Source organism: Phyllostomus hastatus, unplaced genomic scaffold (genome assembly GCF_019186645.2).
Source record: "Phyllostomus hastatus isolate PE091 unplaced genomic scaffold, TTU_PhHast_1.1 phas_contig_80, whole genome shotgun sequence".
Classification (NCBI taxonomy): Eukaryota; Metazoa; Chordata; class Mammalia; order Chiroptera; family Phyllostomidae; genus Phyllostomus; species Phyllostomus hastatus.
Window position 1 is genome coordinate 27,156,583 of NW_025333960.1, and position 288,358 is coordinate 27,444,940.

Below are 288,358 nucleotides of genomic sequence, written 5' to 3' on the forward strand. Positions count from 1 at the left end.
ATTCACTTGTTGCAGGACACTTGGGTTTTTCCTAGTTTTGAGCTATTATAAATAAAGATGCTATAAACATCCACATGTAGGTTTTTGTATAGACTTGTCTTCATTTCTCTGAGATGCATGTGCAAAATAGCATTGCTGGGTCACGGTGGTTGCATGTTTAGTTTTTCTTTTTTTAAAAGAAACCAACAACTGCTTTGCAGAGTGGCTGCAGGATTTTATAGTTGTACCACAGAGGTGGTCCAGTTTCTCTACATCTTCACCAGCTTTTGTGGTTGTCACTACTTTTTAATAGACTATATTTCAGAGTAGTTTTAGATTCACATTAAAACTAAGCAGAACTTAGATTTCCCATATAAGCATAACCTCTACCACTACCAACATCCCTGCCAGAGTGGTTAAGTTCTTTACAATTGATGAACCTACACTGACATGTTACCATTATTACTCAAAGTCCATGGTCTGTTTACATTAGGATTCACTCTCGGTGTTGTACATTCTATTGGTTTTGACAAATGTGTAATGACTTGCGTACCCACCAAAATAATGTCCTACAGAAACTATTCTGTAGAATAGTTTCACTGCCCTAAAAGTCCTCTGCTCCATTCATTCATCCCTCTCTCCCCGCTAACCCCTGACAATCACTCATCTTTTTTTGGAGAGGGGAGGAAAAAAGTTTTTATTCACAGAGTGTACAATCTGGGGGAGCTGGAATCTCCTCTTCTCCAGGTCATTCTCTTCTGCAAGACACAGGAAATCCCTTTGTTCCTCAAAAGACTGAAATCCAAATCCATGCCCAGAGACCCCCTCCATTCCTATCTGTAGTCCAAGGCTGCTACATAGATAGGTTTTTGTCCCTTCTGCTCCCGGCTCTCTCTCTCTCTCTCTTTGGAGTGTGCACTTGTGAGGCAAACATCTTCATTGCCTTGCTTCAGCTTTCTCTCTCTCCTGGGGCTGGGGCCAGTTCACTGCAGCCGGTCTTGCTAGGGGCTCAGTCCACCTGGACTCAGCATCCAGGGCTGCTCCTGCCCTTGAAGGCCAAGGAGTATTCCTGGCCCCTGAGTCTGTGTGCTGTGCTGCTCTCAGGGGAGAGAACAGGAGCAGTCCGGGACCCACGTCCTGTGGCACAGGGCTGCAGCATCCCATGGGCCTGCGGCTGGCGAGGTGTGGGTCTTGCGTGAGCCCGCCCCAGATGTGCAAGCAGGACAAGACAAGAGCTGTGTGTGGGGGACTGGCATCCCATGGGCCGGCTGCTGGCAGGGCACACATCCTGTGCCCAGGACTCAGCCTCTGTGAGCTGGCTGCCGACTGTGCAAGCGAGAGAAAGGAAAAAGAGCATCCAAGCAGGGCCTGGTGCCTGCTGGGTCCTGAGAATACTTTGCACCCCATCCCAGCCAGGGGCAACGGGTGAAGAAGTCAGAGCTTTGCACACCCATCATTTTAAATCTTTCCTCCAAATTCCTATGTGCTGTTGGAGGGTCCAATTCATCATTCAATTTGGGCCAACATCCACAGTGAGCGTCAGCCCACATTGTGTCCCTGCCCCTCCTGCAGCTGCTGTGATCTGGAAGCAGGTGGGAAGGTTTTCTAGCCAATGCAGGGCACCGTGTTTCTCCCCAGGGTGGGGCCTCACCTGGTTACATGTGTGTTGTGACCTTTTCAACCCCCACAGTATACACAGGCTCTGCGCAAGTGGTGTCATGAGCTGCATACAACGACTAATCTTTTTACCGTTTTCATGGTTTCGCCTTTTCCAGAATGTTGTTTAGTTGGACTCACACAGCATGTAACCTTTTCAGATTGGCTTCTTTTCACTCTTTTAAAAGATTTTATTGATTTATTTTTAGAGAAAGGGGAAGGGAGGGAGAAAGAGAGCTGGAGAGAAACATCAATAGGAAAGAGAAACATCAATCGGTTGCCTCTCAAATGCACCCCAGCTGGGAACTGAACCCACAACCCAGTTCCCAGTGCCCTTCTGGGGAATTGACATGGCTATCTTTTTCTTTGCGGGATGACATCCAACCAACTGAGCCACACCAGTCAGGACCTTTTCACTATTTTTTATTCTAGCCATTCTAATAAGTATATAATGATATCTCACTGTGATTTTAATTTGCAGTTCCCTGATCATTAATGATACTGAAATCTTTTCATGTACTTATTTGCCACCTGTATAGCCTCTTCAGTGGACTATTGCTTGCTTTTTGCTCATACTCTAGAAAGGATTTTTGCTTTTATACCATTGTGGTTTGAGAGTTTTTAAAAATATATTCTAGATCTATCCTTTTGTTGAACGTGTGGTTTGGAAACATAGTTTTCCATTCTGTAGATTGTCTTTTCATTCTCTTCAAAGGGTATTTTGCAGAGCAAATATTTTTAATTTCAGTAAAGCCCAATTTTTGACAATTTTTAAAGAGATTGGGTTTTTGGTGTCAACTACTTATTGAAAAGATGATCCTTACTTCATTGTGTTACATTATATATAATTATACGTAAATTGTAAATAATACATTATAATTAATAAATTTATAATTATATAATGTAGTACCTAGAGCAACCACTTAAGAACTATACAAAGACATGCTAAAAGTACATATTAAACATGTATAATATATATTACATTATACATATATATGAGATCACAGTCTTCATAGAAGTTTGAAAAAAAATTTGCCAAATAGCTAAGTCTGAATAACCATAATTTATCCTTTAATTGTGTTTTTAAAGTAAAAGTTGTGTTCCAGGGAAAAAACAGCTAACTCATCAGCTAACTCAAAAATCTTGGAGGTGTTTTCCTTTGAGACACCTGCTGTACCTCACTGTGCAGCAGAAGCTGCTTCATTAGTACCTCCCATTGTACCGCACAGAATAATAAAAAGATGTGTATTAAAGGGTTGAGAGTTCATGAAGTTAATAATGTGTACAGCTTCACTAAGGACTTTCTCAGGTAGAACTGGCTTTAAATTTATGCACATATTTATTTCAAGTGTGTGAGACAGAAGATTACAGTGACTCTTAGTGCAGTTTGGCACCAGGCCTCGGTTTGTGCTGAGACACCACTGGTTTTACTCACCGTTACTGCCCCCCCTCCCCCGCCCCATTTCGAGATTGTGGTAAAAAACTTAAAACCATAAAACTCACCATTTTAACCATTTTTCAACTGGCAATTAGTACATTTATAATGTTACACAGTCATCACCAATATCTAGTTCCAGAACATTTTCATCACCCCAAAAGACAGTTTTGTGTCCATTAAATACTTATTCCCTTCCTGCTCCCCCCAGTTCCTGCCACCACTAATCTGCCGTCTTTATGGATTTGCCACTTCTGGAAGTTTTGTATAAATTGAATCATAGAGTATGTGACCTTTTGTCACATACTCTATGATTCAAGTGGAAGTGGCCTCTAAGTGGAAGTGGCCTCTTCCACTTAGCGAATATCAGGACATTGTTTCTTTTCACAGATGGATAATATTCCATTGTATAACTATACTGCACTTGGTTTATCCATTCAAAAGTTGATGGACAGTCCTGGCCGGGTGGCTCAGTTGGTTGGATCACTTTTACATACACCAAACGGTAGTGGTTTCAATGCTCAGTCAGGGCATAGTCCATGGTTGCGGGTTTGATCCTCGGTTGGAGCAAGTGTAGGAGGCAAGCGGTCAAAGTTTCTCATTCACACATCGATGTTTCTCTCTCTCTCTCCATTCCTTTCTCTGTAAGGGCAATAACAAACAAACAAACAAACAAACAAACAAAATGTATCATCAGGTGAATATTAAAAAAAACAGTGGATGGACATTTGGGTTGTTTCCACCTTTTGACAGTTATGAACTGTGCTGCTATGAACATATGTATGCAGTTTTTGTTTGACACCTATTTTCAATTCTTTGGGAAAATACCTTGGAGTCGAATTGGGGTAACTCTGTTTAACTTTTTGAGGAACTGTCAAACCACTTTCCATCGCGGCTGCACTATTTTACATTCCACCCACTGTGTATGAGGGTTACAATTTCCCCACGTTCTCACCAATAGTTATTTTCCAGTTTAGGAAATTATAACCATTCTAATGGGTGTGAAGTCATATCTCATCATAGGCTCACAAATACTTTTGTACCAGTTCAAGTTTTAACATTGAAAGAAGAAAATAATATGAATTTTTTTTAGAGTGATGCTTTCTTTTTTTTTTTAAAGATTTTATTTATATTTATTTTTAGAGAGGGAAGGGAGGGAAATAGAGAGAGAGAGAGAGAGAGAAATATCAATGTGCGGTTGCTGGGGGTTATGGCCTGCAACCCAGGAATGTACCCTGGCTGGGAATCGAACCTGGGACACTAATGTGAATTTTTTTTTGTCTCAATGACCCCCCATGAAAGGACCTCAGAGGTTGTCAGGGGTCTCTGGACCATCCTTCGAGAACAGCTGTCCTCACTGAACTTTATGCAGGCAGACTAATCCTGGGTCACTTTACTTTACCCAGCTAGTGACATTTCAGGAGATTTTTCTTGGCTGCTTCCCATTCATAAGGGACAGAGGTGGGATAATGGTTAAAGCTATGAACTTTTGCATCAGATAGACCTGGGTTTGAATTTTGCCTCAGTAAATACTAATTATAGAGTTTGGGGCAGGTTTTCTAACACCTCTGAGCCTCAATTTCCTGAGCTATAAAATGGGACAATTACTACGCCATGGAATTCTTATGAAGTTTAAGAAGATAGTAAGTATAAGTTGTTTGGTAGATAGTGGGCACTCCAGAAATGGTAGCTATAAAGAGTAGATAGTATTACAAGTGTCCTATTGTTTCTTATCTAAACAGGGACAATTTTGAGGGTGAAAAGAGTGCTGGGCAACAGGGTTTACCTGTCCCAGGCACACCTGGGAGTGTGGCCACCCTAATAAAAGAAAGTTATAGGAAATCATTTTAGTGACAGAAGAAAAGTTTTGCCCACAGACTGGGAGTTAAGAGTGTATGCTCTGGATCCCAACTACTTGGGTTTGAATCCCACCACGCACTAGTTGTGGGGCCAGGGACAAGTTACTTCATCTCTCTCCGCCTTAATTTCCTCATGTCTATGCTGAGTAAAAATAGCAGCTCATAGTGCTGTTGCAGGAATTAAATTATATAGTTTATGTGAAGTGCTTAGAATGATGTCTGGCACATTATAAGCATTATGTATTTAAGAGCTGCCATTTTTAGATGAGGGAATGTAAAGGGAGGCTAAGGAAGCAGGAGGAAAAATCTTGCATGATAATGGATTATTTTCAGGGAACTGGTAGAAAGAACAGTTAAAAGTAGCTTTTCATAATGGTCTAATTAGCCAAAGCAATTGTATATGAGCCTTTCCTCACAATACCTGTTCATGGCTGTTTACAGTAAAAATCCTGGTTAAGAAAATTCAGCCCTTCAGCAGCTGATCTTGTTTTCTACTCATGAAGTTGGTGATTTGTGGTGTTGCAAACCTATTGGTCGCTAACAGTGTGGTTCTTGGGTGATGAATACCATTAAATTATGGGCAAGCTGTTACTACTCCATAATCAGGAATTTCCACGTTGAGATAAAGGTACATATTTTAGAATTTCATGTTTTTTATTCTAGGTCCAAATTTCTTTTATTGATAATAATGTTATTATTCATATGTAGTATATGACTATATTATAAGGATAAGGGACTGAGTAGCTATGCATATACTTTAGCAAAATACCATTCACTAATATTGTGTAGCCATATTGGGTTCATATTGTAGTTACCCATTAGTTTCAGACATTAAGCTTTTTCATAGTATATGAATTTTGGTTTCATAGTTTCTTCCTGAGGGTATAAGTGGAGCACACATAACAATTTACAAAAAGTTCCCTCTTTTTCAGTGATGGAAGAACTCCCATCCCACCCCCAGTTATCTTCAGAGGGAGGGGAGAAGTGGGGCCCTCTCGGCCTGCCCTGATCTGGCACCACCGTGACTCACACCGGGGTACTGCCCTGTGGTTACTTTTCCCACGGTCCCTGCTCCCTGTGATTATTTAAGGTGAGTTTCCTGAGGCAATAATTTACTAGCTGCTCCCTTAGTGGGTGGAGTTCAAGGATTATCAGCATTATTTCAGGGTGGAGAATAGGGCCCTGTGTGGCATGTGTCAGCCCTGTAACATGAGGGGACAGAGCCACCGCTCCGTGGTGCCGTGTCCGCCATAGCTGCACGGTTGTCAAGTTCCATGTACTTGTGAAGTCTCTGACTGTAAGTTTGCGATGCCATTTGCTCCCACCGACTTTGGCTGACAGGGGACAATGTATATTTCTGGAAACCAGCTGAAGTGGCACTGCCCTGTGGCTGAAAAATAATCACAGTTTTCAACTTAGGTGGGCCACTAGCTTTAAAATTATGAGGTTCTTGAAGAATTTTAAAGTTGAGATGTTTCATATTATTTTAAATTTTGCAATAAACAGACTTCATTGACATTTAATGTTGTGCTGTTTCAAATAAAAAATTTCATTCTTCATAAAATTTAATCATACCTTATCTCAGCGATTTTCAACATTTTTCATCTCATGGCACATAAACAAATTACTAAAATTCTGTAGCACACCAAAAATATGTTATATTTTTTTGCTGATCTGACAAAAAATTGGTATAATTTTGATTCATTCACATTGAATGGCTATTGTTGTGTCAGGTGTTGTTATTTTTTACTGACAGTCTGCAGAAAAAGAGGCCAGCGCCCCTGACTAAATAGTCAGGTATTGCATGTTTTAAAATTTCCCGGTGCACAAATCATGCTCTAGTAGTTAAAAACTCCTGGAAAGCATGGACTCTTTCATTCACTCTTTTGGGCCTCTTGGTACCTAGGAGTATTGATGAATTAACCTGCTTCTTTAAATATCAGGGAGAGATTGGACATTATTTAACCTTAGGGCTCAGGATGACTTTAAGATTCCCGTATTTCTATGGACATCACTGCTTAGGGCCTGGAAAGAATAGGGTTCTGTTCACATCATCTTCCATATCACTAATTGTATTTAAATAAGAACATGGACTACAGGAAGGACAAACTATAATACTCTGGCATCTAGAATTTTAACATAAAACCAAATTCCACCATTGAAATCAAGTCTGATTGCTAAAAACATTAAACTAGGAGCCTTCTATAACATTAACTCTCGGCCTTTACAACTGATGTAAAGGCCTGATGTCATTAGAGTGACTGATCACAGGAAGTTTTGTTCAGAGCTCTCAGATGGCTGGGGAAAAGCTGCTCTGGAAACATGTCATTGATCGCTGTCCATTTGAACACTCACCCTAAACCAACGGGTGGAGATGGGCCATGGAAGGGGATAGTGCATAAGATTTTGGGGCCTTTGGAGATCAGCAAGATCAGGAAAAAGGGAACTGAACTTCATGTTGGCCTGAAGAAGGAAACTAACATTTTTTTTTAGAGGGACATTGTACTCATTTCTAGACTCCGTGTGAGGTGTTTTGTATGTGTAATCCTCAAAAAGTCCTTTGTGATAGGTAATATTATCCTTATTTGGCAGATGAGAACTGAGTTAATGTGGCCCTCAGTCTGTGCCTGTCCTACTCTGCCATGTACCTGTGGTGTCGCAGGCAGGGTGTGCCTCCAAACGGAGGGGCTGGCTGTGCCTCAGGAGTGGGTGGCGGTATGTCCTATACAGACCTTACATAAAGTCTTTCAGGTGATAAATTACCAAGCAGAGCCAAACCAGACCAAATCTCCACCCCCAGAGTCAACAGAAAAAACCACAACTGTACTGGTAAACATATGTGATGTTGTGATATGTTATAAGAAATATATATTTGTTCTTCCTGTTCTTGCCACAGAGCCCTTAAACCCTTGGAATTTCCTAAGTGGTGAGAGCATTAAAGGTGTCTTGTGTTTTGCTCATGAGATGACTTTTGGAAAGCACCAATGGATGGGGGTTGGTTGCCAGGGAAACCAACCAAGATTAGTGGGTTGGAACTTTCAGTCCTACCCTCTGATTTCTGGGGATGGGAAAGAGGGGCTGCAGGTTGAATCAATAACCAATGGTGGACAATTTAATCAAGCACGCTGGGGTAATGAAGCTGCCGTACAAACCCAAAAGGACAGAGACCTGGGTTGGTGAACATGTGGAGATTCGGGGGAAGTGGCTTGTGAGGAGAGAGCATGGAAGCTCCATACCCTTTCCCCATTCCCTGCCCTATGCATCTCTTCATCAGGCTGTTGCAGAGCTATATTCTTTTATAGTAAACCAGTGCTCTAGTAAGTAAAATGTTTCTCTGAGTTTGGTGAGCTGCTCTAGCAAATTAAACCCAGGGTGGGGGTGGGGCAGTCACTGGAACCTCTGATCAAAGCCCGTAGATCAGAAACATAGATGACAGCCTGGGCTTGCATCTGGTGTCTAAGTAGAGGGCAGTGTGTAGAATTGAATCCTTAACCTGTGGCATCTGATGCTCTCTCCAGAATTGTGTTGAACTGCAGGACACCCAGCTAGTGTGCAAGAATTGGTTGGTGTGTAAGCAGCCCTCCTCCGCGACAACACATCAAAATGATGAGCATGATCATTAGTATGGGAACATGAGGTAAGTGTCTGCCTCACAATTTGACTGAGGCTACAAAGAACTTCCTCAAACTGAGCAGTTTGCTATACCAAGGATCTTAACTCATCTGACAATCCAAGGACTTGGCCTCAGACCTAAGGCATTGACTTGTTTCTGCTTTTAACTGCTCTTGACCTCTCTAAGACTTAAGAACTGGGTTCCAGGTTCTGAAATTCAGTAAGCCCTTCTGTCCTAGAGCTGACGGCAAATGCAATTCCAAAGTCAACGTATTGAGAGCCTCTCCCTGCTCCCTTTCCAGCCACACACAGGATGCACACAGTGCACATACACAGTACACACAGACCTCTCAGAGGCTTAGGAAAAGCATGTTGTTTAATCACTGCATTAGCACATCTAAACCGTGAGGAGAAGTTTTTTTACCAGACTCTCATTTGTACATCTTTCATATGACTACCTCAAGTGTGTATCATTTAGCTAATGTGTTGTTAACTATCTTCTTAAAAAACATTTCCTTTTCTAAGTATTCTCAAATATTATGTGATCTTTTTGAGTTTACTTGTGTTCTTAGTCTAATGGTCACAATAAAAACATTTAATTTTTGTCCTCATTTTCTGATAATTATATAACAAAATAAAAAATCACCCCCAGGTTCTGAAGACTAATTTTTTTTTTTTGTATGGACAGCTTTAGGTCAAAGGTGTCCCCTTTCTGGGAAATGACTCAGTCATCATAAACCTTAATGACAGTGATTTGGTACACTCCAAGTGAGCTGGGATTAGGAACCACCTCCTTTTAGATGGCGCCTGGGAATACTGTCACGAGTAATGAACACATGGAATTGTCAGGATGATAGTGTGTTAACTGATAAGGCAGCCTTCTTGTCAGCAGTGTGCAACAAGCACCTGCTTATCTGTCAGCCTGAGCCGTAGAGGCCCCCTGCTCACCGGGAGTTCTTGGCCTCCACAGTTTAACATCATTTCATGAATTAATTTTCATAGCCTCTTCTGAAAGCCACTGTGAGGATGGTAGTTAATGTTACAAAGGATCTGAATACATTTCTCTCCTTGGAAACTCTAATTATCCCAAGAAACTTATCTATTTTCTGCTCTTGATTTCCTTCCAGTTATGTCTTCTTTTGGCTGCTACTGCTTGTATGTTGGGCTTTCTCTTGGTAATGGCTTTGTTACAGAACAAACAAGGGGGGGGGGGCCTGGGACAATATACTATTACTGAAAGAAACCCCCAGGTCTGTTATGTCCGCCATCTCTAGGAAAGATGTCTCTCAATGCCAGAGATTTGTGAAAAGGAAAGTAAATGTTTATTTAATGCTATACAGACTTAAAGTAGTGACCTAATGTCTTCATTAAAAATCCTAAAGTTCCTTAAAACACCCACAGACAGACACAGTCCTTCCTTCCCCCTTTGCCCAGTCCAGAGTACTGTATCTCAGGAGAGGAAATAGAAGTCCACGGCCCAGGCAGTCCTCTGGTTATTCCCAGTCAGTACTCCATCTTGACTGGGAGACCTCCCTGGGTTCCTGGCTCCCTCAGCTGTGTTGCCGGGATCTCTGCTAAAACTGGGTGGTAGTTCCCCCTTCTAAAGCTGCGGGGGTCCCCACTCTGGCAAAGGCACATGGTCCTCTCTCCCAGGGCCACGGGAGTCCCCATTCAGCCAAAACCGCATGCTTCTCCCTCAATGGCTGCCATGTCTGGGTTTAAATCCCCTCGCCAATCTTCCTCTGCAGCCCCATTTCTGACTCCTCCTACAATCGGCCTCACATGCCAGAACTCTGCTGTCCTTTGCAGCTTTTCTGGTTGCCATTGTGGGTCTGGGCAGATGTGACCCCATGTCATGGAACCAATCTTCTCTGAGCTCTCACGCAGGCGCTGTAACTCGGGGGACCTGCCCTCTAGTCACATCTTGTGGGGGAGGTCCCTTTCCATCCCCCCGGCCTTGAGCTTAGCCATAGCTATTTAGCATATCTAAGTGACCAGCCAAAGGCTATAGGTATGTTAAATGACCATGCCATGGATTAGCTGCAAAGCTGCCCTGCATGTTCTTGGTCTGTGTGCCCCTTCCCCCAACTCACACCTGTGGGGAAAGGGGTGAAGACACCTTAAAATCTCCCGGACACCTTGAGTTCTGGACCCCATTTCAAATGCCCATTCGGGGTCCCCACTCTTGGCTTTACCCTGTAACAGCTTCTTGGGTCATTTATAATGCCAGTGTAAGAAGGAACAGGGGAAGAAGGAAAAGCTAAAGAATGATGGCTGTGAGTGACAGAATGAGAATGTTTTCTGGAGACCACGCTATGACTGCCCACTGACCAATGACAGCCTACAGGTAGCCCACAGAAAGGATTCCCTATTCACTAGGACCCATTTAAACAGACCACTTTCTCCAATTGTCACCACTGTGCTTTTATCTCCTTACTAGTAAACATTCAAGCTGAGATTTGACCAGGACCTTCTGACTCAAGAGTCCATGCATTTAACCACCGCTACCTGGCACAATCTATTTGAAATGAGGAAGAAATCGCGGTTGTTCCTAAAGATAGCATAATCACCGCCGGCTAGTCATAGGCGTCTAAGTGTAATGTCAGAGCAGTGAGGAAGATAAACTCCGGAAACAGCTGAGTGGGAATTTGACCTTTGGCTGTATCATTTAGGACTCCTTGGGTTGTAAGTGAAGAGGATAACAAGTTTGTCTAAGCAAGTGAAGATTTTATTGGCTTGACATTTGGACCTTGGGAAGGCTGCTTGCTGATTAAGGAGGCCCAGGAATGACAGGAATCAGAAACTCGCAGCCAACAGGACTTCCTTTAGTCCTCGCTTCTCCCGTTTCCACCTCTGTCTGTGTGTTGGCTTTGTTCCCTTCTGTGGCGAGGGTCGCTTCAAACTCAGGTTCTAGCAGCTCTGCCACAGATGGGACGGGGTGCTTTCTGCCTCCGGCTTCATTTGGAAGCATTGTGGAGAAGGAGTTCGATTGCCAGCACCTTAGGTTCTGTGCCAATGCCTGTGGCCAGGGGAAGGGGTTCTGATTGGCTCAGGGTGGCTCAAGTGCGCACCCCTGTGGCCAAGGAAGGGGTGGAAACACAGCGGCTGGGAAATCGCCGAGAATTGGGTCCCACTCTATTACGTGCCCACTGATGCTGGAAAAGATAAGATTGTGTTTTTCAAGCAGTTATGCTAGAAGCCAGATTCCGTCTTCCACCAGTTGACCATAAAACTAGACTCATTGATTATCCTCTTTTCTATTTGGATAACAACAAAGCAAAACAGGCACTGGGGAGAGAGTCAGGAGGGTAATTTCCTGCCACCCCTCCTTTTGCCGGAGACTTGCAGCCCTTACCCCCAGAAGCCCCTCCACTCCACCACCCCTTCACAGGCTGTGTGATTCTTGAAAACTTCAGATAAAGAGAAAGTAGTTAATAGTCCCCCAAAGTTGGTGATTCCTCAGGTATGTCCTAAACAGTTATTCATTAGAGATCTTTTTTCTACTCCATTAAAAAGCATGAAACTGCTATAATATTTAGCATTTGAATTTCTTATACTTGATCACATGTTCTTTCCATTTAATCTTAGAAACGGTGTATATTAAGATTTGTTAAAATGAAAAAATTGTTTAATTGAGTATTGGGAATAGCCTTATTAGACAGAAAAAAAAGCCTCACTTATTGAAAAATTTTAATGATACTTGAGGAGAAAAAATGATTATGAAGAACTAAAAAAAGTAAACATTTGAATTTTGTAGGTTTTATTAGTCTGTCATTGGAAAATTTAAAGGAATCTATCAAAAATTATCAGAGGTAATATAAATTCTTCTAATTGTATACATAAAATAAATGTATAACATTTATTATTTTACATGAGCATGCCATAATGCTAAACTATTCAATGATAACGAAAGTTCCTTTTTTGTATAACTATCAGATAACTGAGAATTAACTCAGGACACATGACATTTAAGAAAATCATAAAATCCTCACATGAAAAATAAAATAGGACAATAATAAGTGGACAGGTATGTAATATTCGCAGTTGAGAATATAAGGATGATAATCATTCCTAACTAAATATAATACATACATTTATGCATCATTGATGCACTATCAATGTAAGTTATAACAAAATAGAAAATAGAACTCGACAATTTGATAGTTACCTAGAGGACTAAAGGACTCGATATGCATTTACAAATATGTATACATCTACATGACATTGTTCTATCATATTTGCAACATTTTAGAAAGTAATGAAAGCCAGAACATTATAGTACTGGGTTAAAAAGCTAAATTGCCCAGGAAAGTCTACTTTATTGTTCATAAATTCTAGAATCAATCTATGACAAAACAGACGCAATGTGACACACTGAGGGGTAATTCTGCCCTCACCTCACCTCTCTGCCTCCCTGCCTCCAGGTCTAAGCTTCTTCTATGCCCTTGGCTAAGTGGACTCAGGGTCTGCTAGGTCTCTCTTCTCTACACACACACACACACACACGAAGGTGCAGCTCACTGCATTGCCATACCTTGCACCTGGCTAGAGTGTGCTATTGTCTCAGGTTTTGGGTTCAGGCTTTTAGCTGGGAAGCCCAAGTTGTATGCTCTAGCCTAGATTCATCACAGGGATATACTGGGACACCTGCCACTAACTCAGTTCTATCATAATGGTACTTTCATCTTGGTCGGATGGCTCAGTTGGTTGGAGTGTTGTCATGTACACCAAAAGGTTGTGGGTTCCATTCTTGCTCAGGGCATATACCTAGGTTGTGGGTTTGATCCCCAGTCAGGGCACATGTGGGAGGCAACTGGTCAATGTTCCTCTCTCTCTTTCTTAAATCAATAAATATATCTTTGGGTGAGGATTTAAAAAGTTTTTTTAAAGGTATTTTCTTACTTGCTATTTTTTTGTAGCAAGTTCCTTGGGAGCCCAAGGTTGAAGGGAAGGCTTAGATGAACATGGCTGACAGAGGTGGATTTGGGAATTCTAGCAGAGTAGAATGGTGGTGGCAAAGGGTGTGGGGTGAGGGAAACAGGAAGATTTTGGTCAACAAGTACAAACTTCCGGTTATAAGATAAGTAAGTTCTGGGGATGTAATGTACAGCATGATACTATAGTTTATAATAATCTATTAATGTTGCTAAGAGAGTACATTTTAAATGCTCTCACCACACACAGAAAGGTAATTGTGTGAGGCGATGGTGATGGGGTGCTAACTAACTGTATTGTGGTAATCATTTCCCAAAATAAGCGTGTATCAAACTATTGTGTTGTATATCTTAATTTATGCAATGTGACATGTCAGTTATGTTTCAGTAAAACTGGAAAAGAAAAACTTAAAGTAATAAATAGTATTTTTCTGTCTTTTTCCTCCACTGCGTCTGTAGAAACAAACTCCCACCACCCTAGAAGGCCGGCACAGTAGATTCTGTGTGTCTCCAGGGGTTTTCTTGTATGAGCTCAGCTGCGTATGGCTTCACCCCCTCGCCCCCCTCAGCCCCTTTCCAGTTCTGCTCCCTCAGAGTCTCTCCTACTGTTACAGGCTGGGCTGTGTCTTCCAAATTCGTATGTTGAAATCCTAACCCCAGTACCTCAGCATGAGACTTTATTTGGAAATAGGGTCCTTGTAGAAATTCATTAAAATGAGGCCTCACTGGAATAGGATGAAATCTTAATTCAGTATGACTGATGTCTTTATAAAAAGGGAAAATTGAACGCAGATATACACACAGGGAAAATGTCTTGTGAAGATGAAGGTGGAGATCCGGGTGATGCTTCTATGTACGAAGGCCTCCAAAGATTGCAGCAAACCACTTGCACGAGGGAAACAGATTCCTTCTCATAGCTCTCAGGAAGAAGCAACCCTGCTGGCACCTTGACCTTGGACTTCCGGCCTCCAAAACTGTGAGCCAATATATTCTGTTGTTTAAGTTACTCACTTTGAAGTTCTTTATTATGGCAGCCCTAGGAAACTTCTAAACCTGCCAGGTCTCTTCTGGAACGTAAGTGCCATGAAGGCAGAGACTGTGTGTGTCTTGTTTGTCATCGTAACACTGGGGCCTAGCCCAGGGTGGAACACACTGTGCTCAGCCAGCCTCTACTGAGTGATTGCCTGGATCCCTCTTTGGTGCTGTTATCAGTGCCTGTAGGTTGTGGTGCAGCTGGGGTATGGTGGCTAAGCTGTGATGCCATGCCAAGTCGGATGGCTGTCACAAGGATGTCCTTTAACAGAGGGTTGGTTGCTATGCTGCCGCAGCTGCGCTCAGGGCGAAGGTCTGCTTCCTCTCACCCTTACCAGCTCCATGTTGCCCACAATGCTAGAGCTGTCCTGCGTTCCCTGAGAGCAAGCTGGACTGTGTGGCAGGGTGACCACAGTTTCATAGGGATGTTAGAGAAGGATAATTCTTTGTGTTTTTTTCCCCCTGTGCATTTCACTGTGTCCCTAGGACTTTGGTATGAGTTCCTGACAGCTGCCTAGAGGAAAAGTACGAGACTCACTCATGGTGTGCAGATCTCAAAATTCTACTTTGCCTCCCAGAAACCTGATACTGTTTTTTTTTAACCATTCCTAGGCTTCTGTAGGGTGCTTCCTCAGCAGGTGCCTCAGTGGCATCAATGACAGTCTCTTGGTTGACCCATCCCACTGGCCAGCTATACTTGTGCCATTATGTCTGATTCCACAGGTGGGGACTGCTTCAGTGAAGCTTCAGTCCCAACTCACATTTCAGCTCCCCAGGGTGACTTGTATAATGGCACTGCAGTATAACTTATGTTTAATAGTTCACCAAAAAATTATTTTCAATGTCTACTACTAAATGCAATTACACAACCCATTTCATCTGCCCATTCACTCATTCATTCATTCATTCATACATTCATTCAACAAATAGTTTCAAATGAAAAAGTTTTGGTTCTTAAGATGATTAGGTTCATCACCTAGATAATTCATTTCCACATGGTAGTGAATGAATAGTTCTTTTGTAGCTCAGCATTCTAGAAATAGGCTACGTGAAATGACTGACTAATTTCATCGGCCTGTATGTAGGTTTGGAGTCTTATAAAATGCCAATGGATGTAACTCAACATGTGAGGAGACAATACTTTCTGAGGTCTATGGAAAACGTCCAATGTTCTTTTCCATGGGATTCTTTTAACAGCATCATTTAACAGTATCATTTAACAGAAGCCCCCACCCCTTCTTTTTTGACAGCAAACTGAAGCAGAAGCACTTAGAAATCCTTCAGAAACAAAAGGAGTACATCTGTAGAAACATGGGTAATTGCTATCTTTTTAAAAAACACAGCCTAAAAATTCCATTTTTCCCCTTCTGTTCAAATCCAATAGTCCATCTGCTCTGCATTTTTTGCTTCCCCGTGGCTCACTTTGTACCTTTTCCGGGGTTTATTAACACTTGTCATTCAGTCATCTGTCCTCTCAAATCAGCAGCAGCCGGAGTCTAATTTAACAGCTAAATGACTGGCTGTTCCTCTGGCTTTAATGTGGCTAATTTGAACAATCTGCAGTCCTCTGTCTCTTTTATTTGAATTTTCAGCCTTCTGTGGCTGTTATCTCCTACCGCAGCAGAGGACGTTTTTGTGTTTGAGCTCAGTGCAACAGATGCTCTGCTGATTTTCCTGTAGAGGAGGCAACCAGGAGCACCAGAACGGGGTGGCCTGGGGGGTGGGGGAGCCCACACGGGTCGAGTGCTTCTGTGACAGCAGTGCAGCTTTCTCCGACTTGATCCCTAGTCAGAATACCGAAAACACAAAATGGAGAGAGGCATGCTCTTTTGAAATATGGGGTGTTGGATTAAAATGTTCAAGAACACATGGCAAGACACTGGGTTTTAGCATGCTGAGGTTCCTGTTCGTCTTTACAACATTCCTAACCACCCCTCTCACCCAAATGCTTGGAAGCACTCAGTAAGTATTCCTGGAATGGAGTGGAATAGATTAGCACAATTCAAGGCATGGGAAAAGATAACAGTGCCTTTCAAAGAATTATTTTTTTTTTTATAGAGAAGTTTTAAAGTAGATAGAGACAATATCAGATTTGGATCATTATTATTAGCGGTAAGACCTAAATAATATTCAGGGTACATTTTTCACTTGTCTGTCAAATATAATTGTGCCATTTTCCCTTTTCTCAGAATGGCAGTCCTTCTGTTTGACATACAGTGTTAGAAAATGGGCAAAACACATCACCCAAAGTTTTACGTCTTCATGAAATTTGAGCCAAATAACCATAAACTTGTAACAAAGGACACTTTTTGATAATCCAGAATTTATTTTCTCACATAGTTTATATTATTTACTATTTAAGATTTTTTATTATTATAACTTGCTATTTGTGTAGACTTAGCTCAAGTTTCATGGTTGCCATAGGCCTGGTTCTGCCCTGATTCTTGTCAAGTCACCAGGGCCTATTGGGGCGTGTATATGAGAGTGTGATGAGCATCCTGTGACACTCCTTCCCCTGGGGAGTGTTACTAGATATTGATTCAGGACTAATATGGGCGGGGGAAAGTGGGTGGAATGTGAAGATTCAAGAAGGGGAAAGTGGTCTGGCCACAGGCTTATTTGAGAATACCCTCTGAATTTATCATCTGTCCATTCAAACTATCATTGAGCACCTTCTATGTCCCAGGCACTGTTCTGGGCTTGGGGATACAGCAGGGAACAGAACAAAGTTCTGGCTTCCCTTGAGCTTACAGGCAATATGCAAAACCATTAAGAAAATGGTAAAGTTTGACAAATGTTAGGCAAAGTTTATATAAAAGAGAATGACTGGGCGGCTACTCTGTTTTGGGAAGTCGGGCTTCAATCTCTTGAAGGTGACAGTTCAGTGGAAATGTGAACAAGTTACAGCACTGAACACAGAAGATACTGAAAAACACCTTGGAAGCAGGTATTCTTTGGAATATTCCTGAGTGAGTTCTTGAGATGAGCATTCAGAGGAAGTGCTGAAGGCTAAAGTCCTAGTCTTGGGAACTTCTGCACTGTTCCCACCTGTTTGCTATCTTCCTTCTCTGAAACTCCTTCTGGTACTTTCTGTGGGCGTGCTCTCAGCATCTGATATATATTGGATGTGTATACTGTGTCATAGAGCCTAGAGCATCGGATACATTGATTTCTTTACACACCTATCTCTTGTTCTTTTCTCTCAGTTCCTGAGGACAAACTGAAACCAGAAAAACTGCGTTGGTTCTGCCTGTTTCACACCCAGCACAATAAGCAGAGACAGGGAGCGAATCTTTATGGGCGCTTTATTCAGATGGCTGGGGATCTGAGAAGGTGGTGGGTTCATACCCTAACAGACCATCCTAAATCCCATTTTAAAATGGCCCTTGTATAAGGAGAACAAAGTGTAGGTAAGGGGTTTGGAATTCAGGGAAAGGTTAATTGGATTAAGAAAACTGCAGTATTCTCTCCCTGGGTGGTGGTCGTTAGCTGTGTCCTGGGCGGTGGTCATCTCACCCGGGAATAATGGCTCACACCCATCTTGAATTGCTTGCAGTCCAGAGGCACAAAGGTAGAACTGCTTATGGTCTCTTGGAGTCAGGGTGGGTCATCCCTTCAGTTCCTGGAATAGTAGCTTTTACATGCATTGATTACTATGCTTATTAGCTACTATTTACACTAAAATTTTCCAACTCTTGAGTCCCCTATCAACACTTTGTGTCTTCCATTTTTTGGTTATGTCTGTGGCTGGCAATCCCTGGCATGGGGGAAATATTTAATAAATGCAAGTTCAACAAATATATTTGTTTCATCTCCACAGTTAGACAGAAAGGCAGCATCAGCATCATGTCTCATGTAATTTCTAATTTCCCCGAGTGCCCAGCATTAAGAGGGACGGAGTAAGTGGTGGGTAAAGATTGCCAATTGTAAGTTCTTGGACAGATGGAAGCTTTGCTCAAACTCCACTTGGCCTTTGTTCCAAGGGTAAAATGAAGAGATAGGCATAGCCTATCCTAAAAGGAGATTTAGACAATAGTCAGATTTTTTGTAGTGTTTATTGAATTTTTGAGTAGACCAAAGTTGGAACTTAGGGCTAGGTAAAAGAGGGAGAGTAAGGAGATGAGTGAGGAGTTTGGGGTTGGTGGTTGATGTATCAGATACAGAATATTTGTGAAAAGGTCAAATGATGTTTCCAAGGATAAAAAATGTTTCTAATAAAAGGCAAACACATTTTAATACAAGAAAATGATGACACAGTAATTGTGCTAGTTTGGCTTTTTGTTTTCTTGCTAATATTACATCACTGAGTCATACAAGCGTGGTGAGGAGGGGAGAATAAAAATAAGTTATCAACGCACTATTAACTCAGCGTGCTCTTACCTATTAATAAGACATTGATGTCTCCTCTTATGCGTGTCCCATCGAGAAGCACTTTCTCATTACCTCCAAGCGGCATACACAAAATGGCTTTTTTAATACACTCATGCCTGTGGATGCTTGGTGCTAAAGACTTGTTTAAATGGTCAAAGATATCCTATTTAAAAAACAGGAAACACTTACACTGCACATTATCAACATTAGGATGGGATCTCATTATCCGTTAGCTGGTATTTGTGCGATTTATCACTCACTTTAGATTGAGTTTTGCAGAATTTCATGATCTTTGCCACATTATCAGCTGAAAATGTAGGTGCTGTGTCTTTGCTCATCAGTTTGATATTATCAGCTAGGATTATGGTCTGGTGTTTTCTACACTGCGGAAATCTTTTAAGAGATGCTGCTAATTAACTATTAAATAAATGCTTGGATAAAGTTATCTTTGTAACAGCACACTACTTGAAAATTGCTTTCCATCAAGTGCAATGAGTTAAATTTCTTTCTATTTTTGTTAACTTTTGCCCGTCTTCTCTAAATCTCAGACAGAAAGCTATACTGTATATTTCTTTCTTTCTTTCTTTTTTTTAGACTTGTGCTCTCCTAAAACTTTGGAAAGAAGGAACTGGTAAAGAGGTCCTTTCTGAAAAGGCCTGTGGGAAGGAAAGACGCTTTAAAATGACCCCTGATAGTCTCTGTGCTTTGAGACAAATCTGGCACAATGGGTCTGGTTGTTCACACAGGAAGAGACCGAAACAAAAGAGACGCAAATGCTTCAAACCACAGAAAGTAAATCACATTATAATTTAGAGATAATTATATATTCATTAAGTTGTACATATTTTTCTTATCATTTTCAATGAGAAAAGGAAAAACTAAAAAGCTTGGAAAATTGGATGCCTTTTTAAAAAGTTGTGACAGATTATCTCATTGGACTGGAAACTAAATGTAGGCTTCAATTTTAAGTACAAAAAAGATTTCTTCAGTGTTTAGGTAAATAGCTATTTAAGACATTTATTACTTTTGGCAAACATTTATCTTCTTTTATAGAAACACTACTTAAAGAAGAGTTCATTTTCTTTTTTTTAAAAGATTTTATTTATTTACTTTTAGAGAGGGAAGGGAGGGAGATAGAGAGAGAGAAACATCAATGTGCGGTTGCTGGGGGTTATGGCCTGCAACCCAGGCATGTACCCTGACTAGGAATCTAACCTGCGACACTTTGGTTTGCAGCCCACGCTCAGTCCACTGAGCTACACCAGCCAGGGCTAAGAGTTCGTTTTCAAAAGCATGTTTAATTTAAACATTGAATTAATTGTTTAATTTGCTTAAATTCGCCGATCTGACACCATCAATATTTATTGAATGTGGCCAGGGAGGGACGGGCTGAAGGGCAAGGGTGGAGCGGGACTAAGATCCAGAAGACAGGGGAGCTTACAATCTAGTAAAAAAACAGGAAGCTTAGACCCACATTCATCCTCTGGAGGAGAATGGCCCTTTATGGTACTAATAGGAGAACACGCATGCTGATTCTGAGGCAGCATAGTGAGAAGCTAGGAGAATCCCGTGGCAAGTGGAATAGGGAAACAGACAGCTGAACACATGGCCGAGCATTTTACAGCCAGATACAGAAGATCGCCTCCCTGAAGATAACATCTAGGCCTCAGCTGCATTTCAGCTCCAGGCCCAGAAAAACCAGCAAAACCGGGAGTGCTAGGCCAGGACCAGTTGCAGTGACGAATGACCCCTTGGTGCTGACCATCAGCGGAGACCAGACCCTGGAAAAGGCACACCTGGAAAAGCTGAGGAGTATTCCGTTGAAACCGTCCCCTGAGACCTCCCCTAAGTTCCCACCTTCAAGAGAGAGATAAAAGCCTCAAGACAAAGGACTCACTTAAGCTTCCCCCTCGTCTTCACTCAGTTCTTCTCCCCCAGGCTTGCATCTCCAAAACCCTCCAAGACCCCACAAGACTTGCAGTCAGGAAGCAATGGGCAGTGGCAACTCATCCCAGGCTAGTCTTCTGAACCCATGTCCAGGGCCCCTCTTCTCTGACTTCCTGGAGATCTAAGGCAGCCCAGCCCAAGGCTCTCCTGTTGCTTCTTTCATGCTGAGCCCTTCCCTGTTTCACTGTCCCCAGCTTTAATGAATGTAACCTTGTAGTCACCTGGACTCGTGTTGTGAAATCTTTCCTACATGAAGTCAAGAACCCACACACTACCAGCTGGCCCTAGGAAGGCCCACTCAGGGCCAGGCCCCTGTGGAGGAACAGTTCAACTGTTACTGAGGTCAGGGCCTGGGTGAGGCATCATGTGACAGAGACCAAGAGCGGAAAAAAAGACTGTTCTGGTAACTGCGTAGAGACTTCATTTCTTTACTACGACCTTTCTCCTTTCTTTCCTTGTGACTCAAACTGGCCTCACCCAGCCCTCTGACTCACCTGCCTCCTTCTCCCTTGCACATCTACTCCCTTAATCATTAAGCCCTCAGGACAATGAGGTTCTGGTCAGAATCAAATAATGTTAGGGACAAAGCCTCGGGTCTGTTGAGTCCAGAGACAGAATTCCAGTCAAACAAGAGATGACATCTAGGCCTCAGTTGAGTTTCAGCTCCAGGCCCAGAAAAACAAAACCACACAAAACGACACCATGGCTGACATCAGGACCAGATGCAGTGATCAACTATCCCTACCTAGTGCTGACCAATCAGTTGAGACCACAACTCTGACCACGACTCTAATCCCTTTAGTCTCACGATTACTGATTTTCCCCCTATATAACCCACCCCCTGGAAGCCATGGGGAGCCAGGTCTTTGAGCATTAGCTCACCTGCCTCCAGGCGTAGGCCACTTCCAAAAAAACCCCTTACCTTCTTTGCTGCAAACTTCTGTTGGTGTCTTCTTGGGCTCTGAGGTGTGAAGGCAAGCAGATCCCTTTAGTCTGCTATCACTCTAATGCTGAAGAAGAAGAGAGAGGAATTTGCTGAATATAAATCCACTGATCTACCTAGGTACTCAACTGCCCATCAAATAACCGACAAGAATTGCCAAACATCCACCACCAGCAAATCACTGTGGAGAGTAAAGACATGAAAGACCCAGCTCCTGATTCAGAAAAGGAATCTAAATGCCAGCTCTTTCCTTGCAACAAAAAGGTCGATACCCTGTTGGCTCCTCATCTCGAATCTTACATGAAAACAATGAAAAAGAATCTCCTTCCCTTTTTCTGCTAGTATACAAACCTCATTGCTTTTTCCTTTGGGCTTAACTTCCCCCTTTTAAATGTACGAAAGCCTGTTTCTTGCATCTCATAGGCAATTATACTTTTTCAGTGCTGTTCCCAATGACACCAGACTATCATCTAAATGACCCCAACATCTCTCAACAGCTAAACTATGATACTAGCTATGCTTGCTTGTGGGAACAGAAAAGCATTTCTGATCTCAAAATGAAGAGAAGAGGGACGAGTGCAAAGGCGTCGATGGCAGTGAGGCATCGTGTGCAGAAAGGACCGTGTGCAAAGCGGCTGACTGCAGCACAAGAATAACTACGCATACCTACAAAGAATGTGCTCATTTCACACCGCAGGCTACAGCTAGGGAAGGCTCCTTCTCGGCTGGGGAGAAGGTGCTACTAGACCATAAGCTCACCCTTCTCCATTCCTTGACTGAAGAATTAAGTTTGTGCTGTGCTTTATGAAGTGGGTCAAAGTCAAAGAAAGTTAGACATGGACTGTCCTGCATAGAGAGGTACATTGATTCATGCAGTGTGCTTTGTGGAAGACGCCGCTCTTTTTTACCCCTTGGGATGGCTGTTTGCCTTCCATTCATGGGGGTTGTGGTGATAAGGGGTCATATAAATAGAGTTCAGGATGAAAGTGGTAGGATGGGGAAAAATACATTAAAAACCACTTATTTGTCTGGACCCACGGCTAAAGAAATTGTCTCCTTTATTATTTCTGTTTCTTGCTTTTACCATCATATCATTCTTGTCAACATCCAGAGATGCCAACAAAAAGTTCTAATTGAGAAGATCTCTGACCTTGATCTGTGTGAGTTTTGTTCCCATTTTTAGGTGTTTCCTTCAGCATGGAGTACTGCTTAGATTGGTGCTTGCTGCCTGTGTGTATCCTTTGCGGTCACCTGAGTAGCTCCTACTCTAGCATTTGTTTAAGTTTCAACGCCCTCCCCCGCAAATTGACAAAAAAATCAATTAGCCATAGAAAAGTAGACCTTGAGTATCATCAGTTTGCAATGGGTGCCTTGGTCTTGGCTCTGGCTGCCTAGAGAGTATCTCTAACTTTTGGATGAACTTTGTCAAATTCATTCATTCATCAACCACTATTTCAATCGATCAGCCAACCAGTCCCTGCTATAGTCCGTGTATTGTGTTATATGTTATATGTTATGTGTTAATTGTTTTGCTGTTTTAAAAATGGTTTACTTTAAATTCTTCTTCAAGTGAAGCTAATTTCTTTTTTTCACTACATTTGATACTAATTTGATACATAACTCTCTCCTCACCCACCATGAGTGGGGAAAGGGTGTTGAGATGAGAGAACACTTCTCTATTTACCATTTTATTTTTTTAAAGATTTTATTCATTTATTTTTAGACAGAGGAGAAGGGAGGGAGAAAGAGAAGGAGAGAAACATCAATGTGTGGTTGCCTCTTGTGCGTCCCCACTGGGGACATGGCCTGAAACCCAGGTATGTGCACTGGCTGGGAATCAAACCAGAGACCCTTTGGTTTGCAGGCCCATGCTCATTCCACTGAACTACACCAGCCAGGGCTGCTTTAGCATTTTCATATGATTATGCATGTCAGCAAGAAGGGCAAACATATTTAAACTAACCTGTGACTGCTGCTTCTGAAATAGGAAAAAAGGTAAAAGTATGAATCATGTATATCTGGTCGGAGACCAGTTATAAAGCTTGCTGGGCTCACTGCAAAATAAAAATGTGGAGCTCCTTGTTCAAAAATTAATTTCAGGATGGCCAAGTGGAGCATGAGCCCAAGGGTGGGGCACTTCTAAGCACAAGGCAGGCCTTGCGTGGCTGCACAGGCTGCACGCCCAGCAAATGGGCCTTGAGCTTCCTGTTACATGGGGTGGAGATCTCATGATTCTTATACCCGGCTAACAGCTTAATTTTTAGTGAACTACATGGCCAACAAGAACTAAAATAGATACTCTCAAGTTACTGGCTTACAACAACATTTCCAAAGCTGTTGGAGAAATGTTGGGTTAAATATAGTCAAACAGGCTTCTACTGAAAATTTCTGAGAGCCTTTCATATACTAGTAGGCATTATGCATTTCCAGAAATTGCAATAGGATATACTACGTTTGTCAAAAACTGCCTATGGGTTTGAGACGACTACAAATACAAGCAGGAATGAGGCTGTGATCTCAGACAGTGAAAGACTTAAGTTCTAGAGCTGAGCTCTGTCCTCAGCTTCTGACTCCCATACCAAATACATGTGCAGCAGGACAACCGCATACCTGCAGTCAACTTTGGGGAGGGTGAGTTTGAGTTGTGTGAGGGCCTGTGCTGATACTGCAGTTGCTTATCCAATATCTGATTTCTTCTTGCTTGCAACGCCCTGATTTGTTCTTGCTTAGAAATACTCACCTACATGATTCCTGCAGCTTGGGGTGGTCACATGACCTAGTTTTGGCCAAGTGGAAATCTGTGGGGGAGGACTTCTGGGAAATATGTTTCCTAATTAAAAAGAGACAGAGTCCTTTGACATGTGTCTTTTATTCTTCCGACTTCCAAGCTTCCTTTCTGCTTCCAAGTCAGGAAAAATGCCTGTAGGTACAGGACCAAATCATGAGCACGAGGCCAAAAGCCACCAGTGAGGACCTGGGAGCGGGACACTGCAGGGCCCGGTTCCTGGGTGACAACCTTGAGCAGCTGTGCAAGTCCTAAGTTGCCTTCTTTTGGGCTTCTTGTTCCTTGAGAGAAACAAACTTCTATTTAGCTGAGCTGCTGTAGTTGGGTTTTAGTTCAGTGCAGCCCCACACAGGTCCCAGTGGTAAACCTGAAGCGCAACTCACCCAAAGCTGAGGCAGCATCTCCTTCCCATCCTGTTCCTCAGTGTCTTTTCTATCCCATTGTCCTCGTGGACATTCCGGACGCCATTTTTGGTCCCACCACAGCCTCACTCCTCGCATGCTGCAATCTTTGTTCCATGGCAGCTGCTGAAGGCTCTCTGGGTGCAGCTGGGTGGGCTCCGCAGCCCTGAGCAGCTGGAGTGCAGCCTCTAGCACCCCTGGGGAGCTGGTTGCAGCAGCCTCTGCTTTGGGGAAATCCCAGGCACACTGTGGTTGTGGAGGCCAGTGTGGCTGGGTGATGGGACAGCAGGATATCCCAGTCAGGGATATCCCTGTAGGTCCTCATCCAGCTCATCCCCTGAGGGACCTGCATGACTTGGTTCCCATGTCATCCTTCCAAGCAGGAAAGGGTCCAGTGGAGATTGTGCCTTGAGCATCATCATTAATAAAATTAATATCCTGTTGTTTCTTCTCACATCTAGTAGCCACCAGAATATTATCATAATATTAACCTTTTATTCTCCCTTCCCATATTGCATTAGGAGGGGGAGTGGTGGAAATGAGACAAATTTATAGGCATGTGGACCTTCGAGAAGCTTCAGGCATGGGCTTCAAAGATGAATACTAGTTGTCATGTTTGATCAACCACCAAGTCCTTTTGTTCTGTCCCCTAAATTTTGCTCTAGCTGGTCCATGTCTGTACATCCTCATGGCTGCTATTCCATCCAGGCCCCCATGCCGCTTGCATGCATTTAAGTGTGACTTCCTAATTGCTCTCCCAAGCCCAGGTTTGCTTCCTTTCAACCCATTTCCCACCCTGCATTCCCAGTGATCCTGTCTGCTCACCTTACTTCCCTACTTCCAACGATGAAGTTCCTCTCCTGACTTCAGGATGAAGAGCAGACTCCCTTGCCTGCTTTACAATGACCTTCATGGAGAGGGCTTTGGCTGCTGAATGATTTCTGTCAATGATGCTGCACTTTCTCACATCTCCACCACTTCAGAAACACCATTTTCTTTCCTCAAATATTCTTCACCTTCCTCCCTCCCATTCCTCGTCCTAATTCCTGCTTACTTTCCAGGTTCCTGCTTAGATGCCACTTCCTTCAGGAGGCTGACTGAGCTTCACGATGCCGGGATGTTCTGCCCTCCGAGCTCCCAGAGCACCTTGTAAAAATCCCCGCAGAACAGCGTGGACACTGGGGCAGAAAGAGTTGGGTTTGTATTCAGGGTCAGTCACTTGCCACGTGGCCTTGGGCAAGTCACCCTTTTTGACTCAGTTTCCTCATCCACAAAAATGAGACTAACACTAGTAGCTACCTCTCATTGCTTCTGATAAGGAGATAATGCATGTAATTTGTGATGTTACAATGAAGGAAACTCAGTAGGCCCACAGGAAGTGATTTTGTGACTGCTCTAATTGTCTATAAATCATCAGCTTGTGTCTTATTCACCAGAGCAGCTTTAGCACCAGGTACCTGCTGAAAACAACACGTGCTCCAACAGCCCTTGCTGAATGAATGAAGGAATGGAAGGAATATGTAATTTATTCCCACCACCACCTTCTCCCTCATTTCTAAAGGGGTTTAGTTATATTTCAAAACAGAATTAAGTTGTACTTTGAACTAAGGGTTATTTCAAGAGGTTCGTATATATCAACTCATTTAATTTTTATAACCACTCTAAGAAGTTGTCATTATTCCTGTTTGATAGGTAAGAAAGTGAGGTCACAGTCACACTGACAGTCTGGGGCAGAGCTCTGATCCCTACTCAGGGCTGGCTGACTCCAAAGGTGTTCAGTTATTGGCACTGAGGGCACAGTGACGAAGAGGCCTGTGGTTTACTATTGGCCCATTTCCTCAGGGGTCTGAACTCTAAGTCTTTGAGAGAGTGTCTGTAGTGAATGTGGGTGTATATGTGTTTATATATACCTGCTGGACACCTGGAATTATAAGAAAGCACATCTGTAACTCACGCTGGTGGAGCAGCTGCACACAGAAGGTTTATAGTGATGCTGGGGACGGGACGGGACAGAGGAGGACAGAAAATGCCTCTGTGCATATCTGTATGTTTGCACGGGCAGCTGTCTAACCTGAGGCTATGCCCAGGGCCCTGGTGGGTGAAGGGCGGCAGGAGAACAGCCTGGCAGGGCTGGGTGCAGGGGCAGGGCTGAGGACGAGAGACAGTGCTGGTCAACCCGGGAGCCAATGAGACACGCTTTCCCCTAAACATAATGGGTGTGTCTCACAGGGGCATGCCAGAGGGCTGGAGGCTGGCTGATCAATATTTTGTTGATACTAAGAGTTATTTCAAACCTATCTTTAACATTTGTGCATGTAGTATTAAAAAGACAACTTTTTATTGCTTGGGAATGGTGGTAGGTACTTACAGCCAGGTAGGTCTCTGGCTGTAAGAACAGGTATAGGAAAATCAGGCTGGAAAATGTATTTAAAAAAAATCCTCACAAGAGGACATGCTTATTGATTTTAGACAGAGAGAGAGGAAAGGATGGGGAGGGAGAGAAACATCAATCGGGGGCCTCTCACACACTCCCCTACCGGGGACCAAAACTGAACCCAGGCATCTGCCCTGATTGGGAAGCAAACCTGCGACCTTTCAGTTTAGCAGATGATGCTCTAAACAACTGAGCCACACTAACCAGGGCAGGTTGGTGAAGATCTAAGACGTTCCATGGAAAGAAGTATGAGAAGAAACCCAGAACAGGAGAAGACAGAGTAGATGGGGTCCTTTATTATAGTCACAATCAGACCTGCTGTGGGTATTTGGGAGAGTGAGCAGCTGAGCTAGGTCAGGAGCTAGGTCATGAAGTGAAATGGGTTGGGTGACCCACGTCCTGAAACACTGTGCTGGAATTGCTGAGGGTGTGTGGGGTGTCACATTCTCATCCCCAGCAACCACTGCTTTCTCCTTCAGAATCCCACACCAAAATCACACTCTAGCATTGGGTGACAGTCAGAAGGGATGAAGGTTGTGGGTGGAAGATGAATGCTCTAGAAATGGCCAATACTAGCAACATGGTAAGGCAAAAAATAAACGCCACATCTCTCAAAGAAGTTGGCAAGGCTTAAATGATAGCATTTTATCCCTTGGGCATTAATTCTGATAAAATATACCTAATGGCTAACTGAATAAAGAGAACATGTGCTTCATTTTCCCATTCCATCTTTCAAACTGTTCTTTTACAGTTTGTTTTCCATAAAAGATAAGTTAGTTATCTCAACCTTCCAAATAATAAACTGTGAATGATTAACTGATCCATGGGTCCCAGTACTGTATAAGTTACTGTAATTATGGTATTTCCATACCCCTTATTCACCAATCAGTGAAGTGTGACTTAAAACAGGTTAAGCCCTGGCCGATGTGGCTCAGGTGGTTGGATCATCATCTGGTTTGATTCCTGGTCAGTGCACATACCTAGGTTGTGGGTTCGGTCCCTCGTTGGGGCGTGAACTGATCAATGTTTCTCTCTTACATTGATGTTTCTCTCCCTCTCTCTCTACCTCCCTTCTCTTCTCTCTAAAATCAACAAGCATGCACTCAGGTGAGAATTAAAATAAAAAACAGATTAATTATGGTTCTAGGAAAATCTTTACTGGAAATTATACTGTTTCAATATGGCAACCTAAACTAAAACTGAGATTATAGGTCACTTACTGAATTTCTAACATGAGTCATCTCCTTAAAAGTTGAATTGAAAGAGAGACGTCTTATACTTTGTCAACAACTGTGTTACTTACTGGGAATAGTAAAAAGCATAGAGAATGAACATATGTATGCAAAAATGAAAGTCTGACATTCTCTTTGTTAGAATTCTTATTTGCTTTGTTCTTCCTTCCAGGATCAGTTAGGCAGGCCCACGGGTTGGCTGCTAAGCTGAGGGAGGACTGAAGGAGATGTGCTTTTCAAGCCCAACTGAGCGTCAGTTTTACTGTAACGATACTTGATAGATTCTGTTTCTGGCTGAGGGTTTTGTTGTTCAAAACCAGCTGTGGAATTAAAAAAATGAAGTATAACTTTTCACTTAAGAGCTTCTGATTTGCACTATTCACTTTCAAAATTCCAGAGACTCAAATCCAAGAAGGGGAAAGGCTTCTGACAGGTCAATTTTGCACTTCAAAACCCCCTCCCTACCCTCTTCCCCCTGGACATATGGCTTGAAAAAACTCTACGTGCCCCACTTTCAAATTCCTCCTTTTTTGAGACACTTCTTTCTGTTTATTGGTTTCCATAACACCAGGATTCTCTTGCTTTTGGCTGACTAAAAGAAGTGGAAAAGTGATTAGTGGGAAGACCACCAGTCACTTTTGATTAGAGACCACCAAAATGACTGGACTCAAAATTTAACTCTACTGATCTTCCACTCACTATTGTGCTTCATCAGAGTTGACTGGACTAATCCTGGGGTAGCCATTAGCTGGTTAGAAAAGCCTGACACCATGTGGCCTTGTTCAGTACTACAGCTGCTTCTTCACCTAGGAGGCTCAATTTGTAAATTCGTCCTGGGTGCTTACCTCGGATGCAGTGAGTTAAAGGCATGTGCCCTCGGTGATTTTACATTTTACAAATCTTATACCTGAAAGAGGCATGTCCTAAAGAGATCTTATACCTGTTTCACTTATATCTCCAGAGTCATCTTTTTTGATGGAAAAGCAGGAGACATGTTCAGAGCCTCCATTTTATCAACAGAAAAACAGGGGAGGTTTCTCTTGATTTCCAGCTAGGACTTCCTAGGTAGGGTACACCAGTTCACGATTGTCTCCTCTCTCTCCCTCTCTCCCTCTCTCTCTCTCTCTCTCTCTCTCTCTCTCTCTCTTTCTCTCTCTCTCTCACTCTCTTTCTCTCTGGCCTTGAGTAGGGCATTCCAAGAGCTAAACAATAACAACAAAAACATTAAATGTCATTTTAAAAAGTTAAAATTTGAAGAAATTAGGAGACAATATTGCACTGGAAGGAGTACAAAACAGGGAACCAGGAGATTGTATTTCTAGCTCTGGTTCTGTTGCAGACCTGTTGTGGTAGTGGTGGGGGGGAATGTACGCTCTATGGGTTTCATTCCTATAAAGTTAAGATGTTGGACCCAATTACCTCCAAGGCCCTCTGTGGCTCTAAACTTCTCTGATCTGCCCACAGATGGCATTTCCTTCGCTCTGCACAAGGTCTCCTGGCCAGGTGTGCTCCTGAGCACACTGAAACTGCTTCTTATCTTCACCCATCACTGCCTCGGGTCCTGAGATCACTCTCAGCTTAGGTCATCCAACCGTATCTGCTACTTTTCAATCACGTGTGTCTCTGAGGGCCAATTTTTGAGTCAGTCCATGGGAACACACTGATCTTGTTCAGTTCATCATGCCCATAAAAAAATGAAGTCATTGGCTTAATTAAACCGTTAGGAGAAAAATGTATTTATTCATTGGCAAATGATGCAAACTCAATCTGGGATCTCTAAACAAATTAATATCTTGCTCTTTTATTCTACTCATAAGTTTTATGACCCATACCAGTTTCATGTATATTGTTCTCTTCACTTTAACTTGTTCTTATCCTATGGCTGTAGGATCTTGACCTTAGCGGTACAAAGACTGGCTGCCATCAGAAATGTGATGGTATTCGTGTGGACATTCGGTAGTACCTCCCGTCGCATCTCCTTCTGAAGATACACAGTAAAAAGACAGAAGCCCTGACACCAAAGAGCATACAGTTTACAAGAGACCGGAGGTACGCACAGAAAGCTCCGTCAGCACAGAGGAGTGATGCCTAAGCAACGTGGGTGCGCTGCTCGGGAAGTGCTGGAGGACGTGTATGAGTTAGATAAGCAAGAAGGGGCTGGGTGGGGGAGGGGTTTAAGGGAAAATTCATCCCTTGAAATAAGAATTTACCCAGTACTTATCATTGTTTTCAATCATTTGGCTTTTTCTGACTTCCGATATGTAGGATTTCAAACATATTTGATTCTAACCCAATTTATTTCTCAGCTTAAATTTATTTTGCAATATCCGGTCTGGGGTAGTCACCTGTCCTAGTTTCTATGTGATGCAAGCACTTGCAGAACCCTGAGGTAGAAGATCCTTGGCTGTTTTAGTCAACCTCCCTGGATCCCACAGTTTCTTCCAGGAAACTGGTCACCCATGGGTTTAGTCACAGGTGTTCTCCCTGTGGAATAGGACATAAGGGTTGGAGGTGTAAGTACTAAGATGGAATGAATGTTTTGGGGGTGTACTGTGTAGTAAAAGAAAACAGGAAGACTTTCTTTCCAATGAGTCCATGTTACTCAGGAGGAAAAAGCAGACTTGCCTACGTGCAGCCAGCCGGAGTCCACCTCCACGCTCCTTCCACTGCTTCTCAGGCCCCTGGCTGTCCTCTCAGGATTCAGAGCAGTGGTTCTCAACCTGGGGCCATTGTGTCCCCCAGGGCACATTTAGAAACGTCTAGAGACAATTTTGATTGTTGCAACTTAGAGGAGCTGCTGCTGGGATCTGGGTGGTGTAGAGGTCACCCAGCTGTTAAACATCCCCCAGTGCCCAGGAAGAGCCCCCACAAGGAACTGTTCCCTCTGAGACTTCAACAGCGCTGAGACCTAGAAAAGTTGGGTAGGGGGTACCCAACCTTCCTTTGCCAATTTTATTTCTTTTACTGAAATTACAAGTAGTCATTAAAACACTTAAAAAAAAGACCTTTTTTCCAGTGTGACACTGAGGGGGTTCGGGGGGAGGTGGGCAGGGAGGAAGTCCCAGCTGGCCTTGGGACATGTGATCTCCTGTCTGTCTTCCCAAACCTTCTGCCCTTCCCCAAAGCCCCCCAGTCAAATGGTTTGGTACAAAAACAAACAAACAAAAAAACACCAGGAAAATTTAGGGCATAAATGTTGGGAAGCTATCGCACTCTATTTGGAGTATAATAAAAGCCTCTTAATCAACTTCTCCCTGCCATTTACCGACTTCTCCGTAAAACTTACAGATGGATCCCACAGCACGCTCAATGCGCTTGATTTTCTCTAGTATCTTCCACCGTTTCTGCACACTGGCTTATGCTAGATGTAATTATATAACTTGAACACTTAAACCAAAGAGATGTGGTGAAAGGAAAGCCGGAGATAGGAATTTGTGCTATCTTGCCCTGCCCGAACACTCACACATTTTTCAGAGCTCATTGGTTTACCTCTCCTTGTCCTTTGTCCTAACTCCTGACCCCGCAGGTACCACCGGGTTCTGCTGGAAGGCTGTCATGTTACCTGGATTCCACCTTCTTCTCTGTACAACAGCCACAGTTTTCGATCTCTTGTTAATACAGAATGGGCTTATTAGTGAAATGAGCCAGTTGGTGAAAGACAAATACCATGTGATCTCACTAATAAGAGGAGCCTAATGAACAAAATAAACTAGTGAGCAAAACAGAACCAGAGGCATGGAAACATGGAACAGACTGACAGCTGTGAGAGGGGAGGAGAAGCGGGAATTGACTGAAAGAAGGTGAAGGGACTGGTCACAGATCGTGTGTGACGGACCCATGGACACGGACAACAGTGTGGTGACTGTGGCAGTGGGGGCACAGGTTGGGAGGAGGGGGGCAAAGGAAGAAAGTGACAACTGTAAAAGCATGAACAATAAACTATTAAAAAAAGAAAATATTAAGGATAATTGATAAGTTCATTATCTTAATTGTGGTGATAATTTCAAGGGTCAATGTATTTGTCAAAATTAATCGAATGCTTTAAATGTGTGCAGTTTATAATCTATCAAAGTATATCTTAAAAAGCTATAATTTTAAAGATAAAAAAAAAAAAGAATCCCCTTAGATGAGTTCCCTTCTCCTGAATGAGGATGGGGAAGAGAGAGTCTGGAAAACTGTACACTAGGTATGACTCACTGAGGAAAAATCGCAAGAAGAGCAACTTTTAAAATTTCTTTATTTATAGACATTTCAGAACCATTTAGATCAACAACAATTTTTTTAGACATAACATACCATGTTTATCTTGAGGTACACATTGGGCCCATTAGATAACGCTCTGGAAAATAATGCAACTGTTAACTGGTAGTTAACAACTTCAGTTTTCCAAGCCATGAAAGAGTAAAAGGTTATAAAATTCTTTGAAGAGAATATATCATTTCCATTTACGTTAAGGAAAATGCCGCCATCTTTAATGGAGTTCAATTTTTAGGCTTAGCTTAAAGAGCATTTTAAATGGAACTTAACATGAAAGTGGGAGAAGGGGTTCATAGCTAAGAAATCATCTGAGCCCTACTACGTGAGATTGTAAACAAAGGAAATCTGTAATCTGATCAGCTCATTACAAAAATCATAGCCTAAAAATTAGAGCAGCAAAATTACAGAAGATAGTTCTATATAGTTTTAACTGAAATCACGTTTACCTCCGGCTTCCACAATTAGACAAATGTTAAAACACCAAATTTTAAAGACTCAACGATGCGATTTGACAAGTGGCCACAGAAACTCCACAATACTACAGCCCCGCACCAGAGAAGTCCTGCTCCCCACCTTCCCACTCCGGCATTCCACTCCCATTGCCCTAGCAGCCTGGGGCACTGATTGGAGTAGAGAAGCAGTGGGAACTGATACAGTGGATGTAGTTCTGAGAGTCTCATGTGCCCAACATCAGAACTAACTTTTCTGGTGGACAAAGTTAAAATTTTCTTTGACTAGTTTACGAGGTTCTTTGGAGAACTGTTTTGTTTTCCAGTTTGTTATTCAAAATGTTAATCTTATACTCTTGAGGCACGATGACTATGACTTGTTAAACATAGTGTTTGGAAAATGAAGGACCCTCTATCCATCCACACTTACCCCCGAACTTCTTGAGGAGCTACATGGATGCCGTGCAGGTGGTTCTGGAATGTGAACAAAGGGTGTTTATGGATGTGTCTGAGAACAGCTGGAATGGACTGTCATAATATTTTCCCATAAGGTTGTTGTTTTATTTCCACGAGACAAGAATAAACACTGCAATGGAGTCGAAGGGGCAGCTTGCTGCAACTTCATAAACTTAAATGGTATATGTGGGTTGAAAGAATATAAACGTAAATTTCACAGTTCATAAAGCTGAGCAGCTCAACTTCAAGGAGAGAGGCAGTGCAGGCGTTGGCAAGATTCTGAAAAGGAGTTGATGTGTGTTTGAGTTCTCCCCCGCAACCTGAGCCAGGCCCACATTTTACATTTCAGTTGCTTGGTTTGGTTTTCTGCTGATTTTCTTTTCTGATGGGGCCATGATGATTTTAGCCATGAATTTAAGGATCCCTAAAAGGGTCCTGTGTAGACAGACCCTTTCTCCCAAGTGCTGTGGTCACTGCACTGTCTATAGGGAACCGACTAGATGTCCTTGGTCTTGACCTGGTTGGTTGGAAAAAAATTCTGCTTGTGGGGAATACCTATACTTCACTATTCACTACAAAAACCACAGCTGTCAGAAGGGAGAGGCTGCTTCCTTCCTACCCCTGCTCTGATTTCTCGTCTACATTCTCTCCGGCTAAGCATGCCTTCGTTAGCCAGGGTCCAAGGTCCCCTATGGACACGTTCAGTTCAGGAACAGCAATTACATTTGTCTGTGGCTTCAGAGATGCTGGAGAAATTTATTACAGTTAAAAAAATCTCAAATCAGTCAAAGAGAAGGCTAGCCAGTGGGAGTCAGAGTTGCTTTCTGCCTCCAACATATTCCAAGTTGTCAGTGTCTTGTGGTATTGTATTTGTTTTATATCCCTTTAATAGAGGCCATATTTCTTCCATCTGTGGGTTCTTTAAAGACAGGACACACTTAATTCTCCATACCTCCAACTGCCCAGAGGGTTTCATGTCCTTCCCCACACATTCATGCTCTCGGCAACTGCGATTTGTAATGTAAATATTATGACTTCCAAGAGGGCAGGAGCTGTGTCCTTGGTCAGCGTTGCTGAGCCACGCCAGCCTAGTGCCGGGCACAGGGAAGAGCTTGATGGATTTGGAACACACGAATCAAAGGCCAGAGTCCCTGCCTTGCCCTCAAGGACTCTCTATGTTGCCATCAACACAAACTCAACATAAATATGACAAGACAAAAATAAACAGAAACTATTTTGGGTAAAGTTTTTGCAAAAAAAGATAAAAGCATCAGTTGTTTATGTGGGGTGCCCCTTGTAGTAAACCCAAACTCAGCGCTTTCCTCCTGCCTGAACTTGTGTCCAAGGGCTACATGTGTAAAAAATGAATTTGGCAAGAGTTTGCCCCCCCGCAAAATGCAGCTTCTCCATGGCATCCTGTCTTTTTATTTTAAAGGGAAAATTCTGAGAGGTTAGCATCACTAAGGAAGTTGCCCCTCAGAGAGGATGCTCGCTCAACATGAGAGTAGCTGAGAGGCCTCCTGCCCTGTGAGTGCGCTATGGAAAACGTCTACGTATATTTTTAGAAAAGACATTTAAGATGGAAAACAAAGAGGTATCAATTCATCTCAGTTCTAAACCATGAGATAGATTACAAATATCTTGAACACCAAGAAATAAAGCCGTATTGCACAGGTATGCAAAATTAAATGGGTGGGTCTGCCTTTACATTTTTTATTTATTTTGGTGAACAGGAAGAGTGGATAATGAGATGTAAGCGCATCCTGCAAGCCACACTGACACCTCAGTCACAGACTGTCCCTACATCCGGAATCTGGGGACATTCTCCAGGGCTAATATGGTGACAGCTTGCTTGGGGAACTAAAACTTTGCTCAGATATATATTACTGCAAAAAGTCTAAAATGATGGCGAGGCCATTATATTTTGGAATATTTAATCAATTTGGCGAAATTTGACAGAATCATGTTCTGAAATTCTTAAGTATGGTAGTAGTGTATTTTCTTTGGAAGGGAGGAACGAAGAGGTTTATGCACTAAACAAATACTCTTAGCAATACTTTAAAAAATGTCTCAACAGATGTGGCCCATATAGTAACAGAAGATGGTTGTGTGATATCTGAGAGCACCTAACACACTTGGAGAAATCTGTTCAGACCTCACTTCAGAAATCAGGAGAATAAGATGCTTAAACCTGGGAAGAACTGTCACTGGACAGAAACTGTCATTTCCCCAGACACAGGCATGGGAGTATTATATGTCAAACCCAGCCCCACATGGGCTTAAAATCAAATTTAATTCTTCCATATAGACTCTCTACTGATTCCTTCCAAGGTTTTAGTGATGAAGCTCTAATGAGTCTGAGCTTCAAGGGGCAGGGTTCTGAGAACCTTTGGGTCATTCCGTCCACTCTTCCTAAGAGTCAGCTTAGTTAACAGCCCCACACCTCAGTGGGTATTGGGAAATGAACAGGCATTATCTAAAATAGCAGACTCAAATGATGTTTACAACATATACATTTGTACCGTGTACACATACATGTATGGTTCTTTTCTGTGTTTTTCTTCTGCTCAGGAAAGTTAGCAGCAGTTACAGATCATTGCTGTGGCCATGGTTTGCTCGGTCTCTAAGGAAGTCATTTATCTTCTGTCAACACGTGACTTTTGGAAAATGCCTTTTGATGAAAAGATCCCCACCAAGCATATAACATTAAAGTGTCATCACTAACATTGTCAGGCACAAGAGTAAAACAATTAGCATTGAGTAATCCAAACAACAGAGCACAGAATAGAGTTAATTGTCTAAAGTCGATTCCCCCAAAGGAAGGAATTATTGTTCAAAAGTGTGTGTGTGTGTGTGTGTTTAAGATTCTTATGTCTTTCAGCTTTGGCTATTTTGTAATAAATATCATACCTTCTTGCACAGGCCTACTGGGTGAGAATTACTTCTCTGAACGTGCCTTTTGTTTAGCAGCTGTTGAGTGTTGAGTGGTGTACAAGGCACACCTCTAGGTGTTCTGTACAGCATTTTTATTGACGTACAAAATAGCCTGTTCACCATTCAAAAGCGGAATCTGTATAGTAAGAGTTTCTCTTATCCCTATTTACAGAGAAGGTTTTTAGTGCAAAAAACATGAAATCGTGTCCCAGCCCACCCCTTCTAGCACACACATGTATCAGTTTTGTTCAATGCTAGCTGGGGTTATTTGTCTATATTTTGGGCCTCCAGCCGTTAATGAATTGCATGATTTTCTTCACCTGCAGTTTGCTTAATTTGAAATCCTCTGAGAGGATTTCTTCTGTTAGTTGAACAAGCAAATTCCCATCAATCTTTTCAGTAACGAAGAACGATATGACATCCTCAGACAAACCAATAAACCGTAAGGACTTGGACACTTCTTCTATTGACAGCCCTGAGAGGTCGGCGGGCGGCTGCCATGGGGAGCCGTCGCCGCAGGACCTGGGGGCCAGCTGGAGGTGGAGCGGGGATGAGAAGGGGTAAGAGACCGAGAAGATGTCCTGCATGCCCTTTTTAACAAAATACTGGTCCTCCGAGAGGTCCGGTGACCCAGACTTGGGGTCTTCCTCAGCACCATCGATTTTCAGAGGCAAAGGGGAAGTTCCGGAGGAGGCTTTCTCTTCCACTGGTTTGGGGGCCCTGGGCGGCAAGGCAGGGCACGAGATACTCTGCTTTGTTGTGCCGGCTGTGAGAGTTTTCCGATCTGTGCTCTCCAGACAGTAGCTTGCTGACTTGGGACAACCGGAGACGCTGCTACTGGGCTCTGCAGGGGCTGAGCTGGTGGGGCAGGCCGAGGACTCAGGGCCTTCAAAATCAAAAGGTGCCGGGCAGTTTCTCTTTGGTGTGCCTGGGGTCTTCTGCCGAGGGTAACTGTAACTCCGGCTTGGATCCAGCAGGAAGTCGCTCCTGGTCTGGCTCTCCGCTGCTCCCGAGTAATGGTTAGGCCAAGAGAGGCGGGAGGAGAGCGCGTCGGCAGAAGGACTTCCCGAGGGGGACTTCAGGTCCACAGAATCGGCTTTCCCTCGGTTGCACGGATAGCAGGAAACAGGAGCACTTTCAGAAGGGCTGGTGTCGCTCTTAGTGACGCTGCTTCAAAGTAAGGAGAGAAAGAGAGATTAGTTAAAAAAAAAAGCCCAATCCCAATACTTTCTTTCTCCCATAGACCTTACTTCTGATTAGAAAAATGTAGTTAGAAAAATATATATTTCTTTAGCATGAATTCAGTAAAGTACCTGCTAACCTCATTGAATTTTTAAAGACAGAATATTTAAATTAGTAAAAATACTGGTAATTATGGATATAAACATAATGATTTAAAATGCTACAGTGGAGATAGCAAATATATAACTTTTTTTAACTAGCAATAAAATCATTGTTCGTGGATGTCTAGATCTTTATGACAAGAAAAATTGTTATGCCATGTTTGGGCATATTATCAACAGGCACTGTGATTGATTAGTGATGTCTGCAGGGGGCGAGGGTGGGGTGCCAAGGCAGTCTAGGGTGCCTCATGCTTGCCACCCTTGTACTAGGGATATGACTACATCACCACCACCCATGACTCTATTTCCATCCAAAAGCCTGAGGGAGGAGGGGATGCTTCAAATAAAATGCTTATACTTGTCTTAGTTTCTGTGCAATGAGTCATATTAGCATAAAGATTTAAATGTATGGAAAACAAAAAATACCTGCAAAGATGAGCTACTTAAAACTGTACAGATCAGCAGTGGAGTCATGCGAGTGCATTCAGCTCTGGGGCCCTAGCTTAAGAGTGACAGTGAGGCCAGAGTGTGCTCAGGGGTGGGTGACCAGACGCCCAGGGAAACTGCTACCAGAACTGAGAAGACGTACATCCTAGCTGAGTTTACGTTTCCACGGGGCTGACAAAGAGAGGTAAGGTGGACCTGTATTTGCTTTTCTAGACATGAGAAACACTTGGAAATTACATGGAAATAGATTTCAGCTCGATGTGATGAAAGATTTTGGGGAAAAAAAAAGTGAACAGCACTTGCCAACAATGAAATGAGCTGCACTGCAAAAGAATGAGCTCCCAGCACCGGAAGGATCCAGACTGAAGTGAATGACTGCCTGACCACGATGGTCAAGAAGGGATTCCTGTCCTGGGTGCAAATTCCAAGGAGAGAGGGAGCCAAAGGTCCCTTTCAATGCTAAGTCCTGGGTGAAGGTGCCGTCTGCCTGTGTTGAAGTCCAAGTAGAAGGAACTCTGCGCTGGTGTGTTAGAGCTGAGAGTGGCCTGTGGGTCGCTTCTAAGAGAATCCAGTTGGCCTGTATCCCTGAACTTCTCACAGACTCTGAGATCTTTTCTTCCTAGGAGACTGGCTCTTTCACCCTAGCTTAAACCCAACGTGCTGTCCCAGGAAACGTTTTTAAGACCATACAGAACATTTCCTCTCCCACCACCTGTCTCAGTGACAGCTACCTCGACACAGCTCTCAAGCCCCTGTGACCTGGTCGATGTGCAGAGTCCTGTGGAAGAGGCCCCTGGCGTGAAGACTTACATGTCGTGCAGCCCTGAAGAATAGTAGGACAAGGTGGGGCTGGGAGAGCGAGTCTGCTGCCGCGCTGGCTTGACTGAGCGAGGAGGGATGGAGGGACTGGTGGACAAAGGCTTTGTGCTCCGGGGCGGAACAGGTGGGGCGTTCAGGAGCCGGCACTCTTCCCTGACCTGGCGCAGAAAAGAACACTCTGGGTTAGCAACAGACCGACAAGGCCACGGGCCGGCTCCGCCCTGCAGGGAGGGCCAAGCCACTGCTCCCCAACTGTAACAGCAGGGCTGTGGGGACCGAGAGACAGGACCAGGGCAAACAAGAGTGAAGGGACACACAGCAGCTGCTGGAGGTAAAACCGACACCCTCCATGCCCTTGCTGAGACGGAATGGTTTTAAAAGACACTGCGTGGCAAGTGCCAGCTGCTGTAGAAATTCAGCAAGTTGTGTGAAATACAGCAAGTGAAAGAGGTAGTGTCAGGTGAGCACGTATAAACCAAGAGTATTAAGAAAATAAGGGCATAAGGAAATCATGATCTTAACAGAGGATTCAATTCTCCTATTCAGTTGTTTATTCACTCTTCAGACTGAATTCAGTTTGATGTAAACCTTTGAGCACAGTGGGCCTTCTCCAGGGTCAAAGCTCTTTCTGAAGTGACACTCATGGCTTCTCACGTGTTCATGGGGACCTTGTTACCGTGAATTTATGGGAACCTTGTTAACGGGTAGATTCTGATTCAGGGGGCCATGGGAGGGGCCTAAGACTCTGCATTTTTAATAAGCTCTCCGGAGATGCCATGCTGCCGGACCATGGACACTCCAAGAAACAAGGCTGCACCTGGAGTAATAAGGCAGCTCTCTAAATCCCCCAAACAGTGCTTTTCATCACACCACCAACTGTCGTCTTCCCTTCGTCTTCACATGGAGAGGATCTAGGTGACCTGCCATGTCCTTGGCTTCTGCGAACTGCCTGCATTCACTGCGGGCATTCAGCTTATGACGCTTTTTAATGAAGTGGAAGTTTTTATGTACTTCTCTGTGTTGGACAGCAGGGGGCAGTTTATACCTGGATCTGCTAGATTACCCTAAAAGACACAGTTTGTAAAAATAGAGCCAACTGTGACTGTCAGAAATACCGTTGTCTGCTGTTCAGCTGTGTCCCCACCAATTTCTTCACCTTGGCCTTCACTTCGTTTCTGTCCCAGAAGCTCTGGGGTAACAGAGACAATGAAACAGCCAGCTCCTGTTAGATTGGGTATTGAGTTTGCTTAAGACCAAATGAAATGAGTTCATGTTGTATTGCACCTTCTACCTACCACCTACACTGCACACCGGGGCTCTAACTGGCCTCCCAGGCCTGAACCATGTGCCAGATGGGAAATCAGATGGGAAGAAAAGTCACGTGTCCATGGTGACCCGGAAAACCTCAATTCTAAGTGAAATGGAAGCAATTAAAAAAAAATCTGGTTCGCTGGATTTCTTCCTGGGGCTGGGGGTCCCTGCTCACACCTGGCGGACCTGGTGCCCTGCTTGTTGGGACCCACTGGTCACAGTTTTTTTCATCGGGAGAGCTCCTTAGGCTAAAATATAATATTCAGAGACGCAGAGTTTCTTCTTTTGGGTTTTCCCCTTTTGAGCTTTCAAAAAGGGTGTGGTGGTGGGTGACTGCAGAAAGAAAACCAGGGGGGAAAAGAGGTTTGGATGAAGAAGAGAGAGGGTCGCTCAGCTGGCTCTTGTACCACTTTGGGGTCTTCTCAAGAAGATGAGAATCCACTAGGACATCAGAAAGCTCTGGCTGGGTCATCCCCTCCCCTGGCTTGTGGGAATACATACTGGCTACAAATAAGTAACCAATATACTGTGTCGCCTTGTTTCTGCCTCCTTACCAGTGAACTGTAAAGTAACCAGTTATGTTTCTTTTCTTGCTTAGGGAATGTCTGCAGAATCTAGGATAGATGGGTGTAACTTTATTACAGATGTTGGTTGCATTTATGCTTACAGTATTAGTTATTATGAAAAATGAGAAGATGAGAAGCCTGTCAGCTAACTTTTTCATTTTAAAAATAAACATGGAGTTATTTCTCAACGTTGGGTTAAAGAGAAACATGGGAAAAAACATGGTGAATGCTGAATCTGATTTAGAATTTCCTAAAGTTTGGAATTAGTCATTAAGTACGACACTTCATTAGAGACCGCTTACCTAGATGCCAATTTTAATATGCTGAGATGTCAATTACCATATGCATTTTAATTTAAAGTAATCAGCTGACCTAGGTCTCAGAACACACAAAAGCCAGTTGTAGTTGAATCTGACCTATGAGAAATCCTCTCTTTCTATTCTTAAAACCCACCCCCGGAGCATTCAAGGTCACTTAGACCTGGTCCTGCCACCTCCTTCCATAAACTGGGCTTCCTAAAGAGCTTTCCAATAGGTTTCCCACATGAGAGGAGATGGAGGGAGGGGTTGTAGTGAAAAGAGGCATTTACTGGCCACAGGACTCTGTGAGGTGAGCTATGGTGCACTGGGAGTGTTTACAGCTAGACTCCAAACAGCACTGCAGATACAGAAAGCCTTTGGGTGGGTACACTCCTGCAAGGAGTTGAAGAATGAGAGAGTGTGTGTGAGAGCATGAGTGAATGTGTGTGATTCTTACTCTTGGGAGGAGGGACATGGCCGGCAAAGAGATAGTAATCGAAAGCCAGAGAGAGACTTTCTGCTGTTCTGATGATGAGGCAGTTCAGGTATAATCATGTGAGTTCAAAACGAAAGAACCAGGCTTATTTGAAACCCATTTTGGAGAAAAGGTAGTGAAGACAAAAAAAAATGAGTTTAACAGGGTCCCATCCACGACAAGAACTCAGATGTAGCTCTGTCAGAGCACTGAACGTGCTGCACCAGGCAGGGGCGTGAGGGTGGCCCCTGGACCCTGCAGACACATCTCCCTGGGCTACTTCCAATGTGCTGCTGCGCATGCGGTCCCTCCAGTGAAGTCACACTTCACTGCATTTTATGGGAAACAGGATATGTTTGGTGGGATGCATATATCTTGGGATTCAGAAGTTATAAATCATGAGGGTTTACCGTACCATCTTACTTCCTCTTACATCTTATAGCAGTAAACATTCTACCTTCTCTTGCTCCTTGATTTGCTCAATGTGGGACTTTATACCCAAGAAAAATGTAGCTGTGCTTGAAATAAATTTTATCTTACAACAAAAGGCAATTTACAAGACTGGATGGCCAATCACCCATTTCCAGTTTCCTCTCATACTCAATTTCACATTCAAGTGCTGTATTTTCAGCCCATTCCTTCTAAAGGTCTCAGCCTGTGGCCTTCATCATGTTGCTCCCCATTGCCAGTGGCCCCTCTGATAACTGGAAAAGGTCCAGCCTGTCCAGCCTTCCACTGGGGCCCCCTGCCGTCTTTCTAGCTCTTTCTTCTAGCTAGAAGAAATGACTGCACCTTACTCACCTTTCTAGTTACTCCCCCCACTACTCTATATTAACACACAGGTCCGCCCAACGTGGTGGATTCAGTGTTACCTAAACAGCTTGTGTTTCGCTGCTACCCACTGTTTTAATTCTCACGGCCCATCCCCACTGAAATGCCAGTTCCGAAGTCCCAGCCCCAGCCACTACAGGCTCAGACAGGGACCATCACAACTGTGGACTCCGCTAACACAGTCCACTCACTTACGTTCCATCTATATTCAATTAGCCTGAAAATGAAAACAGTGGGGACTGTCACTGTTATTGCTGCCCTGTGGATGGCAGAGTTTGGGAACTTTTCACCTCTGGCATGAATATGTCACACAGAAAGCTAGGCAGACATTAACAGATGCTACTCCCCTGCCCCCCCAAAAAGGGCGTTTTTATTTTTAAATATACACCATAAGAATGCCATTTATATCTTTGTGTGGAACTGGTTATTGATACGTCATTTGGATGGGTGTTATTTTTTTGTCCTCACAGCAGTGTCATTTTAGGGGAAAACGGTGCCAGCAGCCCTGGCGCATACGACCGCCAGCGTCCACTCCACCGTCAGTGCCACCACTGACTCAGCATTACAGTGAAAATGACAGTGATGATGTCATGAACTGGCAGACGTGGCTTTCTTCGTCAGCAACCCCAGAGCAATTAATTAATATTCTAAGATGAGGATGTAACAGAACCCACGTGCCTGGGGGACGAGAGCGCCTCTCTCCACGGCCAACGCGGCATTTGAGGCTGCGCTCCAGCTGGAGTCCGGGGAGGGGGAGGTGTACGGAGTAGCAGGAACAAACCTCCACCAATCCTGCTGCTACGCAGGGGGCAGGTGTTCTGTTTTAGGGCAGGTGCTACTATGCATTGCAGGTTCTGGGTGACCTCCGCCTGGGTGTTTGCAGAGGGTCTCCGGGCTCCCCAGTTCCGACAGGGTCAGTGAGCACAGCATGGGCTCAGGAGGCAGCAGGGAGCCTCTGGTCTAGAGCTGGTCTCTCCAGCCACTGCACTCTCAGCACAAGTCTCTCCTCCTTTCTCCTTCACACGATGTCTTTCCCTTTTCTAAAACACTCAGTAATTCAATTCTCATCACACAGAAGATCCCACTCTCCGGGATTAAAACAACTGTCCTTGTTTTTCATGCAGCAGTTTGCTAACTCAGGGCTAAACAGAAAGCTAATTTATTGAAAAATGATGAGTTCTGCTCTTTCTAGATCTGCAATTTTTCTTAAGTCTATGAGGCATACAGGGTGGGGGAAAAGTAGGTTTGCAGTTGTTCGTATGGAAAAGAATACGATAATTAATCAGCAGTACTGTAAGAATAAACTCTGTGTTTCACACACTCCCAGCTGTAAACCCACTTTTGCCCCACCCTGTGTTCTCAGGGGGGCGTATTCAGGAGACTGCCCCCTAACACAGTGATGTAATCTAACGGTGGGGTTTGAAGTGCGCTATGACAGGCGTCTGTCCTGGGGGCTCCCAGCCAGGGTCGCAGTGACCATGCACCTCCACCACCCCTAAGTTCTGATGGGCACGGCCGTCCCTTTCCCTTTTCCTACCTGCTACCTTCATTCCATTTTTGCTACTGGTTTGTTGAAGTACTCGTGGTGTGCCTGTCCTATGCTTGTTGAGTCAGTGTTGAGTATACAGAAAGGAGCAACTCGTGGAATTGTTTGGAAGGGAGGGAGGGGAACACATACATAATTGAGATACGAACTGGCTGTGCAGTAATAGAAGCAGGAGCAAGGGTTAGCAGGGGCACCATGAATTTATTCAAGGTGTCAGAAGAAGGACAAATTCATTGGAAGTTTTACTGAGAAAGTCTTGCGGAAGAGGGAATTACGGGTATCAAAGGTACAAGAGGCCTGAAAAAAACCACCAGGTACTCTAGCCTTAGATGACCACTTAAATGCTGGTGCCATTTATCAGAAACTTAGAAGGAAGAACAGGGCTTGGGAGAAGGCAAGGAATTTAGTTTTGAAATTACTGAGCTGGCACCAGATGTTCTGCTGATAGAATATGGAGTCGTGAAGGCACTGAGCTCTCACAGGAGAACCAAAGAAGGCCAAGGAGGAGAGGCAGGTGAGGAGACAAGGAAGGAGAAACACAAGTGACCACACCTTACCCCTCACAGAGAAGAACTGTTCTTAGAGGGTGTCATAGACGCCAGGGGTGGGGTGAGGACGGCAGGAGACAGAGTAAAGGTTAAAGGATACCAGGAAGTCTGGAGAGGTCTGGAAGTTATGTAACAGTTAGCAGGTCACTGCAGTTCTGAGCAAGTGATGCTTGCATCAAGGGAGGGGAACAGAAGCCAGATTCTAGTGAGTCAAAGGTAGAACAGGAGGTGAGGGCAGAGTTAGTGAGCACAGACCACTTTTTTCAGGAATACTAGCTGGCAAGTAAGGCAGAGCTAGGCACTGGAAAGGGATGGCAGTTTTTCTTCTTTTTGCCTTGGGGGAAGCCAGAAAGATGTTCCTGGGTTTATGCTGTGCATGCACACATGCAACCTGGTTGAGTGCACGCAGACTCCTGGGCCTGCGCTCTCTTTTCATGGAAGGCAGAAAGGGAGCACACATGTTGTGACCGCTCCCTGCCTTTGCCGCACCATCACAGGCCATGTAAAGCCAGAAAAGTAACGGCAGTTTATTATCTAACAGGTAAAGCAAAGATGGAACACATCCAGTGGAATAAGTGACTTTGGGAAGCTTTCTATTTCCAAGTGGAGGTGGCCAGCAAAGTCAAAACCTGACTCCAGTCTGTGGTCAAATGAAATGTATCACTGAATAGGACTATTTTCTTTATTTTCAGAATACTGTCCAGAAAGCTTAACTTGATGGCCTACCACCTGGAACAGGCAGTTAGCTTCCCTTTCCCCTCTTCCCTTTATACATCTCTAGCTCTTTTTAGCTGGGAGGGAACTGAGCACACACACAGGGTAAAGGACCAATAATGTGTGACCATCGGAAGACTAGGTCTTCTTACTAAACAGCCATATGTTAAAAATAATGCACGAGAACCTGTTAAAAGCACAAAGCTCATTGTCACATGATTGGAAAACAGAATTAGTTACATGCAGATGTTCAGAGGACAAAAAATTGAACATTACATACAATTACATGCAATACCATTGGAGTATGTTATACACATTACCGATGAAATAATTTCTTTCCTTTGTGACATCTGTGGCATTAACTTTCTCTGCTCTTCCTAGGGATCAAAAGAATACACGAAACAAAACACACACACGGCGTTTATGAAACAGCATAGTGTGGGAATGGGGCCTTTTTGGTATGACAGTGTTTCTTGGAAAGTCTTTGTTTCTGGGAACTTCCTATTCGTCTTCTAGGGAAGACATGACACTTTCACACCCCTTCACTAACTGAGCCTGGGAGACAGCTTAAGCAAAGTAAGTGGTATACTTACTATGACATGTTTTGTGCTTTAACTATCTTTTAAAACAAAAGTCCATTTCATAGCAGTGGTCACCCCACTTCTAAATCAAAGGCAATGGATGTGGAGACACCTGTTGAGAAGGCCACACACTGCCTGTCTGTCAAGCCAAGCACCACTCACCCGTGGGTGAAAGCCTCCTGTCTCAAAGGACGGTGGGCTGTCACTGAGGAGACTCGGGAATGCTTAGGGAGAGGAAGGGTCATTTTTGCTTCTATGCAAAAACAATTCAGGAAACACATACACTACACAAGAGCTTGATCGAAACTTGGACTCACCTTTATGGTGAGTTTTCTTTTCTAAAAAGCCAACTCCAGGATAATGCCGGCAATCTAAAGAAAGGAGTTTTGTAACCATGCTCCCTTGAACTTTGTAACTTTGCCTTCGCTGCGTGCCCTCTGCCCTGTATTCTACATTTCTTCCCACACTCTCTCTCCCAGATAACAAAATCATTACAGCCTTAAGAAATCTTATTTATAAAGAGGCTTTTATACAAAGAGTTCATAACCCTGTCATGTACCCATCAGCGATATTTTCAGCCAAACAGAAATTAAAGTTTTATAATGACAAAATGGCAATAAACGAGCCTCTATTTGATGAATGACACAAGGGCAGATGTGATTTACAGTCGCAATCCTGATTCTCAGATGCATGCGTTTCTTGTTCCAACTCCCTACACTGATGACAAGGACCTAGGACAGACCTATGTCTGAAATGGCCTCCAATTTGCAAGCCTCCGGGGAGGGCGGCAGAGGGGGTGCAGGAGGCCGCTCTCTGGGAGGCAGAGGGCAAGCGGTTCTGAAAGAACACTTGTTTGAACTCCAGGGTGCTTCCGTGGGCTCCCAGAAGGAACGGTGTCATTGGGGCAGAGAAGAAAAAGATCTTTTCTGAGCAAGGAGTGTGATCATATATTATACGTATATTTAAATGGTTTAAATATTACATGTTTAAATAACAATGGTTTAAATAACCCTTGTATTAATGGGATTTTATGCAAATGTTCTCTGGGAGCACAGATTTAAGACAAAAGCTATCCCAAAGAATATTATAATTACTTTATTAACATTGTGATCATTGAGATTTTTCATGGGCACAGGAGAAAAAAAATTTCTTGGCCTAGAAGGTTTCATTTAAAAACAAATAACCTGAAGGCAATTAGTTTCAAAATTACTAAAACACAATAATAATTTAGTCCTTATTTTAATTAACAAGTGGGAACGTAGGTATATGGCTTGCTCTCAGAGTACGCCTCAAAAGTTGTAATTAAAATTAATTAAATGTCAAATGCCTTAGGAGACCTCATTAATTAGTGAAATCCTGAGTGAATCCTTTGGTAGGGTAAGTATTTTGAAAAGTAAATAATCACTTCCAGATTAATATTATTAGTATCAAAACTTTACTATTAATATATCAAATTTATTTTAAAAAATCTGCCTTTAATGCATTTTCTAATATTAACATTTGACAGAGGAAAAAAACCCAAAGACAAAATAAAATAAAAATTCAGGGTGGGACCAGTTCTCATAGTCACTCTCCTCAGTTAATAAAGAAACATGTTTATAGCTTGTTTTTTAAACCTTGTATAGTCAGTCACATGAGGCCCCAAACCCTGCAGGGTGGTCACACCCAGGGCCGCGGCCTCTGGCAGCACCGTGACCTGGCCCAGCCACGCTCAAGAAAGAGCCAGTCAAGGCTACTTCTCAGCTTTCGTACTTCTATACAGGTGTGCCTAGACACTTCCGACTCTGACATGTGTTTGCAGCCTTCAAGCCCCAGGTAGCATGTTTGCAGGCACTCTGGGTCTTCACAATCCCAATACTCCGTTAAACAACTACATGGGACTGGGGTCTGCAGGGTGCCCGGCATTTCTGGGGCTCCTCTTTCGGTTTGTCACGATGACAAACTTGGCTCCACAGGTAGGTAACTATGACATACCACCTAGCTTATCAAGCAGACATTTTTGTAATCAGCTGAAAAGAATGTTTTGTTATTTGCTGGATACCTGGCGAAATGAAACTAGCACGTGCACTTTTGGAATGCAGGGACAACTGGCCACTGCCTGGGCGCAGGGCCACTGATGGCCTGTCTGGGGAGGTAGATGCGCCTGCCCGTGCACCCGCCCTGTGAGCCTCTGCAACTCTTTGGAGAGGCTTTATAGCCTAGGTAGGAAAGGACAGAGGAAAAAAATTCCCCCCAAATCATTTCCTGTGTGACTCTAAATCAGATTCCATCTCATATTAAGTTACTGTTACTATCTGTTGAATGCTTACCAAGTGCCAGGGAGAAGTGCCAAGTACTTTGTACAATACAATAATGCAATGGAGTTATTATGCCTCCAGGAAATGACTCAGGGGGGTTAAATATTTTGCCCAAGGTTCAAAGTTACTAGGCAATAGAGCAAGGATTTGAATCCACGTGTGGTTCTTAGATGCCATGCTACACAGTTCTTTTTATTTATCGTATAGTTTGAGAGATCTCCCTGCTTCCAGTTCAGTGCCACTGAGGGGAGGGACCAGAACACTCCCAGGACGCCTGCTATCTCCTTTCATTTTCTCATCAACTGGACAGCCTATCTGAGGCAGATGCAATGACACCAACTCGCACCTGTACAGTTCAACCAAGCACTTGCTGGACAAGGTCCAGTCAATATGGCATGAAATTTACCCTTCAATTCTTGTTTTTCTCAAACACCAACAACACAGCATGCTCTGCTACAGGAAATTTATTTTCCATGGACTTCCAGCCTTATAACGATGAGCACATGCTACCAATCTATCCTGTAACTCAATCCCTGCACTGTGTTTCTCGTAGGCTTGAGGGTGGGGGCAGCCCTGTCCATCCCAAAGGTTAACACATTCTTCATGAATACTGTGGGAAAGGCTGGTTTAAACCAGTAGTTCACAACCCAGAGCTCCTTTTATGACTCTCAGGAATTGTTCTAATGGCAACAACTAACCCAGAGTAAAAATACTTGTTTTCCTGTTATTGAAGAAGATGGAGGACATGAATCTCTGGGTTCTGAGACGGGAGAGCCCACGCTGGACACTGCTGTGCACACAGTTTCAGCAGAGCTGTGGCCCTGTGGTTCGATAATCTGTAATTCACTGCATGGCCCAGAGCGGTCTGGAAGTCAAATGTTCTATTTATGGAATTTCGTGGAATATAAAGTCTTCCCATTATTGCTTTCCAAAATGGCACTTCTAAGGAGGGGGAAAAAAGAACAGCTCTAGCAGACTGTCACTCACAGAATTTAAGAGTGTGTCTGGGTTACTATTTTAGACATATTAGCCAATACTCAGAAAATTGAGATTATCCCTTGTGCAACAGAGGTCCACAAGGTTATGCAGTAGAGATGTGTTTAGAATAAATGTATGAAACAATAATGATAATCTACTTGAGACAGACTGTCTGTCTAGTCATTCTGATTTAAGGGCACTTTGCACAGTTAAAAAAAATGACAATGTCACCGTTTAGTGAGCTGGGCATGCTCCCTGATCTTGAGCTTGTCTGCAACAACTCTGAGGGACACGAGTGGCTGCTTCCCCTCTACACCCGGGACCAGGAACTGTTTACTTTTCCCTGGGACACTCCTGTTAGGAAGGGAACGACCTCTCATATATTCTGAAGAGGTAAGTAGCAATTTTGTTTTAAAAAAACATTATTAAATAATCTTTACAAAAATGCACAAGGATGAGAGCATAACTATAAAGAGCCATATCAAGTACAAAATATATTAAGGGGGCTAAACCTCTGAGGACCTCTGTTTGGCCTCACAACCTAGTGTTCTGCCCTAGAGTGTGGGTGGAAAGGCGCTGACCCAGAGGACGCCGGAACCACAGCACCCTGCGGGAAGCACAGTAAGCGTCATTGTTGAAGGGGAGAGATTTCATCTCACTTTTACAGACAGAGAAACAAAGACCGTCGACATTTGCTGCAGAGAGAGCACAGATAGGTCTTATACCTCAGCACACTGCAGCAGGAAGTGAAGAAGAGAGGCAGGAGGAGACGAACAGACTGACATGCCGGCACCGGGGCCAATGACCTCTAGATCCTGACTGGGTCACGGACTGTGGCCAATCAGAGTTCACTGGCCCATCGCCAGCTCTGCTTCCCTCCCTGTGAAAGACGTGCTTTCTCTGACTCTCTTCCATGGCTCCAGAACCTTCTATTCCTAAAGACTGGGTCGGGGTTGTCCCCTTCCCAGATTTGGTCACACCAGAAAGCTGACAACCATCCTTAATGATCAGGTGGAATAGCTGCTGGACACGTGGCACGTCTCTCCCCTAGGAGGTACTCCACTGTAACTATCCAAAGACTTTTACTTAATTCTGTAGGAGCACTCGAATTTATGCCCCATTAAAGTTCTCTTGCAAATTACAAGCTGAAGCCACATCTAACAATTATGACGTCCTTTGGATCCCACACACATCCTAAAGATGGAAAATTCATTTCATGGTCGAGAAACAATAAAAAAATGACTTCATTTCAAATGTCTAATTTTTTAAAGTAAATTAAATGATTTCAGGTGTTTATAAAAACTGTTATGATTACAGCATTCTATAGACGCTGGGCATGCTCTGAAAAGATTCTCTTCACCAGAAATCACAGCTTACATTGGAGGCCCAAACCTTTTCTTTTCCTGTAAGATTTGCTTCTAGTTTCAAATGTAACATTTTTTCTTTTAGTATCAAGGTCAAGATAGGGCCTCAATATTTATGGTCTTACTCATCTTATATACCACAGTGGGGGGAAAAACGGGTTTCCTACCTTTAGACTTGGCTACATAAAGGACTCTGGGTGTGACCATTATGTGTGACTCAAGCAATCAGTCAGCAAACATGAGTCCTGACTACGTGCCAAGAGGGGCCAAAGTTCCGTGGGAGCAGCTCTAAGCTTCAACTGACATCCAATATATCGCTGAGTGGACACATACCTAAAATCGCCTAAACTACTTGCCGGCAAGAGTGTCTTTTACTTTTTAGCTGTTTTTTGGGAATATCCTCTGACATGAATAAAAGGACCGAGGACGCTAACCCCACCAAGACTAAGCCCAAATATTCTACAACCCCTACTGGGTGTGGGGATCTCTGAGCTTGTGCTTCAGGACCCTGGGAGATCCTATAAGGAGCAAGAGAAAATCCAGATCTGCAGTCTCTGGGGAGTTCTGATGTCCTGGAACAAGCAGACAGAAGTGGGTCCTCTCTCAGGAAACTGCAGCAGTGAGGGCGCTGCATGGACAGCTGAGCGTGACACCTGGCACAAAGTGTGGCCTGAGGTTCGGGGCTGTCCACAGCCTGGCTCCGGCCTCTCAGCCACCACCACCCTGCACACACCCTGTCCAGCCTTATTCCACTGGCCCAACAACACTTCCTGTTTTTCCTCACCTGTCTCAGCTTCCACACCTTTGCTCATGCTATTCTGGAATGTCCTTCTTTCTCATCTCTCTGCTTCTCCAGTTCATATACATTCTTTCCGTTCATTTAAAATGTCACAATCTCCATAAAGACTTCTCTCATTCATCAACCCACTGGAAGTTTCTGTCTCCTCTGAACTCCCACACACATGATCTATGTACAGGTCTCTCCCATTGATGAGCACATTTTAACTTGTATGACAGTCATCTCTTTTCATCTGTTACCTTCCCTATAAACTGAAAGATACTAGAATTCAGGGTACAGGTCTCACTGACAGTCATATTTCTAGCATCTCACACACTAAATAATTTCATGGTTTTGAAACTGAGTTTTGTAGAGTGCCAGGGTTTCAGAAAGGTGTCTTGATACCCCCTGGCGGGGGACAGAAGTCACTCAGGGCACACAGAGACCCTCTCCTCCCAGTCTGTGCTTCAGTCAGATGGGTTTTTATTTTATCTTCTATTTATTCTGATTAATATAAGTTTTTTTCTTTAAGCATTCTGCCAAAGATGGGAAAAAACCCCACTGGAATAGACACTGTCAAATAAATGAACAGAATTACACCCAGTGCCTCTAGTGCTTTCTCCCTTCATATGTAATGAAATCCAACAATCAAAAATGAGTAGCAAAGGTTCATAGTGCCTGTCAATCAAAGATCATGGTCAGAACAGAGCGCCCTTTCTCCTCTCCTATACTGACCTTTTTACATTAAAATTTGATAGAGCCCCCTCAAGCTCTGACTGGCTTATGTTCAAGGAATTAATAGAATCACCCTGGCACCTGGTTCTGCTCTGGGCTGTGTGTGTGTGTGTGTGTGTGTGTGTGTGTACATGAGCACACTCACTATAGGAGTGTCCAACCTTTTGGCATCTCTGGACCACACTGGGAGAAGAATTGTCTTAGGCCACACATTAAATACATTGCGACACACAATCACAAAAAAATATCTCATAATGTTTTAGTAAATTTATGACTTTGTGTTGAGCCACATTCACAGCCACCCTGGGCTGCAAGTGGCCCACAGGTCACAGGTTGGACACCCCTGGTATACTTTGATCTCAGATGTAACTTCAGACATATAGGAAAGAGAAACAAATTATGCTGATGTCTCTTGATTCCTCCTCCTCTCCCTATAAACCTATTCCTCCTTCAGTCTTCCTCACCACTATAAATAGTACTAATATCCATTCTGTTGCCCAGGCTAAAAATCGAGTTTTTCTTGATTTCTGTCTTTCCTTTACTACTCACAGCCAATTTTTCAGTGAATACCATCTACCTCTAACACATGTGCCGAAGCCACTCATGTCTCCTGGCCATCTACTGCCACCAACTGCCGTAGCTCAGGGCACCATCATCTCGTACCTCTGTGCTATCATGGCCTCTGTCCAGTCTCCTGGCTTCTGCTCTCTCCTCCCTATCTTTTCTCTAGGCAACAGCAAAAGTCTCATTGAAACTTCTCCTACTGAAAACTCTCACAGAGTTTCTCATCAAACATAGAGTAAAATCCTAACCTCTAACTGTTAAAAATCATCTAGTAAGCTTTTATATTTCACTGTATATTAAGCAAATGTGCTCATTCTTTCACTGGGGAGTTGTCTTCTCATTAGGAAAGAAAATAAACTGGTGGGTGATTGAGCAGAGAGACAGAAGGGCTGGCACAGCACTCGAACACAGAAATGACTTACGGCTTCAGATTTGGGAGGCACTGGAGGTGGAGGTAGGGCAATCTCTGAAGACTTCATTGCTGCTCCCACAGTTCCAGGGACAGGAAGAGGGGAAGTTACACATTTGGACCGGACAGAACCTCTAAACTGCTCACATCTGCTCTTTTCGCTCAGGGAGCGGGTGAGAGGCTGATGGTTGGGATTGCTTTCCTCCAGCCACAGCTCTTCATAAGGAAGTTCTGACTTTCCTGGGATGCCCGTTGATTCTTCACTAGATTCTGGGAAAAGGTAGTCACTCCCACTGTCACCCGAGTCCTGATAGGGCAGCATGTCATGAGGAAAGGGGGCCCATTCTCCCCCCAGGTTCCTGCAGCCATGGAGGTTCACCTCGCTGTTGCCATGGAGATTGTTGCCATACACACAGACCGAGAGCCGGTGGAAAGACTGGGTGAGCTCATCTCGAGCGTAGCTAAGGGAATTGGGCACATGGTTGTGGCCGGAGCACCGGCCCTTTTTGGGGCTCTTGCAGTCCTCATTCCAGTCGGTTTTTACGTCGCGGACAGCACGTGAATACTCATCGATGTCAAACTGCTCTTGGCAGATACCCAGCCAGTGATGGACCAGGGTTTCTGGCCATATGTCCCCCTTCACCAGGTGTTCTGGGAGACTAAATTTGGGGACAGTCAAGTGCAAAGGGAAGTGCATGGGGAGGATCTTGTTGTTCCGCAGCACACAGCAGACCACCACGGTCTTGGTCTGGATGTTCACAAACTTGTAGCGGTGCCCCTCGCGGATGAAGTGGAGGTCGTAGGGATTCCTCGGCGGGGGGCTGGGCACAGTCACATTCACAGGAAGCCTGGTTTTCTCCACGATGTTGCGGATGGTGTGTTCACCCTCCTGCATCTGAAGTTCTAGCGGACTTCGGGTGCTAAATCTGCCCTTGCACTGGAAGGGAAGGCTGATGCTTTCATTGGTCCGGTGATTCATGCAAATGAGGCATGGCATTTTGCCTTTTCCCAGCTTGCTGATGGAGTTGAGCTTGCCAATCTTTTTGAAGATTGTGTTGAGTCTCGATTTTTCCTTAAAAGTCTTTGCATAGAGGATTTCTGCCTGCCCCATGAGAGTGAGTTCATCCCCAGTACACAGGGTGATGTTGTAAACTTCCGTGTCTTCATTGCATTCACCAGAAGCAACCTGCAAGAGGATAAATCAAGTTTCAGGTTAGTTTCCTTTAGTTTATTCACACAGAGAAGTAGAGAACTTGTTTCTTAAGACATGTGTGCACACATGCACAAAGGGAAATGTGGTTTTGTTTAATACTAAATTTAGCCACTCCATTTTTAAAATAATATTTATGTGGTTAACAATAACAAGATGACATTCGTTTAGACTTTTAAAAATACACTTTGTTCTGAAGAAAAATGAAATCTGTTCATCAGCAGAAATTTGGAAAACATAGAGGAATAAGACAAAAAGAAAATAACATCATGAGCCTAAGTCACAGATAGCTATGGTTAATGGTTTGATGAAGACCCTTCTAGTTTCTTTTCCTATTGTAGCCTATCACATGGATAATTATTTTGCGACATTCATATTATCATTATATCTTTTTCAGTTATAAGGTTGCTTTCATAAACACTAGTATAGAAAATTTCTTTTTAAAAAGCTATTTAAATTTTACTCGGTTTTTTAAGACTGGAATTGGGACAGATAGATGTTCATTGGAAGAAACATGAGAAAATGTAGATTAAAAATGAACAAATTCTATACAACCTTACCCCTAAAGATAACCTATGTTCAATTTTATGTAAATAGAAAGAAAAAAAGATAATTAATACACACACATGCATACACAATTTTGTTACTGAGCTTCTGACTATAATTTATTCATTTTCTCATGTATATGTATATACCATCAATCATAATAGTGATCTAACATACACCATTATATATGGATATGCCTTAATTTACTTAAGGAACTTGAGCAGTTCCTTATTGTTAGATGGGTTTTCCCAGTGTTTTGCAACAAACATTTTCATAGTTCAATTATTTACTTGGAATAAAGGCTCAGAAGTAGCATTACATGGACAAAGCTGTGTGTGTGTTGAAAGTTCTAATGTGTATGGCCCATTGTGTTCCACCACATTATCCTTACTTATACTTCTTCCACTTTATGAAATTACCTGTCCACCATACCTGTGCCAAGTAAGACTAATATTTACTAACATTAAAGGTAAAGCATGCATCCTGCACTTTTATTTTGAATACCTTTGATTATTAGTATGGTGAATATTTTTTGATATTTCTATATCTGGCTATTTAGATCGATTCCTTTGGGAATTGTCTATTTGTGTGCTTCACCCATTTTTCTGCTGGGATGGCCATCTTATTGATTACTTCTTATGTAATGTGAATATCATTTATGCTATGTATTTTTCAATTTGTTGCTTGACTTTCACTTTTACAGCTATAGTTTCCTAAGGTACCAAAATTTTTTCCTTTTATTAGCACACATTTTCAAAAATTTCCTTTGTAATTTCATTCTTGGATACTATGCATCTATTAGTTGAGATGATCCAGATCAGTGGTTCTGAACTAGGAGCAATTTTACCCGTCCCCCCAAACCCAGGGAACATTAGACAACTCTGGAGACAATTTTGATTGCATGTACATAGATGTGCTATGTATATCTAGTGGGAAGAGACGAAGGATGTTCCAAACATCGGATAATGCTCAGGACGCTCCGTACAACAAAAATCATCCAGTCCCAATCCTAATAATGCTGAGGTTGAGAAATGCTGATATAATTAACCAACATTTTCTTATAGTATTTTGATGGCTTCATTTATTAACCATTTAACTCATTTAACAACAATTTCTTTGGTGGATTATTTAAGGTAGGGATCTAACTTTAGTGTTTTAAACAGTTAACTGGAGGTCTAAATAACCATCCCCTTCATCACTGATTGGAAATGTCCCTTTTATCATACACTAAATTTATAAAACACATACACTCAAATGTATACATATATTTGTATCTATTTTAGGGCCATTTTATCCTAATGATGTTTCTACCTAGGTTCCCATCAAAACCATACTGTTTTAATTTTTATAGCTTTATGTTACATTTTTAGAACTGATAACAAAAACTCTCATGTGGTTATTCTGACACAAACCATTTTTGGGTGGTAAGAAACAAGAGAAGCAACATCAAAAGGCAAGTAACAGACTGAGAGAAAATGTTTGCTATATATATATGTAAATAGATATAGATATAGATATATAGATATATAGCATGATATACGATAGATATAATATATCACAGGTAAAGAGCAAATATCCCTAATACATAAGTAGATTTTTAAAAATGATCAAAAATCTTCCAGAAAAACAGGCAAAAGTTATGGAAAACCAATTCACTAGAAGATGCACAATGGACTTTAAATCTATGAAAAGATATTCAACACTTATAATAAGAGCCATGTAAATTAAAATTACACTGAGATACCATTTCTCAATGGAATATTCATAGACACCCAAAGCTTGACATTGTATTCAGTTGGTAAGGCTGTGGGAAAACAGACACTCTTGTTCATAGTTGGTGGAAATGCAAAACGGTACAAGCCCTGTGGCAGGGAATTTGGCAATATCTAATCGAACTAAGCATGCATTTATCCCTCCACCCAGCAATCCTATTTCTAGGAATTTACCCTGAAAGAAGACATTCCTTCAATGATGTGAAAATACACATGGACAAGGTTATTCACTGTAGCATGGTTTGTATTTGCAATATTGGAACTGATCTAAATGCCCAAACATGCAAGACTGATTGAATACACTATGGTATACATCTGAAACAGTACTATGGCAAAAAAGAATGAGAATGATGAGTTCAATAAATCTATATGAAATGCCATCCAGGATATATTGGTAAGTAAAAAAAAAAACAAGTGCATAACAGTTTATATAGTATACTACCTTTCTGTTTAGGAAGGGAAGAAATTAGTGTATATTTCTGCTTATTTTTTATTAAAAAAGAAACATAAGAAAATATTCAAGAAAACAATGAAATCGGTAGTTTAAGGGGGGTGGGGGGACAGAACCCGGTGGAAGGGACATGGGAGGAAGGGGCACCTCTGTGAGTTTACCTGGCTACAGAGTTCTGGCTTTCAGGAAGCCTGCTAATGTTCTACATATTCAAAAGTAAATTAAGTGAACAGAATTTTAAAAACCACCTGAGAGCTGAATCCAAATGGAAACAGATGAATCCAATCATATTTCAAATGAATACACTAGCCATGCTGGAGACCCAGAAATAATTAATGCAACTTTGGAACACTGCCTTTGATCACATGTTACAGGAAGGGAAAACCTCCCCCTTCCAACAAATACTGCTCTTTTTAGGTCTGCTTTGCATAGGGGTATGGGTATGGTGATTCTGAAATAACTTTATATGTACTGTAGGAATGAACAAATAAGTAAATGAGTTGATATTTTGGGAGCCAGAGTTTTCACTATGCAAAGGGAGATAGAAACATGCCATTGGGGAATGCCAGAAAGAGCTCCATGGGGTTGGATTAGAATTAGTTATCAGCATTAATTCAGAAATTTAAGAAACCACACAGAGGGTATAGGGGGAGGTAGAATAGGGTAAAGGGTGGATAAATGGTGATGGAAGGAGACTTGACCTGGGGTGGTGAACTTATAATACAATATACACATGATGTATTAGAAATTATACAACTGAAACCTATATCATTTTATTAACCAATGTCACCCCAATAAATTCAATAAAAAAGAAAAAAAGGAATTTAGACATACATATATTTCTTAGCTTTCTCCTTTTTAAGGAACTAGAAGCAAAGACTCTCGTTATCATCAAATATACCTAGTGCCCAAACCGTTCCCCACTAAAAGGAACCAGGGCTGTTTGGAGTAATGAGTGATTTCAGGGCCAGGGCAAAAATGGTACAAAATAAGCTTGGAACATTTTCTTGTGCCAGAAAGTGCTTGTAAGACGATGGGAACATGTCAAAAGGACAGGGGAACCAACCTGAATCCGACCCCACTGGCCAAAAAACAGATAATTTGAACATTGCAATAAAGACCATAATAAGTTATAATCGACTGAATAAAACAGGAATGTATACATCTATATTATTAACAAAAAGAGGACTGAATAAATTAAAAAATAAATAAAGGAAAAGCTGACAAATGTAGAAAAGTGGTGGGACTGGGAAAATCATAATTTTGCAACTATGATATACTAGGATCATTAATGAATTTATAGAAGTTTGATTAAGGAGTAGGTTATGTTCATGGTTTAAAGCCTCTTCCCCCAGAGTGCTTGTTAATTTCAAGGAGAGTAAAAGTAACTACAGAATGGAGGAACTGCACAGCAACTTGACCGACTGAAGTTTAACATGACAGAAGAGAGGCATACCCATGTCATGGCCTCTGGATGTGATTCCCTGAGACGTTCAGAACCTCACTTCGGTAACATTCCATTGAAAAGTGCATTACTGAAATCTAATGAGGGAATATCAGATAAAATCAAATTGAGAAATATTCTATAAAATGTCTGGTGTGTATTCTTGAAAAGAAAGGCTGAAGAACCATTTAGAAGTTTAAAGTGAAATAAATTAAAGGTAAATATAATACATTATCCTGGAATGGATTCTGTACTGGAAGAAAAAAAATGCTATAAAGTAAGCTTCTGGTACAATTGGCACATCTGAAATACAGATTGTAACCGAAAGTAGCGTATCACTGTTAGCTTTCCTGAATGTACTGTGTTTACATAAGAAAATATCTTATTCTTAGGAAATACGCAATGATGTATAAGGGGGAAAAGGGCTTAATGTATGCAATTCACTCTTGAATGATTCAGAAAAATATGAGCAAGTTACTTATGTAAGTAAGTTACTTAACTTACACAAATAAGTAAGTATATGTTTATTTGGGGGAGGGAGGACAATAAAAAATTTGGCAAAATGTAAAACGTTGGTGAATATGGTTAAAGTGTTTAGTGAGGTCTTATATTATTCTAGCAACAATTCTTTAAGATTAAAATTACTTCAAAATAAAAAATTAAAAAACATAATAGGAAATTTTTAGATATTTTTGCCTATTCCAGATGGACATTAGACTCATTTTGCCCATGGTATGTGTTGGTAATTTTATTAATTTTATTGGAAGTGCATCTGCACGGTGTTGTGGCAAGAAGTGGGATCATTATAATAGTGTTCCCAAAGAGGCACCTGAAAATCCTCATCAGTGTTCAGATCTTTTATTTTCCTTATTAGTATTTAAGTGGGCTTTGTTATCAGTATCTGAACATCATTGTTCATTCACAGTTGTTAAATGGTTCGTTGATTTTTGTATGTCCAGTTTCTTCCAGTTGATTCTCTTGGGATTTTTAGGTAATTATATTTCATTCAATCAATAAAAAATTTATCTTCACATTTTCAGTTTTTTTCCCTTTTTTCCACAAGAGTGTTGTCTCATATTTTAATATGATTATTATCAGTGTTTTAATATAAACTATGAGAACTTTGATTAAAAAATTTTTAAATCAAATACTATTTTTGTATTCAGTAAGATGGCTATATGTTTACTTTTAATTTTAATGCGCTGATTGCATATTATAATAAGTAGATTCCCAAATATTAAAACAGCCCTACATTCCTGAAATAATCTGTATTATCATGGTGTACTTAAAAGTACATTGCACAATTCTCTTAGATAATATTTGATTTATGATTTATGTATTTTACAGGTGAGATTAGTCTACAGTCCTATTACATTATCCTTATCAGGTTAGTCATCAGGAAGGGTTTTCAGGAACAACTAAAGGACACATGGACAAAACCAAGGGAGAATGGAAGCAAGGGGTGGGGATGGAAGCAAGGAGGTGGGGATGGCTGGGGTAGGGGGGCATGGTGTGGGGAAAATGCAGACAACTGTAATTGAACAATGATAAGATAATAAAAAATAGCTTGAAGAGAAAAAAAACCCTAAGATTGACTTTTTCCTTTTATGTTAATAAAAAAGCATTTGAGTGAATTGACTGATAATGTTCATATTGCTTAATAAGTAGTATTTGTCAGTATGTGTTTAACTAGGTAGTAACAATTTTTATAAACAGCTTCTTACCTGTATTTTTTTTTTTGTCAGATTGGCAAACATATTTTTGGTGTGCCACAGAATCTTAGTAATTAGTTTAATGTGTGTCAGGAGATGAAAAAGGCAGGAAATCACTGCTACGGAGAAGTGGATTTCTCTGTAGGAGGCATTATCAGTACATAAATAGAAGCACAATATTGTTTTAATGGCCATTCAGACTCCTAAGGTTTAAAGTCCATTTTAGGTGACTCAGTGGACTCCAAGTTAAGTTTTTTGTTTTTTTTTAAATAAGACCTCAACTTAACTGTGCTTACTTTCAGATTTAGTATTCACCTTGCCTTCCCATTGATTCTGGGCTTCTGCATTGGAGTAAGTTTAGGAATGTAAATAAATAAATAAATTTTAACTTTTTATTTGAAATAATTGCAGGTTCTGCAGAAAAGTTTCAAAGGGCATACAGAGAGGTCCTGTATACCTTTCACACAGGTTCTTCTGTTCACATGTTACATAACCATGGTACACTACCAAAACTGAGAAGTTAAGATTGATACAATACTTTAACTCAGTCATAAGCTTTGTTTGAATTTTACTGATACTTTTTCCTCTCACGTCCTTTTTGCTGTTCCAGGACCCAACCAGGATATCACATTATATCTAGTCCTTTGATCTGTGAGTTTCTTGGTCTTTCCTTGCTTTTTATGACCTTGCCAGTTTTGAAGAATACAGATTAGGGTTTTTTTAAGCTAATGAGTGATTTATAAATGACAGTTGATTTTCTTTTCCTACAAGACCTGTAGCTTCAACGTTTTAGTTATTTTATTCTCTTCACTTTGGTCACCAGGAGTAAAGATTTGTTTGCTATTAATTCTAACTTTTGAGTTATCCTAGTTATCCTGAAGGCTTTTACTTTCAGCTAGCATCTAGTTAAGCTTGCAACAATATAGATCAGAGGTCAGCAAATGACTTGCCCAAGTTCAAATTCGGTTCCCCATCTCATTTCACAAGCACAGTTTCATTAGGACTCTGCTATGCCCATTCATTTACGTAGAGTCTATGGCTGCTTCCACTGTTTGACAGTGTCAGGAAGCTCTAGCAGTGACTGTACAGTCCACAAACTCTAAAATATTTACTCCTTGCCCCTTTACAGAGGAAATTTGTTGGCTCCTAGAATAGGTAAATGAAAGTAACTATGGACTTTGGAAATTAATTGGTACCATACTATGAACGATACAATACTACTAACTAAAGCACAAGCTGAGTTTGAGTCCTGTCTCTATTGTGAAGTGACCTCACATGAAGTGTTTTACTTTTCTGAACCTCAGTTTCCTCCTCTATAAAAAGGGAATATCACCATCTACTTGGCAGGCTAAATCAATGTATGCAAACAACTTCCCACAGTGCTTGGCACAGGGTAGGCTCTCAATAAATAGTGACCATTGTTATTACTTTTACTAATAATAAACTACTTTAATTCTTACAATTGTTTCACACTACCTTCCACATCTCTGTATTTTCATGCTGGTTTCTGTTCCATCCATTACTGTTTTAAGCTCAAACCTCTACTTCTAAGCATGATCTTTTCTCCTATGCTGTGAATTGTTCAAGTTTTTATTGAATGTGTTATTTCAGAATAAAACTGAATGTCAGAATAGGGCCTAAAATATCATTACAGTTATATCTCAAAGGAAGTGAATGTACTAGCTTCCAAAATACTCAGCTGCATCGCTATACTTCCTTTTTATTGGAACTTTGTGAAAAACTTGGCAGTTCATCCATTTGGATCAGGAAGGAGACAGGGATGTTGAGAGACGGGGCTCTCATGAGGTTTGAGAAACACACACGCTAACTCTCAAACACCAGACTGTTTCCAGTTAACATACAGGGAGCCAGCAGCATTTCTCAAGTACGAAGCAATAACTAAGTATTTGCTTTTTAGCTCTTCAATTGATACTATAATTTTCTTAATTTACCTTTATAAACATACTCTTTCCAGACTAAATAAATTAGAGGTCTAGTAAGTACCTCACACCAAATGAACTGAAAGGGAATGTCTACGTAGCTTTTGATATATAAATCAGACAGTACTGTGCACAGATTAAACAGCTCAAAATGATCCTTTCTAAATGTCACTCTCTGGGCACATTCAACCGTTTTGTTAACTTTTTCGTGTACGTGCATACTTCTAATGGAAGTTATTCCTATCCCCATACATTAACATGCATAACATATGTGAGTACAATCTGTAATTCCAAGCTCCCAATTCTGATGTCACTATTAATGTTAACAATTAGCTCCGCCAAAATTATGAGACTAACGTACCGACCCATCTTGTGGTCACTGTCAATGACAGATGAAGAATCTGATAAATAAATGTTCTTCCTTTGGCAGCTGAGCCAAATAGTCTCTTCTGGTTTCTACAGATGTGATTTATTCACATAATTTCTTTCCTTTTTAATTTTTTTTTTAATAACGAAAGAAACAATGTGCTCTGTCTAAGTGCTCTGGTATGCGTGCCTGGTTAACATTTCCAGTTTCAATGCTTCCTGAGAGGAAGTAATTCAAAGTGTGTTATCTAAACAACTCTTAATAGGTCTAATCCAGGAAACTATCAGGGTTTTACTATTCACAATGCCATTCAGAGTTAATACCCCGTGGTCAAGCAACGTTTCAAAACACTGATGTAAAATTACACACACACATACACACACACACACACACTCTGATGGCACTGGTAATAGGCAATCTGTTGGTAATAGGCAATCTGTTCTCTAAGAATAATTGTTCTAAAGATCAAACATATCACAGAGGTTAAAATTTCAACTCTTGGAAAAAAATCAGGATGATCTGACTGATTTATAAATGAAACAGATAATATTTGATTAATACCCACACATTTCTCCCCAAATGTCAGAAAATAAGAAGAGGCACGGAGAGTTCAGTAAATGCCGACCCTCAGTGCCTTTTTCTTTAAACAGGAACTAGGGCGAGGATGACATGCACAGTGGGAATGACTTGATCCTTGATGCCCGAGGACTTGCCAATTGGTAGTTTTTCGGAGGAGGTCTTTAAACCTCAGATGACATAAAAAGCACCAGACTGTCTTCAAACACTGAAATAATTAACCTCACAATTGTATCCAATTAATCATTCTGAATAAATCTTAAAAATAATGACATCTGACTCATCGTAAGAAAAACATGCAATTTTTAAAGACTCAGAATAAAAATAAAAATGAGCTACCTAAATTCATTCACTTTGCATTTTTAAAATTCATCCTTACACAGTAAAATTCAAGTTGCATAGTAATCAATAATTCCTGATCTCTCTGCAAGAATAGAGTTGGGCACCACATAAAGTTTTAGTCAACAATGGACCACATACATGACAGTGGCCCATGAGATGGTAATGGAGCTAGAAAATTCCTATCGCCTAGTGATGTCATAGCTGTTGTAACTTCTTAGTACAACACATTACTCATATAGTTTTGGTGATGCTGGTGTAACAAACCTACTGTGCTGCCAGTCATGTAAAAGTATAGCACATGCAACTATAGACTTGATAATGACACTACACTTGATAACGACACTATACTTGATAATGACAATAAAAGGCTATTTACTAGTTTTTCCTATACTATAGTTTTTTCATTTGAAATTATACTTCCTGTACTATAGTTGTTATTGTCATTTATGACCCCTTTTGATTGCATCATTTTCTCTTGTGCTTAATTTCACCTTGTGTTGTTTTGTACAGTGACATACTGCGGAGGCTTGCAGCCTAGGGTCAACAGACCACGCCACACAGCCTGGCGTGGAGTAGGCAATGCCGTCTAGCTTTGTGTGGTGCACTAGATGATGTTCACGCAATGACAAAATTGCCTACTGATGCGTTTCTCAGAATGATATGTATCCCCATTGTGAAGGGGTATGTGGTTGTATGGCCAAGAACAAGGCAGTGCGTTTAAAGGCCTCTCAGCAGCTGTGGATGTTAGGGCTTAAAGTAAACCTTTGAGGACCTTAATCAGCATACTCACTCCTAACTAATCAAAATTCGATCCAACTTGGTTATGAGTTTCCATACCACAGTGCAATACAAGTAAAAATTAACACTAGAAATACAGACGAAGTATTCTAATAAACAGAAGAAGCAACAAACAAACAAAAAATTTAAGTGAGACCATGAAACAGCACAAAAGGGCCTCTCCATCGAAAGGCAGAAGTCACATACATCTCAGGAGATGAGGACAAGTTTTCAATTTTGTTCAAGTACTTCTCTTTAAGATGCCAGAGAACTGCAACACATTTTAAGAAACTGGATGGAAACAACGGTCATTTTGGACAGGAGTTTTGCTAAAATTTACAGCTGCCCCCAACACTGGCTATCTAGAATTACTCATGCTCCAAAGGCTCCAGAGATGCAGGGGAAATGCCAGAGTAAACGATCCCTGTCCTTTCGAAAAGAGGAAAACACTGCTTCTCACACATTGTTATAATCTCATACCACAAGGAGATTCTTTTTCTGTGTTGTCAGGACAGAAACTAGGAATATAGTTTAAACCAGGAATGATGGTTATGATTAAACTATACTCTTAAAAAAAACTCCCCAAAGGACAATAATGTTTCAGCACCATTATTTTGCATTACTTTCCAGGAGGACCACGAGACAGCTGATGAAAGCAGAAGGGAGGCCACTAGGAAGCTGTTGCCGCCTTTCAGGAGACAAGCGTGATCAGAAAGACGGCAGAGAGCAAAATAATTGTGGCAGGAGTAGAACCACACGCAGTCGAAACCTCCCCATTAATGTGTCTTCAAGGCCTTGTCTGTGGTTGGTTCTGTTAAAATGAGTGAAGAAAGTAAAATGACATATGTTTAATTTGTTAACTACTTTATGTAGGGAAACAAGATATAGTCTAACTAGTTGGCAGAAGAGGGAAGATCGTTTCTTCAGCACTTTTTCAGATGGCAACTTTAAATAGGGTGACTAACATGTTAAGATAAAAGGCACAAGACTGCCTCAAGTCCATGACTTGGGGGGAAAACAAGGCTAATTTTCAGTAACTTGAAAGCCTTGGGAAAAAATCCAAAAATTCAGCATCAAGTTGCATGAATCATATTAAACTTCAGAACTTTTCCTTCTTTATTCAGTAATGCATTTTAGCCACATCAGTGTATTTTTAACACTTTTCCAAGCAGCAACACAAGAACCCAACTCTAGTCTTGTTTCTCTACTAATTCTGGTTAACAGTCTGGGTTAGTATTTTACAGCAGTATTTTTGAAGGGGTCCCTTCTGACACATTCTAATTAATCTAATGAGAAAGTACCTTGACACCAATAGAGAAGAAACATCAAATTAACTTGTAGGATTTTATTTAAAAAATATTGGGATGATGCTCTAGTATGAAATAAGATGTAAAAATCTATATGTACAACATTCATAAAAGCTGCCAGATCCTGTGTATCAGAAATATACTGTGTATCAGAAATATACTGTGTATCAGAAATATACTGTGTATAAATGTTTCAGAAATACAAAAACAAAAGGATAGGGCTAGGTATTAAGTATTGAACACATTTACGTATATTTTTTAAAATGAAAATGATTGCCCTGGCTGGCATAGAACAGTGGATTGAGCGCAGGCTGCAAACCAAAGCATCGCAGGTTCGATTCCCAGTCAGGGCACATACCTGGGTTGCAGGCCACGGCCCCCAGCAACCGCACATTGATGTTTCTCTCTCTCTCTCTCTATTTCTCCCTCCCTTCCCTCTCTAAAAATAAATAAATAAATAAATCTTAAAATAAAAAAGAAAGAAAATGAGTTAAATGTGCAAGTTATTGTGTTGATGTGAAAGGCTGTTCTGATCACAATTGCAAGCCTTATCTCGAGTCCACGAGGAGAATGTGAGGAAGCAGAAAGACGACTGGATTGAATTAGGGGACCTGGCATTGCCGTTAAGTAGTTCTGTGGCTTCTTGTGAATCAATGAAGTCAGCTAACATCTGTTTCTTAGTTTTCTTATGTATTAAAAGAAGGAGTAGGACTAGGCGATGTGTAAGGGCCCTTCCAGATTTAAAATTTGGCGATTATAAAAATTCAATGTCCGTAAACTTTTGTCTGGCTGGATTATCTATAAGATTTCACCATCTGATTCTTGGTTATGTTTCTCAATGTTGAGAAGCTTAGCTATCACTTAAGTCGTCTGAACCTGATATGATTATTTCCCTATTAAAAAAAGACATCCCTGACATTCTTCACCCCACACTATGGCAGCTCTGCTGCTAGATGCTGACATCCCTGCCAAAAACAGGTGCCAAAACCAGTAATCGTCAGGAGCTGATACGCAGGTGACAGGGCTGTCAGCTCAGCTCCCGTCCCAGACCACATGGTATGGCCCGTAAGAGGTCTGTGCGCACTGACTGAAGTGGTAGTGACTGCTCAGCATCTGATTGAATCTCACAAGTCCTGAGTGGGGCACTTTCCCTGGTTGAGACAATGCAAACTTGTTATTTTGCCTCTGGGGAAATATCTATGCTGGAACAGCTGAAAGCTTGGATCTCATTACCTCATTAGCTGGAATGAAAATAGCAACATTATAGCATCCAGATTAGGGTATTTGGGTTCCCTCTGATGTGAGAGCAGTAAGGGCGTCAGCAGTGAAGTCAAGATGCCTTTTACCCACTTAAAGAGAGCTGCGCGTTTCGCAATGCCAAATCTGGAGGCTACCCTTTCTTCCCTCGTCACAAATGTCACAGTAAAGACAGAACTTAAATGAAGACTTAATTTGTTAATCATTGTTTTGATGGCAGAAAAACATGGTGTGGGAAAATTTCTCATTACTGGGCTGAGTTTGAAAGGCTGGAAGACATTTGAAATAATTCACTTAGTACTGGCATAAGTTTCCAAAAAAGTATTTGAGGTGAAGGGGTATTCTGGAGCAAAAATAACAGCAACAAACAGATATGATGTTCTTAATATTAAGACACTGACTATAAAGCACTAAACAAAGAGTAAGTGAAGTAATCTGTGGTGGGAAATTTTTTGACAATGTGCAACTTATTTTAGTATGATTTTATGTTCTAAATCAGGGGTTGGTAAATGTTCTTACAGGGCCAGATAGCAATAATTTTTGGCTTTGTGGGCTATTTGGTCTCTGTTGCAACTACTCAACTCTGCTGCTGTACTGCAGAAGTAGCTCCAGATAACACTAAACGTGTGTGGGTGGCTGGGTGCCAATAGAACTTTACTGGCAAAATGGGTGGCTTGCCCCAAGACTGCAGTGTGCCAACCCCTGTGCATACACACTTAAAAGCACTTTGGTGCATTACTTAATCTAAATCCCATGACAAACCTGTAAGGTGGTAGTATCACCCCCACTTTGCAGGTGAAGACACCTGGTCTCCAGGGGTCCCGTGGCCTGCCTATGGCACGATCAGTGCTTGGAGCTGGGATCTGGACTCAGCTCTGAATCCAGAGTCTGAGCCACATGCCACAGTGCGATGTGCTTTTTAGATCATACATAGCAGCTTATTTGAAGAAAGATACATGCTTGCAAAATGTTGGTGCTGCTATTTTTCTTAGTAAATGGTAGAGAAATGAGCCTTTGGTTGGGATGGTCAAGAGATGGTTGGTAAAAAACTAAATGATAATTAAGAAAGAAAATCCTTACTACAGTTAAAAACATAGCATGATATGTAGGAAAGCAGATAAACAAAAACAAAATTCTACCATGCAACCCCAAAACTGGATGGGTAAAGGAAAAACATGTCAAAGAGGCAGGTGACTAAAGTTCTAAAAATATCAAATGCCATTAGCTTGGAAAGAGTGCAGGAAATGTACCCATATGACGCACAAGAAGTGACCTGCCCACATATTCTTTCATGTTTTATTTTTGCCTTCTTATCTCCCATTTTCTGTTCTTACTTCTGCAGTTGCTGACTCAAATGACATGCTTAGATTTGAAAAAACATCTAGTCCTGTCATTTCCTATATTACTGCCTAAAGTTCAAACATTTACACTCCACCAGCACTCCTATTTTGCACCTTGTGTTCTTCAACCTATCCATTTCAGAAGCTCTTTAACCCAACCCCACAGGGTCCCCAACGGTCAATGGCTGTACTTCTTGCAGTCACACTTCCTTATCCAGTGGGAAGTCCATGCTTATCGCTGCCTGTCACTGTAGAGCACACTTCTTCTGTCCCTTCGCTGATCTGTTCCACTCCTCTGGTAGAAGCCCAACTCCGTCTACTCTGCACCTGCATCCAGGCAGCTGAAGATGGCTGGAAGAATAAAAGGTTGGTGCCAGTGATCTCTCTTGAAGTTTACCTTGATCAAACTCTGAGACCACCCTACTATATTTCCCTGGTTAACTTACTTTCTGGGTGTCTGAGCTGATTGTTATTTCCTTCCTGTGCAGACTACCAAAGGCTTCCATTTTGCTAAATTTAATAGTCATTCCCAGTCCTTACCTAATTCAATCACTAAGTAGCATTTGACACAGGTGACCGACCATTCCTATTTGAGACACTTTTGTCATTTGGCTCCTGGGACATGTATGGGTTTTGATATCTATCTTATGTCAACCATGTGAGACACTCATGTCAATCACTCTAGACCCCAGTGGTGGCGTGTTCCAGAGTTCAGTCCTCAGCCTCTCTTCTTTAACTAGTCTCTGGGTCAGAGTTTCTCAGCCTCAGCACTACTGACACTTTGTGTCAGCCCACTCTTTGCTGTGGGGGGGTCCTGTGCATGGTAGGCCGTTTAGCAGTATCCCTGTCCTTTTCCTAACACATGCCAGCAGTACCTGCACACCAGCCCCTCACCCCCGCAAGCTGTGCCAATCAAAATGATATCCAGACATTGTCAAGGGTCCCCTGTGGGGGAAATCACCTGTAGTTGAGAACCAGTGACGTGGGTGAACTCACCCAATCCCTCGGCTTCAAATGCCATTTAGGAGCTGATGAACCACAAATATACACCCCAAACTCTGACCCTGCCTCCAGCTCAGACCTGTATACAGGTCTGACCTCATTATTTGGAGGTCGTATTTGTACTTATTGTTTGCCATTCCAATAGATTGTAATCTTCTGGGAGGCAGGGAGGGGCTTGAATGATCACTACTCATCTCCTGAGCCTAGAACAGTGTGGGGCATATGGTAGGTGCTCAAAATGTATTTCCTGGTTAAAGAATGAAATACTTAACCTATATTAATTCATTTCAGGCAGTTAATCAATGGTGGGGGAATCCCGTAGATAAGTAGATAAGTTTAAACACATCAAGTCATTTTTTAAAGACATCTTTATTGGATTTCAAGATAAAAGGAATGTCTATTTTTAAATAAATATGCAAACAATACTAATATGACCTATTAAATTTATTCAGTTAAAATTTGGTATAATCTGGACTTCCGGCAAGATGGAGGCATAGATGGATGCACCGTACCTCCACGCACAACCAAGATTAGAACAACAATAATTTAGAGCTAGAATAACACCCAGAACTGATAGAGAATTTATCTGAATGGAAGTCGGACAGCCGGGAAGTTGAAGTAGACCCATTCATCCAGACCAGTAGGAGGGGCGCTGAGGAGCGGGCATGGGTCGCGGCGTGGGGAGATCGGGGAGAACTGGCGCGTAAGGCAACTGGGAGCGTGTAAGCCTTCCAAGACTCAGCGGTGGACCCTGAGTACGCAAGCAGCGGCTGGCGGACCCAGTGAGGCGGCATTGTGGACCAGGGCAGTGTGCGCAACCCAGGATCCCAGAGAAGGGACTGAGATCCCAGGAGAATGGAGCTACCGCCATTGTTCCCTCCCGCCCCCGTGCCCGCCCCCACATACAACGTCACAATCTAGTGACTGGGGTGCCAGAGCCTTAGGTGAAGGAACACCTAAGGCTCTGCCCCTCACTGTAATAAGAGCAACCAGACCTGGAAAAAAAAAAATAAAAAAAGGAGAGAGAGAGAGACATGTGTCCAACAGAAGAACTGATCAGTCCCCCAGGACTCATCCTTTTGAGTGACCAAGAAATAGCCAATCTATCAGATGCACAGTTCAAAACACTGGTGATCAGGAAGCTCACAGAATTGGTTGATTTTGGGTGTAAATTAGATGAAAAAATGCAGGTTACCATAAAAGAGATGAAGGAAGATGCACGGAGAACCAAAAGTGAAGAGAAGGAAACTGGGACTCAAAACAATAGAGTGGACCAGAAGGAAGAAAAAAACAACCAAACAGGAAAGAATGGAGAAATAAGAATTCAAAAAAACGAGGAGAAGCTTAGGAACCTCCAGGACATCTTTAAATTTCCAACATCTGAATTATAGGGGTACCAGAAGGGGAAGGGGAAAAGCAACAGATTGAGCACATATTTGAACAAATAATAAAGGAGAACTTCCCCACTCTGGCAAAGGAAATAGACTTCCAAGAAATCCAGGAAGCTCAGAGAGCCCCAAAGAAGTTGGACCCAAGAAGAAACACACCAAGGCACATCATAATTACATTAGCCAAGGTAAAAATGAAGGAGAGAATCCTAGAAGCAGCAAGAGATATGGGGACAGTAACCTACAAAGGGTTTCTCATCAGACTATCAGCTGATTTCTCCCAAGAGACCTTATAGGCAAGAAAGGGCTGGAAAGAAATATTCCAAGTCATGAAAGACAAGGACCTACAACCCAGATTGCTCTATACAGCAAAGCTCTCATTTAGAATGGAAGGGCAGATAAAGTGCTTCTCAGATAAGGTAAAGCTAAAGGAGTTCATCATCACCAAGCCCTCATTTTATGAAATGTCAAAACGACTTATCTAAGAAAAGGAGATAAAGAAAAGACATGTATAGTAAAAGGACAGCAAACTCACAATTATTAACAACCACACCTAAAGCAAAACCAAAAGAAACTAAGCAAACAACTGGAACAGGAACAGAACCACAGAAATGGAGATCACATGGAGGGTTAGCAACAGGGGAGTGGGAGGAGGAGAGAGGGGGAAAAGGTACAGAGAATAAGTAGCATAGATGGTAGGTTGAAAAAGATAGGGGGAGGGTAAGAATAGCATGGGAAATGTAGAAGCTAAAGAAATTATAAGTATGACACATGGACATGACTAAAGTGGGGGATAATGGATGGGAGAGGGTGTACAGGGTGGAGGGGAGTGAAGGGGGAAAAATGGGACAACTGTAATAGCATAATCAATAAAATATATTTGAAAAAAAGAAAATAAAATTGGTATAATCTTGAAAATAACAAAAGCAGAGTTTCCATTCTTTCAATGCTTCTGTTCTACTCCATTTTCTTATTATGTTTCTTATCATGTTTTATTTCAATTTGTAGCTGTAAATATATATGAATATATAAACATATATTTCTTTGTCTCACATAATAAATGTGCCTTTCGACTACCATGATGCCAGTTAGCTGCACTTCTCAACCACAAGTCGTTTCTCCAGTTCTTATTCTTGTTGTGCGCTTCACAGTGAAGAGCAGAAGGTGAAGTTTTTCAAGGGTGTATGAATTCTTCTAGCTTTTGAGGAAAATCCTTCCTGGATAATAGCTATTTTATATAACACTTAATATGATATAGTATTTGTAATGGCTATATTTATGAATGAGTTGCAATGAGTAACAGTACTGTTAGGCCTTTTTGTCTCCTCCAGGGGAAGCAATGACCAAGCATGCTGCTTCCTTACCCCCATCTGGCTCTCAAATTAAGCACCGCATGTATGTACAACCACACAATAATCATTCCTTAAAGAACACCCACATTCCATAAATCTCCTTGGCTTATTTATTTACTTGGGTATTTATTCCCTGAGCATACAGACTTCTGTGTATTTCTTCATGCAAATTTCCCGAGGTTCCTGTATTAATTCTTCTTTGAATACAATTGAATAGAGTGTTAATGATTAGTGAAGCTGGATGTGACGGCATCTTTAAAGTCTGTAAGTAATAGACTACAGGTACTAACATTAATGTGTGCACAGCACAGGGACTTAACCCAAATCCAGTCAGCTCTATGGATGTTATAGGCTTGCATTCCATATACTTATCTGTGCCTCTGAATTTTTTTTCTTCTAAGAAAATTATGGGTAAAATGCATAAAACATGAAAGTTACCATCTTAATCATTTTTAAGTATGTAGGTCAATAGTGTTAAATACAGTCTGCTGAATTTTTAAATGACATCTCTATACATTTTAAACAATATAGCCATGATATTCTGTTAAACTATCAAAATGTACTATTTTGATAGGCTTCAGTATTGTTTTTTCAACCACTGATGATTTCATATAAATTGACAAAAAATAATTGCCAGAAGTATCTTTTAAAAATCTTTTACATTAAAAATTTGTCATAAAAGATTGAATATTAAATTTAATACTTGATGAAATCTTAAAAATTATAAAAAATTTTTATGTCTGATCTCTCATCATCAGTAAATGAAATGTTTCCAGAAATGGTTTAAAATTATTACCTATCCTTTCTAAATGATTTTTTCCACTTACATAATTCTAAATATAAGTTTTAAGGAGAGATTTAAATCATATCAAGAAGCTATGCTATAGGATTTGACTAACTTCTGGCCAATGACTCTTGTCATTGGTAAATGTTTAAAAATGAATGTATTCTCATAGATCTCCGATGTAAATGAATATAAACTGTCTTGAATATGAGTTGACTGGGTCACTTAAGGAGTAAAAATTATAAATATTTTTAATATAAGCATACTTTGTTTAGTAAAAAATTGTACAAAGCACAAAATCTTATCCATTTTAATAATAAAATTAGGGAAAGTAGACTATAGCAGCTGGACTTCAGAACTAGAGGAGAGAATGACTTGGCTTAGCCCATCCAATGGTCAGCACCGCCTCTCCAATGAGGCCCCCGTTGAGCCTTCCCCCTCTCCGGAGGAGTGTGGGTGGACTGACTCACCCAAAGGACACTGTTGCTTCCTTGGCTAGGATACCACGCAGTCTGTTTTTCACACAGAGTGAATTTCTAAGAAAAACGTATCTTGCCTTCTAAATCTTGAACTGTTTAGAGAATGTGACTAAGTTGGACTTCCTGCGGAAAGGGGGTTAAACAGAAAATCCTTTCAATGTGGACACTTTCTAAAATGTCTTAGTGTAATTGAGAATGCTGCTGAAGAAAAGCAGCGGATTTGCAGGCAGTAGGCTTAGACCTGGTCGGTGACATCGCTTCTCTGGTTAGCTCCTTTCCAGTGCAGCACAATGAGCATGATTCAGCCTTTCTCTGATGAACAAGGATCAGTAAATACCTATTGGCAACATTCTGTGTATTAATTTTCCCTATTTATCCTGATACAGATAGTCTACAGAAAATGGAATGAACATATGCTGATCTCAGGCTATGCTCTGGAAGTCTCTCTTTCTTTAAACAAGTGTTTGGTGTTAGAATCTTCATGTGCCTTTTTCTTGTCCTATAAGTGAGCATCCGGCCTCACAGGAGATCTGGCCAAATATGTGTTATATATTAGGGAATACGGTTCAAATGAATAAAAAAAAAGCTTTTGATCTGCCTTAACACTTACCTTAGGAAAAGATAGTGCTCATTAAGCACAGGTACCTGTCTGTGCATCAGGTCACCTATGGCACATGCTGATTCTTAGAAGACCAGCTTTGGCCACTGACACCTACACATTAAGAATATGGAACTCTCCTCTGAGGCCTAGATGGGCACCTTCTGTGTACATAATGCCCTGAAAGTTAGATTACTTTAGTGAGGGTAAATATTTGGTTCTTCTGGAGCTACCTTTACGTTGAATGTTATTTCCTCCATGACGTACACACGTTCAGGAAATGCTTTAGCCACCTCCTCCACACTGTTGAAATATTGCACTGGCTCCTTTATATCTCGGTCTTGTTCCAGCAGCTTGAATTGGCCTGAAATACAAGATAAATGGAAGAGATGTGAGATGTTTATGCTGGACAGCTGTCACCGTGGCGACAGCATCCCCATTCCTTACTCCCACTCTCCTTGTCAAAGGCTTCTGATCACTATCATTAAAAAAACAAGTTACCATGGCAGAAGGTTTTCTTAAACATCAGCTTCAAAATGAAAACAGGCATTCATTTTTTGCTTATATTCAGAGTTTATTACCAGCGGACCAACATCAAATGGAATGGATGCTCACTTGTACTCTGATCTCAAAGTAGAAACTTCCTCTGTTTGTTGTAAGTGGTTGTTCATTTTGTTTTTAAGAGTAAGTCACATTGCCATTTAGTGGTAATAACACCCATAAACATTATATTCTAAAACCAATGCCAAGTGGCTTGGGGGACTAATTTTTAAAATTAGTATTCTAAAAATTTGCAAATAGAATAAAATAATCTAATGGACCATCAGCTTTCACAAGCAGAAAACCTGAGTGCAGAGCAACTGCATGGGGTATGGGGAAGAGCCTTGTTCTAATGAGTGAACCACTGGGCATCTGCAGCAATAAGTGGATTCCTGCTTTCCTTCTTATCGGCACATATGAAATTCATGAGAGTAAATTACACTCTGTGGTATCTGTAAGTTGGGGGATTTCTCAAGAACTTTGAACACATTCCTAAAAAGGTCAAGGATCTATTATGAAGTTTATACATTTTCAATATTTATGATACTACTGCTACAATCTAGAGGAGTTGTTTTCAGTTTTGAATGAAAGACCATATGTAATCAAGTCAATGACATGGTGTTCCTCAGTAGCATTTCTGAATGCTGTTTACAATATAGCACTTGAGAAACTTGAAAAGGAATTAAAAGCTATTCTGAGGCAGATCTCTGAGCAAGTATAAATGGAGCATCAGGCAGAAATAGGGAAACTTTCATTCGTACTCTCAACACATTTATTTTTAGTATTTATTGGGTAGAGCCATTATTTTAGATGCTGGAGATACTCAATAAATAGACTGTGCAAAAATCTCTGCCCTCCTGAAGCTTACATGGGAGTGGGAGACAGATGCTGAATATAATAAATGAGTGCAGTATATAGTATGTTAGAAGGTGAGAAGTGCTATTAAAAATAGGGAAAAGTGAGGAGGGTGGAGAGTGCAGGGTGGCCAGGGTAGGTGTGGCTGGGGTGACCCTTGATGTGGCTGGGAGCTGAGTTCTCAGGGCTATAAACATAGGCAAGAGCCTCTGCGAAGACCCTCAGGTAGATGGGTGGGTGGGTGCCTGCTCACTTGGCATGCTGCCAGCGAGGCTGGAGCAGGGTGAGTAAAAGTAAGGAAGAAGAGAAAGTCAGGGAAATAACAGGTGGTCAGATTGTGCACACGTGTGAAGAGTTGCAGCTCTTCATTTGTGTGGAATGGGGAGCCCCTGGGGGAGAAGAGGTGATCGGATCTACATCACAGAAGGACCACTCTGGTTGCCATGTTGAGAACAGATTATAGAGGTGCAAGGCACAGAAGCAGAGTTAGGGGGCTCCTGCAATAATTCAGGTATCAGATGGCAGGGGTTTGGAAGCAGAGAGAAAGTACTGGGAATCTGGCCTGCGAGCTGAAGGAATGGAGATGCCGTTGACTGAGACGGGTAGGGTTGGAGGGGTGGGGGTAAGATCAGGCGTTCAGTATCGATGGGGTAAGTCTGAGGTGCCTATGAGACATACGAACATCCCAAAGGCTCTCAGATGGACATATAAGCATGGAGGTCAGAGAAAGGTCTGCCTGGAAATAATAAATCTGGGAGTCATCACCACAAACATGATATTGGAAGCCTCGACCCTTAATGATGATGACCCTGTAGACAGAGAAGTCTGCAATTTAAGTCCCAGGAGACTGAGGGGGGTGGCCAAAAAGAAAATTCCAAAGGGTGCATTCTAGAAGCCAGGTGATTCAAGTGAGGAGTATGAGTGTGTCAAATGCTGGTGACAAGACTGTGACATGAGGACAGAGAACTGTTGGATGTAGCAGCTTGAATTTACTGAGGACTTGGATACAAGCACTGGAACAGTTGGGCCAAAAGCCTGACTGAATTAGATTTAAGAGAGACTGACAAAGGAGAACTGGGAATAACAAGAACAGATGCCAGATGATGTTTTGGGGAGTTTTGTTATGGAGGGGAAAGAGAGATGGAGTGGTAGCTAAAGGGAGAGAGGGAGCAGTAGCTACAGGGAGGAAGTGGAATGGGACGTGGGGACTGTTTTTGTTTTTCTTAATGTGATGGATGCGGATGGGAATGACCAACAGATGATGAGAGGAATTACTGGAGCATATCCTTGCGTAGGTGGGGGACATGGGAGTGGAGGGGCTGGCCTTCACCAGCAGTTCATCTGTGATGAGTTCAGTGGCAGCTGGTGGAAGCCGTCTTTTATTACATCAATATTTCCAGCAAAAGGCAGAAAGAAGGCACCAGTCGAGAATAAGGTTGAGAGAGGAGGTGCTGGGAGGGTTAAGGAAAGAGAAAAAGCCTGTAAAAAGTCTGGTGAGAGTGATTATCATAATATGACTGCTGGGCAGTCGTGAATTCCCACTTAAGGTTCATGGTCATGAATTAAAAGGAAATCAAGCAGTACAGTTTCGTGTTTTTCTCCAGCTAATGTCTGATCTGCAGGAGCTGGCATACGGCCGGCAGAGATTTGGAATCAGCCCGGATGGTGAAATGACCAAGTGCGTCTGAGGCCTGAGAGAGGGCACAGGAGTCAGGATATATGCAAGGGAGTGACTATGACAACGGCCCATGGAACTTGACCTGGGAGGGAGGGAGAAAATGAAAAGAATAGTGGGATTAATGGATGGTAGGTTCTGACGGAGCTGATTTCTGTACCCTGGAGGGAGTGAGTGAGCTCAAGAGCCAGGCAGAGGACAGCAGTCAGAGTGGCAAGCATGCAACTGAGGTAAGGCAAGCATGCAGTTTTTGTGTTGATGTGGTGTAGGGGGCAAGTATGAGAGAAGAGGCTGAGGTGGGGCAGAGCTACAGGAACAGGGATAATCGTCATCGTTATTCGGAGAAGCCAGAAGCAGTGCAAGAACCATACACGTAAGCATGAAAAGGGAAGTGTTGCTGGAGAGAATGGTGGTGAGCCAGGAGTGAAAATGACGGAGAGACGAAGGAAGATTCACGAGCTTGGTAGACGACTGTAACAATGATGGGGTGGTGGGTGATACAGTCTGATGACGAGAGACTTAAAGCTTTAGGGAAGGCTGAGGCAGAATCAGTCAAGTCTGTAATGAAGAGCTCAGAGACCAATTACATCCCCGAAACTTGGGGGCCAAAAATAGAGTTGCCTCCGGGAGCCCACGGGAGGGCTTTAGGGAAGCCACATTTTCAGGTGATATCCAGGTTGGGATTTAACAAGATCAAAGTAATTTCAGAGAAGAGTGTAAGGATGTAGGGATTTTGCTGGTGATAAACCTTGATGGGAGAGTTCTCAGGAGGTAAGGAGTAGCCCATGAGGACGAGAAAGAGGATGCACTCAGACATAACAGCTCAGACACCTTTTAGAAGCACAGAGAGGCATGAGTAATACATTTGAAAATACAGTCAAAATATGTTAATTACATCCTTTTTACAAAAAACAACAGAATTTTTTTTAAAAAAATCAAAAAGATTATGGCAATTTCAACACACTTAAACAAAAGCTGCCACAGTAACACATTAAACTTTTCCTTTGTCTCTTACTTAGTCCATGTACATTTTTTTTACAGTTGTATTTTGTTTTTTGAATATTTTATTGTCGTTCCACTACAGTTGTCCCAATTTCCCCCCTGAATGCACAAATTCTTAATAATTAGGAAGAATCTACAGTTTTCTACTCCATTCCTTCCCATAATTTTCCACATTTTTAACTGTTTTCTATTCTTACATAATTAGTCTGAGTTAGGCAGATGTCTAATTTAAGTGCGAACTCTGCCACTGACAAATTCTATAATACTGACAAGTCTGTAATCTGTCTGAGCCTCGTTTCTTCGCCTGTAAAGTGGGGACACTTTAGAGAGCTGCTGTGAGGATCACCCAAGATGACCCATGCAAAGTAGTGAGCAAAGCAGCCATTTAGCAGCTCTCAGCTCCTTGCCCCTTTCTGAGATGTAGAGATTTTCTTTTCCCTTTTGGGCTTACACTTTTTCCATACATTTTCTAGAGTGGGATTATTAAATTAAAGGGTATCACAGAATTCTTTGTGTTTAACGTGCATAGCTCTAGTGCTCTGCAAAATACTTAAACCAATTTATATTTCTACTGGCAGCCTGCGTGCACATCCTGGGTGGCCCACCATCCGCCCGAGCTGAGTATTTTTTAAATCAGACAATTCAATGGGCATCAGAGAGCATCTCTTTCCCGTGTCCACTTGCAGCTCTTCGAAGATTAACATGTGAGCGGAGTTAAACAGTTGAATGTTTTTTGTGTAAACAATAGTATAAATATATAATACTTATTTGATACAGTCTAAATTTCTCTTAATTTCTGCAGACATGTACTTAAGAGTCTATTGGATATTTATACTTATAAATCCCATTAGCACCAAATTCAACCTGTCTAAACTCAAGGACACACAATGCCTCCCCTGCAATAGGTGATCAGCAAATGTTCACTGAACAAAAGACAGAAAGTTACTTTAATCCTGGGATTGGCAGACCATGAAGCAACTGCAGCTTTTCACAGTTATAAATAAAAGGTGAATTGCACTACTGCACACAAGGTTTGTTTGCTTATGAACACTATATGAATTTTCGCTCATCAGAATAAAAAAGTAATGGTGTATCGCTGGGCTACTTAAAAATTGTTATCTGAATACCGTACAGAACCTTAAGAAATGCTTTTCAGGGACCAATGCAACTCAAGAGTGAGTAAGATAAGCAGTCGACATTATTTTCTGGGATGAAATGGACAGTCCTTCCAGCGTCAGAACATGATGCACAAGGGGACCAAAGCAGTCGTCAGAGTTCAGACTTTTAGACCCCTTTCATTTGAATATCTAGAACCATTTGACAGTCAACAGACATTTGACAATATGTCCAATTACCTTCAACTGTGATTTACATTGTCTAATTCGTTAGAAAAGAAATTGTAGATTTGATACCTGAACAAAATTCAAGTGGTTCTATCACTAAACCAGGTATGATTTATGAAGACCTACAAATGATATCTTTCCCTGATATGAACAAATTTAATTTAAAATCTGTGATCAATATTTTAGAAAAGTTTTCCTAAGATGGGGATCTGCATGTAAGCCAAACACTGGTCAAATGGTCTGCAGATGTGTTGGGAACCGCCCTGACTGGTATTAGAAGCTGAGACCCCCCGCCTAGGCTAAGGCTAAGGGAACGCCCTTGGAACCGTGAGCCGGCATGGAGACAAAAGCTTATCTCCCTGGCAGTAATGCTGTTTCTGCTGCCGAACCCCAAAAAGCTTGGTCGGTTAGCCAAAGACGGGTAAGATTCCTCACGGGGGGGAACAACCCAAGCCAGGCACGATCACTTTGGGAGGCCCCCCAAAAGAAGGACTTGGGGGGCTGCAGCAAAAGGGGGTGATGGACCCTCATTCCTCGGCTTTGACAAAGTCTGAGTTCTCAGCGTCCGGAAGAAAATCTCCTTATCTCTCGGTGGCCTTAGTTCCCGCGCTCCACCTAAGCCTGAAACAATGACGGGGTAGTACAGTTCGGTACTGGGAAGTGCGGATTTCCCGGGGTGATCAGGCCTAAGAAAGAACATGTAAATTACTGTGAAACCTTCTTTGTTCAAGAATGCTCTCAGTTGAATGAGGAGGGTCTTAGGAGGAAGCTAGTTTGTTCCTCAGCCTTACAGCTCTTTGACTCCCCAACTCAATAGACCGGCAGAGTTCTTTGTTTTCCTATATTCCTTACTTCCCCTAATGAGTACTGTACGTTACCTGAGTTATTATGCAAAAAGAGCCTAATAAAAGCAGGTATGGACGGTAAATCAGCGTGCTCCCCACTAGGGGGGGTGGCCATTCTGTCCCTACTTCCCCACAGAAACTGGTTTGTCTCTGTGCATGTGTGTTTTTTCTCGCGTATTGTCGAGCCATCCACAGTGTGCCGTGGTCACTGCTGGCCGGTGACCCACGCGCAACAGCTGGCGCCCAAACGTGGGGCAGCGATTCGGGACCACAGAGGTGGGACCCCGCTCGAGACCACTTGGAACCAGCGGCTACGAGCCGTCGCTGTGGACAACGCATCAACTTCGGGTGGATTTGCGCGCTAACAGCCCAGGTAAGGGGCCCACGACCCCGAACTCTTTCTCGGGCATGTCGTGGGATGCGTTGAATTTTCAGGGAAGTAGGTCTTTCTTTTCTAGGTCGTTTCTCTCTTTGCGACCGCCTATAATTGGGTAAATGGTAATTTAATTCTCAAGTTTGGGGAAAAAAAGATTTGCCTTGAAAAAAGTAATCAGGTGATTTGTTTTGGCCAATTAAAAGTAAATAAAAGTAAGCTTTTTTCTTTAAAAAAAAAGAAGGGAGGTAAACATAGGTTGTAACTTATCTAAAGGGCAGAAATCTTTTCTGCGTATATTACAACAAGTTCTTAAAGAAGCAAAGTATAAGGAAGTATAAGAAAGTATAACAAAGTATAAGAAAGAAAAGCATTTGGTTCAGCTTTTTGCAATCTATAAGAAAATATTGTCCTTCATTTCCTGATAGAGGGACGTTAGACATTGATGTTTGGGAAAAAGTGGGTGAAAGGTTGAAATCTTTGCAAAACAGTGATATATCTATTGGTGCGCACACCTTTGTAACCTGGAGGCTTGTCAGGGATTCTCTTGAGTTCATTTGGACAAAGAAAACAGAGCTAGACTGTTGATGAGGAATCTGATTCTGACAGTGAAACGGTGTGCAATTTGAGTGAGCAGATCATGGAGGCCCCCACCTTCACCCCCCACAGAGAAGGATGGATTTTACTCTGTATCTGCTCTGAAAAAAAAAAATTGAGGATTCCAGGGAAGGTTGAAACTTCACACTCTAGGAATGTAAATGGGAAACTGTAAAGATAAATGGAAAAGTAAAAGTTTTAGGAAAGAAGTTATGTGATGTTAGTTAATAATTGAAGGTATAAGGCATGGAAATGCAATCTTGGTGAATATCAGAAGGAGTATGAAAGAAAGATTAGAAGGTTTGTGAATGTTGCAGAAAATCTGTGGAAGTAAACGTTTTAAGAAAGAATTATGTGGTGTGTGTTAGTAATTGAAGGTATAAGACATGGAGATGCAATCTTGGTGGATATCAGAAAGTGTATGAAAAAGAATAGAGAGTTTGTGAATGTTGCAGAAGGTCTGTGGAAGTGAAAGTTTTAAGAAGCCTGGTAGATATCAGAAGGAAAAGGATTTTCCTTCACACTTTATATTTTTCTCCCTACCTGATCCCTCCAGAATTTGGCATTCTAAAGGAGTGAATGATGACATAAGGTCTCTTTGCATAAATCTAACAAGATCAGTCGTTAATAGTGGTTATGATTTAATTGTGCCTTCCAACTCTTTCCAAATCTGTTATCTCCAGAATATGACCAGAAAATGAATGAATCCAAATGGCATTATAGCATTTAACAATGCACTGCTCTCCTTATGAGTCCGACAGTTTGTTAACACCTGGTTGCACTTATGGTTTAATCAATGCTACTTTAGAATTAGTCCAACAGGCTCAATAGATCAGGAGATCCTGACCCGCCTTTCTGCAGTTGAATCAGCACTGGACTGGATTGGCGAACGCCAGGACGCTCTCGTGACTCGTCAACACCTAACCTGTGACCCTAGTTTCTCCAGACTGTGCGTCACACCGCTACAATGGAATTCCAGCCAACATACTTGGACTGATATACAACATCGCTTGAGGGGAGCTTTCTCCACTAACTTAAAAGGACAAATTGATAAATTGCAGTTGGAGTTACATCATCAGCTGCAGGACATTCAACGTTTAACCAAACAGGACATTTTTCGAGCCCTTAATGAAAATATTAATTGGCTGAATCCTAAAACATGGTTTGATGGAATTAATTTGAGAATTTGGGTTTTTGGAGCTGCTGGTTGTTTACTGATTGTGATATTGATTTGTGTACTTCGGTGTATTTGCAAATTGTTTTCCCAGGGTCATATCAGAGACCAGCAAGTAGCCACCTTTATGGAACCCTTAGCAGTCCTAACTGAAAACAAGGGAGAAGGTATGAGAAACCACTCTGGCAGGCGTAAAATTAAAACTCAACACCCACGTAAGAAAGTAGGTGATGAGTCGGTACGCAGAACTGCACCTGTTAAGAAATCCTCTTGTAAGAAGTCAGGCTTGCATTATGCTCAAACTGCCTTGTAATTTGCCTTTCCTGATATCTATGTAATTTCTCTCAAAGATTGAAATGTAATCAGACCTATTACTTTTGTTTTTTCCCTTAATATGTTTTCTTGCACTGAATTTAGAAATTTAGGTATTCACCACCCATAGAATTTAGTTTCTGCTTTATATTTCTATTATTGCCTTATGATGTATGTAGATGTTGCTTTTCTTCTGATTTGCATTTGAAAACAGCAAAAGTAGGTTTCACAGGCTTAACGACCACAATTGATTTTAAAAAACTAAAAAAGGGGGATATGTTGGGAACCGCCCTGACTGGTATTAGAAGCTGAGACCCCCGCCTAGGCTAAGGCTAAGGGAACGCCCTTGGAACCGTGAGCCGGCAAGGAGACAAAAGCTTATCTCCCTGGCAGTAATGCTGTTTCTGCTGCCGAACCCCCAAAAAGCTTGGTCGGTTAGCCAAAGACGGGTAAGATTCCCTCACGGGGGGAACAACCCAAGCCAGGCACGATCACTTTTGGGAGGCCCCCCAAAAGAAGGACTTGGGGGGCTGCAGCAAAAGGGGGGTGATGGACCCTCATTCCTCGGCTTTGACAAAGTCTGAGTTCTCAGCGTCCGGAAGAAAATCTCCTTATCTCTCGGTGGCCTTAGTTCCCGCGCTCCACCTAAGCCTGAAACAATGACGGGGTAGTACAGCTCGGTACTGGGAAGTGCGGATTTCCCGGGGTGATCAGGCCTAAGAAAGAACATGTAAATTACTGTGAAACCTTCTTTGTTCAAGAATGCTCTCAGTTGAATGAGGAGGGTCTTAGGAGGAAGCTAGTTTGTTCCTCAGCCTTACAGCTCTTTGACTCCCAACTCAATAGACCGGCAGAGTTCTTTGTTTCCTATATTCCTTACTTCCCCTAATGAGTATTGTACGTTACCTGAGTTATTATGCAAAATGAGCCTAATAAAAGCAGGTATGGACGGTGGATCAGCGTGCTCCCCACTAGGGGGTGGCCATTCTGTCCCTACTTCCCCACAGAAACTGGTTTGTCTCTGTGCATGTGTGTTTTTTCTCGCGTATTGTCGAGCCATCCACAGTGTGCCGTGGTCACTGCTGGCCGGTGACCCACGCGCAACACAGATGTCCCACCTCTGAGCGAAGGGATTGCCTGGACGCTGCATGTGTACACTAAACTCCATTCTACCTTCAGAATGCATTCTTAGGCGAAGAGGTGTCACTGTGCCCTAACATTTCTATATCCATGCGACATTACTCCACAGAACAGTCCTGCCTAGTAGAAATACAATGCAAGCCACACATGCAATTATGTATTTTCTAGCAGCCAAATTAAAATAGTAGCAAGAGGTAACATTAATTTTAATAATGTTTCATTTAAGCCAATACATCTAAATTCAATATGAAACATATTGATGAGTAAAAATTATATATATTGAAATATATATATAAATGAATATATAATGAATAAAATATCTCATTAAATCATTACAAATCATTAATGAGATATTTTACTCATTAATATGTGGAAAAGAGAGAGAAGTTAGAGCAAAAAAGAAAAATAATTCTTTCTTTTCACATACAGTCTTTTAACTCCGGTGTGTTTCACACTGGGGCACACTTCAGCTCACACTAGCTACATTACGAGTGCTCATTAGCTGCACTGGCTAGTGGTTGCTGTGTTACTGTGGCTCTGGACAGGGCAGTCCAACCCGCGGCCCGAAGGCTGCATGCAGCCCAGGACGGCTGTGAATGTGGCCCAAGATAAAACCATAAATTTACTTAAAACATTATGAGATTTTTTTGTGATTATGTGTCACAATGTATTTAATGTGTGGCCCAAGACAACTCTTCTTCCAGTGTGGCCCAGAGATGACAAAAGGTCAGACACCCCTGGTAAAAGACCTCTGCATTCCCTTACCATTGTGATTACAGATACTGTTCAAGCCCTTATTAAAGATCAGCTGATAGGGTCCTCTGTGGGGAAAAAAGTGTATTTCCTGGCAAAACAGGATGTTTCTTCTCATGAAGAGCATTAGAACTTATACTTTTCCTTACCCTATTTGTCATGATTGTTGATATTTTGGTTTAAATAATAGAGCCTGGGTTTCTTGTTGTAACTGCTCCTATCCCTTTAACACCATTTTTCTTCTCTCCCAATCTGGGAGGTTGTTCTTTGAGCATTCTTTATTTTTCTGTTGTATTTGTGGTCTTAATGCTATTCAGCACTCCCAAATATATTTTGGCTTATGGCCAAATGAACAGGCATATTTGGTATGGCTGTGGCGTCCATACTGAGTTCTACAGATTCTAAACTTCTTCTCGTCTCACCTGTGTTGCTGTTTGGAGGGGAAGAAAAACTTCAGAGTCACACACACATGGGAGCACTTAGAGAAACTATTCTGAGAACAATAAACACACACAGAAGAAAGAATAAGAATAAAAATAGAGTTAACAGCTAAATATGACCAAATGTTACAAGTTTTAGCATTTGAACATATTGCACATCAGAAAAATAAATTTTTCATTCATTCTTTTAACTGTTTATTGAATATCCAAGAGTCAGTTAACTTCTCTCTCTTTTCCACACAGTTTCTTCACATTGTCCTGGAAGATTTTAGTCTATATGTTTCTTTGAGTATGTATATTATTATTTTAAACATTTCCTGTCATAGGTTTAATTTTCTAAAACCAACTAATCATTTTACATTTCTTACACCCAACAAATGCCTTTAAAATCTAAATACCAGTCTATCAAATGTCTTACAGTAATGTTTTCAATAGTGAGTCACAGCATACATGTGACTTTTTATTTGCCGAGGTTGCAAACTTGTTCTGTAAATATTTTAGGTTTCACGGGCTAAGGGGTATCTGTTGTGACTACTCTGGTGACTTTTCTCAAAAGCTGCCATTGACAATATGTAAACAAATTTGATCAGCTGTGCTCCAATCACACTTTATTTTCAAAAACAGGCAGGTCACAGGTGGCCCCCAGGCCACACTGTTGGCTGACAGGTCCTGCTGGGAGGAGCGGAAAGTACAAAACAGGGTAGGGGCAAGGAGACAAAACGTCAGAAGTGAAAACGATCAGGACTTATATTCCAACACTCCTAAATGGTTAAACTGAGGTCACTTGCAAAGTACTTGAAACCACATCCTCAGCTGACCCATGTTTATCTTAGAATGGAAGTTTCCCCTTTCAACAGGAGTCTAAAATCAGGAAGCTATAGTTGTAAAAGTGGATTATATTAGGAGAACGATGCAAATCACCAGCAAAGACAAATGCCTGTGTTTTCTCCCTACATTTTACAAGATCAAATTTCGGTGAACTTGTACTTAGCTTCTCTTCCTTTATAAAAGACTGTGACACTGCGAGGAGTCAGCTTGTGGTACTTTGGGAAGGATGCTGAGCTGCTGGGTTGCTCTCTCCTCTGTGGCTGCTGTAGCCCAGAAGCCCAAACGAACGAGTCAGAGTCAAATTTTGGAGACAGTCTAAGAGTTAAGAGCCAATTCCCTGCCAAAATGCAAAATCAATTTACATAACACATTCCCACAACCCCCACATGGAGGAACTAATTTTTTAACAGACCATTTCATGAATAACAGGGTCTTTGTGCCACCAAATAAAAACATTTGGAGATCGTTGCAACATCTGTTCTGAGATGTTACTGTCAAACTCCACTCTCGGAGAGGGAGGAAACTGCATTGTCTCTCAGCGGCTTTGATGGCTTCAGAAAACGTCTCCACTGTGAGAGCTGTTCCATCTGCGGGACCCTGGAACCCCCAGGAACACAGTCAACACCAATGACACGTCCATCCACTATGGTTTAAATAAATTCAAGGTAATATTTAAAACACAAAGATTGGTCCTATATTTCGCTATTTTCACGTGTATCTAAAACTAAATTACATAATTGATATGGCAACAAGAAATAACTGTTATTCAGAAAATGTCCACTTTGTTGTGTCACTCCAAATAATCAGAGTGGTCTACCTCAAAATGGATGGGCACTAAACTAAGAGGCCCAAGTCCTACCTGAGGCATCTGAGTCTCGAGCACCTGTCCACGGCTGAAGGTGCTATTGTGTGACACACTGCGTTTTGCTTAGACACAGAAGGTCACTTGTTAGAAATGGAAGATGGAAGCAAGTTTTGCTAATTCAGACAAGACACCGACAATGCTGAGGCATGGAGAAATAACAGGGAGAGGCAGAGGCGGTCAAAGTCGGCTTGGCCACACTTGCTGCTGGTGGGGAAGCTGTGGTCAATGGTCTTGGGAAACAAGTCCCGTGCTGTGGCGCAGACGGGGCTCCCGGCCTCGCTGGCAATGAGCAGGGTCTGTGGTAAATCCTCTTTTACAGCTCTGGTTTTACTGTTCACTGTCCCTTCAGCCCGGTGGTCGACTTTATGTGAGTAAATAAAAAGAAACAAAACGAGAGCCGAGGCCTTCAGTATTCATCTGTGGGCCCGTAACTCCAGTGAACAACAAACAACATTCTGCGGCCATTCCCCCTTTTGCAGGGAGCAGGAAAACACCACGTAAAACCAGCACAAAATGAAGAAATAGAAGAGAAAGTAGCAATAATAAAAACGGCACTAGAATACCAAAGCAACCTGAGAATGGCCGAAAGGTTTAAGAAAAAAGAACCCTGGAATGTTGAAAATGCCATGACCATGTCTGTGTTATTTAGTGAGCTACCCCCCCAGGATTGCACGTGGCGGAAAGTAGGTGCTTATAAATAGTGAACAGATGAGTGAATCCTCACTTTCCTTCTCTTTCACCTTTCAGAGGCAGGCCACCGACATTCAGTTAGATGGTTTCAAGTCGGTTGTGTAAACGAGATCCAATCTGGTTCAAATGACTGAACCTTAGGACCATGGGGCTGTTTCCAAATGTGAAGAAATGAACAATTCTCAAGTCACAGAAAAAACAAAGCAGTTGATGCTTCTCAGAAAGCAACTAAACCTGAACAGGAATCTGCATTTATCCTCAAGACTTCACTTTACAAATACTCTTGTGTTTTTAACTTTACATACGCTTGCAGGCTGGAGTTTCTACAGGACTGAAATGTAAAAGTAGCATTGCCAGGTAAAAGATTAGCTTCTTGTTATTTTGAAATGCACCAACCAACATACTGCTTTTTAAGAAGTTTATGTAAACGTCCCTTTCCACCAACAATGCAAGAAAAACCATCAGTGTTGGTGAAATACTTAGCTTCCCATCCTTGAATAATGTGAAGAGTTTTACAGATTACTTAATATATGTAATTGCCAGTACCAGAGGGTACAGGGTGAAAAATAAAAGTCTCCTTCTCAATCTTATCCCAAGATCTCCTCGCAGAGGCAGACGCTATTGTTCCCTTGTACATCCGTCCGGACATACTACTGGGTATTATCTGTCTGCACACATAACAAATAGTAAGTAGCATTCTGCAGTTTCTTTATCATTCCATAAAAATCTGTTTTTTTAAGAGCTGCACGGTATTCCACACCATGCAAATACCGTAACTAATTTAGCCAGTCCTCTGTGGATGGACATTCAGATCTATTCCAATCTTTTGTAGTGACAGTGATGCTGAAGGTAATATCCTTGTACTGAAGGGTTTGTGTACTTAATGCAAGTACATTGGCGGGAAATGCTTCAATGGGGAATTGCTGGGCCAAAGGGTAAGTGCATTTTTACTTTTGACAGATATTCCCCAAGTAATTTTCATAGACTTTGTGCCCACTTACATGCCCACTACCAGTGTGTTTCCTTGTATCCTTAAGTTTATTGACAAACTTTTAAAAATTTATCATTGCCAATCTGATATGTGAAAAATAGCATCTCATTGGAATTTTAATTGCATTTAAAGATCGATAGATCTAATTTTTAATAATTAGGCAATTTATATTTTATATTTTGTGAATTTTTTGTTCATTTTTTATTACCTATTTTTGAAGTTTTTACTAATCTGAAGCATACTTAAAAAATTAAAAGCCCAAACTTGAAATATTACAACACAACATTTCCTATTCTGAAATGTGACTCCCTACATCACTTACAGTTAGTTCCTTAAATTATGATTTGGTGGGGAGGAGAGACAGTGGAAGTAGAATTGAGAGAAAAGAAAGATAAAGAACCAATCTCAGCACACAGGCTGAAAGCTTATAACTGCAGAGAATCAGAATTAAAGCCAAAGAACAGAAAGAAATCATCAACTAAAATATAATTAATTTTGTAATAATCATCTGTACTTCTATTTCTCCATTGGAGATTATATAAAACAAGTGGTCATAATTTCATCTCTGAAATTCTATCCTTGAACTTAATTGGACTTTGCTGGATTTAAAACTACAACATTCTGGGGCATATATTCTAACCAGCCAACCCACTTCACACCATGCAAATGATTTCCTTATTTTTTGAAAATGGGCAAATTAAATTTCTCATGACAGCTAATTGGTTAGTTGGTTCTTCAGAACTATCAGAAGTTTTCTGGGGCACAATGGTCATAAACAGGATGGAACCTAAAATCTGTTGTAGATGTGATCACGGTCACTAACACGTTCTGGTGGAAATCTTGGGGTCATCTTCACCTTTTTTCTCCTAGACTCATTTTTCCATAAGTCTTGATTTTTCCCCAAAATCTCTTTGTCCTCAGTATTCAATGCTGCTATTCTGGTTCCAGTCCTCATCATGTGGTGACGATATTACTGCTTCAGATTTTAAGCCCATCTCCATCTCCGCCCCTCCATCATACCTTAATTCATCTTAAAACACAACCTGAGTGGATTTCATCTCACTCAAGAACCTATGTGTTCAATGCACACTTGCAGACTAAAGAAACAAATAAAATATAACAGCTATTGGATTTCTGACCCAAGCCAGGCTCCTCTTCCTTAGCTTTCAAGTGCCTCCCTGCCCTGGTCCCACTCTTCTGCAGACGTCTCCCCCACCACTGTGTGCGATCAGTACTCACTCTTTCTCCTCTGCTCATGTCCTCTGTGCAAAACTATGGATCTTTCTAGTGACATTCTAAGTTCTATGCATGACAGTCTTCCTCTCTTGTTCTGTTTCTTCTCCCACTCTCTTGGTTCTCCTATGCGACCTCCTCTATCACCTTGACTTCAAGGACCACCTATAAAGTGACAATATACCAACTCTCCCTCCAGTCAGATTGCTCCTGAATTCCACATTGGTCTCCCCAATACCTGGCATGTATCTCCGATTGCTCTCCCAAAAAGATCTCAGAACTGACACATGCAAAATTAAGCTCATTTTACTTCTTGAACCAAGCAGTTACAAACATGGGTGGTCATCCTCGACTCCCAACTTTCCCTAATCTCCCACATCCAACTGGTGTCAATTCAGCTTTGCTCCCTTCTCCTGTATCAATCAACTCCTTTCTATCTCCACAACTATTGCAGATTCCCAACCTCATCATCTCTCACTGCGGCCAGTTTTCCTAGTTGATTGCTTTGGGACTTAACTTCCATTCCAGGAAACCATCCCTTTACACTGTTGCTTAACATTAAAACCAAACTGTATTTTAAATGAGGATAATTTGGATTATTACAACAGAGGATTTATTTACAACAGGACTATTGATAATGGTATGAGTGGACTGCAGGGGAAGCACACTGATGGCCTGGAGACAGTACAGAGATGAAGGTGTCACCACCAAAGGCCTGAAGGGACAATAGAAAAATCTAGTTACTGGAAGGGGTAAGTTATGTAAATAAGGTCACCTTCAGAAGGGGAGATGGAGCTGTTCCCAGGTGTATTCTTCAAGGAAGAAAGCCAGGAAAATAAAGACCTTGACCTCACTCTCTCTTCTTGCCCATCTCCTGCTGGGACTATTTATCCATTGGCTGAATTCGACTGAAAATCAAAGGGCATGAGAGTCTGCTAATTTAGCTAAGTTAGGGCAGCCTCTGGGGTGCAGCAGGGTGGAAGAAGTAAAGGATGGATGGGGGATGTATATCCTTTCAGTGTCTGATTAAAAGACTTGGTTGGCTCTCAACCTCCTATAAAGTTTAACTTTTTAATGAACACATGTCCCTCCAAGATCTGGCTGCTGCTTTCCTCTCATGATGCTAAAACTCTCTAGATGCACCCATGGTGAATGACGCATCTTTTCGTACTGAACTCACTATCTGGAACACCTTTCCTCTATTCCCAGGTTGTCAATCTATTTATCCAAAATCAATGTACTCATCACCTACACTGTAAGAAAACTTCAAAGCTCAGCTATATAATTGGCCACACTCTTTTGTGATTTCATTATCTATCAATAGATTTTTCTCTAAGCATGTGTAATGTTTTACTGTCCTTGTTTGTTTATATGTTTATCTTTATATACTACATAGTAAACAAATCTCTAAAGAAAGCAGAGGATGTGTCTGTCAATCACCTTTTTATTCCCAGTACCCAATATTGTGCAAGACACAGAGTAGGAAAATCAATGATGGCTGAGTGAAGGAATGAATTTAAGCATCAGCTCAAGGTCAACACCATCCACGAGGTTTCCCTGACAACCTGGCTCCATGCTGATCTTCACTGATATTCATTACCAGGGTTTAATGTTTCCCTACTTATTTTACTTGTTTTTGTATTGTTTTTTTAGTTAGGCCACAAGCAACCTGACAGCAGAAATTATGTCTTCTGTTTCTCTGACAACACAGTTTGAGTCCACACTAGGAATTTCATAAATGCCTGCTTTCAAAAGTAGGCAATTAAGACAGGAGAAATATATATTTTTTTGAGTCTCAAAAGAAAATACTTCCATGACCAGATAAGTTGCATAAATTGGTGAAACTGATTTAAAAAAAGGAGGGAAGGGGGAGATAGCTCTAACACCTGTTTGTTTCCAGAGGCAGGAAATCTGGCTTTTATGTAAACATGTCCAATTTTGAATGTTTTAATTCTTGGCTCAAATTTAAAAAATCTCATCTAACCCAGGAACTATTCTGCATTCCTAAGAGAGGGAGGCAGAGCTGTGGTTTGACCAAGGACTTGGAGCATCACTGATCTAGGTGATCCTGTATGTGAGTGGGTGATCATTGGTCAGGAAATGTTCAAAAAATTTAGGTGGGAAGTCCAGGCTCTTACAGCACTTCATTCTCCCTTAAATTGAAACCTTAAGGGGGAGGCCTATGTTTATAGCTTTTAGCATAAACACTATGAGCAAGCTCATTTAAGACCTGTACTGTTGACAGCGCTCTGCCTGGATGTATCCTGAGTTCCTTTTACTTCTGGCCTGCCACATATGTTCAATCTAAAAAACGGTAGTAAAGGATGGTAGGTCTGACTTGACTCTGAAAGCCAGAATATGTTAAATGCCAGTGCGGACAAAGAATTAAGGAGAGACTCACATCTCAAATGACCAGCTTTTTAAGAAAGAGACTTGATCAGATGTGGAAAGACAAAATGAAAAGAAAGAGGAGCCTGGGCATCTGGACCAGAGCCATATCAGAGTAACCTTCACAGCTGGCCTGCTTTCACACACCTGGCAGCTCCCTCAGCCATCCACGGAGGTGGGCGGGGATTATTCGAGATGTAACCTATGGGGAAACTGAAGCCCAGAGATTAAGTAGTATGCCTTCCGTCAGTATAAGTCCAGGATTGTAATTTATGTGTTCTGATCTCAACTCTATCAAGCTGCTTCCCCAAAGTGCCAATATCTCCCTCCTTAGGACGAGGTCAACAGGGTGAGGAGCTGGCTATGTCTTGTCTGTTAATGAAAAAAATATACAAAAGTTAGTAGGAAGAAGGGTCATTTACTGTTTATATTTGCAATACAGTCTTCCCTGACAGAGTTTGAAGGGCTGTTCAGATTGTTTCATTTAAGCCTCAGAGTGACCCTGGAAGTTGATCAAATGATAAAACATGTCTTCATTTAAGTGTGGCTTGGGGTGACCAAGACAGGAAGGGTGCATGGTATCACTGAGATTTCTCCCCATTTGTGGAGTCAGAACCCAGGGGCTCTTCTTAATCTCAGGCATTGTGACTGGTGGCTGGGATGAAGCAGCTGCTTCTATTAAGGATCAAAAACCTACATTAAAAAAAATCAAGGTCCTAATAAGTAAAAAGCTATTCTATTTGAGGTAGCATCCCTTTTGAGAACTAGAAAATGATCTATCTTCATAGAAAATTAAGAACAGCAAAAATAAGACTTTAGTTTTTATTTGTAGAATTTGAAGTTAGATATAGAAAGTGAAGAGAAAAAAAGGACTAGGAAATGGAGAGCAGGGAAAAGAACACGAGGAGAAACGGAGATAGGAAAAGACATAAAAAAAAGAAAATGAGACACAGAAATAGACAGAAGAAAAGAACATTATACACAGATAAACACAATTTCAACCTAGACAAAGGGAAGGAACATCACACCAACACAGACGGGCAAAACACGGGTGTCACATGGCACCAACTGTGTAGCTAGGCTGTCACTTTACAGCTATAGGCAAAAATAAAGGCCTACTATACAGAATCAAGGTTGGGGTCCTGGAGTTTTCAATATAATAGGTTCTTATGATATATTCTTTTCTTTCATGCCTTATGGAAACATTTAAAACGGAAAAGAGAGCCAAACTGCATGTCCAAAGTGTGGGGAGGGTGAGGAAAACACGCATGGATTTGAGCATTCCACCATTATTTCTCCATTGAAACTTGACCCCATTCTTGGCTTCCTATTTGCTCCCTTTTCCACAGCCTGACAGCGAACTCCCACACACCAGAGGAACCACGGAGCAGGGACAATAATACAAGCAGCTGCTCAAGCTGCGGTTTTCATTAAGGGAAAAAAGTGCCTTGATTATAAGGGATTTAGTTTTTAACCTTTGGGCCAACACTAAAGTGATTAAAACTCCATGTACAGAAACACGAATGGTTTCTTAAAAGTATGATTCGAACATACTCAGGATTATCTATAGGGGCCGAGAACAGTTCAAATTTTAACACCCACCTTGGCTTAGTGCATTAACTTGGATGTAGGAAGGCTAGCAAAAACCCAGTATACAAAACCCATTGTATAGGTCCTAAATTGCATTTCTGCAAAGGTCAGGGATATATTTTCACCAAATTCTTTAGCTACTAAAAGCAAGGCCATCAAGCCATGAAAAGACATGGAGGAACCTTAAATGCATAATTCTAGTGGAAGAAGACAATCTGAAAAGGCTACATACTATATGATTCCAACTGACATACTGGAAAAGGCAAACCTATTGGAGACAATAAAAAGATCAATTGTTTTCAGGGATTAGTGGGAAGGGAGGGATAAACTGATGGCGCACAAAAGATTTTTAGAGCAGTGAAAATGCTCTGTATGATAATATAATGGTCAACACATGCCACTATACAGTTGTCCGAACCCATAGAATGCACAATGCCAATAGTGAACCCTAAAGTAAATGGTGCACTTTAGGTGATAATGATGTGTTAGTACGGGTTCATCAATTATAACAAATGAACAGCTGTGGTGGGGGTGTTGGCAATGGGGGAGGCTGTGCATATGTTGGGGCATAGTGTACAAGGTATATGGGGAAATCTCTGTACCTTCCCCTCAATTTTGCCATGGACCTAAAGTTGCTCTAAAACAATTAAGGGGATAAAAAGCAAGACAACACCTTAAAGGCTTGCATTTGGTACAAGAGCAAGAGCTAAGGTATGACATCCCAGAGCCAGGCAGGTTCTACTCCCACGGCTTGGCACAAGAGCTGTGATTCTCGATCCGACAGTATTCATTGGTTATCATTTTGCCTCCACATCCTCCCACAGCAGTTAAGTGCATAAACCTCTAGAGCTGAAATCCTGGCTCTCCTTCCCATTATGCAACCTGGGTTAAGTCATAATCACCGACACCTCCGCCTGTCTCCTAGTTCTATAATACAAGGGCAATAAACCAACACCAATTATTGGGATGATTAAACACACAGACACAGTTTCACACAATAGGTGGCACATGATAAAGAGGGGCTCAATGAACATCAGAGAAGCCGAATGTGACAAAGATATACTTGTCACGAATGCCAAGGAGTACAATCATGCTGTTATCCTTAATTTCTTACTGGTTAGGAGAAAAGTGTTAGTTATGTCCTATCTTAAATCTGGAAAAACTCCTCCAGAAGAAGAGCCATTAAAGAGTATTCTAGATGTGACACAGTTAAAGAAGTGGCACATTTGATAGGGAGAAAAGAAGAGAGAAGTGCAGAAAATGGGAGTTAGGTGGTCAGCACCCTGCCACCTGGTTGGAGACTCAGTTCTGGGAAAGACAGAACGGGAGACATGTGTTGTCCTTTCCATGACAAGCTGCCTAGGGAACCCTCTGCTCCAGGAAGAGCAGTCACAATGAAAATGTCTCATGCTTAAAATATAATTACTCTAATATATTTGTGACCACAGTGATGGTGGGCGAGAGTCCTAGGCTTACTAGGAATTAGTCAAAGCTGCAGTAAAAAGGAAACTCCAGTAAAATAAAAAGACCCTACATGACTGATGATAGATCCTCGTTCTGGTGAAATCTCTTCTTTTTAGTTAGAAAATGGAGAAGCAATAGCCATGCTGCTGCCCAGAGACTGGAGGGTTCCATTTGTGCTGAAGTGTTTAATGAATGAACAAGCTTCCAAACAGTAAAGACGTACACCTTTGTCCTACACTCCTGAGCCAACTAGTGGTTTCTCCTCCACCCCCCACTGAAGAGCAACTCACTCTTCTTTTGTTTTCTTTAGTCTTTGCTGACAAAACGCCCTGCTCTTGCTCCCTGCTTCCAATACTTCATTTTCATCCAAATGCCTCCACTTTTATTCACCACAGATCTAGCTTATTGAGCATTCTGTATTGCCTTTCAGGTTTTGTCCCTATTCCATGTTAAACAGGCTGTGGTGCAAGTGTAGGACTTTGCTCCGTAAAATATTCCATCCAACGAGGGCAGTTATGTAAACAGGGCCGCTCCTGGCAGGAAGGCCTGATGGGGTAAACAAGGTTGGGGAGAGAAAGTTCTCTGAGAACGGAGTGGCTTTGTCAGGGCACAGAGATACATTTCAAATAAAAATATTCTTGTGTCTAATGTCAGATCAGGCCTTTAATAAACCCAAATCACTGGGGAAAATTTAAAAAGGACAATTAGAACTGAGTCAGCAACTCTGGCTTCTGAAACTGTACTAAGGGGACTTTGCATTTTCTGGTTTTACAATTTTAGTTCTTTAAAAATATAAACCAAAAATATTTAAAGTGCTAGGATTATTATGAAGGTATTTTAAGAATTTATAATTTTTAAGAATCTACACAGCTGCTGAATGGAAATTATGGCGAATAATCTGTCAAATAATTAAAACATGTAATTATCAGAAAATCAGAGGACTGTACCCATGTCAATGTTTCATGTTGATACAGAGGTTTATCACTGTCTTCATGAATATTCGGCCCATTGGAAGAGTGATGAAAATGCAGTATTTGCTTCGCAAATAAGAGCTTATATAGAAAATTCACTATACTAAAGTGATGATAGCTCATAATGCAGAAAACAGGTACCAGTGAAGACAAATAGGAATTGTATTAACTTAAACTGGACACCAGCTAATGTGTGTGACAAAGAAAAAATAACTAGAAAGTTAAGGGGCTTTGTTTACAATTTAACTGTAAAAAATATAGTGGGACCTGATATTAAGTGTCTGAGCCCAAGTTCTTGATATGAAATTTACAATGAGCTGGTCAAGTATTTTTATGTAAATATAAACACATCCTCATCAAGCACGATATTACTTAGGTTTCATTTGCATTAGTAGGAGGTGATGTGAGTAGCGGACAAGAGCCCAGTGTGTGAGCAGGCAGATCTGGGTTTCAGTAGTAGATACGTATGTAACCTGGGGAAGAGGACGTCTCCCTGGGCTTCAGTTCCCTCACGTATAAAATGGGAATGGTGATACTACGTTATGGGACTTTTCCCAAGGATTAAATGAGACCATGTATGTGTAATACTCAGCAAGGAGCAGTGTGTGCTCAATTAATAGTAAGATGGTTAATATTAAAAATATTAATAGTAAATATTCTGATAGTAAAACTATCAGAATTCAATAACAGAATTAAAAATATGGGCCAAACTAATTTTTCCTCCTCATTCTATTAGTCAAAATAATAAAACAATTTAAATATTTATTTACTTACCACTCTGTTCAAGGCAGTGTGCAAAGTGCTAAATATATTTCAGACACTCAAGAGATTACTGGCCAGAAAATACTTAGAAATATGTTTTTCTTTCTCTTTTATTTACATACAGATTAAAATTTTTCCAATGCCTACACAATTTTTAAGATGTGAATGATTTAGCACAGTATGTTTAGTTTGCAAGCCTTGTAAGTGATTCATAAATCGAATCACTTCGATATATATAGTGGGACGGGGCCTGCATTATGATGGCTGATATGGTTGACACCCTGTAGGTAGAAGAGACAATGTCAATCAAAAATATTTTCTTTTGGCAATTACACCGTATTTCCATCTAGGGTCCAGCTGAACCTTTCCGAGGCTGGGATAAGGGGGTGTTGACATTGTTTTCATGAGTGTTATTCTTACTAGTCATTATGTGGTAGCTTATTCTTCTAGGCTTCTGAGTCATTTCAACTTACACAAACATTTTTTGTGGAATGAAGTTAGAGAGGGTTAGGGAAGTGGAAAAAATCTTTATGTGCTAAAGATAACTGGAAAAGACTAGTCTTTGGTGTTGGTAAAACTGATTCACTTTATGAGAAAAACTGAAAATGAATGCTTATCTGATACCGCCTCCTGGCAGGGAAGGACTCCAAAAACTGAAACTATAAGGCAAAAACAATGATCCCATTGTTAAAGATTTCTGTTGAATGAAGGGCACTGTGGGAAGAGTTGACAGACAGGCGATAGAACAGATGATGCTTGCAAAGCCTAAAACTATCAGAGTTTGATATCTGAACTAGTCGATGAAATCCTGCAAACCACCAATACAATAATGGGCCAAGAACACAAACAGGTAATCTATTAACACTAAGGCTACCCTAAAGACTAGCAAGCACATGAAGAGAATACATGAAAATCAAGAGCTATTACATCAGGCCTAGTAGACTACAACATTGTAAATCCCTGATGTGGGTAAGGCATCCTGGTGGCAGTGGTGGGAGCAAGGCTGGGCAGCCATTCTGGAGAGCAACCTGGTGCCATTTAGTCGAACTAACTCGACGTATTTCTAAGACCCAGCAACCCCTCTCCTGTGTAAATGCCCCAAAGAAATGTTCGTGCAGACCGTAAGGAGCAATGCCACTGCAGCATGATTTCTGCTGTCCACTCTCGGAGTCCACACAAACCCACAGCAACAAGAGCGAATTTTAACACATAGTGGATCTTTAAAATAGTGCTGACTGAAAAAAAATACCCATGAGATTTGAAACACAATACAGTTTCTGTAAATTTAAAATAGCTGCACATAAATCATTGTACTTTTGTAAAAACGTATCCAAAAGAAAAAGGCACAATGAATTCATTCAAATAGTTGCATATGGGATGGTAATGTATTATCAGGATCAACCAGAGTAAAATAAAATCTTCACTCACACTTTTATTTCTAGAGAGCAGACTCTATTGCTGTATTTTTTAATACTTATTTAATATATCAGGAAGGAAAGAAAAAAAGGAAAGAGCGAAGAAGGGGAAAAGGAAGGAGAAAAAGTTTTGAGTTTCTTACAGGCCAAACATTTGGTGTGACCAACAAATTAAAATATTCTTTTCTGAAACAACAGCCACCTTCCAGCACTCTGCATGATTCCCCAGAGGCCCGCAGAGACACACTCCCACACAGTGACACCCTTGCCGTGAAGTGAACGGGAAATACCTCTCAACGTAACCAAGTGCTTCCCTCACAAAAATATCTGTTCCTTCTCCTTTTATTTTCTAACTTCCACCAAAATGATGTCATATAGAAAACTTGGTATTTTTTTTTACCCTCTTCAATCCTATTACCATTCATTTGGGGGATAGCAAAAATATAATTGTTTTAAGAATATTTATTCCCTGCATTTAAAACCCCCACAAATAATGGTTTTAGAGTTACAACCCTTCTTGTGTTTACACACTGAACGCTGAACTTCTCAACTGGGTGAGAGGTTGTAAAGAACTGAACGTGGCTCTACGTAGACCGAGGATTCCTAAGCAGATCAAGATGAGATTACCAGTCATGTGGAAGTAGGTGGAGATGGACTGGAACAGTTTCCAGGGATGTTCCCAAATGTACATTAAACTGTTATATACAACACTGTGTAAAAATATGAATGTGCACAACATAGTGAACTTACAATCTCAGTGTAGAAGCAAAATAGTAACATATGGAATATGAAATAAGAAAACAAGGCAAAACATCATTAAAATCTAAGGGAGGCCTATCATTGGTTCTTAAACTGGTGTGTATCAGGTTCACCTGGAGGGCTCATTAGAGTGCAGACTGTGGGGCCCACCCCAGTCTGTGTTTCAGCAGGTGTGGAGTGGGGGCCGAGACTCTGAGTTTCTAACAAGTTCCCAGGGGATGCTGCTACCGCCAGTGCCCACTTTGAGAATGCCAACTCAGAACTGGCATAAACTATTAGAGGAGAGATAGAACATACGGGCACTGCTGGGACAGGAGAGAAACTGGCACACTAGGGTTACCGTGAAGGTGAGAATAAGGAGATAATATGGAGGTAGAAGAACGAGAGAAATGAAATGGAGGTGGTGAGAATACCTGAGCACAGGTTGAGCTGTGGGTGGGAATAACAAGCAGCAAGGACAGCCTGATGGGCTTGGTGACAGGTTTGGGAAGACACATGGGTAGAATCGATCTACAGCGATGTAGTGAGCAGAGAACTGACCTGAGCAAATGGCCACCTTGGACACCCTCCTGCCTGCTGTGCATTCATCTTATATCCAGCTGCCATGCTGTACTTGCAACCCTCAGGTACAAAGCTGGGAGATGGGACAGCTGCAAGTCCCCACCACTGAGGGCTTTACAATTCCTACTAAATAATAACTACAAAATGGGTTGTATAAAGTGTATTTTCCCCAGCCATAAGCGAGAGCTGAGGCTATATTGCTAGCGTGTTCCCTAGTTCTGCACAATACGTACACACTGAACAAATGAGTGCTGGTGTGCAGACCTCAGGCCCCGGTTGTCAGCAGTCACAGAACAGTGACCTCTCCCTGCCTCCCTCTGCAGCTCTCTTAGAGACCTCAGCGCCAAAGCACGCATGCATTTCTCACCTGTGCCCTGGGCAGAGCCAGAAGTGTGGCGCCTAGGGGAGGCACCCAGAACCAGTTCTCACTGCTCCAAAAAATAAGGGGGAAAGTGGGAGGAGAGGCACTTGCACAGGGGAAAGGCACTTCCCCAGTGCACAGGGTCCCCAAGGGTGTGGCCCTCTCAAGGCAGACTAGATAGATATAATCCATTCACTCTTCCCATTCTAAAGCCTGTGGTCTGTCCCATGGTGTCCTGACAAAAGGAAAGAGAAACGGCTGTTCCCACGTCTGGGCGGAGCATGGCCCCACCTATTTCTAGACTACCTGAAAGGAAGTTGTGAGGACCAAATGGAATAAGCCTGGAAAAAGCTTAGTGCAGTGCCTGGCAGTCAGTCCTTCTACTAACTGCCTCTGAGCCCTTAATGCTGGTCCTTCACCTGTGTGCCCCAGAGGCCTGCCTGAGCCCCTCCATGGGAGCACTGGCGCAAAGGAGAAAGTATGAATGACCAACATGGCCATCCAGGACATGGATTGAGATGACAATGACAGCAGTTGACAGAGCATTAGAAGGATCCAGTTGAGGGGATAAAAATAATTTTTTTTTTTTAGAGTTGAGGCCGAGATGATAAAATAAGAAAGTGGAAGTGTATTCAGTAGGCAGACAGAAACAAGAGAAGTCGAGATTATACAGTCAAACCTATTGGAGGTGACAGAGGAAGCTGTGAGGGTTAGGTTTTCTGTGAAGATGGAGAGAGGGCAGCATGCAGAGGTCAACGCAGCACAGAATGAACCATAGGAAACAAAGAAAAAAAATTGAGAAAAGAGGAAAGGCAGGAGAGTGGACCATCAGGGAGAATGGCAAGAAGAGTTTCAAGGACAGTTCCCACTGGTGTCTGGTGTTGTGGAGTCCAGAGGCAGAAATGGAAAGACCATGGCTCTGACGATCAGGAAGCATGCCGATGTCGAGACCCAGGTTTTGAGTGGCCAGGGCCAGCTGGGAAGACCAAGGCCACCCCCAGGCACTGCTGGGGCCAGTTCTACAAGTCAGAATTTCAAGAATTCTTGAGTGACTTACGTGGCTTTGTAAGCTAGGTACACAAACTCCAACAGAGTAGAAATTTCATCTACTCTTTTTCACTCAAGAGCTCCGAAAACTCCAAGTCTGTATGATTTGCCACGAGGAGGAGGCTGGCTGATGGAAAGAGATCTCATTCTCTGCATCATTAGCTGCTTGAAACACTCCTCCTGGGCTAACAGTGACACTCAATCTGGTGCTGACTGATTTATGTACTTATTTTTTTAATTTTGGAAATTACCTCTAGGTGTCCACTATTGGTGTCAGTAACGAGGAGGCTGGGGGCAGAGTGACTAGTTCAGAGCAAAGACTCAGATCTCTGTGCAGGCTCGTGTGTGATCTGGAGAGAGAAGAACGAAGGCTATTTCTGTCCTACCTGAGCATGAAAGCCACAGCCACACAGGCCAGCCCCTGCCATGCTCGGGAGGATGACTCAGGAAGAGATTCACCAGCATGGAAGGACCACGTTGTGCACTGAGCAGTTAAGAACATTGTGAAATTGCAGTTAGAAAGAGGCAGGTGCGAGAGAGGGAGAAAGGGCAAAAACCCACACAAACTGTAACTGAGCCAAATACTTCAATTCCCAACCTAATTTAGCCCCTTTCCCATCAGGAAAAAAATCTATAAGCGAGAGCTTTACCGAAGGCTTAGTCAATCCAACCCAGAGGGGTGCAAATTTCCGAGTGGGTTCTGGTGAGCGACGAGAAAGCCTGGCGGTATATTTAGACTCCATTGTTGGAAGAGCTTTGAGATGGATGACACCCTAAAATGTCAGAATTGTTATTTTTGTGGCAATATAGTTTGCTGCCGAGTTCTTATTTACCAAAACCTCTCACTTTAAAGGAAAAATAAATAGAAAAGTGCGACTACTCTAAAACAGTTACACATTGATTGGAGTGAGGATGGAGAAGTGAAAGCAAGGATGGTCTTCATACTCTTCTAGCCCCATTCACATGTGCAGAGGGGAGCTCCGACTGTAGGTGGCAGAAGGCCATTCCCCAGAGCAGGGCTCACGTGGGATGAGGGAAGTAAAGAGCGGAGGAGACTGACAACAGATGGTGTTGTGTCAAAGGGCACGTGGCTTTAGACATATACCTGTTATATATTTTTGCTGATTTTAGATCTCTTATCAATGTAATTTGACAAAAACTAAGGTTACCCTCATCTTGTCTTCCTCCCTTATAACATCTCTCTTAAGCAAAACAGGAAAATAATGACTTGATTAGATGATCATCACTCTGCCCTTTCTCAGGGAAAATCCTATAATTCTTCCAATTTCCCTCCTCTTGGTAGAAGTGGGAAATAATCTGGGGGAGGAGAAGTGCAGGAACTATAGAGTTGACAGAAATGTCAGAGGCACCTGCAACAAAAAGGGGTGGCTGATAGCACCCTCTCCTTGTTAGCTCATGCCCCCACCCCAGACTCGGGAGTTTTTAGGAGCTCTATTTCTACTCATTCCTTCCTTCCTCCTCAAATACAGCCACCTACTCCCACTGCCAATTTTCAAATTGGCACAATGATTAATGACCCAGGCAAGAACTTAATTTCCTGTCCAGTAGTACAAGGGTGATTTCCAATAAAAGAACTCACTCAAGACAACTATTTCCTCTCCACAGCTTCTAATCTTTTATTCAATTGTGGGCATTCTTCCTTCTCAGTGTGAAAGCAGAATCAATTTTTGAACTTCCATTTGGTGAATATTCCAAAGAATCAGAGAATGCTATAGCGGGAAGGGACCTTAAAGGCAATGTAATTCCACCTCCTCTTTTCTCGTAATTCAAACAGGGCTTAAGGTGAAGGCTTTGACGCACACATCCGTGTGTGCATGGTCAAGCTGCAAGGGAAAGGGGGTGACTACCATTAAAGCACACAGCTTGGGTCCTCGCTGGTCTCATTATGAAGTTACCTTTAATGAGACAGTCTGTTTAAAATTGGGAACTAATCACCATGGGAGAGTATTTCTGCAATTATGGGCTCAGGGAAAACACAACCGAAACAAGTGTCAGTGAAACCCTTCAGATACAGCAGCACAATTACCATGTTCCATTACTTCAGGACTTTTAAATACCCACTGAAGACGTACTGAGTTGTCCCAAGGAAACCACAGGAATCCATCTCTTATATTTGTTTCTCAGAAATGCTTCATAGATAACTCCACTGCTTTCTGTGAAATTAATTCTGAAAAGCAGAGGTTCCTCAACAATATGCCAATGACTGCGTCATCCAGGACCTTCTTTAGATGCACAAGTTCCCACAGAGAATTCCAGTTACAATTCAGGAAATGCCTTCTGGGTTGCTGCCTACATTATCTGAAATTCACAAGTGAGCGTATGCAAATGGTGAGAAACAGGTTGGGTTGAGGGGCTGAGGGACGGGGCAGAGTGACCACGGTAGCAGCAGGGCGTGTCATCAGCCGTGAACTCTGACGTTGGTAGAAAGGGTAATGGACATGAAGCTAAAAGACCCTGGTGCACATCTAGTGCCACTGATTAGCTCCATGCTCTTCTCTAAGTATTTTATTTTTTTTTGAGGCTCAGTTATCTTATTTGTAAAGAAGCTATAATGAAAGTCTACTGGAATGCTATAAAAATCACGTTAAATAATATGTATGAAAGAGCCAATCACAGCACCTAACAAATACCAGTGCTCTGTAAACACTTGTTGAATTGAAATCTCTTAATCGCTTCCTGTTATGCTTTCTTCTTCCTTGAAATCCCTCAACTGTCATAAAAAAATACAAATACAGGGTTTTACAGGATTTCATTATTAAAGTTAGTATCTAGCAATGATTGGATCCAAAAAAATTGCACTAGCTCTGACCGATTCCCTATTCATATGTTCTGATGAACAAAAAATAAAATGTGGACCATAACCACAGAATTGAATGTTATCGATCTGAACACTGTAATAAGATGAAGCTTGAAAAGTAGAAAAAGTCTGGGCTTCAGAGCAGATGAACTTCACAGCACTAGTAGCAAGGACCTGTATAGATTACCTTGCCTGAAACTCACCTTCCTCATCTATAAAGTGAGAATCATACCCAAGACTTCACAGGTTGTTATGAGGATGAAATAATATTTGCAGATATGTGTAACACAGCCAACTAGAATAATCTCTGTTTCAAAGTAGGTGACTGAAAAGTGGTAACTGCTAAAAACATGGAGTCCAGGGTTTTTTAGGTGAGTACTATTCCTGTTTCCACTTATTTTATGAAACAGTAATGACACAAGCTCCTCCACATACTGCACAGACTTGTTAGGAAAATCCAGTGAGCTAATCTAGGGCGAAGTTCAAAACTATAAAGTATTAGGTATCTCCATATTCAAGGCAAACATATATTTTGGTATTGTCTTGGGGAAATCAATCCCTGGAAACCACAAATTTCATTTTTAATGACCTGGTTTTAGCTCCAGAGAGTTCAAGAAGGAGCCAGAATTGGGACTAACAAAGCCATATGCAGTTTCATGTGTGCAAAACCAAAGTGAACTTTGGCTACAAACTTCTGCAGCCCTGTGTGCTACCATTCAGCTTACCCACTTAAGGGCGAGATTGTTGCCTGAAGCGCATTGCTTCCCATCCACATTAGTCATAGGAAAGAAGGACAAGCTTCCCTTTCATGACCTTTGAGATCTAGATGATCTAAGGTAGAGTGTTACATTTTCAAAACTAAAATCTTTACCACACTTAATATGATAATGAGTAGGGATATGAACCTTCAAAATGGCCAAAAACTAGCCAGCCAGAAGATATTTCCAAGGGCTATGGAATGTCTTACAGGATATTATTTTCAACTGAAAACTCAATTTGTGCTCTAAGCTTCCCCAGCCTGAAATTAGTGGGTGGTTTACTCAATCATCAGCCAGTCTGCCACTCGTAAGTTGGACAGCACTTCTACCCTAGCTGGCTCTCTTAGAGACAGTATTTTGAACTTCCTTGGTTGAATGCAAAACACATTAGCTAACTAACCAAACAAACGGGAAGGAGGCATAACAGGAGAACCAAACCCCGCAGACTCCATGACTGTGAAAACACTCCAATGCTACGGGGCAGTGGGGAGGGTGACCCAGAGAGAGGGAAGGAGGTGGTTTCTTTACAGTTGAAATACTTATTTGTCCACAAACAAATTCACCAGAAATGCATAACTAGAAAGGAATGAACTGAAATCCTAAATTCCTCTAACTTGAAATACCCACAACCCAGAGCAATCAAGTAAGGCATATAATCTGGTAAATTTTTAAATTACTCTTATCCTGAGTTCACATAGGAGTTCTACCATAAATACCCATACACATTTTCATATTAATTCATGTTCTCTTCCCCCTTCCTTCTCCTTTAGAAACAAGGTATCTGGGGGAGGGAGGGAGAGGAAAGGCACAATAGTGAGAAGTGAGAAGACCCAGGTTCAACCCAGCTACTTAACAGCCATCCGTGGAGCCTGAGCTTGCCCACCTCAGTTTCCTCATCTGCAAAACAGAAAAGAAGCATGAAATGCCAAGTCTGTGTGTGAGTGCATACACTCTGCTTCAGGAAGGCAACGCAAACTGCAAAACAAAACAAGGAAACCACGGTGCTTACACACCTCTAAAACCACAGCAAAGCTCCTGAAGTAGGGGAAGGAATGAAGGCCTCTGGCTCTCTAAGTCTCTCAAAATTGTGAATGTTTTGGGACTTTTATACTGAAGCTCCAGATGATCAGACTAAACCTTGACCTCACAGAGGCCCTCTTTCACAGTCCTGTCGCACTGCAGGACTGCCTGGAGCAGGCGGATGGCACAGCCAAGGCTCACCCACGGTTCCCAGACAGGTGGTTGAACACCACTCTAGATGTTCCTGAGGAGGTATTTTGGGGGATGGGATTAACATTTAAGTTAGTACACTTTGAGTAAAACAGATTCCCCTCCATAATGTGGGTGGCCTCATCCAATCACTTGAAGACCTTAAGAAAAAGAGATTCCCTGAGGAAGTTGGGGAGGGGACTCTGCCAACAGACTGCCTTTGGGCTGGAACTGCAACTAACTTCCCTGGGACTCCAGCCTGCAGACTTTGGACTTGCCAGCCTCAAGGACTGCATGAACCAGTTCCTTACAACACTCCATCAGTGAATCTCTCGATTTCCACCTCCCACTCTCTCTACATTATCTGCATACATTCTGTTGGTTCTATTTCTCTGAGGAAGCCTGACGAATACAGTTTGCTTCATCCTTCTTAATTTTCTGTAACAATAAACCATGAAAATTTATTTCATACTGTCCTTTGCTTTCATAGCAATTGTTGACATCACTGCCAGTCCTGTGGCCTACGATGAGTGGCTGAAGCAGCATTCCTACTGCGATTCCTGCCTACCTACTATGTGAAAACACTGTCCTAGCTCTGTAAGGAGATCTCTGAAGGCAGAGATGACATTTCTGTATAGAACAGCTTCTTTGCAGGCCAATAAGAAAAACTTTTGAAATAAAAAATAGTGCCTTGCAGCTATCTCTTGGTGCAAATAAAACATAAAATATGTATAGCCCAAACTAGCTACACATTTTCTAAGCTACACATTTAGTTTAGGCAAAACAGGCAGAGAGACTGAATTCTCTGTGGATTGAAGTTTTCTTTGTAGGAGTTGATGGGCTTGGGCTGGGCCCACGGGAAGGGCTGCTGCCTGGAACACCTACCTACACCTTCAGCGTCCACCTTGTACAGACTCGTGTCTCCTAAATCTCTCTCGAGAGCCAAGTCCACTTTAAGACTCCACTGGACAATTCCCTGAGGATAGGTCACAGGCACTTAACCTATACAAATCTCATTTCATTATATTTCTCTCTAAACCTGATCTTTACCCTGTTTTTCATCTTCCCAAATGAAAGTCACAGTCACAAAGTAGTACAAACCAGGAATCCAGAAGTCATCTTCATCATCGCCCCACGGCTCCACATCCATTCTGGCACTCGGTACTATTACTTCTTCCATCCCAAAATTTCTGAGTATTTGTCTGTCCCCTCTGCCTCTGCCCTGTTGCCTAAGTTCTGGCCTCACCAATGTTCGTCTCTGTACTGAAGAGCCGTCTGGCTCTGCACCCTCATCCGCCCACCACACTGGGGCTGCAGTGACCGCTCTAAAATGCAACCTAATCCTGTAATTATGGTCCTGGCTAAAATCCTTCACCAGCTTCTGAAAGCTGTCTGGATTCCACTCAAAGCTCTTGTCAGAAATGACAGTATCCTTTAAAATGGAGCACTGCCCTCCTCCTCCAGTGTCGCTTCTGCCAGGTCCTCACAGAGCCCACAGTCCCCTCCATGCTGACCTGCACTCCTGCTTCTGTGGAATACCCTTTTCCTTCTCAGTCAGGCGAGCAGCCATGCTGGGCTCTGGGGTGGAATGGGAGGGACGTAGACATCTTGGCCTCTTAGAGGTTCTACTCAAGTGATAAGGGGTGGACAGATGGTCAGTTATTAAACTATCACCCAAAGCAATAATTACATACAACTTGAAAAATGTTGTAAAGAAACATTGCTGAGTCAGGGGATCTGACCTTGTCTGAGGGCTGGGCTCTCAAGGAAGTCACTTGGACCTGAGACCAGAGAGACGAGCAGAAGTCAGGCTGCAGGAAATGAGTAGACCGGGGTGAATGGGGTACAGAAGAGCAGTGGGGAAAAAGGCAGCGTGAGATGAAGTTACCAAAAGGCAGGGGCCTGTCAGAGAGAGACTTGTAGGCAGTGATAAGCATTTCCCTTGGATAGCCGTGAACCTCTTTGCTCTCCTTTGCTTTGAAACTTCCAAACGCATTATAAAGACAAAACAAGTTTATTGTAATTCAACAACAGAGGAAAAAATAACAGGGAGGGAAATAGCAGCAGATGCATAGTACTAAGTACTAAGCACTTTTCAAGTGTTTTCACATAATTATTATCATTACTGAGGTACAGAAAGATTAGGTTTAAGTAAAATGCCCAAATGATATACAGCAGGCAAGTGAACACTGGATGTGGATCCAAGTAGTCTAGTCTTCGAGCTCAGCTCTTGGCCATCAGGCTAGGGCCACCTCCTGGCTCCACCTCCAATCCTACTCCCTTAAGGACTGATGTAAAGTGCTTTATATACCCTTGAATATGTTTCTCTGTGCTCAAATACATAAAAACAACTAAGCAAAAGAGAACCGAAACACTGGGATTTTTTTTCCTGAAAAAAAAAAAAAAAGGAATTTTGGTATTTCTCTTAAGAGCAATTGGAAGCCACTTGAGCTTGTTCCTTTAACAGGGAAGTAACGTGATCAGATTTGTGTTTTAAGTGGCTTCCAAATGGAGAACAGGGTGGAGTGGGGAAGGGGCAGGCGGCATGAGGAGCAAACTGCTGGGACCCTACTAGGATCTTCTGAGTGTGTTGTTGCATATTGTAGGATTTCCTTCTTTCTAAGGTTGAGTAATACTTCATTATATCTGTGTGTATACACATACACATACACACAGATATATACAGATATATAAAATCTACTGTTTTCTTTCTTTATTCATCTGTTGATGAACAGTGAGGCTGTTTCCACACCTTGCATATTGTGAACAGTAGTACTTCAATGACCACTGGAGTGCTAGTATCTCTTCGAGATCCTGATTTGAATTCTTTAGGATAAATACCCAGAAGTGAGATTGCTGGATCATATGGTCATTGTATTTTTAATTTCTGAGGAATCTCCATGCTCTTCTTCATAGTGGCTGCACCATAGTGGTTGGTGTCCCCACCAACAGTGTATGTGGTTCCAATTTCTCCACATCCTGGCCAACACTTGTTTATTGTTTTTTGTTTGTTTGTTTTTGGTAACAGTCATCCTAACAGATGTGAGGTGATTTCTCATTGTGGTTTTGATTGGCATTTTTCTGACAATGAGTGACAGAATATATTTTCATATATATTTTGGACATTTGTATCTCTTCTTTGGAGAAATGCTTAATTCAAGTCAGGTCTTCAGCCCATTTTTAAAATTGTGGTTGTTTTTGGGGGGTTGCGGGAGTTCCTTATATATTTTGGAAATTAACTCCTTATCTGACATACAATTTGCAAATAGCTTATTACATTTTGTAGGTTGCCTTTCCACTCTGTTGATGGTGTCCTTTGCTATGAGGAAACTTGTTGATCTGATGCAGTCCCACTTGTCTATTTTTGCCTTTGTTGTCTGTGCTTTTGGTGTCACATCCATGAAATCACTGACAAGACCAATGTCCAGAAGTTCTTCCTCTATGTTTTTTTCTAGGAGTTTCACAGTTTCTGGTCATGAGTTTAGTTTTTGATCAATGTCAAGTTGAGTTCTTCTGCATGTGGATATCTAGTTTTCCCAGCACCATTTGGTAAAGAGACTATCCTTTCCTGATCACTTATTCTAGGCTCCCCTGTCAAAGATGATTAATTGCATATGTGTGAGTTTATTTCTGGGCTCTCTATTCTGTTCCATTGATCTATATATCTTTTTTATGCCAATACCGTAAGTTTTAATTACTGTAGCTTCACAGTATATTTTGAAATCAGAGCATACGATGCCTCAAGCATTGTTCTTTTTTTAAATATATTTTATTGATTATGCTATTACAGTTGTCCCATTTCCCCCTTCTCTCCCCTCCACCCTGTACCCCCCTCCAACCCACGTTCCCCCCCTTTAGTTCATGTCCATGTGTCATACTTATGAGTTCTTTAGCTTCTACCTTTCCCGTACTATTCTTGCCCCCCCCTATCTATTTTCAACCTACATTCTATGCTATTTACTCTCTATACCTTTTCCCCCCTCTCCTCCTCCCACCCACCCCCCTGCTGCTAGCCCTCCATGTGCCCTCCATTTCTGTGGTTCTGTTCCTGTTCTAGTTGTTTGCTTAGTTTCTTTTGGTTTTGCTTTAGCTGTGGTTGTTAATAATTGTGAGTTTGCTGTCCTTTTACTATACATGTTTTTCTTTATCTTCTTTTCTTAGATAAGTCCCTTTAGCATTTCATAAAATAAGGGCTTGGGGATGATGAACTCCTTTAACTTGACCTTATCTGAAAAGCACTTTATCTTCCCTTCCATTCTAAAGGAGAGCTTTGCTGGATAGAGCAATCTGGGATGTAGGTCCTTGTCTTTCATGACTTGGAATATTTCTTTCCAGCCCCTTCTTGCCTGTAAGGTCTCTTTGGAGAAATCAGCTGACAGTCTGATGGGAACTCCTTTGTAGGTTACTGTCCCCTTATCTCTTGCTGCTTCTAGGATTCTCTCCTTCATTTTTACCTTGGCTAATGTAATTATGATATGCCTTGGTGTGTTTCTTCTTGGGTCCAACTTCTTTGGGGCTCTCTGAGCTTCTTGGATTTCTTGGAAGACTGTTCCCTTTGCCAGATTGGGGAAGTTCTCCTTTATTATTTGTTCAAATACGTGCTCAATCTGTTGCTTTTTCCCCTTCCCATTCTGGTACCCCTATAATTCGGATGTTGGAACGTTTAAAGGTGTCCTGGATGCTCTTAAACTTTTCCTCGATTTTTTGAATTCTTATTTCATCATGCTTTCCTGCTTGGTTGATTCTATCTTCCTTCTGGTCCACTGTATTGTTTTGAGACTCAGATTCCTTCCTTTCACTATTGGCTCTCCTCCGAGTATCTTCCTGCATCTCTTTTATGGTAACCTGCATCCTTTCATCTAAATTGTGCCCAAAATCCACCAATTCCATGAGCTTTCTGATCACCAGTGTTTTGAACTGTGCATCTGATAGATTGGCTATTTCTTGGTCACTCAAAAGGATGAGTCCTGGGGGACTGATTTGTTCTGTTGGAAACATGTCTTATGTCTTTCCCTGTCTCTCCCCCTTTTTTTTTTTTTTCGGTCTGGTCGCTCTTGTTACGGTGCGGGGCGGAGCCTTAGGTGTTCACCGGGGCTGGGCACCCCAGTCGCTAGATTGTGACGTTATATGTGGGGGTGGGGGCGGGGGCGGGGGCGAACAATGGCGGTAGTTCCGTTCTCCTGGGCTCAGACCCTTCTCTAGGATCCTGGGCTGCAAGCTCTGCTCTGGTCCACAATTGCTGCCCCACTGGGTCCGCCAGCCGAAGCTTGCGTACTCAGGGATCACCGCTGTGTTCTTGCGCCCCGGATGGCTGTCGCGCCGATTTCGCGCCAAATTTTCCCGACCTCCACGCGCCGCCAACCCACTCCAGTCCCGTGCCCACCCAGCTCGTAGTCCCCCACCAGTCTGGATGTATGGGTCTACTTCAACTCCTTGGCTGTCTGACTTCCATTCAGATAAATCCTCTATCAGTTCTGAGTGTTATTCTATCTGTAAATTATTGTTGTTCTAATCTTGGTTGTGTGAGGAGGTACGGTGCGTCCACCTATTCCTCCATCTTGCCAGAAGTTCCGTATTGTTCTTTCTTTTCAAGATTGATTTGGCTTTTCACGTTCCTTTGTGGTTCTATATGAATTTTAGAATTTTTCACAAGAGCACTGTTAAACCAACCTAATTAAAAGAATACCAAACCGCCTGGCTGGCGTAGCTCAGTGGATTGAGCACGGGCTGCGAACCAAAGCATCGCAGGTTCGATTCCCAGTCAGGGCACATGCCTGGGTTGCAGGCCACGGCCCCCAGCAACCACACATTGATGTTTCTCTCTCTCTCTCTTTCTCCCTCCCTTCCCTCTCTAAAAAGAAATAAATAAAATCTTTTAAAAAAATACCAAACCAAAACCAAACCTGTACTTCATACAACAAATCTGTTTTATTATATATTTTATTATAACATATTACTGTTTGCCTAGCGTGTTTATATCATCTTTACACAGAAACAGCGGTTGCCATCTTTAGCGCTGTCTAGATCCATCTCAGGAGTTAGATGTACATCTAAGTGTCCACAAGCCACCCACTTCCTGGCAGCCTGCTGAGGGCTGCAGTCAGGATGTTCACAGACACCTCCCACTCCCAGCTCTCCTGCCCCATGCCTAAATACACAGGGCTGCTGCCTGGTGCCCTTGCATCTTAAGCACTGAGCAGGGGCGTGTTTCCAGTCACTTCCCAGGCACACAGGCAGTCTCTGGATTTTCCCGCTCTGTTTCTGCCAAGGCTCAGATCTCCAGGGACCTGTGTGCATCCTGCTCTGGTCTTCTCACATCCTACTCTGGAGGAAGTCTTGGAAATGCCCAGCTTGGTAAATGATATTAATATCACCTCTGTATTATATCTGCACAACTGTGTTGCCTCCCCCGTCCCACCTCCAGACCCCATCTGTCAGACTGTTTCTTTGAATTTGATCCTTTTTTGGACCCAGATATCCAACTAGACTAAGATTGGCTATATTCTTGTTGAAACCTGGCACTGCACTGCTGGCCTCCTCACAGAAATGACCATATACCTAATCACGCCAAATGGGAGAAAAGGAACGACTCACTGTGCTGAGTAAACAGCAATTTACTATACCTACAAATGCCTAACTATTTAATTATTTGTTTTGGAAATTAAATTATATGGCTAAAAACCAAGCTTAAGAATTCCTGATACAAAAACCATTTTCAAAATAAAACACTGCCTCCTGGTAAAACACAAGCATATACTTACGCATAAATTTGTAGTTATGAAGTGACAGCTCAGAGAACTAACGAATACAATAACATAATGTATAATCTATAAGCAAACAAGAAAAGTAAAAGGTATGAGCAAATCAACTATATCTATACAGAATAGAGTTAACTCTCTATCATCCAGGGAAAGACGAATGATAAAATCCGGGCATTTGTGAAAAGGTTAAAATGACTATGAGTGAGTGAAATGTCTACCCAGGAGACCACTGTTAGGAATCCGGTATCACTGCCATGATGGGAGGTCTTCTCCAGCAACCGCATTTCATCTAATGCAAAGGCTGAATTCTAAACCAATACTAAATCTGGCAATTTTTAAAAACTGATCATTACAAATATCATCTAATGATAAATTTAGTAGAACAAAAAATATATGGAAAAAGATAAAGGATAAATTAATTCCATTTTAATCTATACTGAGTTCTTGGAGTGGGCTAAAAAAAAATAGGAGAACCTTTAGGAAGTCTTTTCCCTACAACCTTGCTAAGGTGATGCTACTTAGGTTAAACTGGCAACGAGCACAGGAAATGGCAGTTTCTGGTTTAAATTTGCTGCAACAAGCATAGGCTTATTTGACTCTCAGGATAAAAAGTAACAAGTGAATTTCTGGCTGGGATTCACACTGCCAACTTAGTGACAATGACACTGGGAGAACTTGCCTTGGGTCTCAGAACCAGGAGGTGATGGCATCATTGACACAGCAGTCAGAGGGAGGGTCCAGCCAGCTGAAAGCAGATCACTTGTGGGGAAGGAGTTAATCCTCTGTGGCCTAAACACTGCATGCGCTTTCCATCCATATTAAGTCTATTTCATACTACACTCTGGGCTGGTTTTATTTTAACTCTGACTTGGGTTACAGTTTGACAGTCCCCACATAAATTGCCATGTTTATTAAAAATTGACCACAATATCAACATCAACATGTTACTTAATTTAAACATAACGGAAAAAGAAAGTCAAGAGAGTACAGAATTTCAAATGTAACAATTTAGGGGAACCCTCACACAAAATAAAATTATTGACTTAACTGGCTTAGATCTCCCCATACAAACTCCCAATACAATTGGACCATCCTTTTATGAGAATTCTTACAGACAGACTGCAAATGTTTCTTTAATATAATGCAAATCCTCTTATAAAGAGATAGATGTTGTCAGAGGTAACCCGCTACATGAGAAATGTGTCCAAGCCCTGTCTGAGGGATCCTTTGTTTGAGACCACACGTAAAACTTAAGTTCCAACACAATAAAAGGATTTGGGCTCTCCTGTGGTGGCAGGAGAGCAAGTGGTTTATTGTTCTGCTAATTTTTCTAGTGCATTAATGTAATGGAAATCAGAAAACTGATCAACTTACTACTCCTCATTGTGTTTCAGATGCTGAGAAGTGAAATCATTGGTTTTGAAGAACTTAATAGCAGCTGACTCAAAAACTTTTTATAAGGTTCTCAAAACACAGACTTAACAGTAGCAGAATGTTGAACTTGAGGGAACAAAAAGCCTTGCAGAAGGCAGCGGATCTGAAAAGACCTTCTCACAAAAGGGAAGGAGGTTGTGACCAGGGTTAAAGAGAAGAGAGGAGACACGGTGTCCACACCAGCTCAGTTCAATTCAGTCTCCGTCTCAGCCTTGTTTACACTCCATTTCTGTCTGGAAATGGAATTTGGAGTGGTCTGAATATAAACCTGCTCTATGAGATCCAAATTTGAGGCCTTAATTTGTGGAAATACACATACATTGTGTCTCCAACTGCGAGTGGTGTACAAATAACAATAAAAAAAGTGATTTTTAAGACAGTTAAAGATAAAAAAAGAGTTGCAAGAATAAAATATTAAAGTTTAGTAACAAGGACATTAAAGACAACAAACACACATAGTGCAACTCTGGTCTATGCAAAGCATCGTCCTGCAGCCCAAGGCGGGGTCCCTGTCCCTGCTCAGCAAGGGTCCCTCAGTATTCCAGCGGGTGCTGCTGAACAAAAGAAACAAGAGGGAGCTCCTGCTGAAAATAAGGAGATGAGAAATATTAAAAGGAACCAAACTTTGAAAAGCAGCCTTTTCAAAGGTGAACGGAGAGAACTGTATTAATTAGATAATAGCAAGTTTGGGTCAGTTTGGGAAGACTTCTTGAGAAAGAATCTTCCCCTTTAGGCAGTGTCACAGGATGCACAAAATAATCGAAGAATAACTACTTTAACTCAAAATTACAGAAAAAGCCCCAATCAATGTCAAGTACAAAATATGTATTATGTGCAATGTATAGAAGTAGGAAAAGGGTGTAAGCACAACAGGGTTTTTAAGACAACTCTGGCCCACAGATAGGCAATAGTGATATTTGAGTACAACAGAATGTGTGGCTTACGAGACACCTATGTTGGCTAATCTTTCACACCAGGCAATGACCTCAACTGTTTGAGGACCTCTGTGGTATTCCATTGCACACATGCACCTTGAGCAATTCACCAGTTTTGATCTGTCACATTCAGGAATTCCTTTTGGGAAGGCAGGATCTAGAAGTCTGCCACGGCTGAACTTCAGGTCCTTTCTAGCTCTGCAAATTCACTTGTGAAATTCCAGAGACCATGATGAGGAGTTCTAAGACAAGACAGGAATGAAGCATGGGTTGAGGTCTGCTAATTTGAAAACTACTTTCAGAATCTGGAATCATTTCTTGAAAGAGAGATTTAAAAACCTCTGAATTCAAAGTAGATGTTAATTCGTCCAGGTTAAACTTGTTTTCAAACTTTTGTAAAAAGCCACAAGGGAGTGCTCTAGAAATTATCAGAAGGACAGATTATGCCACTCAAAAAGAAGAAGGGCAGAGGGCCCAGTTGTGCCTACGATGAACAATATTGCTCTGAGTTTTGGCTAGAATCTATCTCAGAAAGTTCTATTAATTTGAATGAATTAAATTTTGTTGATTAAAAGAAAGTTCCTTATATCTCACATTATCATAAGAGAAACGAAGAGTAGGCAATATTCAGCATCAGCTGAGAAAGTCAACCAGAGCTCAATTTAAAAATTAATATAAAGAAAATCCCTTTTTCCTACATTCTAAGTATATAATTTACCAACTGAAATTTGAGGAGATATTAAAAATGAAATATATTTAAGGCATAAATAACTATTACATGTCAATTAGGTCATTAATGTATGTTTAAGAAATCCATGTAAACACACTCCTAATCTGCTTTGCATTTACAAAGAGTTCTGTCTGAAGACAAACATATTTTTCAAAATTTATCACATTTAGTCCAATTTTCCTAACATGTGGTTAAACTGTCCAGAATTATTTCAATTATCTATTCTTTTACCTGTAAAATTTTGGCCTATTTGTTCTTCAAGGGTCATCAGAACAAAAGCTGTGCACGTTGCTTTGGATTACGTGGGAATAACTAGGTCCAAAGCAGCAGATATGAAATGGAACAGGGTTTATTTTAAAACTTTATCTGTAAGTCTATAACACTGACCTTAAATACATGTTAAATGTTAGAAAGACTGAACTGTTCATGGACCTCATAACTTCTCCATAAATGAGAAATCCATTAAATTGACCAGGATGGGAATATATGAAGTTAAAATACCCTCTTCAACTGTAATTGTGTTTCTAAATAATCTTGCTAAAGCTACCAGGTTTTTCTAATGTTTATTGCCCATAGTCCATAATCATTTATTAAATAAAACATGTATTAAGGACACATGGACAAAGTCAAAGGTGGGGAGGATCACGGGTGGGAGGTGGGGATGGCTCCGGTTGGGGGGAATAGCAGGGGGAAAATGCAGACAACTGTACTTGAACAACAATAAAAAATGTGAAAAAAATAATTAGAAATCATTATGTACAGCACAGTAGCTTTTAAGAACTAAGTAGTATTCTGAGACATGTGAGAATTCTGTACATTGTATAACATCTCCTACATATAACTATTTTCTTCCCACAAATAGGTAGATGACACTGTTATTGGTAATAACCTAAAATTCAATAAAACAATATATTAAAATGAACATATTATAACATAGATATAAAATAAAACAAATATGTGTTGAATTAGGGAATACTAAATTAATAAAATTTCAATTTATTGGACTAACAAGTCTTACTGACTTCATCACCTGATAAACTTTTGGTCATTCTATATTTCCTTCATTGACAAATACAAATTGTACCAGGTGGGCTTTTAAATTATTATGCTGTTTAAAATGGATCCTTGATTTTGAAAAGGTAGCATAAAGTAATGAAAACAAGGAATGCTTTTTAAACCAACCCTAAAACTTCAATGAGCTCTACAAGGACATTTGCTCGAGTCCAGGGAATGTGGAACACAGCATGAGAAATCTGAACATTCCTGGTAAACTGACATCATCATGACAGCTTTGGCAGGGCTCCAAGTGTCTGAAGCAGACCGAGTCTTGTTTATGAAGTGGGAGAAACTTGGGCTTTCTGATTTCACCTTGGCAACAAGTAGAGATAGTTAAAAGAAAGGGGACACTTCTTATGTACAGTAACTGACAAGTTTCAGTGAAGAAATAGGGAGAGGAGGAGAAAAACTATTTGAAAAGTTAAAAACTGCCCCCCTTCCTTTCAGAATGAGTCATTCAGAGTCTCTCTTCTCTCTAAATATACATACACATGGAGACATTAAAAAAGTCTATTTATGAAAGTCATATAACCACTTTACAGTTTGGAAAGTAAGAAATAAAATAACCCATAACAGCTCAACCTCAATAGAACTACTATTATAATATACTGATTAGGTGTTTTTGGTGATATTAGTACATCCCTGCTCCAATTCCTTTAAAAATAGAGGCAGGGTCTTTTAAGATATTAAATATGGACCTAAAGATTTAAATTAGATATAAGGAAAGATAAACATTTCTATTCACACTTGTGGATGTCAGTACTTCCAGCTATACAAGTGGTCCAGCTAACACTGATTCAAACTAAAGACTCCTTTTCTATAAGAAATCTGGAGACAGTTTTGAAATGCAGTTTTAAAAACAGCTTTACATGTCAGGTCAACTCATAGGTTATGGATCACTTTCTAAAGTTCATATCTGGATGTTTGTCCTTCATTGTTTAGCAAGCTATAAATGGAGGAGTTTTCATTTCTACTCTGTGTAGTAAAAAGATTATGTGAGTTATAAAAACATCGAAGTTCATAATGTAAAAACAAACTGAGTGATGGCCTTCTGGTTTCAAAATACACATAAAACCAACTGGTCAAGGTTTTACATTTCTGTTCCACATTAAGTTTTATGGCGTATCAGGAATGTAAAGCATGATGTTTTAATAAAATTGCCATTTATTAGGCAAGTTTCTACTTTTTGATAAATGTACTATGTTTTTGAATGATGTGCCTACTTTTAACTGGAAAGAGAGCAAACATTAGCAAAATAGTTTGTGAGAAAGTTGACACAAACGTTTATCTGGGGACATGTATCTTAAATTAATTTCTTGGTCCTTTGGTTAAACTTCTGGTACTTCTGTCTTTTCAGCTGTTAATTTTTATGATTCACTGTTGCATTTCCTTACATCATTAAAAATGTTTAAAGTAATCAACAATGCTATTTTAGTGTAAGTAGAAAGTAGTTTTCATTCAACTGCATTAAACCAGAAAGGAATACCCATGTACCACATGAGATGCATCTGAGTGCTTTAGTCACATATCTTTTTAAATCACAATTATGTATTTACTTTCTCAGCTCTCCAACGGTTTTAAAAGGCTATTTTTAGAAGTATTACTCATTAACCTGACTCAAATTTATCAATAGAGAGGACGCATGTAAAACTATGGATGCAAGTGAGAAAATAAGGGCCCACATGACACAGGTTTTCACAGCTCAACCAAGTTCCCGAGTCCATACTTCACTTAGCGCAGTTTAAGCAAGAGGAATGTGGAGATAATTAGGTTTAAGGATGACCTTAAACGTTCAATGTCCCAGAAGCCTGGTTAATAAATATATTCTAAGTAATATCTTGAAAAGCAAAACTATGTTTCTAAAACAGTATCTTCTCTCTCTTTTTTTTCCAGGCTTCTACTTGAGCAATAAAATATCACTAACACACAGAAAATAATGCCTGCTGTGACGTGATACCACAGTTTGTCTGCCCAACCACCCTACATTAAAATTCTCAGTGCATTCTTTGAAAAGATGGATTAAAATATTGGTTTCCATGCCATAAAAAAATGTGTGTGAAAAGGAATCTCTCTTCAGTGTAGGTACACAGCTGTTGATATGTAGATTTATGGAATTAATGTATCTAAAATACGTATTCTTTTGTGCAAATGCATGATGTCTAAAATGCTCAAATTTACATGGAACAGTAATATAAATTAAAATGACTCAAAAGTGTTCTGAGAGCTAAAAATTCCCAGTGTTAAGACAAAAACAACAACCTGTTCTTTCTTCATCAATCCCAAAGCCCTTTGGAGCAGCTGCAGGATACATCCTTATCAGGAAACAGGTAGGCACTAGGTTACAAACATACAGTACTCCAAAGTTTATCAGTCAGTGCTTCCAAACTTTAATATTTTCCCTAGAAAACAAGATTACAATCGGGGATTAGGTTGCCAGATCAGCACACAAAATCTTACTGAAAACACAGTAACACCGAGAGAGCGCCAAGAGTTCTACGGCACACTGGGAAGCCGCACCCCAGGCCGCCCTCCACGGGCGCAGAAACCTCCCCCTGCTGCCAGCCGGCCGTGAGTGGGAGTCCCGTCCCCACCGAGAGCCCGGAAGCCTTTCACTGCTAGTCACTGATGAAGGATTCAGGGGGGCGCTCCATGACGTAGGGCTGAGGAGTGGCCTCCAAGGCAGCCACAGTTTCAGGAGAGGAGAGACAGAACTAGGGGTTTGGGGGTGACAAGCTGCATGGGAACATTGGGGGGTGGGGGGTAACGGGGTGGAGGTGAGCTGGTGTGGAAAGTGGAAGTGGAAGGGACAGGGGAGGGGCCGGAGATAGGGGTAGGTTAGGGAAGGCTGATGCAAGTCACAGTGTGCCTCCCGCCTCCTCTCTGTGGCTCTCCCTTCTCTTCCCCCAGGATCGGATTTAAAAGATCAGACTTGTGAACATCCATGAGCATGAGGGAAGGCAAGAATCTTCATGGAAGAAGGACTGGAAGGATGGGGGCGGAAGAGAGAGAATTCCAGAATTTAAGAGAGTCCGGGGCCTACAGAAGAGGAAGGACCCTAGCAGGAGCCAGGGACAGAGGAGTTAGTTCCCAATTACCTCCCTTCTGGAGCTGCTTACGTGAAGTGGTATGAACTGAGAACACAAAGGTGCTTAGAATATAAAGAACAAAATAAAACAGTTCAATTAATTTTGTTTATTCATAAGAGACCAACTTATAATGAATCATTCAACTCTAAATTTCCAAACCCCAACTAGATCATCTGATGCTTTTGACAGATTGCTGAATGTTTAAGAGTCAGCTGCTATGGAAATAAAAGTTACACTGATTTTCTATTTAGAATGAGAACCCATATGAACATCTTTTTTTCCACTGACTTTTATTCCATTGATGTTAAATTAGTATCGTCAAATGTTCCCATATAAAGTAATACACAAAAAAGTTCTAAACAGATGCTAATGAAGTCAGAAGCATTATTTTTTTCAACAAATACCTTTTGAAAGCCAATTGTGTGCAAGGTACTTTCTCAGTGGAGGAGCTACAGCAGTGTTAGGTCGGAAGAGTCCCAAATGCTACTTTTATTTCTTAGTGACAATACTGCTACATAAAGGAGGGATCTCCTTGACTTTTGGCTGGCCTTTGTGCACCACTATTTATTTACATAATGGCTATTTCATTCGTGCACAGCCAACTTTCTGACCTTGGCCCAACTCTAAGACTTAAAAGAATTTGTCACACTTTGATAAGTTCTCAAGTAACTGGCATAATGTATTGAATTTCTTGCTTTGATTGCATCAGGATCTTCTTTCTAGGCTTTAACTTTGGAATTACATTAAGTTTTACATAAAGTTTACCAACAGATGAAGGATAATAAGGCAAAGAAAGGAGAAAATGGTTATTTAACCAACTTGGCTACATTGAAATCACACCACTTTTGGCCAGTGGATTCTAAGGTGCCTTCTTATTATGAAATGATTCCATGCTATTCTATCAATGTGCAAAAATGCTGGCCAAGGGAACCTGGATCTTTACAACTTAGAACTATTACAGGGCTGGAGACAAATTAACCTGGGGAAGTAGTGGAGCTTGTGAATGGAATAAAGGAGTGGGGGGTGGGGAGGAAGGAAAGCTTGTCCTTGGAAAGCTTACATAATCTTTTATTAATAAATTGGTTAGTAATGAATGATTACAAATAAAAGATGTCCTATATGTTCTATGTAATGAAACTGATGAATAGCAGTGAGGCCAAAGGAGCCACAGGTGACATACATGATGTGTGAATCACCTTGAGAATCTAAACTGACAAATTCACTAGTGTATAAGGTTGCAGTGGGAATGAAAGAATAATTTAGTGCTAGAGGCTGTGCCTTTTCTGCTCCATATTCCTGTGTTGCATCCCCTCTAATGAAATCTCTGTGAGTGGTGAAAATAGTATTTAACAATATAAGCAAAACAAAATTAGGGAAGGTTACATGAGTTTCATGGATTTTGTGTACACTTCTAAATATTAATAGCTCTGTTTGAAAGTAGGGAAAAAATCATGAAACTATACCGAGTTGCCAAGTTTAAGATAACTGTATTATAGAAAACATTCTGTGTCAGTGCCTAAAGGACTATCTGGTGCCCAGCACAGAGGCCAATAAATAGGTCACATGACTGAATGAATGTTAAGACAAAGGCGAGACAGCTATGGCTGGAAGAACTGTTTTCATGTGGCTGAGTCCAAAATTAACAATAATTGCCACAGGCACTACTTCCACTTGAAAACTTGTTTCTTTTGTTATCTATAATACACATTTAAAACTTTAGTAACACATTGTTGCTAAGAGAGAAACAAGTCATAGTTCTCTCAGTCTCTTCCACAAAAGGAGGACTGACATTCTGATCATGCCAGGATGGCACAGAAGAGACTTCAGAGACAGCCCAGTCCAATTCCCTCAACTCACTGGTTAAACCTGGCCCAGAGAGGTTAAATGGTCTGCCTGAGGTCACACAGCAGAGAATTACTTGGAATTCCAGTCCCATGACCTCTCTCCGGTGTTTCCCTAACTATGTTTAAATGTTTTGTGAGAAACCCTAAGTCACAGGAGGGAGTGACAGGAAAAGCTACTGTATTTGCCTGATGATAAATTTACCACGGAGATCATTGCGTTAATGGACTCTGTTGAAATAAATTCCACAAACAAAATTGTTTTTATAGGCTGTTAAGAAAAACTGGGAGTCAGAGATGGAATAAGAAAATTTTAAGAGAAAATAGTCTAAGGATCATTTTTGATATTAAAGAACACACGTCTAATTATGACATTTTAAACTTTCTGCAAAACTGTCCAGCAGTTACACAATTTTACAAATCTACGTTTAATTCCTTAAAAAAAAAGTGGTCAAGACAGGAACCTTTTGATGAAGAACAAAATGATGTCTCTTGGAATCATACCTTTGGATAAGTAAAAGTTTCTTTTTTCTTTTAAACAAATTTTTGAATTTTTTAAAAGATTTTATTTATTTATTTATTTATTTTTAGAGAGGGAAGGGAGGGGGGAGAGAGAGAGAGAGAGAGAGAGAGAGAAACATCAATGTGCAGTTGCTGGGGGTCATGGCCTGCAACCCAGGCATGTACCCTGAGTGGGAATTGAACCTGCGACACTTTGGTTCTCAGCCCACACTCAATCCACTGAGGTGCACCAGCCAGGGCTGGATAAATAAAAGTTTCTTAGTTTGCATCTTTGGAATAGATAAATTTTAGATATGGCTAAATTTAAGATTATGGATACTTTACCTAGATTTTTGTTTATGACAATTAGTCAAACACTGTACTTTAAGAAATCAAGAACAGAGAGGACAGTGGTCAAAATTACCAGCTTTATCCTCACGTTTGTACTCACGTTTACACTAACATTTCAGTCACTAACAGTAGTTAGGGGGAACTTTCAACAAACATGCAAACACATTAGAATCCCTTATTTCATTTTTATCTTTTTAAATAATGACAATAAAAACTTACGGTTTTATCCTGATGCTTATAAATATGGGGGAACAAAGGCCTTTTTCCCTTGTATCTTGCCATCCTTAGGTTCTTTTAAATTCACAGGGAGGACATAGATGAGTGTGTTAACAGGTAAAAGAAGGATACTGTATAAAATGGAGGGTTTCTAAGCAAACAGAAATAATCAAAAGGCTATAAGCCGACCAAACTGAGTATGACTTAGGTCTGCTCACTCGCTGAAAAAGGGACACACAGCACAGTGACCAGGAAACCCCCCCCACACTCATTATTAGAGGACGCTTATTTTAGAAAATGAATATATCTGTAAGTGCTCTTCGTTGCTAGGAGCGACATCCTCACAACCACACTCTTCTCCCCGCATCAGGTCATGATTGCCTCTACACGGGCCTTGCCATTCTGGAGAAGCACTTGCTCTTTCATTCAGGATTTCTAAGGAAAAGGCTCTCATCGTAGGCAACTGAACATCTGGCTTCTTGGTTTGTTTTAAGGAGCAAAATGGGAAAAGAATGAATCACCACGAAGCAGGTCAGGTTAGCAAGATTTTCCTGTTTCAAAAAAAAGTTCTGGTGTCCAAAAACTCTTCCTTGAGAAAGTGAGTCATTGAAAATGCTCTGATAATTATATGTCAGGGGTTTTCAAATATGTCGACGGCAATCTCCCATGTTTGCTTTCTAAACTTACATACAAGCTGTTTAACTTTCAAGTTCCACAAAGTGAAAGCACCCGGGAGGGAAGGGAGTGGGATTATTCAAGTTCCACTGCTGGGCTTTCCGAGTTTTCCCACCACAAAGACAATTCAATTTATATTTTCTTGGCTCTTCTCTTTGATTCTTGGAATCAAAACACTCTTATTTTATCCCTTCCCTATTTAATGACCAGACAGTGTATTTATTACTCTGCTCTTCTGCCCACTTTTACTTGTTTAAATTCCTCAAATACATAATGAGCTGACTACTATTATCCTCACCACCATCTAAGAGAACTCACTGGATGTCAGACTCCATACAAATGTCTTACATATGTCTTTCAGTCTTCAGTGTGGTAAACAGCATTATCTTGCCAATTTTATAAGAAGTGCAGGCTAGCTGAGCGAAGCCGTTTGGCCCAGGCCACATGGCTAGCGAAGGTAAAACCAGGAGTTAAACCCGGGTTTATCTAACTGAGCCAAAAATCCCCCATAAAGTGTGAAAACTAACTTCTAGGAGAACCATCATTAAGATGATATTTGAAGACCTAAGACTTCTAGTTTTGCTATTTAAATCTCTTCTTCATGTATTAATAGTGACTTTCATAATTTAAAAATAAAAACCTCAGTGGAGTGTTTGGAGTGTTTGGTCCTGGCTGCCTCTGCTGTTCAACCCCATGCACGCCGCTCTCCTCCTTCCGTTCTGAGCTCCAGGCACACAGACTCTCTCTGGATTCCTTCACACAAGGAGCTTGTTCTTGCTTCAAAGTCCTCTGCACACTCTGTTCCCTGTGCCAGCAACTCCTTTCCCTAACTCATTGTTCAGGTTTCAGCTCACAAGTCACTTCCTCAAAAAGGTTTTTCCTGAACTCAACCCAAATTAGCTCTCCCTTTCCAACTCAAGACACCTTGAACTTTTCACTCATGGCCTTTATCTCAATGTGTATCTGAATCAGTGTCTCTCCTCCCTGCACTGTGAGTGCCCTGGTGGCAGAGACTGACTTCACCTTGTTCAGCCCTGCGTGTCTGGTGTTGAGCATGTGACCTGAGGGACATCAAGGAGAGCCAATACAGACAGGGAAAAGGGAAGGCCTGCGAATGTTTCAGCAGCTTCGCCTAGCACTCCACCAACGCATGCCTGAGTTAATGTCACCAGCCACAGGAACTTTCACCCTGGCAAAACTTCTTTTATCCAGAATGTAAAAAAAATTCATTTAAGCCACAAGTCACAAATATTTCCTTATACTAAACACAGCTATCCATAGAATGCAGCAATTTTAACAAATAAACAATTTCGATGAATAAATAAGATACAATGATAAGTAACACCTTCTTTTCAGAAATACAGCGGAACATACACATCTAAATTGGTTGTGTCTTTCAAATGCAACAATCTGGGGCCTGCACGATGACCACTGTGACACTGTCACTGCCCTGGACATACCTAATGCTCCTCTTTGCTAACAGACTTTAAAACCAATTTACCAACCAAAGAGGAAAACCTGCCTCTTCACTTTAGGGTGACAAGCCATCATCCCTTAGTTGGCACTGTCTGGCCCAACCTTTCGTATACACATGACACATTCAGCCTAGCTCCTACCACTACACGTAAATGGCACCCGCTCCCACACATGTGGCAGAGTTTGACAGGTTCAGTAGGTCCATGGAGGAAGGGGACAGAGGAGACACTTTCAGAGAGCACGCCAGGTGCATGCTTCCCAAAGCTGGCCTTTGCAGTTAATACAGGTGGGAAGCACAAACTGCCAAGGAATGACCAGGCAGGGAATAAGAACTGCCTGCAGAGGGCGCTGCTCATTACAGGAGGTCAAGTGAGGCCAAGGTCCTTTCCCATCTCAGGGTCACCTTACACTTCCTCCTCCAGAGGTGGTGGGGCAGACTTAAGCTGTCTGCTTCTCTGTGTCGGGCACTGATATTCTGTCCTGGGAAAACCTCTTAACTCAGTACATAGTTTGGAATGAAAAGTGACCAGGGACCAGGGAGAGAGGGAGGGATAAATGAGTGGAGCACAAACGGAAACCATCCCCCCCCCCATGTTGAAACCTAATTCCAGTGGGGTGATATTGGGAAGTGGGATCTTTGGAAGGTGATTAGGCCATGAGGGTGGCGTCCTTGTGAATGGGGCTCCAATGCCCTGATAAAAGAGTTCCTGAGAGCTCCCTTCCTTTTTTAGACGTGAGGACACGGGAAGAAGATGGCCATCTGCGAGAAACAGGCTCTTGCCACACACCGAATCTGCTGATGCCTTGACCTTGGACTTGCCAACCTCCAGAACTGTGAAATAAATTTGTGTGGTTTATAAGTCTCCAGTCCATGGTATTCTGTAGCTGCCAAAATGGATTAAGGCAAACATCAAGAGTGAACCCTAATGTGAACTACGGACTCTGGGTGATAATGATGTCATTAAGTAGGTTCATCAATTGTAACAAATGCCACTCAGGTGGGGATATTGGTAATGGGGAAGGCTGTGCATGTGGGGCAGCAGGGAGTGCATGGAAAATCTCTTTACCTTCCTTCCATGCCGCTGCAAACTTCAAACTGCTATAAAGAATAAAGTCTGTTTTTAAAAGAAAACTCCTTGTGTCAAATGTCTTCTTTAAAAAGACAAAAAAAAATCAACTAATAGGAAGCCAGAACAGTTTTCTGGGGTGGCATGTAATATATGACTTCCAAATGCCCTTGTGAGAAATATCAGTTTACTCTAACCCTCACGGCCATAAGCAATGTCTGCGTGGTGAAAACAAGAGGCCAGTAGAAGGTCAGGGTTAAAGGGAGTAAGAGCAACCACAGTCAGGCCAGAATCCAAAACAGTGTATCTATTAAAAGGGGTCTGGCTACATAATTCTCAGGGCCCAGTGCAAAACGAAAACGTGGGGCCTCTTGTTCCCAAATTATTAAGAATTTCAAAACAGCAGTGGCAGAGCATGAAACTTGGCGGGAGGCGGGGCGGGGGGCAGTTCTGTGACCACCTGGGGTGCAAGCCCACGAGGCCAGACCTGGGAAGAACCAGAGAGCCATCCTCAAATTGCCTGGCTGTGCCCCGAGGTCACATCCCTCAGACACTGATATGTTGTTTCAAAATGGCATGTGGCGGGCTTTGTAAAACCAAAACCAAAACCAAACAAAAAACCTTTGCTTTCTGCTTTAATTTTTAACCAAAGTAACACATGCCCATAGTTTCAGTTTAAACAGTCAGATGGCACTAAGTGTCGTATAACAAGAAAAAGCAGCCCCTGCCCCGCACCTTCCGCCCTGCTTCCTGCTCCCCAGACTCGTCTGCATCATCTGATTTCCTGGCAGACAGGAAAGAGGCTTTTGTAACACCACCTACACTCATGCCACATTCACCCAGTCCTCCCAGCTGGGTTCCATGACAGTGTGGCGATTATAATCGATAGTCAATGTTTATATATTAGTTTACAGTGGCGCCAAATGGATTACGTAACATTTCCTGTGCAACATTTCATCTTTTTTCCCTCAGGGTAAATGACTGCCTCACCTCTACAGTTGCTTTGTGTTTTTTAGGTGACTCTCACTAATTTTTGTGAATCCAGAACATAAAAACCCTCTCAATATGGTTGAACACATACGGTAATGTATTAGGTCCCTGTTAACAACAACAACAAAAGATGCCGATGGTCACCTGCCTGCACTCCTTTCCTGGAGGAAAAGGAACCTGTCACTCAACACTGAGCCTCAGGGAGATACTCTCTTATTTGTTTTTTTTCTTCCCTCTACTCCTCTCCTTTACAAAATTTACTTCCTCAGAAAGTTCCTCATCTTTAGCTATCCAATCATTCCACTGCATTTCTTTATTTTTGAAGTATGTTTAATTTCCAAAACAAGAGCTTGCTTCCTCTGCTTCTAACAAACAAACAAAACAAAACAAAAAACCCCCTCTGTTTTTGTTTAATAAATATCTTCTACCCTCTGATGTCTTTCAGGCAATCAGAGAACTTTTCCTCTGATTTCTGGATGGCATTTCGGCCAAGATTCTTTTCCCTGGCGTATGGTTTGCTCTGGACGGCCATGCTGCAGACAGTTCTCTCAGACCTGGTTGCTAGTTCTTATCTACGAGGGAGGCACTGACACTCAGGTGAGTTTTGTGTGCGTGCAAGGGCTTGATGACTCTGATATCTCTGAAGGGGGGATCAGCTGGGGAGCCTACTACTTCACTAGGGGACCCCCAAATGTTAACATCTATAGAACTTTTGGGGGAATCACTTTCCCAAAAAAGAATCTCCCACCTGGAAGAGTTACACCTGATGAGGTAACACCGTGAAGCCCAGTGGGGGACCGTTCTGGGGGGAATACTGAGTGTTCCGTCTTCCACAGAACTCCTGGTTTAGTACATGCTGGCATGTCTTCCTTACTAGGGCTCCATCCTGGGGAAATTTGATAGATTCTGGGTGAAATTTCCATAATTTACTCCAGAGATTTGTTAATATCTTTCATTCTCTGTCTTCTTCTCTCCTCTTCCCTTTGCTCTTAATGGTTGGTCCCCACTTGTTCCTTCACTCCATTTCCCCAGGTCTGGGGAGAGAGCAAACACTAAGCCCTTGTGCTGATTCTGTACATTCGATCATTCTTCTGCCTTTGTTTCAGACTTTAAATAGAAACAGTTATTGCGGCAGCGTTTCCAGTTAGGTGGAACTGTATTTCCACTTAATACTCCTTTTAAAATACTATAACTCTCACAGATGACAGGCTGCTGATTTTTACCTAATGGTTAGATCCTGCCACGCAACTGTAAGAAAAGGAAGCACAGTCCTGTCGAGTGTTCTTAGGCAGATGAGCTTTCCTTCCTTCCTTCCCTGTGGTCACTGCCACCACCCTCATTGCCGCACATGGGGACGTGTGCATACACAGACCGTCTGCTTCGGCATCACCGACAGACAATGCTGGAGACAATGCTGCAGACTCCCCCTGCCTCCAACCGCATACACCTGACCTACTTTTGTTGGCATGAACCTAAGGACTCTTGCTGTTTTAGAACCAGTCAAGCATGGTGAGGAAGGCAAATCTACTGCAAAAAACATTCAAAACTATGATAATATCACAACATGGAATTGAAATATTTTGGATATTTGTTTCCTGTCAGTGAAATTAAGAAGGAAGAATCAACTAAAATCTTACTTCTGAACAATTGGATCTTACTAACTTTTAACAGTTGGATTAACCATGAATTCATTTGGGTGCACAGGCCAACTCTCTGTAAGCTGTAATTTTAGGGAGAAAATTCATTTCAAACAAAAGTGTTTGGAAATTTGCCCCCCACCACAAATAAAAAAGAAAGTGGAATGAAGACATTTTCTGCAAGTCTTTATATCAGTATTTTATTATTTTCCAATATCCTGTATGTCAATTAATTTAGAAAACTTTGTAAACTGTTTTGATTTCCTAGTAGAATTTATAAAATGTACAACTATGTTTACTTAAAATAAAATCAATAGCCAGAGGTTAAATCGACTGTAGATTTTCAGCCATCAACATCCAGAAGAGAAGGTCCTTTTGAAGAGGCTCAGGTAACTTCCTTGCACTTCGTGAAATACCACAGCAGAAGCCCCCACCACATCTGACTTCAAGGCGTACTCTGGTCAAGGTTATCTTTCTGGTATCATGAAAAAACTAATTTCAGTATCTTGCTTCCACAAGCACGCACCCCTGCCCCTCCCCGACACAGAGCATGCAATACAGCAACAGTGTTGTGTTAGAAAAACTAAATTCAAAAGCAAGAACTATATTTATTGATTTCATAAAAGTCGGGTGTGCTAGTGTTAACAAAACAAGCCTCTCATGAATACATTTAAATTAGTAAAGGACATATATAAAATCCTGTTTTAGCTCATAGACTGATGTACAGGAAACTATAAACATAAGACAAATGTTAACAGCAACAGAAAAGTGTGAAAAAAAAGTACACCATGAGATAAATATAAGCAGATCAATGTTTTTAAATTAAGAATATACCATGTGTCAGGCACACATGAGTGCACAAGCAAAAAAAAATCAAACTCTTTACATATTTATCTCTTAAGACTTCTTAGTGAATTATTCTTGAAATAAACTGACAAGGAAACTGATTTCTAGAGTGTTAAGTTAGTGAAATCACACATAAGTGACAAAACAAGAACTCAAACCAAAGACAGCTTCAAGTCCATGCTCTTAGTCATCTATAGAAAATGGACAAAGGTCAGTCAGCGAGACAGAATTGTCTTCACCCCTAACCTCTGGGAAGAACATTGGCTCAGAATAATAACTGAAAATATAACCAGAATGTTTATATTTACTGACTTAATTTAACTTTTATTGTGAAACAATAAACATCATCCCAATTGACTTTAACTTCGGTGTTCTTCTATTCTGGCAATGATGGGTATTTTCATTTATTCAACAACAAAAAGCACTAGCCATCCACACCACTGTGAAAGGCAGTCATCCCACACCCACAGCTGACACTGAAGCGACAGAAACTATACAGACATTCCACAGACTTCCCCCTAAACCCAATATTTAAGGATCCAAATATTTCACAGGAAATGGTAAAAAATCTTTTAGGAGATTATGATTTTAGAAAAAAAAAGCCATATCTGCTTGTTAGGTCTACATTCATCTGATCTCTGTTGTACACCTTGTATTTATTTAGTCTTTCTGAATCACTTTGTTTTGCATGGGGTTTTGCTGTGTGAACATTTCTTATAATGTCTTTCTATTGATAGATTATTAAATCTTATTTACATTTACTGATAAAACCAATAGGTTTGACATTAACTCTATCATATTTTCCACTTTATATTTATTGTTTATATGATATTAAAACTTCTGCTTTCAAAAAACATGGGGACTAAGGTGAATGTTACATGGGTAAATGGCCCTTCCATATTGCCATGTGGAGATGGGAAATGGAAATGAAGAGCTGGGGTTGGCTAAATTTCTACAGATGACGACAACATCATTCCTGCCTAGGTCCCATGCCCACTGGCCTGCCTTGTCCCACCCAAGTCTCACCACAGGACTCCTTCCGCTTCACACTCTGGTTGCCTTTTGGTAATCGACCACTTCCGCTACAATGCCTCATCAAAAGGCCTTCCTCTGAGCACCAGTCCTAACTTCCTCAGCTTCATCAAGGAAGGAAAGCAGCACCATTAAGATAATTTAAAATAAGTGTAATTTTTTTTTTTAGTATGAGTTAACCTTCTGCAGGTAATTCATTTGATAAGTAAATGTTAAAGGAGGAATTCCACTCTTAGGCAGGGAAGGATATACAGAGAAGGAAGATTTCCAGAACTCCTTTAAATATATTCCCTAGATGTTGCTAAAAGGCCTTAGCACAATAAATCATATATGGACCTCCAGATCTGACTCCTGTTTATAATTCAGCTCATCTCTCCATTTTCTCTTCTTCAAATCATTGGCTCCACTAGTTTCAAATGGAGATTTTATTTCATTGAAATATACTACCTGCCTAGGACATGTCTCTCCCCCTCATTCCGCCTTACCCACCCCATGGGCCAGTGGGAGCACCGCCTCGTAATACCACCAACTCTCCCCTAGTCTAGTCTAGTTAGGAGCCCTTTCTAGAAGGTGCTGAAGCCTCTGTGTTCCCCTCTATAGTACTACTTATGATCTTACCCTGGAGCAGTAAATAAGCTCCTGATTTCTTGTGCTTCAGTGACCAGTATAGAGCTTGGCATAGAAGGAAAAGTCCTCAAAAATATTTGCTGCATAAATTAACTTGTAAATGAAGTTATAGTAAGGACCATCTCAGGAGAAGGCACAAAGTTAGTTTTTTAAATGTATCACATTTACATATATTTATGAAACCTGTATATAGTAGAGAAATATTCTTGTTTACTGGGATCCATCCATTCACAGACCTAAAGGGTTAGTAGTCTAGAAAGCTGTGACAATGCAGTTTTTAATCATCTTCATCCATTTTTACAATAAAGCCTCACCACAACATCAGAATATGAGATAAACTTTGGTTAAAAGCATTAACTAAAACTGAGTACCAGGGTCAACTGGCAGTTACGCAACAAAGAACAGTGATTTAAATCACATTTTGCTTCCAGCTAGCTGGGAGGTCTACATACCAAAACTGGGTTGGCAGCTCAATTGTTGAGAAAGTCCTACAAATATTCTGGAAAAACCAGTGGGTGGAGTGTAGGTCCTCAGTAATACAGCACTTACTTGTCACCAGGTGAATGTAAGGTTGAGAAACCAAGTGTCATCATCATATTAGGGTCGTGTGCTTCGCACCGAATGCCCTGCATATTAAAACCACACCGTGAATGCTCCTAGTTCTTTTTATTGGAAATGTTTTAGAACAGGAGTTACTGATGTTAGGCTACATGGACAAGTGCCAGTTGGGAGTCTACTTCAACAACATAATCTCCCCTAAGCCCTTCCCTAGTCTTGGAGCCATCGAGGGGTGCTAATGTTCTTAATTCAAAATTTGAATTGCAAAGTTTTAAATGGATTCGTGTCAACCCAAACCAACAACAGTAACAGCAACAACAAAGCACCACAAAATAAAAATGATAATCACTTTTCTCTTAAAATATTTCTATGTAAATCCTTTCATTTTCTGCAAAGCCCAAGAAAGTAGTCTACTTTAATAAAACTGATAAACTATTACCAAACAGTATTTTAAAAAATATCACTTAACTGGTAACAATAATACTCAGTGTTTACATCAGATACTGACTTCTGACTGGTAGAACATTGCTCAGTAGATTTGTACACACAAGTAATACCAGCTGATTTGGGTAAGAGCATCCCTTTCCTTGCCATCAGTTCAGAGGCAATAAACTGGTTGTCTACGACTAAGAGTCGTAGTATACGTAGTATATGACTTTGAGTCTAAGGCTCAGACTCAGCCTTTTTCTTCTCCCAAGATATTTTATAACATCTAAGGACAGTCCAAATTCCACTGGTTTACAGAAAATATACTCCTTGGTGGAATTTCTTACACCTCATCTGGTTGCAAGATTTTATGTTACTTATGGTGTATTTTTTCCATGCTGGGCACTCTCTCAGTTTTACTAATACCAATACAATAAACAGGGTCCAGTCTCAATCCTGAGCAAGCCAGGGAGGCACATATGCAATGTAACAAGCATATGAAGCAAAGGCTCCTTGGGAGTAAGAAGAGCAAGCTCATTCCCAAGAAGGATGACTGATTGCCCGGGGGGTGGAGGGGCCAGGTGAGGCTCACGTGGGAGGTGACACTAATCTGGGGCTTGTGAGACAGACAGGCAGAGCCACAAAAAACATGACATGTTTGAGATTTTCACTCCTAATCTTCGACTCCAGGCAAATCCGTCTACCTGCTTAAAAAAATTAATCTTTTAGAGCAGTTCTGGGTTCCCAGCAACACTGAGAAGGTACAGAGATTTCCAACAGACCCCCTACCCCCACACACGTGTAGCATCCCCCATTATCAATGTACCCCACCAGACTGCTTTATTTGTTACAACTGATGAACTAAAGACACATCATTATCACCCCAAGTCCATAGCTTACATTAGGGTTCAGTCTCGGTGTTGTACATTCTGTAGGTTTGGACAAATGTATGGTGACATGTATCTGTCAATATCATATCATACAGAGTAGTTTCACTGCTTGTAATCCTGTTCCTTGTATCACCGGTGCTTGGCTCCCCACTGGGAAAAAAGTGTGTAATCAATAAATGTCTGCTACCAACCAGGAACCCTGATCAAAAGGGAGCTCTATTTACTATTTCAAAACTGTATGGAACTGCTGTGAACCTGTGGATCTTCATATATCTGTTAGCAAGATGTCACCGTCAGGTAATTTTCATGGAATGTCAGGCAAAAATGCTGCACGGTAGACTCGAAAGAGGTCTAAATATTTCTTCAGTCAGCAAAAACACCGATATACCTCTTTGCCCGGGGTCATTTTCCTGCTGCCTGCCTACTGATGACCCCTGCATTGCAGGGTCTCCTCTGCACAGTCTCCTCAGATGCTGGGGCTAAGTACCAAGTGGTTAAATGATACATTTTGATGCATGGATGTGGATCTATAGAGCCCGAGCCCCAGTTACTGTTCTAGCTCACTCCTGGCTCACTCCTTTCTCATTCCTCCACATACTCTTGCCCTCTCCCCACCCCCACCTCACATGCACACACAGTATGATGTGGCTTTTCAACAAGAAGCGCGGCATTTTGGAGAGGAACCTGAGAAACCTAATTCCCTAGCAATGATAAATAACAGTCAAGTTAAGCAAACAAAAGGCACTGCCTAGCACTTCTGTTTAAACACAGCATCCCCAAGAAAAATCTGCTTTGGGAATGCAACATAAAATGTGACTGCTGTCCTTTTAGAAGGTGGGCGATTCGGCTGCATTTGACCTGCACACTGCACCTGCACCGCTGCTCCCAGTGAAGGCAGAACAGGGCAGGCGAGGCATCGACTGTTACTTCTACTGCGCTGCCCTTCCCACAGATAAGCTCTAACACGACTAACCTGGAAGGACTGCATGTTACCAGAAGTCCTCAGGGTGAGCAAACGGCCAAACTAATTCTGGATGTATATTCACATCTGAGGGCCCACAGGTTTCTTTAGAATATGGGGGGCCGTGGAGGGTGGAAGATGCGGAAGGCTTTCCAACATCATGAATTTGGACAATGATCCAAATTACTTGAAGTCTGCATGTGCTGATTTTGGTATGTTTTAGGGAAGAGAGGGTGACAAATTAGCCTTGTAGAGAGTTGTTGAAAGCCTACCAGTTTACCAATCTGAAACTTTTTCCTTCTACTTTCAGCACTAACAGACATTGGCTGCTCATGTTATTTGTTGGAAGTTATATATACATAGAGTTTTAAAATGAGAGAATGATAATTGTACAGTTGCTAATAACCAATACTTTTAGTTGAAAATATCAAGAATTTATTTGGAGGGGACAGTTGTACCAGTAATGTCTTCTTATTTAATTATTTCCTGATGAAATCAGCCACATCACAGGACACCTTGTACATGAAGAAGAAACCAACTATAACATCAGTGAATTCTCCCAGCATCACTCTGACACATTGTGTTGGTATCTTTCTCCCTGGATTTGTCCACATCATGTAGAAAACAATGAGGAGAAGACTGTGTGTACAGAGGCCTGGCTGCTGGCTCTGATGCTAACCACGTATATTCCTTTCTCTTCCTTCAGCTGTGAAATTTGGAGGATGAACAAGATAAGCCTTCCCTTTGAGCTGTGAGTTGCTGTAAGCATCATCAGAAAGTATAGAAGGAAAAATTTTATTTCCATAGGTGCTAACTGAAGAAAATTATAAAAGTTTGCACTACCTGATAATTTTCACACTACTTTGTGGCAATTTTAAAGTAAATGTGACCACACAGTTTATATCAATATGCTTATAAAAGCATAAGATTAATTTTTACCACAGCCATAATTCCTAATATTTACAATCATGTTTTATAAAATTATTTAAGCCAGTGTTCCTCAACTGATAAGCCACACTCTTTTGATTCCTGAATTTCCATTTCCCTTGTATTTAAAATTTCAAGATAAATGAAATATTATACAATGTATATTAAAAAGGGAGGTTTAAATATTGAGCATATCACTTTAAACTGTTCAAGTTCAACTCCTGTCACCTTTACCACTTGGGTGGCTACCGGTGAGAGAAGCCAAGGTAACACTAAGATGACATTCAAACTACCTGCTGTTCACGATCTTCATATACCCTCGTTCTTAGCAATCCAAACCATACAGACACATCATTGATCCAAACACTTGTCAGATCCTCTGATAGGTGCTTGAGATACAAAGGACAGTCTGTACTTGCCCTCAAAGAACTCAAAAGGTTCTGGGAGAAAGGTCATTGTAAGTGTGGCAGTGCAACATCGGAGACAGAGTGTTACAGGAAAGCACCAGAAGAGGCTTCCCAGGTGACGGATGGTCCCTGCAGCTGAGGAGAGCATGGCCAAAGGAAGGACACAGCGGGAGCAGCACCAAATGTTGCAGAAATGTATAGGGAGGACCTGAGTCACAGGCCACGTGACTTTGTCGTACTGACTTTTGCCTGTTGGCCTGGGGATCCATGAAAGGATTTAAAGCAAAGGTGTAAAGTGGTTAAATAAAAAATACTGTGTGGCTTAAATACCAACAATCTTCTTGGCTACTGTGTAGGTAGCAAATTTGGAGGGAACAAAACTGGAGGCAGTTCAAAAGCCACTGTGGGTGAAAAATGAAAAGGTTTTGAAATTAGGGCAGCAGACCATGTTTTTTTAAAAAGGACACATTTGATATGCAGAGAAGATAGGATCTTAAGTCACAGGATGTGGGGGATGAAGTTGTGGGAAGCCTCCCAGATGTCTGCCTTGGGTGGTGATGCCACCAAACAGGATACAGGAAGAAAAGCAGGTGTCAGGGTGGGTGGTAACTCGAGAGTCAGCTATCCTGAGCTGAGTGGGACACTCCCAAAGGCCTATCTCAGGAAGAGGAGTGGGCCACGGATGGCACTCTGGGCGAGACACATCACCAAGGGGCAGGTGACACGTAGGGTGAGAGAGCTGGCACAGAGACCAGGAGCACGTGGTGATGTCCTGGTAGCCTAGTGGTCCCAAATTTCAAGGAGAAAAACACAGATAGTTTCAAATGTGGTAGAAAGACCCAGCAAGAAAAGGACAGGAGAATGTCCATTATGGAAAAAGTGGGATGCATTAAGTGCCTTAGTAGAAGCTATTTCAGAAAAGTTATAAGAACAAAAGTCAGACCTCAGTGAATTATAAGGTAAATAAGAAGTAAGGAGCAGCCCTGGCCAACTAGCTCAGGTGATTAGGGCATCATGCCGATACACCAAGGCTGTGAGTTCCCATTTCTGGTTAGGGCACATACAAGAAACCACCAATGAATGGATAAATAAGTGGAACGACAAAGCAATATTTCTCTCCCTCTTTCTCAAATCAATTAAAAAAGAAAAGAAGGAATTGGTTGAGGAGCTGTTAGATATAGAATTAGAGTTTGGGCAGGTTTATGTTTTAAATCTCACTACCTTGAGACAGCCAACATTGACATTTTGATGGCCATCTTTTCACACATTCCTCGGTGAGCATGTATTGAGTATATATATATGTACATAAATATAAATATCTACCTACATACTTACATATATAGATACATACACAATAATGCACAGAAATAAAGAATATCTATTGCTGACAAGGTTATTATGTACTAATAAAGTGAAGTATATCTTCACACTTACACCACTCTTTAAGTTATCAGAAACACAAACATACACACAAAAGGAAGCATAGTCTCTCTTCTGAATCAAAACCCAAGACCTTTAAGTGATGTACACTACTCTTTGACAAAAGAAATCTGTGTCTTACTCTTAGAAACATAACAAAGAACAGTCAGTTTAAGAATAGACACACCCAATCCTATTGAATTTTAGAAGGTGGAGAGCAATTACCCATTTGGAAAGTCTCCAGGGGTTTAAAGTACTATCGTATGAATAGAGCCCTAGGAGCTATACCTCCTAGCAAGGGGGTACTGAGAATATACACCCAAAGAATGGCACCCAGTGAGTCATCACAGAGGGGCAAGTTCCACCCTGTGAAGCTTCCACATCTGCCTTCCTCATCACCACAATGAAGAACAACACACAGAGCTCTCTAGTGTGGTGTTGCAATGTCAACAAAGCTGGGAATACTGGTTAAACTGGCCTAGTCAGCTGAATGGGCACTGGATTTGGCTTGGGTTTGCTTTACCAACAAATGGGGCAAGAGGTCAGACTTGCAACACAGGAAAGGTACCCTCTGAGGACTTGCAGAGAAGAGAGCATGACATGGGTTGTTAATGAAAAAACTGAGTGGCGTGTTGTGTTTTTTTGTAAAGGGACAGAGACATGAGAAGCTTCATTTTGATTACAGCTCTCTCCTCACCCTCACTCTTACTATTGCTGTTCTTAGGCCAACTTTCCTTCTATAGGAGTTATCCTGGCAGTTTTCAGAAGGAACACATTTGATAAAGTAACTACCTGAATATTTATTTTCAACTAAAGAATGAAAAACTAAATAGTCAAATAGCCTAGCTGGAGGAGATACAGACAAATCTTCGGTCAACTTGGAAGATAATTCCATTTCTTATTTAGAATGTGAAAATTCAACTCTTTCTGTCTTAATAGACATGTTTTAATAGAACAAAATATTATTATCTACTTAGGTAAAAACTGGGTTCCACTTTGGAGAGGAGAGACTTCTTTCCACTACCACGAACAGACACAGGTACAGTGTCGAGGGAACTGTGGGGTACAGTCGACAAGAGTGTGTGGAACTCCAAGTGCACAGCAGTCCACTGGCAACCAACACATGGTCCTTCAGGGGAACGAGTCAAAGGGGACGTGGATAAGAGGCGCTTCCTGCAGGGCTCGTCACATCCAGTCCCCTTGGCTGAGTTCCCCAGGGAACAGAAATACTTTCACTCACAGAAAGTGGAAAATGGTGTAGAAGGCAAAGAGGACTTTTATCTTCTGGTTTGGTCAAATTAGAAAAAAATTAAAAAATATCTCTCTATTTTCTCTTCTTTCACGTTTTCCCAAGACTCTGATAAGAACCAGTGAGAACAAGTAAATTTTTCAGGTCTTGAGGATGTACCTTTTTGTAAGTGAAGCCACCTGAAAATAAGGCATCTGAAAGAAGCAGCCAAAATGGACCAGCTGTCACACAATATGCTCTAGCTGCCCACAGGTATTTCCGTAAGGAGGTCACTTAGGTTGGTCACTATGTGTCATCCTCAATTGTTTTCAACCTGCAGAGATATATGAACCTGGTAATTTTCCATCATCTGCTTTACAGTGAACTAGATTTACTGTTATTTATGAGAAGCCTCCTTTATTATTTTTGTAAATCAGTCTTCAAGACTTTATAAAGCTACAGATCAGAATTTCTGGTACATAAACACATTGGTATTCTCCCTGAATAAATTGTGCAAACACAGTGCTCATTATTGATGGACAATGGACTTACAAATTTCATTTTGCCAATACACTGACTGACAGCTTCGGTGCTTAAAACCTAGCATGTGATTTCAGCAGCTTTCATAAACAACAGTGATAAGACTGGCAGAGCTTTAGCTTCTGCTGAAAACTATAAACCCAGCATTCACACCATGACTTCCCTATCAGTGTTTCATGCACGGTCGTCAGAGACACGAGGATCACTCAAGGAGATGTTAGAAAGGTGACACTATGTCAGCATGTCTCATAAATTCCTTTTCTGGCAATTAGCTAATTTGTTCCTTGTGTTCCATCGTTACATACCACCCCGCTTCTTGCTCTGTGTCTGTACAGTAATTAGGGAGCTGCCTTTAATTTGCAGGTTGATTTTGTTGATACAAGTTTATGTATTCTTGGATCAGTGACTTAACTCTCACCTTCCCAGCAAGTAATAGTCTCCTTGATGGCATGTGCCCATATAATAGGATAATATTCTACCACTACCTTATTTAATCCAAACCGATAATCAATAACCATATTTTTTGGACTATAAGACACCCCCTCCAAATCTGGGAGGAAAATGGGGGTGCATCTTTATAGTCTGAATGTAGCTTACCTGGCTTGCTGTGGGGGTAGGGTGGCAGTGGAGTGGGGTAACAGGAGGCAGGAGCCTCCTATTTTTTTTTTCCTATTTTCCTCCTCTAAAACCTACGGTAGGTGTGTCTTATGGTCTGAAAAATATGGTACTCACTTTATGCTAGACTCTTCCTTAGATTCAAGCAAAACAATGAACTCCAACAAAAACAAATTTTGCATTAACTGAAATATAGAGAATATCAAGATGATAAAGTAAAATAAAAAAGAATGAAAGACACACAGAAAATGACTGAGTGATTCTAAAAACAGATACTATTCTGTGTAATATGTGCCTTTAAGAACAACTCAAAATGGTAAATGACATGTAATTTAATACTTGTTCATGTATTCAATTGTTCAACCATTTAAGCATCTATAATGTACCTGGCACACTGCATGGTACTATGAAGAATGCAGAGATAAACAAAATATTATATTCAAGAGTTTACAATATAGGAGCAGACACATGTAAAATGCATTCATATAGTGAAGTACCAGCCATGGTTTACATAAAGTGCTATGACACTCTTAAGAAAGAAAAGCCCTCCTAACAGCAGAAGTTAAGGTGAGTGCAGTTAGAATGGCTTGGAGATCAGGGACCATTTGTTTTAAGCACAAAAGACAACCAGTTGTTTCTTAAAAAGTTGCTAAGTATATGAAGGACTAGGAAAACCTAGATGTACTAAAAGTAATGCTTAGCAAAAGGATGGTTCATTATAGTTTACAGAGTTTCTATAGTCAATACATTTAACATTCACAAATATTGCTATCCCTATTTTAAAAATGTGAGGACTGAGAAAGGATAAAGATACTTTTTGAGGTCACAGAGCTGGTAATATAAATTGCAGAAACAAGGACTTAAATGTATGACTTCTGACTCAATGTCTAAAACCCAGTCCACTCCACTGAGAGTCTGCACATCTGAGATTCTAAACTCTGGTGGGACTGCAAATACCAGGCTATGTGGGTTTTTCACAGGTTCATCGGAATTTGGGGGACCTCATATCTTACTCATTCAGACCATTTAAACTGAGTCCAGAATCACCTGAGAAACCCAATACATTCAAAAGGTGCCAAATGGAGCAATCTTTCCTTTGAATTAGGTCTCGTGTAGGTACAGCACTGTCATGCTAGATGGCCTGCCCACCTGACAGGCAATCCAACTGGAAACCATTTGATTCAAGGCAGTGGTTGGGAGCTAGAGCCAGTGACTTGGAATTGGTCCCAGCATTGAATAGATTAAAAAAAAAAAGACACTGGTGCATGTCTGGCTGTTCAGTCCAGTTTATACCCACTTTGTTTGGAAAGTGATCAAGTAATCTGGTCAAGATTCACTCCTGACTTATACGGCCCTTCAAGAGTAAGAACTGCCATGACCTGCCACGGTGCTGTCGCATGCACACGGCCCGGCACCTTCATTTCTGACAGGGGGTCTGTTTGTCCTCAGAGGAGTTTGAGAAAATGTGGACAATAACCTTAAGAAAACTGTCTCATCATACCTTGCCAGCTGTAAATAAGATCCTCCATGTGAAGGTAGGAGAAATTTTAAATATTAAAACAAATCTACACATAACATTTAACATGTTTTTACATGCCAACACAGAATCACTTTCTTACCAAATAATGGAGGAGTTGACATCTCAAGGCTTAACTGTCTTCATTGAGGTTGAGAGAAATAAGGTCTTTCAAGGGAAATAAGAATATATCCTGGATACTGCGTTACTCTATTGGGTTGGCTAAAAAGTTTGTTTAATTTTTTCCATACAGTGATTCCAGTAATGCTTAGTTGTTTTTAACTTCATTTGAAACAGCTTTGTTAGATTGTATGGTGACAGCTGTCATATCAGCATGCATTTAAAAAAAAACATCAAAATTGGTGAACTTTTGTGCAGCCATTTTAATATTGAAGATGGAAGAAAATAAACATTTTTGGTGTATTGTGCTTTGTTATTTCAAGAAAGGCAAAGATGCAACTGAAACACAAAAGAAGATCTGTGCAGTGTAAGGAGAAGGTGCTGTGACTAATCGAATGTGTCAAAACTGTTTTGCGAAGTTTCTTGGTACTATTCACATTTTGGTCTTTGCTGTGGTGTTGTCTTATGCATTGGAAGATGTTTAGCAGCACTCCTGGCCTCTGATCATTAGAAGCCAATAGTGGGAGATAGCCAACATACTCAAAATATCCAAATCAATAAAGTTATTGGTGAAAATGAAAAATGTGTCTTTTATTTTATAGAAAAAACTAAATGGACTTTTTGGCCAACCCAATACTTTGTAAAAATTACATTTTCCACTTGGTTAATTCCTAGTATATTAGAAACATTACTGATTTTATAATCTAATCTTACATCTGACCACTAAATTCTGATATTAATTATAATCTTTGGTTCAGTTGATCTACTTGGATTTTCTAGTGAGACAAATCATATAATAATTTCTCCTTTCTTTCCAATGTTTGAAATCTCATTCCCTTTTTTGTCTTACTGCATCAACTACAAACCGACAGCAAGAGCAGCAGAGAACACCGGCCTGGCTCTCAGTATATGCTTGGTGCTCTTCTAAGGATGGTGGTTATAGGCTCATCTCAGCCTTGTCACAACTACATGACATAGGTATTATCACCTCCATTTTATAAATGATAAAAATGAGGTGCAGAAAAGTTAGGTAACATATATGAAAAATAAGATAACCTCTACAGGGTCGAGCCAGGACAATGAACCTCCTGTGTTCATCATCATTTTGGTATATAGTACATACTCAAGTTTTGAGTTGGAAAGCAAAGCCATCAGGCACCAGTAAGAACTGAATACCCTGAATACCCCCATTTATATGTGAAATCCTAAAGCCCAGTGTGATAGTATTTGTGGGTTAGGGCCTTTGGGAGAGGCTCAGGTCATGAGGATGGGACCCTCATGAATGGGATTAGAGCCCTTACAAGAGAGACCCCCACAGAGCTCCCTCTGTGAGGGGGGACACAGTGCCAGACACAGGGAGAAGTCCGCCTCTGCAGCCTGGAAGAGAGCCTCCACCAGAAGGCGACCAGAAGTGTGAGAAAATAAATCTCTGTTGTTTACAAGCCAGGCAGTCTGTGGTATTTTGTTACAGCAGCCTGAATGAAGTAAGTCAGCCACTGAAGAGTAGAGGTGAAAGTGGGAACACTCGTCTTATTCCTGACTCTAGTGAAACTGGTACCACCTAGTTGTTTCTTGCCGTAGGGAGGGGGGCTGCATTTGAGCCTTTTCCAGGAACCCCAAGGTGTCTCCTGCCACCTCAATATCTTGGAGTCCATGTCATTCAAGGTCTAGCTTTACTACTGGGCCAGTGTGGCTCTGCCCTGCTGCTCAAGCATGAAGACCGTGGTTCGGGGATGACTGGACCCCAGCAGCTCTCGTGGACACGGTCCCTTTTACATAGCAACATGCTCGATGGCTGCCACTAGGGACTCACAAAGCCACACTGTCACAGAGAAGACAATTTCTTCATGGTTCTTGCAACAGGTAAGATGCATCATCTGATCGTCCTTTTACCACCTTACAAACAAGGCTACTCACTTGCTATTCAACACTGTGTGTAAGTGTGTGTGTGCGCATCTAGGAGGTGAAGTTATATAAGCCAGGACTTCTGTAGTCCAGCTTAAATGTCTTTATTCTTTATGTGTCTATAGTTGTCTGCACTGTTAATGCGGACACAGGGCTTTTGTTCAAATAAAAGGGCTGCTCTTTCGCCTACCTGTTTATACCTTGATACCTAGAAGGCAGGTCTGCATGGGGCTCCCATGGAATGTGTGAGCTTTTCCTGCTAGATGAGCAGAAGGATGAGAGCTAGATGAAAGAACACTATGTATGTCTATTGTTGATGAGAAAGTGAATGGTAAGAGAAAGATGGAAAAACAGAACAATTACAGCCTCAGTTGACATGCTTTCATATAGCTGAGATTATACCTTTCTTCATGATTCACTCAGCCTGCCCGTGAGAGACTCTGGAACAGCCCCAAGGTACAATAGAATGTATTCATGTATTCTTTTTCATTTCCACCTTACTTATGCAATTTGCTAGTCACAAAGGGCCAGCCCCACCTGCTGCCAAAGGGTTGTATTAAAACATAAATACAGTATCATGGGAGTGAACTCCCTGTTACTGGCACACAAACCAAACCCAGAAGTTTTCTGAGAACCCTGAGACCTGGCCATGGAGGTAGGTTTCAGGCTGAGGGCTCAGGATTCGCTGTTGAATGGCTGCAGGTTTGAATCTTGACTTCACCATCTACTGGTTGTAGCACCTTGACTAAGCCTGCAAAGCCCTGGTTTCCTCATCTGGAAAGGAACGGTTTCTAAGATTAAATGAGACCTTGGTTCAGCATGATGCACGGGCCCAGCCACCACACAGCGGATGCTCTCAAGTGCTCGCTCTGTGGGTCTCAGGTGTCACCATCCTTCCTCTCCAGCTGTCCCTCACCCTCCACACCACTGATCAGCATCTAGTCAATTATTCAGTTGATGTCTGAATATGTCCAAAGACCCGCAGGAGCACTGCTTCAGTGTGTTCTCTCCTTCCTGTGTGGACTTTCCCTGCAGTTGCTCGAAGTTAAAAGGTTGGGAAGGGATGGAACTGGTGATACTTCTGTTGAGGGAGGGGGGTGTCCCAGAGACAACATGCTAAATTCTTAGTCTCAGCAGCGTTTTAAGAACTGTACATTATGCTGATGTATAATGCAATCTGAAGCAGGTAGACATGGTTTTATAATGTTGTTTTAATTCTTTTAAACTCTGTTTGTCTTAGGTATTTACAGATAGCCCCATTTTTAACATAAAGGGAGAAGAAAAGAGCCAGGGCAGTCCTGAAGAGCAAAACACTTTGCAGCTAAAGCGACTGCTCCTTTGCTGCCCCCTGAATTCGTCTGCCCTGACACACATAGTTGCTGACGGTCTCATGCAGTGTGAGCAGAAAGTAGTGTCAATTCACAGATTATTTAACTGTTTTTTTGTTTGTTTGTTTTCAGACCAGGCAACGGCTTGTTATGCTTTGGAAATCAACTCAGATGCTGGTTTTCTAGACAATGTCTCCCTGACAGCCTCTGTCCAAAAAAGAATTTTCTTTTCTTTTTTTTTATCTTCTTTTCTTAGATAAGTCCCTTTAACATTTCATAAAATAAGGGCCTGGGGATGATGAACTCCCTTAATTTGACCTTATCTGAGAAGCACTTTATCTGCCCTTCCATTCTAAATGAAAGCTTTGCTGGATAGAGCAATCTGGGATGTAGGTCCTTGCCTTTCATGACTTGGAATGCTTCTTTCCAGCCCCTTCTTGCCTGTAAGGTCTCTTTTGAGAAATCAGCTGACAGTCTGATGGGAACTCCTTTATAGGTTACTGTCCCTTAAAATAACATGTGTAGTAAAAGGACAGCAAACTCACAGTTACTAACAACCACACCTAAAGCAAAACCAAAAGAAACTAAGCAAACAACTAGAACAGGAACAGAACCACAGAAATGGAGATCACATGGAGGGTTAGCAACAGGGGAGTGGGAGGAGGACAGAGGGGGAAAAGGTACAGAGAGTAAGTAGCATAAATTGTAGGTTGAAAATAGATAGGGGGAGGGTAATAATAGTATGAGAAATGTAGAAGCTAAAGAACTTATAAGTATGACACATGGACATGAAGTAAAGGGGGGATATGGGTGGGAGAGGGTGTGCAGGGTAGAGGGGAGTGAAGGGGAGAAATGGGACAACTGTAATAGCATAATCAATAAAATATATTAAAAAATTACAAATAAAAAAAGAATTTTCAATAATACAGCAGAAAATGAAACGCATTACCAATAATAATAAAGGTGAGATAGCAATAATAATAATAACAAGTGTCTGAGTTTCTCTGCACTGTCCCAGTGCCATCGTGGCCTGGATAACTGTTAGTGTAGGATGTTCAGCAGCATGCTCAGTCTCCACCCACTCGGTCACAGTAGGCCCCCTCCCCAGCTCATGTGACAACGAACAAAGCCTCCACATGTCACCCAATGCCCCAGGAAGGTGAAGGTGGGTACAAACTCCCACTTGGTTGAGTAACTTGCTTGTTCAAACTTGGTTGAGAATTACTGGTCTACTATTGTTAAAGAAAGAAAACAATCATTTTTTTCTTAAATAAGGACATAATAGTTAAGAATTGTGACAAATTCCATAACAGATGTTTTGATCTCAACACGTCAACCTACAGTACTTATATTCTCCTTCACAGAGAAATTTCTTTATCATAGTATTGAAAATAGATAATCAGACTATTTTATTCAATTCATGAAACTTTCCTAGATTTTTAAACAAAAACAATTCTCACTGGATGTAGGAAATAGGTAATTGCTAAATATAGGCAAAGTTATTAAATCTTCATGGTATCAATCTTTCAAAGCCTGAGATTTTTGTACATTTCGCCCCTATTACCTGATCTCTTACTCCAAACATACTTTTCTGGGGAACCTCTACCTCTGATGCACCTGGTAGGCCCCAAAATTAAAAGGATAAAAGCATCCTTGCCAATCCAGAACGCTAATACCTGAGATGCTGGGGAAACTTCTACTAGAAGGACCCTAGTATCCCAAAAAATCACAAAGAGGTTTTAAAAGAAATCCAAATATTTTCTTATTCATTTCTTTTTAGACACATTTTAGTTTGTTACAAAATATACTTTAAAAGAAAAGAGTTTTTAGCATAAAAGAAAATGGTAGAAATAAATTTGTGCCATTGGAAAAAGTGTGAGTAAACAAGTGCCTATTCCTGGGAGGTTAAAAAAGGTTTGTTTCTTTAAAAACCAGACCAAAAAAAAATCTCAGAACATCTTTCTCTCCTTTTTTTCTTGTTTCTGGCAACTGGAGATCAACTTCTCCTTCCTCAGCATTTCCCTCAGCCCAGTTCAGGACTTCACTGTCTTTCATTGGGTCTTTCAACAACTGTCTGTCCGGTTTCTCTCACCTTCCTCTCATTCTACACTCCAAACCAGTGGGGGAGGGGGCTGCAGGTGGGGAAGTGTGGCACTTCTTACTAACTTTTTAAAAGGAAGGTTATGTGAGGGACCGCCTCCTTCCCCAAGGCCCAGAGATTACAGTTCCTATCAGTCATCCTAAAATTCAAATTCCTTCACTTTTGTTCCAAGCTAGGTTTTCAGCCTTATTTTCTAAGTACTCCTTCATCTTCTATCTGACAAATAATTTAAATGATCTTCACTACTGTCCACAATCCAAACCTCTGTGCAAGCCGGTACTTTGTCTAGATGCCCTTTCCGCCCTTGTTCACTGGGAGGCCCTCACGTCCCACTCCCAGGCAGAACTGATGTCTCCTCACCCTTGGAGCAGGTCCAAGGCATCTGCTTGTGCCTCCAGTAGAGCACTGGGTCGCTGCTCTGACTAGCCAGGTCGGGGCTTAGAGCCTGTTCCACGGGCATGAGAAACCAGGCTTCTTCCCCATAACCCTACTAAAAAGGGTTTGTCCTTTAAAGATCAGTCCATTTCAGTTTGGTCAAAAATATTTATTGAGCCCTTAAATGATTCACGCATGAGCTAGATTCTTTGAGAGACAGGACTGCCCTCAAGGAGCCTTTAGTGGAGAGAAGAATAAGAGCAAGACTTAAACACCCTTGGGCACAAAGTGTTATAGATCCCAAAGTGGAAGACTGAAAAAGGACCTGATCAATATACATGGTGTGGGAAATTAGGAAAAGTTTCTCAAGGAAGGTGGGATCTGAGGTAGGATTTCACAGCTGGGTGGTGATTCTGACGTGTGGGCCCTCCAAGTACTAGAAACAGGGGGGACTGGGCGGGGGGGGGGGGCTGAGGAGCAACAAGGAGCCCAGTGGGGGTGGGCTGAACAGGGGGGACTGGGTGGGGGGCTGAGGAGCAACAAGGAGCCCAGTGGGGGTGGGCTGGCACCTGGTGGGTGTCTACTGTAGAGTAGTCCTCTTAGTCCAACGGGGAGACCCAGACCTCGGCTGCCAGGCCTCAGAAGGGCCCTGTGTGAGACAAGGGTCTGCAGCCACACGGGGGCGCCTCTGAAAAGTTGAGGTCAGTGGGCAAATGACAGAGCTGTAGTTGTAGTTGAGAAAAACTGACCTGACAACAGCACAGATGACTGACTGGAAGGGAAAAGGAGGCATGTGGGTCTTTGGAGCAAGTGAGACCCTGTGAGAAGAGTTGCAAAGGGGGAGCAGCCGTGCCAGGGGCTGTGCAGACAGCCTCAATGAGACTCGGTGCACAACTCTTGCAGGGTCATGAGGTGGACAGAAGGCTACAATTCCCACCCAACGTGACCAGCTTCTTTACTAGAAGGAAGCCAATACAATGAAATGGTGTGAATATAACTGGGTGTTAAACTCATCAATATACAAAAGACATGAAGGGAGAAATGGAATATTTTGAATGTTTATGTGCCCATTGCATTTCATTTACCTACGATGTTTATAGCGACAAGAAAATAAAAGCTCCGTATTTATTTTGCTTGTCTCACCCTCATACAGTGGCTTGACTCACTCTTAGGGACAAACCCCATTATGTTCAATTCACCACTTCTAACAAGCTGAATGCCGTGGTGATGTATACCTTACTAAAAATGCCACACAGGAAGTATGTGAATCATCACTCCTCTTGCCCTAAATGTCAGAGTTTGCAGGGTACACATGTTTCGTTGTTTTTCTGCTATGAGTACACCCGACAACCACATAGATGGGTAAGTGGTTTAACAGAAGGCCAGCACACAATTTAACTGGAGAATGAGTCACAAAGGTAAGTGGTTCCAATTCTTAGAAACGGAGTGGAGTGACTTCAGGAAGTTTTACCAGCATAGCAATCAGTTTTGGGAGGCATTATTAAGTCTGTTTTGGGCAAAGAAAAAAAAACTCAAAGCAATTCCTAAATGCTGAAAGGGAACCTTTTAAAAGGTCACACTACTTCTTAGAGGTACAAATTCAAAATGGAAATCGAATTATGAAGTAAGGCGAGCCCATTGCCACCCATGCTATAAACACTCCATTAACAGTGTGGTTTCAGGAAGCTTGCTCAAACTTTCCACCTGATGTTGATCACATTATCTCATAGGTTAAATTATACTCGAACCAGAGTTATCCCTTTCAAAACCCAACTTTCCATTCAGTACCAACACGAGAGTAAAAGAGAAATAGAAAACATCAGCCCAGGAGTTTTGAACCTCAAACACCATACCTGTTTTGTGCCAGAGTTTTTGTTTTGTTTTATTTTCTTGACTGCAGGTTTTCTCTTTGTAGATGATTTGCAAGCATTCTGAGAGTAAATGGGGTAAAATGTGAAGATGGCAATCGAGGGATTCTCATTTTTTTATTCAAGTTACTTTACTAATGTTTTTAGATCAAGAAAAGCCACATAGTATGATACCAGAAAGCTTTCCACTGTATTTGCTTGTGTTCCCCCTTTCCGCATCTCCCATAAAGCTCTTATTTTAAGAAGAAACTAATAAAAGAAAATGTCTTTCTCCCAGAATCTTACACACACACACACTCGTTTTCCTTTTTTATGTTTAAATCACTACCACCAACAGGGTCAGCCCCTGGAAGCTAGCCAGGGCTGTGAGTAATCAAGTCTCCCTAGGAAGCCACTCGCTGGATGGTTCCATCATGCTGTGAAAACAGACTCAGGGCTGCCTGAGCTCACCTTTCATTGGCTGCTTTCCACACACACTTCACACCGGAACAAAACAACCCAGGGAAAAGAGAACTTTCTTCCACTCTTATGGAAATTACTTAAGACTATAATACAAACAGGATTCAAGGATGGTTTTCGTAAGAATACCACTAAGAGTTCCACAATACACTGGTTAATATGTGAGTCAACTTTTTTCTTTTTATTACAAAAATTTTCTAACATATAGAAAATTAGGGTAATGTGAACACCCATTACCCTTCACCTAGCTTTAATAACTTTAACGGCTTATCCTATATTCATCTATTTTTATGGTTTTTATAAAATTTAATCACATTTCCCCCTGAATAATTCAGCATGCACCTCTAAAAATAGAAATATTTCCCTTCATAACTACAATACTGGTATCACATTAACAAAATTAAAATGATTCCCTAAAATCTCATCATGAATATCACTCAAATTCAAATTTCCTTAGGTGATTTATTCTTAACATTTAGAATTGAGACTAGAAAGGTATACTAAAGGTTAATAACAATCCTTGAGTCATTCTTTCATCAAAGGCAGACATTTACATTATTTTTTGTCTCTGTTTTGAGTTAGAATATCAGGTTGAATGCCCAAGTGTGAAAGACACAGCCACCTAACTTCTGATCACAACTGCCACGTGTACCAGCTATAGAAATAACATCACTAAGAAGTTGAGTAGGAGTAACAAATGTCTCTCAAGGAAAAAAAAATGGGAAAGACCATTTCCCAGACACCAACCTATCAATATTACATACTTAATTCGTTTCCCTCTTTTCTCTTTTGAATCATTCTTCCTAAAATAAAAAGATTCTTCTGACTCCATTATTTTTAAAAAATGCATATTAAAAGCCATTAGCTCCTATGTCCTATCTTCTGGCTTCTCTCTAAAATATCTTGACAAAATTATTGGGTTGGTCAAAAAGCCCATTTAGTTTTTTGTTTTAAGGGAAGTTAAAGACAACTAAACAGTACTAGAGCCATCGTAAGGAAAAAAACTAAACACACTTTTTGGCCAACCTAATAGCCGATCCTTCCTTGCTGTCTCACTTTCTGCTCATTTTAACCCCCTTTTTAAATCTAATTTCCTCCCTTTTATTCACTTAGGTGCCCTTTTGAAAACTACCAACTTCCTTAGTCATACTTAAAAGACCCCTCCTTTCCCAGGCTTCCCCGGGTCCTCCCTGCATCCAGCAGGTGCCTGCACTCTGGCCTTCCCTCCCCACACTGGGCTGTCCTGAAAGTTCTCCCTGTCTCTGCTTTCTTCCTGGTGATTTACTCAGGGGTGGGAATGTCACCTGGATGCAGATGGCTTATAAATGTGGAAGAGGTTATGATAAATATATATTTACTTGATTTTCCCCTAAAGCTAGGTGTGAAAGGAGAGAAAAGTGAAAGCTGAGTCAACTTGCTGATTCAAACAACAGATCTCTCTTCTCTAGGCTGGTTAGAACACGTTTCATGTGGAAAGTGACTCCAACACTTGCCGGGGAACAAGGTGAGAGAAGCAGGCCTGGCCCCATGCAGCCTGGGTTCCAGTCACACCTGTCAGCTGGCTAGTGTCCAATATACTTATCTCTAAACCTCAGTTTGGACTTCTGTGAAGTGCAGATCATACTAGCGCCTGCCTCATGGGATGGCTGTGAAAGCTACATGCAGAAATACAAGTGAAGTGCTGAGTTACCACAGTGCCTAGAAAATATTAACCATTCAATTAATTGTAGTTATTGCTAATGTGATCTAAAGATTCAGTTATGAAAAATGGTTATTTCTTAGATATCTAATATTTATTACTGGCAAAACTGGCTGGGATAATGTTCCTTAGAATACTCTATTTGCCCTGGCTGGTGCGACTCAGTGGATTGAGCGCTGGCCTGTGAACTGAAAGGCTGCCAGTTCAATTCCCTGTCAGGGAACATGCCTGGGTTATGAGCCAGGTCCCCAGTTGGGGGTATGCAAGAGGTAACTGATTGATGTTTCTCTTGCACATTGATGCTCTCACACATCAAGGTTTCTCTCCCTCTCCTTTTCCCTCCTTTCCCTTCTTTCTGAAAATAAATAAATAGAATAATAAAAAATACTTTTTTTGTTGTTTAGGACTACTTCAAAAAAAGTTTGGTTACTGTCCATATATCACCTCAGCTTCATCCCATGGAACAGAGAGAGCACACACAGTGTTCAACTTTTGTGAACGGATGATTCATGCTAATTAAACTCACAACCCAGGAGAATAAAATTAGCTTGTTTCGACATTTCCTTTTGTTCAGTAATTACAATTCCAGGTTATGTCAGATACCACATTAGTAAAATTTTGCCCAAGAGACAGACACTGCACATCTACACGTCTGGTTTTCTAATAACAGGCACTGCAGATACAAATGCAGGTGCTTGCTGAGTAAGGGCCTGCAGACTTCATGAGCAACTCTTCCCACCCGTGTGCTCCAAGTGCCACCTACTTCTCTACATATTGTAGCAGGAAAGGAAGCACTGAGATCATTTTAACTTGTTATAGATTCACCAGATTTGCAGGAGGATGAGAATTTAAAAATAGAAGCCAAACGTGGCTGGAGTTTATCTCAGATGCTTCTGTTCAAGTAGCAATCTGTTCATCCACGATGACAGCACACGTTCCATCAAATGATCTGAATTTCCACACGCTCAGTGAGGATTCCAGTGCTTCCAAATTGATGGACTTCGGGGACACAGGCACCTCCCACCTCACCCACGTGTCTCTACAGAGAGGTTTTTGGGTTGGTTTTCATGAGTGAGGTGATCACAAAGAGGTAACATATATTTTGTACTCATCATGTGCCAGGCACAGTGTTGAGTCATTTACACCACTCAGATCTCAGAGAATCTTCATGACATTTTAAAGGCAAATCTCTATTTTATAGACTGGAAACTTGGGAGCCTCGAAGGGCATATAAAATCCCAGAGGCAATGGCATACCCAGGTTTTTGTGAAGCCCGAACTTTATATTAGTTTTAGAGGAGAAAACAAAATCAAGTTGTGAATTCTAAACTACACTTAAGGCCCTAGAAGGGGCGAGCATTAAAGAGGGGCCCTGGCACATGAGCTTTAACAGTAACTGGTTTGGGTAGCTTGACTGACCAGTCAGAGCTGCAGAAATGAAAGGAATTTGATGAATAGAAATATGAACTGCAAAATGACAATCATGCACCTTTAGAAACTCTTGCTATGATTCGGTTGCACTAGGTTTAACAAACTTTGTTTAAACAGCTTTTGTTGTTGTTTAATAAGTCGGGATAAATGGAGGGGGGAGTGGGGGGGCTAACTGTCTGACCCAGTGCCCGACAGTAATTTAGACGGTCTGAGTCAGCAGAATGCAGATGAATTCCAATTTCCATACTGTACATTTCTTGGGAAACATTTGCCTTTTGGGGAAGCACCAAGAAGTTAGAGAGTTTACCTAAAATTTGTCTGTGATGCCTTTTGAATAAACTTGCCTGAAAGCAATCGCTTGTCTAAACACTATGCCAATTTTTCTCTAGTGGTTTCTCCACTGTTAGCAAAATATGTGATGCTGACTAAACACGTCCCCTCTCTCAGAATCAATTGCTTATTATACTAAGAAAGCTCTTGTTATCCAAAATGAAAAACTTCTGCCAGAATGGGGGGCATCTTTGCTTTTTTCCCAAAGCACATCGAATAATTTCAGAATTCAGAATAAGGCGCAATTCAGGGTGCAATTATGATAAAAACTTAAAGTCATATTTACCTTTTCTCAAAGTTTTATGACATTATTTACTTTCACATGAAAATTTCTGATAAAGAATATGGGAAAGTACTCTGAATTGGGATTTCTTAAAAATGCTGAGCTTTGCTACTTTGTGGAATACGTGTGAGGAGAGCTGCCTACAGCGGCCCAGCATGGGCTCAGCATGGTGCCAAAGGACACAATTTCCAGGGACCACAAAGTGAGGAGTGTGGCCTGGGACAGGACACAGCAGGGGTCCCGACTGGAACAGCATACTGACTGAAAACAATGGTGGCTACCTATTTCAGAAAATAAAGACAGGCTTGACGAAAATGAAAGAGGCATATCACAGAGATACATGAGCCAGTGTGCACCCAAATGGTTAAATTTGGGATAAACTGAGCATCAAAATAAATAAGGACAGGAATATATTATAACCCACTGAATGGAAAATCCATAATTCCATGCTGATAACAAATGAATAGATAAATGGAAAAGAAGAAAAATCTCTTTCTAATAGTAGAATGAAAACTAACAAATGTAAGAAGGAATGATGGTGTTAAGTTAGAAATGCGCCATTTTCTCAGCTTCATTGTAAAAACTGAATCAGACAGAAAACATCAACAGCGGCTCAAGAGGTAAAGGGGGCGAGTTAGAGAAGGAACAAGGTACACACAGAATCTCAAAGTTCTAGTAATGACAAAGTCAACGGTAATAATACAGCAAAGAAATCAGACAACAGCTTAACCAAGGGATCAAAGTTAATGTCACCAATAAGGGCCAAGGGCCATCCCATGCCTCCTGTGTGACTGCCTGAGAAGGAGCCGTCATGTACACGGCAATCCAACCAAAAAGGCATAACCTAAATCTATCACAAGGAGACTGGGAAACCCAAACAGAAGGCTATTCTATTAAACAACTTGCCGATGTTCTTCAAAAACGTCATGACACACAAGGAAGGCTGAGAGCCGCCCCTGGGAAAGGAGACTAACGACATGAGAGGGAAATCCAGTCAGGGGTCCTAGACTCGATGCTGTACTGGGGGGAAGAAATGCAATGCAGGTAGTTACTGGGGCATCTGACAAAACTGGAACATGGCCTGAAGATTAAAGTATTAAATGCCCTGAATTTGCTAATAGCACTGGGGTTACATAAGAGGATATCCTTGTTCTTAGGAAATACACAGAGAAGAATTAGGGGGATATATGCTGCCTACACTCAAATGACTCAGAAAAAGTAAGTGTGACGTGTGAATGTGTATGTGTAGAGAGAGAGAGGGAGGGAGGATGGGAGGAAAAGAAGAAGACAGACACAGAAAAATGATGTTAAAAATGTGTAAAACTAAATCAGTAGGAATAAATTATACTATTGTAACTTCAAAATAAAATGTTAAAAAAAAATCAGCAGCCGCCAAGACAATTTTGAGGGGTATCAGTGTTCAGCTTGCTTTAATGAGCAGAAAAGTAATTCAACTTGTAATTAATGAAAATAGAATTAAATTTTGTTGCTATCATTATCATAATCATCACCACGAACATTTATGGAGCACTTATTAAGTGATAAGTACTCAGAAAGGTGTTTCACTTGCATTACCTCTTTTAGTCTTCACAACTACCCTAAGGGAGAGGCACTAGAGTTATCCCCAGTTTATAGATGAGGTAATGAAAGTTTAGAGAGGTTTAGTAACTTGCCCAAAGTAATACAGGCAGTAAATGGCAGAACTAGAAATCCAACCTGGTTGATTACAAAGCTGGTAGGACTTATTACTATGTTAAACTTATTTAATTTTTAATTATTTATTAATTTTCCTCAAAGAAAGAGAGATGAATCTCAACCTAAATGAAATTCTGAGCAATTAGTAAAATCTGCTTGGATAAAGATTTCTTCTAATTATAATTACAGCACTAAATAAATCAGAGACATGAACAGCATTTTTGTTCCCCATAATTATTTACTTTATGTTCTTTCTTCCAAGGGCTGAACTTGGTAATACACAAATTCTTTGAAAAAATATACCCAGTATGTCCTTTGAAATGATCTTATCAAATGTCTTGTAACCATTTGGTCCTTGCTATGGAATGAATGTTTGTGTCCTTCTAAAATGAGATGTTGAAGCCTAAATCCCCAATGTGATGGCATTTGGAGGTGGAGCCTTTGGAAGGTGATTAGGTCCTGAGGGTGGAATTCTCGTGAATGGGATTAATGCCCTTATAAGAAGAGACACAAGAAAGATGATTACTCCCTCTCTACCACGTGAGGACACAATGAGAATACCACCATCTGCAAACCAGGAAGTGGGCCCTCACCAGATACCAGATCTGTCAGTGCCTTGACCTTGGACTTCCCGGACTCCAGAACTGTGAGAAATAAATTTCTGTGGTTTATAGTCCATCCAGTCTGTGGTATTTTGTTGTAGTAGACTGAACTAATACAGTTTTATTTCAAGGTTTTCTTCCTTTAAATACATTTTCTCTCCTTTCGTGAAAAGTGGTGGATCTTAGCATTTGGATCCTTTTAGTCTTGACACCTCAATTTTACATAAAAAATGTTATCACTTGCAACACACTGCCTGATTTCCCAAATCAGTGTACTATTATCTTCATTGTAGATAAAGAGTAAGCTGCTAAACATACCATAGCTTTCTTCCCAGTGGAAGCTGAATGACTATTAATAAAAAAAGTTCAAAACAATAAAACATTTGCAAATACTTGCAGGTGCTTGGGGAAATCTTATCATCTGACACAGTGACTGTCCATTCCAGAACAAAGGATCCCCAACCGAGGCTGTGATTTTACCACAGGAGGAGCCCAGCCCCGACTCAAGACCAATGAAACCAGAACCTCTGGAGATGGGACGTGGGTCACCGGTCATTTTAAGCTTGCTGATGGTTCCAATGTGTAGCCAAGTTTGAGGTTGCTAGATCGAGCATCTATAGCCATAGATCATCATATCTTTTGTGTACAGAGCCAAAGGATTCATAAAAGCTTTTTAGAATTGGTCTCACTAGTTAAGGAACATGCAGGCCAACTGGTGAGCGAAGATCTGTGTGTACATAGGAAGCAGGAACTGAATGAAGACCAAGGACATGTGCCAAATGAACGTGATACACAATGACCACATCAGGAGACTACGTGAGGACAGTAAGTGACTCCTGTACCCTCTGGGCACAGTGACAGGCTCTGGTATGAGCAAAGCTGAGGAAGGCAGCCTTGGACAGGGAATGGTGTAAGTGGAAAAGTATTCCGTATGTCCAGGAAACAGTGAGGTGACTAGCTTAGAGTGGGAGGTTCACTCTTCAGAGTAGAAAAGGTAAGCATGAAGAAGTGGAACAGAACCAGCAGTGGAGGGCCTTGAGCAACAAGTCGGAAAGTCCGGTAGCGGTTTGGAGATTTGCGGAAATGATGGAATGAAAGCTCTCCTTTGGGAGGACTGATTTGACAGAGCTATTCACGTGGTTTTGGGAGAAAAACTAAAACTCTATCTAGTAAGAGAGAAAAACACAACAGATTAGGTAAAATTGCATGCGGATGAAGTATAATCTTATACCTTCCTTTTCAGTTGTCCACAAAAGACAGGAAACAGACACTTGGGGTGCTAAAAACAGCACGGATCTCACCTGCTGTGGATCTAGCACAGGAGAGGCTGACGGCCTGGAGGCCCCAAGGATCCTCTTCCCCTCTGGCCTGGCTTAAAGCCTCACAGTACTAACACTTTCTGCAACTAAGAGTCCCCCCTTTTTCTGTAAAAGGCTATTCCTTTGACTAAGAAATGTAATTCTAGGGGACAAAGTCTCAGGTAAGATAAATGCTTTCTTATAATTTTTTTCTTCTTGGAATAAAAAAGGGTTTTTGAGAAGCTGGATGATTCCAGGTCATACTGGCAATTAAAGACTTTTAGGAATAAAAAAGGGGACCAGAACATTCATGATTCAATAAATATTTATTGAACATGTATTAATACTATTTGCTGCTGTTCTGGACATTGGGAAGAAATACAGCAAGGTCCCTTTTCTAAATAGAAAACTCTGTGGGTACTGAAGAGGTTTCGCTCAAAAACATAATAGTAGTCTAAGGCTACCCAATTTTTAGCTAGCTGTCCTGCTACAGATCTTAAAACAATAGGCAAAAAAAAAAAAAAGGTCAAGATCCTTTATATAATGAACTATAAGCACCACAGAAAGTATAGGGTTGACAAAGCATTTATGTATGTATAATCAAGCTACTAGATGTATCCTAACCTCTAAAACAGTATTAAATAAATGCACTTGATAAAAATTGAATGGCATTGTTGAGCTGAATAGAGTCCAAAGTGAGGCAAGAAGGAGGCTATTATTCTGATTTAACAAAAGCAGTGAGGTCATCTCAGCTGCCTGTGTTCTAAATGCCATGTTTGCAAAGAGGGGCATGCCCAGGTATCTGAACCTCCAATCCAAATGCTTTTAAAACTAGACAAATGCTTGTTTGTGAAATGGTGTCTTATAAAACCATGCCATCAGAGTCGCTCACAAAAGCTACATTCAAATTGTACCCAGGGTAATTCAGAGACTTCAAAGCTCAGAGGTTTGCTACACATACCGACGGTCATTCCAAGATTGCAGAGAACACATTGGTGTTCATAAAATTTTCATTTTATAAATCTCTAATAAGAATCCATGTTTACCTACATGCATTAATTAGAAATACCCACAACAAAAGGAATCTCAGTTTCCAATGACTGATCAAACAACCACACAAAAGTGTTTGATTCTTCTTTTTCTGTGTAATTATACTCTCTAGTTTATAGACAATTTCTATTTTCTCACCGCGGAGAAAAAAAAAATCAGCACACTCAAGTTCCCTTCCCCGCCCACTGCTTGCCCCGGGAGAGGAGCCTCACCCGCATAGTGGACTGGGATCTCTATCTTCGGCCCAATGACGTAGTGGCCCTCCTCCAGGCTGTGGGCGGTGATGGTGGTCCACTGCCGGCAGGAGTGGATCAGAAGGTAGTCGTTTTCCCGCAGCCCTTCTATGCATTCTCCTGGAAAACACAATTTTACACGAGAAACTTCGACTTAGCATATGCTTACTCCATACTCTGAAATAAAATTTCATTAGGTAAAACTTCACTTGTGCAGAAGTTAATGGGTCATCCCAAAAGGAGATAAAATTCACTTACGAATTAGCAATAAAAAAAGCATTCCACGCCAAACTGACAATTTCATTCAAGATTCCATAGAAATGTTTCTTAATTATTTGAAAAGAGATTTTCGAATACCTCATTTATCTAAATAATTATATTTCAATGATTATAAAACAAATATTAAGTGCTTACATTAAATAAGCACATACTATTTCATGTAACACAGCATCATTACGAGGTAGGTATTAGTCTTTCTTTAAAAGTGAAGAAAAAAATCCATGTTTAGAATGTTAAATAACATGTCTAAACCCACAGATTGAATGAATGTTGAATTGATTCCAAAGCTTATGCTCTTAAACACTACAATATAACTACCAAAAATAAATAATAATCTTATCTCTGTTTGAAACAGTAGTTGAAAATGCCCATTTCTCCTTTTAAATTTTACATATTTTGCCAGTCCTCTCTGGCCTCCTACCTAACTTCCCAATCAATTAAAAACAGTGAAGTTTAAAGCATACAAATGAAATTACTTTTCATTTGAATAATTTCTAATATACACTCTTAGCATTTGAACTGACGACAAACTATTTCAAAAGAGAAATCCATTTCCTGAAACTTAAAGATGGCTTTCCAGATGCTGAAATGATCCCTCCCATTAATCCTGGTTTAGGGATTTTAAATGCTCAAAGAAAATACCTCAAAAAGGCTAATTTCTTTATACAAAAAACCAGCAACCTACCTTATTTTTGCTGTTTATTATATTATAATAATTAAAAGAGCGATTAGTGATTTAACTGTATGCCTTGACATAGCATTTATAGATCCCTCAAAGATTCTTAAAAGTTTCAGTACTTTTTCAATTAAAAAAAAAAAAAGCAGAGAAGACTGTAATGGTCAACTTGGTTATCATAACCACAAACTATCAAATTTGTTCCGAAACCAATAGGGCTATACTCTTTAATATAGTCTTAATGCAAGAATATGCTCTCTTTGTTACAAGAAATACTAAGAGTTAAAAGCTTTATTGTGGGGGAAGGGCACAGACACAGGCTTCAAAGTGGAGATAGGTTAGCAGGAGGGGGGTGTCCTGTTGGGGAGGGATATACTTTCAAACCAGACTCCCCTGCCCCTCACACTTTGGGAGGGCCAGGTTCATAAAGACACCATCTGGAGAGGCCAGTGGTACTCACCAGCCCTTTGCATCTCTCAAGCATGTCAGGGCAGGAAAGAAAGATCTAGAAGCACTGCCCATAGTATAGCCCCCTCAAAGCTCCCCAACAAGGGTACAGGGTATGGGCACGAACACAGCAGTTGAGAGTTACTAGCTGGGACTTCAGAGTCCAGCAGACCTCATGTAGCCTTAGCTTTGCCCCCAGTACTGTGTGATCCTGGGCAGGCACCTGCTCTTCACCCAGGAGACGCGGCAACAACAGTCCCTGCTTCTTCACAGAATGCTTGTAAAACTAATTGGTGACAGTGATGGACACTGTGGAGCACCAGCTCTGTCATCATGTTAGGAGTGATTAGGAAACATTAGCTATTTATTTATTGTAGATTTTCCCTCCCTAAAATTACACTGTAATTTAGGTCATATTATCCTTTTATAGGTGAGGAAATGATCTTCAGAGCAGTCAAGCAACTTGCCCAGAGCTACACAGCTAGTAAATGGCAGAAAGGGAGGTCAGGATCTCTCTCCCTATCTCTACATCTCTCTCCTGCTCTTCCAACCCCACACCTTGCCTTGAAAACCATCACCACCACCCCTGGCAGATGTGGCTCAATTGGTTGGGTGTTGTCCTGCAAATTGAAAGGTTGCTGGTTCTATTTCTGGTCAGGGCACATGCCTGGGTTGCAGGTTCTAGACCCAGTTGGGGAGCGAGAAAGAGGCAACTGATCAATGTTTCTCTCTCACATCGATATTTCTCTTGCTCTCTTTCTCCCTCCATTTCCCTCTCTTTAGAACAAATAAAAGAAATTAAAAAAAAAAAAGCCATTGACAATAATCCAAGAAACAGGGAGAAAGTGCCCTTTATCTTCAAGTCTCACCAGTTCACTGACAAGCACTGTTCCCAATACTTGGGACACACGTGTCAGAAAACAAAATTAAAGATCCCTGTCCTAGGACGCTTTCTATTCAATGGGAAGGAGACAGACAATACCATGACCAAGAATGGCTAAAAACAAATTAAGTAGAAAGTGAAAGGTGCTTTGGGTAAAGGGTAAGAGGTTCAGAAGAAAAGGGAGAAGTTTGCAAGTTTGTCATTTTATCCAGCAAACATTTGTTTACTTACTTTGCCTTTAAAAAACAGCCTTGAGCTACAGTAATAGACAAATGGAGATATTTACTGTGTAAAATTTGATGGCCAACAAACACTTATTGAGTATGTTTTATGGACAAACCAATGGGGGAGTGGGCAAAAATATGATGACTTGGTCCCTGCATTCAAGTCAACATTCTTGTCAGGGAGATGCACTCACATGTAATTTCACAGATGGTAGGTAGGATGCGATGAGCCCTCTGCCAGAGGAAGAAGAAATCTAGAGTGGAGATGAGGACTTTTGCACAGAAGATCAAGAAAACATTAACAAGCATATAGAGCATCAGGGCTTGTCCTTCTTGGATGGATGAGATGGGCTTGGATGAGAGGGAGGCAATAGGGAGCCACTGGAGAGTTTGGGATAAGAGAATGGCCAAAACGCTACTTTCAGAAAATTAATCTGGTGGTGCTCTGAACGATGAACGGGAGAAAGGAGAAACCAGAGCTCTGCAGTGCATGCAGGAAACTCGGAGAGAAAACGCACTGCCATTCAGGGAAAAAAGAAAAATGTCATTTTCTGCAGCTAAACTGTTGTATCATAAAAACTGTTTTAATTTTATTCCACAGTGGGCTCTAAAAAGGCAGCTAAGAAACAACTGCAGTCAAGTTAATCAAAATGAAAATTTAATGTTAAGTCCTACTGCTAGCTCATGTAGTAAACTCTATCAAGAGGATTCAGAATGATTTTCGAAGCCATAAAGTAGTAAGAAACCAAGGCCTATTTTTGAGTTTATGTCTTTTTTACTTTTTTAAACAGCTGAACCATGTGCTTGCTTTAGGCAAAAGAAGTTTCACAAAAATTGTCTAGAAATAAAACTTAATATAATCACTTAAAATATCCTAGGGTAGGCCACTAACAGAGAAATTACATTAAGTGAACTCATAAAGTAAACAATTCTTCTGTGATATCATTATCCTGTTGCTTGACTGCTATGTATAACATACTAAACTTATATATTTAGTTCAATCATGTAATAATAACAGAGGTCTGAAAGAATTATGTGTTAAATTCCAAAATATGGTAATGTCGTCCTGAAATTTCCTCACGTCAAGCATGATTCTGGGATATACTTTAACTAGTCTAGTATGAACCTGACCTCTTCAACATTAAGTTTTATATACCTGTTAAAAATTTTTTTAATGCTATTAGAACATTTAAAATCTATGAATCCTTGAGAGTAAGTCTGCTTAAAGAAAGAAGACTCAATCTCAAATTGAGATTTTTAAATAAGTATTTATCACCTGGACACACCTAGATTCTGTTTGTTTGGCTGCTGGGCCTGATTATTCTCCTGATTCACTCTTTTGATCTCTCCCTGTTACTTTCTCTCAATTTCCCTCCTTTACGTTAGCTGTGACTGTAGGGGTTAATCAAAGTTCTACCCTCAGTCTCTACACCTATTCTCTCTCCTTTATAATCTTATATACCTCCCAAGGATTCAATTAGTTACAGAGAGTGCTGAGGGCCCCATGACCTAGTTCCAAAGGGTCTATGACCTTGTGTCCCCACATCACACGTTCGAGCCCAGAGAGCGTGTTCTCTGTTCCACACGCATGCTTCCCTCCCACGCATTTGTGCCCTCCCCTCCCTTTCTTTGGTTTGCATAACTAAGCCTTTATCTCCCAATCCTGATTCATCCAGTCTTGAAAGAACAACTCAAATGTCATCTTCATACATGTCTTCTTGATAAGAATCCTTAACATTTTAAATTTAAAGTGCATTGATTTTGTAACTTTGTTTATGTCCTATGATAAATTTATAAATTTCTTTTAGAGCTATGAGGAGCATAAGGAACTTAGACTTTTTAATATTTATGTACATTTAAATAACATTATAATAAAAACAACATTATGAAAATTGCATGCAATTTTTTCCCTTTAAAAAAACTTTCCTTGTCTATATACTCATCGAGTTTGAGAAACATGGTTCTTGAGGTTAAGGAACTAAAATATTCAAGATCATAAATGATGCTGGATGAGATCCTCACTAAACTCGCTGTTCCTACCAACAACCACAGCAATGTAAGGAAACAGCCCGGAGTCACCGCCTCATGGCTTTGCTTTAATGTTCTAATATAATTTATCTTTATTTAGAACCCCCTGGACATTGAATCTTATGTTTTTTTTATGCTAAACTACTTTAGCTTTGCCTGAACTATAAATTCATTACAGTGAATGAATGAGTTAGTGCACAACTGTAGTGCCTTACATATAAACTACTTAGAAGGTGTTTGAATTAGTCCATGTGTTATGATTTTTGGCACTAATAAATTTAAATGTTTTTGATTTCCCACATTTGTGTATCCTTGTTCTTGGGGTTGTATTTCACACCAAAGTAACAAGCTCAGTCAATTTGGGGCGTGTCTCTGGAGGTGTGTGCTTTTAATCTTTTCAACTCTTAGAATACCTGAATTTCCACTTTACATAGCAAACACATAATTTTCTCATGCCAATTAATTTTTAAAAGTATGTTTTTATCCCAAATTTGTTTGGTTTCTTCTCAGCACCTTGGTAGGACCCTGTCTATGATGGATATTCTCATATTTGTTGACTGGTTAGTAAAGCCCCATTGAAATAATTTGATTTGTTAATATATGTGTAATGAGAACCAGATTTACTGAATATGATATTGTTTTTATCTGTTATGCACATAAACTGTTCCTTGTGTTATAACTAAATCTATCAGCAATGAGTAAATTAATACTTTCTGTGATATGTGTTCTCCTTACTACAAATCTAATTTAATAGCTGTGCAGTTTTATTTTACAAATGTTGAAAGGAAAGCTGCTCAAATTATAACATTTTACTTGTACTTCCTTATTGTTAATAAATAGGGCTGCCTAATTTTAATTATGTGTTTACTTGACCTTATAATCCTTTCCATGTAGACAAGAATCCTAGTGAGTTTGATACTCAAACCACTGCATTTCTCTTACAACTTAAACATTAAAAAAAATACCTTCAGCAGCAGGGGCTGACTACCAGATAGGATTCCTTTTCTCTCTGACTCCCCTTACAGTTCAGTAGTGCCATACTACCGAGTTCTAACCAAGGGTGTGTGAGCAGAAATGACATTTCCCACTTCCTATCCTGGTCTTGCCCATGAACACTGCCCACAAGCCATCCTCTGTGCTCTCTCCTCAGCCAAGGGCTGAATATTGATTCCCAGGAAGACCTTGGAAGAAGCTGAAGATAGCACAGCTGCCAGCAGTCTGGGTTCCTTAATTAATACATAGCGGAACAAACCGCCCGCCTATGCCCTGGCCACACACTGAGCTATGATGTGAGAAACACACTTTGTGACATTGTGCCAATGGTGTGTTGTAGTTTTCCTTTTTGGTTTCCGTAGTTAGACTACCTTAACAGAAACATCTGTGCGCACAGCCTTCAACGCCAGCAACGTGTCCTGACTACAATAATCACAAAGTTTTGTCGCAGAGGTTATTCTTTCTAAGTACTCTTCATAAATACAAACTTACCTTGAGTTTGTGAAGGTAGACAGAACTAAAAATTCCTCTCATTCTTTTAGTTACATTTTATCCCATAAACTGACAGACATAATTAAATGTTAATCAGCATCCTCAAACATTTTCAATGAATGAGGTCCTAGTTGTTTTAGTGTCTCCCAAACAAACAAGAAATATTTACTGGGAGAATAGAAGGTGGCACTATGATAATTTTTCCTTGTCCAAAGAACTACAATCCAAATGACATGGTGAGTAAAGAAACGTTATGTAAGAAGGAGGTAAAGGAGATGACAGATGAAATCATAGTGAATGGAACAATCATGAAACCACGAAATTAAAATATTGTCTGCAATGAAAAAGCAATAAGGTGTTCCAAACAGGAAGTATTAGCAGGGGAGGAAAATCCTGAAAGAAACAGTTAATTAGCAACTAACTAATTAAAATAGGGAGAAATTATAAAGCATTCAGGAAGAATATGGTTACAGGAAATCATTAAAGCACAGGTAATAATTTTGAATTTAGTGAAAACAAAAAAAAATTCTTCAATGGGAAAAAAAGCTCTAGGGATAAGCAAAGAAATTGCTTTTAGCCTAATGGTTGAGGTATTGTAAGAAAGGTAGGACCGAAGAGGGTCAGAAATGAGTATCGATTAAGTAAACGTATCTGAAGGCATGGTGACAAGAGGTTCTCAGAGAGCATACAAGGGGGGCAAAGATAAAACTCTGGCACAGATGCCAGAAATGCAAAGGAAAGTGAGTGTCCTAAATCTGGGAGATGCAATGAGCAACTTTGGCATCCTACGACTCACCTGTAACACTCCCCTATTTCAAACGTTGGACAATAAAATCATCCAATGACGTGCACACATCTGCATTTCTCTATCCATCTACTTCAACAGGACAGTCCATTTCTAGGCACTGTCCTTTGTGAACACTAAGACGTATCTTACGGTACAGAGAAAGGGTGGGGGAAGGGCAGAGGGAACTCCAGACAACAGCAGCACTGCTTGAGCTTAGCTGCTGTCCAGTTCTGACAATGAGGACGTACCTGCTGTCTCAAGTCCTACCCTTCCTTCGAGAGCTGATCATCCCTGTGTGTGAGGGGAGGGGCCTGCTGCCCTATGGGAAACACTGGTTCTGACGCCAGTCTGCACGGCCATCGTAATCACTGGGGGACTTAGAAAAGCTCCCATGTGCAGGTGGGGGTAGGTCCCACGCCAGACCAGTGAAATCAGAATCTCTGGGAGTGGGACCCAGGTACCACAAGATCTGAAATCTCCTCCTGTGTCCTAATGTGCGGCCAGGGCTCAGGGTACAACTGAGGCAGTGAGAGCACAAGCCCTGGAGAGGCTTCACTCCACCAGGTAACTCCATTCTCACATCTGCTATGAGGAGGGAGTGAGATAATATTTAAGCAAGTATTCAACCATCCAAATGCGGGTTAACACAAAACTCTTATCTGTAGTTATGTACAAAGAAAGAGTTCTATTAAATGTGTGGTAGAACATTTTTAATGATTTTTGAGTAGCATTCTGGTCTTCATGAAGTAAATTCATAATAAAACAGCCTCTACAATCACAAACTAGTTAGGAAGCTTGATGAATGCTGTTTTATGTAAACCCTGTAGAATTATTTTAAAGTAAAAAAGTATATATATTATATAGCAGACATTGTTTATATTTACAATCTGGAGCCAGACTTAGACTGTACTTCCTTAGATGGGTACCTTTAATATAATTGGTTTTTTAAAAAATCAAAAACAAACGTTCTTCTGTTTTGAAACCAATTTATATATTTTGATTGAATAATGCAGGCACTGCATTTCTTACTTTATTCCAATACACCTGTGTTTTTTGCCTACTCCCCATTGGTTGGTGCATAAAAGACACTCAAAAAGTGTTTGTTGGCCATCAAAGGACCTTTCACTTTCTGATTAATTCATATTTAACCATTCTTGGTAATGGTACTGCCTGTCTCCTTCCCATTGGACAGTAAGCGTCCTAGGACAGGGATCTTGAGATTTGTTTTCTGACGTGTGTTCCAAGCATTGGGAACAGTGCTTGTCAGTGAACTGGTGAGACTTGAAGACAAAGGGCACTTTTTTCCTGTTTCTTGGATTATTGTCAATGGCTTTAAAAATTGTTTTTTCTTGTATTTGTTCTAGAGAGAGGGGGAGGGAGGGAGAAAGTGAGAGAAATATCAAGGTGGGAGAAAAACACAGTAACTGTAGCTTTGACTCTAAGTTATTTACGAAACCAAGTTAGGTGCAAGATCCTAAAGGGGGTAACATCAAGTACCCTTACTGCAAAAAATCATGTGGAATATAGATGAAACAACTTTCCTAGAATTTAGCATTAACAGAAGAATTTAGTGTCAGCGTTAAGCACCTCAGTGATATATCACACGATGAGTACCATAGAAAGGAAAAGTCACTCCACAGCCTGTGGATTATGCATCTGTTAGACCATTACAAAGAATGAAGACCCAGTAACTGACTCCCATCTCTTTTACTGGAATCTCCCTTTGGCCATAAACCTGCAGCACAGAAATTCTAGTGTAATGCACGATTAGGAGCTCCCTGTATTCTGAAAATGGGAAAGAATGTAAAGGAAGCAACTTAATTCTTTGGAGCAAAATCTATAATAATATGCCAACCGAATCAGAAAGGATATTTTATTTTTGGAAAATATTCTGACTACATTAAGCCAAATATCTGCTGCCAGAGCATGGTGACTAATGTAAAAGTGACTGCCAATTCCTTTACTGACTAAAAGCGTTAAAAGTTTAGAATGGGAAGGAAGTATTTAAATCCCCATAGCACCTCTCTCTACTTTGAGTGAATAAAAACAAGGAGCCTTTGTCCCCTCCACAAGATCATCAAGTCTTTGGGCCCAGCATCATCTCCTTCTCGGCGCTGTCTGCATTCCACCAGATGCTGAGCACAGAGTAGGTGTACAATGATAAATGCTTTGTAAATGAGCAATCTGGGGCAGGAATTGGTAAGTATTTACAAATAAGTTCAAGTATAAATTAGCCACCCAGGCCTTATTCAACATTTATGGTGCTCAAGGAAAGCAGAATATTTAGAAAAAGCTATTTTTTGAGTATTTTCTACTAATTCCTTCCTACCCTCAACAAACACCCACAAATCTACACCAAGCTCCTGTTTTTACATGCACACTCTATTCAAAGGGCCCAAGGACTACAATGTTGGGTTCTAAGCAGGTGAAAGAGTTGTGTTTTTATGTTTTATGGTTTACTGTGAAATCCCAACAAGAATAGAAGTAAAGATTAATTTAAACAAAGCACCAGTGGTAATGAAATCAAAGAACTTCATGATGAAATCTAAGCAACAAGGAATATATGAAATAAAAGAGAAAGATGTTTTAAGAGAGATATCTATAGAGAGATTATGGATATATTATTACCTCTTTTCGAATGACTCCTTGGACAAAAGGATTCTATTTCAACAGTAGATGTGCTAGTAATAGATTCTTGCTGAATGAAACAGAAGTAGGCCAGCTTAAGTTAAATCTGAAATTTTATGCTCTGAAATACTGAATTGTACCTAATATTTAAAAGACAAGAATTCTATGCCAAGTAATTTTTTGAAAAAACAGGTGAGTAATTGCAGTATCAATATTTCTACAAACATTCAAAATATAGTAAATCTCCTGGCACAGTCCCAGGCCCATACCATGGAATCACATTACTGGCAGGTGAAGGAAGGGACAGAGATTTACATAAGAAAAATACGATTTGGCAATCCAGTAAAAGACAGTATACACGCATTCCTCTCCCAATAAGTCTGATTCATCTGATGTGTCCTCCAGGGTTGGACAGTGAATGTAAGATGACACATTTGGTTAATGTGATGTGTGTACTTATCACAGTGTGCAAGATGTTCACGCCACAAAGGCATGCAGAGACCAAGAGCAACTGGGAACCCTCAGGAGCAGGTGGACATCATCTCAGGCTCTTCCAGACACTAAGCTGTTAGAAGGCAGAGGCTGGACCCCAAGCATATTTCCTAGGATCTCCTCCTTCCTGCCCCCAGGTCTCTGCTGCCACTAATTCAGATGAATATATGATGATTCCGCATGTTAGGTAGGAGGCAGAGTGAGATCTCAGAAATAGTCTAGGGTTTGAAGCTAGATTTAGGTTTGAATTGTGGCTCTAATATTTATTAACTATATGCCCATGGTCAAAATTACTTCTTTGCGCCTCAGTGTTGTCACATGTAAAATGATAGTAATACTAACAGAGTGAAATGCTTGACCTCTCTGACTCCATCTTGTCCAAGCCTGCTATGTTCCCATGGCCTTCAGGCTAAAAGCTTCTGCTTCATCTTCCATATAGACATGGTAATCGTGAGAAGAATCCTGCTTGCAGCTTGAGTTTTACAAAAAATAGCCCCTTACCAGAAAATGCCTCTTCCCCAGGAGATAAGGGAAATATGCATGTTTATCAAAGATCTGCAGGATACTCAGGACCAGACTCACATCAACTAGTCTCAACAGACTAAGCACAATCTTCTTCCTACAACTGCTGGTGCCCAGATGTCTGTGGTCATCAAACAGTAAAACTTCCCTTACTCCAAACGCTGTTTTGAGTTCTGGCCTTTGGAAGCATTGGGTACACTAACCTTGGACTGGTAACAAGTTGGGATAATTGAATGAGAATAAGTATGAAGGTCCAGGATAGTACCATGTTTATAGAAAGCTCATGAAAAATAAGGCTTTAATTTTATTTTCTTCTTCCATTAGTGCCCTTTCCTTTATTAGCCTGGCTCAGGTACACAATACAGTTTTTTTGTCCGATGAGAAAATGCTCTACTAATGTGCAGTGATTTGCATTTTATGCTTCACTTCAACGAATAAAATAAAGGAGTGATTTTCCAGGTGTTAAGTGTCATGTTAGACGTAACAATTTTATTTTAGGAAGAAACACTGAACAACAGGTCAAACTTCTGGGATTTTTCATTCTCATTTTTAGTTTTGAATTTGATCTGGATTCATTCTTTCAAACTTTATTATGTGGCAAATAAATCAAAATACTAAAAAATATGGTTCATAGTTATAGAAGTTACACCAAAAGATATATTCTTAAGAAAAACATTGGAATTATGTATTTGAGTTTTTAGAATTTTCTTACTTTAAGTAAACATATAAAAGCTCTGCAAAGCCTTAAATGCAAAATTAGACCAGATTCTAAAAGAAACAAAGGCTCACACATATGCCAATGTTGAAATGTAATGATGATTCCAGTATCAACACACAAAACTATTGTTTTAATATTCTCTGTACACATAAAAGAGGGTTAGTGAGAAAAATGCAGATACAAGTAACATCTGAAGATTAATTTTTCCAGGGGGGTGGACCTGACGGCAGAAGCTAGACAGAACTTTACCTTTCTGACTTCAAAATACATGCAGTAAACAAGTTCAACGTGAAAGAATACCATATTAAGATATGAGAAATAACTGGTAAAATTAAAAAAAAATATCAGATCACCAAATTTTATAGATGTCTTATAAAGACACAATAGTACTAAAAAGAAGTACAAGGTGTCGCTGATGAATAGGTTGCAACTTCTCAAACAGAAGTGGAAAAGAAAACATTCTTCCTTTCTAAAAGTGTAAAAAAAAACCCAAACAAATAACTTGGACTTTAAAGATACTGATTAAAAAATATCAATTAAATTGGTACTGTGGTTAGTTACATTCCCTACCCAATTATATTCCTTATAGATAAATGTAGGCACAATGTAACAAGAAAAAAAAATCCACTTTAACATTCAACCCTCCATAAACAGGGCCATTTCCTAAATGCATGATCTGAGACATGGAATATTTAACTGGCTCAAGGAGAGGCAAAATGTAGTTTCAAGTGTTCTCAAGTGTATTATGTGCACATATACTTTTAAAAATAAAGTGTTCGAATGGATCAAAATTATGTTGGCAGTTATAGACAAAAGGTCACTATTTGCAAAGTTTAGATTATGTTGAATGTAAATAACATTTTACAGATTTCACAGACATTGACAAATAAGGGATTGCACAGCCTGGCTCAATAAATGAGGAGGCTCACCCTCACCAAAATGTCAGTGAGTTGCTATGTGAATGTAACCAAATGACTCGGAGTGTTCTGTTTGCTCAGACACTTAGTTGGAATATAGTTAATCATATACACGTACATTTGGTTATTTTCCAGATGAGGGTAAACCTAAAAGAAATTCACCTGAACAACATGGAAACATTAAAAATAAATATGGAAAACTTTCTACCCCATCTTATTCTCCCTTCCAGCTCAAAAAGATAAATAGATAAATAAATAGTTTTATAAATTATCCCATAGACCAGAGTCCAGAATGTTATTCCACTAACTCCATAAAATGGGAGAATATTTTCTTCCATTTTATTTTTTTCTAGATATAAGAGAAAGAGTAGATGGAGGGTCTACATAGAACCAAGGAGACTGAACTAGAACAACAGGCAAATATAACAGAACTGACAACCTGTGTTCTTTCCCCCCAAGTGAGACATCAAAATGAGATACGTCCTCCTTGGTGTGCTTATAGATTTCCCTGGTGGGACTGTGGGGTCAACTGCTCCTTGTTGCCGTGTACATAAACACCTGCCGCCCCCCGCCCCCTGCACACACACTCTTCTGTTGTAGGTCCCAACCCTACCTCTGCCAGGGGACAATGACACGTGGCTCTTTTGCTTGTTTTCTGCATGCGAGATGGGAACAACAGACCCACTGCAATGGATGACGTGATAAACATATTCTGTAGCATGATATAACATTGCCAAGGAGAATATCAGCAAAGTAAAAAGGAACAGAAACCTACATTCAAAAATGACTTTAATCATGATGATACTTTAACAATATAAACATGGAGAGATTAAGGCCTTCCCTACCTTCACCAAGAGGCTGAAACCTATACCAAGCATCACAATAAGATAGAACCAGTAAGATTGGACTCAGGGTTTTAAAAGAGAAAAGGGGAAAAGAGCCTGGAGCCTCCTCAATTCAGTGCAATCATGGTTATTCAGGCAACAGATGGAAAACATTCAGTAAGCTTGAGAGCTGCTAACACTGCCACTCTGAAGACCAGTAACCCATATTAGCAGAGAGACAGGGAGTGAGAGACAGTATATTTGTTTTCTGCTGCTGCCTAACAAATTACCACAAATTTAGTAGCTTAAACGTAGGTCAGAAATTTTGCATGGCATGGCTGGGTTCTCTGCTTAGGTGGAAACCAAACTGTTGGTTGGCTGAGTTCTCATGTGGAGCTTGGGGTCCTTTTCTAAACTCATTTGCAGAATTCCGCTGCAGCTGTAACACTGAAGTCCTTGTTTTCTTGCTGGCTATTGACTGGAGACTACTCTCGGCCCCTAAGGGCCACTCTCAGGGCCTTGCCCTGGGCCATCAGCCTGTGTCCTTAATGCACATAGCCGTCTCCTGCTGAATTGCTCTCCTGTTTGCGTGTTCACGGCCTCCTCTTCTGTGACTGGCCAGAGATACCTCAGCTCTAAAGGGCTTGTCTGATTAAGTTGGGCTCACCAAGATGATCTTCCTACCTTAAAGTCAACTGATTAGGGACCTTAATTACATCTGCAAAACCCCGTTTACCACATAATGTAACAATCTGGTGTAACACTAACGCCAGGGGATGGAGCTCAAAGGGACCATCCTAGAATTCTACACCCCAGAAAGCAATACAGGAAGGACACCAGTTACTCTAGGACAGAGCAGATACAGAATTTGGGTCAAATATTATGGGTAAACTTTGTGCTTACACAGTAATTTTTAAAGCAAGCTGATGTGTAAAAGCAGTCGAAACCAATTAAAACTGGAGATATTAGGACACAACAGTTGTCACCTTGCCCAAGGTGAGTGGAAGGGCCACATAAGAGTTCAAGAGCCACGTATGAATGCCACTCTACTTTGTTTTTAACATCTCAAGTAGGCCAAAAGCACACAGTTCACTTAGCCTCTGGAGACAAAGAAAATCTTATAATCAGATAAATTTGAGAAATGAATGCAGCCAAAACTTATTAGTCTATATTTAAGAATAAAGTTTTAAATAATTTCCAACAAATTCACTTGGCTTTTTCAAGTCAACTGGATATAATTACCACAGCTTTAAATAGTTTCAAAATTATTACTCTCTCTATGTGACACTTAGGTCTCAAGACTTCTTTGCTCTGGGCCTTTGTATTTTTCAGCCCTTGATTGGAGGGGGAAAGATGAGGAGACTCCTTTTTCTGAAAAGAAAAGAGTCAGTCCCTGACATGAGGGAAGATGCACTAGCTCTTAAACTCCATGCCCCTCTACCTCCTGGATGCATCCTGGGCCCTGGCTCCTGCCGAGCCCTCTGCTCCTTGGATTTCACGTTCCGGACCCTAAACTGCCATCCTGGCTGGGATGAAACCCACCCATTTGCTTATCCATTCAAAGAACCACCAGGAAACCACATACCTTTTGAGAGTTTTGTAAGGAACTTTTCCATTCGCACTGTAAAGGATGGAATCCAAAGCTGGATGCAAGAGAGCTACATAGTACTTCATCACACTGGGTTCATAAATGTGAACAGTACATGCTGTGGGGCTGTGTTCATCACAGAGAATCCAGTGACCCTGGGGTTCCTCAGACTATTGCCACTTACGTGGATGCTGAAGTTCTCTCCCGAGGATCTGTGCTGCATGTGCTTATGCACAGAAAGATTTATAAATATTCCTGGGAAGATACAGGAAGGGCATAAAGAAATGTTGAACCCAGTGTCCTTCAGAGAGAGGGCAATTATGGAAGGAATAGGTTGCCTCCATTCACATACCCCAAACTGCCACTTCCTGGCTTTATAACTCAGTCAGTTATTTAACGTCTCTCTGCCTCAGCTCTCTCATCTGTAAAATGTAGAAAATAATAATAATAGCATTTACTTCACAGGGTTGTTGTAAGGATTAAATGACTTAGTAGATATAAATCACTGACACCAGGCACTCAGTAAACACCCGATGAATCCTGGCCAGTATTGCTGTTGGTGTGATGCTAATTCGGTATCTCGCAGCTCAGTCCCCCTCTGTGTCCCCTCTGCTCTCACAGACGTCCAATAGCTCTTAGTAGAGATATTATAAGGGTGTCCCTGTCTGGGTTCTGGCACCCCTCCAACCTAGCTTCCATTTTGCTGCAATCAGAGTCTTCCAAATGCAAATCCGCTCTCATCACTACCCTGCCTGGAAATCTTCAATGGCTTTTCAATGCTCAGAGAAGGAAAGTCCACACTCCATGGGGTACAGTAGGAGACGCTTTCTGATATGGCCACAGCACTCACACTGGGCAAGCCTGAGGGGTGGGAAGGCCAAAGAAGGGCCTCCACACAGAGACTAGCACAGCCCCCTGTGCTGTCTACCTGGGGTCTCATGGTTTTCCTCAAGCACATCCTGTTGCCTAGAGTGCCCTGTCCCCTATTAGCTGTTCAAGCTAGACATCTCAGAGTCTAACACTGCCTCCTCTCTCATCTTTACAGGAGATCTGTTCTTCCACACTTTCTTTAAAAAATCTCCTTAATGCCTAGGATACTCTCAAGTCCACAGGAGACTTTCTAAACGAGATGCAAGTTACCTTTCCAGCAGGTCATCCTTCAGCACGTGACACAAACAGAGCTACCAGAGATTCTTCGAGGCAGTTTCCCTAAGGCCTCTGCTCCTCTATACGCTGCCCGTGCTTCCTTCTGCCCAGGATGGCCTATTATCCCTTCTCCATCTCGTAACGCCCCTTTCTTGGTGAAGTCTTTGCTGGCACATCCCTTCTGTTCTCCACCCCGCAGACAGAACGGTTTCCTTCTCTGGTCTCTCGGCACTCTGTACACATCTTTCCCACGGCCCTTCCAGTTGTAGTGATGTTTTGTATTTGTGTGCCTGCCCTCCATGCTAGGATGGGGGCTCAAAGTCTTAGCAGCCCAAGCATTTAATATTAATGCTCATTTTATGTTTGCTGAGCAGATTCCTCTGTGGAACTGGCATTCTGCTGTAATTTCCCATTCTTCAAATTCAGGATGAGTGCCTCATCCTGACATTTCTTACAGAGAAGAATTTGGTATAAGAAAAGTTTTCTCAGAGTCCCCATAAAGGGGCTCTGTTATTACACTATCCAAAACTCAAAGCTTATCAATCTTTGGCAAAGACTATAAGGAAAAAAATGCAAAAACAGGGGCTAATCACATGAGGCAAATATTTTTTTAAAGCAACAATTCTGATGAAACAGCAATACTTAAATTTGGCACTGCGGGGCTTTAGGATGAGAAGGAAGTCTGGAGAGCCAGCCCACGGCCTTCACGTTATAACCAGGGCGATGAGCACAGAGCCTCTGATCCGCGAGCGGCAATGGAGACTAGACTCCAACTTCCTGCTGCTTAGTCTTAAGCTGCTCTCTCCCATTATGCCCGATGAAAAGGAAAACAAAATCCCCTGTCCTACAAGTGGGAGACTCAGATTTCACACGAGCACATGTGCAGTTCACCTACACTGTAAATCTCAACGCAGTTTCAAAGCGAACCCGGTCCAAGTGAGGACTGTGAGAGAACAGCTGGCTTTGAAGTCTCAGTGCCGAGTTTGAATCCTGGCTCTACACTAGCCGTGTAAACCCAGTTAAGTCACAGTAATCTCAGAGGCAGTTTTCTAATTGAACTGTGAAGAACAGTACCTCTTTCATAAACTGCCGTGAGGATTAAATGAGAACACTGATAAGTGTACTTATGTATGAATCATAAGTGACACACGATTACCAGATATTAATGAAGTAAAATGCAAGGTGGTAGCTGAGATTTTTTTTTAGCATTGAAACAATAATCACTAATTAATTGTTCTGTTTACCCTTATATCCTTCTCTTTCTTTCTCTTTCTCTCTCTTTTTAAAACTTTGGCCCTTTTTCTGCTCTTTGGAATTGCACTAGCTCCTAAGTAGGGGAAAGAAAGGAAAGGCATTATTTGAATAGGCAACAATTCAGGTTTTCCTTGAGCTCAACTGCCAGTGATTAAACAGAAATACCTCTCCAATAAAGTACATTCTCAGCCTACAACTGTATTACACACATTGCTATTTACCCATATATTCAGACAGACCACAGGTCTTATGCAAGTTCAATGTCAGTGAAATACAGAGTCTTTAAGTTGTAAGGAGCATTAGGGATCATCTAAATCCTGCCTTTTCTTTAAAGCACATTTAAGTGAGAAGCCTAACTAGAAAAAAAATCAGAAACTATACTGTTATGTACTTTAACACACAAGTTACTTCATAGTACTTGAAACTGACTATAGATTACACATGTCTGTTAATAAGCTGAACTACATTTTAATATCCCATGGAAGTACTTTCATACATATTGAAATCTATGATAAAGTAAACCTGAGATAAATACTTAGCTTGTGATACTGAAATGTAAACAGAAGTACTTTAAACACCTTTGACAGTTATTTCTCCCTTGGACATTAAATCTCACTGACCTTTACTACACTAGTACATACACAGATACATAAACATATGAATCACAGTACAATTTCCATTGAGGAAGGAAACCACAGTTACATATTATTATAAACTAAGATAAGATACTAGGATAAGATCAAAGTCAAGGCTGACAACAAGGAAATGATCATAAATCTGTCCCATGTTACAAAGTCAGTATTACATGAATTTGGTTAACATAAATCAATTTGCCAGGACTTGATACATTTCAAATAAGGAGGGCAAAAAATCAGATTCTGAAATAGCACCATGTTATCAAGACATAGTATATATTTGGAACCCGATAAAATCATTTTCTCTCAGCATACATATTCATATGTATTGAATAAATTTTTAAAAATAAAGCTTTAGGGGCAGCTTTATACTACTATCAAATATAAATAGAACTTGTAAACGTCAGATGTTTTACCCACTTTCCTTTGTGAAACATCCTTATAACATTCTCTTAATTCAGCATGTTGTCCAATAGTACTTATTAAGCACTGTTCTCAGTAAGTGAAACAGAACAGCCCCTTGTTCTGTGCTGTAATTTGGCACAGACGTCACCCACACAGGCCAGCCTTCGGAAGGGTATATCAGAACTGTTCTAAAGAAAGATCACAACAGTAAGGCCCAAGAAAAGGCACTTAAAATTCTGTACCAGTCCCAATTTAGCATTTGTGACAGAGTGAAGTGTCAACCAAATGATCACTTGGCTCCTCCCCTCCACAGTTTTCACCCCAGTGGGTTGGCATATATTAATTCATTATCACTCACTGGTATATTCCACTGCAAGTGTACTTAGGATTTTCTACAAACTATTTTCCTTTTAAATTCTATTGACTGAGTAGCTCCCACTTTTTTTTTTGTAAAAGAACCTTTTCCATATTTAGTGATAGGGAGTACAGTTACTTAACCAATTTGCTATACTATCATTAGGGCAAAAAATTTTATTTGGAGACTCCTGCATTAGACAATTGTGAAAATTTCCTTAGAGGTTTTCCATTTTTAATGTGATTAACTACTGTCTGAGGTAAACAGTAATGCTGAGCACACTGACAAAATACTGCAGGGGGAAATTTGCCTCAGTAGCTGCTAACTGGTCGGGGCCAAGGAAGTCTCTTTGGAGCAGAGAAAAAAGGGAGTTGGAGAAGCAAAAGAGAGGGACTCACATGCATGACAGAATCAACAGATACATGATAATACAAGAGAAAGTGTTACTTTTGTGGTCAAGATTGTAAGTCCACAAGAGATGTTCAGTGAAGGCATGTGGCCGGCCTCACAAGAACAGAGCCAAGCAGCCAAGGACCCAGGACCGTCTAGCGCAGTCAAAGACACGCAGAACAGCAAGTCTGACTGCAGAGGGAATGCCTTAGATTCCTCTGCAAGCTGGAGTCTTTGAATGCATTACTACCATTTCCTTTGTTTTCCAGAAAGCACTCTTCTAATTCTACTTAGAGCTTTCACAGTTTAATCAGCCCAATCAATTTAATATTACCTGAAGAGCTAATGAGCTTGCACCTTATTTCATCAGTTCACTCCTAAGTTTGTACAACCCTCATCGCCCCATCATCCCATAGTAGCTTCTGGGAGCTTTGAATTTTGGCAAGTCACATATAGTTACCACTGCAAAGCAACAAAGTAGATAACAAGATAACGAGAATAGGAACTTTTCATTGGTGATTTTGTGTTTGGCAAGAAACCCACCATTTACTAAGAATTAATAGTTAGCTACTACTACTTAGTGAGCAGTGATTATTTGCCAGGAACTGTGTTAAGGATTGTTTTTAATGGTCAATAGCCCTATAAACTCTTTCCCCCAAATTTACAGAGAAAAACTGAAGCTTCAATAGGTAAAATAATTAGCCCAAAGCCTCTCTGTGAGCAAATAAAAGAGCTGGAGAGAGAACCAGGAGTACCTGTCTCCCTTAGTTGAATGTGGAAACTGAGAGCTCGGTTCTCAAACGGCGACAGCGGTGATACGTAAGGCAGCTCTGTCTGGTCTGGGTGGAACAGCGCTACTGTCAGAGGCATGAACAGAACAGCTGGTACAAGGAACATACTTACCACCCACAAGTGCACATGAAAATTTCTACTCCAAGGGCCTCTAATATTATATTCTGGCATATCATAAAATTAAAATCAGGCAAATGGGAGATAAGCGATCCTCTGCATTTAAATTAAGCATCTAAACTTGGAGGGAAAAGCTGGCATTAAACTCACTTAGAAAACTAAAATGACTCACAAATATTTCCAATTTTCCTTTCAACCATAAAAAATGTGACCTTTCAAAAATGCCACATCATTTACTGACATATTAAAGCTATATTTTCTAAATACAAAAGTTAAATTTCTTAGGTCTCATAAACATTCTAGCACACAACAGCATGAGGAGAAGGAAGGAAAGGGGTCCAATGAAATTTAGTAAAATTGCATGAAAAAATATGACTATATATGGTGCAAAACTGTATTATAGAGAGTTCTAAAAATGGTGATGGGTTATGTAAGAAGAAAGGGAAGTCATCCCTCTTAAAAATATATAATCCCATTAGAAATGTAGTGACCTTTGGGTGCAGAGCAGCCACCTGGAGGGAAGTTGTTAGAACGGAATGACAGCATGTGAATGGAAATGACTGAAAAACTTATTTGCGGGTATCATAAATTTTGTAACCTTTCTAAAGGTTACATATCATTAGAAGTTTTAATTGTGATGCACTGGAGAACTGAAACATGGTATCATAATAGATCACTTTTGGGGGTTCTGTCTAGTTTAGTCCTTCACCATTAAATGCCACCTTTTCCCCTCAGAGGAGGAACCCCAGGTACCACATTTGGACTACATGCCCAACTTATGTGACCCCAGGTCAGCCAATCAGCTCATCCTCCATCTTTCCCATTCCTTCTTTTTGTTCAACGCTGCATTCTTTCCCTTGGATTCCATGACACTCCTGTATTATCCTTTTCTGATTAGGTAGCTCAAGTTTGTTTGTGTAAGTTGCAAACCCCTAGTAAAAGTTTGCATTTTCAAAATCATTTATAAATTTGCTTTTTTGTGTACTGTCCCTTACCCTAAAAAAATAACCTTCTAAAAATGAAGCCTGCGATGATCACTTCCTTTTATTAGTCAGGGGGAAAAAAGGACAAGGTCAATTTTCGAGATTCTAATCTATTAGCCATATTATCATTTACTATCTGTCAAAGAATAAAGGGAAATTCTCCATTTCAAATCTGCATTCCATGTTGATCTTTTGGTATGTTGATAACAATCAGATTAATTATTTGGGGTTTTTGTAATAAATGATTAAAAGCAATAAATTAAAAAATTTAAAATGTGTGTCCTAGTGAAAGTACATGACACTTCATGTGAAATCTGTAAAGTTGCTAAATCTTGAGCACCGATAATTACATATATTTTTTAATTTTTTTGTTTTTACAAACACCAGTTTATCACTGCTTCAATTATTTATTGCATAAAATAGAGCTTTTTCTTATGACACTTAAAACTATGTATCATTCTACACTAGCTATTAGAAATTTATTCCTCTCAGATCTCCCCAGTGATGCCCTAAATCATCTTAATGACTTTGGTGCCAATGATCTACCACTTAGGATTATTTATATCATGAGAATCAAGTATAAAAAGTTCATTTAAAAAACTTGAGCATTCTGGATAACAATGTCCGCCTCCCAGAATCACTGCCATGGGCACTCAGTGACCAAACCTAAAGCTTTGCTCCTAACAAGACAAACCCTTTCTTCAAAGGTAGTGACCTCAAAAAGAAGTCACCTCAAAAGAAGAAGTTTATGCCATTCTGAGCTGTGTGCTGCCACGGTATTCTGAGCCTGCCAGGGACCCAGCACTGTCAAACACTGAGAGTGAGCGTGAGCTGTGAAGACATGAGTGAGAGGAGCCAGAGAGCGCTCCAGTGTGTCGGCTGCGTTTCCGGCTTGGGTTCTTGATAACGTTTTAATCTACGCTGCTAAAGGACACTTGACTTCATTAATGAAAAGCAATGATCCAGCTAGAGGTGATCTTTAATTCTAAATAAACAGACTTTCCAGCTCACCCCTTCTTGGTGCAGGTGAGGAATGACATTGTTTAATCTTAATTACTGTTGGCCTACAGTATGCATGTAAGAAAGTAAAAAAAAAAAAAACCCCAAAATAACGGATAAATACTTGGCCACTTTCTACACTACAAAAGTCGGTTAACATGTTCAATGAAGATCAGAAATTATGGTTTGTCATGGACAAACCAGTAACATAAAACTGAGGAACATGACATGGTAACAACTGGGCTTCAAACACCACAACACGGCATTGTATCATCATTTGAACTTGAAAACACAATGGCTGTCACATGAATTTTTAATGAATTTTAAAAAGCGTTGTCCTGCTCTGTTAGCAAGAACATTATAGGTCAAATGTCATGGCAGAGTCACCAATCAAGTCCCGGAGTATGATTTACAGACGAGCACTACAGCACTGCGACGAGAATGGCCAACAGTTGTTGCTGAGCGGGGTCAGAGTGAGAGGAAGGTGGGAAGTGGAAGAAGCAATTACTGCTGAAGTACAGCTTCGCATGCTTTCAGGCCCAGAAAACAGGCCAAAGACAATCACGTTACAGAGTTCAGGGTATCTTAAAAATGTGAGATCCAATCTTTAAAATGCTGTCTTTCCAGATGACTTTAACTGTATTACAAATGAATGGTGTACATAAATATCCTGAAAGGGTAGAAGGCGTTGGCCATCCAAGCTTTGAAAACAGACTTTTTGGCTTGACAATGTTAGAGAAAAAGACCTGTAACACAAATACTGTACTCCAGCTGCTAAATGTGTTTCTCACAGGGGTGTGAGTTCAAAAGCTCCAATCAATCTTTCTCTCACATGCACACACATGTACACACAGACGCGCAATAGTTGAACAAGTAAGTAAATATACTGAGAGTAAGGGCCTCAGCCTGGCTGGAACTCTCAGAAAAGCCATAGACTTTTTAGTTTCTTTTGAGACTCCAGATAAGATGAACTAAGTATGTTATGCTGTGTCCCCACTGAATGCAATTACAAACCCTGGACGGAATGCATGCAGCAGCACTCTGAAGACTTTGAAGAGTAAGTGGTAAACAGATAGGGGAAGGGGACAAGACTCTCGCATAGCAAAACACCCCAATCTTCAAGCAGTCCAGTGGCAGTGGCAGTGGTGGTGAAAGATGGGCAGGCCCCTAAAACTCTGAGGAGGAGCACCCTCTGTGACCAGAGAAGTGGTGGTCCTAAGACAATGGGCAAAGTCACTGTTGCTTTTTTGTCTCTCTGTCCTCTTGCAATGTGGTCCCAGACACAGATGCAATTGTAGGAAGTGCAGGGCAGAGAGCAAATACTAGAGCTTTTGACTTTTGACCAGAGGAGTGGATGGAAACGGGGCCCAAAGGGGCCAGAAAACTCCAGTGAGGTCACAGAGAGAAGGAAGCTCAAGGGAGCAATTCCATCAATTTGTACAGAACTCCTGGGCTCACCTCCGAGATGAGCATTGACCTGACCTTCAACAACCTACCACACATTGTAAAAACTGAACTACAGTGTAGACCACTGCCCAGACCCAGACTGGCTACGAGGTGGGGCACTTGGAGGTCAGATCCAGGTAGCACGGCAAAGGCTGTGAAAGCTGAACTGACACTGGAGCCCAGGCAGCAAGAGCAGGTTGAAATTCGTAACCTGAACCCATCCTGTTTGAATGCCTGCTAATACAAAGCAAAACAAAAGATCAATTTTCTGCTTAAAATTTAAACAAGACCCTGGGTTTCATAATAGAACATTCAACATGTCCATTACTTGGCTTACAACCAGAAAAAAACCAACTTGTAAGGAAAAGATAGCCATCAACCCAAATATTGGAATTATTAGAAAAAGACTTTAAAATAGCTGTTGAAACTATGGTTTAAGAAGTGACAGTAGCCCTGGCGGGTGTGGTTCAGTCGACTGAGTGCTGGTCTGTGAATGGAAAGGTCACTGGTTTGATTCCCAGTCAGGGCACATGCTTAGGTTGTGGGCCAGGTCCCCAGTTGGTAGCCTGTGAGAAGCAACCAATCGATGGAAATATTGATGTTTCTCTCCCTTTCTTTCTTCCTCCCTTCCCCTCTTTCTATAAATAAATAAGATCTTTAAAAGGAAAGTGTAAAGAAAGTGCAAATAGAAAGGAGAAAGAGCATGGTGCTGAAAAAAGATTTGTAGAAAACATGGATGGTATGAACTGGTACATATGAATTTACAGATTCAGAAGTCTCAGCAAATACCACACAGAATAAGCTCACAAAAATCCATACCCTGACACACCCAATCAGACTTTTGGACATCTAAGAAAAGACTAAAATCCTGAAAGCAGACTGGTTATAATGACAGAAAAAAAGTACTGAAGAGGATTGATATGATATGACTGTTGACTTTTCATCAGAAATCTTGGAAGGCATTAATAACAATATTTTTCAAGTCGTGAAAGGAAAGAATTGTCATCCAGTGAAGTCTGGACATCCAGTGAACATCCAGTGAAAATATCCCTGACAAATGAAGGAGAAATAAAAACATTCTGAGATGAAGGAAAAATTAAGAGAAAATTTGTTGTCAGTGGATTAATTTTAAAAAATGCTAAAGAAATTTCTTTGAACAGAAGGGAAACGATACCAGAAGGTAACCTGGACTTTAAAAGGTAATCTTTATTCCTGGACATCAGGAATAAAGAAAAGCAACAGAAAAGGTAAATATTTGGCTCAATATAATAAACTATCTTCTCTTAATTTCTATAAACTGTACTTAATAATTAAAAGTAAAAATTACAATAATGTCTTGAGATTTTCAATATATGCGAGATGCTACTAATGCAGTGATTAGAAGGATACTTATAACATTAAATGCTTGTGTTAGAAAGGTTTCAAATCAACAATCTAAGATTCAACTTTAACAAACTAGAAAGAGCAGAATGAGCAACTCAAAGCCATCACACGGATGAAAATAAGAGCAAAATTTCCCCTAAATATTAAAAAGAGAAAAAAATGAGAACACAATCAGTGAAACTAAAAACAGAGAAAAGAGAAAAAAATCAATCAAACCTAAAGCTAGTTCTTTGTAAAAAATCAATAAACTGATAAATATTTTTTAAAAAGATTTTATTTATTTATTTATTTTTAGAGAGGGAAGGGAGGGAAAAAGAGAGAGAGAGAGAAACATCAATATGCGGTTGCTGGGGGCCGTGGCTTGCAACCCAGGCATGTGCCCTGACTGGGAAGTGAACCTGCGACACTTTGGTTCACAGCCCGCACTCAATCCACTGAGCTACACCACCCAGGTAAACTGATAAATCTTTAGCCAGACTGACAAAGTACAGAAGAGAGATATAAAAACTATCAATACCAGAAGAGAGGTGATATCAGTGCACATTCAGCAGATCTGAAAAGGAAGACAAAGTAACACTTAAGAATGCTCCACAAGTATATTCAACAATGTAGATGAAATGGATTAACTCCTCAAAAATCACAAACAACCCAAAACACACTGAAGAAAAAAAATAGCCTGTTTAGTCCTCCACTAAAGAAATTAAATTTTTAGTTAGAAAACCTTTTCAAAAAAGAAATCCCAAAGCCCAGAGAGCCTCACTGGCAAATTCTACCAAACATTTCAAAAGGAAATAACACCAATTCTAAAATCTCTTTTGGAAAACTTAAGAGAAGGAAATACTTCCTAACTCATACTATAGGACCAGAATTACCATGATACTCAAACCAGACGAAGATAGTACAGGAAAAAAAATGACAGCAATATCCCACATAAACTTAGAAATTAAAATCCTCAACAAAATAGCGTATTAACATTAATAGTAATGCACCACTTACATCATTTTAGATTTGTGGATCTTGCCTGCAGCAGTGTTATACCAATGAGTTTATTGTGGGAATTCATGGCCAGATTAATATGTGAGGTCAACTACTGTAATTTGCCACATTAATAGACTAAAAAAAGAAAAACCCGCATGTGATCATTTCGATTTATACAGAAAAAGCATTTCACAAAATTCAAAACTCATTCATGATTTTAAAAAAACAACAACAAACTTTTACCAAACTAGGGAGAGAAGAGAATCTTTCTAATCTGATAAAAGACAGCTAAAAAAAAAGTCTCCAGAGCTAAATCATAGATCATGTTAAGAGAACAAATGTTTTCCCCCTAAGATCCAGAATAAGGTAAGGATATCCATTCTTGCCACTGTAATTCAGCATAATACTGGAAGTTCTAGCTGTTGCAATTCAAAGAAGAAAAAAATTAAAAAGCATACAGATTGAAAAGAAAGAAATGAAGTTCTCCCTATTTGCAGAGAACATGAATAGCTACATAGAAAATCGTAAAGAATCTATGTAAGTTCTTTGAACCAATGAGAAAGACAAGAATATCAAGTTAACTCACAAAATTCAATTTCTGCATTGTCACAATGAACAACTGGAAGCAGAAATTTTGAAATGTAATACCACTTAAAATAGTTCCCAAAGAAAGAAACATATATCAATCTAACAAAACAGGTACAGGATCTGTAGGCTGAAAACTAAAAAAACTTTGAAAGAAAATCAAAAGAAAATGTAAATAAATGGAGAGACATATAATATTCATGGACTGAAAGACTCATTATTAATTAAGAATATCAACTCTCTCCAAAATTATTTATAAATTTAATGTAATTACAACAAAAATCCTGGCAGGAGTTGTTTTTGTTGTTTGTTTATTTATTTTAAATCCTCACCCAAGTATATGTTTATTGATTTTAGAGAGGAAAGGAGGGAGGGAGGGAGGGAGGGAGAGGGAGAAGAAGAGAAGGTGGGAGAGGGGGTGACAGAGAGAGAGAGAGAGAGAGAGAGAGGAATATCAATCAGCTGCTTCCCATTGCTTCCTGACTAGGGATCGAACCCGCAACCCAAGTTTGTGCCCTGAGGAGGAAACGAACCCTCACCCTCTGGTGCATGGGATGATCCTCCAACCGAGCTACTTGGCCAAGGTTGTTTTTATTTTTTGTTGGTAAATACAGACAAGTTGATTCTGATATTTATAGGAAAATGCAAAGAAACTAAAATGTCAACAGAATTTTGAATAAAAAAAATAAAATCAGAGGACTCACCTACCCTACCTGATTTTAAGATTTACTATAATTGAGACTGTAGTGTTGGTGAATGTATTGGCACAAAGATCAATAGAAAAAAAAATCAATGGACGGAACAGAGAATCTAAAAATAGATCCACATAGATATAGTCAATTGGTTCTTGGCAATGAAAGCCAGTTTTTCACTGTTGGAAAAAAAAGGTAAATGAGCAAAGGAAGAATGTTAACATGAACCCTGTGCTAGATATGAATCAGAGGTTACACAGTATGAACCCCAAATTCATATACAATTACATGGATATGAAAACATATAGAGTGTATATACATTTGTTAGCTTACTAACATAAATGTCCTAACTCTGCTGAGAGGCCTAGAATCAGTGGCACTCCAGTAGCAAGAACATACTTCTATTAAAAGAAATCCAGCTCCTTGAAGAAGTGGTTGATTTCAAGGTGGAGGCAAGGAAAACAGAAAATGAGTCTGGAATATCTCACGGTGTCAGAAAGCAAGAAAGTGCTTTAAAAAAGGATGGAGGCACAATGAAGGACACGGAAGCCAAAGTGAGAACTCCCTATGATCAAAGCTGGAACAATTTGGGCAACAAACAGTGATAATAAGGGGTGTAACCCAAAGGAAAAAATATTCATGATTCCATGCACATAAATTAATGATAATAAATAAATAAGAAAGAAAACAAGTCTTTGTTATGAAGAATTCTAATCATAAATGAAGAAGTGATGAGGAAAACAGGAAAAGCACCGTTAGAAGAATACTGTAACACGGCTGCAGGCAAGACCCGCCGATCTAAAACAAGTAGGCAGATTTGAAGGAGAAACAGGACACAGGCATAGTCTTGAAGTGTTTCCACGGAAGCATTTGTCCCTTATAATGGGAACAACAATAATTTCACGATGAAGAAACCTGGCAGAGACCACCTTGCCCAAGGGATGAAGACGGGCATCACCAGTCACGGCTGGGCTGGCATCATACACCCCTCACATGGCTCACTGAGAGAACATTCTCTCTGTGGTATCCTTCCCACAACACACAGCTCCAATTTCATCAAGAGAAAACATCAGAGAAGTCCACAGTGAGGAGCATTCTATAAAATAAATGAGCAGGGCTCTTCAAAATTGTCAAGATCACCAAAGATAAGGAGAGACCAAGGAACCCTCGCAAATTACAGAAGCCGAAAGGGACAGGACAACAGAATGTAATGCAGGACCCTGGATTTATTAATCTTGGAATAAGAAAAAGGGCAACAGAGAAAAAACTGGTGAAACTCAAAGGAAGTCTACAGTATAATTAATAGTATTGAATCTACGTTACTTTTGTAGGTTTGATAATTGCATTACAGTTATTAGGGGAAGATGGGTTAAGGCTATGTAAGAACTCTCTGTTCTACTTCTGAATTCTTATAAGTCTAAAACAATTTTAAAATATAAATCTAAAAAAACAAAGCAAAAGTTTTCTTTCCAACACTTATTATTAAATTACTGTATGAATACTGAGTCATTTTATCTGTAGGAACATTATACATGGTAGTTATGTTTACAGGATATCCAGCAAAGTGTATTTAACCAACAATGGGATTTAAGAGGAGAAATCAATGTAACTACAATAGCAGTAATTAAAAATAATGATGACATAGAATAAATATTTGGTTTTCTAAAAACGTTGTTCGATAAGAAAAAGCAGTACATTTTACAAGGAGATAGTGTTGCTACAGATGCAAAGTGTCATGAAATTGCTTGAGAGTTACTTTGCATTATTTATTCTGAATACACATTGAATAACTGTGAGGTACTGAGAGGGCAGAGATTTTTAAAAAATTATTATTAACATTTTACTGTTGATAATCCCACCAGTAACATCTGACAATTAGGTGGAGTTATGTTAGAAAATCGGGAGTTTCATCAACCTAATAGAATGCCACATAAAAAGGCAGTAAATTTTAGAGACTGTCCATACAGGCGACTGGATTGAGGACAAAGATTTTTAAGATGGAGAAACAGTTTCAAATCCTAGCTCACTAACCAGTGCCCTAACAGAAAAAAGACATCGATTGAGCCGAGGGAGGTGAAGGCCCACTTTAAAGGGACCAAGACATGCCATGGGTATCTCCCAACACTGCATCAGCACACAGTGAGCCTTTAAGATGCAGTTCAAAGGAAGTAACCATATCGTGTACCTCATGGTTCTTCATTTCACACATGGATTTTAAACCACTATAATGATACATTATCATTAAAATGACAAAAGTGACAGCTGGGCAACAAACAAATTTAACCAACCAAATTGATGTGTTATAGTTAAAATAGCAGCAGACAGAGCCAGGAGACATGGGCTTTAGTTATATTTCGACTGTCCCTCAGCCAGTGACCTTGAGACAACATCACCTCTTGCACTTGTCTCCTCCTGCTGCCTCTCCCATCACATGAAGGGGAGTCTCGGTGCTTCCTTCTAGCAACAAAGTTCTGCAACCAGAGATGCTGGTGGGAGCTGACTCTCTAGAGTGGCTAGAGGTAAAGAGGAGAGTGATCATCAGGGATGATGAATATTAAGGATGATGATGACTCGTAACAGGTTGCCAAGCTGAATGTCCCTGAGATGTCAACACCATCTCACCTCTGTGGGGACAGGTGTACCTGCAGACAACAAACTAGGGTGCTTTCAAACACAAGGAATAGGAGAAAGAATGACACTTTAGTTGCTGTATCTCCTTTGATCTTAAAAATCCAATATAAATAATTCAAACATATATTTTAAACAATGGTTCAGTTTCAAATTACTTGGAAATGCACTTTTATTCAGTTCCTGTGCTCTTCACATTCTTAAGCAAGGCAAACCGAGCTTACCTTCATGCAAGCGTTTATTACCTTCAAATTTCATCTACAACAATTGGACTGGTTTCTTCACAATTAAAAACTAATTTCCAACAGATCAAAATAACCAACATCTACCTCTCTTAAAGCCTGGAATAAAAACAAATTATTGAACAAATTACTGTTCCCACCAAGAATATGAAGAACCAAACATGTCCACCCCTACACCCCCATGCCTATATTCTTTCTCAGTTGGAAAGAAATGAACTTCAGCTGCCATTTCTACTCTAGGCAAAAAATAAGGGAGGGAGAAGGCCTATAATACACAACTAAACCAGAGACAAAAATAAACACACTTTATCTGGCAGAGAAAGTCTGATTGCTCTGGTCTGAACCTAGGCTCACATGCAAGCTAGCAGGCTCGGGATGGCCACCAGCCCTGCGACTTCCACAAGTGCTTGCTGAGCCCTCACACTTTCCCCACCTTGGCTCCTGGCCTGGCTCCCGTGATGAGAGTGATGAGAGCCAGCGCTCCTCTACTGGCCCCCAAAGCCCCAGAGGCAGCGGAGCCCATATCCAATGGACTCCTCTCCTCAGGGAGCCTGGACTCACTTGCCCTGCTGCTGAGGAAGGGAGTTAGAAACAATGGCAGCCCCCCATTCTTTCCTGATTGGAATAAAACGTGGCAGAAGCAAAGGCGTGTCAAATCCTCACCGAGATAAATTACACTGGAACACAAAAACAAGGAACTGACCAGTTGATTTTTAAGTTTATAATGGAATGTATCTTTTACCTTGGGCAATTACCTAACTGATGGATTCCAGTCTTACTTGTAAAATGAAAACTGCTCATACCAATGCTGCCTTCCAAGACTGCTTTCGGGATATCTATGGCCACCAATGAGGATTTTAAAGTAATTGTCACTAAAATAAGTGTTACGCTTCTTAACACTTGGTGTCCACCAAACAACAGCTTCAGGGCTGGAGGCTGGGATGAGAAACAGTACAGATCTTGGATCATTTCAGTAAGGACACCTGAGGAATGGAGCATATATACCATTGAGAAAAGGTGCAAAATTGATCCCTACTCCCACCCCCACCCCCGCTTTAACAAAGCTGGGACATCTAATCGTGAGCTGGTGCTATTAACTTTATTGAGCTGGTACTATTTTTTGCAAGACTAAGAGCTTAAGACACAAGACTGCAGAGAACCCCACAATAGCTCACCGGAGTAAATACTAGTATTCGCATTTGAGAAACAACACAATGCAGGCTCTGCAGGCTCTGCCAGGCACTGGAAGGCAGGTCTACAGAATTCTAAAGCCCACCTTTCTTCATGCTGTAGTTGCAACTTCTGTTATTTAACATGAGGGATTGTAGAGAAGTGCAAGTTGAGTTCTTCCCCCAAAAGAATATGAAGGAAGAAGGCAGAACTGTGGAATAAGAGCCTTGGTTGTACCCTAGGCTGATGTCGGATAAGCATGGATTCGACTCACAGGTCAAGAGCCCAAATTTGTTTGTATAAGGAGAGACTTCACTATTACTTCGGTACATTTATTTCAGACACTTTCTCCAGTCCTAGGAAACCTATCCAACTCCAGAGGGCTCAGTAGATTCACAATCCTGTGAATTGGGCCTTACCCTGGGTCATTTCTGGACCAAAAGATACTGAGAAAGCAGTTTAAATAGTTTGGTTGCAAAGTCACAGAATGACCAAGCCATCATTAATCATAATAAAAACTTGAAAAGGCGGGGTTATTTTTGGTAAGAACACTCCCAGTCAGTGGTTGTGATGGCAAGAGCAATGTGGGGTGGAGAACCTTAGCACCCACTGTTCCCGATAACTCCTCCACCCCTGCTGTCTCCATCAGCCACCGACCTCCATCCTGAAACACGTGAGCTTTATTTACACTCAGGGGAAGTGGTATGTAATGGAAGGTGCAGGCTCATCTCCCACTCCCCAGCCCCCAGCCCTACCATGGGATTCCCATTGTGTGGCTCCCCCAGAGGGAAGGAGGCCCTCAAGGCCAGCAGGGGCCATGCCCCGAAGATCCTGCACATCTGCTCCATTCTCCTCTCTGTTGGTGGGCCTCTGCTTACAACTTGTTCCCTACCTTCTAATGGTATCAGTCATTTATTTGCTTATTCACTAATTTATTTAACACAAATAGCACCCACTGGCATGTAAGACAATGTTTTAAAGGTGCTACAAAAATGAGCTCATTAGATCAAAAAATTCTGAGGTGGAAACCATCATCCTTATTTTTTAAGATGAAGAAAATGGAGCACAGAGAAGTTAAGTAATTTGCTTAAGATCATACAGCTTCCACATGGCTATAATGGGCTTCTGGTACTTCTCCCCATCATGATGTTTTAACTTCAGATCTCAGGACCATTGATATTTCCTAGTTCAAATTCTCAGGAGTGAATTAACCAGCCAGCCATCTTAGTATTACTAGCAGCACATTGCCTGTCCTCTTGTTATCATTACCAGTAATCGGCACAAACACACTCAAGAGGTAAAATGATGAGCCTCATAAAAAGTGATGCAGTCAAGAAACCCGGGCTTTTGGTTTTGTCTCTTCCTTTGATAGCACAATACTATACTTTGATTCTATATAATGAATCTCCAAACTTGTGCAACATTTTGTAATCACTGCCAGCCAGGTGGTGGTTGTGATGTATCCTTATTTCCTGTGCATGCCCATTAGAAGTTGTCATAATTTGCAAAAAAAATTTTGAAGAGAATAACAGAGCATTCCTAAGAAATGTTGTCTTAACAATGCTCTGAACAGCACCAAGAACCACACTGTGGGAAAACATGGACATTTATGGCTGAGTGAAAAAATTGATGCACAAGAGTTCAACTCAGAATGTAAAGAAGAGTTAGAAACACCTTAATTTATTTCAGATATATTTTCTTGATTCTATGACCCATGGATGAAGATGTATGTTTAAGGAAGTCTCAAAGAGCTTCTTTAATCAGTAAAAATTGTTTAATTGATAAAAAGCGGTGTTAGAGTTAGTTTGGCATCTGTTTTCTTTCTTTCTTTAGCTTTATGTAAAATAACCATGCTTCTTACAACCGATGCTTTTGTAAGATCTAATAAAACACAGAACTATATTCATGAGTAGCAGAAGCTGTCTCAGGAGCTTGAGGGACCTCAGGGCCCTAGGTTTTAGATTTTCTTTGACAGGGAAAAAGACCCTAGAGGAAGCCTAGAGGTGCAGAAGCAAGTTCCCAGACAATATGCCCTTAAATATATGGAAAGCAGTATATTTGTAACAGTGATTCCTTTACATTTTTTTTAATGCAGAAGTTCACGGACAAATTTGGGTTCTGGAAGCCCAACCCCTTCATTTTCCATTCTCCTCGGTAAGACAGGGATAACCACAGAGCTTAACTTGGTGCTGCGGGTGCTGTGAGGATTAAATAATCCATCTAAAGAAAGCACACCACTTGGTACAGTGTAAACACAGTGCATGTGAGCTTCTGAATAGCCACCAATCACGTAAATACAGCCTTTCAAGAAATGGAAGAAGCAGATGAGGAAAGCTGCTACCTGTTGTACTCTAGCCCATGAAGATCGTGTTCTCTATTTAATGACTGTTCACTCAGACACCAGCAATGTTTAAACAGACAGTAGTAGCCTTTCGTTATATCCAGAAACAAAAGCAGCCCCCACCACAGTTTTATTTCTCCGTTTCTGTAATCAGATCTGAATCTCAAAGGGTTCCTTCTTCCGACACAAGCCAACCCACACAGTAAAGCTCTCTGTCCAGAGCCCACCCTCCCAACCCTGCACAGAAAGAAAAGTGCTCTCAGAGTCCTCCAAAGGGACAATGTGCCAATATTTTTACTTGCATTCCAAAATACAGCAAACTTCCTGTCCCTGGTGCAGCCTACCAAGTTCCCGGGAAAGGTCACCGTGACAGCACTCGAAGCGGTTCAGTTCGCCCCAGGATTCAACCCCATGCAGCTCCGCGGCTTCCATCCATTTTCAAGGCAGGTGCACACTGTAATTTCCTCTGGCAGAAGAAATCCCTCTGAATAGTCTAGAGGCAGTTTTGCCAAATACTAAACTAAATTATAGTACATGAAAATCATTACTAATCTATCATTTAAAAACAAAAAGCAGTATTGAAGATCTGTTGGTTTATTTAATACTTCTAATAAACCATTTTATGGCTTCAATCACGCCTAGGATCCTTTATGTGACAGTATTTATCAGATATCTCAATGTTTATATTCGTTAACATAAAGTGTGGAACTAAGTTACTTACAACAAAGTAATTTTTAACAGCCTGAAAAGCTAAGTATATCAAAATAATAATTAAAAATGGAAACCAAGTTATGTGAATTCAGTGCCAAACTTGCACTTCAGCTTTTTATTCAATATGTGATATTTCAGGATAGCTGAAGCCTTTTTAAATAAAAACTATATTGTAAGAGATGGTGATACCCTTAAATTTAAAACCTGCTCTTTACAGAAAAAGCAGTATCACTGAATACTGAACTAAGCCTATTGAAGAACTAAAAATCATCCTGTTTTACTGAATAACAAAAATAACAGATGACTTAACAAGAAAACTTGGTAGAATGGACTGTGAAGTTTCTCAAACTCAGCTTTGATGCAGATGTAAATTTTCAGCACTTGTACCATATGGGATGTAGCAGTTTTCAAGTCACCTGCATGTCTTAAGCTTCTGCCCTCTACTCAGACGCTTTGTTCATTGTACAGATAAGAGGCCGATGGGAAGAGAGATGCTTTCATTGAAAGATCCCAAACAAATGTTCCCAGAAAATGAAGATATTGTTCTAGAACAGAGACCAACTGTTCAGGTTAACAGAGCAAGAGTCTTCAGAACTGCACTGACTCGTAAAAGAGAACATGTGTATTCTTCAGCTCACAATAGCATTAGGTTAAAAAAAATGAAATTAATCATTGTATGCCAGTAAGTAGCTTTCCCCAAATGACCAAACATAAGACAGAGACAAGTGAAAATGGAGTTTTTCCTAAACTTTTCCTGTAATTTCATGTGGATTAAAACACAAGCAAATAGCTGGAAAACACCAATAAGGCATCATTTAAAAATAATCTATACAAAAATCAACTCGAAATGAATCAAAGGCATGAATGCAAGAGCTAAAACCAAAAACCTCTTAACAGACCACATAAGAGGAAATTTTTGTGACCTTGGATTAATCAATGATTGCTTATTTGTGACACCAAAAGTACAAGTGACAAAGTAAAAACAGATAAACTTGAAACCATCAAAATGTAAAACCTTTGTGCTTCAAAGAAAACCATCAAGAAAGTAAAAAGTTAACATACAGAAGGGGAGAAATATTTGCAGAACATATATCTGATAAAGGGCATGTATCCAGAATACACAAGGAACTCATATAATTTGACAATAAAAAGAAAACCCAATGGAAAAATGGGCAAAGAATTTGAATAAACATTTCTCCAAAGAAGATAAACAAATAGCCAACAGGCCCATGCTCAACATCATAGTCATTGGGGAAATGAAAATCAAAACCACAAAGATACCACTTCGCATTCTCTGGAATGGCGATAATCAAAAAGGCAGACATTAAGGATGTGCAGAAATTAGAACCTTCACACATTCTTGGTGGGAGTGTAAAATATGCAGACATTTTGGAAAAGAGGCTGGCATTTCCTCAAACGGTTAAACATAGAGTTACCAGATGACACAGCAATTCCACTTCTAGGCGTATATCCAAGAGAAATGAAAACACATGTCCACGCACAAAGTCATACACAAATGTTCCTATCAGCAGTATTCCTAAAAGCCAAAAGTGAAAACCACACAAACGTCCATCAACTGATGAATGAATACATACAATGTGATAGATGCATACAGTGGAGTACTATTCAGCCATAAAAAGAATGAAGTACATACACATGCTACAACATGGATGAACCTTGAAAACAGAATGCTATATGGAAGAAGACAGTTACAGAAGGACACATAATGTTTAACAAAAGTAGACTGATAGTCCCCAGGGGCTGGGAAAAGGAGAAGAAGTGACTGGTAATGGATTTGATAAAAATGTTCTGGAATTAGATAATGATGATGGTTATACAACACTATGAATATAATAAAAATCTCTGAATGTATTCTTTAAAAGAATAAATATTATGGCTTGTGAATTATTCCTCAATAGAGTTGTTTAGTACATTTTTTAAAAAAAGGCATCTACAGAACTCACTGCAAATAGCATGGCGTTCAGAGGTAGGGGTCTCTAGTCTTGCTCTGGTTATGTACGCAGATGCTAAATGCTAGTGGCTCTCGGGCCTCAGTTTCTTCATGCGCCAGCTGCTTGGCCTGGGTTCTAGGACAGAAGGCCCTCTCTGGTTTCAACAAAGTGATTCCACAATTATGCCAGATCTCAAAGCACAGTGACAATCCCATTGCATATTTGGGAGTCACTAAACATTTCACATTCTATCCTGATTAAGGTACAGTCATCACATGGGGGGGGGTAATCATCAAGAGAATAAAGATTTCTGAAAACAAAAAAAGATCCATAAGGAAACAGTAAAACCATCTGAACCAAAAGTAAGGAAAGTCACCCCTGGGAACACCGGCTACCCAACAGTGCCAGATCCCACTCCAGTTTTTCCATCCTGCCCTGACAAAATAACCTAGCACTGGCAGGGGAAAACTCTCTATATTCCTTTTCCTAGATGGGCTGGTCCAGAACATTGTGTATTGAATGCATATGTTCTCATGGCACAAACACTTACAAGGGTGTAACTTTCAGAGATGAACAGAAGGCCACATCCAGGGAAGAGGGGTTTGAGAGCTAAAGGAAAACAGAACAGCCCTCCTAAACTGGCTAATTCCTATCTGTCCTTCAAGACTTGGCCCAGGAAACGATTCCTCCTGGAAGTGTCGCCTGCCTCCCTTCCCAGTCACCAAGCTGGACCCATTTCCTATATGTGATCACAGAACACTTGTGCCCATGGATGGGAGCAAGCCACTGTCTGGAGGATGTCCCCTCCTGGATGTCCCACCAACAAGTCAAGCTTAGCACATCCAACCCCAGCCCCATCATCTGGTCTCTCCACTACCCACCCTGATCCTGCACCCTATCTATACAGACTAATGGATGCAGGTAGAAAAACCTACACACATTAGTAAAAAGGGTCACTTACAGAATTTTAAAAAGATATGTAGCTTACATTCAGGATCACACAAAAATGATAAAGAACTATTATAGATAGATCTTCCTGAGCATCTTTTAGGAAGAGAAAAGAATTTACTCAGAAGTAGCATACCTATGATCTATGTATAAAGTAGCTCAGAAATGCCTAACAGCAGCCTGCTCCTCAAATGGAGGTATGTGTTCCTGCAGAGCACCGTTCACACCGTTATTTGGGGAGGAAAAAAAACAAAGAAAGAAAAGGAAAATGAATGGTATAAATAAAAAGTCTTGTCAAAATGATCGCATACGGTAATACTCAGAATTCATGAATTAATAATTTCTTGCCTTTGAATGTAAACCAGAAATCTTCCAAGGAAAGATGACTAAGTCGAGCTGAATGGCTGAAGCTAAAGACTCCTAGTTTAACTTGCCTAGGTTCAACATGCAAACATGGTTTAGTTTGTCCTGTAGGATTCCAATGCAAAATTAGTCATCTTACTATAGCATAACAGATTATTCCCACCTCCTAAAAATAGTTTAAAATCCCTACAGTAAACTCCAAACATTTAATTAGCATATATATAACAATCTCAGAATCAAATCATATGGTATTAAACTAGATTCATTTTTCCAGGAAAAAAATATGAGACCCTAGTGGCATGATAGAAATTACTCTCACAAATTATCATTTCCGAAGCAAAACCATGTCATCCCAGGAAATGTAATGTTGAGGTAAAAATGCATGTTGCTTCAAAAGAATTGCTCTAAATTTTAAACGATGCTCTGCCAAAAGGGTACCGCAGCCTTCAAATTAACTCAAATAACAGATGGGGACACTGCTGTGCAGTAAAAATCTCTAATGACATAAATATAGTAGTAATTATTCCCTTCAAATTACAGAGAATTTTGATTACCAATACACAATAAATGGTTACCAAAATAGTCTCTCCCATCCACAGATAACAACTTCCTCATAGTATATATTTTGTATTTTATATATATATATATATGCAATAAAAGTATTCACCATTATAGAATTCAAGGTTACCTATTGTAACAAAGATTTTATTTTGTAAACCAAAAGAACTGAGCTATTGGTTTTCACATTATTCCAGACAATCACACATTCATATCATCTCCATTTCATCTATAAATAGCATATACATTTAATGTATTGCCCTGACCAGGACACTTCAGTGAAAGAGGGCACTGTTATTAATTATGCTGGGACAAGAAGTGCAAACTGGGTCTTTTCTAGACAAAGCTGGGATCCTCATCTAAGGAAACAAATTCCGAAAGACTCCTTAATTTCCCAAATTTACACACAAGGAATTGGGATGGAGACCCATGTCTGAATGGGGTACAAATGAAAACAATTTCCAAAACAAAAAACAAACAATGAAAGTAAGGAGGAAGTCAACAAATACAGTACCAGTGCTTCTGTATTTCATATATTGCTATGATTGTGAGCTCATCAAATGAGTCGTATGAGGCGTTTTGAGTCAATTATCATTGCTTCCACCAACATTTTCTCAAATCCACTTGCAATTCCTATAGTTGTGTCAGGCAAGTATACATGGGAGTTAAAGTTTCAAGACACGGGGAAGATGAAACTCTACAAAGTGCAGGATGAAAACAGAACAATCTGGCCCTGGTGAGTGTTACCAAGCAGTCTCCCAGTAGTAACTGGACAGTAGTGTCTTATTAAGAGACATGTACTGTATACATCATCCCAGCAGGCTCGACTGCCACGGCCATCAATGGCCCTGATTGTACTGTATCCATAGAGGGCACTAAGTCCAGCTACTTGGCTGCTTTTAAAACTATATGTGCTGTTCCTATGACAAGCATGCACAAAGAGCAGTCACAACGGCTTCACAGAGTCACAGCCTCCGTCACCATCTAATTTACATTCAGTAGGAAGCTGTGAGTGGGTTTCTGATTCATTTACATTTACTACATAAATTATTCCTTCATGTTTTAAGTCAAAGAATCTCTGAATATGTATTACCAAATTTAAGGGTTTTTTTTTTCTGGTTGGAATTTACTATGTATAGCTCAATAAGAAAGCAGTTAACTTAGCTATATCAAAACATTCAACTAAATTCTCTACTTTCAAATTTTACTTTTGCGTATTTAAAAGCTTATTAAACAAACCATTCATCAAATAAATTTCTAAGTCATAGTCCTATGGAGAGGAGTAATATTATCATATATACTCTTCTCCTTGTTATCAATATAAACAAAAACTTCCTTGGCTTCATAGAAAATTTTTTCGATGAGGAAATATAGACACATTAATGTGACTTTTTCTTTTCTTATCATATCCTATCCACGTAATGGTGAGGAAAGCTATAACTTGTTTTACAGAAAAGCAATAAATGATTAATAATACCTCTCATGACTGGTATAGATTCAGTTTCCTTTCTTGAATTTCTCAAATCTACTGGAATGGTTATAAAAAATGACACAATGCTAGTATGAAAGATGGACAGCACGGGCCTGATGCTTGTTTGTTCTTCCCATTTGCTTCACACACATCCCAGGCATGTTCCCAAAATTGTGATGTCTATTTCCAAAGACAGTTCTTAGTGACATCAGTAAAAGGAAGTCTATGGATAATACAAGAGACCACATAATTTAGAAATAATGTTGTTGAAGTTCATTATATGTGGTTACTGAGGTGGGTTGACATTCCTGATACTAGGCTATGTAGTGTTACACTAAATAATTCACTTTGTATTAACTAGGCATACTCTAAGAGGGCACTGGAGATTCTGGTCTAAGATACAAATCAAGCCATTTCACAAAGAGATAAAGATACAAATAATAAAGAATCACTATATTGTATGTCGAAAGGGGTTTATTTTGGGAATCCCTCTTGACCCATTTTCAAAGAGCTAGCTACCATTTATTAAACCGGTGTTACGTGAGCACCCAGGAGACTGGTTTATGTCCACCTTGGCTTTCCAAAATCTGAAGACATCTCAACTTTCATCTAAGTAAACAAACAACATTTCTCTCAAAGAAAACTGGGTGAGAACAGATGGCTTAGCACTGGGTTGGCGACCTTTGTTCTGTCAAGTGGCAGAGAGTAAAAATTTTAGGCTCTGCAGGCTCTGCAGCCTGCGTCAGTGACTCAGCTCTGTGGCTGATGTGCAGAAGCAGCCACAGACATCATGTGATAACACGGGTGAGACTGTCTTCCAAAATAAAATTTCATTTACTTAAACAGGCAGCAGGCCAGATCTTACCCATCCCTGTTTAGGTTTCCTGGTTAGGCAAACTCGTTGCTCTCTGGTGATGAGGGGTAAGGAGTGGGGGCACTCAAGGAAAGGAAAATCAGATTTGTGTGAACAGCATGTCTTCATTTTTGAGAAACCTTCTCCGTTACTTCCCACTCCGGGACACCATCAGCTCTCCACTCCCTTACTGATGACAAAATTCCAACCTGCTGAAAGCCTTCTAATGAACTCAAGGGATAAGATAAAATACTGTGACGAGGTGTACCTCTTTATTCCCAATGATATCAGTGATCATACTCTGCCATGTGGCTACTGGCCCCACAGTGCGGAAGTACCCCTGTGCTATGCAAGCAACAGACACAGTGACAGATGCTTGGGGTTCTGAGTCCTTGGCTTTGGGCAAGGGGTTGGGCAGGTGATGAACACTTTGAAACTATGTGAAAAACTCTGTTTTCAATTACCAATTGCAGCTTTCATCAGATCTCCAAAAGAAGAAGCTTCTTTTGCAGCTCTTTATTTGCAGCTTTCATCAGATCTCCAAAAGAAGCTTCAAGAATCACTGCTCAAGTTGTTCTAACTGATACACAATGTAAAAATATTGCCAGTAGAGATGCATATTTATGGGAAAAGGGGATCATCTGTTGGTGCCGGAGCCTAAGTGTGACCACATGCCCTGATCGTGCCTCTTGTGTACTTTCTGGTCACTTTTCATGGCACTAGCCCATCTTGGTTTCCACAGTGTTTGCTATTTCACTACATGATCATAAAATATACTACTCCTCTGTTAAAAGAAAGGATTCGACTACAAGTGTGGGCTTTGTGACTGATGTACCTCAGGAGCAGGGCCTTTCTGGAACAAAAGCTGAAGTTTCACCAAGTTTCACCCCAAGGTAAGTGAAGGATATCACTAAAGCTATGGGTTTATGTGTAGAAATACCCTGTATATGTATGTATATACCACTGAAGGCCATCAGGAAACAAACATTTTAAATGCCTAGAAAGAAAAATGAAGACAGTTCCTATTTTACTTTTACATGTCACCTCCCACCCCAAGTCTTCCTTCTTGGGCAGGATGGGGCGGGAAGACAATGTTTGAAATGTCCAGTGTAGCTGCCACCCGCTGTGAACAGTTCTGTGGGGCCCTATGGTTTTCTTTACTTCAGTTAGTGCCGCCAGGCCTTTCCTTTGCATGCTGCCTATCAGTGGCTCAATTTTTAATAAAGAGAATTAGCAAAAGAATCTCTCATTCTGTAATGTGCAGTATGGGGAAAAAACCTCCTTGCTGGTCTGAGAGCTGAGACATGGGGGCCACAGGCAGGGCTCTAGAACTGGCTGGCTGCTGGCTCCTTCCACTTTGTGACCTTGAGCAAATTATTCCTGCTCTCAGCCTCTGTTCCTTGTAGCGAGCCTTATGTCACAGAGTTATTGTGAGAATTAAATAAAATAATGTATATAAAATGTTGTACAATAGCATGACCATTAATCCTCAATAAATGTTAATAATAATTATCATCCAGCAGTAAATACCAGTAGCTTTGTTTAGGGAATAAGGAATAGTTACTTTGAATAGTTTTATCTGCTTGTGTCAAGAAGGTAAAAGCTGTGGCTTTCTTCTTCTTAATTTTTTAATCATTCACAGTAGGGTACTATCAAAGAGTAGAAGTTCAATGAATACGTGTTCACTTTGACTGTGAAGACCATTATTGTTGTTTTTTACCATCACTGCTATTTTGATTCAAAGAAATAATGGTGGTACGCAGTAAAGCAGGGTTTTGCTTTGTTTTTCCATTTTCCTGGTAAGTGCATTATTGTAAAGGGAGGCGACTTTATTTTGTGTAAACATATACATCCAAATGAAAAGTTTAAAAAGTGAGACACCCCCTATGGAGTTCAGGCAGGCAAAAGCACAAGAACCTTTTAAGAGATTGGAGACTAGAAAAAACATGTCTCCTTATGTATTTACACTGGCCAATGGGAAAAAGTGCTATTAACTACCTCCCTTTGCCAGTAATTGGAGCTATAAAAAAGAATATCATAACAGCAAGGTTAAGCCTGTATATTCATCTGAAGCACAACCAGCCAGAAAATTTTATAAGGTATTCTAGTTTTCTGAGTACTCAGCAATCTAAGTATCCATCAACTTATACTGATCTTCAGTTTAAACTACTATGGCTAATATTATTTGCAATACTTTTTCTTCCCAACTGCGTCAGAAAATTGGCAGAAATCCTAGGGCAAAATCTAAAGGTACCTTTTAAATTACTAAATGCAAGTCAGCGATTTTGGAGTCTGAAAAAGCTAAATTCCGTTTAAGTGATTAATTCCAACCCTATGCCAACAGTTACTTAAAATTATTTAAAAGTTATAATAAGCTGCTGCTAAAAATATGGCCTCAGGGTTGCAATATTTGTAACCACAAATGTATTAACCTTGATCTTTTACCATCATTAGAATAGGTTCTATTCCCTCCTGTTGAAAGTTATTCACTCCTGTGGCTTGTTTTATGACCATTACATCGAAATCTTCCAATACTATTTCTCTAGCCCTGAACTCCCTCAAGATACAAGCCCAGATTTCCAATTCCCTTTGAACTTCCCTTCAATATTTCATGCTCAGTGTATCCACAAATGAACATGCTGCCTTCCCACCTCCCACCACAATCGTCATATCCCCGGCATAGAGAAAGACTACAGTCTCTACCTTCTGAGAATTAGGTGTGGCCCCTAACAATGAAATGTTAGAGGGATGTTAGATGTGTCACTTCTGGGCAGAAGCTTGAAGGGGCCAGTGTGTGATCTGCCATATTCTCTCTCCTGCCTCAGCAGGTGTGAAGCATAAACAGGGTCCTGCAGTGAGGATGGTGACGTAGAGCAGAGCCCCCAGCCAACCCGTGATAAACATTAGCACAAGGGAGAATGCACCTCTGCTGTTTGAAAGTACTGATGTTGTTTCTGCAGCCTAATCTAGACTCCGCTATCATGAGCCATCTGCAATCTGCTTGTCTGTTTGCGTTCTTATCTCTGATAAGGGCATGAGCACCCAAGCCAATAACCTCAGGACTACTGAGTGCTTCCTTCTTTCTCATAACCCATAGCAATCATGAGTCCTAGAAATCTCACCGTTAAAATATTTCCAATTCACCCCCTCTTCTATATTCCCACTTAACTAGTTTTGGTTAGAGGCCAACTTTCTTCTTAACTATAACCCTATAGCTTCCAAATATTTGTCATTCTTTTTTTAAAATATATTTTATTGATTATGCTATTATAGTTGTCCTATTACCCCTCTTCATTCCCCTCCACCCTGAACACCCTCTCCCACCCACATTTCCCCCTTTAGTTCATGTCCATGTGTCATAAGTTCTTTAGCTTCTACATTCCCCATACTATTCTTACCCTCCCCGTCTATTTCTACCTACCATCTATGCTACTTATTCTCTGTACCTTTTTCCCCTATCTCCTCCTCCTACTCCCCTGTTGCTAACCCTCCATGTGTTCTCCATTTCTGTGGTTCTGTTCCTGCTCTAGTTGTTTGCTTAGTTTCTTTTGGTTTTTGTTTTAGGTGTGGTTGTTAATAACTGTGAGTTTGCTGTCATTTTACTATACATGTTTTTTATCTTCTTTTTCTTAGATAAGTCCCTTTAACATTTCATAAAATAAGGGCTTGGTGATGATGAACTCCTTTAATTTGACCTTATCTGAGAAGCCCTTTATCTGCCCTTCCATTCTAAAGGAGAGCTTTGCTGGATAGAGCAATCTGGGATATAGGTCCTTGCCTTTCATGACTTGGAATACTTCTTTCCAGCCCCGTCTTGCCTGTAAGGTCTCTTTTGAGAATTCAGCTGACAGTCTGATGGGAACTCCTTTGTAGGTTACTGTCTCCTTATCTCTTGCTGCTTCTAGGATTCTCTCCATTTTTACCTTGGCTAATGTAATTTTGATGTGCCTTGGTGTGTTCCTTTTTGGGTCTAACTTCTTTGAGACTCTCTGAGCTTCCTGGATTTCCTGGAAGTCTATTTCCTTTGCCAGATTGGGGAAGTTCTCCTTTATTATTTGTTCAAATAACTTTTCCACTTGTTGCTCTTCTTCTCCTTCTGGTACCCCTATAATTTGGATGTTGGAACCTTTAAAGATATCCTAGAGGTTCCTAAGCTTCTCCTCATTTTTTTTTGAATTCTTATTTCTCCATTCTTTTCTGTTTGGTTGTTTTTTTCTTCCTTCTGATCCACTCTATTGTTTTGAGTCCCAGTTTCCTTCCCATCACTATTGGTTCCCTGTGCATTTCCCTTCATTTCTCTTATCATAGCCTGCATTTGTTCATCTAACTTGCGACCAAAATCAACCAATTCTGTGAGCATCTTGATCACCAGTGCTTTGAACTGTGCATTTGATAGGTTGGCTATCTCTTAGTCGCTTAAAAGTACTGATTGAGGGGCTTTCAATCCTGTTTGAACCATCTTTTTTTTTTCCCTTTGGTCTGGTTGCGCTTGTCACATATAAGGGGTGGAGCCTTAGGTGTTCACCAGGGCTGGGCACCCCAGTCGCTGGGTTGTGACGTTATATGTGGGGGCGGGGTCTGAGAATGAACAATGGTGCTTGCTCCGCTCTCTGTCAGACCTCAGTCCCTTCCGCCACTTCCCCCGAGCTAACTGGGCCCCTCTGGTGCCAATTTCTGGGTGGGTGGGCTTGTGCACCCCGTGGGACTTTCCAAGGACCTCTCCCATGAGGCTGGGAATCTCTCCCTGTGCCTCAACCTCCACAGGTGTTTTCAATCAGTGTCCCGAGGCTCTATTTCCCAGTGCTGGGATCCTGGGTGGTGCACAGTGCCTTGCTTCAAAGTCGCTGCTTTGCTGGGTCTGCCAGCTGCCACTTGCGCACTCAGGGTCCACCAGCTGCGGTCTTGCACGTCCCAGAAGCCCTGTGTACCGGTTCCCAACGCTCTCTGCTCTCCCTGCCGTGCCCTCACCTGGCTGCCGGACTCTGCCCCTCCTCCCAGTCTGGATGAATGGGTCTATTTTAACTTCTTGGTTGTCCAATTTCCATACAGTTCAATTTTCTGTCAGTTCTGGTTGTTATTCTGTTTCTAAATTGTTGTTGTCCCTATCTTGGTTGTTGAGGAGGCACAGTGTATCTACCTTTGCCTCCATCTTGGCCGGAGGTCTGTCATTGTTTAATTCCATATTTTTCCTGCTGTAAATGACCTTCCCAAATGACACCAGAATGATCCTTCTAGAAAATGAACCTGATTGGTCCTTTCCCATTCTTAAAGCCCTTCAACATTTTCTCATGGCTCATGTTAGCACACATTTGAGGAACACTTTTGTAGATAGGCCCTGCGCTAGAAAATCTCAGGAGCAAAGATGAGTCATTTGTCTACACACTGATCTTCAAATTGTGGTATGTTGATATAACTACTGTAGATGATGTTGTTCAAAAGTAGTATTTTGTAAAATGTTAAAGTTTGTGAAATAATTGATTCTTAAAATAAAAACTGGAGTGAATTCAAGTTTCTCTATGAAAACTTGACTCCCACTCAAATTCTAATGAGAGAAAGAGAGAGAGAGAGAGATTGATTGATTGATTATCATTAGCTAGGCTAGGGAGGAAGTACACGAGGCCCAAATATTCTATACTGAGCCTCTTCAGAAACTGCTGCTGCTATTAGTGGCTTGCATGTTATTAGAACACATATCATTGTAACTCATTATTTACTAATTTTTTTATGGAGTCCATAAAAATTTGGGACACAAGTGAATTCTGCTGCAACCTATCCTAACACCATCTGTTATTTGCGTCCTGAAAGTGGGGGGTAGAGCTGTCAGCTTAGCTCCAGGATAAAGGTCAAACTTCAACATGTTACAGCTCTTCTCCTATCATCCTTCCCTCAGATGCCTCTGTTCAGTACATTCCTCTCAAAAATAGCATTCTCCCTCTTCCAAACCCACCAGAACTCTACTCACTCTTCAAGAGCAGCTCAGTAGATTAATGTTTTCTGTGAAATCTGCCTCAAGAGCTCTCAGCAGCATCAACTGACCTTTGGAAGGAAGCATTTTCAATGCTAATTACATAATGATAGTTGTCTAAAATCTGCCTACCCAGGGGGCCTCTGGACTCCTTGAGCATCAGGACATTTATTCTCCTTTGTGTTCCCAGCACTTGGTATCATGCTTGGGAGATAGCAGACATGAGATCTGTAGATGACACATGAAGAGCACTATGAAAACCACATTCCATAATTCCACTTACCCATCAGCCTATTGTTGGATGCTCGGGTAAACTGTACTATTTTAAAAATTCAGAAAATAAAGTTACATATTCATAACTTCCCATTTTAAAAATCACCTGACATTAATTTAACTTTAGGCAAGCAAAGCTTGTGTGTCTGTTTACATGTGTGTGTGCTTCTGTGCATGTGTGTATATGTATATGTAGTACTTTCCTCTGGCTGCCATAATAAACTTCCATAAACTGAGTGGCTTTCAAAACAGCAGATATTTATTCTCTTACATGCAGTACTGAGAGAATCCAAAATCAAGCTGTTGGCCGGGCTGCACGTGCTTGGAAGACCCCAGGGGAGATTCTGTGCCCTGCCTCTTCCAGCTTCTGGTGGGCTCAGGGAGACCTTCGCTGGTGGCTGTTATCACTTCCGTCTCAGGCCTCTGCTTCTTCCACCTCAAATCGCCCTCTGCCTTTCTGCTCTTGGAATGATACCTGTCGCTGGATTTAGAGCCCACTCAGGTAATCCAGGATGATCTAATTTCAAGACTGCTAATTACATCTGCAAAAATCCCTCTTCCAAATAAGGTAACAACCTTCCAGCAATTTGGACATGGACATTTACTTTGGGAGCTACTCTTCAACCTACTACACTGCTGATGTGTGTGTGTTGCATATTGTGCCAAAGAAGAGCCCCTAAATGAGGCTCTGTGGAACCCGTACGCATTGCCAAGGTGACCATTTGGAAACTGTGTTGGGTGCTGGAAACATGATAATGAACGTGAAAGACACGGTCCCTGCCCTCATGGACGTCTGAGGCTACTGGGGGAACAGAAATCAAGTTGGTCTCTGAAGTTGAAAAAGGTACAGTGAGGAAAAAGTAAGTATACTATGTGTGTATGTAACAGGGAAACTCACCTTCTCTTTTGTTAAATTTTAAATGTACCCTGATATTTTCTCAATCAGAGATTTACAGTTCAGAGAATATTCTCTAACTTTCAGTTTAGATTATCTCCCACTCTGTATTGGGACATTCAGTAAAAGTCCGTGTCTCCTATGTGTGCTTTTAAATTACTCCAAGGTAATTGGAGTAATTACAGAGCTGTGGAACTACCATAATTCATGTAATTTGGGATGCCATCATTATTTTATTTTTTATTTTAATCATTGTTACAGTACAATTTTCTATCTTTCACTCCCATCCCAGTCCACCCACCCTGCCCTCCCCTCCTCCCTCCCATTTCCACCCACCCCTAGTTTTTTATCCATGTGTCCTTATACTTGTTCCTGTAAACCCTTCCCCTTTTCCCTTGAAATTCCCTCCCCTCTCCCCTCTAAACACTGTCAGCCTGTTCTCTATTTCAGTGTCTTTGGTTATATTTTGCTTGTTTCTTCGTTTTGTTCTTTAGGTTCCTGTTAAAGGTGAGATCATATGGTATTTGTCTTTCACTGCCTGGCTTATTTCGTTTAGCATAATGCTTTCCATTTGAGGATGCCATCATTATTTTAAAACAACCAAGGAAAAATAAACACAGGTGATTAAACTAGGTCATGCCATTAATTATAAGATGCACCCCAATTTCAGAGATATTAAAATGCGCACCTTAGAATCAATGAAATACATTCATTTCCATTTTGAAATATATTCTCATAACACATCAGACCAAGTTAAACAGCTTGTGACTGAATAGTACAACCAAATCTCAATGCTCTACCAGCAAAATTGTAATGCTGAGTTGGCTTCACTCAACCTCAGAATAATTTTCACCTTCTTTCCATGAAGTCAATACATCTAAATATAATTCAGTGAGTCCTAAAATAAGACATATATATTGGGTTTCTTCCAGGCTTGAGATAATTTGAGAAGTCAGAGATTGGGAAAGAGCTCTAAAAATCTTGAGATGAAGCAGGAAGGAGTGGTTGCTGGAATTTTACTTTTTTCCTTGTTCAGAACTTGTTAAAAGGTCAGAAGGTAAAGGGTAGACTGTGTGCACCTGTAGAGTCTGCAGACACTTAAGAGATAAGCCGGGGTATTTGAGACTACTGTGCACAATTATTCAGACAAGATTTCTGACGCATCTAGTGCAGTGGTCCCCAACATTTCTGGCATCAGGCACTGGTTTGGCGGAGGACAATTTGTTTGGGGAGGAGTGACGAAGTGGAGCTCAGGTGGCTTTGTTCTCTTGCCAGCCCTCCTCACCTCCTGCTGTGCGGTCTGGTTCTTAACAGGACACAGACCCCAGGAGGGGTACTGGTCCACAGACTGCAGCTCAGGGACTGGGGACTCCTGGTCCAGTAGACATATACTAGATCCTGTGAAACATACAAGGAAAGAGAAGACAGGATGCTGGCCCTCAGATGGCTTAGAAAGGTATCTAAAAGACAGGTGATAAAACTTTCACACACACCTGACTCCAACCTAATAAAGTCCCTCATTAAATGCAGGATTGAGATTTTGCTGTAGTTTTATACCATGACCATGCAGTAGAAAAACATCTCAGAGAATAATCATTGTTATGAGTTCTCTCCTCACCCTATTTCACCTCTATTTATGTAGACAGTCTGAGTTTTGACATTGAGATGTAAATTCCACATTGCCATAAGGTTTTCCTAAAAAGATCTAATTTTGGTCCTTGTATGCAAAATTAAGAGGAATCAGGAAGACAAAGCCATCAAAGACTAAGGGCATGGTAAGGAAAAGATAAATTTACTTTAAGTCTTTAAAAACAAACAAATGTGGGCCATTAGGGGATTTTTAAAACAATAGACATTTTCAATTAAAGTCTAAAGTTAAGTGCAACTTGCAAATGCTTCTTAAATGCTGAAAGGCTCTCTTACACACACACACACACACACACACACACACACACACACACACACACAGGAACAGCAGCCTAGTAAAGTATCATTTTAAAACAAATTCTTCCCTGGAGAAAACTTATTGCCAAAGCATCTGGACTATGCTTCCAGAAGGCATTTAACAAGTTACTATCATTTCCCAGACTCAACAGGGAAGCACTGGTTTTTAAATGAATTAAAATTTATTTAGAAAAACAAATCTCAGGCCTCCCACAGTAATTGGGGGGAGGGGGAGTAAGTCAAGATTAGGGACTATTTAGTCACAACTTTGGGGAATAAATAATAGTTTTTGAATTTAATTAACCATATGTGTCCTTAGATCACAGCCCAAGACACTCCCTGAAGGACAGGTGTGGCTGAAGTATGCTTTTTCTACCGTTAAAGAACAAAATAAATTTGACAAGCGTAGTGCAATTCAGTAGTCAAGCATTCTTTTGAATAAATGGGCTGGCATAACAACTGTCTGGAAGAAAATAAAATTCTTACATCATATGCAAAAATTAATTCCAGATGGATTAAAGACAAATTTTTTTTTAAAAAATTAGCTTTTCTAGAATATTTAAGAGACTACATGTACAATCTAGGGGTCAGGGAGCTATGTTTTAGCCAAGAGTGAAAACACAGGAAAAAAAGACTTGTCTACCCATGTCAAAATTAAAAATTCTGAAATGGAAAAATATAAACAAAGCCAAAAGATAAGATAAACATAAAATATATCTATAATATACATAGTATCTAGAAATTGGCAAGAATAAGCCAAGAACAGAAAGGCCAGTAAAAAAGCATGATTTTAATTTTCAGTAGAGCGGTCTAAACACTAAACAAACATGTGAAAAGGGCACAAAGTCACTAATAGTCAGGGAAATGCAAATTAACATAGCAATTATTTTAGCTCTGCAATATCTAATGTTGACATGGATTTGGAGGAACAGTATTCTCATATATCAGTGATGAAAGTGAGAATTGTTAAAGACTTTTTGGAAAGCATTTGGTACATCTATTATGTCAATTCCTCTTCTGTGAATTGGGTTTTGATACTGGGATAGAAGAGCTACTTTTCCCTATTTTTATCTAAAAAGATTTAAGTTTGGTCCTCTGATGTGAGGTAAAGAGAATAAGGAAGATAATGCTGTCAAAGATGTTTTGGGGGAAGAAGTAAAATATATGAGATTGAATCCACAGACTTCTTAGAAATAATAAATAATTAGAAACAAAACCTAAATTAATGACATTATGTAATGGAGGTTTAGTGAACTGTAATTCACAGGGGCCAATAACTACAAACAAAGTGAACACAGATCAACATAAGAATAAGTATTTCCACATCATGGAATATTATGCAGTTGTTAAAAAAGAATGAATTGGTTTTATACCAGATAATTCAGAAAGATTTCTATGAGTGATATAAGCAAGAGGCCAAAAAGTATATATAATGCAATCCCATTTTCACAAAGCAATGACTGAACTGTTTCAATATATGTCTCTGTGTGGATATCTAATGTCGGCGTAGGATCATATGAGTGTGGAGAAAATATGGAGGACACATAGCAGGTTATCAAAGTGGATCATGTAGGTATGCAGCGTTGGGTTGGAGGAATGAGGGTTACAGTGAGGAGAGAAAGTGATAAAGAAAAGCAGTAGCTAAAATGCTTCGTTTATGTAAAACTGCAAGAGAAAGAGAGAGAGTGAATGAATGAGTGAATGAATGAATGAATGTATGAAAGACACATGAAAGGACTGTCACCAAAATATTGATGGTGGTTATGTTATGGTATTGGAACTTCAAATATCTTCAGTTTTTAAACATTTTCATGTTTTCAAATTCTTCATAATGAATTAACATAATAAATATATTAACATAATAATACTCATTATGTCCATAACCAGGGGGAAATAAAGTTTTGTTTCATTGTGACAATTTAAAAAACTGAATAGACCATATAAATGGTCTATTATATATGATGATAAATGGTCTATATATATACCATATAAATGGTATTTCCTTCCTTTCCTCCTCTCTATTCTCCATTGATCAGCATGAAACTCCTACAGTATCTATCTTGCAGTGTTCAACTGTATACAATCTACTCAGACTGATATCTTCACAATTGAGCCAAGACAAAAAAAAAGAGAAAGAGAAGACTAGGAGGAAGGGTGAGTACAATTCATAAACTAGCTGATCTACTGTAAAATAAATTTAAGGTTTCTTCTTTGGCACTAAAAAAATCTCAAAGCCATTTAGTACTTCACTTTTAGCAACTGTCACCTCAACCCTCTGATAAATACCATTTATAGTCCTCAGGTGCCAAGTTGGCAAAGGAGTATGTGTTTTATTCCCTGTCAATCAAAGCCTATACACAGAAAAAGAATTAAACTAGGCTTCTCTTATCTCTGGTTCCCTTCTTCTTAGGCATTACATTAAAGTTGACATTTACAAAGATATTCAACAGAGGAAATGAAATGACTTTCAAGCTCTCACATTTGCTTCTCTCCCTGTCTGAAAGTTACCTGTGGATCTCTACTATTTATTGTTTCACATCAGCACTCAGATTCTCAGCTTTAGCAGGCTCTGAAGTTGTTATAGTCCATCCCTTTCAAGAGAATAAGAAGTGGTGTAGAAAACTTTACTGGCACAAAATGTAGCACTTAAGGGTTCATTATGGATTACATATAAAAAGAATGAAATGTTTTCCTAAACCTTTTTAGTCTTTAAAACCATCAAGTGACGGACCTAGTTTATCAGCTGAGTTTGACACAATGCACAGGACTCATCAACAATGAAGTATCTGTGGGGATGTCTCTATGACATGAACTATAATCATAGTGGTAAATACATAACATGGCTTCACCCAGATGTGCATGAGATTATTTTACTTTCTACAGTGGAGAAGGATTCTTTCCTTCAGAGGAGTGGACACAATGCAACAGTGAATGTAGCACTTGAAACCTATACCAGGTTGATGAAGGAAAGTAGATTAATCATGACTATTTGATCTCAGAAACAGAAGTAATACCTAGTTAATGAATAGCTCCCAAAGAAAAAGAGAAGTTTATGAAGAGTAAGCACCCATGAGACCTGGAGATTATTTATAAATACCCTGCAGAAAACCAGGAAAAAGGACACTACTATTTAATTTTTATTACAGGAGCTTTGAAAAACACCTCTAACAAAAACTGAACAAAGTGCTCAGAAAAGTCACAAAAGAAATATGATAAAACTATCAATGCTATTCTATCAGTAATCAAAAAATACAAATTAGAAAAAGTGCCAATTTTTAAAATGTCTAAATTAACAAAGACTAAAAAAACACATATGATATTTATCAAGATATTTATGATACACTAAGTGATGGGCTTACTTACTTACTGGTAATGGTACAGACTTTTCTGGATACAAGTTAGCAGTGCATATGAACAATCTAAAAATACTAGAGTTTGAATAATAATCCCATTTTCAGGAACCCAAAATAAGGAAATGATGTAAAACTGACAAATTTAGGTACAAAGATACCCTCCAAAACATGACACTGTAAACAACCAAATGTGTAACAACTGGAAAATAGTCAAGTAAATAATGGCTTACTGGTAATAAGAGAATTCCACTCATTCGTGACAATTTTACTTGTAAAGAATATTAATAATGAAGGAAAATGATCATGATCTAATATAAAATTAAAAAATCAGTTTTATATATAGTTGATCCAATTTCTAGATACAGTCTCTATTTCTATGCCATGCGTGCATAACAGGGAAATGTTAAAAATGGTTATGTAACAAGTTATATAAAAGTATGCGAGCCAAAAAGGAAAGTGAGGAGTGCCTTATAGCGATAATTCCTGTAGGTACACAACTTTTTATGGCTTACTTATAAAGCACTTCCACCTCTAATCAAGGGCCTCTTCATACAGAACTGCTTCTCATGCTCAAGGATGAAGGAAAGGAAGTTGGGGCAAGAAGTTCATACTATCTTGGCTGAGGAAGAACCTGAACAAAGAGATGTCAAGGAATTGGGGCCCAATACACAGTTATTTGGGTAAATTTTGAATAGGAAAAAAAAGTGAAGACGTCAAAGCAAAAGTCTGAGCAGAGGCTGTCAGGGGGCTCCGAATATCCAATGCTCTCCTCTCCCTCAGTGAGAGTCCCTGGACGTTCATTGTGCCCAGATAAGACTCCAGTTTCTTGCCTTCCCGCCCGCAGAGTGTAATTTCTGACCAACGAGATATAAGTGATGTGCATGATGAAACTGGTATACGACAAATCCTTTTGCCTTTCCTGCTGTCTGGGCCACAGACATGGAGGTGGAGCTCCAGCAGCCATTAATTAAGGGCCACAAAGAGAAAACTACCAGCTGAGGATGACAGAGCAGAAGCACATGAGCAACCTGGGTCCTTGACTCTGTGGCTCTGCCATATCGGTCCTGAACTGTGAACCTTCAGACTTTTTTATACGAAGAAAGAAATCTCCATGCTGTATGTATAAGCCACTGCTTTTATTTTAACATTTTTTTAAGCAACTGTTTTTTTTGTCCTGTTATGCACAACTAAAATTAACCTTGACTGATACACCTGACCATAATGAGCTTGCAAAATTTTCCTCTGATCCTCTCTACTCTCAGTGGCTCCCTTTCTTTTAACTGACCAAAAGATGGGACAAAAATAAACAGGAAAAATATAACAGCAGAATATTTGTATAAATCTTTACATTACTTATTTTAAGTAGGTAATCTGAACTTTCTTGAGCTCTTTCTCTTTACATATCACTAACTAAACTGTTTTTAACTTGGGTCTAGTGGTTGACTGATTTTGTGTGTCAGTCGTCCATGGTAAAAAACGGACCTTGCATCATTTTAAATGTTAACCTGAAACAGACTGAAGTTGAAGATCTTGGCACATAAGGCGATGAGGACTGGGAATGACAATGGAATAGATGTTAGTTCTTTGACTCCATAACCTTCGCTTGCTTGCTTGCTTGCCCAGGGCTGCTAAAGGTGGAAAGAGGTCATTCAAAAGGTAGCTGTCAATTGCAGAATGCACAGCCTCTGCACAGATGGCTGTCCTGGAGTTATTCAAGTGGGCTTCCTCGGGCACCTCATTAACTTCTTTTAGGAAAGGTGACAGAATCTGTTAGAACCAGTGTTTCCTAATTATCTACACGTTAACAGATATGTTTAAAAATAGAAAAGTAAACATTTACCTTTTTCTGGTTACTTTTGATGTTTGAATCTAGTTCCCTGCTAGAAGGAAAATACTGTCAATGTGAACTAATTATTAAGAGCAAGTTTTCATTTCTAACATCCTAAAGTGTGGTATTAAAAAAAAACCTGTAATCTTCTAAAAAAAATTCTGACCAAGGAAATTTTTCTCTATTGAGTGGAGAAAAACAACAGTACATATCTTAGTTTAGATCTTCACTGGGATACATACAGAAGCATTGCTCACAGATGATTACATTCCCTTCTAAGCCTAATCATAACTTACTGTAGGTGTTAAATATTAACCTGAAGAGCACATATCTTTATAGCTATAAGACTTCACATTGCATTTTAAATTCAGTAACTAGGTATTTATTAAACGACCATTAAGCCATCAAAGTCTAACCGTATTTAAATACTTCAACCTAGGTTTAAGAATTAGCAGAGTCAATTAAAATGACTTGCCCTATAATTATAAGTAATTCATCTACAGAACCGGAAAAGGGCCTGGGAACGCTGTTTTGTCCTTCTTTTACTGCTATGTAATACTTCTGCAGTGTCATAAAAGGAAACTCATTGTCTGGGATTAAGGCACTAAGGTTTCAAGTCAATCTTGGGGCTATTCTAGGAAGATGACAACTGTACCAAATTAGCAGTTGTAGTTTTGTAACACTGTTTCAACCAAGTGGCTTGCATTGCTTAGAAGTAAAATCCCTGGTGTTCTGAGCAGATGAGACCATGGCTAACCAATCAGGCCTTTCTTTACTGTAGTAAGAGTTGACTACTTCCAAAGATTTACAGCATTGTAGTCCATATAAGGTTAAAAAGTCAATAATATAGCTACATGTCACATGTAAAAGTGGCATCTCGATTTTACAATGAAAGAACTAGCGAGAAAGCAAAAAATCCAAAAATAAGTCATAATTTCTAGAAATAGTTTATTTATCGATAACTAATGACCCTAAGAATCACTACTTCATCATGATGGTCCACAAGCCTCTATCTTTACTAATGCTAATTTTAGGACCAAACATCTTAGTTCCAATTTATATATTTAAGTGTATAATGTCTGTATCAATTGAAACAAAAGTGAAATTCTATTTCAGACTTGCAAGAGATCACAGACAGCATTAGTAATACATTTGGATCTTAAAAGTTTCAATATTAAACTTTACTCATTCATTTATTGTTTTTCAAGTGCTTCCTACATACTAAAATATTTTAGTGGTTATGTTCTATTTTGTCAAGTATGACATAATAATACATATACCAGCGATGAAAGTTCTTTTTCAAGTTGCACGGGAATATAATAGCCGGTGTTCTTAAGACTGATAGTCCTGCTAAACACGAGAAGGAGTTTATGAGTTTTCCTAGAACTGCAGTTCGGAAAGTGAAAAGACAGATATCCTAGATCTCAAAGAAAAATAAAGGAGTTTACAAGCTGGTTTACTAGAACTTGCTATTTCAATGAAGCAGCCAAATGAGTAAGAGAGACTAAAACACTCTCTCCTGAAACCATGAGGCAGTCCATCAAAATGGTCAAACCAGTTTTCCTTTTGCAGATGAACCAATCATCTCAAGATTTGTACTGGCCATGTGCATACTCATTTAAGACTTTCAAAACAGCTACTGTACTTGAAAAGCAAACAGAGCTATGTCCAACTGTTGTCTTGTAGGTGTATATGTTTTCACCATCCATCGTCCCCTACAAGGTCCTCTCCTATTCTATTTTTGTAGTCTTGAGGTGGGGCAAATTGGAATAGGTGATAACTACAAGAAAGTAAAAGTTTATGGCATATACAAGAGTATTTAAGAAACTTTCTTCTTCACCTATGTGTGTAATATTATACTAGGTACTTCTTCCCTCCTAACAGTTATGTGAGTGTAGGTACTCAGAAAACCACCCCTGACTCAGTAAAAGCAGCAATGAGTACATGCTAAAAAGATTCAAGAGTCCTGGTAGGATTTGATCAGACTATTGTGATTGTGGATTAAGTTAAAAGTCCTTTTCCTAATTTCCTGATCGGGTTTCTCCAAAACTCAATCTTGTGTTACTTAGTTCTTAACACTTTCTTTCTAATAAAGACCTTATACCACCTTTTTATAACCTGTGGATCAATAACCTGAAATCCTCAAAAAGAAATACACTAAAGTCACCCAGAGCATTTCCCTCAGTTTCTTTATCTATACAAGGATAGTAAAATCTATTATCAATCGACTTCTGTTACCTAAAAGATATACTGTGAAAACTGCCCCAAGCCGGTCAGCTCCACATCCACCATACCAACCTTACACATGTACAGCATTTTGCAATACACATGTATTTTACATATACTATGGCATTTAATTGTCATAGTAGATAGATACACCAGAATGTAAGTTCCACGAGGACAGAGGTTTTGTATTGATTTGTTCAGTGCTGCAGCCCCAATACCTATAACAGGCCTTGACACATAGTAAGGATTTAATAAATAGCTGCTTGAATAAAAAATTATGAATAATGATGAGATACACTTAAGTATAATATTTGTCCATTTCTTCTGCATGAGAAAACTATAAATCAAAGGGATTAAGAGACCTGGCCAAGATTACATGGCTATGAAATGGCAATACCTGTAACTGAACACAGGTCTCTAGGGTCCACATCCAGCATCCTTTAAACCACCACCTCTGTTACCTGGGGCATATGTACCCTCTTCTGACACAGAATGCCAGGGGAAATGAAGCCACACACAAACATAGTACATTTTCCTGGAGCAAGATTTATAAGTAGTTACTTTAGAAAATATATATAAACATATGTATATATAACAATATATAACATCAATCATGGAATAGATTTTTGAGCACTTACTTTAATTTCAAAGACAAAACACGGATCTAAAAAACACCTCTGAAATTTGCAAAAAGCCACATGGAGCCTCTTTTTGATCTGAACATCTGCGTTTTCAGGCACTTAAACAGGGAAGTTAGAGAAGCAGGGCAGCACAGAGCAAGGACCAGCGTTGCCCCAGTCTCAACACCGCTGGGGCTTAGAGTCAGCTCCAATTCCTCCATGCAGCCAGAAAGGAGAGATAGCTGCTGATCTGTCTAAACAGCTGCCTCCAGCTCCTACCCTCTTCCTTCTCTCTCCCTGTTAGCCCACTCAGCATTGGTCTTCCTCTTCCTTTCAGCAAACAGGGCCATAAATTCATCTTTCTCTGCTCCAAATTAGTGTTCTTGAAACTGGGGTACATGTCTGTAGTAATGCCAACATTTCTTAAGGGGTTCACCATCACACCTGTAAGAGAATCAATCTCCAGAATCCCAGCTTCCAAGTATTGATTCCCCTAAACATTGATCTGCCTATGTTGATCCGTCACTGTGAGTGACAGAGGGACTCCATCCCCAGGACTGTGAGTGACAGAGGGACTCATCCTGAGATGAATGGACTCTGCCCTTCAACTCCTCCCCTTCACCCTGGCCATTCAGCCGGTTACAAAAGTCGTGCATTTTGCCTTATGGTCCTCAGATCTTGCTAAACTGCCAGGGTGTCAAAACCCAGGGTGACAAACAAAGGAACCAATAAAAATGCTAATATGGAGGAGTGAAAAATCTGTAGTGTTTGGGTAACAACTCCTTTTCTAAATCAGGTAATTTCCAATTTGTTGTTTTAAGCGACTTGAAATATTTAAATACCAAGAGCCTCATGGTCAAAATAAATACAAAACAATGGGTTTGAATTTATATACATTTTTTTTGTTATAGAAAGTATCATAGAGTAATCAGTAAGACACTTTTAAACATAAAAATATATTGCCATGGGACAGAATTCTGTAGGAGGAAGAAAATATAAATGCAAATTTAAGGAGAAAAAGAAAAGGTGTCAAATTTTTAACTGTTGAAGAATTTATTAATGCATTTAAAAATGAGTGATACTGAGAATCAAATATAGATCCTATTAGATTTTTTAAATTGACATAACAATTTAACTTAAAAGTCAGTATTTATAATATGCTGAAAAATTACATCTTTGCATCTATTTAAATTTAGGATGGATGAAAAGTTTGAGGAATTAGCTTAAAAATGTGCTTAAGGTACAGAGTTTTACAGGATCTTTTAGGCACACCAGGAGCACATGCTTGGAAGAACACTGCTCTAGACCAAGCCCTTGGAGGCTTTCCCAGATGAAATATTGAAGAGACAGAGATTGAGAGATTTCCCACCTAAGAAGTTGGAGTATTCTCCCCACCCTCTTCCTGGTCATAAACACATTTGCTGAACCTGATTTTACAATCAACAGTTTCTAAGAGTGGCAATCAACTTAAATATCTCATCTTTTTCTCTTTTTTTAATATATTTTATTGATTATGCTATTACAGTTGTCCCATTTCCCCCCTTCACTTCCCTCCACCCTGTACACCCTCTCCCACCCATATCCCCCCCTTTAGTCATGTCCATGTGTCATACTTATAAGTTCTTTAGCTTCTACATTTCCCATACTATTCTTACCCTCTCCCCCTATCTATTTTCAACCTACATTCTATGCTACTTATTCTCTGTACCTTTCCCTTCTCTCTCCTCCTCCCACTCCCCTGTTGCTAACCCTCTGTGTGATCTCCATTTCTGTGGTTCTCTTCCTGTTCTAGTTGTTTGCTTAGTTTCTTTTGTTTTTGCTTTAGGTGTGGTTGTTAATAATTGTGAGTTTGCTGTCCTTTTACTATTCATGTTTTTTCTTTATCTTATTTTCTTAGATAAGTCCCTTTAACATTTCATAAAATAAGGGCTTGGTGATGATGAACTCCTTTAACTTGACTTTATTTGAGAAGCACTTTAGCTGCCCTTCCATTCTAAATGAAAGCTTTGCTGGATAGAGTAATCTGGGATATAGGTCCTTGTCTTTCATGACTTGGAATATTTCTTTCCAGCCCCTTCTTGCCTGTAAGGTCTCTTTGGAGAAATCAGCTGACAGTCTGATGGGAACTCCTTATACTGTCTCCTTATCTCTTGCTGCTTCCAGGATTCTCTCCTTCGTTTTTACCTTGGCTAATGTAATTATGATGTGCCTTGGTGTGTTTCTTCTTGGGTCCAACTTCTTTGGGGCTCTCTGAGCTTCCTGGATTTCTTAGAAGTCTATTTCCTTTGCCAGAATGGGGAAGTTCTCCTTTACTATTTGTTCAAATACGTGTTCAATCTATTGCTTTTCCCCTTCCCCTGCTGGTACCCCTATAATTCGGATGTTGGAACATTTAAAGATGTCCTGGAGGTTCCTAAGCTTCTCCTCATTTATTTCTCCATTCTTTCCTGTTTGGTTGTTTTTTTTCTTCCTTCTGGTCCACTCTATTGTTTTGAGTCCTAGTTTCCTTCCCATCACTATTGGTTCTCTGTGCATCTTCCTTCATGTCTTTTATGGTAACCTGCATTTTTTCATCTAATTTGTGCCCAAAATCAACCAATTTTGTGAGCTTCCTGATCACTAGTGTTTTGAACTGTGCATCTGATAGATTGGCAAGTCTTGGTCGCTCAAAAGGATGAGTCCTGGGGCATTGATCTGTTCTTCTGTTTGAGACATGTCTCTCTCTCTCTCTTTTTTTGGTCAGATCGCTCCTGTTATGGTGAGGGGCAGAGCCTTAGGTGTTCACTGGGGCTGGGTACCCCAGTCGCTAGATTGTGATGTTGTATGTGGGGGCGGGGTGGGAGGGAATAATGGCGGTAGTTCCGTTCTCCTGGGACCTCAGTCTCTTCCCTGGGATCCTGGGTTGCGCGCTCTGCCCTGCTCTACAATCGCTGCCTCACTGGGTCCGCCAGCTGCCGCTTGCATACTCAGGGTCCACCCGCTGCGATCTTGCATGCCCCAGATGCCTTACGCGCTCCCTCCCGGTTGCCTAATGCGCCCAGTTCTCCCTGCTCTCCGCGCTGTGACCTGCGCCCGGCTGTTCCTCACCGCCCCTCCTACTGGTCTGGGTGAACGGGTCTACTTCAACTTCTTGGCTGTCCAACTTCCATTCAGATAAATTCTCTATCAGTTCTGGGTGTTATTCTGCCTCTAAATTGTTGTTGTTTTAATCTTGGTTGTGCGTGGAGGTACGGTGTGTCCACCTATGCCTCCATCTTGCTGGAAGTAAAATATCTCATCTTAATTGCATTGCTGACTGCGGTTAGACCTGGCTGGTGAGATGTATCTCCTTAGGAGAATCATTAGAGTACTTTTGAGTTGTCCAGAAAGATTCATGAAGGAATACCCATAAAAACTCACTAATTTTGTATTTATCTTATCATATAATGACAAATTTCACCACTGGGGAAGCATGTAATGTTGAATGCATCTATTTGACTGGCATTTCATGAGTGACAGGCATAACGCAAAGGACTGGAGAGTTCTTACTTATTATGTAGTTAATATTCTAAGTATGGCAAATGTATTGTGGAATTATCTCAGCACGTCTACATATGCAAGGCCTCAGACTCCCCTTTTTTCCTTCTTTCTCTGATTTCTTACTCTCTTCTTCCCCATTGCCCCTCACCTCTTTTCAGCCATTCCTTTGGGAAGTAGAAAGTTGTCTACATATGATGGATGAGGCCTGCACTTAATTCGGTGTCTACACTGTTTTAAAAATATTGACTTTCCGGTCCTCAGGCTCTCAGAGAGACAGTGGGGCTATTTACAGCAGATGTTGGACCTACTCTAAACCTACTCCTACTTGGTCTGAGGAGGTAGTAGTTTGAGATAAAAGTCTTTGGAGTGGAAAAGCCAGCTAGAAATCCCACTCCACAATTTACTAGGTATTTTGATTTCTCTGAAACTCACATTCTCAAAGTCATTAAAAGGGGGTTGCTGAGGATTTGAGACAACACACATCAAGCACCTAGAAATGTACCTACACATAGTAGGCATTCAATAGTCAACAATTATGAAATCAGATGTTTACTGCTCTTTAATGATTGCTTAAAGGTAGCCAATAGTTTGCTCTTGGCAAAATGTCAACTAGTGGCATGTCTTTCAATTTCTTTCTAGTCTCTTTTAAAACAAGTGATTTGGAAAATGACTACCTTTCTCATCTAAGTACAGGGTGTGTGTGTGTGTGTGTGTGTGTGTGTGTGTGTGTGAAGTGTACGCATATTTGCAGTACTAAAACCAATAAAAGGGCAAACACAGGATGAGGACCACACGAAACTTGAGATGCCCCATATAGCATTTATAAATATGGCCACGTGTCCTAAACATGTTCTAAGCATTGCTGTGAAATCCTTAGTTTAAAAATAAAGCATGGAATCTTTGATCAACTCTTTTAAAGTCTATCCAAATTTAATTGGTAAGCTAATCCTTTCCCCCATCAAACTAGCAAAGTTTTTTTGTTGTTGTTTGTTTTTAACACAATTCTTATGTTAGCATGAGTATCACCTTTAGTCTCTAAATCAATTTGACCATGTGTATGTACCAAGGACTTAAAAAGGATTCACAGGCTTATTCAGCAAGGCAGGAATATGAGATGAGTTATACCCTAACCCAAACTAACAGGTTTATGTACAAGAGCATTAATTGTATCACAACTTACAACAGTAAAAAATAAACCAGCTTGATGATCACCATAGGAGACTACATTATATGTTATAGCCATTCCATTGGATATTGTGCAGCTATTAAAAACAAAAAATATTTAAGTAAGATGGGATTGTTAAGTGACAGAAGCCAGGTATAATGCAGTATTTGGCTGTGATTCCACATTTGTGTGTGCCATTGTGAGTCCCAAGCGGCAATAAGAAATTTACAATAAAGAATTGGAATTACACATAGTAATCAAGATCCATTCCACAGCTTGAAAAGACACAGTGTTAGGACTTGCTACCCACGTCCTCATTTTAAAAAGAAGTGTGGGATGAGTACACTGCTGATTCAGATCCTTTTTATGAATGGTGGGGGGATAGGAAAGTGGATAATAAAGCTAAAAGTCATGTCTGCAGCTGACACTCAGCCTCTTTAAACTTTCAGTTTGATGAAGCCTTCCGGTGACTTTTACACCACCTGCACCAGTGCTCTCTGCCCAGCTAAGAAGTTTTGGTGGAGTGTACAGAGATGAGATAAGGCTGGAAAAGGGGAGGACTCGCAGCCTTCCAATATACACAATTTTGCACAGTGAAAGAGGAAATGAAACACTGGACATACACAGACACACACAGATTCAGATCTGCAGATACATATTTAAAGAACAAACACTTTCTCACCCCCACTCCAAGCAGAAATGCCTGAGAACACCACCTGCCTCTTCCTGGATTGATCTATATTTCATTACTAGTTTTAAAAACTCCTAGTTTACTCCTAATGCCCGCCACTACCACTGCCAACCAAACAAGGCTAGCGAGCATGCTGAGATTGTTCTCCGGTGTTCATGAACTTGCCTCCATTTACTTTTCACATCAGTACTTCAAAGGTCTAATCTGACCCCACAGATAAGGAACAGAATAAAAATGCCTTTGGTCATTTATACATCTCATATTACACACTCTTGTACTTGAGAAAAGAAAGAGTAACCCAGTTCCTTGTGACTTGAAATGACACCTTTCTGCTGAGTGCTCTTCTAACTTGGCCTGTGTGACCACAGCTCTCTATCTGCCCGCCTGCCCGCCAGCCTGGGCCCAGATGCTCCCAGGAGCCCCACAGCAGAACAAGCTTCTTTCTGTAGCCTGAAACATCGATAGTATGAAGCCAAAATCAACGGAAGTTACTGTGAAAACAGAAAAGACAAAACACACCTAAAACACCACCTGACATGTCACTACTCTCAGGCTGAAAGGTGTCTGTTTGCTTGACAGCAAACCTACTTGTCTGCAGATGTCACACTGCAGAACCAACAGCTGGGGGGATATTCGGTTAGTTTCTAGTGGTCAGTTTCAAGAAATACCTACAAGCATTTCTTAGTCCTGAGCTCAGGCTCCATCTATATAGATTTGGGTGACTTAAATTATGTCCAGGCTGAAAATGCGCTAATAATTAATCTTAAACATAGCATCACTTCTGATAAAAAAAACATTTTCTACACACAGCCCTAAATTACTTTCAATTCCGTTAAGCAAAACAGACAAGTTGTAATAAAAGGTCTCTGAGAAATGTGATCCCTTTCATTGGTCACCCAGGAGCTTTTCCTCTTAAATCGGCGGCTTCTTGTGGGGGGGGGGGGAGGGGAAGAGCGCAGGCATCCAAATTACAGATGCCACCTAAATCACAATTATTTTGTAAGAAAGTTGCTTAAGATAACTCTTCAGGGTTTCCCAGGTTGAGTAATTGTTGCAGGCGGGAGGGAGGGACAGCTCGCCTCCGAGATTACTATCTGCAGAGGTTTCCCCTATGTTGGTTTTTTTTTTTTTTTCCCCAGCGTCCTTTTTAATTATACTGCAAGGGCTTTGATTTCCACATCTCTAAACTGCTGCTGGGGAGAGTTGCGAGTGCCGCGCCAGGGCTGCGGCAGCCGCTCGGGCCAACTCCAGCGCTGGGGGGCAGGCAGCCCACTGCCCACCGGGTCCCCCCTCCCCGGCACCCGCGCCGAGACTGCGGTCCGCGCCCGTCTGCCCCGCGCAGGGAGCCGGGCCGGGACTCACCGCTGTCCAGCCTCGCGATCTGGGGCAGCCGGTAAGTGCTGACCAGCAGGTCGAGCGGAACGGCCACCGAGCTCCACTTCACATCCTTGAGGCTGCAGCCCAGCGAGGGCGCCGGGTCCATCTTCCCCGCCTCCTCCTGCCCAGCGCTCCCGCCGATGCCGCCGGCACCACCCGCGCCTCGCAGCCGCCTCTGCTTGCGCTCGAGGTCTGGGGCGCGCGAAGGCGCTGGGCACTCCGGCCGCTGGCAGCCCGGGGACGCGGCGGCTGAGGCGGCGGGGAAAGAGGGGGCCCGCGCCGGGCTCAGCTGCCGATGCGGGGCATGGCTGCCGCGCCCCGCGCGCCCTCAAGCCCCGAGAGGACTCGCAGCAGCCCCGCGGCGGGCGGCGGCGGCTCCCGCTCCGCCTCCTCCTCTGGCCCCGGGTCTGCAGCTGCGGCCGGCTCGCCTCCTCCTCCTCTTACTCCTCCTTCCCTCCGCCTCGAGCGTGTGAGGAGGAGCCCGGGGTCTGAGAAACGCCATAGCAGCGCTCCCAGCACTGACTAATCAACAAGGTGCGAGCAACGCCTGCGCAGCTCCGGGAGACACCGCCTCCGCCCCCGCCTCCCCACCGCCCGCTCCGCCTCCCGCTCGGCCTCCTCCTCCCGGACCCCGCGGGCTCGGCCGGCGTCGGCTTCCCGGCCGAGGCGGCCGGCGCCTGGGCTCCGCGCGCTGCTCAAGCTTTAGCTCTCGCTCCCCCGTCCGACCGCTCGGGCGCCCTGCAGCTTCGCGGGAGCCCGGGAGGAGCGGGTGAACTCTGGAATTACTCAGTCGCAGTGTCTGGCACCCTCCCCTCCTGGAGTCCCTAATACCGGGCACTAAAGAAATCTGTATTGGTGCCCACCTCTAAAGAGGCTGGGAAAGGCAAGTGTGGAGCACTCCTTGGTGTTTCTCCCCAAACCTACAACTGTACAAACGGAGCTGAAAGTTAATCCTACAAAGTCTAGACTTTGGCTGCTAGGCAGAACGAAAAAGGCCGAAGCACCGAGAAAGGTGATGAATGACCAGTGCCCACACAAGGGAAAGTGACAGTTCTGCTTAGTACCTTCCTTGAATGAACAAGCATCTGGAGACTGCAGGGCACCAACCACCGTAGACAACCCAGAGAAGGGACAAACTAGGTTACTGGGAACCCCCGGGGCCAGCTGTTTTCACATCCTTTTCCCATTCAATTCTCTCCCGATATGAAAGGGTGCAGTAATTTCTGTTTTCTAGATAAGGCGTACCAAGACTTTAGGTAGTTTGGCAAGATTACACAACTTGTAGATAGTCGTGCTGGGATTCAAACCCACAGTTTGCTTTCTATGATAAATCATTATCTGTTCTCCTCAATATTTAATAATGGCCTGCTCATTAAGAACAGAGTTCAGAATGTAAAGGTGGCTGTGAGATTGTTTCTTCTAGCATATCCCAACTTTTGTGTGCTAATCTTTTTTTTAAGCGTTATTTTACACTAGCAAAGGTGTGGGGTTGTCAGGTGAAAGAGTTGTCAATCACTTTATTTTTCAACATGTATTTAGTGTTTGGTGCATGATAAGGCAAAACAAGCCCCTGTTTTACCCACCCAAGGGGACCCGAAAACATCCCACCACCTTCCAATGAGCTGACCCAGGTCTGTGCCAATGAAAAAAACCACCCCAGTGATCAACTGAAGAAAAACACAGAGGTTCTTCTGCACCCACCTTTCTTGTCTTCTCACTTTGAAGCAATGACAACAGTTTTCACAAAATTCTTTGCTGAAAGTGTTGACCTCTGTGTCAGTCACATTAATTGTTTGAAAAATACTGGAAAAAATGGTGAAAAACATTTTAGTACATACTTTGCTCAGAATCACAGGTTCATAAAGTTCTGAGATTTGGGCACCTATAAAAGAATTTGTCAAAACCATAAGAAGCTAAGTGCCAGTTAATTTTTATTCTATCTAAATAATTCATTGTTTCTGGAAATAAAGCTCAGACTCTGAAAACAATAGTAAACATTTTTAAATGGCCAGGGTCAAGGGTCCTTCAACCAATAACTAGATCCTAAAACTTTATATGGTAGATTGATTTTTAAAAAATAACTTTCTGCTACTATTATATCTTTAAAAGCTTCAAGGAATAAAAGCAGTCCCCTCTTACAAAAAGGATTGGTGGTGACTTATGACCTAAAGACAAGATAAATAAAGGATTAATGCAATCAACTTATTTTAATCAATAAAGGATTTACATTAAATGTTATTGCTAACCTGGCAGAAAAGGTTTCATTTCATTCTTGATGTTAAAGGGAAGAAATTTTGATGAGATACAGATTCCTACATAAATCTCATGTTCTGGAGGTACTCTTACAGAAAGATCTTAATTATGAGATAGAGAGTGTTTGGTTAAATGGGAAAAACCAGCAGCACAGAAGGACAAATTTTCAGTCTGGTTTAACTTCACTTCCAAACATGGTGTGAGGAGGTGTGTTTCCTAAGATTGTTGGGCCAACGAAAATCATGTACATGAAAGCATAACAAGTGGATGCAGGGGCAGAACTTACAGGATTTTGCAGTTTGTGAAGAAGGAACATTCAAGAAAAGTATTCTGTAAATCAAATTTTGATGTGTGGGTCCTTTGTTCCTACTGAGTAACTTTTTTCTTTTCTTTCTTTTCTCTCTCTCTCTTTTTTTTTTTTTTTGAGAGTCCAGTGAAACAAGGAAGGTCTTAGCATAGGAGAAGCAACAGGCGAGAGCCCATGTGGGGCTGCTTTGTCTCACTGAGAAGTCTGAGAAAAGGAGCATTGCAAACAGGTTCAGGGGCTTTGATACCTGCTGTTTCCCTGGTTACAAGTTTCATGGGGACCCCCAGCATTTTTTTAAAAAGTGCATTCCCAGAAGAAGGACACAGGTGTGCTCTGAGGAGGGCACACCTACTGGGTACCTTTTTAAATTGAGATTTGTGCGTGGAAGCATAATACGGTGATTAAAACAGTCCAGAGCTGGCTGGCTTGGGTTTGATTGGTAGCTCTGTTCCTATTTCAAATCTAGGGCAACTTGTTCTTTCCTCTTCCGAAAAATTAGGAAAATTGCTAGAGATTGAATGTTGGTGTGCCCCAAAAATCTTATGGTAAGACCTAGTTCCTAATGTGATAACATTCAGAGCTGGGGCCTTTGGAAACTGGTTGGGTCTATGAACTAGGGAGCAGGCTCTCACCAAATGTGAAATCTACCTGAGCCTCGATTTTGGACTTCCCATCGGCCAGAACCGTGAAAAGTAAACTTCTGTTGCTTTTCAGCCACCCACTCTGTGGTGTTCTGTTACAGCATCTGGAACTAACTAAGACAATAATAATAGTTCTCACTTCATAGGTTTGATATAAAAGTTTAATCATTTAATATATGTTGAGCATTTAGAATAGTATCTTATACATGTAAAGTAGTATGGAAGCATTTGCTTTTATTATTAAAAGAAGTGTTGGTTTTGAAGGGGCCAAATTTAGAGAAAAGATAAAAAGACAAAGGGAGCTGTGAGGTAATCATTGGAATTGGAAGAATAGTTATATCAGACAAGGAGTAGAGGGACTTTCCTCAGTGGGAGCAGAAACCTAGGTGTCAGCTCCCACCTGTGAGACAAACCACACTCTTCCAATCTAGAGCCTGTGGAAGGTGAACTTTTTCCACCGTGAACCAGCCCTGCTACCCAGCAGACCCAGGCAGTGACCACCACACCTCTTCATAGGCTGATCTAACGATGCTGATAAGCCCGAGGGTGAATCAGGCACAGGATACTGTAGGACTCATGAGAGACACTTCACAGCTTCCTAACTGTGAAACTACTGTTCATACATACACAACTTGTTCATTCTCTGCCTTATCAGCTTTGCAAGATAAAAATATTACATGTTGGTTTTCCTAATATCAGAATGGCCTGGGTCACAGGGTGTGCTGGTGGCCAAGTGTGATATCAAAGCTCACAACCCAAGTTGTTTTCTAGGTCTCTACACACCTTTCCCTTTCAATTAATTTCCACACTGTTACTCCCTCGCTCAAACCTTATACGGTGTTTGTATCCTCATTGTCTGTGGAATAAAGCGTAAAGCCCTACCTCCATACAGTATAAAAGGTTCTTTGCCTATGTGGAAGAAACTTCATTTCCATTGACTGCCTTCTGACACTCCACAGTCTAGCAGCAGTACCTTCCTGTAGTTGCTCGAACATGCCTTGCTCATACATGCCCTTGAAGAGGTGGTTCTCTTAGCTTGGAATGCCTTTCTGCCTTTCTCCTCCTGTGAAACTCCTATTCTAGCTCCCACCACTTGCATTCCTTGAAGTGCTATGTACCCTTTAAGGAGCTGATTATATGGGACAACCCCCTTTTTAATTGTGCTAATTGCACTATGATTTATTGTCTGTTCTTATGCTGGCTTCCCATACTAGACAGCAATTAACTGTGAACACCAAAAGTATATTTTATTAACATTTGTTTCTCTGGCTCCTGTTAACAATGCCTGGCACATGGAACATGCTCAATTAATGTTTGTTGAATTAAGCAACCAATGGCTGAGTCATCCTCTCATCTATATTATTTTGTAGGTTACTGCACCTCTTGTTTATAAATAATTAATGCTCATCAAGTCTAGAAATGTTCAGGCTATTTAAGGTTCCAGTCTCATACAACAATGTTTATGCTTAGATTGGCTCTCAATTCTTTTTATTCCCTTGAAAAATTAAATTTCATTGAAACCAAGATTTGCACTTTTGTTATTGAGCTGAAGATGTACCTCTAGACTATTAGTTACAGCACTTATGAAAACTATTAGCCTGTTGTTAGTTTATTGTTTGTTAGCTTATCTGTGATCTCCCATACTACGACTGTATCCTCAGAGGGGCTTGCTTTATCTTTGCATCTCCAGCACCAGGCATCTCTTTCTCTAGATCTCTACCTGTAGATAAAATAATTGTATATTGTATATACCATATGAGTACTTTCAGGAGTGATTTATAAACATATTCAGAATCTTACTTTGTCTTCCCTTCCTTTTTGCTTTTGATATAGGAGGTGTCTTTCTTAAGCAGATCATCAGATAACACATAAATTACAGTAGTAATGTAGGAATATTAAGGAAAAATACCCCAAGGTAAAAATCAGGTTTCATGAGCCATGTTTGCGTTTCCAAACAATATACAACATATCCTCACTTAAAAATACACATCACATCAAAAACCAACCAACACACACACACACACATATAAGAAAAATAAAAGTTTTACAAAATACTACTTTTTGTGTGCTTCTCGTATGTACTGTGTCCTGATCTTTTAATCCATTCTTTTATGTTTATTTTTTGAATGTTAGTACCCACTAATTTTATTTCATAACCTCTAATATAGAATGTTAAAACCTCTATATTAAAAAGTTTATTTTGTGTGCTAAGTATTTACAATTCAACAAAATGAAATATTATGGCTGAAGTTGTAGGAGTTTCTAAAATTAAAAAATAATCAGAAATAAGACAAGTAATAATGTAATTGTTGAATTTACCAAAACTATCATATATGTGTCTGTATGTGTATATATGTAATACTTTATAGGTTATAGATTATAGATTTGGATTTATAAAGAAACTAGCTCTTCATAAATGGTGTTTGTCCTCCCAGCCAAGCACAAGACCTCAGTTTGGGAAGCTACTGGTATTGAGTACTGGTCCCGAGTCTTGTATGGTTTTATAAATTATGTGTAGGGCTTTCCAAAGAAGTGGTTAAGTGAGTCATATATTAACTATATAATTCTTCAGTTTCAAGAAATCCTTTACTAAAATAAAGCACCATAACAAACTAATCACTAATTATTCACTTTGCATAAATTAATAAACTGTTTTAATGATATATATAAAGCATTGCTTAAAGAAATAGAGAACTTAGACTTCTAGCCAAGATGGAGACATAGGTAGATACACTTTGCACAACTAAATGAAGGATAACAACAAATTTAAAAACAAAAAGTAACCAGAACTGTCAGAAAATTGAACTGTATGGAAGTCTGACAACCAAGGAATTAAGGAAGAAATGCTCATTCAAACTAGTAGGAGAATTAACTGCAAGAAGGCAGCTGGTGGACCAGGCTAGATGGTGCCTGGCAGAACTGGTGGTCCTACATTTGCATGCAGATAAACTGGGAGGAACAACTGAGGGGTGAGACAGACCCCCACAACCTAGGGTTCCAGCACAGGAGAATAAAGTCTCAAAATCTCTAACTGAAAAAACCTGTGGGGGTTGAGGCAGCAGGAGAAACTCCCAGCCTCACAGGAGAATCCATTGGAGAGACCCACAGGGTCCTAGAATGTACACAAACCCACCTACCCAGGAATCAGCACCACAAGGCCCCATTTGCTTGTGGGTAGTGGGCATAGTGACTGAAAGCCAACGAAGAGCCAAGCAAGTGGCATTGTTCTTTCTTGGACTCCTCCCCCATATACAGTGCCACAATACAGTGACGGGGGTTGCCCTACCCTGGCAAATACCTAAGGCTCCACCCCTTACTACATAACAGCTGTGCCCAGAGAAAAAATATATGGCCCTAATGAAAGAACAGATCAAAGCACCAAAAATAGAACTAAGCAATGAAGAGATAGCCAACCTATCATATTCAGAGTTCAAAACACTGGTAATCAGGATGCTCACAGAAATGGTTGAGTATGGTCACAAAATAGAGGAAGACATGAAGGCTATGCAAAGTGAAATGAAGGAAAATATAAAGGGAACCAATAGTGAGGCGAAGGAAACTAGGACTCAAATCAACGGTTTGGACCAGAATGAAGAAAGAACCATTCAACCAGAACAGAATGAAGAAATAAGAATTCAAAAAAAAATGAGGAGAGGCTTAAGAATCTCTGGGACAACTTGAAACATTCCAACATCTGAATCATAGGCATTCCACAAGAAGAAAGAGCAAGAAATCGAAAACTTATTTGAAAACATAATGAAAGAGAACTTCCTTAATCTGACAAAGAAAATTGACTTCCAGGAAGTCTAGGAAGCTCAGGAGTTCCAAAGAAGTTGGACCCAAGGAAGCACACACCAAGGCACATCATAATTACATTAGCTGAGATTAAAGATGAGAGAATTTTAAAAGCAGCAAGAGAAAAGGAGACAGTTGCCTACGAAGGAGTTCCCATAAGACTATCAGCCAGTTTCTCAAAAGAAATCTTACAGGCAACAAGAGGCTGGAAAGAAGTATTTGAAGTCTTGAAAGGCAAGGACCTACATGCAAGATTACTTTATCCAGCAAAGCTTTCATTTAGAATTGAAGGGAGAATAAAGTGCTTCCCAGACAAGGTAAAGTTAAAGGAGTTCATAACCACTAAGCCCTTATTATATGAAATGTTAAAGGGACTTATCTAAGAAATACAAGATCAAAAATATGAACAGCAAAAAGACAACAAACTCACAACTATGAATGACATAACCTAAAAAAAACAAAAACAAATTAAGCAAACAACTAGAACAGGAACAGAATTATAGAAATGGAGATCACATGGAGGGTTATCAGTTTGGGGGGAGGAGAATGGGGGAAAAGGTACAGGGAATAAGAAGCATAAACGGAAGGTAGAAAATAGACAGGGGGAGTTTAAGAATAGTATAGGAAGTGGAGAAGCCAAAGAGCCATGGACATGAACTAAGGGGTTGGGAATTCGGGTGGGAGGGTGGTTCAGGGTGGAGGGGATTAAAGGGGAATAAATGGGACAACTGTAATAGCATAATCAATAAAATATATATTTTTAAAAAAGCAAAGATAAAAGGTAAAAGTGTAAAAACATATAAATAGAATTATGATTTTTTATGCGTTTCTTTCTCATACAAGTTTCTTCCCTTAACTTCCTACATGAAATTGCCTCTTGGTCAGAGTCAGTTTTGACCTTCTCTGTAGAATTTTGGGTAAATATTACCACAACTCTAACGTATCATGCTTATCTGTGTGCCTTTCTTACACCCCTTATTAAATAATAAATGTATTGACAGCACTGTCGAGAACTGTGAAGGGCCCTGGCTGGTGTAGCTCAGTGGACTGAGTGTGGGCCTGTGAACCAAATGGTTGCTGGTTTGATTCCCAGTCAGGGCACATGCCTGGGTTGCAGGCCAAGTCCCCAGTATTGGACGCATGAGAGGCAACCAGAGATTGATGTTTCTCTCCCTTTCTCTCTCCCTTCCCTTCTCTCTAAAAGTAAATAAATAAAATCTTAAAAGAAAAGAACTTGAAGGTCTAGGATTTTAACTAATTGCAAGCTTACAAGTTAGCCTGCCTCTGTTTAATGGACTGCAGCAGAAGACAGGAGACTTCTGGATCCAAGACAAAGGATTTATTACTCTTAGCATATTAGGCAGCATGAACTTGATGTTCACAATTCTTGTTCTCCAAATCCCATGGGCACTCAGAGTGGCCCAGGTGAATGCTGTGTACACAGTGGTTCTGTGTTCCAGTGAAAAAACCCTGAGTTTAGAGAACCAAATATTTAACAAACAAACCTGACCTACCTGTTCCCCAGAAGGAGATGGTATTTTTCTTATACTCAGCTTTACCAAAATTACCCTCTGCTCCAAAGGGAGACATTATCTCTACCTTTTAAGGCTGTTTGCTGTGCAAACATCCTTGAAAAAAAATGACCCAGTACAAAGGCTGTTAATGTCACTGCTCACAAGATTTGCAGAAACATAGAGACCTGTGAAGATTTGTCTCCTTGTAGACACACTTAATGTCTGGTATATTTTTTGTACCCTTTGCACCTTCCATGTTAGTGCTTTGCATATGACAGGTGCTAATACATATTTGTTGAAGTAATGATTTAGAAATAACATCAACAGCAAAGATAGTTTAGAAGACACTCCCTAAAATTATTATAATAAACCAGTATAAAGATTGCTTCCAACTTCTATTATATACTAATAAACAGTTTAGTTATAACTATAACAGCTTTGAGAACAACAATGTGTATTAAACAGTTTTTGCTTCCTAGAGTCTAAAACACAGCCTAGCACATAATAAGAGGTAAACAAAGATTTTTTAAATAAACTGAAATAAGTGGCAGATCACACAGATCCAAATGATGCAGGATTATGAAGTAAACCATTTGCTTCCCTTCAGCCCTCCACTACTCATTGGTGATAATGCTAGCAGCTTTTGTACTCTGCAAACCATCCGGAGAAAGGAAGTTGAAAACACTAATTCCTGCTAAATGCTAGTAACTTGGTAGATTATGGGATCAGTATGGATGTCAAGCACATGATAAAATGGGCTTTTTCATGTCTTGTTGGTGGGCATGTAAGTTGGTATTTAGTTACGCATTTGGTCATTTTCAATGAGGCTTTAAATGCCTACCCAGCAATTCAATTTTGGAGAAACTGCCCTAAGTAAATTAATGACAGTAAAGAAGTTTTATGCAAAAGTACAAGTATATTAAACCCAGATAGGTATTTGTAATAGCATAAAATTTAAATATTCTTATTGAACTTAAGATGGAATTGTACCATGAAATTCTCCCGTGAAGGTGAATCTCTATAAAGGCCACGAAGGAAATTGCCAAGTTTTCCTCCTTGGAGATAGTTAAGAAGAATAAATTATCACCACTCCTAGACAATCTAAATATAGGTGTCAACTGTCTTTCCCAAGGTCTTTCCATTTCACTTAGTCTAGGTTGTATGATCTATACATCCCTACAAGAAAAGGAAATAAAGTTTTTAATTGCTTCTCATGTTATTGGTGGTGGATCTTTTTGTACAGTGATACTCAGTCAGGAGTTGAACCCTCTGGGAATGCATATTCAATATTAAAACATTTTATACTTTTAATACTAGAAGAAAGTATTGACTTCCAAGTCAATTTAGAGTCTACAAAGTTGCTTTTTAAATTTTATTTTAATATATAAGCATCCAGAACAATTTGTATCTACTCAAAGACATTGAAGAAGTCTAGTGGGATTTTACCAGTTTATGTTCTATTATTCTGCCCCCCAAAAGTGCCACCAATTCAGATAAAATCAGAAAGCAGTAGGCAGAACATAAGAATACTTAATTCAGGCTTATTCCATGTCAAATATAAAATCCTGATGAAATCTACTGCTTTCAGTATTTTGTTAAATTAAGTATTGCTGCTGGGTTGTGCAATATCAAAAAGCAAATCCCACATCCGGAGGGAAGATGACAAAAATTTAATAAAACATTTGACCTTTTCATATTAGTCATATACTTGAAAAAGTATACATTCAGTTTGCTCATTGCAGGGTGTTATACCCAACCATGTGTGCAAACTTATTAATTTTATTGTCGAAATATTTTCCATTCTCCTTCTCTTTTGTTTGTTTGGTATGTCTCTTTCTGATAGACATTTGTTAAAGTTGCCTACTACGATTCTGGATAAATCAGCTTCTACTTGCAACTGCACATTTTTTTGTCAGCTCACAGAAGTTTATGATTGTCATATCTTTATCATGGCTTGTTCCTTCAACTATTATGTTACCCTTCTTCATCTCTATTTCTCTTATTCTCTGTTTTCTCTGCTTTTATGTCCTACATCAGCTGTCTTTTCCATTGTTCTTTATATATTTCTATGCTGTCATGTTTTAGGGGTGTCTCTTAAAAACGATGTATAGCTGGATTTTCAAAAGGCACAGTCTGGTCTGAGAAGTGGGAGAGCTGTCTTGTTGTGGAAGAGTGCCAGGCTTACTTAAGCCACTCCAATTTGTTTATTGTCTTAATCTCCTTTTTCTCTTTGGTATAAAATTTCTTAGTGAGAAATACAAGATGCCTCTGTCCAACAGTTCCAAAAAAACCAAGACTGAGTTTACATAGCAGCGTGTAGAGATGTCCAAAGCAGGCAATGGATCCAATACTTAATTTGGTTTTCTTGTGCGTGTCCGGAATGAGGATAGAGATGTCCTGCAGGTACACTAAAAGCACCATTTAATAAATTCTACTTTGCTTTCCATTATTTTCCCCTTAAGTTTTTATAGAAGATAAATCTTGGAAAGGAATTTTGCCATATCTATGCAGATAAATGATTTCATACCCCCTACATTTCAAACTTTTTAAAGGCAGACATGTCTTTTAAATGTTTGTATATGAAGCATATATACAAGTGAAGCTCAGAAGTCGACCTGAATGGAAATCCTAATTTTACAGAATAAGGAAAAAAAACAGTGGAAATTTATAAGGTAATTTATTTTGTAACAAACTATTTTGAAAAATGGCAATGTTGCTAGAATTTTACTGCATTTTATTAGTGATCTGCATTATGGCCACAGTGACCATTTAAAAATATAGCCGAATACTAGAAAGTGTTATTCATGTTTCAAAAAATAAGTGATAAGAAATGTCAAGATAAAAATGCAAACTACTCCCCTGTATCAATCACAACACTATAAGGTTTTTAAAAAATTGTTTATGCTACTACAGTTGTTCTTGCTTTTTCTCCCTGGCCCCACCTGCATCTCCCCTCCCTCAGTCAATCCCCATATTGTTGTCCCTGCCCAAGGGTTGTGCATAAATCTTCCTTGGTTAATCCCTTCACCATCTTTCATCCTGTCCCCCACTCTCAGGCAGCTGCCATACACTGTAAACTTCATGAAGAAAGTGCCATGTCATCTCATTTTTGTGGCCTAGTGTATGGTACCAGGCAGACAGTAGGCTTTCAATAAACATTTGAATGAATGAATGAATGGATGGATGGTTGTCATGCAGATTAATATTACATCATCTTACCTGCACTGAAAACTAAAAATTTATCATTTTTTTTCCTTCAAATATAAGCTGAAATTTTACCATTTCTGCAAAAGATTTATGACATCTCAAAGAAAGATTTAACCATTCTTTTGTGTTCCCACTGTCCCCATTCTAGTTTAATGAAGATTGTTTCTTAATCCCTTTTAAACATTTTGTAGTTACTGCATGTTATGTAATAGAAGACTCAGCAAATCTTTCTTGAATTGGATTTTAAAAGAATAAGAGGTAAGTACCAATATTTGTTGAATACCTACCATATTTACACCTTGCACAAGGAAATTTAAAGAAGTTTTCCTCTTGGTTACTACACTAATCTTATGAAATATTATTATTAATCCCTTTAGATGTATGAGAAAACTAAGGGCAGAGAGATTAAGCCAGTTATCCGAGGTCAGGCATTCAGTAAGGAGGAGGTGGGACCGACTCACGTGCTCCTCTCACCCAACCTGCTATCCCTTTGGTTACTCCCAGAGCCAATGGAACTCATAATGAAGTCTGCACATGTATCACTCACCAGCAGCCTCTGAAAGCACACATCATACTGACCATAGGATATTACTCATTTGTCACTGAAGCCTCTTTAGGATCACACCGTTTACCTTGGAATGTACTCCATTGTTTTTATTTGAGACATGTTCACTTCTGGGGATGAGTATTCCTCCTAGAATCCAAACATCTGGAAAGGGATTATGCCTATTATACTAAGTGATCACCCATCAGTTAGTTGCCTAAAGCATTCCTGGATGTGATACTTGGGCTACAAATCTGCCCTCTAGATGCTTATAATCTATGAGAGAATTGAAGGCAAACTCAAGGCTGATAATGAATATTAGTGTACATGATAATGATGATACAGAATATTCTTAACATATTTGGGCTTTGTGACCTGATACTCCTGTGGTCATATCTCCGTTCTAATTGCTTACTAGTGGAAGACTTTGGGTAGGTTACTTAATCTCCGCAGGCCACAGTTTCCTCAGCTGTAGAGTAAGAATGAAGATACCTGTCTTAGGGCTTAAGTAAGATGGTACCCATCCTATGAGTGCTAGCCACTATTGTTATTATTACCCCCAGAAAAGCAAGTTATCCAAAAACAATGAGTAAGTTAGAGTTTTAGACATGGGTTAGATGTCCCTAGCTAATACCTATTTATTTAATACCACATTTTGGCTACTTCCAAACCATACAGAGAGAAGTGGGTAGAGATTTAATGCCCCAGACAGAGGTCAAAAAGAACACAAATGTCATTTCCTTTTATTTCTTTGTAGTAGATTATAGGGGCATTAGAGCAGGATGAGACATAAATTTGATGAAGATATTGTACATTAAATAAATATACATATTATTATGCTCCATCTCAAATTACAGCAACATCAATTATGAGCATTACCTGTCAGTCACTATTACTGGTGCTCTCTCTATAAACAAGCTCAAAAGTCCTGCGGTGTTCTATTAGAGGTTTTCTGTATCCTTCCTCCATCCCCTTCTGATCCTCTTAGGCTCTTACGAGCAAACTGTTGATCCTGACTAAAAGCAATTAAGTGCATTCTTTCTTGGTGCTTAGCAGTTTCTCTGGAAGTCAGCAGACAATAATGTATCCCTTAATACAGACTCAGACCTAATTTCATGGGTGGGGGAAAGAGCATGACATAAAGTTATGGAAACATGGCCTTTTAAGAGAACAAATGAAGACAAATATTTTCAAGGTAACCTTTAAGTCACATGGCTGGGAATGTTTTCCTTTACAAATTTCCTTTGTAAATCACTTCTGAGCCTTCAATCCTGTAGGAAAAAGTACTGAATGAAATGGCATGAGCTAGTTGCTTAAATGACAGCCATGGAAACTTGTAAGTTTGCACACACCGGATATTAGCTTGTAAGATGATAGAAAAAATTATTCTAAATCCTGAGATAAGAAAAAGAGTAAACTCTGGAATGAATCCCTTACTGCTCATTGTAGAAGAAAGATCCCTTCAGGAGAGAGGGTCCCTGTCTTTTTTGAGTAGCCTGGCAGACAGGGCAGCGCCGACGGTTTTCTTGCCTTTTGTCTGGCTGATCAGCCACTTTGACATTGTAGTCACTGCAGAAGTTCGGGTTAAGTACCAAAGAGACACATTCGTTCTCTCTTTGGATTAGTGAGTTTTTTTGTTTCTCCCTGATGACTTGTAAAATAGTATTGTTCATTCTACTACTAATTTACCTTTGTGTATAGAATTGCACAGTTAGGAACACAAAGATATATCTTATCCATGTTAATATTTTTAAAGTAAACATTATATAGCTGATTTATTTTATCCATAACATATATTAGAAAAAGAAAAGTTATAGTGATTTCTCAATTAATTGTGTTTTACTATTAAAATATTTTTAAATTGCTTGTTTAGAAGTTGCATTTTCTCATAGAAACAGGATGAGGTTAAGGGCCTTGGCCCAAAATATATGGAATGTATATACAGCCTGTGTGTCCTGTGGCATACCCTATTTTGGGTACAAATTGTGGCATATCCAGTCTGACAACTGCTAGATCATGGTTTTGCCCTCACCAGTTCAGATAGGATATTCAGCTTCCTAAAGACACTTCCTCAGAATTATCTGTGGAAGCCCTCCAGGTATCTTTTAAATGTACCCATGGGATGTTGATATTGCTACTTCTGTTATGTTGCTGCATAGCACAGGAAAAATCAGGTATGCTGGCTTATTTTAGCACAGTACTTGGATTTTGGAATGGGAGAAAGAAAATATGGCCATAAGGTAAAAAAGGTTAAATAAAATCCCCAGAGCCCTGATTTTGATAGGACGTATCCATATGAACTTAAAAGTACATATTTTCCTAATTTCGTCCTCCGAAAAGATTGAGAAACAATGGTCACGCAGCAGCAGTCAGTGTCCTTGGCACTCAGGTTGTGGTCTCAAAACGCCACTTCCCACGAGAAGGAAGCATATGTCCTTGACGCAGTGAGTGATTACAGGTCTGGGACAGGAATTTTACAAAATGAACCTGGAACATCTTGCCATATCAGGAAGCAAGGATGCAAACCAAGATTCACGAGGGTGACAAGGATGTGTCAGAAGGACTCAGGAGTCAATCTGGTGGGCATTCCCTGGCCAATCTGAGCACCAGTTTCTGAACTGGATTGAAATACATCAATAAATTAATGAACAAACTCACTGGTCACCATTAGAAGATACCAGAGAGCCAATTTAATATTTTTTAAGTTGGTAAATAAAGACCAAAAAATCAGGCATACTGTCTATTTTTAATACAAACTATATATATCTTGGAGTAACCACATAGTTGAAGAAGTATCCCTTAATAGAAATATTCCAATTAGTCAGCAAACAAGGACTTTTAATATCAATACTCTTCAAGGCAGCCCTTCACATGGCCCTTTCTTTCTCAGTCCCAGGAGTAGTGGCTTCCTCTCTAGCCTTTGGGCCCAGAGCTTGTGTTAGTTCTACTACCCCGTGTAGTTTTTCTCCATTTACCCGCACCTTTGTGAATAGTTTCCTTATTAAACTCTCCTAGAATTATCCTAATTTGTGTGTGTCAGCTGTTTCCTGTGTGAACTTTGATACTGTAATTTGTTCCATAATTGACCCTAATAACCAGCCCTATAAAATAAAATTTGGGGATTGGTTTCTATATATTTCAGTGGTACATGAATAAAAGCTTTCCCAGGGAGAAATGGGATATGAGTAATCAATGGCATGCGGTGCCTTGATGACTTTCGCATGTCTCCTGGTGGTGGCAGAGGGCGGACAGCAGGAGAAGGCGGGGGTGTAGAACAGCAGGGTGGCTGTGGCACATAGTTGCTATTACAACAACAGTGATTATAGATTGTGGAGTCATTTGGCTTCTTCCGGCCCTAGAGAGCATGTGTAGGGAAGAAGAGAAGCTAAAAGCTTTGAAAATTCAATGAAGAATATAAATGGAAATATAAATGGAGAATCTACCGTGGCATCTTTAGAGCAGTTTCTTTCTTGTAGTTGCATGGAAGATGTTGTTGAGGACCAAGCCTAGGCTACATTGGAATAAAGGCACCGTTGGGTAAGAAGTGAGACTTTGAAATAAATATGGACATATTAGCATCATGGGTCTGAGAACTTTGATTCTCACAAATTGATGCCAATTCTTCTCATTTCTACTAAACCCCTAATGACAGTTAGAGTCCGGCATACCATGGAGGGAGAGGTAAAATGCTCATACAAAGAGGATAGATACACTGAGAGAGTCACAAGAACTTTCTAACCAGGGAGGCTTAGGGAACATATACAGCAGTGCTAGAGTAGGAGAGATGGATTCATTTACCCAGGATTTTGAACTTAATTTGTCTTGAGCACCTAGAAGTAGCATTAAAGTCTGGACTCAACCATATCCTATAGATAACTAGGTCAAAATGTTAGAACATCCCTGGCATACTATTGGGAGAGCAGTGAGTTCAAAGGCTCATGGAACTGGGAATGTTGACATAGAGCTCCTCAGTCACTCCCTAAACATATCCCCTGGGTGAATCCAGAAAACATTCCCATCATCCGGCACTATGAGATGTGTTGGGAAGGAAGGTCGCCATCTTTGAAGAGTTCTCTGGAGGTTGTTGTTTTAGGCCAGAGAAGATAGTTGGGATTTACATAAATTGAGTTCTCTGGTGTGACTGGGAATAATGGAACTCTGAGTTTGTAGGCCAGGTGATTGGGCTTAACTGTCAGAGCTAAGATAGGCACAATTATCACATTAATACAATATTTAGTGTTTTGAACTGCAGGGATTTGTTTCAATGGCTAATTGATCAGGAAGTGTCCCTAGAAATAAAATAAATAGGTAGATACTTCTTGATATATTTAGACAGAACATTCTAAGAAATCTACCTTGAGTCTCCATTGTAGGTATTTATAGACACCTACCAATTTCCGACACCAAAAGTAGTTCATATACCCAGAAGTAATTGTCTGAAAAGAGCTCTGCTATGTAAACACAGGTATGTATTGCGAATTTTCTCTTGAGATTTGCCCAGAGGGACCTGTAGCCATGATGATAGACTTTGCATTCAAATTTTATGGTAGGGAAGAAATGAGACCTCAGACAAGAAATGAGAATATTTGGGCAGATATTAATGAGCCTAAGAAATTAGAACTTTATCACCAATCCCTGGAGACCCAAAATGCAACTATGATCTACCATCGAGATGGAAACTAATGGAATTTAAATGATAGATAATGTTTTGGTTCTAATTTGCTTAATAGTGTGTCCAGTGGGACTATAGACCCATTCTGTGATTTTCCTCCCAATCTTAGAATTTATAGCAGCAATATATACATCATAAATGGCAGGAGCCCCACATTGAGTTCCTGACCCATGGAATGAGGGCATTTGTATAAGGAATAGAGGAAGCCCCTCAAACTGACCTCTCAAAATAACAAGTATAAAGCAATATAGCATTCTGAGAAAATTCCAGATATTAGCGCCATCATAAAACACTTGGAAGATCCAGAGGTTGTGATTCTTACTACATTCAATATATCTCACCTGTCAGCTGGGGCAAAAGCAAGGTAGGCTATTGAAAGCGGCAGCAAGTTGTTGTAAAACTCAATCACACGATGGTGCCTCACACAGCTGTGGTTCCAGGTACGCTGTCTATACTGGTGCAAATCAGCAGATCTCGAGGTACTTTGTATGAAAATACCGTCTTTTCTATTTCAGAAAATCAGAAACAGCTCATGTTTATACAGCAGGGACAGCAGAACGCCATTATAATCTTGCTCCTGGAAGTCACAAATGGAGTCCTCCAGGAAGTGCACTCTGAGGATTTTGGTATTTAAAATGTTTGTTAGGAATCGACACCTATGGAAGGAATAAGACACATGCTTGCCAAATGGTGAGAGGGAAACTGTGAAAATTCAAGGGCCAAAGTGTCAGTGAGGTTTATAGGGTACCAATGGTCTAAAGCATAGTGAAAGAGAAGCTGTTGTACTTTTTATCACTCAAGCTCTGTAATCCTTTTTGGGGTTTTGAGGTAACATATACCATAATTAGACATGCCATATCAACCTATATCCTGGGTAACTCCATAAGCTGGTCATTTTTAATGTGACCTAAAATAGGAAAAAGCTCTGAAACAGTTCAGGCTACAGTTCGGTAGTCTTGCCACGCAGACCCAGTGACCAAGGTAAACCACTGGTCCGCTCTGTCTGTTGATGGCAGATAGAGATGCCACACAGCATCTGGCAAGCTCCAGTAGGAGGGTCACAGCAGGGGCTCTGGAGTTTTGGAATAAGGCTATGTCCTATTCTGCCAACAACTATTCATTACAGAAGAAGATCCTGACTGGTTTCTGGTGCTGGAACAAATTGAATTCTTGACCATAGGGTATCCAAATTGCCAAACTTGTGCTTTCTGATTCACTGAACCATAAAATTGGATATGCACAATGCATTCTGTCATAAAATGGAAGTAGTATATATATCAGGGGTCAGCAAATTTATCTATAAAGGGCCAGAAAGTAAATATTTTAGGCTTTGTGCAGGCCATATGGTTTCTGTTGCAACTGTTCAACTCTGCTGCTCTGGCTCAAAAGTGGCCGTAAGCGATATGGAAATGAACGAGTGTGGCTGTATTCCAATAAAACTTCATTTATTGACACTGAGATTTGAATTTCATATCATTTGTGTGTCATGACATATTATTCTTATCTTGTTTTTTCCCAACCTTTTAAAAATGTAAAAAAAAACATGTTTAGCTGGCAAAGAATGCAAGCTAAAAGTCGCAGCAGGCTGAATTTGGCCCATGGGCTGTGTGGTTTGCCAAACTCTGAAATATATGTAACCAGGCCCAAGTGGGACCAGTAGGCACAACAGATTGCCCGAGCAGAGCCAGTGGCTCAGGCACCCATGGTGCTTGTTCCTATGGCGTTTCCTTCTCTTCTCCGATCCTCTCTACGATGTGTAAACAGAAGAGGAAAAGGGTGTGGGCTCAGGTTGAGTGTGGGTTTGCATGGTATGCTGGCAACAGGAAGACATGGATGGCTATACCACTGTCTCACTAACGGTGCTCAACTTTTAGCAGTATCTATGGTTGCCCACCTCGTCTGGGGAGAAATCGCTCAAGAGCAGCTGAGAATAGGTTTTTATACTCAGGAACTTGACAAAAACCTGATTGGACTATTGATCATAATGTGGAAACGGGGAGAGGTATGCGGATGGAATTCTTGGAATGAATAGCTTGTGAAGAAATTTGTGTCCCATGTAAATGCCCTTCAGAGGCCATTCAGAGTGGAAGAGGCTCTCAATACTCAGGTGGACAAGGTGACTCATTATGTCACTGGTATCTTTCTCTGCACCCCCCCCCCCCACCAGTGCATGCTCAATAGGCTACGGTGGCAGGGTAGTGTCTGTGCACAGGCTCACCAGCTTTGTTTAACCCTGATCAAAGTTGATCTGATGACTAGCATTTGCAGAGTGGGTTGGACATCAGAATGTGGTTACTAGTCTTGTCCATTAATAGTTAAAAGCAGCCAAAGGAATAGCAAGGGATGCCACAGTGCATCACTTGAATGACAAACATATTCTATACCAAATTATATATTTTTATAATAATTAGTGTCAATTATCCTTCCCAGAATCTTAGCCCTTTTTGTACCTACTGGTCTATTGGCACAGAGATCCCAAAGCGACCAAGTACTGGCAGTAGCTTTAAATTTAATGGGACTCTTAATGTGTACTCTAATGAGAGCACACCCCCACTGAGAACCAGACTCTGGAGACACAGGGCCTATCTTAGTGCATTTGGGCTTCTCCAACAAAATATCATAAACTGGATGACTTCTGAATAGCAGAAATTATTTTCCCACAGTTCTGGAAGCTGGAGGTCTAAGGTTATGGTGCCAGGCATGTTTGGGTGAGGGCTGTCTCTCAGATCACAGACTTCTTGTGTTCTTGCATGGCAAAAGACGGGGGCAAGGGTGCTCTCTGGAGTCCCTTTCATAAGGGCATTAATCTTATTCATGAGAGTACGCTTATGACCTATCACCTCCTAAAGTCCTCACCATCACATTGAGCATTAGTACTTGAACATGAATTTCGGGGGGACACAAGCATTCAGATCACAGCTGAGCCTAATGTTGCAGAGATGGGAAGTGCGCATTCTTCAACTGACTCTTTAGGAGTAATGGTGAACAGGACCACCTCTGTTTTTACTTCCTGAATCCCTGACACGTATATTCTATTGGGGAGACACTATAATATAATGGCATTCGTTTAAGGTACTTCCTCCCTCCTGAAGAACATAGCATCCTCCTGAAAGAATGCCTTCTCTAAGGTGGTGCCTTAGCTGCACCTTTCAGAGGCTGCTGTCATGTTTTATCAGGCTGGCAGGCTCTGGATAATGATGGATGTGATGAGGGCAATGGAGTACACAGTCATGGGCTCACTGACCTACCCACCGCCTTTGCCAGAAAATGTCCCTTGACACAAAGTGATGTAAACCAGAGATAGATGTCTCAGCTCAAGCAGAAAGAACAAATTTGTTCTTCCTCTGTCTTTTTGTTCTTTTTGTACTTAATGGATTGCATGATGTCAATCAACATTGGGGAGACCATCTGCTTTACTCAGTTTTCCAGTTTAAACACTAACCTCTTACCAAATCAGCCCCATGGACACACCCAGAAATAAGGTTTTACTAGCCACCTAGGCATCTTTTAGTCCAGTCAAACTGACACATAAAATTAGCTTTCACTCCAGGAATGTTCAGATGACCTAGGACTACTTGTATCATATCATGGTAAGGGGTAAGAGAGCTGGAGAACAAGAACATGAGTGTAATCTCTTGCCCATTCCAGTTAAATCTGAACTGCTCCTGATTCTTCTTTTTTTTTATGGACATTTAAACAAGTGTATTCATTAGTGAAATGCATATCAGAAGCTGAAGCTGGAATTTCCCCTTAGGTAAGTTTGCGATAGTTCACTATGACCTGTCATGACCTATCCATTTTTTCCAAGGGTCAAACTGGTAAAAATAAATGGGAGTGTAACAGTTGGACTAATTTTCCCCATTGTTCCGAGGATTTTTAGGTTACTCTCTTGGCCAAATCTAGGGGATAAATTTGAAGCAGAGACTGTCTGCTGAATCTTTTTGGCCTCCTCATGCCATTGTAATTGATAAGGAAGGAGGTTGTTATTGTCAGAGAGAGGGAGAGAGAGAAGGAGGGAGGGAGAGAGAGAGAGAGAGAGAGAGAGAGAGAGAGAGAGAGAGAGAGAGAGAGAGAGAGAGGGAGGGAGGGAGGGAGGGAGAGAGGGAGAGAGAGATATGCCAGTTTTCAAGATGATCAATTAAGACAATGAGCCAAACTGAAAGGAAGAAGCTTTTACTGACTTGCTGTGATGTTATAAGTAGAGGCTAAACAGAAAAGGAAGACATCTCCCCAGTGATCTGTTTTCCTCATGGAATGGTACTGCACAAAGGTCAAATGCAGGCAGGGGGACTGTGTCACTTGTTGAGGAAAGAGAAACAAAAGGCTCCTCTAATAAATGGCTCCTCAGGCTGGGGTAAGGAGAGGATAAGAGGCTCAAAGTGGAGAAGTATTGAATACTGGGTCAGAGCAGAAAAATGTACTGAGGTCTACCTCATAAGGAGGTCTTAGCAGAGGCACTTGAACACCTGAACGGTGTCTGTCCCAGTAAAGAGGCTTCGGAATGGAGGTTTGTAGGCTAGGAGTACTGATATGTTTGAGAGGATGACTGGCCCACAGGGAACCTGAGTCATTGACTGTAACTCCCTACTGAGACTTCATTGTCCTACTGTGCACCAAGTCTGGTGTGGGCAGGGTAGTTCCTTCACCCCCAAGCCTGTCAGATAGAGTCTTTGTCATTGTCTATGGTTGGCCTTGAAAGGCCACATGTAGGGTTTTGACCCTCTACTGACTGGTTAATTAGTTACTGGAGAAAATTGGGTGCTACTATATCATGGAATAGGAGGGCTATGCCTGGAACTGAGAAGAATTAACTTTAGGAGGTGTGCACTCCTTTTTGCTTAGTATTCATTTTTCTGATAGCCTTATTAATGGAGAACTGAGACAACTTAATAAAGATAGGACCACCAAAGGCTCATATCCTACAAAACTGAAGGATTGGGTCACTCTATCAGAGAAAAGAGTCCATCCGACTGAGGTGTTGGGAAAGGGTGTGAAAAAAGTAGTAAAAGAAGGCCATTATTCTTACTAGCTTAGACCCTACACACACACACAATAGCAGCAGTTATAAATATGCTGTGTTGCTGGGTTTTTTTTTTGCCATTTCCCATGGCTACCTTATTTGAAAAACACTGGTAGACGCTAACATTTCAAGTTTAGATGGCAGTATGACAAAGGTGACTGCATTCTGTTATGATTTAGCAGATGAAGGGACTCCATGTGTACTGTGGCTTGAGGACATAAATTTTTCAAATGGATGAAAGAGATCAAGAGATGCTGAAGGGCAAAAAAATGTATTTTGTGCTGGGTATCTTCCATTTGTTTCTCTAGGTCCACTCTTGACACATCCCCACCCTACTTTTTGCTCCCTGAGGCAGTTCTGTAGTGACTACATCAGAAATCCTTCTTGCCTTCTGGTTTCTGATTGGTTTGGCCAATGAGGAAACCAGGCAGGAGATGGGGGATGGAAGAGGGAGGAGAGTCAGGTGAAGTTATGTATTCCTTCAGCTTTTTTCAGGCAGGTTTGCCTTAGGTTGGCTGTGACCCTTGACCCAACTTCACTGTGTTTCTCAAGGTCATGGCTCCTTTCAAGGTGGTCTCTTAACCACAACACTCCATTTTGAGTTTCCAGTGACTGCTCTCTCCCCTCATCCTTCAGTCTAGGGATGGTAACGACTACACTGTTACAAGCCCCTGGGTACTGAGTTACACATCATATCTTCCTGCATCCTGCCCATGACTTTGTAAATAGTCCTTTTGCTAAACCTGTTTTGAATTATCCCAGTAGTGTGTGCCTTCTGTTTTGTGTTGCAACTCTAATTTATAACACCCCCTCTTTAATAAATTATTCTAAGCCTGGTGCCTTCAAGTATCAAAGCTTTGCAGTGATTCATTCTTAGTGATCAATTAAGGGTGAACATTTCAAGTTGGTATCATTTATGACTACATGTATCATTTACTAAGATGCTTGGGGTGGGCCATATTACTCCAGGTGATATTTATGAAGGCAAATTGTACCAAATCCCTTCTCTCCCTAAAATCTTTAGTGGCCATCTGTCACCTACAGAATGATGTTTACATTCCTTGGCATGCTACACAAGGGCAACTCTCTAGTCTGTTCTGACCTTGCGATAGTCCCTATGAGCTGGACTATCCAGCCACACTGAACTTAGCATTTTCTCATCAGAGATTCTCAGTACAAATAGCTGACTCTTTTCTCTGCTTTTCAAACTATTTCTTCTTTTTAAGGCTGAGCTCAAGTGTCATCTCCTCTCTGCAAACTTCCAGCGTGCCAGCATGGTCCTCCTTGTTCCCACAGTATTAAATTTTATTTAAAAATTTAACACATCAATTTAAAACTGTTTATTTGATGCCTCTCAATAAACTTAATATTCTTTAAGGGAGAGAAACGTCCTTTTGGCTAAAACATAATAAGACTTTTGAAACTGTCGGTTTAAATACTTGTTTAATATTTTTAAAAATGAGCTACGAGTTTCTCAGTGTCTATCATCAGCCTCTTCCTTCTGCTCCTGAGCAGCTGGTCTTCTTCTAAATCGTCCAACTTGTGAAGTAAAATCTTCCTTTTCCCCCGCTAATGTAGTCATTTCCTCTGAGTTTATATTCTTTCTTCTTCTCCCTGCAGAAAGGCTCCCTCAGGAGAGGGAGCAAATCTGATTCTGAATTTTCAGGTTGACATGATACGCTAGAGACCTGTAGTAACTTAATTATTCCTCTGATTCCAGCCAAACCCTCAAGAAATCTCTGAGTAAATAAATTACCAGGTTGACATTTTAAGCCACACACTTCTTTTAATACACAAAATTAATTTAAATTGATTTCATCCAATTCCAGAACCTATATAAGCTAAATAAATAGAATTTTGCATATTATCACATTTCCTACAAATTAATTTCCTATGATTTCCTATAAGCTGGTCTGCTGCTTTTAAAACCCTTAAACTGATAGAAAATAAAAACTGATTTAGGTCAAAAGAAAGTTAGGGAGTCAGTTTAATTTGCTAATCTCCTAAATTATAGCACAAGACTATAGTTACTGACAAGAACATCCACTAATCGCTTCAATTTGTAGTTCAGGTTTTAGTGGCCAGGGGAGCTAGTGTTAAGGGTTAAATGCTGCTCTCTGGTCCTAGGCTGTGCCCCATCTCTAAAGAGAAATTTCAGCACCCTAAGATGTGTGTATATAGATGCAAAGAGAATTAGTGCATTTTCTCTCTTTTTTACTCGACCCAAACATTACCAGGACCCCCCAAATAGTAACAGTACATAATAGCTCTTTATAACAATCATTTTTCAATTTTCTCTTCAAGCAAGCTTCTGAGTTACCTGCCTTGTATTTCCATGGACAGACATTAGGAAACAAGCAAAACAGATGACTCATTTCATCATATAAGACTTAGAGTTTGTAGGCTTCACCGTAAGATTAATCTGGCTCTTAGAACAAATACCTAATGCCAGGACAAATCTAAGTAAGGAAATACACTTACATTAGTACCCTTTCTCTCGTTCCATGTGATTTGAAAAAAGTGAGGGAGACTGAATTATTTGCTGGAATTCAGAGGGAAAATGTCCATTTAACTCAGTGCAGTCATTCAACACGATTTCTGTTGAGAGAACGACATATCCTATTCTATTCCAAGTAATATTTAATTGCTTTCTGAACCTCTTCCAACTTCAATTAGTGTTAATTTAGTGTGCAACTAAATACATTACCCTAAAATAATTAGGAATGGTACAGGGTCCTCCATAACATGTGATTTGTATTAGCAGCCTTGGTTTGGAAGAATCAAACAGGGAAATGGACACAGAACCTATTTTCTCAGTATGATCTGTTCTCAGCCACACAGACTTAATTAGCAATAGTTTCCTTTTGTCATTTGGGGGGCACAGCTGTGATGTTATACAGAACATAGTCCAAGTGTCTTGGTCTGCTGCACTGGCTCCTCCATGATATGACTTCCACTTCATCTTGGGTCATATGTCCCACACTTTACGAATTTGATTTTTTTTATACCTCTGTGATTTTGTTTTTGTAGTGCTTACCTGCTAAAGTGCCCTGCTAACTGAGCCACACCTACTTACATTTCTAAGCTCATACCAAGTGACACTGTGTGGAGTAGTCCCCATTTCCTGCCTCTAATTCTACTTCTCACCCCTTCCCTCTCAGCTGTGCCCCATGGGCTGATGTTGGAGGTCTTCTTCATCACCATGCTCCCCTGAGCCCTGGTTGCAATCAAGGTGGGCCAATAGGAGGCACCAACAGAAGACTGGAGGCAGGACGAAAGAGAAGTCTGGGTACTTTTTCTTTCTACTTCCACATGTTTTCATCCCCACCAGACTGTGGCTTGGCAGTGGCTTTGCTCCTCTGAACAACACCACAGCTCCCAGACTACAGTTGTCACTCACACTGGAACCAAGCCTTCCCATCCCTTCCAGCCTACGAGTGTCAGCTTCCTACCACTCTTGTTCATCCTCAGCTCTTCGTCATCCCTTCCCTGTACCCACTCCTCTCTAAATGGTCCTTCTAGTAAACTCTTGACATTCACACCTTTGAGTGTGCCTTCTTTCTCTTGCTGGGGCACTATTACAGTTAGCCTCTTTATGATGCCACCACCTGGAACAGAATTAAAGGTTTGTACTCTCACTGAAGCCATTGCAAACTTACACCCAATGACTTGCATGGGTGATTGCATCATTTACTTCCAAGTTTATCTCTTTCTACAGTCAGAGGATTCCCTCTCAGTATCACCTGGGCAGGGCACAGTGCTAGGCACATATTTGGTCCTCAGTAAATATTGCGTAATAAATTGATACATAGCATGGCTGGTTGGGATTATTATTAATAATACATTTTTTGAAACATTTTATGTGGTAGCTTTCTCACACACATTATTTTGTTTAATCATCACAATAATTCTATATGGTCAGATTAACATCTTCCCTTTTACAGATGAATAGATTGAGACCTAGAAAGTATAAATAATTGGTCCAAGAAGTCACAGAAACTGAAAGAGTAAATCTGTGTGTTTTTTTAAATTCCAAAGCCTGTTGTTTTAACCATAATTCTATAATGCTTGAATAGTCATGGTTTCTACAAAAACCTACAGTGCTTGCCCAAAGCATTGAAACATTTTTGAGTGGTTTCCTGACTTTTCCTAAGATGTCTTGCTCGAGGACAAACATCTGAGTGTTAACTGCATTACCATGATTGTTTGCAATTATGAAATTTTAATTTTGTGTTATTATATGTGAATTTCAAAAGATGCACTAGAGGAAGCCTCATACAATTTATACACTTAACTTCTGATTTGTCAAACTAGTTATTTAATTTTTATTTGAAAATGCCAAGTTTTTTTCCATAGTGGGTAGGGTGAAATGGGATCCATCAGGGACTGGGAGGGATTGGGGAACAGCCATAATCCGGTTGAAACAAATTTCAATTCTGTAATCACAGTTCAAAGCCATACATTTTTATCCCCATGCCAGGATCTACTGAGAAATCAATGTGCTTAAAAGGGTTATTCCTTGACCCTTCAATAGCTGCCACATGGTTTGTAGGGTTCATGTAATACACTAATTTCTTTTGTTGCTATTTAAGTAAAAATTACTAAGCCCTCTTACTGTGGGCCAGCTCTGTATCTGGTTTGAGCCCCATGACATTTGTACTCCTTACCAAACAAATAATCCCAATTTTTAAAATGGCAAGAATAGAAAAGTGTCAGAGGAAGCAAGCATATATAATGGGCTAATGATAGTCCAGTCAATAAATGGTGTTGGGAAATTAGACAGATACATGCAGAAAAATGAAACTATACCACCTTCTTACACTACACACAAGAATAAATTCAAAATGGATCAAAGACTTAAATGTCAGACCCCAAACCATAAAAATCCTTGAAGAAAACAGGCAGCAAAATCTTGGACACTGCTCATAGCAATATTTTATCAGATATATCTCCCTGGGCAAGGGAAACAAAAGAAAAAAATAAACAAATGGGACTGTAGCAAAGGAAATCATCAACAAAATAAAAATACAACTCACAGAATGGGAGAACATATTGCTGATACATTTGATAAGGGGTTGATATCCAAAATTTATAAAGAATTTACAAAACTCAACATCAAAAAAACAAACAACCCAATTAAAAAATGGGCAAAGGACCTGAATAGACACTTTTTCCAAAGAGGACATACAGATGGCCAATAGACATGAAAATATACTCAGCGTCACTAATCATCAGAGAAATGCAAACTAAAACTACAATGAGGTATCATCTCACACCTGTCAGAATGACTATCATCAATAAATCAACAAACAATAAGTGCTAAGGAGGATGTGGAGAAGGGGAACACTTTGCACTCTTGGTGGGAATGCAGACTGGTGCAACCACTGTGGAAAGCAGTATGGAGATACCTCCAAAAATTAAAAATGGATCTGCCTTTTGTCCTAGCTATCCCACTTCGGGGAATATATCCAAAGGAACCCAAAACACTAATGCAAAAGAACACAAGCACCCTATGTTTATTGTAGGGTTATTTACAATTGCCAAGATATGGAAGCAGCCCAAATGTCCATCAGTAGATGAGTGGATAAAACAATTATGGGACATTTACACAATGGAATACTACTTGGCTATAAAAAGGAAGAAAGTTTTACCCTTTGCAACAGTATGGATGGACCTGGAGAAAATTATGCTAAGTGAAATAAGCCAGTCAGAGAAAGACAAATAGCATATGATTTCACTCATGTGGAATGTAATGAACAAACAGAACTAACAAGGAAAATGGGGACAGACTCATTGATTTAGAGCAGGAAGATGGCTAGTGGTGGAGAGGTGAGGAGGTGGAGGGACTGAGCAGAAAGTAAAAAGGAGTCATGGACATGGACAACAGTGTGGTGATTGCTGGAGGGTGGGGGTTATCAAGGGACTAAATGGCAGTGGAAAAATACAATAAAGATTAAAATTTTAAAAAGCATAAAGAGTAGAAAAGTGTTGTGGATGCCTTATTGAAGAATTATTTCTAGCGCAAATTTTTTAAGAGGTAAGAAAAAATTAGACATATTTACTAACTTTGAGGACTTTTTTTGGATGTCCTGGTTATGACAATGAAGGCCTTCATTTAGAATTGAATGTAGTTTTCATGATATAATCATTCTAAATACATTTGTTTAGTTTTCAAAATGTGAGCCAATCGGACACTTTCATTCATTTATTCGATACATATTTATTGAACATAGACTATAGACTAGCTGTTCCTAAAGCTTGAGAATCATCAATGAACAAATAAAAGATCATTATGCTTGTGGATTTTGTGCATTTTCATGAAAATATAGTCAGTAGACATGAACAACTAAAGAGAGGAATTTTCAGAATCAGCCTACCTTTAGTTTTATTCTCTATGTCCGAAGAATTTAAAAGAGCACAGAAGAAATCTGTATAATATACCTTTATATTTATAGCTAACACATAATATATACAAGTTAACAGGCATATTTTACATGTATTAACTGATCTAATCTTTATACAAACCCTATGATACTATTTTCATTACCATCTTATAGATGAGGAAACTGAGGCCTGAGAAGGTTAAAAAAGCTCAGGTGACACCATATAGCTTTATCTCTAGCAGAGCTGGGACTTAAACTCGGATATTCATTCTCACTTTCTGTGTTCTAACTAACCACATGAGTCTGTTTTGCTGTAATTAACATTTAGCCAAAGGCTCACAGAAGTTTTGGTATGGATGCAGATGTATAAACTCACTTAATAAAATATCTTGTTCAGTTCAGGAATCTCCTGAGTAAAGTACTTCCAAGTAGAATAACTTACTGCCTTGAAAACAGCATGAGTAGAAACATGTTCCTGTAAAAGTTACTCTTTCAGTTCCTGGTTCTATGTTGAAAACTCTATAGAAAAATATCATGCCTCCTTTGTAGAACAAACCCCTTCAACCATGGGGAGACAACTGTCATTTCCCTCCCCCTTCCTCCTATCCCCAAACATTTAATGATTTCTTCTGTATTTGTGTTTAAAAAACTTTTCTATTCTACAGTTATCTAGAAGTAAAAAATAAAATAAGTTGAATGATGAAAACTTTAGGTCATTCTTTTCAAAGTCATTTCCAGCACTGCAATAAAAAAAAAGAAAGAAAGAAAGAAAACGAAGATAATCCACAACCACAACAATAAATGAGGTATGCAATTTAATTCTGGGTATTACATGGAGGCTTAATGAAGCAGAGAAGTGGATTTCTGGAGAAGAAGAGATTAAAGTCTGGAAAGACGCATACCTGCCTGGGGATGAAAAAACAAACAACTTTAAAAGGTCAAGGAACCTAGACAGGAAGCTCATAAAGGTAACATTTAGACACCTGAAGTAACTTAAGTTGAGAAAATTTAGCTGAGAATGGAATTATTTACATAAAAGTTTGCCATAAAAAATCAGTTGCATTGAAAAAATAATTTTCATACTGAGGAGCTGATGACTAATTATTAGGGAAGTTGTAGTAAAACTAGATTTGTATTTCAGGCCCTCTAGAGAGTAGTTAATTCTAACAAAACAATAGGTGTTAAAAATAACTGTATAACAATTTGATTTTTGTTCCATGTAAAATTTTAATTTAGGTGAAATAAAAATTTCTGTTTTTGTATCACATAATAGGACTAATAAAATGTTAAAGTCTTGTATTTTAAGCCCACTTTAATTAAAATTTTAAAGTTACTTGGATAAACCTGAAATGATGGGTTAGAATGGGAACATATATGTCTAAAAATTTTCAAATATTTAAAGAAACCCCAAAGAAAAGATGAGTGTGCAGGCTCTGGGGTTTCCCAGGTAGTGGAGGCCAAGGTTAGCTCCCAACTGTGTTTTGCCTGGGGCCACCCTGCCTGAGCTATAAAGTAACCTGAGATCTCTGCCACTCGTGCTGGGCTTGGCAGTCCCCAGGTAAAGGCAAGCTGTGAATCTAGGCTGTTTGCTGCTAGTGTCAGGCCTGGTGCCACTGTATAGGGTCTGGGGAATCAAGGAGGCTGAGGAGGCCGGCTGTTGCCTGTTTGAGAGGATTTAGGAAGCTGTGAAGCCTGAGCCAAAACCAACCCTTCATATGGGAAAGCAACTTGGATAGGCTAAAAAGATGGGTGGGGCAGAGTCTCAGGGGATCTCCAGAGCAGGGCAAACAGTGGAGTCTGAGATACCACACCAGCCTGTGGGCTCTATGGCTCTGTGGGGGAGGGTTCAGAAAAGGGACAATGACTTCTGCCTGCCTTTCTGTCTGGGAGAAGGCTGTCTCCCAGCTCTCGCCTTGATGCTAGACACTTTAGTGCCTCCCTGTTGCCATGGTGACTTCCAAGCTGCTACCCCAGTGCTAGAGCTCAGAGGAAGTGAGTCTGATTAAGTCCATATGTGGATTCTTTAAGAGGAACTGCTTGGGACTCCAGAAGTTTCTTTCACTGACAGTCCCTGTTGGTTTTGAAGCCAGCAGTTATGAGGGCTTATCTTCCTGGCACTGGAACCCTAGGCTGGGAGGCCTGATGTGGGGCTGGGACTCTGCTATCCTGATATATCCCTCCCAAATTTTTATGTAGATGTAGGACCATCCCGTTCCTTGCCTCCACCCCTCCTACCAGTCTGGATGCATGTGGTTTCTTTAATTCCATAGTTGTCAGACTTCCATTCAACTTGAATTCTGATGTCTCTGAATGATGGTTGTTCTATATTTTACTTGTAATTTTGATGTGGTTGTGGGAGGAAGTGAACTGTGTTTACCTATGATCTTTACTGGGTTATTTATTCACTAGTCTAGAAATGAGTAGGGAAACAAAGATACTCTCTTCAGCCCCCGTTTGTTTTGCTACAGTGTGTGTTTCAGAAATGAGAATTAGCAAAATTAGCTAATATGAAATGGCTAAAGAGGGGGATGGTGTCAGTAAAATACTGAGGTCTCCAAGGTGTATGGATTTTCTGAGTATATTAATGCTGTGTACTTCAGTTAACAGCAGCTAAACATAAAGTAGCAGGGCTTACAGCAGTAAACCAAAGATGAACTCAGTTTTGCAATTTCACATCAGTTTCATATCTTGCTTACTTGGCTACTACTCTGTCTTCCAAGTGCTCATTTGGAATGATTTCTCTTGCATCTGTGTGCAATATACCTTTGTCTCTACAACCTAGTAGCCTCAATCCTTTCTTACCCATGTCCATCAAACTAGTACCACTTTTTCTTAAGGAAATGTCCTATATTCTGTAGCATTTCTTTGTTTATTAAAAATGGAGTATGTCTTTACCTGTGTAATGTTTTCTAGAGATTGTTATTGATTTCAGTAGTTCTCTGATATACAGTTTTTAGTTTTCTTCTTCTAATTCCATTTTTCCATTCACCTTGTTATGTTTTTTTAAAGATTTTATTTATTTTTAGAGAGGGGGGAGGGAGGGGGAAGAGAGGGAGAGAAACATTGATATGCAAGAGGTACATCAATTGGTTGCCTCTTGCACGCCCCCTACTGGGGACCTGTCCCGCAACTCAGGCATGTGTCCTGACTGGGAATCAAACTAGCAACCTTTTGGTTCACAGGCCAACACTCAATCCACTGAGCCACACCAGCCAGGGCATCACCTTGTTATGTTTAACACACAGTTTTAGAGGATGTGAGATTTCCTTCAGAATTTCCTGTACCTTTTTAATATTATATGTCCATGAATCTACAACCTTATTTAGATTATTGGTTTGCTATCTGTGTAGTAAATCTTCCTGAGAAGTCTCAAATGTACAGTTCTGAATTATCAACTGTTAGGTATTAAATCTCCAAAATGACAAATTTGACCATAAAACAAAATTTCAGAGCAAATAAAAACCAAATTATCAGAGTGCAAACATATTATTGCTTTTATTGGGACAAAAATCATTGTTTTGACATCCATATACATGGTATAAATAGTATTTGGTATATATGTGTATTGAAAATATAATTGACTATTTCAAATTTATATAAATCCATAACCTAAATCAGAAAGAGCATGTTCATTGTTTTAAATTAAACATGTCTTTGCATTATAAAAGCAGGAATTCTTTTTAAGATAAACACACTTATTAAAGCATTAAATAATGGCCTTGTATTTAAGAGGATGACTGAATTTATAGTTCTTAGCTAACTTTTACTTGTTAATGGAAAATATTCTAATTTTTTTCAAGAAAGAATAGTATTAATTTAATAAAAATATGTATTTAGTAACAAATTTACATAATTTAAGACACTCTGAATTCTTAGAAAGAACATAAAAGTCATAGCTAAAATAAACTTGTAGATTTTCTGATACCATGGAAGAATAAATTAATAAAGTGTAATTAATTATTTCACAATTAATTTCTTTAAGCCTGTTTCCTCATCTGTAAAATGAGGATAAGGATAATTGTTACCTAAAGCATTACTGGGTGGGGGAGTGTTAAATGAGATAATACCGAGCATGTAATAAAGTACTTAACACAGTGGCTGGTCCACAGTGTGTCTTCATTGAATGTTGGCAATTATCCTAATTGCCATTGTTTAGGGCAGGGTGCATTCACTGGCCTCAACATTCAATGTTTGAGTCATATATTATACATTTTTTGTGGCTACTACAGGTGTCACTTTTTTGTTTTTCCCTGAAAATGATGACAATGGTAAAGGATAAAATAAAAAATGATATGCTGAGAACCCATTCTAGGTGAGGCCATGGGATAAGTGAAGTGAATGCAAAGCAATGAAAACTTCACAATCAAAAGTTCACCATCTGCCCTGGCTGGTGTAGCTCAGTGGATTGAGTGCGGGCTGTGAGCCAAAGCATCTCAGGTTCGATTCCCAGTCAGGGCACATGCCTGGGTTGCAGGCCACAGCCCCAGCAACCGCACATTGATGTTTCTCTCTCTCTCTCTTTCTCCCTCCCTTCCCTCTCTAAAAATAAATAAAATCTTAAAAAAAAGCTTACCATCTAACTGACAAAGAAGACATAAAGAGTAACAATTTCATTTTCATGCAATGTAATGTTACTTATATGACTCTTCAATTCACAGAACAGTTTTTACCTTTCTCCACATAAAAATTAACCCTTTTTAAAGAACATGCTCTTTATCAAGTCTAGTATATTATTGTATATTAATATTTTACCTACTGCAGAGGTCCCTAAATTGTAATGATTTGGTGAGTCTTAAGTGAAAAGATAAAAGAAAGTTTAGAAGATATGGTTTGTCATTACAAAATAGCATATACCTAAGACCAAAAGACATAAAAGGCCTCAAACAAACAAGATTTTATTGGTGTGATTATCTTTCACCTACATTATTGCAAAACTCTATGAGTTAGTCTTGCTAATTTCAATCTCTTCTGACTCCAATTAATTTTATACACAATTGCTTAGGATAGATTGTTTTCTCCTTTGCTAGAATATGAAGCAACTTTGTGGTTAGAACCATGTCAGATTTAGGGTGTTTGGTTTATAATCATGACATTTTATTAAATAGTAAATTACTCTTACATCTAACCTATCTTTCCCTACATTTGAATAAATGTAAATTCTGCGAATTTCCTACTAGATTAAAAAAAACTATTAAAAAGACAGACAGAAAGAAAAGGAAGAAAAGAAAGAGGATAGAAGGAAGGAAGGAAAGAAGGGAGGAAGGAAGAGAGAGAGAGAGAGAGAGAAAAGAAGGAAGGAAGGAAGGAAGGAAGAAAGGAAGAAAGAAAGAAAGAAAGAAAGAAAGAAAGAAAGAAAGAAAGAAAGAAAAAGAAAGAAAGAAGGAAATAAAGAAAGAAAATGTTCCAGAGCCACACAGCAAAGCTCGATGAAAAGCTGGCATGACACTTAGTACTGTTACGAGATGACAATAGGTCCGAAGGCCACTGGCAGCTCTGAAGATCCAGCAGCAACTCCAGTAGAGCGCTCTCCCTCTCTCTCTCTTTTTCTGTCTCCCTCCAATGTATCTTTACTACTGGACTATTCAGAAATTTGGATTTGGATAACTAAACATTTGGGCTAGTAGTTTTTTCTGCCCGTTTGCTCTTATGTTTTAAATTCACCAATAAAGAGAGCCTATGTAACCCTTGACCCCAAGGAAAGCAGAACCCCAGGCCTGTTTGTGTGCCCCCTCTCTCTCTCCCCACAACCTCACCATGTGCCCCCTGGTATGCCTTGCATGCCCCAAGGCCTGTAAGTAATAAACTTATGTTTTATTAAAAATTTCCTAATGGTCCTTGTTGAAGGGCATCTTGCAAACATAATGGAATCTGGGCCCAGTTGTAACATTAGTTTGAAAAGAAGAGCTGTTGGTAGGAAGCTCACTGGGGCCCAGGCAAGGCCCACAGTCATTCTAACACCATTGCTATCCAGAGACAGACCTGCACAAAACAGTAATGCATTACTCTCTGACCTGACAACAGCCAAAACATTAGGCGATAGGAATTGTTCAGCTCCACTGTAATCTTATGGGGCCATCATTGTATGTATGGGCTGTCAGGCAGTGCCTGACTTTGGGTGGGGATGGCAGGAGAGAACTCAGGTGGATTATTATTTGCCCAAATACCATCCACTGTGGAGGAATAATAATACTATAACTTTGAATAATTTCCTACCCAGCTACCCCCACCATATACCCATACAAGACAAGGAAGCCATTTTTCATAGAAATGGTAGATTTTTGCTGTGGTTTCCAGAGGTAGAATAACCACAAATGTTTGAAAGATGAACGATCTCTTTCCTTCTCAAGATTTCCTTAGACTATCTTTTTAATATAGAAAGACAAAATTAATCATATAGTAACTTAGCTCTTATTTTGCACTGGGTACTGTACTTTTTAAAATATAAAGATAAAATTCATGATTCTTATAAATAGAGTCACAATTTATTGAGCAACATTAATTTAAATTTTTGAATCCTTAAGCCCCTTCATATCCTCTCATTCTACCCTCAGATGCAGGTGTTTGTACTGAAACACTCACTTGTTTCCCTTAACTTGACTTACAAGTGGCTTCCGTCCTTTTCTCCTCTAGAATAACCTAATCTGTAAATGGCAAAATGGCAGAACAATTCTGAATAAGAAGAGCATTCGGACCAGCCTGGTCTAGTTATTAAGATCATGTTTATACCAACTGAAGATATATTTAGTAACAACACATTTGTGGTCTTGGCCTCCTTGGAGGCTACCATATGACAAAAGACTCTGTTTTTCATTATTTAAAAAGATTTTTTAAAAATAAAGAGAAAAATATTTGTGTATGGTTTTTAAAAGGCTACATTTCCACTATAACTAGGGGTCCAAGTAGAAAAGCTAGTTTGACAATCTTCACTTGACCTTTATAATATAGAACTTCTCCTCTTTATTGTATGACTTAGTTCTTTTTATTTCTTTGTAATCCATGTATGGCCCATCTCCTTTCTCTCGTTACAGTTCTTGCTTTTTAATTAGGCTAGTGCACGCTAATGCGCAGCTGATTGTAGGGGAATATTTGAAGTTTTATTTTAACTGCAATAAAATAGTCATGCTAAATATTGGCAAAGGTCAAAATTTTCACATCAAAAAGGCACTTCTGTGCATAATGAAAGGATATATTGAGTTACTTTTCGCAGACCCAGCACTTGGTAGGCACTTGATAAATGTGTTGAGTGATGGAAACAGTGAACATAGGTTGAAGTTTTCTTACAATAATCCTATCATTAATTCAGTTAAACATATAGCGTGCACTCTTTGTGCCAGGAACCGTAATAGGATATGTTTGCTCTCAAATACCTCAAAGTCCAGAAGAAAAGACCTACTTCTAAACAGACATCTTCAATGGAACATGATGGTGAGAACGACAGTGGTGTACACAACTACTCCAAGAACAAAAAAATGGGGCTTATCTAGCCCAGACTCTGGTTAATTAAAAGGTAAATTAACCCCCACCTGAGGAACAAAGGAATTCATGTCAACGGATGAGGAGAACAAGGACAGGGAGGGCACAGAGAAAGCAGGAGTAAAGGCACAGAGAGGTAAATGGTAGGGAAAGCATCAGTGAGAAGGGAGGATGGAGAAGGGAAACATGGAGGAAGAAAGGCCAGTGAGGATCCTCGAAACTCCAAATCGTTAGTCTAGGACGAAAATGTAGGGGTAACTACAAGAAAGGGACAGATAGTACTTACTTTCTACTCTCCTAGTCTTCTCCTTTGGGAGGAACCTCAACACCTGCAGCTGATCTTAGGCTGCTAAGACCTTGGGGTCATGGCAGAAGGAATGATATTCAAAGGAAGTGAACCCCTGGGAGATGGGCGCTTCCCCTCATCTGTGTGCTCTACACCCGTGTAGGGGCCCTGATTACGAGAAGATCAGAGATCTCACCGGAATGCTCCTCTCCCACAGGAAGAACTCCTCTCTGAATTGCTTTCATTTTGGATTGTCTTCCTCTGGTCATTGCTGTCTGTCTGCCCTCAGTCTGGTCATTCTCTCCTGCTTCTGATCAGCAAGGAGCACTTGGGCAGAAACATATCTCCAAAATGTAGCAATTCGTGTGGGGTCTAGCCCAAAATATAGATGGGCAAACTGATTTGCCTGTGTGGTCCGGCCAAGAGCAATACATAATAGAGTCAATGGGTGTTTGGGAAATAAGTAGCTATAACGTATGTATGTCAGGGTCTTATTTTTCCCCCACTATGTTCCAGACACCTTTGAAAGAATAAAAACATATTTTCCCCACATGAGGATTATCCGGGGCTTTGTTCATTAGGGGAGCCATAGAGAAGGTAGGAGAGGTATACAGTTTGCATTATGATAAGGTCTAAGGAAAAGCTATATGATTATGTGACCAAAGTGAAGGGAAGGTGAAGGTCACTGGAGCTGAGGTCAAGAAGCTGTATCAATTTAGGATGTTGAATGGGTTTCCCATGTATAGGAGCTGGGATAGAGATAAATTTAAGGTTCGATCACCAGCATCCTCAGATTATTGTTAAAATAATTTGGGAAGAGGGCTGACAAAGGATAAAGGTAGTGAAACTGAAAGTGTGAACTTTATAAAGAACAGATTTTTGTTGCATGAATACGGAAGAAAACTATTTGGAAGGAGCTAATATACATTTGTTTGCTTACTTACTATGTCTAGTACATATTGTGTCCTAGGTGTGTTAGTTTGCTCAGGCTACTGCAACAGAGTATGACAAACTGAGTGGCTTAAACAAAGAAACTTATTGTCTCATGGTGCTGGAGCTATGGAGTCCAAGATCAAGGTGTCTGTAGGGCTGGTTCCTTCTGAGCACTATCAGGAAGAATCTGTACTGTGCCTCTCTCTTAGCTTTTGGGTTTTGCTGGAAACATTTGGGATTGGTTGGCTTGTAAAATTATCACTCTGATCTCTGCCTTGATCTTGACATGGCCTTCTCTCTGTGGCTGTATGTATGTCCAAATTTCCCTTTTTTATGTAAGGACAGCAGTCATACTGGATTATTGCTCACCCTAATGTCCTCATCTTAACAAATTACATCTGCATTAATCCTATTTCCAAATAAGGTCAAATTCTGTGGTGCTGGGGATCAGGATTCCTATATATCATTTTTGGAGGGAAACAGTTCACCCATAAAACCATCTTGATTTTATTTTATGTATGTATTTATTTATTTTTAAAGATTTTATTTATTTATTTTTAGATAGAGAGGAAGGGAGGGAGAAAAAGAGAAAAAAAACAGTGTATTATTGCCTCTTGCATGCCCCCACCAGGGTCCTGGCCCACAATCCAGGCATGTGCCCTGACTGAGAATCGAACTGGCAACCCTTTGGTTTGAAGGCTGGTGCTCTATCCACTGAGCCACACAAGCCAGAGCTATTTTATGTATTTAAAAACTATGAAAGCAAAAATACTATCATTGGCAATTGTTAGAACTAATGACATTTTTAAGAGACGTGGCCAGTAAACTCAGATTATTGAAAAACCTACTTGCAGACTGACAAAGCATCATTCACCCATATTCCGTCCACATACCCTCCCACCTGTGTATTTCTTTCTCCTACTATGTAAGCTTGGGATAATTAAGACATGGTTCATGTTCTAAGAAATTCATGATTTCAAGGAGGAAACACATGTAAATAGTTACAGAAAACCTTGTGGCAAGTGACATGATAGCCTTCATTTCCTCGTCAGCACTTCATCTTTTAAGAAGCTAGTTCAAACCTCGATATGAAACTCATGAGTGGAAGTTATAGCTCAAAGCAGGGGCCACGGGGGCATTTCTGTAAGGCTGTTCAAATTCTGTATAACTGAATGTTCCTCTGCATTATTTTAAAACTGGAAAGTCTGTTAAAAGAGAGTATTTATTCGTTGTGGCTGAATGAATGGCTGTTTCGTTGATGCAAGATCACTCAGATTTATATATGCAGATTATAAACTGTCATGAATGTATACATTCCTAGGGTTTGTCAACCTTGACCTTGTTGACACTTTGACCTGAATAATTTTATTTAATTGTAGGGGGTTGTTCTGAGAACTTGTAGAATATTTTAGCAGCATCTCTGGCCACTACGCACTAGGTGCCAGTAGTCTCCCCCACTTTGTGACAATTGCCCCCTGGTCTGTGACAACAGGGCAATATTGCTGCAGTTGAGAACCACTAATGTGTACTTGAATGTCATGGTCCCACTGCATCTTATTTGATTTAATGTGTGCAATATTGATTGGTTTCCCTAGACAGCCCACCTTTTATTTTAACTGAAGCAAATAAATCTACTTTAGTTAATTGTTAGTTTTCTTGAAGAGGGAGATGTGGATGATTACCATTATTCTTAAGAAATTGCATTAATACTTAGTACCTTGAGGTAGTAACTTTCACTCAGTTTGCTAAATATCTGTATGATGGACTAATATTTAGCACAGGGAATGAGAGTAATGAAGAAAACTGAGAAAGGAAGGAGACAAGTTAGACCAGAATGGTTTCAGTGCTCATCATCTTAACTTAGGATGAATGTTGGGGCTTGTAGGAGGTGAATAAATTGGGGAAGAAGAGCTTAGTCCATTGGCCAGTGCCTCCTCAGGGGCCTTTTTCCTTCTCCCTGCATCCTTACCAATATTCTATCAGCTTAATCTCAAGTTCTTAAAGGGATGCTGGTGACTCCTGAGGCCTCAGGTTGCCCCTGTTTCTCACTTTGTGTTATGGTGAGGGATATGAACGTTAGACTTGAGACCCTTCCCAAGCCCACTTGTGCAGTCCTGCAAAGATGCCGGCACCCCTCGCCTTCAGAACTGAGCAGACCTAGCTTGACTAGTAGAACTTGTCTGATTTGCTGACAACAGCCCTGGCACAAATAGTTTTCAACAAGCAGTTATTTTACTGAGTTGAACTTTTTAAGATATCAGATCATTACTCTTAAGTACAAATACATAGTCTTAGTGAAGTAACGGGGCATAGCCTGTATTGGATTTTGATAGTTCTGGCATTTGGTTCAGCAGTAGCTTGACCCTGAGTTAATTAGTCTGACAATTCAATTCCTGCTGGCTGTTTAATCAAAATACTGCAACTTTCAGCTTCATCAGTAATTTAGTTCATTTGTCTTTATTATGACTTCATGATTGTTTCTGGTTGAAAGACTAGTATTTTTGATAATTGTAATTAGTGATGAATGGCAAGAATAATGTCTGTGTAAAGAATATGCATTAGTATTTCTACAATAACATCATGGGCTTAAAAAAATAAATTTCTTTGAGGTAAAGAAGATAGCAACTGTTTCTCTAACACTCAAACTAGCTTTCCTATGTTTTGATAATTTAAATTACCATCAATAATAAGAAAGTATGCCATCCAAAAGGAGACAACACAATTTCATTCCAAAAATAATTTTAATAATTTTGAGAATTACACAAATAACTTTATAAAAAGCATAGGAATGTTTTTTAAAAGACACTCCTCTAACCTACTTCCTTAACAAATCAGTCATTTATATTTTCCATTTTTCCCCCAATCTTGTTTGCATGCATAACCAATTTTATACAGTTGCAATTACACAGTAGATTCAATTTCGTATTCTGCTTTTTTCATTTAGCATTATTCTTCCATAATAATTTAAAGAGAGTTTTATTTATGGTTATTTCAAATGTAGAGAATATAATTTTCTAAACTGTACTTAAGTGCGCAATTTAAATATTTTAATGGCCAACCCAAATCATCAAATGTATTCTAGATAAGGGTGCGTTATAGTTAATGCTTAACATTGCAGGAAGCAACTTGCATATACATTAGATTGAAGTCAAATGTTATGTGCAAGTGGAAATGAGGATATTAAAGGCTGGTTGTTTTTATGTATTTGGAAATTCTTCTACAGTCAGATGTGCTTCTAGAATTGGTTAGTTTGGCTGCTAAATTTTCATGCCCTGAACTAATTCAGCCAGTTGTAAAATTGTACCTTTCTGCAGATGACTTAACATGTGCACCTCATTTATACTTGAACTTGCTATGATTCAGATAGCATTATCCTAAATGATGTTAAGAAATTGTTTATTTTCTGTGTCAGCGAAAAATGAGAAAAGGCCAACTACATTTCGCCTGAAGAGAATCATGTCAGAACTGACATCTTGGCAGATACAAAAATGCAAGTAAGATATTTTAACAGGGCATACTAAAACTAATGAACTGAAGACCAATATACACTTCTACATTGTATTAAAGTGGCATCTACTGAATTTACAAATGTTAAAAGACATGCTTTATTAGTTGCTGTGAGAGTCCTGTTTCATTTTAGTTTATCAGTTAAAAAATAAATTTCCTTGCTTTTTGTGCAATTTTAACCCTTATTTTAAAATGTGGTTTGAGAACGTAAATTTTAAAAATTAAATATTCTAATGTAACATATTAAAAAGAAAACCAACTGTTTACTTCTATGTGTTTATTGAAGAAACAAAATCTGAACGATATATTTTTTGCTTGCCAGTGTAAGTAGCCTAGTGAGGTCTTTCATAAGCAATATTATGCTTTGATTTAAAAAGCTGATGTGATAACTTGAATATTTTCAAACCATTGGGCTATTTGCAAGAGCTGGGGAAGGCTATTTCCTTTTAATTCACTGTTTACTAGGCCCTTATGAACATATGGTGTCCAATTTTAATTTCTATATTTATACAGTGATTTTTTTTACCCAGAGAATCGAGGGAAAAGCAGTGTAATTGATGAAAGAGGTATCAGTTAGAAGATTATGTCTGATTGGATTGTTTTTTCCTGGAGGAGAAACTAAGATGCTTACTTATTACTCTCTTCAGGTGGATTGGTTCTTATAATCATCAACAAGAGCAGGTTCAACTTGTCACCTCAATTTTATTTAGCATAGATGTTCTCAAAGCATGGTCCCCAGACCAGCAGCATAAGCATCATCTGGGGCTCTGGGAGAAATGCAATTCTCAGGGCCCACTCCCACCCTACCATATCAGAAACTCTGCCGACAGAGCCCAGCAAGTGGTTTTAACCAACTTCTGTGTGGTTCTGATGCACACGAAAGTGTCAGAACTAATGTTTAGAAGCAGTTTAGGGAAAGAGCAGATATTAAAAATAGGGACCAATAAAAAAAAAGAAACAATGTGTATGTATTTGCTTTTACCTTAGAAGAACCTTTCTAAGTATTGTGACTATATTGTACCAGTACATTAAGGGAAGTTTCAGTATTTCTGAGCAAGTAGACACAATACTCAGAAGAGAAACCAAGAATCACTTTATTGAGTCAGACTCACTGTGCAGGCAAACAGGACACTCTGTGTTCTGTATTCAGTTGCGTGTGTGGATAGACAAGCTTGTTCTTGAGACTGCCTCAAGTGGAAGGGGTGCACCTCCTGAACAACTGAATTAGCTCCATCATTAGTTTATCGAACATTAGAAACTTGCACATCATCTTATTCTTCTTAATGCCCTCCTTTGAGATGCCTCAAAGATCTTTTTAGTTTCCATCCACTTGTTTGGGGAGAATAAGTAGTTTTCAGTCTGGAGTTGTAAAGTGAATCAGTTCTTTAAATTCCTCCCCTCTTTTTGGTCCTGTAAAATAACATATAGAAGGGCTTTGAAAGTGAAAAGATACTCATTCATATGTAAAGTGAAGACGTAAGAAACATTATTAACTTCTTTCTCTCTCCTTTTTTTTTTAAATTCTCAGAAGGTACTGTCTCCAAGATGAGAAGGGAGATGATTTTTCCTCCACTGGCTTCCTCGGGGTGCCTGGATTTACTCCTGAAGAATGGTTTAAGTGTTGTCTGCAGCGACATGTAGGTTCTTGGTGATGGAAGATGGGCTCAGTGAGTCAAGTGCTAGGTCTGCCCACCCCCTCTATTGGCCCTGCTGCTTATAAACTCCTGGACGGCACGAGCCACATGTGTCCTCCTTCTGTTGGTAATATCTTGGTTTGTCCACAGCACTGCAGCTGGCACCTCAGCAAACACATTCTACATTCTCTGTGAATGAGCAGAGGAGGACTTGGTGGGACCCAGGAAAAGCCACGCCACTCATTCTTTCAATTCACAACCTGCTCCCCAGCCCTGATTTTCCTTCCTGCTGTGTTTCCCCACCACAGCAATGGTTACTTCCTAACATTTCACATCATTCACTTATTTAGTTTATTTTTATTTCCCTCGATCTGCCATGAGGACAGAGAATTTTTGCTTGTTTGGTTCACTGCTGTATCTTCCCCTGAAGGACCACGAAAAACAGTGTGGACAAACGAACAAAGGAAGCAGGCAATAAATAGTAATTGAATGACTGAGAAATTACTGTCACAACATTCATTCGAGAACTGCTCATTATGATGTTGTACGCCAATACAATGTTCTGTGTCAATTGTCTGTCAATAATAAAACAAAGAACCATTCACGAGCATGGTTTGCTGTGTGTAGTGCTAAGGTAGATATTGAATAACAGATTCGTATCCATTCTCTGAGTTAACGGCTTAGCATCATCCTCATTCATTCTAGGTCCTGCTGTGTTTTATTCACCTACGGGGTAAAGTGTCTGTTACAGTTGCGATTCTCTCATGTAACAAAGTATGTATGCCCCGGCAAAGACTAGAACAGTGTTGTCCGCCCAACCCAAGGTGTTGTCTGCAGGCCAGCAGCATGAGAAGTTGTTAGAAATGCATCTCAGACCCCATTCTGAAATAGCAAGATCAGAAACTCTGTGGATAGAGGACCCAGCGATCTGGGTTTTTAATAACCCATCCTGGTGATTCTGATACACTCTCAAGTTTGAGAAGAACTACAATTGAGGACTGTATTCTAAAGCTATCAGGGCAGTACCTTAGACAGAGAAACTGAGGCTGCTTATATACTGGTAATTCTGCTGTTCAATTCATGTTATGTGGCATACAGCACTTCCAATAACAAGGTGTCAGGAAAACAAAAAGATCCCTGGCCCGATAGGTGAGTTGGTTGGATGTCATCCCAACCACCAAAAAGGTTGCAGGTTCAGTCCCTGTTCAGGGCACATACATAGGTTGTGGGTTCCATTCCCAGTCTCCCTGACACATACTGGAGGCAAATGATTGATGTTTCTCTCTCATATTGATGTCTCTCTCCCTCTCTACCCCTCTCCCTCCCTTCCTCCCTCCCTCTCTCCTTGCTTCTCTCTCTTAAATTAATAAACATATCTTCAGGTGAGGAAAAGAAAAAAAAAGGAAAGGAATAAAGGGTGTGAACTGGTTTTCCCATTGCTCTTGTATCAAATTGCCACACACCTATTGGCTTAAAACAACATGAATTTATTATCTTTTCATTCTGGAAGTCAAAGGCACAACATATGAGGCCTGTTCAGAATGCATCCAGCCTCATCATAGGAAAAATAGAGACATTTATGGAAGAAGATACAAGAAACATTGTACATAGGGCAACAATGCCTCAGTCCCCCTCAAAGAAGGAACCTCGGGACCTCACACAGTTCTCCCAATCGCCATCAGCTGCCCCGTTGTATTTTCCTAAATCTTATCAATGATCTGAGATCTCTTCCCTTTCAAAGGTGATTTCAGTTTTGGGAAAAGCCAGAAGTCACAGGGCACCAAATCTGAGCTGTAGAGGTGCTGAGTCACCTGGGTGATTTGATATTTCGCAAAAAACTCGGCCTGATAGTGATGCATGAGCAGGCTCGTTGTCGTGACGAAGCTGCCCATCACCAGTTGCTCATAGCTGTAGGCTTCTGAATCATCCAAATAGTTTCTGTGGAGGAATGTTCAAGCTTAACACAAATTTGATGCAGATTCATTGCTCTCCTTAGTTAATCATTTTGAATGCAATGGCCACACAATGTGCTTACTCCATGGAGTCTACTGAGTCTACTGCCCCCACTGACTTGCACAGTGAAGTCATCATTATTCACAGATGCACATTCCAGTTCACTCTCCTGGCTGCCAGGTTACATCAGTGTCATGCAAACCATTTTCATTATATTAACAGTGGCTGGACTTTTTCTGGACAGACCTTGTGTGCCTCACTGGGTGAAAATCAAATTGTAGACAGGGCTGCCGTGTTCTTTCAGGAGGTACGAGACAGCTTTGACTTTTCCAGGTCCTAGAGGCTGCGTTCCTTGGTTTGTGGCCCTTTCCTCTTTTTTCAAAGCCAGCAGTTCTCTGACTCTGACCTTCTTGCCTTCCTATCTCATTTATAAAGACCCCTGTGACTGCATTGGCACCACCCAGATATCGTAGGATAGTCACCGCATCTCAATAACCTTCATATAATCACATTTGCAGTCTCTTTTGCTGTGCAAGGTACAATAGTCACAGGCTCCAGGGATTAGGGCGTGGACATCTTCAGGGGACCATGACTGTGTCACTACAGTGCTCTCTGGGTAGACTAAATACCAAGCAACTCATGTCTGGAGGATGGATGACTTTAGAATGCCAAGGCATTTGCTTGAGAAGTGACAAGAAGCAGCAATTATAGGGAACTGGATAGAAGGAATGTCTTGAAGATCTACTAAAATCCATTAGAAATAAAGCATTTTATGTCATTAGTAATAAGAAAGATAAATATTTGTATCTATAATATTTTTGGTCACTGAAGCCACAGCATAAGGGTTTGTTCTGTGCACAGGTGTGATGGCAGTTCACTTCTGGGTGGCCATAGCTGAGATTATTGGAGGCGTTCTGGGAAGGACCCTGCTGATCTAAAGTACCTCTGCTGACGGCATTAGTGAGCTATTTATCCGAATATGTTTAGCTTTAAAGTGGAGAAACCTCTAGAGAGGGCCTTCTCTAATTAAGGCCTGAGACAGTTGTTTGCTTTAACATAATTTATCTGTGAAATTCAGTTAAAATGGGCTTGATTGATTGCCCGGAAGAAGCATAGCCACAGATAGGAAAGTCTGAAGCACTATTTACTAACAGTATGGGGCTTAGTTTTCTTTTCTGTGAAATGCAGTTAATTATTCTTACATCATAGAATTACTATGCAAATGAAAAGATATAATGCATCTAAAATACTTATCACAAAGTTTGGAATGCAGTTAATTGTTCAATAAGTGCACTTACTAATGTGTTATGGTATTTATTATTTTTTTGAATTCAATCCTTCTTGGAGAAGATACATGAGAATGCTATTGTTTTCCTTTGTTTTGTCACTGGTGATGGGTTTTAAAGCCTGGACATATGCAAAAGTTTTTATTTAGCAGTATCTTGGGCAACTAAATGCATTTTCTCCAACCTATTTTTTGAATCTCAATGAGCATTGAGGAGGTGAGGAAGAAGAGTTTCAGGGCTAGGGAGGGCAAAAAAGTTACAGTTTTCCTCCATAATTTTGCTGAAGGTCAAAGTAGATGGTCCACTGGCCTGTGAGTGAGTCCCTGTCATTGTGTTTGCACAGTGCCCGTCACACACGAAGCGCTCAGTTAGTGTTTCTGAGAGTGAATTCTGTCCTCCTGCGGTGAACACTCACTGTATTCTCAGTTCACGGACTCCTATGGCTAAACTGAAATCTGGGGTGGCCCCACTTTTATCCTCGAGTCCAAGAGACTAAATATGCCACTTTGTCAGTGAAGTATTTCCTAAGATCTTAAAGATAGAACTCACCACCATTTTACTCCATCCTTAGTTTACACTTTCTTTGTATTATCTTATCAGTTTTCCACTATAAAAATAACTCTCCTTTGTGTGCTTGACTGTCAACTCATCGAAAGCAAGTATTATTTCGTTCATCTTTGTATCAGTATTTCCAAGCCCTAGCACAAAACCCAGAGTAGATTTCAATAAATATTTGTTTACTTAAAAAATGAATGATCAAGTTTCAGTAGAGGATTTAGTTGTAGGGGTTTAGACTATAGGGTTGAAAGGGTCATTATTAGGGGTGATAAAGTCCACAGAAGTAGATGGAGCGGGTGACTGTGAACCAGGGCTGAATCCCAGAAGTCTGCAGACTCACCTGTCTGTTGGCTGGCAGTGGTAACAAAGGTGATAAGTAGAGAGAATGGGCTTTAAAAGAAAAGAGACAGAGAAAACAATATAGACGCTAAAAATGAGAACAAAGCATATACTGAGCAATCACTCCCTCCCTAGGGAATGTCCCAAAGCATGCCCAGGAGGAAGGGTAATGGAGGGATCATGAGAGGCTGTTCAAGACCATTCATCATCTCGAAATCAAAATATCTGTGTTTTTACTCACCTCCTTCCTTCTTGTTTCAAAGGAGCATGAGCTGCTCATTCTTTTCAAGGGTGATTTCTCCACCATGTTTCTCTTCTGTCCTTTTGTTCCATTGATTATACACCTTTCTTCTTCCACTGCAATTTTCTGTTCTTCTTGCTCCTTCTTCTTCCAACAAATGTGGCAAGTCTTTCTTACTATAAGCTTAACCTTTCTTTTGATCTTGCTATCTCCTTAGAACTTTGCTCTTAATTTTTGGATCTCCTTCATTGTTAATGATGCTATTGACAGCCCTGCCTCCCTTTCTTCACCACGGCACTCAAATCCAGTTTGGTGTATTGCTGTGCTGAAGCTGCTTAGCCACCATCGATGAGTCCCTATCACAAAGTACATTATAATTTCTTAGCCCACAATGCCCTAAATTCCTCTGACACATTTCATGCTGACTTTTTGCCAAAATGTGACCATCGGCATTTTTATCTAGAAATACTCTCTATATTAATTGGTTAATTAGTTAAACAAATATTTGAGTGACAACTGTGGAGCAGCACCATCCTAAGGGGGGAAAAACGGTGAACAAAACAGTAGCTCTTTGGATGTGGTGCAGGTTACAGTTTGACTGGGGCCAAGACAGTTAATTGGTCGCATAGGTGACAGGATGTCGCAGTCGTGAAAAGAGCTGCCAAGGAACCTTGCCATAGGGAGTGTAACCTGGTGAGGGAGGTCGGGCAAGGCCGCCCCTGTGGAAGCTCAGGAAGCTGAGATCTGCAGGGTGTGTGGGCATTAACCCGGCTGAAGGGGAGAGGGAAGTGTTTAAGTCAAGGGAGCAACATGCTCAAACTGCCTATGGTAGGAGGAGGTGTGAAGAGTGTGAGAGACCAAGAAAAAAGGCCTGTTGGCTGGAGCAGAGGGCACTAGGGGGTTCTAAGTAGGTTCGGGAAGGGAGATGCAACAGGAGCTGAGTCAGCAGGACTTTACAAACCAAAGTAAGGAGTGAATCTGGGAAGCCATTGAAGAATTTTACACAGGTGGGTGATGAAGCCAGGCTTATGTTTTGAAAAGGTTCTGGCTGCAGTGTAATACATGGGGTCAGGACGAGGGGGCAGACTGGATGGGGTGTAACAGCCAGGAGAGAGGCTGCTACGTAATGCAGGCAAGAGACAATGGCAGCTCGTACCAGAGAAGTGGTGGGGAAGGAATAAATAAAATAATTGATTTAGCAGAGCGTGGTACACAAAGGCAATCGGGAAAAAATTAATGTTGCTTCTCTTTATTGGTGAATACCTTCAATAGTCAGACTGCTTGGGGCACCTTTGTCCACCGTTGGTGATGCAGCTGCACAACTGCATTCCTTTCTCCCCCATGGGCCTCCCCACTTTATGAGATTTGTCTGATGTGCAGCCTGCTCCTGTTCTTTGCATTTTTCTCTCTTACGTATTTATCGCACTGCACTGCACTTAGTAATTTGCTTGTTTGTCTCCTCCGATAAAACAGAGGCTCCTTAAATACGGACAATATGTTATACCAGTGGTTCTTAAAGTTAATTGTATACTAGTCACATGGGGATTTTGTTAAAATGCAAATTTGACTCTTCAGGGGTGGAGTAGGGTCTGAAGTTATTAAGACTGAGGTGACGCTAATGCTGCTGGCCTACGGGGCTCACTTTGGGTAGAAAAGTCTTTACATAAATTCTTATCCCCAGTACTCAGTAGGGTTTGGGTACATAACAGATTTTTGACAAATGTTCATTGAATAAACAGTTTAGCTGCTTTTTCCAAACTCACCTACTAGTATTTGTCTTTGTGTACCTAAATCTCAAGGTGCTGTCTTAACATCCATCACCCCATATTTCCAGTTTCCCAAGTCAATTTCCTCACTCCCCACGTTACTCACACCTGGAGAACTAGCTCCCTTTTATCTCAAGTGACAAACAGTTTTGCAAATCCATCTCAACTCCCATGTTCTCTAAAGCTTTCTGAATTGACCCCACAGAGGGGTGATTTTTCTTCTTCTCTACCCAGTTTTACTGCCTTATGAAAAAAAATAGGACACAGACATATCTCTTTTTCTATTTTTCTTATATCCTGTCTTAGGCTGTGTTTGTTTCCATTCAAACCTTGCTTCACTTTCCCACCCCAGACCCAGAACCTCCAGACACACATGCCTCAGGGGAGAGGAAGTTGAATATTTCATTTTCTAGTTCCTATGAAGGTAAGATTACCCAGTAAGTATTCATGGAACAAATGAGTCAGTGAGTGTGACTGAATGAGTTCAGGCAAAACTTGGTGGAAAGATATACGACCTCTGCTTTCCTTCTTGAAGTCTCTCATATGGGATGGCTCAGGGGAAGTTTATCGTACATATCTTATCGTACATATCTTCCGGACTCCAGGTAGGTCAGTGGGTGACTGGGCAGTTCAGATGGAGAAGTGAGAAACCTTATCAGTGATGCGCGGGATTTTGCTGTTTGTGTATTTAAGAGTGTGAAGACAGAGTGAGGTATGTCATAATGTCACGCCTCTGTCATATTGGTCGTTCCTTTGAGAACTCAGGAGATGTAATCACCCTGAATCATCTTGACACCTGTTTTTGTGAAAATACTCTATGGGGATATAAAAACTAGTGTTCCACAGGATGATTAAGTCTTTTAATCTGCAGTCATCTACCTGAAGGTCAGGGAACTTGGGACTTTCCTGAATGACGTGACTTTGTCCCTTGAGATATGGTGTCCCAGGTTCCAGAATAAGGTAACTACAAGCTACATACAAATTTAATCTCAGAACACAGCAACATACATATTGCATTTAAATCTAGAGTATATGCTTTTAAATTAACAAAGAATTCTATCTAACCAGATTTTTATTTTATTTATAAACAAGAGATTGATGGTCCAAATTTTAAAAAAAGAAAAATAGTCTACCACTGGCTAATTTCATGACTGTGTTATTAAAAATAGGCTATGATTTGCCCATTTGAAACTTAGGCATGGATAGTTGTTGATAGCTGAGCGAGTGAGGTACTGTGTGCTTCAGGAGGTCAAACAGTGTTTTTTCCAACTCTTTTTTACATTTTAAAATTTCTGGCTATTTAAAAGAAATACATGAAAGGTAAATTTCTCAAGGTTCAATTTATCACAGTTTCTGAATTAGTGGGAATCTAACTTAAAGGGTTTTCCACATTCATCCACCATCTACCTTTTCCAGTTGGGTTTCCCACACTCACATCACTAACCAGATGAACCAGATGAGACTGAATCTGTACATAAATAATATAACGTACAAACACCTAATATGACTCCCTTGGCTTTGTGCCCAGACAGAGTATTCAAGGAAAAAATTGAGAGTGGGTAAATAATAAAATTATTTTATTTTTCTTTGAAATAGAAAAGAGTATTTACTTCATCTTCTCCCGTAGAACCAACAACAACAACAAAAATTTGAGTCAGAGCAATCAACACTTGCCAATGTTTTGAAAACTGCGTCTACAAAAACACTGGACCGAGCAGGTTCGGAGCATTGAGAAATGCTGAAGAGGCTGGCAGGCCGGAGGTGGTTTGGATGGAAGGGCGAGGAGATTTATGTTGTGTGAAAGCAAACAGGGTACTTTGGGCAGAGCTTCTTCCAAGACGGTTGTTTTAGAGTCTTTGCTACTCCTGTCTCCCCAGTCTACCACTCCTCCTTCCCAATTACCCTTGATTTTTACGAGGTGCAATGTCATAAATTGCTATGATAAGGATCTTTGCAGTCTCTCAGCACGCTGCATTTACGGGTTTGTTTGCTCCTGGCATTCTCTCCTGTACCACTCCTTCCTGCTGCTCCACCCACCATGTCCTGCCCTCACTTCTCTTTGCTGCTGGTCTCCCCACTTCCAACTTTCTTTCCACCCACTTTTCATCTCCTACAGCCTGGCTCTGCCCTTCACTAGGGTCTCATGGATGGGTGGAGCCTTTAGCACTCCTGCAAGTGACAGGTGCTGCTGTGTACATGACCTTGGACCTCATGTGTTCCTTCTCTGTGTTTTTCCCTCCCTCCATGTCATGTAAAGAAACTGTCCTTTAAAAGTGTTTGATTGTTTTTAAACATATCAACAAAATGCTACTATTACCAGCAAGAAAAAATTGCCATCTTAATTCTGACACAATTTTAGGAGTTATCATAGAAAAACACAAGTCTTATTTACTTATTTATTTTTATCCACCTCTCTTCCTTGCTTTTCTCACCCCTGACATCTCTGTTTGCCCTTGGTAGACAGTTCTAGAAGTCTTTTACCCACTTTCTCCAAACTTTGTGATTTGACTTTCAAAGTCTAGTTTGCAATGAGGTAAATAAATAAATAAAGAGCTTGTTTATTATTCTGTCATTATTACTTTATCATCATGGCATGAAATACTAAATAATGAGGATGCAGACACCCATTTTATGAGCCTATTGCAATCTTCCCTGTATAATTAATATCTATCATTAGATGAAAGTCATATCATTTGCAATTTGATGCAGCCTTCTTTAGACTTTCTTGATGACTCCAAGGTGGTTAATATGCTAGTGCACCTGTTGCTTGTAATCAGGTTTTATTAGATAAATAGGCATCTAGCTCTTTGCGTGCTCTCCCTCACTACTCATCTTCTCAAAAGGCCACTTGCAGTGGTGAAAAGCAGCCTTCATTATAGCTCCTTTGCATAATAAGGCTGTCTCTCCCTTCTTCTGCCTCCTCCCCTCCCACCAGAAGGAAATATGGCATCTGTCTCACTATCAGGGCATGCAGACTGGATGGCCTTGTTATAAAGCACAGAAGTCGGACACATATAAATCTAACACCTATCCATAAAAAGAACTTGTCCATAAAAAGAACTTGTCTCAGGCTAGGCTCAGGGCACCCCGCTTGAGCTCTCTGTTCTATCTTATTCTTGGAAACAAGAGCTGTGGCTGACATTAAAAACACAGCTTCTTATAATAGTTTCTTATCTCTTCTCTTAATTGCACAGACAAAGCTAGAGAGAAATTGGGTCACACACTCACAAGGTTTAAATTTACATGGGAACGTGCCTTTCCTTCGTCTGAGGCTCCAAGGTAGCTGTGGTTGTTGCTAATCTCATGTATCATGACGGCACCGCCCCTTGAATCCCGGCGCCCTTGGAGGACTCGTCATTGCTCACAGTGAGCGAGGAGCCAGTGAGCGCACAGAGATGGGTACGGATCCATCACCACTACTGAACCGGCAAGGTCATGCCCTCCTGACGGCAGGTCAATGGCCCTGGCCTTCAGTGTGAAGGAGGGCTCATTCCTTCATCTGACAGAGCTCTCCCCTGATCCAGAACACTGAGGATGAGTAAGCCGAAGGCCTGGTTGCTAAAAGTCTTACCACCGCCCACACAGTTCATTGCACAATTTCCTTATTTATACAGCTCCAGAATCCTCCTCTTTTTCCTCTGAAGCTGCAAGGTTTCACTGGTGCAACAATTAAGAGAAAAGAGACAATAAGCTAATGGACATTTCTGTGAATATTAATGAATGATTTGTTCCACCAATTCGTGGAGGAGGCCAAAATTCCTAGTTTAGCAGATAGTTTCTTCTTCTTCTCTTTCTCTTTTTTGAAAATTTACATTTTGTATTTTGGACACCTAAGGAAATTTCTCCCTTGTTTTTGTTGGAACAGAGATTATTGAAAAGTATTTAAAAGTCCATTAAGTGGTTAGAGTACCGAAGTGGGACTGCCTGGGTCTTCATCTCTTCTTTTGCACACTTAATAGACTTGTGGACAAGTTACTTAATGTTTCTAAACTGTATTTTTCTCCCCTGTGAAAAGAGAATGTTCATGGCACCCTTATCATTAAGATGTTCTCAGTCGTGACTCAGATGATGCCATAGAAAGTGGGAGCTTCGGTGACAGGCTTGCAGTTAAATCTTGATCCGTCTTCAGCGACCTATGTGATGTTAAGCAAATATTTGATCTCTCTGAGCCTCAGTTTCTAAACACAAATGGGGGTAACTATTTCTTCTGGAACAGGTTTTGGTAAGGGTTATAGGAGTTAATATAGTATATTTGGGATATCAGAAGTGCTCAAAAACACTGCTTTTCTCTTGTATTAAGTCGTTGGAAACAACATGATAGAACTGAAAAGCATGAGTTTGGGATAGAAATTGATTTGCAAGTTGACTTAATTTAACAGCAGTGTGACCTCAGCTTGGATAAATGATACCTGTTTTTAAGCTGCTCTTTCCTCATCTTCAAAATTCTTAGATTGCTGTGAAAACTGAATGAAAAGACAAACCCATTACATTTGAATGAAGCTAACATCTCATAGTCAATGTAAGTGCTCTTCTCCTTTCTACCTTCAGCTCCTAGAAGTCAAGCGTTTTCTTGTTTTGTTTTTTAAATTAAGCAAAGCTCAAACAAACAGCAATAGCAACACTTTGAACTCTGATAGTATGAGGAGAAAGTTATAATAAAAAGATTATCACTTCTTTTTTCAGACAAGGAACAGCAACCAAACCAAATCCCCAGAGATCTGCACGTCGAGATTATTATAAAATGCAGTGGTGACTATTAAGGAATATTAGTAGGAATTGAACTTCCCCTTTTGGCAAGCTTTCAAGAAAAGCCGAGGACAGCTGCTGGTGTGACTTGTAGATGTTAACGTTAGAAAGAGAATGACAAGCATTTCTCCCCTTGGGGGTGTGACAGTTTCAGAGAAACCTGACTTACGGGAACAGAATGACATCTTTCTAGGCTTATAAATGGTCAGTCAGAGTCGAGCCGCCCCACCCTGCTTGGCACGCCTTGGAACTGAAAAATTTCCACTTTACATGGAACTTGAGACCTTATCATGAAAGCCTGCATTAGAGGCCCTATTCTTTTAAAAAGTGTTACAAGGAATTATAGAGGGAGCTTGCACAACTGGTGACTGTTAGCAAACAAATGGAACCAAGAAAAGCAGGCCAACATAAATTCTCACCAGAAAACAGAGGGTGTGGGTAGCCCCTGGCCAAAGAAATTCAGTAACTCTAAAGCAAGGGAGGAGGGGAGAGAGATTAATTTTGTTAAACTCTCAGAGTTTCTCACTTCAACTTTGCAGATGAAATTTAAGCCTCAGAGACCCTTTTAAGTTATGTCCTGGGTTCTTACCCATGTTCTGGGCTCTTATCCATGTCTCACCTTACTTATGTCTGGTTCTGAATATTTTTAATGAACATTATAAAATACCATCCAGACTCACAGACCAAATAACCCCTATTTACTGCCCTATATTGGACTCTTTATGAAAATAATGGGATCTTCAAATTGTCCTATTGCAGAGGGAAGGGACAGCTCCAGACTTGATGGGCTTCTCAGAACAAACCACCAGGGCCTTGAAAATGCGTCTAGAACCAGACATACTTATACTTTGTTCTATGACCTGTCCTTCTGGTGATATCTTGCAGGAGGAAGGTAAAATGTTGGAAGCGATAAGCATGTCTTAAATAAAAGTGTGATTGTTTACATGACCAAAGTAGTCATCTAATTTTAAAAAATGTATAATGTGAAGAAATGAAAAACCCAGCGTCTCACCATCAGCCTGTCCAGTCTATCGTTGCTGATGTTTCGGTTTACCTTCCTCCAGTGTCCTTTCTGGAGGCTGGGGGAGTTCATTTATGTTTTTTTCTAGTTTTGATCATACAAATGAAACATTTTTGAATGTTTCATTTGTTTCTGTGTTTCTTATTATGTATTTTACCATATTATAAATTTTCTACAAACATAATTTTAATGACTGATTTTCATTCGGTAAATCTATTTTTCATGTTTTCACAGAACTTTCATGCTGTTTGTCCATAGCAGCTGTGCCATTTTATATTTTACCATCAATACACAAGGGTTCCAGTTTCTCTGCATTCCTGCCAACACTTACAGTTTTATATATACACACACATACACACACATATACATATACAGGTATACACACACATATATACACATATATGTATATACATATATACGTGTGTGTAAATGTTTTATATAGGCATTGTAACTGGTGTGAGATGGTTCTGCATGCTTTATGAGCTGCAGTCCTGCTTTTCTGGAGAGAACCAGCTAAGGTTCCCACAGGTGTCAGCTCAAAGATGCTCACCGTAGTAACTCTTCAGCTATCTGGATCTGAAAGGCCCATCTTTAAGATAATTAGAGGTTGGGTGGAGGAAGGGGCAACAAACTGAAACTACTGTATTATCTATTCTACTCAACTGTACTGACTACTGATTATTCAGCATGTTGATGATGAAGAAGAAATGGGAAAGAATGCCAAGGGAAGAGAAATAGCCCTTTCTAGCTGCTCTCTGGGAAACACTTTCATAACATGTTCTTTGCATTTACCATGGTGAAATGAAGTACTTAGTTGGATGGCTTAGTTTATTTTCATTCCTTTCTTTTCAACTACAGGAGTCCTGAGGGCAGGAGCTGGGTTTGTTTGGCTCACTCATCTTCCCCATAGCACTGTCACCTGGTTATTTCACAGAACGAGAATGGATATTCCAGGTGTTTATGTGGAAACACAGAAGACCCCAAATAGCCACAGCGATCTTGATGAAGGAGATCAAAGTTGGAGGAATCATGCTACCTGGTGTCAAACTATACTACAAAGTCATAGTAATCAAAACAGCACAATTCTGGCATCGAAACAGACATATGCATCAATGGTACAGAACAGAGAGCCCAGAAATAAAGCCACACCTATATGGTTAGTTAATATTTGACAAAGGGGGCAAAAACATACAATGGGATAAAGAGTCTACTCAATAAATGGTGTTGGAAAAATTGGACAAATACATGCAAAAAAAAAAAAAAAGAAACTAGACCACCTTCTTATACCATACACAAAATAACCTTAAAATGGAATAAAGACTTAAATGTTAGACTTGAAGCTATAAAAACCGTAGAAGAAAACATAGGCAGTAAGATTTCAGACATTACTTGTAGCAGTATATTGTCTGATATATCTCACTGGCTCAAGGGAAACAAAAGAAAAATCCAATAAATGGGTCTACATCAGACAAAAAAGGTTTTGCACAGCAAAGGAAAACATCAACAAAATGAAAAGGAGACCCTGAATGGGAGCACATATTTGTCAGTGATACATCTGACAAGGGTTAATATTCAAGATGTGTAAAGAACTTATAAAACTCAACACCAGTGCCCCCAAATAACCCAATTAAAAAATGGCAAAGGACCTGAATAAACTTTTCTGCAAAGAGGACATACTGATGGCCAACAGACATATAAAAAGATGCTCAACATCACTAATCATCAGAGAAATGCAAATTAAAACCACAATGAGATATCATCTCACACCTGTCAGAATGGCTATCATCAATAAATCAACAAACAACAAGTGCTGGTGAGGATGCAGAGAAAAGGGAACCCTTGTCCACTGTTGGTGGGAATGCAGACTGGTGCAGCCACTGTGGAAAGCAGTATGGCGTTACCTCAGAAACTTAAGAATGGAACTGCTTTATGGCTCAGAGATTCCTCTTCTGAGAGTATATTTGAAAAAAACTGAAATACTAATTTGAAAGAATGCATACAGTATTATTTACAATAGCCAAGATTTGGAAGCAGCCCAAGTGTCCATCAGTAGATAAGTGGATAAAACAGCTATGGGACATTTATACAATGGAATACTGCTCAGCCGTAAAAAAGAAGAAAATCTTACCTTTAGCTACACAGCATAGGTAGACCTTGAGAGTATAAGGCAAATACCATATGATTTTATTTGTGTGTGGAATCTAATGAACAAAACAAACGAACAAAATAAAACCAGACTCATAAATAGAGAACACATAGTGTGCAGACGGAAGGGGGTTTGTGGGGCTGGGAGAAAAAGGTGAAGGGATTAAGAGAAAGACTCCCTAAACTCCTAGGCACAGACAATAGTATGGTGGCTACCAGAGGGAAAGGGGATGGGGAAGGTAGAAGAGGGTGCATCGAGAATGAGTCCTAATGGAAGGAGACTTGCAGTGGTGAACACACAGTACTATGTACAGACGATATATTAGAGAATTGTCCAATTGAAACCTGTATAATTTTATTTACCAATGTCATCCAATAAATTCAACAAAATAATGCTGTTTTAAAAAGTTCTTAATTTTGTGTGTGTGTGTGTGTGTTAGCATTCACAATTGTTTAAAAGTTTGAGAAGGAGAAAAGAACATGTTTGACAGCCCTAAGTGAAGGGTTAAATGTGCTCAGGATACCACACGTTGCAGTCCACCAAGTGCCCCAACCTGGCCTGGGAAAGCGTTCACGAGGACGCAGGCGCTCTCGGCGGCAGTGGCAACCACAGAGAATCAGGGTGCCTGTGCGGGAGCCAGGGTAACTCTGGTAACCAGGTTTTGATTAGAAGTCGAGGGTCAGGGGGCTTAGAGAACCCAGCAAGTATTTTCTTTCTCAGTGTGGACAAAGACATGCAGTGGAAAAGGGCCAAGCACTGCAAGAGCATCTAGATGCCAAGATTTTCTTATAAGTCCTGGCTGAAGTGGCTTGCCTAAACCTCTTAATTAGGGGATTTAATCCCTCAGCAGGTGAAAAGGACCAAGGGCTTTTTCCATGGAGATCATTGCCAAATTCTTAGGTTAAGCATACAGTCCACAGGCTATTAGTTTTCTGCCAACACAAGAATGAATCACAATTAACATGAGCGAATTAAAACCAAGGCTAGATTAAGTTAAGAAATAATTAAAAGCAATTTAAAGGAATCAGGAAGTTACGTGATGTGTACCTAAGTCACTCTTTTCCATTGTGTTGTTTCAAGCAACATATACATTTTTATTATTGTTAATATGCATATGTGAAGTGGTTCAGGTTTACTCTGTAGAGACTGTTACTTTAGTAAGATTATCGTATTATGGAAAGAGGTATACTGGAAACAAAACTCAATGCTTAGCACTGAGAACCCCTACACCTGGGATCCCTTAAGAGGCAACACCACCTCCTGGTGGCTTCTGATGATGTGGCAAGTCCACAGACTGAGGAAGACTTGAACTTCTGGGGAGCACTTCTTGCAAATGCAAGTTCTTACAGTGAAAATGACTGTCACAGCTGCAATACAGTCAAGGATCTAATATGTGCAGAGCAACTACTTTATGAGAGCAACTACTACAGGGGTTCTGCGCAGCTCGTGCTCCCAGCAGTCCTGTATTGTACATAATACCCTAATCACCATTTTGCAGATGAAGAAACGGGGGCAAAGTCAGATTAAATGACTTGGCCAAGGTCAGGGAGCTCAGCCTGCTGGGCCTGTGGGTTGAAATCAGAATTGCCTCAACTCAGGGAATATGCTCTTTCCAGTGCTCACTGTCTGATTTTTACATAACAAAGAATAATATGATGGTTTATTATTTTTTAGGGATTGATCTTGAATTTAGACCCAAAGCCAGTATGTTCATGTGGGGAGCATTTAAAAATGTGTATTTTATCATACCAGGTCAAGATATTTGCAGAAAATTTAAATTCTGAGACGAGATTCCAATTTAGAGACCACTCCACCTGGTGGCAATTTACCTAAACTGCAAGGACCTCTTTGGTGTTGGTAACGGGTCTCTTCTTGGTTTCTCAGCTTTTACTGGTTCCTCTTTCTCGAGGGTGTTTTGTGGGTTTCTCTTCTTTTGCCGGTTCAGTAAATATCAGAGTTTCTTTGGATTCTTGGCCCTCTTATTCCACTTATTTTCTTTGGTGGTGGGGGAATTCATCTAGTTTTGAGATTCAAATACTACGTAGGTGCTGATAATTCTCAAGTTTTCATCTCCAGTGGGAATCTCTTCCCTGATCCCCAGCCTGGGCCACCATGTACTTTTGAACAGTCTGGTCACGGCCCTTCCATGGGAGACATTCTTATCGCAGTCCATGCAATTGGCGCCCCCTAGTGTTGGGTAGTACATGCAGCAGTGCACAGTAGCCTTTCTTTAGGAACGCCAACTGAGCTCAACTATTTATTCTTCTGGATTTTCATATCAAGGGGTGACAGACCCTTTGTTCCTTTGTCATTGTTGGCTCTTCTCTTCCTGACTAGCACCCCATATGCTCAGTGACCAATCCTGTGGATCCTACTACTTAGTAACACTTGCAACCTTTGGCTTATCTCCATCTCAGCTTTCTTACCTCAGCTCAAGCCTTCAGTATCACTGACCTCCAGCCTTCCAACTGGTTACCCTGACTCCAGTTTCGCCTATCTTTGATCTAACCTCTACACTGCTTCTGGAATAAACTTTCTGGGATATGTATTTGCTTCTGTTATTATCCTGTTGAAAACCCTATAATTGTTTCTTACTGCCTAGGGTTAAATTTAAGTTCTGTACAGTGGCTTACAAAATCCTCTAGGACTGGGCATTGGTTCCCTCCCAGTTCTCTTCTCCCCCTTTTGCCACACCTCCATTCACTATTTTGGAAGTAGTCCTCTTGGTGAAACAGGACCCCTCTCCACCCCAGAGCCTTTGCTCACTAGCTCTTCTCAATACATTCTTCCTCCTTCTTTTTGCCTGGCTAACCTCGGTTAGTCTTTTAGGGCTCAGCTGAGCCATCACCTCCTTCAGGAAGCCCTCTTTGACCTCCCAAAGCTGAGTTAGATGCTGTTCTATACTTCTAGAGGATACTACTATCCCTTTTATTTTACATAAACCTTAATTTTATTGTATTGTAATTTAGCTGCTCATTCCCCACCTCCCACATTAGATTTATCTCCTTTAAGGCCACAGACAACCTCTTGTTCACAATTGTATTCATAGTACTTAGTATCCATCTGGGTACATAGTAGGTGGTCAATACATTTTTTTTGAATGACCGAATAAATCAAAAGACGAAAAGAAAACCTCATGAATCATTTCTTTGCAATTCCAGATCTTAAAGTGATGGCAAAAGCCAGCAGTTAAATCAGAAGGCGTGGAGTGTGCAGTCTGGGCTCTCCTTCCAGAGGGGTGGCAGGGCCTCGAGCAGAGTGGGCTCCATGGCTGACGTCTCAGAAAACATGGGTAGGGTACAAGGGTGGGGAAGTCCTCCCCCCGGAAACATCTTTTCCACATGCACATCTAAAATTCTTGTGTGGAAAATTCAATCTTTTAGTTTAAAGATTAACTTTCAATTCACCTGGAACAGCCTTTACCCCCATGCACACACATTGAAAATAATCTATTATACTGTAATGTGAATTAGTCTGAAATATTCTTCTGAGAGGCAGTTATAACAGGGTGTGGACATGTATTTAGGGCACATGATAGGAGGAAGAGGGGTCATTTTAAAGCTGGAAGAAATGACAGGAACAAGTATGAAGGACACACGGACAAAAAGAAGGGGGGTGGAAACAGGAGGGAGGCAGGGAGGACTGGGAGGGTGGGCTGGGATGGGAGTAAAAGGCAGAAAACTACTTGAACAATAATTAAAATAAAAAAATTAAAAAATCCCATTTCCCAGGGAAAAAATAAAGTTGGAAGAAGTGTTCAAAACTAAGAGGCCAAAGCAATAGAGATAGAATTTGAATATTTCATAATTTTGTGTGGATTGGCCTTTGTGCATGTATTGTTGAAAATCTCTCAGATCTACTGAATGTCCTTGGTACCCAATTCTCCTGATACCCAAAGAGAGACAAACAGAATGAGTTAGCAATAGTGTTTTAGATGGTAGGATTCTTAGTGTAAGAAATAGCATGGGCTACAGAATAAATTTATTGCTCTAAAGTTGTCACTGTTAAATGGTATGTTAAAAAGCAAATTTGAAATTCCTAATTAAAATTAATTTAAAGATACAGAAACAATGAAATTAAAAGGCTAAAGATTTTGTTGTCAAAAGCTAAATTTAGATTATTGTTTTTAATAGTTTCCCTGGATATCATTTTCCAAATAGTTTTTAAAAACAATATTTAAGTCAGCTGTGCCATGGAGTTTCAGATAGTTCAGGTTGATTGCTTCCACATTCCTAAAAGAATTCCTAAAACTCAAGAAACCATTTTGTGGTATTGGCAAAGCCATACAAAATGTTATTCTTTATTTATATATGGGACTTCAGTCTACTCTAGGCCCCATGAAAATGGAATTGCTTAGGGCAAAAGTAATGATTTTTAACTTTACCTTCCTATTAGTTCTAGTCTAATTCACAGGAGGGCATAACTCATTTCTGTAACAGTAAGAAAGAGAAAAATATGTGTGTGGGTAGATGTCATCAGTAAATGCTTTTGGCTATATAATGCACAAATGATTTAAAAGACGTACATCTGAATAGGCCTTTGAGTGGCCCAGGGTGGAGAGGAACGTGTAACTGTGATTGTTCATTGCAGATGGTCTCCTTTCTTTTCCCATCCTCTCCCCATCCTCGTCTGCCACTGTCCACTTTCCTTTCCTCTTCTTCTTAAGGGATATGAGTGATAGATGAAAATATATGTGTTAATCAGAGAGGAATGAAATTCCACTAGATGTTAGAAGACATAGGTGGAGGTGCAATGAACTAAATTAATTAAATAGCATAAAGAAGTCAAAACAAAACATGATTAGGGAAACTGGTAAGAAAAACAAAACATTTGAGTCAGTGATAATAAGGATGAAAAAATTAATTGTTTGGAGTATTTTGAAATAAAAAAGAAGCCAAATGATTTTTCTTCCTAGTGGCCATTGTAAGAGTTGGAGTTTGGTTGAGGCAAAAGTTAGCACAATTTAATAAAATTAGTCAACATTAAATGATTCATACAATGAAACCAGTAAGCAACTATGGCTGGAACTGCAACACACTGTCAAGCAGATATATTTATGATGTAGAACTTACCCTGTGGAAGAGTCACTTATTAAGAGCAGATGAAAATATGGTTCATTACATGTTCTATGAGTGTTGTTTTCTTAACCACAATGATGAAAACAACAACATGAAACTACAGCAACTGAAATGTCAAAGTTGTACCAGCCCATCTTGTTATTTTAATTTTAACATGTCTTCAATGAGAAATCAAAATGCCATTGTGTTACTTAAAATGTGTTGATGATAAAATGATATTTAGAAGTTAGTTGTAAGCAGATGTCACTGGAGAAAAAGAAATGCATCACAAAGTCGAGTCATGTGGTACATCATAGAGAAGTGTACACATGTACTATAAAAATACATTTGAAAAGCATTACATTTTGTGAAAAAAAACATCAACCCCTCAGGTATGGAGTTGAAGAATGAGTCATGAAAGCAGGGGAATGCTTGTGACTTAGCATTTGAACTCATGAGGAAGGGTTTACTCAGAAGAGCCATGTAGATTGAACAAAATTGGAATCTTCTTTTCAGTATTCCTGAGAAAATGGCACAGTTGACACTTAAGCTTTTAGTCAATGAATGTTGTGAAAAGCAAGAATAAGATCATAAAGACCTTTCAAATTAAAATGGCATGAAAGGCCATCAATAATCCAAGTGTAGAGATGACTGTTGTGTGTAGGTGGAGTCTAGCTGTGGGTTTGGTTCAGGACTGCTCAAGGGTGTGGGGGGAGAACTTAGAACACCCGGTGAAATGAAGCTTACCCACAACCTGCTGGAACTCCCTGACTACCAGCTCCATCCTGCCCTGCTTTCCACATTTTTAAGACTTTGTGGGACATTTGCCAGCCTTGACCTTCCTCACAAGATTAGCCTCATAAAAGCAATGACCTAGTCATAATTGTGTCCCTGAAACCACTATTGTCCAAGGTACACAGACTCAAAACTCCTGAGTCCTCTTTGATACCTTCCTTGGTCTCATGTCTCAGGTCTTGTCACTGTGCCTTCAGGTTCTTTTTGGGAATGGCTGAGCTTTTTCTCTTCTAAGTCTAAAACCATGTCAGTCTGAGACTTAATTATCTCATGCCTGGAGGTCTAAAATAGCTTCCTGGAGGCACTCTGCTATGACAATTAAAGTATGGCCACAAATTTAAATTAAAGTGTTTTTATTGCCCTTGGTGATAAGCCTGTAAATGCTAACAATTTTATGCATTAAATTATGTATAAAGTGATTAGTTGTATTAACTTAATCACAAGCATATAAATGTATTATAAAATTTGATAGTTATTAAATATGAAATGTAAAGTCTATTAAAAATGCATCTGCTGTTGAGATGGATGAAGCTGGATTTTTTCCAATCAGTTTATGAATCTATAGATACACATTATTTATTACTAGAATATGACAGTGTTCAACTTCAGGTTTCTCCCCCTCCTGCCTTTTCTCTTCTCTCCCTTTCCTCTCTGTCTTAATCTAGATGTGGGTACAGAGAAAACTTGCTGACAAAAGCTGGTGTGGATGGAAGTAGTTTTAATTTAGGAATATCACTTAGTTATTTGAAGTTCTTCTAAGCTGTGTGTCAAAATAATATAGTAATCTATAATCAACAATATTTTAAATTATTTAATACCCGATGACTTCATAATGATCATTGACTTTGTAAAAGGCAAGAATTGAAAACCAGCTGATTTGCAAAAGAATCTGGAAAGTGTATTAAAAGGACTTCAATATAATTTATTGGCTATTATTAATTTTTAACTTAGAGATTTGTTTATGGAGCTAAAATGACATAAAATTATGTTAAAAATAAACCCATAAAATTGACTCATATACTTTAAGAATTTTCTCATCATTTCTGAACACAGATCTACATATTAATACCAAATTTAAACTAGGAAGTCATCTCAAAATTTTAAAAGTTATGATACTTAACAATTATTACATATAAATTATAATTTTATTTTATGATGGAAAATAATTGTTTATAATTACATTTGACATAGTTAAAACAGATTTGAATATGCAAAAGAGGCACCAATGCTAATTAAATGAAACTCTTTTTTTTAAAGATTTTATTTATTTATTTTTAGAGAAGGAAGGGAGGAAGATAGAAAGAGAGAAACATCAATGTGCGGTTGCTGGAGGTTATGGCCTGCAACCCAGGCATGTACCCTGGCTGGGAATCGAACCTGTGACACTTTGGTGTGCAGCCCACGCTCAATCCACTGAGCTATGCCAGCCAGGGTGAAACTGTTTTTTTTTTTAGAATTATTTCTTAGAATACACTTTAGAAACATTATGTCTCACATTTACATATAAGAGGATGGTCTGTTTTTGAGACTACAGGTTTATATGTTTGTAAAAATTGGCACAAAAAACTATATGGCCAATATGAATTATAGGGCATATAAATTATACATTAAATTAAAAGATGCATCACATTAGGTGATGAATTAAATAAGGCTACATGCATGATTTATGGTGTAAATCTATAACATAATCTACTTTAATCTTCAGCTTAAAAGTATATGGAATAAATAAACACAGACAAATGCAGACAAAGTGGGAGGTTTGTGCCTGAGTTAAAAATGAATTGTGTTTACAGTAGCTAATCTAATGAGGAGGTTAATGTAAAACAAGGGATAATGAAATGTTTTCTCTATGTGGGTAAATAATATAAGAAAATAGAAAACATTAATCTACTTGTTACCTACATATCCCTTTTCCTTAAAGATATACTGTCATTTAATAGAAATAACCATGGAAATTTTTACTTCTTTTAGAATCATGCAAACTGTGCCACCAAGACACTCTGGCTTGGGTTTCTTCCAGCCCAGGCTCTTGAGTCTGAGAGAAGAGCTTGCCAGCAGATGGCTTCTTCTGAGAACCGATCCCAGGGAACAGAAGTGGGAGATAAGGAAGGGTTCAAGATGAAAGGAGGAGAAGGCAGGCCAAGGGCTGAGCTGTGTCACCACTGTGGGTGACTGCTACTCAATCCTGCCAAGGACCCTGTGAGGAATCATCTGAAATATGCTTCAAAATTGTCCACTCGAGAAATATATTACAGGAGCATTAATCCTTTTGTTACAGAACAGACCTGGGTCAGGGCAGTGAACGATATACTGTTACTAAATGGACCCCACCTTGTGCTCTGGAGGTCTCCCACCCTGTACTAGGTTTGCCTTGCCCGCCTCCAGGGAAAGATTGGTGAAAAGGAAAGGGATTATTTATTTAAGGAGTTATACAAATTTAAGAATAATAACTTAAATGTCTTCATTGAGATCCCAAAGTCCTTTAGAATACCCACGAATGCACAGTCCTTTCTTCCCCCTCTGCCCAGTCCGGGGTACCATATCTCAGAGAAAGAAATAGAAGTCCGTGGTCCTTCTCTGCCCAAAGCTGTGTGGCTCCAAAAAGATCCCCACATGGCTGACGTGCCTGGGTTTAAATCCCAGCGCCAATCTTCTGCTGCCACACCATTTCCAACTCCTTCCACAATTGGCCACTGCTGCCAGAATTCCTGTATTTTTCCAGCTTTCCTGGGCTGCCATAGTAAGCCCATGCAGGTGTGGCCCTGTGATGTGGAGCCAATCATCTCCAAGCTCTCACGCCGGCTCTGTAACCAGGGGGAGTTGCCTTCTAGTTACATTATGGGTTGAAATCACTCCCATTCACCTGGCTCAGATCATGGCCACAGCTCTATGGAACCAGTTAAAGGTTATAGATTTGCTAAATGACCGTACTAGAGGTTATCTGCAAAACTGTTGCTATTCAAAACAACTCTCAGTGGCCCTGTTCCATGTGTCCCATCCGCTTGCTCAGACTTGTGGGGGTGAGGATATGCTATATATATATTTTTTCTAATATTTTTTGGACCCCATTTCAAATCCCTATTTGGCCTTCCACCCTGGCTGTACCCTGTTACACTTTGGCTCTTATGTCTATTGGTCAAGGGTCACTTCATAGAATATGAACCATCACCCTTTCAGGTCTGTGCATGTGTCACATCTGGGTGTCCCACAGGGCAGCTGCAGAGAGGCCCTGGGGTCGAAAGTGAGAAATATGAAGTGCTGCCAAGGTTACATCAGTGTGTGCCCTTGATTGGCTAGAGTGCCTAGGTGGGCCTAGAGGATGAGAGGTGGGGCCCAGAAGTGTCTGATTGGCATTCTGATACCAAATGCTATTATTCCTAAGAACGGTGAAAGTGCAGAGAGGCTGGATTTGCAGCAAACTGGTGTCTCCCAGCATGCTATTCATTTTGTTCTGCTTTACAAATACTAGTCTAAGAATCATAGATAAGGCTTGGGAATCTTGCCATGTACTGTCACGTAGGGGAAATAAGGTGACACTCTTCTAATTTTTAATCATGTTTGCTTTCCCATGACCCTCCCTCAGAAGGGCTGCATCCTTTGAACCTAACTCAGGGGCAGAAGAGGTGAGTCTGTTAAAAGAAAACTGTCTTCACTTCTGCCTCCTCATCAGTGAAATGAATATGATGACCCAGGGAGGCCTTGCCTACATCCATGTTTGGAGTTTCTCCGTTCTCTGGCATCCTGGAAGGTTTTCACCACAGTCCCAGTTCCATTCCCAGTGGGTGTGAGGTAAGACTTTCATTATGGGAGTGGGAGCCCTGCAGGGCAAGGTAACTGTGAAAGGGGAGGCCAGGACAGGAGAAATAAGGTAATCCTTCCGGGTGGTCAGGCAGGTCAGCTTTAGAAAAAACTACAAATGGAAGTTGAGGACATGAAAACTAATTTTCTTACAACTATCCATATCTGTGGACACCTCAGAAAGTCCATCTTTTCTGAAGATTCTCTCACCTTAGTGGGATACCTGAAGTATATAGCATTATTACCCACTCTGCTGTTGCTTCCTGCAACCTGGATAAAACCCCATGGCCAATGCCTGGTAGTGAACTTGCAATGGGAACCTGGGCTGGGGAGAAGATTTCTGAAGTGTGGAGGTCATTTTCTTTACAAATCATAGCGTTCTAGAACTGACGAGTGAATAAAAGCAGATAGCCTTGTCTTCATGCTCAACAGCATGGCATTTGAACACTTGTTCAGATTCTTTCTGGGAACTTGTTTCTTGAACAGTCACAGGAGGTTATTCACCAAAGTCAATGAAACGGAAATGTTCTTTGTCAGCAGGAGAACACGACTAGATGTGCTCTCATTATAGCCATTGGAAGCATTTCCCCTGATCCTCAAAATATATTATTACATTTCGAGTGACATTTAGAGATAAGTCTTTAGTTATGCAATTCTAGTAGGAGGGGAAGAAACATAGTTTTGGTTATTTTCATGACAATTGTTGTTAAAATGTGAATCATGCCCTTCAGTTGATGAATTCTCATTGAAGCTTCAATGAAAAGGGAAGATGAAATAATATAAATGATAGCTATAATTAATTTTATACTAAGCTTCCTTGATGAAATTAATATTGTCAGATGGAAATGTAATTTAAGCAAAATATGCTTATAGGCTCATGTAAGCTGAGTTACACATTTGGACTTTAAGAAAAAAATCACTCTTGCCTTTCATAGAACTGCTTATAAAATGATTTGGCTTAATTGTTTGTACAGCTTTCTAGACATTATAGCTCTTTAAAGGAAATAAGGGCACAGGAGATGAAGGGGAGAAAGACAAAGGGTCATTTTAAATGTGCTTCTGCTGGAAAATCTATGACATTGCAGGATACTTCTAATTTGCAAAGAAACTAGTTTTTACATATATGTCAATATAGTCTAGCCGTAGTTTTCTATCTGCAAAAAAGGAAAAATTTTGACAATTTAAAACAATGTAAATCTAGACTAAAATAAATTATATTGACTTGTTAAATAAACTTCAAAACATATTGACTTAAAAGGTCAGCAAATGTTAGTGAAAAATACACAAGTCAATATCCATTGCATGCTTGAATTCTTTGTCTTTATATGACATTTCAAGCAATTTTTGTAACTGGTCAGGAAAAAGCAAAAAAAAAAAAAAAAGAAACATCAAGACAGCTCACTGATTTCAGATAAAATCTTCCATGTTCTCAAAAAAAAAGCATACCCATAAGCATTATAAACTGACATTGATTATTATTCTGA

The 288,358-nt window shown here is 40.4% G+C and overlaps 1 protein-coding gene and 1 long non-coding RNA gene across 3 annotated transcripts; one reads left to right on the forward strand and one right to left on the reverse strand.

The window, feature by feature from the left end:
• The first annotated feature begins 6,115 nt into the window (after positions 1–6,115).
• On the forward strand, positions 6,116–26,094 carry LOC123826456. The gene is made up of 3 exons (XR_006787040.1): positions 6,116–6,226; positions 8,448–8,566; positions 26,016–26,094. It is a non-coding gene; the product is annotated as an uncharacterized LOC123826456 (long non-coding RNA).
• A 6,746-nt stretch (positions 26,095–32,840) lies between these two features.
• Positions 32,841–221,110, reverse strand: GAREM1 (GRB2 associated regulator of MAPK1 subtype 1). 2 transcript variants are annotated; one of them, XM_045849763.1, is made up of 6 exons: positions 220,985–221,110; positions 157,228–157,368; positions 74,199–74,329; positions 53,335–54,507; positions 39,317–39,483; positions 32,841–37,883 (listed from the first exon to the last, which is right to left on the reverse strand). In XM_045849763.1, the coding sequence occupies exons 1-6, from the start codon at positions 221,103–221,105 to the stop codon at positions 36,989–36,991; spliced, it is 2,628 nt and encodes an 875-aa protein (XP_045705719.1). In that variant the 5' UTR covers positions 221,106–221,110; the 3' UTR covers positions 32,841–36,988. The 2 variants fall into 2 exon arrangements, with proteins under 2 accessions (XP_045705719.1, XP_045705717.1); XM_045849761.1 differs by having other exon boundaries at positions 32,841–37,886.
• Positions 221,111–288,358: the final 67,248 nt, after the last annotated feature.

Bases quoted from the DNA above. Each gene is read 5' to 3' on its own strand.
- GAREM1 (XM_045849761.1), bottom strand. From the start codon at position 221,105: ATGGACCCGGCGCCCTCGCTGGGCTGCAGCCTCAAGGATGTGAAGTGG. The intron at 54,508-74,198 runs GTAGCTCCAGAA...ATCCTCTTGCAG, and splicing joins AAATAACATTCAACGTAAAG to GTTGCTTCTGGTGAATGCAA. The intron at 37,887-39,316 runs GTAAGTCTTCAC...CTTACTTTGAAG, and splicing joins TCTTCAGGGCTGCACGACAT to CAGCGTCACTAAGAGCGACA.